This window comes from Tachypleus tridentatus, chromosome 8 (assembly GCF_004210375.1).
Source record: "Tachypleus tridentatus isolate NWPU-2018 chromosome 8, ASM421037v1, whole genome shotgun sequence".
NCBI lineage: Eukaryota > Metazoa > Arthropoda > Merostomata > Xiphosura > Limulidae > Tachypleus > Tachypleus tridentatus.
The window spans coordinates 148,811,460-149,099,817 of record NC_134832.1 but is presented as its reverse complement, the minus strand read 5'-3'; the positions used below and the strand labels follow the sequence as shown (position 1 = coordinate 149,099,817).

The 288,358-nt window shown below is 34.3% G+C and overlaps 6 protein-coding genes and 1 long non-coding RNA gene across 19 annotated transcripts; 4 read left to right on the top strand and 3 right to left on the bottom strand.

Moving 5' to 3' along the window:
* Positions 1-105,680: 105,680 nt before the first annotated feature.
* Positions 105,681-133,766, bottom strand: LOC143223744 (protein BCCIP homolog). Its single transcript, XM_076452122.1, has 7 exons — positions 133,599-133,766; positions 126,782-126,856; positions 125,721-125,801; positions 120,574-120,660; positions 113,349-113,536; positions 108,149-108,299; positions 105,681-105,949 (listed from the first exon to the last, which is right to left on the bottom strand). The coding sequence occupies exons 1-7, from the start codon at positions 133,728-133,730 to the stop codon at positions 105,776-105,778; spliced, it is 888 nt and encodes a 295-aa protein (XP_076308237.1). The 5' UTR covers positions 133,731-133,766; the 3' UTR covers positions 105,681-105,775.
* An 8,639-nt stretch (positions 133,767-142,405) lies between these two features.
* On the top strand, positions 142,406-179,082 carry LOC143223739 (MICOS complex subunit MIC60-1-like). 4 transcript variants are annotated; one of them, XM_076452109.1, is made up of 14 exons: positions 142,406-142,685; positions 147,651-147,714; positions 153,824-153,997; positions 158,946-159,021; positions 159,879-159,972; positions 161,897-161,980; positions 163,554-163,690; positions 164,845-164,942; positions 165,849-165,984; positions 168,158-168,272; positions 170,013-170,104; positions 173,602-173,733; positions 177,087-177,315; positions 177,863-179,082. In XM_076452109.1, the coding sequence occupies exons 8-14, from the start codon at positions 164,863-164,865 to the stop codon at positions 177,967-177,969; spliced, it is 891 nt and encodes a 296-aa protein (XP_076308224.1). In that variant the 5' UTR covers positions 142,406-142,685; positions 147,651-147,714; positions 153,824-153,997; positions 158,946-159,021; positions 159,879-159,972; positions 161,897-161,980; positions 163,554-163,690; positions 164,845-164,862; the 3' UTR covers positions 177,970-179,082. The 4 variants fall into 4 exon arrangements, with proteins under 4 accessions (XP_076308224.1, XP_076308225.1, XP_076308223.1 ...); XM_076452110.1 differs by lacking the exon at positions 147,651-147,714 and having other exon boundaries at positions 142,428-142,685; XM_076452108.1 differs by lacking the exons at positions 142,406-142,685; positions 147,651-147,714 and adding an exon at positions 161,404-161,469 and having other exon boundaries at positions 153,829-153,997.
* Positions 168,376-186,589, bottom strand: LOC143223742 (uncharacterized). Of its 3 annotated transcripts, XR_013013063.1 has the most exons (5): positions 185,144-185,860; positions 184,806-184,925; positions 183,199-183,335; positions 181,792-182,018; positions 179,658-180,802 (listed from the first exon to the last, which is right to left on the bottom strand). It is a non-coding gene; the product is annotated as an uncharacterized LOC143223742 (long non-coding RNA). The 3 variants fall into 3 exon arrangements; XR_013013064.1 differs by lacking the exons at positions 179,658-180,802; positions 181,792-182,018 and adding an exon at positions 168,376-169,792 and having other exon boundaries at positions 185,144-186,589; XR_013013062.1 differs by lacking the exon at positions 179,658-180,802 and having other exon boundaries at positions 181,223-182,018.
* On the top strand, positions 177,998-179,082 carry LOC143223741 (MICOS complex subunit Mic60-like). The gene has a single exon (XM_076452120.1). The coding sequence runs from the start codon at positions 177,998-178,000 to the stop codon at positions 178,490-178,492; it is 495 nt and encodes a 164-aa protein (XP_076308235.1). The 3' UTR covers positions 178,493-179,082.
* Positions 186,590-214,549, top strand: LOC143223740 (protein D3-like). 7 transcript variants are annotated; one of them, XM_076452117.1, is made up of 6 exons: positions 186,597-186,765; positions 198,998-199,096; positions 199,633-199,748; positions 208,104-208,227; positions 211,447-211,584; positions 212,614-214,549. In XM_076452117.1, the coding sequence occupies exons 3-6, from the start codon at positions 199,689-199,691 to the stop codon at positions 212,826-212,828; spliced, it is 537 nt and encodes a 178-aa protein (XP_076308232.1). In that variant the 5' UTR covers positions 186,597-186,765; positions 198,998-199,096; positions 199,633-199,688; the 3' UTR covers positions 212,829-214,549. The 7 variants fall into 7 exon arrangements, with proteins under 7 accessions (XP_076308231.1, XP_076308232.1, XP_076308234.1 ...); XM_076452116.1 differs by lacking the exon at positions 198,998-199,096 and having other exon boundaries at positions 186,590-186,765; XM_076452119.1 differs by lacking the exon at positions 198,998-199,096 and having other exon boundaries at positions 186,629-186,765; positions 199,636-199,748.
* Positions 214,550-220,829: 6,280 nt separating this feature from the next.
* Positions 220,830-238,937, top strand: LOC143223738 (glutamine amidotransferase-like class 1 domain-containing protein 3, mitochondrial). The gene is made up of 8 exons (XM_076452107.1): positions 220,830-221,058; positions 222,982-223,034; positions 223,471-223,584; positions 227,630-227,749; positions 231,890-231,982; positions 236,096-236,169; positions 237,100-237,185; positions 238,583-238,937. Exons 1-8 carry the CDS (start codon positions 220,960-220,962, stop codon positions 238,715-238,717), a joined length of 774 nt encoding a protein of 257 aa, XP_076308222.1. The 5' UTR covers positions 220,830-220,959; the 3' UTR covers positions 238,718-238,937.
* A 3,961-nt stretch (positions 238,938-242,898) lies between these two features.
* On the bottom strand, positions 242,899-260,677 carry LOC143223737 (uncharacterized). Of its 2 annotated transcripts, none has more exons than XM_076452105.1 (2): positions 260,268-260,677; positions 242,899-245,876 (listed from the first exon to the last, which is right to left on the bottom strand). In XM_076452105.1, the coding sequence occupies exons 1-2, from the start codon at positions 260,344-260,346 to the stop codon at positions 244,156-244,158; spliced, it is 1,800 nt and encodes a 599-aa protein (XP_076308220.1). In that variant the 5' UTR covers positions 260,347-260,677; the 3' UTR covers positions 242,899-244,155. The 2 variants fall into 2 exon arrangements, with proteins under 2 accessions (XP_076308220.1, XP_076308221.1); XM_076452106.1 differs by lacking the exon at positions 260,268-260,677 and adding an exon at positions 249,468-249,760.
* Positions 260,678-288,358: the final 27,681 nt, after the last annotated feature.

The window sequence follows — 288,358 nt, the reverse complement described above, 5'->3', positions numbered from 1 at the left end:
TTTAGCTTGTACCTGATAATAACATTAATTTACTAATAAATTTTATCACAAATAATATATATATATATATGATTATTTTATTCCAAAACGAGCTTAGAAGAGTATAATAATTAATTTCGTTATCTCAAATAAGCCTTCTAAATTCTCAAAGATTATCAAAACTTTCTCACTAGTTCTTTATGTTTACTTATATCGTATTCATTTCTTACAGAGTTCATGATACATTTTCTTTAACAAAATTGATGTCCTGTATTTATCAGTACTTGCTGTTCTGAAACGCCATTTTAGTCTTCACAATATCCTTAAATCATTTCAACCTTATCTTACTGTGGCACTACCACAAAACTAAGTTTATTCTTCGTGTATTTTATTGCTAACACAGCTAAATATCTAATAGCACCGAACATTATTGTTAACACGTTGTCAACTGAATAATATATTTTGCATTACAACATTCGTTTCCGTTTATATCTCTGCCAACTTGAAAAAATAAAAAAAAAGTTTATAATAAATGTGTGAGTATTCAAAATCACGTCACACTTCACTCAAAATAAGTATAAAATCCTGAACGTTTTATTTGTACACATTGTAGAAGCTCTGTTTTAAATCCTAACCACATTGGTCATCAGTTTTGAATAGAGATATTTGTTTCCTGTTTAATATATAATATCCTTCTCCTGTTTTAATTAGAAATAATTTTCTTTCCCTGTTTTAATTACATATAATATTCTTCCCCTGTTGTAATTAGAGATAATATTCGTCCTCTATGTTAATTAGATATAATATTCTTCGCCTGTTTTAATTAGAGATGATATTCATCATCTGTTTTAATCAAATATAATAGCAATCTCCTGTTGTAATTAGATATAATATCAATCTCCTGTTTAATTACATATAGTATCCTTCTCCTGTTCACTTAAATATAATATTCGTCCCCTGTTTTAATTAGAGATAATATTCTTCCCTGTTTTAATTAGATATAATATTTTTCCTTGTTTTAATTAGATATAATATTCTACCATGTTTTAATTAGATATAATATTATTCTTCTGTTTTAATTAGAGATAATATTCTTCCCTGTTTTAATTACATATAATATTCTTCCATGTTTTAATTAGATATAATATTCTTCTTCTGTTTTAATTACATATAATATTTTTCCATGTTTTAATTAGATATAATATTCTTCCATGTTTTAATTAGATATAATATTCTTCTTCTGTTTTAATTACATATAATATTCTTCCATGTTTTAATCAGATATAATATTCTTCCATGTTTTAATTAGATATAATATTCTTCCATGTTTTAATCAGATGTAATATTCTTCCATGTTTTAATTAGATATAATATTCTTCTTCTGTTTTAATTACATATAATATTCTTCCATGTTTTAATCAGATATAATATTCTTCCATGTTTTAATTAGATATAATATTCTTCCATGTTTTAATCAGATGTAATATTCTTCCATGTTTTAATTAGATATAATATTCTTCCATGTTTTAATTAGATATAATATTCTTCTTCTGTTTTAATTACATATAATATTCTTCTCCTGTTTTAATTAGAGACAATATTCGTCCTCTGTTTTAATTATAAATAATATTCTTCCTCTGCATAGGTATTTTTATCATTAGTGTTTATTTGTTAACATTTAAATATAGTTTTAGTAAAGTTTGCTAAGCTAGAGATTACTGCTTGTTGGGTTCATTGTACATATACACACATGCTAAATAAAACTTCTCTATGTTATATAAATTAATAAACAGTTTATTAGAAGAGCATTTAGCAACCACATCATTCATATTATGTCGATAAGCAACATCGTTGTTAAAGGTTGACAATTCATATCCTTTCCATTTATTTCTCGTAATCTCTAAGTGATAACATTCCATGTAATATTTTAAATAAAAACTTACTTCTGTATCACGAGAAAAAATGTATTAAAATTATTTACGTGCGAGTATATTATCAAAGTAAATTCATTTCGTATTATATGAATCTACTGATATTGATCCTAAAGTCATAAATAACCAATTACAATTCTTCTCCAATCATCTTTCCGTGATCCAACAGGCCGTTTTAGTCGATTAGGTGAAACGTCTTTTACGAGATTTGAATTTCAATGATGTTTTGCACAAATATCGACATTTGATATAAATTGTGTAGAAATAGTAAATTGGGAAGATATTTCAAAGTGAGTCTTTATCTTCGGGCTTCACAGATTGATATCTCAAGTCTTCTCCCATTTTCAGTTCCATTTGTCAAGATACTGACGTGCCAGAGCAGTCACCGCACGAACACCAAGTTTTCTCAAACCGTTTTCCTCGAAACAATAATTTGTCTTGTAGATGGTGTGTAGAAAGAACGGTGTACCACTTCCTCTACCAACATTTCACGTAAATTGATTCTATCTGACAAAAAAAACGACTACTTCAAACAAGTACAAGAAAATCTTAAATATTTCAATAGTCGAATAAGTGAGGTACTGTCTTTTTAAACAATTACTAATTGTTAATGTGTTTCTACTGAAATACGTCACGTATACGTTTGGTTGTCGTCCGTGAAGCCTAACATGAAAAATATGTGAGCACGTTGACAAGTGTACTCTGCTACATATCTCATTTATTTTACTTCGTTACATCAAGACATGTCACTTATCCCTTGACGTTAAGTTATAACTTTATAAATAACTAACTGAGTTTCGTGCAAAGCTACACAAAGGCTATCTGCGCTATAGCAGAGTGATACTGGAGGGAAGGCAGCTAGTTATCACCGCCCACCGACAACTCTTGAGCTACTCTTTTACTAATTAATAGTGGGATTGACTGTCACATAATAACATTCCTACGTCACGTTTTACACGTATGGTAAATTAGTGTTTTCGTCTGACTAACATAAAGCTGGTATATCTTCATATGTTGTTGTTTTCTAATTAACATTCAGTTAATATATCTTGAGTTGTTGCTGTGTAGCTAACTTACAGCTATTTAATTAATATGTTGTTTTTTGTCTACCTAACGAACATTAATCTATCTTGGTAAGTTGATTAAGGAACACCTAATATATCTTTATAATTTTTTATCTAGTTAGCGTACAGTTAACCTCTGTTAATAAGTTGATTTTGTCTAACTAACAAGCTGTGTTAATAAATCGTTACGCCTAAATGACTTACGACTACAGTACCTTATAAATTGACTCGCTACATAAGAATTGAGGTGTTCAAAAATCATACTGCGTCACTAAAAACGTTGAATTCTTAGAAGCAACAGTAAATGTGTGATTTATCACTTTTGATCGACAGGCTTAATTACACAAAGTTTTCCACTAAAAGGAAACACTGAAGTTTCCTCTATCAACACGAATTCTTCAGGGCACAATAATGATTTGAACAAAGAAGGGTTAATGGGGCAAAGTTGTGCGCAGATAGCGTGATTTTTGTACAAAACACATGGATGTCACGTGATTGTAAAAATAAAGTATCTAAAGTTCTCAGGAAGATGGCGTGTGGAAACACGTGGTGTATATTGGTTATGCATATCAGTTTCAAATGATATCATTTTAACATGTAAACCAAAGTTGTTTCAAATTATATTTATTTATTCTTTACACAATTGTCTAACGTTTAACATTCTTATATTTCATGGAGGAATCAAACATACTTTTTATCTATAATTTTGTATTTTCATAAACATTACATTTTGATTGCACTATATGTAAATTACTGACTCAATGCAGTTTACGTAGTAATATGTCATCTTATATTTGTCATATCCACAGATGCCTCTTTCCTCCAAAGGCACATTGCAGAGATTTCATTGGTCAAACGACGTCTTATAAAGAGTTAGAAAAAATCAGGCATGTTAAATACTGTATGTACAATTAAAATATGTACATCGCTAAAACAGTTACAAAATAAACAATTAATAAAACAGGAGCTAACCCTAAAAACCTTACGTGTTTCAATAAAGATGGTGGCGTAACAACACCGTAACATGTAGGCTTTTTTCAGAGCCAGTTCCTGTTTTATAAAATATGTATTTTATAGCTATTTCAGCGTTGTACTTCTGTTAATTTTATATATATGTATGTATTGCACGAGTGTCGTTTTAAATTACTTATGTTGCTATACACTAGGTGGCGTTTTCGAAGGAAATTAATAATATTAGTTAAACTGTTTAAAATAATGAATTATCTTACTTTTTAATCTTATTTTTATTACTAAAATTGGTGTTCGTTATTAGTAGCGGTGAAAACAGTGTAGATATTACAATCATGTTGTGTAATTATTTCAACAGGTTTTGATAACAGGTTGAAAGATTTGTTTTTGGTTTTTGAATTTCGCACAAAGCTACTCGAGGGCTATCTGTGCTGGCCGTCCCTAATTTAGCAGTGTAAGACTAGAAGGAAGGCAGCTAGTCATCACCACCCACCGCTAACTCTTGGGCTACTCTTTTACCAACGAATAGTGGGATTGACCGTCACATTATAACGCCACCACGGCTGAAAGGGCGAGCATGTTTGGCGCGACGGGGATGCGAACCCGCGACCCTCAGATGACGAGTCGGACGCCTTAACACGCTTGGCCATGCCGGGCCAGGTTGAAAATCGTGTTATGCAACCACTTCAACCGATTTTGATAACAGGTTGAAAGAGCTAAACATCTTGGGTTAGAATACAATGAACTAAAAGAGTTTGTTACACAACAACAAGAACTAGAAAGAGCAGTGGGAGGATGAGAAATGAAAACAGTAAATAAAGACTGGAAGATGAGAGAAGACAGACTAGAAATGGAGATGTCTGAACAGAATGAGCCCAAGCTGCCCAAATATGATGAACAGACACATGAAAAATTCGCCCAAGGTCATAACTGGGGCAAAGGTGACTGGACAGTTTATCTTAGGCCACTTCTCACAAGAAAAGACCTACAGGTATACGCAGGCATGGCGTCAGAAGATGCCGTGGACTACGACAAGTTAAAAGTGACGTGGCTGAAGAAGGTTTTCTTTGAAAGTTCAAAGAAGTCAAACCCTTCACTAGAGAAACTGCATTTCAGTTTGTGGCACGTCAACGGTAATGCTTCACGAGATGGACTAACGTGCTCAACAAATGTGACAATCGTTTTGAAGGACTGGCTGATGTACTAATATGTGAATAGTTCATAATCACGTGCTCAACTGACTTATCACTGTCCCTAAAGTCGAGAGCACCAAAAGAAGTGGACTAGGTTATAAAGCTGGCAGAACAGTATATATATGGAAGTCCATGGAGGTAACATAACTGGCAGGTCCAAGAATGCCCAGTTAAAGTCGAAACCAGTGATGGTTGTCCAGAAACTGAAAACCATCAAAGATAATAACAACTCAATGGACGAATGGGAGAAGAGATGCTGTATTTGTTATAATTTCGAACACATTGTAAAAGAGTGCAAATCTAATGCCAACAAGTAGCAGTGAAAATTTCAACATAAAGTAGCTGAAGCTACTTACAAAGATAGTGCTAATAAGATACAAGAAAATAGTCACCAAGGATGTTACTGCCAGAAGAAATATAATGGAGACAACTCATCACAGAAAGAAAGTGACGTTTCCATGATTAACCAGTGTACGACTAACAGTCGACCTAAATTGGGCAACATTACCAATTGTGATCGAAGCGTGCTTCATATGGCAAGAGATGATAAAAAAAATTACATGTCAATAGGTAAAGGATATGTAAGAGACAAGAAAGTGAAAGTCCTACAAGACACTGGGTGCAATGGCACAGTAATAAGAAGCAGTCTAGTATCTGGTGGACAAATTAGAGGAAAGTACACCTGTGTGTGCTAATTGACAAAACACTGAGAAATTTTCCCATAGCCCAAATGAAAGTGGATACCCTATAGTACAGGGCCTATACTATATAGGAGACCTTGAGATCATGTGTGTGGAGGCACCAATAAACGACTTGGTAATTGAAAACATACAACTTAATAGAAATTGAAGGAACTGGAACTATAAAAAAGACCTGAAGCATCTACAGTCACCACTAGAACTCAAGGAAAGAGGATCAAGCGAGATATCATGCTGTTACAAATAACAAAAAGTGATATTCCGGATGTAAGTTTAAGATAACTAAATAAAGTACAAAAGAAAGACCTGTCACTGCAGAAACCTTTTAAGGTCACCGAAAAAAAGTGAAGCAAAATATCAAAGAAATAAAAACCTACAGAAAGGAGTTGTGTATTGGATCTATCAAGACAGTTCTACTGGGGAGGGAAACCCCATCGAAGACAGTAAAGAAGCACTTCTATAATAAGAAGACCACAAACGACATTTAAAGGTCAGACAGAAGATCTTTGTCCTGCTACATACTGACAACAACAAACTAACCCTCTAGTAGAAAAGACCTTGAGAAGTGCAAGACATTATCAGTAGAAGGTACGATCAGGTGAAAGTGGACAGAAATACAAAGATAAACAGAACCAATCTTTTGAAGAGGAACATCGAGAGGGAAGAGAACAAAACAAATGAAACTATTAGGGTGAAAATGGTCATGGCAGGTGTGGTTGTCCCAGTAGCAGAACCTAATGACAATGATTTTGTTATAGAAGATAAAGACCCACGAGACCTAAGACCATTGTGTGGAGATGAGACGTACAAAGACGTCAACATAAGTGAATAACTGACTAGAAAGCAGAAGAAAGAAGCAGAAAACTACTGTTCCAGTATATAAATAGATTAGAAAAGAAAGGTTTCTTTGTTTATTTTCGAATTTCGTGTAAAGCTATACGAGGGCAATCTGTGCTAGCCGTCCCTAATTTAGCAGTGTAAGACAAGAAGGATGGCAGCTAGTCATCACCATCCACCGCCAACTCTTGGGCTACTCTTTTACCAAAGAATAATGGGATTGACCGCCACATTATAGCTTCCCCACGGCTGAAATGGTGAGCATATTTAGTATAATGGAGATTTGAACGCGCAACTTCAGATTATGAGTCGAGTGCCTTAACCACCTGGCCATGCCGGGCCTGGAAAAAAAGACCTTGGTCAACACAAGATCGAGACTATAACAAGGGATCCTGTCAAGGTGAGGTCCTACCAGATGAGAAACCAACAAGAGTTGATAAAGACCACACATGAAGAGACTTTGAGTACGGACTAAGAATAGTCTTTGTATATAGTGTAAACCAGCTTTCGATACCCGTGGTGGACAGAACACAGATAGCCTATTGTGTAACTTTGTGCTTAATTCTGACCAGCCAACTATTGTGTAAAAAATATTGTAAATATTTTTCTTGAAGACGAACTTACTTTTGGATGGAGAAGACTGTTTATTTTAAAACGTATTATTTAGTTTATTCAGTGATTGAATATTTAATGATTATATAGTTTCATGAAAAAGTTTAGCAAGTTAATTATTTTAAAAACGATAGTTATATTAAGTTTCGTTATATAACTCTATACGAATAGTACGTTGTGTGTGTGTAATTTAATTGTTGCACTATGTTTTAATAATATTGTTATTACGGGACGGATATATATATATATATAGGTTTTTCTTCCACGTGTTATAAATACGTGTAAACAGAGAAAGTAAGTAATTTAATGAAAGTAAAAGTGAAAATGTGAAGTTAGATTGCATGACTGTCTGTAACGGGTGATTTCTAAAGTGAAAGTATCACAGACTGTATTGTAACAACATTGCTGGAGAATAAAAATGTGTCTTGTCAATTGAGTTCTAAAACAACTAAATCATTATTCTGTGTGGACTTTTTGACACAAAAAAGAGCATTATTTAAAGTTGTAGATTCAAGTGTAGTTAAACAGTTATATAGCAAAATTTTGTAAATACGTTGACTTGTTTTAAATATAGTATTTTAAAAGAAGTGGATAGTGTACTATCAGTTTATTGTTGAACTTCATTGCAAACAAATAACAGACACTTACTGTAAAGAATGTGGTCCTATAAAACCTGAAACAGGATAGATCAGTCAGTATAACTACAGACAACCACCAGACTGGTATTTTATCAATACAATGTAGATCAGTTAGTAAACAAGGATTGACATTTTGAGGTCGGACAAAAAGTCATAATTCTGCTACCCACAGTCAACAACAAATACAACTGGCAGTAGAAAGGACCTTTTGCAGTACGGAAAGTGGTCAACAAGATGCACTATAAAATGAAAGTGAATGGGAAGACCAAGGTCTACCATGACAATATGTTGAAAAGGTACTGTGAGAGGGCCTCACAAGTAGAGCTATTGAAGTACAGATGAACATGGCAGGTGTGTTTGTCATAGAAACAATATCTGAAGACAGTGACTTTGTTATAGGAAATAAAAACATATTAGGCCTAAGACCACTGGTTGGAGATGAGACGTACAGAAACGTCAACATAAGTGAAGAACTGAAGAAAGAGATACAACACCTACTGTTAATTAGATAGAACAGGAAAGACGAACTATAGGAGACACATGATCACGATGAAGACAGGGGATTCTATCACGATGAATCCCTACCTTAGGATATGAACTGAAAAATAATTGTTGTATATAGCGTAAAAATATTATAAATATTTCTTTCTTGAAGAGAGGCTTAATGTTGATATAAAAGACTGTTTAGCGTAAGAGTTATTATTCAGAGTATTTATTGATATAATATTTAATAAAATTATCTAGTTTCATGACAACTGTGAAAAGTAAATTATTTTAAAGGAATTAGTTATAACAAATTCCCTTACGTAACTCTGTAAGAGTTGTCATTGTGCAGGTAGTTTTAACTGTTGTAATTAAACGTCACAGTACTCGAATGTTAGGCATTTTCGCGTTACCTTAAGTGAGTATTGTTACATCATAGAAATTTACAGGCCTCATTTGGGTGTATGTCTATATATATATATGGTATAGTGATCGCAAATTAAATTATGTTGGAAAAAGTTAAGTCAGAAAAGGTTAAGTTAGTGAAAATGAAGTTAAATTGCATGACTGTTAGTTTAACCATAACAGGTAACATTTAAAGTGAGTTTCACAGTTTAACAAAGATAAGAAGAGGAATCTGTCAAAGTGTTCTAAAATAATTGAACCCGTATCTGTGGACTTTGACGAAAATTATTTAAAGTTCATGTTTGTGTTTCCTTATAGCAAAGGCACATCAGGCTATCCGCTGAGTCTATCGAGGAGAATCGAACCCCTGATTTTAGCGTTGTAAATCCTTAGGTTTACCGCTATACCAGCGGAGGACATTTAAAGTTCTAGTTACAGCAGCAATAACTCATGGGGTCTTGTAAGTGAATTTATCACTATTATATATGATATAAGGGGAGATCAGAAATAATTCGTCTCATCAGTTGGATTCTAAAGTAACTGAACTAGGCAATGTCAAATTTTAATTAGAAAATATAATTATTTAGAGTTTTAGATACAATGGTGATAACCAATAATGTTTGTTTGTTTTGGTTTTTGAAATTCGGACAAAGTTACTCGAGGGCTATCTGTGCTAGCCGTCCCTAATTTAGCAGTGTAAGACTAGAGGGAAGGCAGCTAGTCATCACCACCCACCGCCAACTCTTGGGCTACTCTTTTACCAACGAATAATGGGATTGACCGTCACATTATAACGCCCCACGGATGAAAGAGCGAGCATGTTTGGCGCAACGGGGATGCGAACCCACGGCCCTCAGATTACGAGTCGCACACCTTAAAACGCTTGGCCATGCCGGGCATAACCGATAGTGTAACGAGTGTAAAACAAGTGGATTGTGTACTGTCCGTTTATTGTTGACATTTATCGCAAACAAGTTACAGACACCTAGTATGGAATGACTCCAGCCCAATCATATCAAAATCTAACAACGACAAATAGCAGCAAACATGCTGTTCTTCGCTACATATGACAAGAGCAGTATACACTGTTATTAAGCCCAATTTATATGTAAAACAGAGAATATACACTATACTAAATAATATTTAATATCAAAATGCAATACACACACTATTTATTCTAAGTCATATATCTGTTTAAGAATGAAATTTAAACTTTAAAACTGAAAGTTGCATTTGTGTTGAACAAAAAGAAGTTAATTAAACTTTATGTTTTCAAAAGTAATAAAAATATGGTATCACATATAGTAATATACACTACTCTAAACAACGCGTCTGGATAAGAAAACAATAACAAAAGAGCAAACCACACGCACATATCTTACTAAACAAATATACTGAGAATATACACTAAAGGGAAGAATATACACTGTACTAAAATAAATATTCACTGCACTGAGCTAAATTTCTGCATAAAAAATAAAATAAACTATATTAATGTGGTTGTTTTCAATTAAGCACAAAGCTACACAATAGGCTATCTGTGCTCTGCCCACCACGGGTATCGAAACTCGGTTTTAGCGTTGTAAGTCCTCAGACATGTTGCTGAGCCACTGGGGGGCCTATATTAATGTGTATTTTTGTACGAAGAGATTCCAAGAAGAGATTAAGCGAGATAAAAAGGAATAACGCCATCTAGTGGTATTAACTTAATAAAACCTTCTGTATAACATGAGAAATATAAGCTGTACTAAACTGCAGAAGATTTGATTTCGATCATTAATTAAGTCAATCTTAATTACTGTTGTCGAGAGGTATGTGAAAATGGAAAGCTGATCAAACCATTTAAAAACAATGTATGACTTCAAAAACCTGTATTTCTGTCCATAACCACCATTTCATATTACAAAGTATTAATTACGAATCTTAGTTGTTTTCGTTTGTTAAAAGCACGTGTCTGCAAAACCTCGAAATCTAGTCTTCAGCGTTGTAAACCTTCATACTTACCACTAAGCCTAGAGGGGGCGTCTTAGTTGTAGTCAACCTTGATTTTCTACAATAGGTCATCAACTTAAGGAAATAAAAAAAAATACTAAAGAAGACGTTAATAAAATGCTACGAAAAGGAGAGAATATAAAAAAGAACCATAAATTTAAGTTTTTAAAGTGGATTACAACTTTAGGATCAAAAGATAACGGCCTGTTTTATCCATCAGTATCCTAACTGATATCTAACAGTAATAGTTTTTTCTCAAAGGAACAACGTTACTTTAAAGCAATAAACTCGATCAGAAATCTGCTTAGACGATAATAACCAATAGATTTTACTTATCACCCGCTAGAACCCTGTGACTGTAAGTTAAGATTTATTTGTCACATACGTAAGCTTCATCCGGGTCCCATGCTAGTATCATGACGTCATTGTAATTCTCCTCACGTAACAGCCAAGAACGAGTTTGATCTGGTGAATCCTGCTTTTACTCCTACTCCCTCTTTGTTCCACTTCAGCCACTTCGAGCTAGACTGACAAGTTGATTGAAACGTGAAGGGAGGAATCAACTTAGGGTTAATTTTTATAGAATGTGCTCTAAAATCGTTTACCGGCAAAAATGTATGATTCATAAGACCACGAGAGCAATTAATACAAAGCACGTTTTATCAAGTTAGTTTTCTATTATATCATAGTTTTATGATTAATAACGTCAATGCACCAGATGTATGGCGTTGTTCTACACTTATAAATAAACATAAATGATTACTTTAGGTCAGGTATGCTCAACTGCTTCAGTTTGTTTTAAATTCTATAAGACATATTCAAGTAACATATCAGATATTTGTGGAACATGCCATGGTAGATAAGCATGATTGATTGGTAATATAAGGGTACATGACTCGTGTTCGGTTGTCACAAAATGACTTTCCTCACTTGAGTGCACGAATGTGATGTGAGATTGATGATTAAATCCCACTATTCGGTTATAGTTGCTAGCGAGTACTGTTGTCTTCTAACGACTTTATGAGTCCAATATTATGAAAGGCCATCGCAGATTGCCCCTGGTGTCAAAATTTGCAAATTCCTTCAGCAATCTACAGCAGAAATAACTTCTTGCACTTGTCAAAAACTTTATTATGTTGTTTAACATTACATTAGAAAAGTGTACAATAATAATAGTATTACAACCACAGTAAATTTGTCATAGCCACTAACCACGACGCGTTTTGCTCAACTCAGAGCTCTTCAGGCCGGCTGGAACACAACAAACGCAATATGGTAGCAACATTATTCAAATAAGCTATTTGCTACAACAACAATTGTTGTAGTGTGAACGTCCTTTTCAATATGGCGAAGCATTATTCTAATTAAGCATACACTTTTTCGAATTCAAGATAATTTCCAAGAGACTAGTTAAAGAATGCGTTGTTAAAAACACGTAATGGCCCGGTGGTTAAGGCACTCGAGTCATTATAGCTAATAAAGTCCAAATTGACCCGTTACCATGGTAGCTTAGGCCTATTAGACTAGTATAAGTTGCAAAAAGTACTTACAAGCAACTCTTACAAGGCTAAAAAATCCACCCATTATTATTTAATATTTATCATCCTGGGGGATCCATTTCCTATCACCCCTCTCATTCTCATTTTACTGACCTAACCACCACCACCCAGGTCTACATGTCCAAGTAAATACTACTATGTTATCTGTAGTAAACCATTGTAGATCATATAATTAAAATGTGAAGAGACTGTTATACATTTATATCTGTGTATAATACTCAATTTCAAAGAATTTCAGGTCAACGTTCACATCAAGACATGTTCTGCACACTTTAAGTCCAGTTTTCGCTTGTAGTTAAGCACAAAGCGAAACAAATGGGTTATCTGTGCTGCGCCCACTATGGACATTGAAAGCAGGTTTCTGGCGTTTACGTCAGCAGACATACCACTGTACCACTGGGGCTCTTAAGCCCATTGATTGCAAAATGTCCTGTCTGGTCAAAGATGCTGTTTTCCTATCATATTCCCTTGGACAGCGGCTACACCAAGCTGAAACCCCCCTACACAGCGATTAGAAGAAAATTCTCTATTTTTGTTGTTTCCATAATTTTAAAAGATCTGTTTCACTACTACCACCACCATTCATGGCAGCCATTTTGGTTTTATATTTGACGTGCCCGAAGATCCGAGAGACTTGTTTGTTTGTTTGTTTTGGAATTTCGCACAAAGCTATTCGAGGGCTATCTGTGCTAGCCGTCCCTAATTTAGCAGTGTAAGACTAGAGGGAAGGCAGCTAGTCATTACCACCCACCGCCAACTCTTGGGCTACTATTTTACCAACGAATAGTGGGATTGACCGTCACTTTTTAACGCCCCCACGGCTGAAAAAGCGAGCATGTTTGGCGCGACCGGAATGCGAACCCGCGACCCTCAGATTACGAGTCGCACGCCTTAACACGCTTTGCCATGCCGGGCCTGATCCGAGAGACAACCAGGGGGCGTTCTTCAGCCCCGCACGTGGACTTAAGGTGAGATGTTTAAAGTTTAGGTTTAATACCTCAATGTAACTACACGATGGTTCAGCGCTTGTGTGTGAAGGGTATTCGAACTGAACAATTAAGTTACATTTTTAAACTAGAATTGCAGAACCACAATAGTAGTTTGTTTTGAATTCCATGCAAAAGCTACACGAGGACTATCTTCGCAAGCCGTCTCTAATTTAGCGGTATAAGACTAGAAAGAAGGAAGCTAGTAATCACCACCCACCGCCAACTTTTGAGCAACTCTTCTCTTTTAGCAACGAATATTGGGATTGATCGTCACACTACAACGACCCCATCCCACGGCTGGAAGATCGAGTATATGTGGTGTGACAGGGATTCGAATCCGCGACCCTTAAGTTGCGAATCGAGCGCCCTAACCACCTGGTAATGCCGAGCCACAAATATCTTTGCCGGGGCGGTTTTATGTAGGCTCGACGCTCAAGGGCCAAAGGTCTGTTCAAGCCTATTATGCTTTAAAAATAATTATTTTTTAATTTGTAATTTCGTTACTCTCTATACAGTTAAGAGTCACGTTATTTTGCAAAGCGTACAACGCTTTTAATAAAGTTTAAAATTAAGAAATTATAAAGGAATGTTTCCATATTCTTCAAAGCGATTTGGAAAGAATTAGATTTGAATTAAGTTCATCATTTTGAGTCTCGTGTAAGAAAGAAAAACTCAGAAGTCCAGAAAGCGATAACATCAACTCCAATCTTATTTGAGTTCCTTGCTTCAACAAAACAAAACGTATCTGACAAGAAATTAAGTGAAGCTTCCAGAATATTGAACAGTTCGAGAAGCAATAGGAACAAATGACCCTCTCCAGATTTCACCTGTAGAGAGGTTTCGGAGGGATGCATAACATTTTACACAGAACTTTTGTCACAAGTGTTACTTTTGAATATGTTCCACTTACTAAAACCGACAGCTGAAGAAATGACAAGTTGGTCTCATAATCAAAACAAAGACTTGGTCAGTGTGTCAACATGAACACAGCTTCGGAATTAAAAGAGGAAACTGTATTAATGTCTACACAGTGACCAAATCTTTGTTTTGATTATGAAACAACTTGTCATTTCTTGACCAATTCGTTTTTGTACAGATCAGCTTAGGCCTATTTCAGCAGCTCTAGTCAATGTTTCACATTCCATTGTTAGGCCCGGCATGGCCAGGTGGTTAAGGTACTTGACTCGTAATCCGAGGGTCCCAGGTTTGAATCCCCCTAACACCAAACATGCTCGTCCTTTCAGCCGTGAGTATGTTATAATGTGCTGCCAATTCCTCTATTCGTTGATAAAAGAGTAGCCCAAGAGTTGACGGTGGTTAGTGATGACTAGCTACCTTCCCTCTAGTCTTACACTGCTAAATTAGGGAAAGCTAGCGCAGATAGCCCTCGTGTAGCTTTGCGCGAAATTCAAAAACAAAACAAACAAATAATGCACTGTTAGCAGTATTATGATAACTTTATTTCCAGTTAGGTTCACTTCCCATCTGGCCTACGTACAACAAAGTGAATGATCACATGTCCGAATGTTTCAGAGGTGTGTCCATCCACGCACGTAATTCTAGACGACACAAAACTAAAAGTTCAAACATCCTCAGAACTCCGTCTGAACTCTGAGTTTTATTCAAACTACAAGAGTACAACGACTTTTAGAACTATTCTTGGCATTTCTCCATATTGGAATGCGTGATATTTGTTTCTTCATGCCGGATTCATTTCTAACAAAGAGATTACAAAACGGTTTAGAATTGTTCAGCTTTTGAAAAACGGTTGTGGCAGTTGAAGAGTTTTTAACTGAAGACTTAACAAAGAAAAAAGTAAAACATTTATCATTTGTTGTCTCAAAGAAACCAATTCACAAAAGAAGTGGAGAAACCACAAGAAATTGTCAAATTGCACATTGAGCCATTGGAAATGTAAAATAATATCATATGTTTGACCCTCTTTTAACGATTGATTCACGTGGAAAGAACTATTAGACACGTGAGACAATACCTTATATTTCATCATCTTGTACTAATAAATTCACATAAAATGGCTTCTGGGCGTGTTAAGTGATATCATGTATTTCACTATTTTGTACCAATAAATTAATTTTGAAAGGGCTATTAGACGTGTGAAGGAATGTCGTATCTTTAGCTAGCTCGGCATTACAGCTGTGTCAATCTGTTGCCTAGTAACATGACGTCTGTTTTAAGACTGTCAATGGCAGCATTTTCACATGAACCACATTTGCGTATGATATATATACAGTGCTGGCCAAGATTTTAAGACCAATGAATATAAAGAAAAAATATGCATTTTGCGTTGTTAGACTCAACCATTTATTTGAGAAGAGGTTCGAAAGATGACAATAAGAAAAAGGAAAATAAAATAAAAAAACGTTTTTAGCATTTAATAGGGAAAATGTGAACACTATGAAATTAGCCTAAATACTATATGGTCAAAAGTTTAAGACCATACTGAAACGAAGCGTTAATCGGTAAACACGTATTGAAATTTTGTCATTTGTGTACAAGCATTAGCGTTTTCAACATCTCCCTCTGACATCTCCTGTGTTACATTAGGTAAAAACATGGCAAAGGATAAAAAGTTGACAGAGTTTGAATGTGGCAGAATTGTTGAGCTACAAAAGCAAAGTCTCTCTCAACGTACCATCGCTGGTGAGATTGGGCGTAGTAAAACTGCTGTTGCAAATTTCTTAAAAGACTCTGAGGGATTCGGAACGAGAATTTCAAGTGGTCGGCCCAAGAAAATTTCGCCGGCGTCGAGAAGGAGAATTCGACGGGTTGTTTGGTAATACACCAGCCGATCGTCGAACCAGATTAAGGCCATTACGGACTCAGAATGCAGCTCAAAAACAATAACACGGCATCTACGAGAGAAAGGCTTTAAAAACCGTAAACGTCTTCAAAGGCCACGCCTTCTTCCACACCACGAAACAGCTCGGTTTAGCTTTGCTGAGAAGCACCAAACATGGGACGTAGAAAAGTGGAAGAAGGTTTTGTTCTCTGATGAGAAGAAATTTAGCCTGGATGGTCCATATGGTTTCCAATGTTACGAGCACAATAAGGATATCCCACTAGAGATATTTTCTACACGACACAGGTTCCATCATGATCTGGAGTGCTTTCTCCTTCCATGGAACAATGGAGCTTCAGGTTATACAGGGGCGTCAAACAGCAGCTGGCTACACTGCCATGTTGGAGAGAGCATTCTTATTGACTGATGGCCCTCTCTTGTGTGAAAATGACTGGATTTTTTAGCAGGACAACGCTGCAATCCACAATGCCCACAGGACGAAGGACTTTTTTATGGCAAATAACTTGATTCTTTTGGACCATCCAACATGTACGTTCGAACTGAACCCCATTGAAAATGTTTGGGGGTGGATGGCAAGGGAGGTCTATATAAATGGACGTCAATTCCAAACACTTGGAATAACATTTTAGCCAGCCTTCTGCAAACGCTTATATCGACTATGCAAAAGCGAATGTTTGCAGTTATTCGCAATGACGGCCGTGCAACTCACTACTGAGACCTCTTGTTGGGCATTTCCTATCCTGTTTAGGGCTTCTTTTTGGTATGGTCTTCAACTTTTGATCAGCTAATATTTAGGCTAATGTCATAGTGTTCACATTTTCCCTATTAAATGCTAAAAAAGTTTTTATTTTTATTTTCCCTTTTTCTTATTTTCATCTTTCGAACCTCTACTCAAATAAGTGGTTGAGTCAAACAACTTTTCTTTATGTTCATTGGCCTTAAGATTGTGGCCAGCAGTGTATATTTATATATATAAACAAAAAGTTAATTTTAGTATATTAAAAATTATGTATGTGTGACTGAATGTATATATATATATATATGTGTATATATATATATATACATTAATCACCATTTTTTGTAATTTTGTGCTACCATGCAATATCTGAATAATACTGACTGCCAGCTGTCGTGGTGGTGAATCCAAATCAAAGAAAATCTTTAACTTTCGTCATGTATAATATTCAATTTTTCAAGTAATTTAAGAGAAATATATTGTAAGTAAAACATTATTATAGTGAAACGTTAAAGAGTTTAGACAAACAGCACTAACCTAATGAAGCACGTCTTTTATTTAAATCAATCAAATGCTTTATATTTCAAATACTGGAAGGAGTCAATGATCATTACAGAATTGAAAATATCTTGTATGATCGTTTTGAATTTCGCCCAGAGTTACACGATGGCTATCTGCGCTAGCTGTCTCTAATTTAGCAATGTAAGACTAGAGGGAAGGCAACTATTCATCACTACCCACCGCCAACCTTTGGGCTACTCTTTTATCAACGAGTAATGGGATTGACCGTATCATTATAACACCCCCACAGCTGAAAGGACAAGCATGATTCATGTGATAGGGATTCAAATCCGTGACTCTCAGATTACGAGGAAAGTGCTCTAACCACCTGGCCATTCCGGGCCTGAAAATAAATATGAATCTATTTATAGTATAAACAACTTTTACAACTGGTCACTATACTCAGTTCAGAAATAAATTTTAAATTCGTTGTCATGTGTATTATTTCATTGAAATTAAATTTCAAAGTAAATAAATCCAAAAGTTAAAATAACTTTCATTTGTTTCTTTCTGAATCATTAAATTATTATCATATCAATAGGCATTATGGTTCCAAAACATTGTTCAAATAAGCTTGTGGGTTAAGTATTCAAAGTAAAAATGAGTACGTTTTTCCACACAAGCTCATCCTTTCCATGTACATGTCATTGTCTGTCCACAAACAGATATTAGCCTATGTACGGCCAGATACTGAGATGTATATGCACCATTACTTGCATATAATACACATGATTTTTCTCAGCATTAACCTACGATTTCTGGCTTCCAGAAAGTTACATCTTTGAATGAGAGCTTAAGAGAAGATCTTGAAACACAGACGACGTCATTCTTTTTCTTCTTAACTTAATGACTAATCAAACGTCTCTCACTGAAATATCTGGTACATCAGATAAATTATTTATCCATCCAATATCTCTCAGGCCTTTGTTTGTAGTCGCTTCGCTTCGATTTGTTTTGAAAATGAACCATGCATAGAAATTAGAAAGAATTTCTTCCGTTTACTGATTTTTTTTCAAAAGCTACATTTTTATATGATTTATCTTATAAATATTTGTAGAGTGACTTTACTTTGACACAGAACATTTTCAGAAATACGAATACTGCTTTGTAAAAACAAAGTTAATAAAAGTTTCTCATGTTTGGACCCTTGAATGATGAATTACACAGATTATAATCTACTTTTTTATTTTTAAAACCAACTCGAGTTGAAATTTCTAGACTGTTTGAAAAATAATGAGATTTACCTTTAAAACGTGCTGTTGAAATTACTCGTGGTTACATGGTATCTATGTAGACATTTTTCTCTGAATGTCGCATACACGCCATGATCGCAATGAAATGGATGGCAGAGACCGCAGACCGCAGTGGTAAGACAGAAAAATAACTCTTGTAGTACTGATAATATATACCGTAACATCTCGTACGACTTTGTTGAATATCTCTTATAAGATATAATAGTTCTTTAAATGACATCCTTATCTTTTAGAGAATTGAAATTTATGAAAATTGTAATGCATAATTTCATCATGAATAAATTTGTTTTCAGTTTAAACCTTTCGCTATAGGGGGCTAACCTGTTGGGCGAGAAAAATCGTCCAGTGAATAACAAGTAGTCTGCTAAAGTATCATCTTATGATTAAGGATTATTTTGAAGTTAGTTTAATTTTACTACTTGCATGACTTTTCACTCTTTCCAGAAGTCAGGTCGTATCACACGTAAGCATTACATAAAAAATGCGAAAAACTGATAAGTTTTTTTTTTGTTTATTTTGAATTTCGAGCAAAGTTACTCGAAGGTTATCTGCGCCATCCGTCCATAATTTAGTAGTGTAAGACTAGAGGAAAGGCAGCTAATTATCACCACCCACCGCCAACTCTTGGGCTACTCTTTCACCAACGAATAGTGGGATTGACCGTTACATTATAACGTCCCCACGACTAAAAGGGCGAGCATGTTTGGTATAACGGGGATTCGAACCCGCGATCCTCATATTACGAGTCGAGCGTCATAACCGCCTGGCTGTGTCTGGCCTAAAAACAGGAACCGGGCCTAAAAAAAAAGCCTACTTGTTACGATATTGCTATGCCACCATCTTTATTAAAACACGGGCCCGCTGATAAATTTATCAAGTCTAGCCTTTAGTAACAACGTAATGTAATCGTCAAGACTGCTGCTATAACGTATAATTAATGATAATATACGAAGAAAGTAAAATTTTGTAAAGTCAAAAGAAGTTTTATTATTAATGTGAGACAAACATTGTATCAAAAAGGTATGTTTTAATTTGAAGTGCATATTACAAATATTTGATATAATATTCTTTTATCATAAATCTAACATGAATTTAATGTAAATATGTTGTGTTTTGTTTTTGGCCCGGCATGGTCTAGCGCGTTAAGGCGTGCGCTTCGTAATCTGAGGGTCGCGGGCTCGCGCCCGAGTCGCGCCAAACATGCTCGCCCTCCCAGCCGTGGGGGCGTTATAATGTTACGGTCAATCCCACTATTCGTTGGTAAAAGAGTAGCCCAAGAGTTGGCGGTGGGTGGTGATGACTAGCTGCCTTCCCTCTAGTCTTACACTTCTAAATTAGGGACGGCTCGCACAGATAGCCCTCGAGTAGCTTTGTGCGAAATTATAAAAACAAAACAAAGTTTTGTTTTTAATGCCTAATTTTTTGAAATTGCCAGCAACATTTATAACATAACTTCCATAGGTGTTGTGAAAGCATAATCTAACTATACGTTGTAAGTTGCAACATTTTTCTTGCAAATAATTATATAGATATTAAGCATAATACTCTGTGTGTATATCTAAAACGAAACAAACTTTTACGAGATATGTTATTCTTAAAATAATTTTGTGAATAAATTATAAGAAAAAACATTTTTTTAAACAACAGCTTCATCTGTTTTATTAGAAAATTTGCCAAGCCTAAGATTTTTTACCGCTGATACCGGTACCAGAAAGTATCATGATCAACTTTGCTAAAACTTAAACCAAGAAATAGTAATCACCTAATACATAGATGTTTGTTTAAAAATACAGTTTGCAAGTTCCATTGTAAGGTGATGTTTTTTTTATTTTGCGTGACTATAAATAAGCGTGCGGTCAACAGGCCTACATTATGACATTTCGGTAAAACCGAGAAATGGGTGATAAAAGAGTATTGTAAACCTAACAAATGTGGAATATCCGACATCTAGCTGTCCTACTAACGAGACAATTAATTTTTCACTGGTGAGAATTTCCATGAGATTATTATTAGATCAATCTTCTACGTCAGATGGCAGAGAGCGCTAGTTTGTCCAGTAAATATAATTTATATTTTAGGGAAGACTGTGAGGGCCTTATCAACGAAATGAAAGGTACCGCTACGATGACTGTCATACAGTTTCAGCTTATAAATTATTTAGAGTACATGCACCTATGTTACCAAGATATGCTATAGAAACCGAAAGCTTGGTAAATGGGGAAGACGTGATTTTGTACTACACAGAAAAGGTATTTCGTCTTGTAACGAAATAGAAACAAGCTAAACCTCAAAAGTACCTTTATATTTCTAATTGTTATTCTGTAAAGTGCAGAATGAATGAATTACATTTAGTACGAATGTTTGAAAGTTTTTTCTTCTATTATCACAAAACAGATATGTAAAATATTTAATACAAATGCTTACTAAATTAAACTACTGCTTTGAAGTTTGAGCTTCAGGGTTCTCGGTGAGTTGAGATTATTTGAAACATTTAATTAATTTAGCAGCCCAAACGAAACCACTGGTATGCTAATGATCAAATTTCAATGTTTATCTTTATTAAACGACTACCAGATTGGAAAGAAATAATTGTGGGAAATGGCTTGTGGCTATTGAGTTAAAATCATCTACTGACGGGACATATACCTTGAGATTAAAAAAAAAACTTTTGATTTTTCCACTATTAGTTGTGTAAATCCTCAAGCCTATGTTTCTAAAAAGTGTTAAATGTATTTCCCTGTCATTGTTATAAATCCTAATGTAAGTTGCTACCGAGTTTTGACTGTGTTTTACTAATAATGTTATAAATTGTCATGTTATATATAACATAAAACCGTCACTTTGAATGTAAAATAAACATGTTTAATTCTTCTTTAAATAATTAATGAGGGAAATTAACAAGGCACATAAAATGAAATTATTATCAGAGATGGAACTGAATCTTTTCGTTTAGGACGATATGCATAAAGCTCAGTAATGTTACCATTACATCACCGTTACTGTAATGCTAAGGAATTGCCCCTGAATTTTAGTAGCTAGGTGGTGATGATGGATTGGGCCTGACTTTGAAATGCTTTACTCTAGCTATTGTGTTGAAATATGTTAACACATTCCACGGGTAAAGACGCATTTTCAAAACGTTTTCATCACTAACGATCCTAGTTTAGAACTGTCCTCTTGAACTTGCTGTTCGTATTTAGGCTTAGCTAATTATAAGTTTCGACTAATTTCTGGTTGTATTACTTGACTGCGGGTGGCAACGTATGCAAGAAGATGGGCCTCTAAATCATCAGCATTAATATATTACCTAATAATTATAGTTTTCGCTGTTCGCGTTCCTGTTCTTTTATAAAAAATAATAATAATGAAGAACGGTTACGTAAATACTGTTGAGGGATATACCTATGTGATACGTAATGTATTTAACGTTCTTTTGAGCATGCACATCGCTTAGGAATACATATTTAGAAGGCTGCAGTAACAGAGAGATATGCGTTAGGCGAATAGTTACAGACATTTACTGCAAAACCAACTAACTAACCCTAGTAAAACCTCAAAGATTATCGGTTGGCTTAAATAAGAATAAAAAATAAAAACCTTAAGGTTTAAGATAACGATATAAATATTATATTTTGATGAAACTGTCCAAAGTTGTATTAACTGTTTCATCAGGCGGACCAACGGTTAAAATGTGCCAGACAATGAAACTAAATTTCCGTGATTAGCAGAACTCTACTAAAAATCGTCTGACATGAAAATTGTAGTTGAAGTTGGCGAGAAACTATCTGTGACATTCACATGTATAGCTTTGTATAAAATTCTACCAGGAATCTTACGAGATATTTACAGATAGCAAATTGTAGGAGAACTCTACTAGAACCTTCTGAGATGTTCACAAATACACAGTTGTAATAGAACACTTTTAGAAACGTTCTGAAATGTGTAAGATGTTATACAAATGAGGAAATCTGAACTGCTATTATGATAAGTAAAGTTTCATAAAAAAAAGGCTTAAATCTGACCCGAAATTATGATAAAAATTTTGAATTTGACCTAACAATATGATAAATAACGTTTAATCTGTTTATAGAAAGAGATAAACCAGTCGATTTTTCTTCTTCTTGGCACCAGAACATTTGAAATTGCTAAGACTACGAGCTAGATCATCTGATACTCCTGTATTATGTTTGATTTACTTAGAAAACAAGTGGAATATTAAACTTCTCTTTGCTCAAGATTTCAAGTTGGAATCATCACGTTGTCTTTTAGACTGAAACACAAACCTGGTGTTAAAAAAAAAAAGTAACTAACTTTTGAAATAATGAGATTCCGGAGCATTGTAACGATAAGAGCTAATTATCTTTTCATCCATATTTTAACCTTGTGGTCTCTTTCTTTCTGTCGGTATCCAGTCATCTCGTGCATACCCAATAACTTCAGTTTATTAGCAACTGTCAACGTTTTCCGACAATCACCGACAGAGGTCACACTTGTAGCTTTAATCGTAAAACAAAAACAACCACCGTCGTCGCCTGCTAGATTTTCATTAATTTAAAACACTCAAATCTTCGCACCCTGTAGATAATGATTAGTATTCCACACACTAGTTGTCGGGTTGATAATACAAACATTTGTCATGAGTTAAAGACTTTTTTTTTTTTGCTTCGTTTCTTTTCAAATTACAAGAAAAACTAAATAAATCAGTTTTAAAATGTCAGAGGTAATTTAGGTCCAGCAAAAGAAAGAGTTTTTAAATAATTCTACGCGAATCCCCAAAGCAAACTGAAACCTGAAAAAATAAATACATTTATCACTAAACATAACAACAGCAAATAACTCATTTATCACCTAATAAACTATTTCAGTGATTTTACTTGCTAATATTTTTCCTGTTGTTGGACAACCTCACTCTTTCAAGGGGAAATGGTTAGAACCTAAGTATACGAAATCAGTGTGCCAAAACGATAGGAGGATTACATGAAAACTTCTACTGTTAGGCTTAATGCAGTGAAAATGATTTGAAGTTCGTCCCCACATTTCAGAACGCTTTGGTTTAGGACGTATAACAAAGTTCCTATTTTTTGTAATAGTAACTTGTAGAACAAATAATAGATAAATCCTAGAATTTTTTACTTTGCTCCACATTAAAAAATTATGCATTACCTTTAAAAACGTCTGCGTTTGTGAGAGAAAAAAATTAGTAGCTTACTAGTAAAGGTAGAATTTGGTTTTGAGTGTATGGTAAATGCCACTGGTATTTATGTGTGGTACAGTTCCTTTCATTGGTAATTTTGACTATGTAGAAGAATTTCATTGGTTAGTTTGACTATGTTGTAGAATTTCATTGGTTATTTTGATTATGTAGCAGGATTTCATTGGTTATTTTCAGTACATTATATTTTTCGTTAACTAGTATTGTGTTTCAATAAGACTAAGTGCACGAGATTGGACAAGATGTTTTAGGGTTTCTACCAGATGTATCGGTGACAAAATTATCATAATTTTTGTAAACGTTTCGTTCTAAACATCAAATGCTATTTAACAGAAATTTTGTTAAGGTAGAAAAATAAATGAAATCTAACTACAATCGGTACAGTTATATGTTCTTAACTAAACTCAACTTCTTTCATAACTACTGTCGCAATAAATGTGAACTTACAATCTCCCTGGCTCCTTGCTAATTGACTTCCTTAACTTTAATACTTATCATAATAAGTTATAAACTAATAAAGAAATGCGACAAACATACATGTTAACTACACGTGTATTCAACGTAATGTGATTGAGTACACAAAGTGAACGTACTACGTTACCTAGCCTTTCAAAACTACAATAAGAAATGCAGCGCCATCTGTTAATGCGCATTAAAATAAATTAGTGAGTCAGCGGCAAGTGTGAAACGCAGTTTTCGACCCTTATGGTAAGAACAGCACAGATAGCCTATCGAGTAGATTCGCGCTTAGGAAAAAAAACAAAACGAAAAAAACCAATAAGTATTATTATAATAATTATATTAATCGTTTAATACAGACAAAACAAGTATTTAATCCTATCTTAGTTTATTTTCTTATTATTCTTCAATACACTTGAAGTAACCGTCTCAACAAATTGATTCTATTACTCTAGCTAAAGCCAACCAGAGAAGTATAATACTTCAAATAATTAAGAGTCGTTTTAAATAAACACGGATCACGCATACTTCATATTACCCAATTAATCTTCTAAATAATCGGGAGTCAAAAGAAATCTGACGCTCACACCAGGCGGCAGCACAGGTGTGGAGTAAGGTGTACCTGATTTAGGCGTAGCAAGATAACGCGATAGATAACACGAGGTGAATGGAGTAATGAAGATTATTAATTTTGCACAACGAAGTTTCACGATGCCTGGAGATGTGTCCAGCGAAAAACAAATACACAGTTTGTTATTAATTGGATACTTGAATTTAAAAGGCTTGGTCACACAAGGTCAAAAGCAATGTGTTCTTAAGTATCGCACCTGAATCTTAAATGGTACACGAACCTTGAGGACCGTACAAACATCTAGCGTGCTGTATACATCCCTGGGGTATTAAACCTAACTACCTACCACGAATGGATTGTGTATATTATACCAGTATTTCTGAAACCTCCACGCCAACTCCCCTTGAATAAATATGATTTCTTTTTTTGAAAGAGTTAAGTGACGATGTGTAACCTACGGATACATATTAAAATGTTGTAACTACGTTTCATTTTCGTTGATAAACATATATTAAAACGCTTAATTTTGTACATTTGGTCATGATATAACTGGGGGAAGTTTACCATGGAGTGTACCACCCGTACAAAATACGGGTTAAGTTTAAGTTCTGTATTCAGTATTTTTTTTTTGTTTTTTAATTTCGCGCACAGCTACTCGAGGGCTATCTGCGCTAGCCGTCCCTAATTTAGCAGTGTAAGGTTAGAGAAAGGCAGCTAGTCATCACCACCCACCGCCAACTCTTGGGCTGCTCTTTTAACAACGAATAGTGGGATTGACCGTCACATTATAATGCCCCCACGGCTGAAAAGGCGAGCATGTTTGGTGCGACCGGGATTCGAACCCGCTACCTTCGAATTACGAGTCGAACGCCTTAACAAGCTTGGCCATGCCGAGCCGTGCGTAGAAGTATCGGTTATATTTTATCTTGAGCGGATTTTTTTACGTGCGAGTGAAGCTTTTCATACTACTTGAAGATTTTGTCACATCCAACTGTTACACGTATAAATATTTCACGACAAAGCATTCAATTCGAATTCGTTTTTATTGAAAACGACGATTGGAGCATTCAGCGATGCTAGCTATTCTGATCTGTTGAGAAGAAATACTGTTATGAAATTCGTTTCTGCACATTATCTGTTCCATTCATATTTCTCATTTTTGCATTCATTTCGAACTACATTTTCATATTCAAAGCTAATTATTCTCATGAAAAAAATATTATACTGTGTTTGTTTAAAGTTGAGCACAAAGATTAAGAATAGGCTGTCTGTGCTTTGCCCACGACAGGTATCAAAACCCGGTTTTTTGAGTTGTACGTGTGCAGATATACCGCTGGGAGAGGGGAAGCATTACTTAGTGATGAGAAGGAAAAGCTACAAAATAGATTTTCGTGTGAATTGAATATCATGTGTTTCACTCGGTCCAACAACAGTGCAGTTTTGATCACGAAATGTATGATGGAACACAATATAACGTCTAATTCTCAATCAGAGCAAATGCTTGTAATCTAGAAATTCTATTCCATACAAAGCACTATTACTAACAAAAATGTACGTTTAAGTAAGACTCTTGGTGATCTGGAATATCTAACTAAAGGTTCTAGTACATTAAAGAATCCTATTTCATACACTACACTAGCAATCTAAAGCTTTATATTTTAAGTGAGGGTATATTTAGTAGAAATACCTAAATAAAGATTGTAATACGTTAAATAATCCTGTCCCATACACTACACTAGCAGTATAAAACTTTAAATTTAAGTAAGGGTACGTATGTTCAAATATGTAATTAAAGGTGCTTGTACGTTAAATAATCATGTCCCATACACTACACTGGCAATTTAAATCTTTAGATTTAAGTAAGGGTATGTTTGTTCAAATATCTAATTAAAGGTGCTTGTACGTTAAATAATCCTGTCCCATACACTACACTGGCAATTTAAAACCGTAGATTTAAGTAAAGGTATGTTTATTCAAATATCTAAATAAAGGTGCTTGTACGTTAAATAATCCTATTCCATATACTAGGCTAGGACTTTACATTTAAGTAAGGATCTAGCTAAGTTTAAATATATAATTAAAGGTAGTTAAGAAGTTGAAATTTGTTAAAATATGACTCCAGAATATTTTAGATCGGACAGTAAGTAACAGTATTTATCATTTTCATAAAGAATAAAACGCAATTTATTGTTGGCTATCCAGAATATGTGCTTAAAGTCTTTAACTATTTTAAATTTAACAGCTAACTAAATTGTTGTTAGATTGTAAGGTGTTCCGTCAGTAAGTGGTTTTGAACTAAACATTTCGTTAACCTGGGCTACTTCAGTACTTTCTGTATAAGGCTAGAAAGACGGATCAAATGTTCATTAAGCCTTTTCAAATTATCACCGTTGTCATCGGTGTTATTATTATTACTGGATTACGGGTTCGAGCATCCTTTTACGTTCAGTAGAGTAAAGAGTTAATATTTTTCTGGAATTTCGACTCTACTTTCTTCAAGATCATCAAAGAAAGCTGTAGTTTAGTTTACCTTTAAAACTTATCGCTGTACGTTTGAGTATAAAGTTAATTAATCTAATTACGGGATATCATAAAAAATAATTTCTGGGTTCCGGTTTATAAAACCTAACTAAATGTGAGATGGGGTCATCATAAAAAATCATTTGTGGGTTCAGGTTTATAAAACTTAACCAAATGTGAGATAGGTCATCAGGTGGTGCTTCTTCACCATTTATTAAGCACTTTAGGTTTATTGTTGCAAAAGTCAAATAGTTTTCGAGTAGTTTAAAAGTGATTATATCAGTATTGACTAAATAATGGTACAGTTCGTAAGAATCAGGAGACTGAATTATTAGGAATTCCAATTTGTACTTATTATTACTCTTATTAGGTGTAGTTCTTGAAATACTCGTTTTACTGTTGGTTCATTTTATGTCTTCATCTGTCTCACTCTTTCTTAGCATATTTTGTAACTCAGTTTATAACAAAGTTTAATTGAATAATTAAGCATGCCTCTAAAGATGTTACTAGTAAGTGATACATCTCTAACCCAAACTTTAACAGTTTGTCACTCAAACTTTAATGTAGGCTTGCTTAGATTGTAACTTAAAGTAGGCTTAACATACCAATATTAATAACACATATTCACCTCACCATGAACCAACAATCTCCTGATGACCGATAACCCTAACAAGTATCGTCTCATAACCAACAAGTCTACGAAGTATCTTTTGATAACCAACAAGAGAAGCATATCACCTCGTGAATTCACAAGCTTAGCAGATAATATCATCCTATGATCTCTATGATATACTTGTACCGAAGTTATTGTTGACTGATAGTACAGTTGTTATTTTTGACTGATGATACTATGACCCTCTGGTGTCGTTGTTAATGTTAGCTGATGGAATTGTAACAATTTTGTAATGTTGCTATTGATGACTGGGTAGATTTTGAAAGTAACTTCTTCCACCGTATTTATTGTTCACTGATGAGATTTTGACAATCTTGTACTCGAGTTATTGTTGACTGATAGGATTATGAGTAGCTGATGTCGTGATTATTGTTGGCTGTTGAGATGTAACAATCTTGTATCCTAATTGTTGTTGGCTGGTTGCACCTTGACAGTCTTCCACCGTAGTTATTGTTAACTGATGGAAATATAACAGTTTTGTTCTGAAGTTATTGTTAACTGATATTACTGTGACAGTGTGGTACTGTTGTTATTGTTAACTGATGGGACTGTGACAGTCCTGTACTGTAGTTATTGCTAACTGATATAACTGTGACAGTCTGGTACTGTTGTTATTGTTAACTGATGGGAATGTGACAGTCTGGTACTGTTGTTATTGTTAACTGATGGGAATGTGACAGTCTGGTACTGTTGTTATTGTTAACTGATGGGAATGTGACAGTCTGGTACTGTAGTTATTGTTAACTGATGGTACTGTGACAGTATGGTACTGTTGTTATTGTTGATTGAGAGGTCTTCAACTGTCTGATGCTTGTTCAAAACTGAACAACACGATTACAGCTCTGAATGATGACCTCTGGTGTTAACGATATTTTGTTAAGGGACTCGACTCGTAATCCGAGGTTCGGGTGTTTGAATCCCCGTTACACCTAACATGCTCACCCTTTCAGCCGTGGGGGGGTAATAAGGGCGTAATAACCTTCGTTGGTAAAAGAGTAGCCTAAGAGTTGGTGGTGGGCGGTGATGACTAGCTACCTTCCCTCTAATCTTACGCTGCTAAATTAGGGACGGCTAACGCAGATAGCCCTTGTGTAGCTTTGCACAAAATTCAAACAAACCAAACCTACCACCCCTTAACACTGTAATATTTCCACAGTGTTGCTATTTAACTGCTGTCGATACGATACGCTGTTATAAAGTAAAATATAATACTTTGATATTTTAGGTTTCAGTTTACTTTTGGTAGGTTTGGCGTCTTTACTTTTGTATTCAAAAGTATCACTGAGTAAAGTATCACATTACTTAAGCTTAGATTTCAAGAAATAGTCATATTTGGGTTTAATCTAAGAAATTCAACTGAAGAATACCGTATGAACGTAAGGTATGTAATGAACTTCAGACTGAATACAGTGGAGTTGATAATTGTATTTATATGTATCTTTCTTGACTAATCAGCGCGATTTGTTACAATTTCTTTGTTGTTTTAGCTATAATAATCCACGCCATATAGAAAGAGATGAGTTGACCATGGAGAAATCGTGATTCAAAATGATTTGGATTGTTGAATTTGAATTATTAACAGATGAAAAGTGGACAAGATAAGCTGCAAGTAGCTTCATGTGAAACAAAATGAAATTCAGTGTTAAATATCCGGACAACTGTAAGCCCAAAGAGAACAAATAAGAAATATGGAAATAATTAGAAACCGAAACAGTTCGCGAAATGAAAGATAATTGACTTGACAATAAATACTTCACGAGCACAAACAACACAAAGAAAAAAGGAACAAGCGTGTCATTAGCCATCTGGTCCCGTATGGCCAAGTGTGTTAAGGCGTTTGACTCGTAATCTAAGGGTCGCGGGTTCGAATCCCCGTCAGACCAAACATGCTCGCCATTTCAGCCATGGGGGCATTATAATGTGACGGTCAATCCCTCTATTCGTTGGTAAAAGAGTAGCCCAAGAGTAGACGGTGGGTGATGATGACTAGCTGCCTTCCCACTAGTCTTACACTGCTAAATTTGGGACGGCTAGCGCAGATAGCCCTCGAGTAGCTTTGCGCGAAATTCAAAACAAACAAACAAACATTAGCCATCTGGTGAGAACTGAACTAAATCTCCAATACTGACCTGAAAACAGTCCCTTCTCACAGCTCGCCACTCACATGAGAACTTGACCTGTACCAACAACAATAAAACAATGAAAAGACAGGGCATTATAAACTGTTAACAACTCTAGAAGTAACAAACTAATGAACCTATGAGTTAATTACTGTTGACTATTAGCTGTTTCTATAGGTTTCAGATTAATTCTAACATTTCGTGCTCTGTTTGCTTTAACTTAGGTTTATAGTTGATAGTAACAATATTGAAAATACCCATAAAAATGCATACTTAAAATAACCTTCATAGGTTCAATCAAACCCATGTGATCATACTTAAAATAACATGCATAGGTTTAATATAACCTATATGAGCATACTTGACATTTGTAGGTTCAGTCTAACGCCTGTGAGCATCTTAAAATAACCTTCGTAGGTTCAGTTTGACCCATGTGAGCATGAGCAGTACTCAGTAGCTGAATCGAGTAATTCATCCATTGTGAGAGACGACTGAACATGTAACTTGTTATATCTGTATATAAAAAGCTCATACACAAATATTATGACATTAAATTCGATCATATGACTCAGTATCAACGATAACATTAGTATTACTGGAAAGACATACACACAGACAGTATATTCTGTGTGATCAACAATCACATTTTAAAACCTCAACAGCGTGAGAACCTGTATCAAACGACATTTCCTATGGCATGTAACCGTAGCAATCTACCAATCAAACATACCCTGACAATAATAGCGCCTCCTGCTGTTTAAAATACATAAATTAGGAGTGGCATACTTTAAATCTCTTGTTAGCTATAATAAAAAGAGTGACTGGTTCACTGGCTTCTTCGCCCTTATGTTTTACAGCTACTGTATGCCATTGAACCTAGCCATTACCTCGCTGTTAAGTTACTTGGAAAGAGTCATCCAGTAATGGGAATAAAAATAATTCAGGCATCGTTTCATCATGACTAAAAAGTAACAATAAGTTCGTGTACGATATTTAAAATAAGCAATACAAAATGACAGTCCTACCAGATAAAACAGTTTTCTAAGAGGTCCAGTTATAATCATCGAATCAAACGTGTGAATGATATTTAATAAGCCAATACGAAGCTACCGAATAACTATAATGTCTTTAGTGACAGGTAAAACAGTTTTCTAAGCAGTCGAGGGATATACAAGCCTGAATTAAAATGTGTTATCTGGATTTGCTAAACATGAAAGGAATAGCATTTACTTCAAAAAATATCAAATATACATAATATTAAATTGTAGTAAAATGTAACTATAACAAGTTGTTTGTGGTAAGCATACGAGGTCTGTTCAAAAAATACGCGGACTGTTTGAATTGCGCGGCTCTAGTTGGCTCCAGGGGAATCCGCTTGGTGTCGCTAGGTTTGCACAGATCAGCTGATTACGACGCCATTTCCCGATTGCAGATATCTTCATTTGTGTATTAGCTACGCGGTTTTAAGTGAAGTGCGATTTTTTCGTTTGGCGGATTTCAGAATGAATGACCTGAAGGAGCAACGACTTGCTGTGAAATTTTGTGTTAAACTTGGAAAATCTACGACTAAAACTTTTTGCTGTGCTTAACACGGCTTACGGTGATGTTGCTATGAAGCGTACGGCATGTTTCAAGTGGCATGAACGTTTTAAAGATGGTCGACAGTCCATTGAAGATGATGAGCGTCCTGGACGTCCTTCCACGTCAACTGACGACCCACACGTCGACAAAATCAACACCCTGGTGCGGGCAAATCGACGTCTGACTGTCAGGGAGCTTGCTGAAGAGTGTGGGATATCAGTTGGATCTTGTTACGAGATTTTGACCGAAAAATTGAAGATGCACCGTGTTGCTGCGAAATTCAGCCCTCAGAACTCGTGAGTTTTTGGCCAAACACTCGATCACTGTTCTTCCCCACCCACCCCCCTACTCACCTGACCCTGCTCCTTGCGATTTTTTCTTGTTCCCCAAACTCAAAAGACCCTTGAAAGGAAGAAGATTTGAGACGATTCCCAAGATTAAGGCAAATGCGATGAAGGAGCTGGAGGACATTACAAAAGAAGCGTACCAGGACTGTTTCAACAAGTGGAAACACCGTTGGGATAAGCGTGTGCGTTGGGGAGGAGAGTACTTTGAAGGGGTCCCAGACCTGTAACTTCTAAATAAAGTACATTTTGTTTTATGACGTCAGTCCGCGTATTTTTTTTAACAGCCCTCGTATATACATAAACCTTTCCGTACCTAATGTACATATAACACACGCTGCTCTGTTTTCTTACAACATAAAACACACCTATCTAATATCATACAATGATCTAACTGCTTTTCTTACGACATAACTGACACCTTTCTGAATAACAACACGCTATACTTTAACTGGTTTTTTTTTTACAACATAACACAGAGCTTTCTGATATACAACACAAGCTGCTAAAACTGTTTTTCTTAATTTTTGTTTTAATTAATGTGTTTTTATTTTGCCTGCATTTTTTTCTTTCTCCGAGGAAAACGTTTGAGTAGTTATAATTAATCGATAGAATGTTTTCGGCTTCGACTTTCTTTCAACACCATTACTTTAACGATTTTAGTTACTCTTTGAGTAGAGTGGAACCACTTAGCTGGTGGAACATAATCTGTTCCTCCCTTACTTTTACTGAAGGATCCAGGAGAAACACTGTAATTTCTCTTCTTGACTTTGTTGTTTAGATTTTCAAAACACTGAGGTGTTCCTTATAGTCAGTTTTTCACTACATCGATTATCATTTTAAGTCAACCTCAGAATAAAATATAATAATTTAAGGCAAAAGGAAATATAATTCGATTTAAGCATGAAAAATAAACCTATAGTCTGTGTTGAGGAAGTGTAGGACCTTGAATAGGTTAGCAGCTGCCACTTTTCACTATGTGTGAGTTGTTATCAGTTTTTACTATTGTGTGAACTGTTATCTATCTAAACTACTGTGTGAACTGTTATCATTTTCCACTACTGTGTGAACTGTTATCGCTCTCCACTATTGTGTGAACTGTTATCTCTCTCTTCACTATAGTGTGAACTGTTATTTTTCTCTCTCTCCCTCAGTGTAGATTGACTGTACCTGGTGAGGGGACCTCCCAGGAAAAGTTCTGTTTTTTCAGTTCACCTCCTCTGGGATTTTAACATCCACCCACGTGTTTGCCGTGCGTAGTGACCCGTAAAGAGGAAAAGAGGATCATAATGGTTGAGGGGTCCAACCCTAACACATAACTTTGGCCTTGAATTCCTGTAAACGAGCGGCCTTGGGGTAGCCCCCTTGGATCAATCGATTGGTCCACTTGGGCTAGGGTCAACAAAGTACCAGTGTTGGATGTTCTCAACAGGTGTTGTGTACATTGTGTCTCATGCTGGTGTTTGGGTATAGTGCTCACAAAACCCTGGCATTGCTGCAGTGTCCTTGTTTGGCATTGTAGTACGTCTCCTAGTAGGGCCCTATGATGGGTGGGGTCAGTGGGCACTGAAATATTCCTTTTTATTATGGATTCTCCAAATAAAGAATTAAATAAAATAGTGAAAAAAAGAGTTTATATGTAAAAGACCACGTCTTGAAGATTCTGACCAGAAACCTTCAGCATCTGTAACACCTGTTGTACCTCATTTTCTTACACTACATTCTCTTTCAGACTAATCTTTATGGGCAAATATCTCCCTTTTTCATTCAGAAGGGACTAGAGGGACTTGCTGGCTCTCCAAAGTCAGTAAAGAAGCTTCTTTCTGGTGACATATTGGTGGAAACATCCACATCTCAACACAGTGAACTCTTGCATTCAAAGGCCGTTGGGGATATATTTATTGAGGTTACACCTCATGCTACTTTGAATTCATCACGAGGAGTTATTGTTGAGTGGGATTTGAAGAACATTCTAGAGTCAGAGATTCTTGTTGGTTTCTCCACTCAAGGAGTTTCTGCAGTGAGGCGTATCTCCACTCGCAAAAATGGAATTATGGTGCCGACCAATGTCCTTATTTTAACACTTACATCACCACCTTCACCTTCCACCATCAAGGCAGTTTATCTTAATTGCAGAGTACGACCATACATTGCAAATCCTCTCCAATGTTTCCAGTGTCAACAGTTTGGTTACTCGAAGACGTCATGTTGTGGTTCCTTGACGTGTGCTCGTTGCGGTGGCAAGGAGCATGATCCCTATGAGTGTGAAACGGACACTCGTTGTGTCAATTGCAATGGCTCTCACCAGTCCTACTTTCGTTCTTGCCCTAAATGGTTGGAAGAAAAAGAGGTACAGCGTTAGAAGACGATTCATAACATTACTTACCCTAAGGCTCGAAAGTTACTGTCCACCACTTCACCTCGGACGCATGCTGCTGCAATTCGTTCCACTGTTACAATGAGAGTGCAGACGGATCTCTCTGTGCCTCCAAAAGAATCGTTCTAAAACCAAATGAAAAGTATTTTGACCTCTATTATTAAAAAAAATTAATGAATCAACTTCAACACCTGTCCCTCTCCCTAACATGCATTCCAGAAAATCCCAAGATCCACTTCCTTTGGTTCCAGATACAGGCACTTCCTCGGATACATCTTCTTTTCCCACCCCAAGATGCAAAACGATCATTCGTTTACGTCCTCAGTCACTGGAATCCTCTTCCAACAACATAGACCTACCCAATCGACCCAGGGCAGGATCCATGGTGTTCGATATACCTCCCTTAAATAAAGATAATAAAGAAAAAAACGTAGTCGCAAACAGAAGGGCTCTCCACCCAATTCGTCTTCACATAAATAAAAGTGACCACTTTGATACAATGGAACTGTCAAGGTTTACGTACTAATCTGGATGACATCAAAACACTGATTGCTTCCTACCATCCTGTATGTTTTTTCATGCAGGAAAAATTTCTGAAAACTGTTGATACAGTCACCTTTCGGTGGTTTTCTTTGTACAGAAATGACAGGCTGTATGATGGACGAGTACATGGAGGGGTGGCACTATTGGTTGATCAGCATGTACCCACCCTGTCTTTGCCACTCGACACACCCCTGGAGGCTGCAGCCATCCATGTTTCGTTGGGTCGTACCATCACTGTTTGTTCTCTCGACCTGTCACCTGGAGAGACATATGATCAATCAGACCTTGATTCTCTCATTGAACAGTTCCCATCTCCTTCTTTCATCTTGGGTGACTTTAATGGACATCATCCCCTCTGGGGAAGTGCTGATATCGATAGAAGGGGTCGCTCTGTAGAGCATATGATCTCTGATCACAACCTTTCTGTTTTCAATACTGGTTCTTCTACTTATTTCCATGCACCTAGTCAGTCCTTTACTGCTGTTGATCTCTCAGTTTGCTTCTCTTCACTATTCTCCCACTTTTCATGGGGGTTGATAATAATCCATGAGGCAGTGATCATTTTCCTAAAATTTTTAGAGAGACTGGCCATAGTCGATGCCACCCGACCCGCGTGCCCCGGTGGAAACTGGATCAAGCAAACTGGCCCTCTTTCACTGCTCTCGCGGAACATGATCCAGCCAATCTGTAAGCCATTAATAGACGACTGTGTGGCAGTTGTAACTGACTGTATTATACAAACAGCTGCTCAATGTATTCCTAAAACCTCGACACGTTTTCCACGATATCCTCGTTCGTCTTGAAATCCTGCCTGCTACATGGCATAGAAGGTTCAAAAACAGGCCTGGGATACTTTTCGTAGGTATTTCACACTTGCATCGCATCGCTTTCCAGCAAACCCGTGCACATGCTCGTTGGATAAGACGTCAAAGCCAGAAGGAATCTTCGATTCAGTTCGCAACCAACATGTCTTCTACCACTAGTTCCAAAGTTAGATGGAACAAGATTCGAAAGATCAGTAGGCGATATAATTCTGTTCCCCTCTCAATCTTGCTCTATGATGACCAGGAATTAGCTGATACCCGAAGCATCGCCAATTCTCAAGGTGACAGCTTTTGCCGGGTATCTAGCACTTCTGCTTCTTCCTCCATCTTCTTAGCCAACAAGACTCTGGCAAAGCGATCACCTCTTTCCTTTCGTGCTGATTGTCTCTATGACTATAATCGTCCATTTACACTTATGGGACTCAAACTGGCCCTTCATTGGTCTGGCAGTACATCGGTTGGACCTCTTGATGTATACTACGAAATGCTGCGCCATCTATCTCCTCCTTCTCTTGCTATTCTTCTGATTGTTTTTAACCAAATCTGGCAGCAGAATGTATTTCCTGATGCCTGGCGCCAGGCCATTGTCCTACCTTTCTCAAAGCCTGGGAAGGATCCCAAGATTCCTTTAAACTACCATCCAATTGCTTTGACGAGCTGTCTCTGTAAGACCTTAGAGAGGATGGTTAATGCTTGTCTTGTTTGGTTCCCCAAATCTAACAACCTCCTCTCACCTACTCATTGTGGGTTCCGACGACAGCACTCCACCATGGATCACCTGATTCGACTTGAAACGTCAGTCAGAAGAGCCTTTCTCAAATGACAACATCTCGTATCAATATTGTTTGATATTGAGAAGGCTTATGATACAACATGGAGGTATAGCATTTGCAAGACCTCCATATATATGGTTTACGTGGCCATTTGCCCATTTTTATTAAATAGGAGATTCCACGTTCATGTGGGTTCGACACTTTACCATTCTTTTCTAGAAAAACTTGGAGTCCCTCAGGGCTGTGTTTTGAGTGTCACTCTTTTCAGTATAAAGATTAACCATCACTGAACAACACCCTCTTACTGTTGCAAACGGGCTCTATGTCGGCGACTATCACATCTCATGTCGGTCGTCGAACATGAGGTATATTGAGCAGCAGCTACAGACTGCCTTAATCGTCCACTGAAGTGGATCACAGTGAACGACTTTAACTTCTCTCTTTCTAAAACCGTTTGCATGCACTTTTGTCGCCAACAGGGTATTCACCCTGATCCTCAACTACGTATTGGTGAAGTTGTGCTGCCTGTGGTCCCTGAGTTCTTGGTATCTTTGACGGTGAGCTGACCTTTATACCACACATCAAGCAGCTACGGGTCAAATGTACAAGAGCACTAAACATCCTCCGTGTTCTCTCTTCCACCTCTTGCGGAGCAGATCGATGTTGTATGCTAAAAATATATCGTGCTCTTATTTGATCAAAACTTGACTATGGATCACTGGTCTATGGCTCTGCCAGTACCTCGGCCTTAAATATGCTGGACCTCCATTCATCATCAAGGACTTCGGTTCTGTACTGGGGTTTTCTACACTTCCCCAGTTTGGAGCTTATACATAGTCTCGTGAACCTTCTTTGCACCTCCACCGTTTGCAACTGTCTTTACTATATGCTTCGAAACTTCGTTCTTTACCAAAGCATCCCACCTGAGGTTATGTTTTCCTTCTTCGGTGGGCCATACTTTTTCAGAACAGATGACCTGCCATTGCTCCTTTTGGCCTTTGTATCCAGGTGCAGTTGGACGAATTGGATCTGTCCTTGGATAGCATTGCTGTATCCACTGGTCAGCCCATCCCACCATGGCTTATTACAGTCTCCAAATGTGGCCCATCTTTAAGTCATTTGAAAAAAGCAAACAGCGAATGTTATTCGCTGAACATCTTTCAAACCATCCTTACATTCCTATTTATACAGATGGTTTGAAATCAGGTGACAGTGTGGGCTCTGCCATGGTTTGTTGCGGTTGCGCGCAGAATCCCCTCTACAGCATCTGTGTTCACTGCTGAGCTAAATGCCATTTCTCTTGCCCTGGATCACATAGTAGCTGATAATCAAAACCAAATGGCCCATTTCTCTTTGACATTTACTTCTATCCAGTTTTTCTGGATACCGGGCCACGTTGGTATTCACGGGAACGAGCTCGCCGACACAGCAGCTAAGCCTGTCTGTTCTGACACTATCACTGCTGTGCCTGTTCCATACATGGACTATGGTCCTGTATTCAAGGCTCGGCTCCGTGCCAGTTGGCAGTCAACTTGAAGTGAGCAACATGAAAGCAGACGTTTCCAAATAAATCCGTATATTGGTCTTTAGCCGTATTCTTTCCGTAAGGATCGGAAAGAGGAAGTTGTTCTAAGTACACTACGCATTGGTCACAGTTTTTTAACTCATCATTTTCTTTTATCTGGAACTGATGCACCAATGTGTTGTCTGTGTGACACTCAAGTCACAATAAGCCACATATTACTGTCTTGCCGTCGTTACGACTCTCAACCACGGCACTATTTTAAACATATTCTGTCCCAAGACATAACATTAGACAGTGTTATTGGTGATGACGACACTGTGTCCACCTTGGAAATGTTTTTAGTTATTTAAAAACCATTCATCTTTTTAATGTTATTTACGTTTTTTTTTATTTGTACATTAAACCTTTTTATTGTGATTCCCTTTTAAGAATCAAAGTTCAACTAGTTCGATTTGAAATTAGAAAATGGCCATCAAATAACTCGGAACCACGACTGGAAAGGCCAACTTCAGGTGACTGATGGTGGTTTTTGTACCTACCTGTTAGTCTTCCTGGTGAGTTATTATTATTACAGTCACGCTACAGAAAGTCCTTTACAACTTGAATTACTGTAGTTTTTCTCTTAACGTTGTAGAGTAGATCTAAAAATTGGTTTTATGCTATTTATGTTTTTTAAACTTTATTTTGTTTTACCTCAATTTCCTTTTATGAATTCTACTAAATTTACTTTTAACTTTTCAATGGATGTTTGGTGCAGATAGCCTAGTTGTTTTGTGCTATAAAATACCAAACCAACCAACTCTCTCTCTCCATAACTGGGTGAACTGTTATTACTCTCGTCTATTGGGTGAACTGTTATAACTTTCCACAGTATGTGAGCTATTATTTTTCTTCACTACTGTGTGAGCTCTCCTGTGCCCGATACACCAACATACGAGATAAACTGAAACTATAACCTATGAGCGTAGCCCCACAGTGGCACAGTGGTATGCCTGCCGACTTACACACTAAAAACCAGGTTTCGATACCCGTCGTGGGCAGAGCACAGATAGCCCATTGTACTTAATTCAAAACAAACCTGTGAGTATAAATAAAATTAACCTTAAGAAAGAAAAAACATCTGTTTATACAACAGCAGATGTTTCTACGTGCACTCTTCAAAAAGAATTAGACATAATTCTCTAGAAATTGTCATAAACACTTATTTAATGCAATGATAATTTGATTTCCTCAGAACAGAAGAGTTTGATAAACATGGAGCAAGCTTCCACTTATAGCTACACTTAACATTCAAATGACCTTTTTAGCACCACCTGGGACTGCTGCATGGCAAATTTAATAAGTTTAGTTATTGGATATGGTGTAAAATAAACGAAATTATTACCAATAATAACCCAATTTATTCTTTACGAAAGAATCCATATTATATGCCAATAATAATCGATGTTATAAACTTGTATTCCAATACATACTTTATGGAAGAACCCATATTCTCAGCTAATAATAATTCATTTATGATTGTACGTTGTAATGTTAGAGACAATCCATTGAATTTATTGTTTGGTTGTTTTTCTAATTTCGCGCAAAGCTACAGTTCAAAACTAGAGGGAGGAAGGCAGCTAGTCATCATCACTCACCGCCAGCTCTTGGGCTACTCTTTTACCAATGAATAGTGGATTGACCGTCATATTACAACGTCACGCGGCTAAAGGGCGAGCAAGTTTGGTGTGACAGGGATTCGAACCCGCGAAGCTCAGATTACGAGTTAAGCGCTCTAGTCACCTGACGATACCGGGACCTGTTTAATTGATAATTTCTGTTTCTACGTATTCCGTAAATCACACAATTATATTATATGACGAACCTGAACCTATTAGAGGTGTATTTGCCCTCTGGTGGAGCTCTGGACTTCGGATCTGTCAAACAGAGTTCGAATACATGCGATACCACAAAATATTCTTCACACTTTAATACATGGCTGCGTTATGAGAGTGACAGTCAATTTTTGGTGTGGCTGGTAGATGACACTGTGGTGGTGATTGTTTGCCTTTCTTCTGGTCAAAATTAGGGATAGTTATTATTTGTTATTTTTGAATTTCGCGCAAAGCTACTCGAGGGCAATCTGCGCTAACCGTCCCTAATTTAGCAGTGTAAGACTAGAGGGAAGGCAGCTAGTCATCACCACACACACCAACTCTTGGGCTACTCTTTTATCAACGAATAGTGGAATTGACCGTCACATTATAACGCCCCCACGGCTGAAAGGGCGAGCATGTTTGGTGTGACGGTGATTCAAACCTGCGACCCTTAGATTACGAGTCGAACGCCTTAACACACTTGGCCATGTCGGGCCTAATTAGGAATAGTGAGAAGTAACCTTATTATTTTTGCAATAAATACAAAACAACGAATTGTAGTTTGTTTTTAACTTTCTAATAGATACTGTTGTAAGATATTTCATAATAGAAGTATTTGGTCAAAACTATACATCTTGAATTTTTTTTTTATTTAACCGTACAAAAAACTGTGGCCTGTGATTTGAGGTTCCTCCTAAATAATTGATTTTTTTTATTTAACATGTTGTTGTTAGATATTGGCTCACTAGATGGCAGATGAGTTGACTAGACTGTAAATCTTCTTCGCCCTATTTTTTAAAATTAAAAAATGGAGGGAGTTAAGTTTTTGAAAAGCTGTTATTCTGACACATGCCAAAACTGAGTTCCAATATAAACAAACAAGGCTATGTTGAGATCTTTTTGTCATTTATTAACCCTCGCCGATTTTGATACATCATTATCTTGCTAGAAAGGTTCAAATTTTCTGAGTTGGAAATGTCCATACAATAACCTTATTTCTCTATACTTTTGTTAATGAATCTGTTTTTAATGTTAACAGAAATCATTACAAATAACTGCACTCTTAATAAAGTACTTTTTAAAAAACATGGGGCCGCTAAAATCAGAGGTCGGGATTGTAGTATGATTAATTATGGTAAGACGTGGTTTAGCCTTAAAAGTCATAGTTTTAATTCTAGAACTACTAATGGGACTTTACCTCTTTTTGTGAGCACATTGGAACACACACTCAGTTTAGATTAATAAAAGAAAATCAAAATCAGCGACTCGTTTTCAAACAAGGACACCAACACACAAGTCAAACATCACCCACCAAAACATAAACCGGTCATACTACACATAGGGTTGATTATGCAACACTACCTGCTACCCAAGAAGAGGCAGCCAGTAAATTGTCCTACAAACACATGTGGTGCAGGGGGGGGAGGGACAGTGGTGATCGTGATGGTGAGAATGCGGACACGACTAGTGCGGGACCCCAGCCACAAGAGGACACCACTCACACCCAGGGTGAAAAACTACCACCAGGACTCAAGAACCTGAGCCAGCTTCCAGATAGTGGTCCTACCTGTCCAGACTTGAAGAGATACCCGACCACAGAATACAGTGGCCAGTCAAGGTCATTCAACAAGAATTGGCGTGATCAGCACTCGTGGTTGGAGTACTCTGTGACCCAAGATGTCGTCTTTTCAGTCACACACACTTCAGCAAAACTGAGAAGTCCTTCACTCATGAAGGCTTCTGGAACTAGAAGAAGGCGACCACATCACTAAAGTCCCATGATAACTCTGCAGGACACAAGTTTGCCATGCAAGCTTGGGCAGAGTTTGAACTGCAGAAAACAAAGGGTGTAAAGATCCAACATGCTCTCGATGCAAGCCATGCTAAAACTGTGGAGGAAAACAGACATTACATGAGAGCCATGGCAGATGCACTGCTCTACAAAGCCTGCCAGAATGAAGCCCAGAGAGGTCACAGGGAAGGTAGTCAGTCAGATAGCAGGGGCAATTTCCTGAAACTTCTTGACATGATTTCCAGGTATGATGAAATTGTGAAGAAGAAGCTGAGTGGTCCTGGCAATGCCAAGTACACGCACCATGATATCCAAAACGAACTGCTTGACATCATAGGTGGAATGATCAGGAAGGATATCAGCAAAGAAGCCATGTAAGCTGAGCATTTTGCTCTAATGGTGGATGAAACAAAGGATGGAGGCAAACAAGAACAGATTCATTGCTCAAGAAAATCATGGAGACTCTGGCTAAATGTGGTATTGACCATAATGCCTGCATTGGCCAGTGCTATGATGGAGCTGCAGTCATGTCAGGACACATCAGTGGCGTACAGGAGAGGTTCAGGAGAGATGTGTCTCAGGCTGTGTATGTCTACTGCTATGAATTCAGGCTCAACCTTGTGCTAGTTGATTGTGTGCACAACGTCCAGGCTGCAGCAGAGTTCATTGTGACAATTCAGAAGCTGTACAAATTCTTCTCTACATTGGTTGTGCATGAAGAATTTCTGAAGGTACAGAAAGAGCTTGAAACTGTGAACCAACACATAGAGTTGAAGCGACTGTTAGACACAAGATGGGCCTCCCAACATGCTGCTTGTCTGGCTGTGAAAAGAACCCTCCCTGCCATTGTGACAACCCTAAAGCGTCTTGTGGAGGGGGACAAAGTCCACAGAGCCATTTAATTAAAGGGCCTGTGCATCCTCCTAAATCAACAGTTCGTAACCAGTCTAGTTGCCATAGAAAAACTACTGCTGATGACAAAACAGCTATTAGACCACCTCCAGTCACCTGACCTGCAGCTGGCCTCTACAGAGGATCTAGTACAATCTATCATCTCTGGTATCTTAGAAATGAGAACTGAAGCAGCATGGAACGACTTGGGAGAGTCTGCTGAGGATATATGTAAGAAAGTGGGAATATGCACTGAGACAGTGCGTCAAGGTGGACAGCGATCTGCTCCCAGACACCTGAACGAATTCATAATCACATCTAATACTGGCCAAAGAAATGAACCAACACAAGATGCCAGGAGACGCACCTTCTATGCCATCACAAACAGGATGCTCAACGAGCTGAATAGAAGATTCTCCTCTTATGCCTGCAGTGTTCTGATGGGTGCAACTGCATTGAATCCCAAACACTCCACATTTCTGGACAAGCAAGCACTCTCAGGAATGGCAGCAAACTATGGTGTGGCAGAGGATGACCTCGCAGTGGAGGTCCACCAGCTTAACCGGCTAATTGCAAGAAAGAAAGACAAGGAAAGTATCCACACCATTGGAGCTTGCCACCATGCTGGAGCCATACAAGGATGCCTTTATGGATCTCTACAAACTTGTATGCATCGCTGTGACCCTGTCTGTCACTTCAGCTGCCTGTGAGAGAAGTTTCTCATGTCTAAAGCTTTTCAAGACATACTTGCGCAACAGCAGAGGTAACAACTGCACCAGCAACCTTGCTGTCATATCAGTAAACTCCAAGAGGACAAAGCAACTCGTTATTGATACTGTTATAGACACATTTGCTGCCAATCACCAGAACAGGGGCATTGTTTTGAAGTAATATTGATTATAAACACAACATGATGAAAGATAATGACCTTAATTTTCCTCAGAGTGTATTAACTTCACATGGGATAATTCGTTTCTGCTATGTAAACTATGTCTTTATGTTATATTTCTTTTGGTTTGCAGCTTTACTCTTAATGGTAAAACGCAGTTCAAAATAGCACACCTTTCTGAAGTGTACCTTGGTATTTACATTATTATAATTTACCATCTATACTTCATACTGATGGCATTTTGGGAAGCCCCTCCACAGTTTACCTCAGCCTCCCCAATGAAAATATCCTGGCGCCGCCACTGTCGCTAAACGATTAAAATATTTCTGACTTGATAATCTAGCCGAACTTCATGGTTTCATTCAATCGGTGGCAGTACTTGGAAAAATTATTATTGAAGAGGGCTCTCTAGCAAAGTCGTGACTAACATGTTTGAGAGAAAATCCTGAGGTTAAATCACCTGTTCAAGCTGTGACAAGTAAAACTGCTTATAGTGTCGTTGTACTTACGTTTGAAAGACTTGCTGAAACAGTTTACAAACGCAAGAAAATATTAAAGCTCTTTAAACATATGCAGTTCAAGTAGCCACTTATGTCATTTGAATATCGGTTTGATATTTAATAGCAAAGGCTTAACTTTGATATAGCAGTTGGAAGATACATTTCGTGTATATTAAACGTGGAACACTTAGTATGTACAATGAATGATCTGTTACATACCTGTAACTGGTTTAAACGTTGAACACTGTCAGTGTGTACAATGAATGATCTGTTACATAACAGTTACAGTTTAAACGTTGAACACTGTCAGTGTGTACAATGATTGATCTGTTACATAACAGTTACAAACATTGAACACTGTCAGTGTGTACAAGGAATGATCTGTTACATAACAGTTATGTATGAGAAACAAGTTACAAGTATTTTGATTAATAAACTCTTTTGACGCTTATACTGATGTTCAATTGTCTTGTTGGACAACACAACACAGAAGGGGACAACAGTTTTGGGACACAAGTTTTCTTGCTCCAATACATCAGCCTTCCTATTTATTGTTATTGATTAGAAGATTTCTCCTACAGTCATGTGAAAAAGTAAAGACAGCCTATGAAAGCCTGTGTATTTTTGTAACATTTTTGGATATATAGATATTTAATCTCAATTTTAATAATACTGAGAGATTATAGGAATATAACTAAACAATTAAAACTGAAGAAAAGGCTTTTCAAGATCTTCTGTAAATGTAATTTTACAAAAATGCATATTCTAACTGAGGAAGAAATTCCACTTATTTATTCCACTTAAAATGGCTCAACTCACACACGTGTATCACACCAGGTGCATATGATTAGAAGATCGTTACTCAGCATTTTGAATGAGGCTTGCCCTATTTAAACCTCAGACATTTAGTTTGGTGTGCTCCTGAGCACCATGGTGAGAGTAAAAGAGCTGTATGAGGCCTTTATAAAGAAAATTGTTGCAGCTTATGAGTCTGGTAAGGGATTTAAAAAGATCCCAAAAGATTTTAAAATCAGCCATTCATCTTTCCGGAAAATAGTCAACAAGTGGAGGACTTTCAAAACAACTGCCAACATGCCCAGGTCTGGTCATCCAAGCAAGTTGACCCCAAGAGCAGACTGCAAGATGCTAAAAGAAGTCTCCAAACACCCTAACATGTCATCACGGGACCTACAGCAGGCTCTGGCTACTGTTGATGTGAAAGTGCATGCCTCTACAATCAGAAAGAGACTGCACAAGTTTAACTTGCATGGGAGGTTACAAGGAGGAAACCTTTGTTCTCTAAGAGAAACATGAAGGCCAGACTGATGTTTGCCAGAGAGAATGTAGACAAAAACTAGGACTTCTGGAACAATGTTCTTTGGACAGATAAGTCCAAAATTGAAATATTTGGACACAAGAACAGAGGACATGCTTAGTGTAAACCAAATACAGCATTCCAGGAAAAGAACCTCATACCAACTGTGAAACATGGAGTTGAAAGTGTTATGGTTTGGGGCTTCTTTGCTGCAGCAGGACCTGGACAGTTCACAATCATAGAATCCACCATGAAATTCTACTATGTATCAGAGGGTGCTTGAGGATCATGTGAGACCATCTGTACGAAAATGAAAGCTGAAGCAGAACTGGACCCTGCAACACAACAATAACACAAAACATACCAGTAAATCTACCAAGGACTGGCTGAGATGGAATGGTCCAGACCTTAATCCCATTGCGATGCTGTGGGTGACTTAAAACAGACTGTACATGCAAGAAACCCCTCAAACATCTCACAGCTGAAAGAATTCTGCATTGAGGAGTTGGGCAAACTTTCTTCAGACCGATGTCAGAAACTGGTGGATGGCTACAAGAAGCGTTTCACTGCAGTTATTTCAGCCAAAGGGGGTAACACTAGTTATTAGGGGGTAGGGTGTCCTAACTTTTTACTCAGTTAGAATATGCAATTTTGTAGAATTACATTTACAGAAGATCTTGAAAAGTCTTTTCTTCAGTTTTAGTTGTTTAGTTATATTCCTATAATCTCTCAGTATTGTTTAAATTGAGATTAAATATCTATATATCCAAAAATGTTACAAAATACACAGGCTTTCATAGGGTGTCCTAACCTTTTCACATGACTGTAGTGGATCGTTGTATCATTAACAGTTTGTAATTTTAAATGGTAATAGTCTTCATTTATATAAGGATTTGTACTTTGTAACTGCATGATTTGAGAGAGACTACTGTTTACATGTGACGTATGGGCTTGTAAGAAATTTTCAGCCATACTGTTTACATGTAATGTGCAGACTTGTAAGAAACCTTTAGCTGTACTGTTCAGATATGATATATGAGATTGTAAGGGACCTTCAACTATAGTGTTCACCTGTGATGTATAGAATTGTAAGTAGCCTTTAGCTATACTGTTTACTTGTGATATATGGGATTGTAAGGAGCCTTTAGCTATACTGTTTACATATGATGTATAGGGTTGTAAGGAACCTTCAGCTGTACTGTTTACATATGATGTATAGGGTTGTAAGGAACCTTCAGCTATACTGTTTACATATGATGTATAGGGTTGTAAGGAACCTTCAGTTATACTGTTTACATATGATGCACAGGGTTGTAAGGAACCTTCAGCTATACTGTTTACATATGATGTATAGGGTTGTAAGGAACCTTCAGCTATACTGTTAACATATGATGCATAGGGTTGTAAGGAACCTTCAGTTATACTGTTTACTTGTATGGGATTGCAGGAAACCTTGTTCTCTACTATTTATGTCCTGTGTTTGGGCAGCACGTGAAAGATATTTTTCTTGTCTGTTTACATGTTGTAAATGAGTTTGTACAAGACCCTTTTCAGTATTATTTACATAGAGTATGTAAGGAAGATATTGTTTTACTTTTCATGTTAGATATGGGTTTGTTGAGGACTTTAATTCTATTGTATTGATGTTGTATATGGATTTGTAGGGGACCTTTTGATCCACCTTTTGGCTATGGTATGTGGTTTCTACTAGACCAAATGTAAACAGATGATGATGCTATTTTCTTTGATGAAGGTGAGAACAACTGTGGTTCATCGTATTTCTTTGACATCATGTTGAGACCAAACATTCTTCACATTCAGCAGGAAATATTAGCACTTTTGTGATTTCAGGATCTTCTACCTTTTAAATAGATGATTTTTCTTCATGCTGAGGTCCAAAGCCTAGTAGTTTTCAGCACAAATACTCGTCATTGAAGTCTTGGAAGATCCTGCCTGGTTCAAGGCTGTAATGGTACATTTATCAGCCTTCTTCATAGCCTTCTGTTCAGGTTAGAATAGCCTGTGAAAGCAAGGCAAGAGCTTGTGTAGTTCTACTTCTTGATTGATGTGTGTTGGCAATACCAGAAAGTCTTCTGATGTTTATTTGGTTTGAAGCTGTGAGTGCTGAAGATGATCATATTGTAAAAGTTAAACATCTATATAATACCATGGAAGGAGATGAGGATAATGAAATTAAATTTCATATTGTAGAACCTGAAGATAATAGCATGACAGATTGTATCAAAGAGTTGAGGGTGCTTGCATGGAAGGTTCTATTGTCGGAGCTGAAGATACTAACATGGAAGATAATACTGTATGAGCTCAGGATATTGATACAGAAGATTCTACTCTAGAAGCTGAGGGTACTGACATGAAAAATTCTACCATAGAAGCTGAGGATATTAAGTCAGAAGATTCTACTACAGAAGCTGAGAGTACTGACATGGAAGATTCTACCATAGAAGCTGAGGATATTGAGTCAGAAGGTTCTACTACAGAAGCTGAGGGTACTGACATGGAAGATTCTGCCATAGAAGCTGAGGATATTGAGTCAGAAGGTTCTACTACAGAAGCTGAAGGTACTGACATGGAAGATTCTACCATAGAAGCTGAGGATATTGAGTCAGAAGGTTCTACTACAGAAGCTGAGGGTACTAACATGGAAGATTGTACTGTAGTAGCTGAGGGTACTGACATCAAAGATTGTACTGTAGTAGCTGAGGGTACTGACATGGAAGGTTCTATTGTCGGAGCTGAAGATACTAACATGGAAGATAATACTGTATGAGCTCAGGATATTGATACAGAAGATGCTACTCTAGAAGCTGAGGGTACTGACATGAAAAATTCTACCATAGAAGCTGAGGATATTAAGTCAGAAGATTCTACTACAGAAGCTGAGAGTACTGACATGGAAGATTCTACCATAGAAGCTGAGGATATTGAGTCAGAAGGTTCTACTACAGAAGCTGAAGGTACTGACATGGAAGATTCTACCATAGAAGCTGAGGATATTGAGTCAGAAGGTTCTACTACAGAAGCTGAGGGTACTAACATGGAAGATTGTACTGTAGTAGCTGAGGGTACTGACATCGAAGATTGTACTGTAGTAGCTGAGGATACTGACATGGAAGATTGTACTGTGGAAGCTAAAGGTACTGACACTGACGATTCTACTGTAGAAGCTGAAGGTACTGACATGGATGATTCTACTGTGGAAGCTGAGGGTACTGACATGGATTATTCTACTGTGGAAGCTGAGGGTACTGACATGGATGATTCTACTGTGGAAGCTGAGGGTACTGATATGGAAGATTCTGCTATAGGAGTTGAGGATAATGACATCAGAGAATCAGTTGTATAAATATGAGAGTGACCCCGAATACCCCATTAAAGAAGATGTAGTTACTTGAGGCTGGAGATTCTATTGTATAATTTAGTGCTAAAGAAACTGATTATCTGTTTTATCAAATGTAAGAAAAACAATTAGAGGAATTGTTGAAAAGTATGCTTGCAGAAACAGTGGGTGTTCTGTCGTACAAGTTGACAGTAACGGTATTGGAGACTTTACAATGAAATGTGATGTTAATGACTTCTGAAAATTTGATGTTGAATTTATTGGTAATGAAGTTTTATGTCCTGATCTGAGTGTTTCTGGTAATGATGAGATTATATTTATAGGATGATATGGCTTACTGAAATGTAGAGAAACAGGAAACCTTCTTAATTTGGTCATAAGTATCGATGAGTGTATGCATACAATGCCCAGAAGTTTGTGGGTAATATGCTTCTATATATTATTTAAGGCCTCTGACTCATCACAAGATGAATATTCTGACATACACAAATTATTTGCAATTTAGATGATTTCACTTTCCCATTACATTTAATAATAAAAGGACTAACAGGAGACAAGTTTAAAGACTTTTTTTTTAATCAATCAATTCCTCTCCATCTAGATAACCATTATCTGAATTAGACTGAGTAACAAAAAATTTTGGAGTTACTACAAACTGAGGAAGCAGAGGTTTGACAAACAGTTGCTTTACAAAAATAAAGTAGGACCATAATGCTTGTTTTGCAAACTGATTTTGTTCTTTTAAATCAGATTTCACAGAATATTTGGTTTACACGTGCTGAGTCAGTAGAGAATTGTTATTTCCTACAATTGCAGACGTCTCTTGGCTGATTGGCAGTACAGTATTACAAGAACAATAGCTGTTTGTCCACAATGTATTCATCACTTCATAAGGCAGAAGACTAAATAGGGGCATATCTGCCATTATTATTTTCTTGCTTGTCCAAGTAATTACTTGATGAACTAGATCTAGTTAGTTTCTGACTTTGTGAGAGTTTTAGCCTATTAAGTCTGTTAGTTTTACCAGGATGCGAGTCCAGACTCCACTAAGTCCTTGTAGTTTACTGAGCTAATTTTAGAGGTCACTGTTAATGAATTATTCCATTTATCCTCCAATCCTCAAACACTACAGTTCAAACTTCCAGGAGAAACAAAACTGTTAACACATTAAGGTAACAAAATAACTGACAATTATATGTTAAAACTGAGAGTAAAAACAGAAGTTATTCAGTTGTTTCTGGAAAAGGCTTTAAAGTATTTACAACAATTTCCTGTCTGCTTGTTGTACATGACAACTAATTTCAACAAAGACAAACATACATCTTTGTTGGAAACTAATAAGCTATTTTGGATTGGATAATGAACTTCTGTCATTTTGAATAGCTTGAAAACAATGTTTCCAGTCTGGATGATGATCTGTATTATGAGTTTCAGACTTAGTTTCCAAACTTTCAAACTGAATACAACTCATTTTCTTATCCAAAGAGAATTTGCTGTTATTTCTTTATCTTTCACTTAAACAGCAATTATTCTAACATTTACAAAATGAGTTATGCAAGGCTTACAAATCAAAATATTCACATTTAACCAAGAAAGTAAGTATTCTTAAGGAAGGCTAGTTTATGCATGACAAAAATACCTAAAATAATGAACATTTTAAAACATTTAGTATTTCAACTAGATGAAACTTTTCAGCTTACTAAAAATGCTTATAAAAAAGCAAAATATTAGAAAAGCAGGAAATAGATTTCCTGACTATTATTCCCTATTTTTATTAAAATTAAGCACACAGAATTATTATCTGGGGTGTTTTATCTTCTCATTGTATTACTACATTAGTCCTTTCTCAAGGTCGTGTCACTTCTCATAAAGTGAAATAAAAAAAGACTTATACTTTAATCTAAATTAAATACAGTTTAGACTTGAACATAATCTTATTTTCACTTTTAAAGTAAACAATATGAAAATACATAATTTAAATCATAAACTTTATTTTCAGTAATTTATGAGTATCTTCTAGAAAAGTCCCTCACATATCTTGTCATTACTACTTAACTGCTTAATGCTTGGTAAAAGTATGTTTGTTTGCTTTAGCCTGATTTTTGAAATTCCTAGATTTAACTTACTATACAAGCAGATAGTTGATCAGAAATGTGTGCAATTTGTAGAAAAAATCAGTCATTCCAGTTATTTCATACTTGTTGATAAATTGTAACTTCTGTAAACAAGAAGTGTTCACAACAAAAGTTTATTTCCAGTATGCTTAGTTTATCATATTGTAACCAACAAACGCACAATAGTAATGTTTTTATATGGGCAACCATATCTAGCCACGATTCTTAATATAAGTGATGTAGGTATTACTTGTATCACTAACCATTACTTCAGTGTCATTATATCAATAATATTGCCGGGACATATTATTTTTGGGAGATTCTTTAGGATTATTTAGTAAAATTATGAAAGATTCAGTATGCAAAACAATAACTATTTATTTATTCCTGAAGTAAATCTTTACTAAATCCATATTCAATTATAGGCCTGATTTCACAAACACGCTTTTGAAACTAAACTCTGAAACTACTGTAGTTTCACTGTTTGAAAGAAATTTCTTCAATTGATAACAAACTTGACTAACTTTCTTATTGGCTGACATAAGCACAAACTCTGAGTGACTTGACTCAGAGACTCAATCAATCTTAATTTCATCACTGGTGATTGTATCAGACAAATGGTATCATTGCTTATTTAAAGATGGTTCAGATTGTTCATCGAAATGACGCTTTAGAACTGTAATAAGTCATCAGAACTTTACAATACTATACTGTGTTTATTTTTATAATAATATGCATGTAATGAATGAGCCACAAGTTCGGTAAATATTGTAGTAAAAATGTTGGAATTTCTTGTTCTTTTTTTTTCTGCTTTTTTTATTACATGATAACTGATAAACCAAAGCAATGATGTCAACTAAGGTGACATATTTTCAAATAGAGTATCCGATTTTATAAATATTATTAAGAACTAGTAGTAATTAAAAAAAGTCATAATTCTAGTGTAAACAGTGTTTTCATTACCCTGGAAGTTACCATTCTTACAGAAATGTGGTGTTCCTTTAAAAAACGTAAGCATAGAGTGAAACATAACTTAGTAGCCCATAATGAACAAACGACAGGTATTACAGTTGTAAGATTCACTGTGTTCAGAATATATTACAAACATAAGTTAGTAGCCAATAATGAACAAACGACAGGTATTACAGTTGTAAGATTCACTGTGTTCAGAATATATTACAAACATAAGTTAGTAGCCAATAATGAACAAACGACAGGTATTACAGTTGTAAGATTCACTGTGTTCAGAATATATTACAAACATAAGTTAGTAGCCAATAATGAACAAAGGACAGGTATTACAGTTGTAAGATTCACTGTGTTCAGAATATATTACAAACATAAGTTAGTAGCCAATAATGAACAAACGACAGGTATTACAGTTGTAAGATTCACTGTGTTCAGAATATATTACAAACATAAGTTAGTAGCCAATAATGAACAAACGACAGGTATTACAGTTGTAAGATTCACTGTGTTCAGAATATATTACAAACATAAGTTAGTAGCCAATAATGAACAAACGACAGGTATAACAGTTCTAAGATTCACTGTGTTCAGAATATATTACAAACATAAGTTAGTAGCCAATAATGAACAAATGACAGGTATTACAGTTGTAAGATTCACTGTGTTCAGAATATATTACAAACATAAGTTAGTAGCCAATAATGAACAAACGACAGGTATTACAGTTGTAAGATTCACTGTGTTCAGAATATATTACAAACATAAGTTAGTAGCCAATAATGAACAAACGACAGGTATTACAGTTGTAAGATTCACTGTGTTCAGAATATATTACAAACATAAGTTAGTAGCCAATAATGAACAAACGACAGGTATTACAGTTGTAAGATTCACTGTGTTCAGAATATATTACAAACATAAGTTAGTAGCCAATAATGAACAAACGACAGGTATTACAGTTTTTAAGATTCACTGTGTTTAGAATATATTACAAACATAAGTTAGTAGCCAATAATGAACAAACGACAGGTATTACAGTTGTAAGATTCACTGTGTTCAGAATATATTACAAACATAAGTTAGTAGCCAATAATGAACAAACGACAGGTATTACAGTTGTAAGATTCACTGTGTTCAGAATATATTACAAACATAAGTTAGTAGCCAATAATGAACAAACGACAGGTATTACAGTTGTAAGATTCACTGTGTTCAGAATATATTACAAACATAAGTTAGTAGCCAATAATGAACAAACGACAGGTATTACAGTTGTAAGATTCACTGTGTTCAGAATATATTACAAACATAAGTTAGTAGCCAATAATGAACAAACGACAGGTATTACAGTTGTAAGATTCACTGTGTTCAGAATATATTACAAACATAAGTTAGTAGCCAATAATGAACAAACGACAGGTATTACAGTTGTAAGATTCACTGTGTTCAGAATATATTACAAACATAAGTTAGTAGCCAATAATGAACAAACGACAGGTATTACAGTTGTAAGATTCACTGTGTTCAGAATATATTACAAACATAAGTTAGTAGCCAATAATGAACAAACGACAGGTATTACAGTTGTAAGATTCACTGTGTTCAGAATATATTACAAACATAAGTTAGTAGCCAATAATGAACAAACGACAGGTATTACAGTTGTAAGATTCACTGTGTTCAGAATATATTACAAACATAAGTTAGTAGCCAATAATGAACAAACGACAGGTATTACAGTTGTAAGATTCACTGTGTTCAGAATATATTACAAACATAAGTTAGTAGCCAATAATGAACAAACGACAGGTATTACAGTTGTAAGATTCACTGTGTTCAGAATATATTACAAACATAAGTTAGTAGCCAATAATGAACAAACGACAGGTATTACAGTTGTAAGATTCACTGTGTTCAGAATATATTACAAACATAAGTTAGTAGCCAATAATGAACAAACGACAGGTATTACAGTTGTAAGATTCACTGTGTTCAGAATATATTACAAACATAAGTTAGTAGCCAATAATGAACAAACGACAGGTATTACAGTTGTAAGATTCACTGTGTTCAGAATATATTACAAACATAAGTTAGTAGCAAACGACATGAACAAACGACAGGTATTACAGTTGTAAGATTCACTGTGTTCAGAATATATTACAAACATAAGTTAGTAGCCAATAATGAACAAACGACAGGTATTACAGTTGTAAGATTCACTGTGTTCAGAATATATTACAAACATAAGTTAGTAGCCAATAATGAACAAACGACAGGTATTACAGTTGTAAGATTCACTGTGTTCAGAATATATTACAAACATAAGTTAGTAGCCAATAATGAACAAACGACAGGTATTACAGTTGTAAGATTCACTGTGTTCAGAATATATTACAAACATAAGTTAGTAGCCAATAATGAACAAACGACAGGTATTACAGTTGTAAGATTCACTGTGTTCAGAATATATTACAAACATAAGTTAGTAGCCAATAATGAACAAACGACAGGTATTACAGTTGTAAGATTCACTGTGTTCAGAATATATTACAAACATAAGTTAGTAGCCAATAATGAACAAACGACAGGTATTACAGTTGTAAGATTCACTGTGTTCAGAATATATTACAAACATAAGTTAGTAGCCAATAATGAACAAACGACAGGTATTACAGTTGTAAGATTCACTGTGTTCAGAATATATTACAAACATAAGTTAGTAGCCAATAATGAACAAACGACAGGTATTACAGTTGTAAGATTCACTGTGTTCAGAATATATTACAAACATAAGTTAGTAGCCAATAATGAACAAACGACAGGTATTACAGTTGTAAGATTCACTGTGTTCAGAATATATTACAAACATAAGTTAGTAGCCAATAATGAACAAACGACAGGTATTACAGTTGTAAGATTCACTGTGTTCAGAATATATTACAAACATAAGTTAGTAGCCAATAATGAACAAACGACAGGTATTACAGTTGTAAGATTCACTGTGTTCAGAATATATTACAAACATAAGTTAGTAGCCAATAATGAACAAACGACAGGTATTACAGTTGTAAGATTCACTGTGTTCAGAATATATTACAAACATAAGTTAGTAGCCAATAATGAACAAACGACAGGTATTACAGTTGTAAGATTCACTGTGTTCAGAATATATTACAAACATAAGTTAGTAGCCAATAATGAACCAAGGTAATGAACAAACGACAGGTATTACAGTTGTAAGATTCACTGTGTTCAGAATATATTACAAACATAAGTTAGTAGCCAATAATGAACAAACGACAGGTATTACAGTTGTAAGATTCACTGTGTTCAGAATATATTACAAACATAAGTTAGTAGCCAATAATGAACAAACGACAGGTATTACAGTTGTAAGATTCACTGTGTTCAGAATATATTACAAACATAAGTTAGTAGCCAATAATGAACAAACGACAGGTATTACAGTTGTAAGATTCACTGTGTTCAGAATATATTACAAACATAAGTTAGTAGCCAATAATGAACAAACGACAGGTATTACAGTTGTAAGATTCACTGTGTTCAGAATATATTACAAACATAAGTTAGTAGCCAATAATGAACAAACGACAGGTATTACAGTTGTAAGATTCACTGTGTTCAGAATATATTACAAACATAAGTTAGTAGCCAATAATGAACAAACGACAGGTATTACAGTTGTAAGATTCACTGTGTTCAGAATATATTACAAACATAAGTTAGTAGCCAATAATGAACAAACGACAGGTATTACAGTTGTAAGATTCACTGTGTTCAGAATATATTACAAACATAAGTTAGTAGCCAATAATGAACAAACGACAGGTATTACAGTTGTAAGATTCACTGTGTTCAGAATATATTACAAACATAAGTTAGTAGCCAATAATGAACAAACGACAGGTATTACAGTTGTAAGATTCACTGTGTTCAGAATATATTACAAACATAAGTTAGTAGCCAATAATGAACAAACGACAGGTATTACAGTTGTAAGATTCACTGTGTTCAGAATATATTACAAACATAAGTTAGTAGCCAATAATGAACAAACGACAGGTATTACAGTTGTAAGATTCACTGTGTTCAGAATATATTACAAACATAAGTTAGTAGCCAATAATGAACAAACGACAGGTATTACAGTTGTAAGATTCACTGTGTTCAGAATATATTACAAACATAAGTTAGTAGCCAATAATGAACAAACGACAGGTATTACAGTTGTAAGATTCACTGTGTTCAGAATATATTACAAACATAAGTTAGTAGCCAATAATGAACAAACGACAGGTATTACAGTTGTAAGATTCACTGTGTTCAGAATATATTACAAACATAAGTTAGTAGCCAATAATGAACAAACGACAGGTATTACAGTTGTAAGATTCACTGTGTTCAGAATATATTACAAACATAAGTTAGTAGCCAATAATGAACAAACGACAGGTATTACAGTTGTAAGATTCACTGTGTTCAGAATATATTACAAACATAAGTTAGTAGCCAATAATGAACAAACGACAGGTATTACAGTTGTAAGATTCACTGTGTTCAGAATATATTACAAACATAAGTTAGTAGCCAATAATGAACAAACGACAGGTATTACAGTTGTAAGATTCACTGTGTTCAGAATATATTACAAACATAAGTTAGTAGCCAATAATGAACAAACGACAGGTATTACAGTTGTAAGATTCACTGTGTTCAGAATATATTACAAACATAAGTTAGTAGCCAATAATGAACAAACGACAGGTATTACAGTTGTAAGATTCACTGTGTTCAGAATATATTACAAACATAAGTTAGTAGCCAATAATGAACAAACGACAGGTATTACAGTTGTAAGATTCACTGTGTTCAGAATATATTACAAACATAAGTTAGTAGCCAATAATGAACAAACGACAGGTATTACAGTTGTAAGATTCACTGTGTTCAGAATATATTACAAACATAAGTTAGTAGCCAATAATGAACAAACGACAGGTATTACAGTTGTAAGATTCACTGTGTTCAGAATATATTACAAACATAAGTTAGTAGCCAATAATGAACAAACGACAGGTATTACAGTTGTAAGATTCACTGTGTTCAGAATATATTACAAACATAAGTTAGTAGCCAATAATGAACAAACGACAGGTATTACAGTTGTAAGATTCACTGTGTTCAGAATATATTACAAACATAAGTTAGTAGCCAATAATGAACAAACGACAGGTATTACAGTTGTAAGATTCACTGTGTTCAGAATATATTACAAACATAAGTTAGTAGCCAATAATGAACAAACGACAGGTATTACAGTTGTAAGATTCACTGTGTTCAGAATATATTACAAACATAAGTTAGTAGCCAATAATGAACAAACGACAGGTATTACAGTTGTAAGATTCACTGTGTTCAGAATATATTACAAACATAAGTTAGTAGCCAATAATGAACAAACGACAGGTATTACAGTTGTAAGATTCACTGTGTTCAGAATATATTACAAACATAAGTTAGTAGCCAATAATGAACAAACGACAGGTATTACAGTTGTAAGATTCACTGTGTTCAGAATATATTACAAACATAAGTTAGTAGCCAATAATGAACAAACGACAGGTATTACAGTTGTAAGATTCACTGTGTTCAGAATATATTACAAACATAAGTTAGTAGCCAATAATGAACAAACGACAGGTATTACAGTTGTAAGATTCACTGTGTTCAGAATATATTACAAACATAAGTTAGTAGCCAATAATGAACAAACGACAGGTATTACAGTTGTAAGATTCACTGTGTTCAGAATATATTACAAACATAAGTTAGTAGCCAATAATGAACAAACGACAGGTATTACAGTTGTAAGATTCACTGTGTTCAGAATATATTACAAACATAAGTTAGTAGCCAATAATGAACAAACGACAGGTATTACAGTTGTAAGATTCACTGTGTTCAGAATATATTACAAACATAAGTTAGTAGCCAATAATGAACAAACGACAGGTATTACAGTTGTAAGATTCACTGTGTTCAGAATATATTACAAACATAAGTTAGTAGCCAATAATGAACAAACGACAGGTATTACAGTTGTAAGATTCACTGTGTTCAGAATATATTACAAACATAAGTTAGTAGCCAATAATGAACAAACGACAGGTATTACAGTTGTAAGATTCACTGTGTTCAGAATATATTACAAACATAAGTTAGTAGCCAATAATGAACAAACGACAGGTATTACAGTTGTAAGATTCACTGTGTTCAGAATATATTACAAACATAAGTTAGTAGCCAATAATGAACAAACGACAGGTATTACAGTTGTAAGATTCACTGTGTTCAGAATATATTACAAACATAAGTTAGTAGCCAATAATGAACAAACGACAGGTATTACAGTTGTAAGATTCACTGTGTTCAGAATATATTACAAACATAAGTTAGTAGCCAATAATGAACAAACGACAGGTATTACAGTTGTAAGATTCACTGTGTTCAGAATATATTACAAACATAAGTTAGTAGCCAATAATGAACAAACGACAGGTATTACAGTTGTAAGATTCACTGTGTTCAGAATATATTACAAACATAAGTTAGTAGCCAATAATGAACAAACGACAGGTATTACAGTTGTAAGATTCACTGTGTTCAGAATATATTACAAACATAAGTTAGTAGCCAATAATGAACAAACGACAGGTATTACAGTTGTAAGATTCACTGTGTTCAGAATATATTACAAACATAAGTTAGTAGCCAATAATGAACAAACGACAGGTATAACAGTTCTAAGATTCACTGTGTTCAGAATATATTACAAACATAAGTTAGTAGCCAATAATGAACAAATGACAGGTATTACAGTTGTAAGATTCACTGTGTTCAGAATATATTACAAACATAAGTTAGTAGCCAATAATGAACAAACGACAGGTATTACAGTTGTAAGATTCACTGTGTTCAGAATATATTACAAACATAAGTTAGTAGCCAATAATGAACAAACGACAGGTATTACAGTTGTAAGATTCACTGTGTTCAGAATATATTACAAACATAAGTTAGTAGCCAATAATGAACAAACGACAGGTATAACAGTTGTAAGATTCACTGTGTTCAGAATATATTACAAACATAAGTTAGTAGCCAATAATGAACAAACGACAGGTATTACAGTTGTAAGATTCACTGTGTTCAGAATATATTACAAACATAAGTTAGTGAACAAACGACAGGTATTACAGTTGTAAGATTCACTGTGTTCAGAATATGATTATTATATACAGCCTTCTTATGTTTATTGAAACAATGCATGAAAACGCAAGGTAACAAGTAAAGAAAATCTTTTCAAATAATATTAATACATCTCTTAACAAAAGAACGTTAACCTAAAGATGACCCAAGAAGGTCAAAACGTTGTTCTGTACTTTATTTTAATTAAAGTTTTAACTTCCTCTCTGTTGTATCCTCTTAGAGTACTTATTCCGTATTACTGATTTTAATCCACAATTCCTCATATTATGTTAAGTTATATTTGGCACACCTATTGTATTGTGGTTTGTTCCCTCCATTTTTGTAACTAACTGTCTTACTAATCCTTTTATTTCTTCAAGGTCATCGTGAACGAGAGTTTTTGTTTCAGTACTTCTCTATTTGATGATCCCACACCTTCGAGGTGGTGTCTTTAGCCGTGTTTATTTACGACCTTAATGGTTTCTAGTTTGTTGCCTTTGAAGATGTACACCTATTCCGCTTCAGTCTAATTTTCACATGATCATCTGTTATATCTATATATTTGTCAAACGTAAAAGAATCTATCACTTTAGATGAAGCATCTCAATAAGCTAATTGGATAAGCCTTTCAAAATTTTCTGCAGATTTGGCTATGGCACCTTTTCTTCATACCTTGTTTCGGAATTTTTCTCTTCATAACTTCTTCCAATAAATCATTCTAAAACTATTGGATATGGCAGCTATTAATGCTTTACACTTGTTATAGCTCTCAGCTGAAAGGTTTGTTAATGTTGCTAAGTTATTCCCTTTAAATATGAAACAAATTTAATAACGTACTGTTTACTATTGTACCCTTTCACTCTGGAAATTATTTCGATGTTCGCTTGATAAGCCTCCCATGGTATCTTTCCATCATAGTCTGTTGTTTTTCGGTTGAGCAATATTGTTGAATTAGTCAGCTAGATGTCAGTAGTTTGGTTGTTGAGACTTTATGGCGCAAAGCTTACTTTTAGAACCGAATTGGCTAGAGTGATCCACGAGAGTCCTGTGATAACAAAAGAAAAAAAATAATGGTAACAGGCATAGACCAAATAAGTTCTCCTATTTCATAGTTTCTAGTAAATGGTGTTTTAGGTTGAACTTTTGATAAAATCTAGAAAGAGATATGGCTGGTTGAATTTTTACATTCACCAATTCATTATCCATTGTTTTATTCTGTCACTGATGTTATTATCTATATGAGTAATCAGTTTTTGTACTTATGTAAACCTCTTCAATCTTATTGCTGTAATCCATCTGTACAACTGCTTCATCAACTTTGTTTTCAATGTATTTTTATTTCTTTAAATATCAAATCTGCTTCTTTTAACTCCAGTTTTAAATTCCTGTTTCTTACCTTTTGACCAACTTTCAATTTTCTGTAAATTTCTAGGTTTTCTTTTAATTGTTTACCTCGTTCTTCTTGTCTCTTTTAATCCACTGTGTAACACAAATTTTGTACCTGGATAGTGTGTGTTATTTCCCAATTGCTTATGTTGTAAAAGTACAGAAAATGGACATTATTTCCTTCAAACTTTGCTTTTGTGACCTGGACAATGAAATTTAGAAATTAACTTATTTTCTATGTAAAAACGGGTAAATTTGCACATTTTCATTTATATAAAGTCTGAATAAAATAACATATGAATCAAGATTTACGTGTACTTATACTAAAGTTATACAAAACTGAAATAAAATGTTTAGAAGTGAGTAGTTTTCGAAATTTGTGACTGTAATGTAAATCACTTTCACGTATGAGCCCCCAATTACAGTCTCCCATCATGTTTTCGTTATATGCTCGCAGGTCACAAAAGCAAATTTTGAAGAGAAAAATAGGTCTTTCCATTTACTTTAGGCATAAGCAATTAAGAAATAATATTTTCTGCCCAGTAGGAACAAGAAAAAGTAAAAATTTTATTATATGGTGTAATTTAACCATCTCCAGTAATGCTTCGATCTCGCTTCTACATCTATTTGCTTTGTAAACTCCTTGAAATTGAGGTAAGTTATAGTTTCTTTTTACCAAAATAATCCCACTTTTGACGAAAGTAATGCATCACTTTGCTTTCGTTTATCTAGTTCTTTTAAATTGTTTGATAGTAACAAGACCATGTCCACTCTTCAATAGAACTCGTTACTTCATTACATCCTTGGTCTCTTTCGTCTCCCGTGAAACAACGTAGTTACCACTGCTGACCATCCAAGCCCTCTATACTTTTCTATACTATGTTAAGACAGTTTATCTGTATTTAATGTAGAGTCATGCCTTGTCACATTTCAGAAGTTATAAGGCGTAAAATTGTTCGACTGTCCAGAAGGGTATGAAACAAATGGATATTACTAGGACAGTAGGATACTTCCAGTGTACCATATCCAGAATCCTGAAAGATCATTAAATTACAAGAAGCGTTGTTCAAGGAATGTCTACTGGAAGGTAACGAAAAAACTACTACCCCAGATGACTGTGATTTGATCAGGTTATGTCAAGGTACAAAGAAGAACTGCAACACCTTACAACAGAATTGCTATAAACATGTTAATTTCAGGGTATCTAGAAGAACAGTTAACAGGAGACTGACCCACCAATGTTATTTTGCAAGAAGGACTATTTACAAACCAATATTATCTAGAATTCACCACCCTCACCATGTTACTTGGATAAGACATTATTCCAATTTATACTTAGGACACTGACGACATGTCATCTTTTCATATGAGTCCTGTTTCTGGCTTGTTAAGGTTGATGGTAACATTCGTGTTCGTCGTTTACTTGGAAAACAGATGAGGGAAGGCTGTCTTTCCCACAGTGAACACACGGAAGGTGGTTCAGTAGATGTTTGGACAGCTATACATCATGATGGAAAAGTGCTCTTCATATCCTAAAAGGAAAAATCAATAGCGCTTTATAAAGGCACCACATGGAAGCGGTATTTTTTCAATATTCTGGAGTAAAATTTGGCAATATCTATATGCTCCAGAATGACAATGCCACTGCCCACAGTGTGTGTATTGTACAGGAGTATCCAGACTAGAAAGACGTCACAAGATTACCATGGCCAGTAAAATATCTACATTGTAATCTCATTGAGAACTGTTAGGCAGAAGTGAGCCAGAAAATTGCTAACTACTACCCTAAGTCAGGTACAACGAGTATAGCTAAGTTGCTGCGCCTTCCAGTAACAAGTTTGAATTTAATCAGAGTGGATTTCATCAATAACCTTATTTCGCAGATTGCCAATGTTAAATGTATTTGTATTCTTTCTTGATAATAATGATGCAAATATTTTCGCAAAGACTGGGAACTATAACATATGATACCACAAAGTGTTTACCTGACCTATTAACACGCTATATTAACCAGATCATCTACTAACACAAACTTTTTCACAAACATCACAATTAACTGATATCCTTTATACAAGAAGCATTGTGTAGTTTCTTTCAGAAAAAACTTTGTACTTTCTATTCCATAAGTTTCAAGGAGTTTTTTTAAGAATGTAATTGTGGTATTGATTGATGTACAATAATTAATGACAACATCCAAAGTCTTAAGAAGCTGGTATTACAAACGTCATTGATGGTATGATGGTAGTGAAATACAAAATATCTACATCTCTTGGTATTTATTGAAAATGCTAGGTTTCAACTCTTTAATGGACTACAACTGCTTGTTGAATGAAAAAGAGACGACATTTCGGCTTCTACTCTGCCTAAAGTTCCACCGAAAATAGTGTCATGAAAATAATATTCAAGTATGATGACAAATCAAATAAAATGGGGTCCTCAAGTTGTTACAAAATGAAAATGATTCAATTAAATTTAATAGAAATATTATGATTTAGATAGTTATAAAGTTAGTGTTAAATTTAGTATTTTTAGAAGAAATAAGTTATTGCAGGTTTGCCTACGTAACTGTTTACGAACATTTTCATTTTAGTTAAACTGTGAATTGACGTCATGTTGCTCAAACTTATTAAATGTTTCTGGTTCCTCTATGTGAATATTGTTAAATCATAATGCTCATAGTATGTAAAAAGTTACAGGCCTCAACCGAGCAATATATATATATAGATAGATAGATACCTAGGTGACTAAGTTAGTACAAAATAAGGAAGTTGGTTAGTTAAGTTAGTAAAACTGATGTTAAACTGTATGATTTTCAGTGTAGCCGTAACGTGCGAACTTTCAGAGAATAATGTCTTGTCAAAATGGTGTTCTAAACTAATTGAACCTGTCTGTGTGCAATTTGAAGAAAAGGAGACAATTATTTAAAGCTCTAGATAAACAATAACATAACTTAATTTTGTACATAACTTATTTTGAATATATTACTTATAAACAAGTGCATTGTCTGCTGTGCGTATATTTTTGGAATTTATCGCCAATAAATCACAGACACCTGCTGTAAAGAATCTGGCTCTATAAAATGTCCATTTTCTCTAAGTATTTCTCAGTGAGGTATTGATACTCCGATTAATAATTACAAGTAAAAACAGCCGTTCATAGGGCAGTATTCTGTAAGTAACGACACTGGTTTATGAGAACTACACACATCTCAGTCTTAAAGACTACTGTTAGTAACATTACAAGGTTTTACACCAGAAAACATGCACGGCAGTACAACAGAAACATGTCTTTACACCCGTAGTACCAAGAAAATATTTGTAAAAACGCTTAACATTGGATATCTTAAAATAAGGACACTTGGCATGGCCAAGTGGTTAGGCCGCTTAACGCCTAATCTGAGGGTCGCGGGTTTGAATACCGTCACACCAAATATGTTCGCCCTTTCAGCCGTGAAGGCATTATAATGTTACGGTCAATCCCACTATTCGTTGGTGAAAGAGTAACCCAAGAGTTGGCGGTGGGTAATGATGACTAGCTACCTTTCCTTTAGTATTACACTGCCATGTTAAGGACGGCTAGCGCAGATATCCCTCATGTTGCTTTGCGCGAAATAAAAAGAACAAAAAATAAAGTGCGCAAGAGGGCGGTGGGAACTGCTGCTCAATAACATTATCTTATGATATCTTATGGAGCCCGGCATGGCCAAGCGTGTTAAGGCGTTCGACTCGTAATCCGAGAGTCGTGGGTTCGAATTCCCATCACACCAAACATGCTCGTTCTTTCAGCAGTGGGGGTGTTATGATGTGACAATCAATCCCACTATTCTTTGGTAAAAAAGTAGCCCAAGAGTTGGCGGTTGGTGGTGAGGACAAGCTGGCTTCTCTCTATAGTCTTACACTGCTAAATTAGGAACGGCGAGCGCAGATAGCCCTAGTGTAGCTTTGCGCGAAATTCAAAACAAAACCAAAACCAAACTAAAGAACTTCGGTTGGGACCGCGGGTACGTACAATTATATTCACTAAGTTATTTATGGGCCAACAGCGAAGGTGCGCAACTAATGAAACAAATGCATTATAATCATTATAAACCATAACGCAAGAACAGTGTATTTAATTACCAATAACTAATATAAGCTGATTTTTAATATGCTCTGTGATCGTATATTGTTTTGATCAACATTAATATTAATTAATATGAATATTTCTGGTCACATCACACATTCCAATTTAATAAAAATCACAAATTCGCTTCCACACGTTATACACTTTTCCTGCAGGTTAAAAAAGTTTCTTGTGTGACAAATCATTCATTGTACACACTAGGAGTGTTCAACTCTTAATCTGTAACTGTTATGTAACAAATCATTCATTGTACACACTAGGAGTGTTCAACTTTTAATCTGTAACTGTTATGTAACAAATCATTCATTGTACACACTAGGAGTGTTCAACTTTTAATCTGTAACTGTTATGTAACAAATCATTCATTGTACACACTAGGTTTGTTCAACTTTTAATCTGTAACTGTTATGTAACAAATCATTCATTGTACACACTGACAGTGTTCAACGTTTAAACTGTAACTGTTATGTAACAGATCATTCATTGTACATACTAGGAGTGTTCCACGTTTAATATACACGAAATGTATCTTCCAACTGCTATATCAAAGTTAAGCCTTTGCTATTAAATATCAAACCGATATTCAAATGACATAAGTGGCTACTTGAATTGCATATGTTTAAAGAGCTTTAATATTTTCTTGCGTTTGTAAACTGTTTCAGCAAGTCTTTCAAACGTAAGTACAACGACACTATAAGCAGTTTTACTTGTCACAACTTGAACAGGTTATTTAACCTTAGGATTTTCTCTCAAACATGTTAGTCACGACTTTGCTAGAGCGCCCTCTTCAAGAATCATTTTTCCAAGGACTGCCACCGATTGAATGAAACCATGAAGTTCGGCTAGATTATCAAGTCAGAAATATTTTAATCGTTTAGCGGCAGTGGCGGCGCCAGGATATTTTCATTGGGGAGGCTGAGGTAAACTGTGGAGGGGCTTCCCAAAATGCCATCAATATGATGGTAAATTATAATAATGTAAATACCAAGGTACATTTCAGAAAGGTGTGTTATTTTGAACTGTGTTTTCAATTCAGTTTTCACTGGAAACTCATCCTCGATTAATAATTCATTATTACAAATTAGAAATAATCTGTTTATGAAAATATGCGTATATGTTAAAGAGGAAGCTCACCTAAATTCCACCTAAGGTAATACATAATAATAAAGAAAATCAAGATTAACTTAGATTGAACATTTAATATACCATTAAGAGTAAAGCTATAAATCAAAAGTAATATAACATAAAGACATAGCAGAAATGAATTATCCCATGTGAAGTTAATACACTCTGAGGAAAAGTAAGGTCACTATCAGCCTAACTATCTTTCATCATGTTGTGTTTATAGCCAATATTACTTCAAAACAATGTGCCTGTTCTGGTGATTGGCAGCAAATTTTGGATGGCTGATACACAATGCAAAATGATCTCACAACACGGGCTAAATGCTTCATAGTTTTGACCGATACACAATACATTTATACATGCATGCTGTGTTTTACTTTTCAATAAAAGATAAATGAAATTAATGAGTAAATACCTGTGAAACCTTTGGCTTATCAAGTAAAATCCCTGATGATCTGTTGTAACATGAAATCAACGTGATTGTCTAATCTTCGTCAAAACTCAAGATAGAATATCATTACACAGGAAGCGACAATACAGTGCATGAGTTTCAGTGTATTCGGTACGTTGCTATGGAGTGCATGACACATACTTCCGTCTTGATGAAGACGTTGAGTTCTACAGATCTATGTCTCTTTGATGTTAATTGTTAAGCAACAACGACGATTGTGTTTTCCATATTTTATGAATATATGTAGGTAACAATATTGGGGGACTGATGGGGCTTTGCTCATTGAGGGGGGGGCTCAAACCACCCCAAGTACTCCTTGGCATCGCCACTGTTTGGCGGATAACTGAGAGTGATTATTATAAGTTTAAAAAAATACACAATATTACAAATATAATGTTAAATACCAAATTCTAAGCCTAAGCGGTTTGGGAAGTTAATGCTAAGTTTAAAGTCACCTTTTATTCTAAGTTGTACTTCGCAACCAGAGTTCCAGGGTTAAATGATGACTGGTTGTACCAGTTCCAAAGAGTTAAACTTTCATAATAGTTATAAGAATAACTTTCCTTCATCTCTAAAATTACGTTCAGTACTTTACACATCTGTCTAGTGATTACCTGTTTTTATGTTTTAGAAATGTCTCGTGAGGTTAACAATTCTTCATCGTAATTACATTAGTAGCAGTGTCATAAGCATTTCTGCTCTACTAGTTTCATGATGTAATAAACACAAGCATTTCTACAAGTTTCATTATGTGATAAACACAAGCATTTCTACCCTACTAGTTAGTTTCATTATGTGATAAATACAAGCATTTATACCCTACTAGTTAGTTTCATTATGTAATAAACACAAGCATCTATACTCTACAAGTTTCAACTATTTGTGTTACCAGTTTACTGATATCAACGTAACCACCAGAGTACCTTGGTAGTAGTGTTAACCACTGTTATCATACAGTTTACTGATATCAACGTAACCACCAGAGTACCTTGGGAGTAGTGTTAACCACTGTTATCATACAGTTTATTGATATCAACGTAACCACCAGAGTACCTTGGTAGTAGTGTTAACCACTGATATCATAGGGCAACAAGTCCAGCTTTGTGTCAAAAGTCACAAAACATGAGTACATTAACATCCATAACAAAGCTGAATTAAAAAACGTTGGCGATAGATGTTTAATTTTGATAAAGGACAATAAATGAAAAGGTAAGTCATGTGTACAGAACAGAAAAGAATACATCACATGACAGAAAAACGCCTCTTTCATAAATGTGAATTGTTAAGTAAAGAAAATATTTAACAAATGTACGTTTATGTCTGTAAATAACAAAAGAATTGTGTTGAAAACAATTAACATAAAAAAGAAATTTTCCTTCATTATTTAGACCCGGCATGGCTTCCAGCTGTGTACATGATTTAAAGAGCTGTAAGAAACCATTGCCATGAGGTAGGAACATGGGCGTTCACAGGATAGACTAAGGGAGATGCTCTCCCCTGGAATTTCATAAGAAAACCTTATCGAATCATTTATCAAAAAGTATATTAGAGAAACAATGCATTTTATATATAAGAGAAGAACATATATATATGTTCATAAATCATCCATAATCAACCAGATTCAGCTTTCTGCTATCCTTTAATCAGTAACTCGAAATTATGGATGACTAAACCCGAATCCTAAAGGTCTCTGATCTTACCGTTCATCGCACGTTCACATCAGGCGTCATTCAGATTAAAACTCCCACAATTCCCTTATGACTTTTTCCATTTTCTCTACTATGTTAGTTAATTCTGTTCAGTTAGAAAAAGTTAGGTCCACATACATAAACAGAGTTCGAGGGGTTTTGTATCCGGTTATACAATTAAAATATTTTAGTACTTCAATGTAAAGGGCAATGATGACATCAAATATTCTGAAAGCTACATCCTCCAAAGTGTTTCCATGAATATCAAACTTTAAAATGTATACGTTATACATTGCGTTACATAGCATTCACTTCCAGTGAGAGTCCACATATATTATGGTTTTGCCTTTTTAAAAACTCGTTGTAAAGAACTTGTCAAAAAATTGTGAAAATCGTATATTTAAAATTTAAAATATTCAAAAAATATCAGTAGTCATTGGAGAAATGAACTGCAATATGGCGGCGTTTCTAGTTGATATTTTTGTGAGTCTCGCATGTCCGTTAATTTTCGATCATTAAATGTCTGTGCTTGCCGTCCTTGATTTTGTACGGTTTGTTTGTTTTCAATTTCGCGCAAAGCTACACAAGGGCTATCTGCGCTAGCCGTCCCTAACTTAGCAATGTAAGACTAGAGGGAAGGCAACTAGTCATCACCACCCACCGCCAACTCTTGGGCTTCTCTTTTACCAGCGAATAGTGTATTGACCATCACATTATAACGCCCCCACGGCTGAAAGGGTGAGGATATTTGTTGCGACGGGAATTCTAATCCGCGACCTTCAGAATACGAATCAAACGCCTTAACCCACCTGAAATACTATTATACAGATTGCGTCATATACTGATTTACTATCGGCAGAAAGACGATGGTTTGGGTCCTAAAACGAACCACGCCTCTATACCTACCTATTAATACGAGTTTTTCAACGTCAACATTTAACTCCAGTTTGTACAAAATTCAGATAGCTAATCTACGCCACCTGTGACGAGGGAGTTGATTTAATTATATATTCGCATCCAAAATTTATTAAAATTCCACTCATGAAAATTCCTAAACCAATTTTGCATATGTGAAGAAACAACTCAAGTACACAGAGTTCGTCCTAACATTTTACTAGTTTGCATAAAAGAGTTATTAACTACAGCCCCCCTCCTAGCGTGTGCGAAAAATTCAGTGTAACGGTTTTACGATGTCATGATGAATACGACTTTCATTCCATGATGTCATGGCCAGGATATTATTTCAAATGACGTAAAAAAATTGTAAAAATATTTAATTACACTTTTTATCGAAATTAGTATTTGTCAAGAGGCGCATTTATTTTAAATGCATCACTGTTATTATAGCTCGCCATTACTATATCTGTATTAATAGTCAATGGGTTATTAACCCTTTCAATACCTAGAATTTTTTTACCGAATTTGAGGTAAAAGGAAAAAGCTCTTCTTCTTATTTGAGTATCCGACCCCTATTTCTGAAATCGAAGTCATCTTTAAGAAAGGAACCTGCAGATGTTAAACATCGTGTAACAGACACAGCTATGTATCAGCTAAGATTGTTCTTGGACGAAAACAAGAACGATAAAAACATTAAACTGAACAAAGTATCAAAAACCTTGTTATCCGAAAGTAGCGTCGACACATTCGTGTGTCCCCTTTAGTCTAACGTTGTCATTTGACTGTTTGTACTGTTTACTATATTGTTGTTTTTTGTTCTCTGATTCCAACAAATGATAATGTGTTATCTTATGGTGTGGGTCAACGAGTCATTACTGGAGAGGTAGGTCGTATGGGGAAATCTGATATGTGTGGTTCAGGAATACCAAAAAATTATCGTATGAGTGAATCGGTTTTATATAAATAAATACGAAAGAAACATAAACAATGTGTGTTTTCCTTATAGCAAAGCCACATCGGGCTAACTGTTGAGCCCACCGAGGGGAATCGAACCCCCTGATTTTAGCGTTGGAAATACCGCTGTACTAGCGGGGAACAACATAAACAAACAACCGAACGAAAAATCGAGGAAGCCATCTTGATTAAACAAAACAGTCCTATACTAAACTAGCATTTCGTGTTATCAAGTTACCTTTACTGAGCTGTTAATAAGTATCCGGTTATATTCACGCTGTACCTGTATGTACGTCTTGTAACTATGTTTAAAACAGAAAATGATTTCGTCATTACCCGCTCAAACCGTCTTCAGACTTCATTATGCCGTGAATGCTTGTTTGTTTGTATTTGAATTTTGTGCAAAGCTACACGAGGGCTATCTGAGCTACCCGTCCCTAATTTAGCTGTGTAAGACTAGAGGGAAGGCATCACCACCCACTGCCAACTCTTGGGCTACTTTATTACCAACGAATAGTGGGATTTACCGTAACATTATAACACCTCCACGGCTGAAAAGGCAAGCATGTTTGGTGCGACGGGAATTCGAACCCGTGACCCTCAGGTGACGAGTCGAACGCCTTAATCCACCTGACCATGATTAACTTATTGCTACTTTGTTTTCTAGTAATACATTGTTATTGTTGTTTTGTATTTTTATGGTTGTTACTTAAGGAAGCAGTAATTCATCACTTTGGTTGGTTTGGTTTGAATTTTGCGTAAAGCTACTCGAGGGCTCTGCGCAATTCATCACTCAGGCCTAACCATTAGAACGTTGTAATCACTCTTGCATATTAATATTTATCGTACAATACTAAACTAAGAGGAAAACTCATGCCTCACTTATGAAAAAAAAAAAAAAAAATTCTTTGTGATATTGTGTATCTGAATAAACAAAGTTTATAAAATGTAAAGGCACTGCTGCATATTTAAAGCAATTAACATAATAGTTAAGTGAACTACTTGGACAACTCGCGTGAAAGGTTAGGTTGTAAACTTCTGAACGAATCTGATGCTGGTGTGAGGCGACTCAGTGACTACACGGTTAAGCCTATCCCACAAGACCCAACCATCAAACACTTTTCGTATAAAATACATTTGAGGAACGAATGGTGTGATCAAAAATGACAAATGATCAACTCATCTAGTAAGAAACGCCAACACTTTTAAAATCTGGGCGTATGGGACAAATTTTAAGACTCAACAGGGTGACAGAACAGGTACCCTTATAGTCTATAAACAAATAAAAAAATAACGCATAACAAATGAAAAAATAACACATAACAAATGAAAAAGTAACACATAAACACTGCTGAATTTTATGAGACTGAGGAATGATAGATCCACTACCCAAATACCATTCTTATACAATGGATGGTACTGTCTACACTCAACAACAACCACTTACGGACATAATAGTTTCGTCCGTACTTTGTCTACTTACAATTGAATTTTTGCAAAGACGTTACACTTTGAATTATACAGATGTAAATATATAATACTCAATCGGTTGCAGCCGACGGGCAAACAAACAGAGGTGGATCCAAAGTACCCTTAGGCCTAATAGAGAAAGCGAATTTTGTCTAACGGTTTTCATGACCCCATCAAAAATCTTAGATCTTTCCTACAACATGACATGTGAATTAGATAAAGTGGGGATTTCAGCTCAGTATATTTCCCTTATTAAGTAGTGAAAAGAACAGATGTTATTTAAATCAATTTGAATTAAGCATTACTACAAGAAGAATCTTGAAGAGAGCTTGTAACCTGGCTGATTCAGAAATCCTTACGTGTAACAGTAGCAGAACAAACAAAATTGCAGTCGATACTTGCTATTAAAAAAACAACCATAAATGCGAATATTGATTTTAAAAAATTCCTTTTATATAAGTAACAAGAAAGTCAGATATAAAAGTGGATCTGTCGTTCGGCTATCTCTACCTCCCTTTGGTTGTTAATTCGTAATAACGGACGCTGCCTCATTGAAAGACGTGATGAGATTGTACTCTAGGTGGTACTAAATGCCCTAGGGTATTGGTTCCCAAACGTGCGCCGCGGGATATTTCAAATTTTCGAGGGAAACACAGCGATAGCGACATCTGTCGGACACAGCGCGAACTACTAACTCGAGGTAGTTCACAGTTTTAACATTGTATCACGTTACATTCCTTTCGATGACGTTCTCGAATGTTCGGGATATGTTTTTGTTTACTTGCACTTTCGGCTACGCCAGTAACTTCTCGAACTTTCTCGTTTCTTAGATTTTAACAGACCAGTGATAAAGTTGTAGAGAAACTGAAACATGATGATAGTTATTTAATATTTGGTTTTAACTTCTGTAGATTTCACTCATGAAGAGTGTCCACAGTGTGTATTATGTTTAATAGGTTTGGCTCCAGAGTTCATGCTTCCAGGTCAGCTAAAGTGCCACTTAGAGACCAAAAGTGTTTCAAAATTTTTAGATTATTTATTTTTGAACTACAGTTTTCAATCATTTTGACTTTTTACAACATAAGTATGTAATTTAAATTTCTAATTACGCTATTCGGTAATTTATGGTAATAAGTATTATGTACACATTTATTTGAACTATATTTATTAAAGCTTTCACCATCATTCACAAATGTTTTCCAGAACGTTATACTCAGATGTTACAATACAAGGACAAAGTGCAATGGGATAAACATTGTAATGTTGTGTTTAAAACCTAATAGCCCCTAAACTGAACGTCTTATGACAATATAAATGTCACAAGGCTTCGTCAGCTGGTAAAAGGCGTTCACGCAATAACACTTGATGTAACAAACGGGTTATATAAGTAGTGTTACGACCACTGCTGTGTTTTTTCAATCCCAACAGGTCTAAACAGCTTTGTATTGGGCATAACACGTCGTTGGCAATAGATACGATGAACATAGTGAGGTTGAAATACTATTATTGTCTATTCTCTTTATTCTTGAAAAACACCTAAAGAACTAGGTAATGAATGCAGTGATTAAAAACATAATAGGCCTAATACTAGTGTCTTATAAGTATAACTATAGCTTAAATATATTGAACAAAACTATAAAGTACAAACTAAAATTCCTTTTCGATATGTACGATAGCATTACAGCTTCTCAGCTCCAAATCTATATATGCATTTCTTTATCCAAACATCGCTAAAATTGATTGGAGTTAGTTGATTTTATGTAATGAACTCTACTTGAATGCAAGTATGTGGAAAAAATTCCTTTATTATTTAAATATTTATAAAGGAAAATTCATAGGACTATCTTAACTTGTTTTAAGCTTTCAAATTCAGACTTTTCATGCTTCCCCATTAACTCAGTTAATAACAAGATATGTTTTGTGATATCAGAATCTTCCGTTTGAAGCTCGTTGGTCCACAGAAAAAAAACACAACTTGTAACAAATGTCTTGCATATAAAGTTAATCTGCGCACGCGATATAATTATGACAAAATTGAATAAATAACACAAAGATGGGCGTAACTTAGTGGTTATTATTCTGGTCTGTGAATTTACGGTTCGCGTTCCACTAACGCAAACGTGTCTTTCGAGTTTTTCTTTTTTTTTACATTGCAAATGCATTATAAGTCTATCGATTGGAGAAGCCCATATGTTGGAGGAAGGTACCGTTGATTAAATGCCCCTCTCTGTAGTCGGCCTGGCATGGCCAGGCGGGTTAAGGCGTTCGACTCGTAATCCGAGGGTCGCGGGTTTGAATCCTGGTCGCACCAAACATGCTCGCCCTTTCAGCCGTTGGGACGCTATAATATGGGGGTCAATCCCATTATTAGTTGGTAAAAGAGTAGCCCAAGAGTTGGGGGTGGGTGGTGATGACTAGCTGCCTTCTCTCTAGTCTTACACTGCTAAATAAGGAACGGCTAGCGCAGATATAGCCCTCGTGTAGCTTTGTGCTAAATTCAAAAACAAACAAACAAACTCTCTGTAGTCGATTAGTTCAAAATGAGAGACGGCTAACGCATTTGTGTCTCGGTTAGCTGCGCGAAACAAATTTTTTGTATTCATAAAGAACATACAAAAAACGTGACTGAAAATAATCCTTAAAAACACTGCACAATAACTATAAACATTCTGTAGATTATGGAAAGAAACCTGGAAAAGGAGACAAAATGTTGATACTTTCAATTTTTATTTTGTTAATTTCTACAACTGGCTTTGTGAATTTATTATTAACTAAGTCATTTCTTAAGAGAAAATTACTTTATACCAAAGATCGAATAAGTGTAGTTTGAAACAAAGGTTAAATTAATTAACCAGTACTCGCGCCATCTGGTTTTTGTAAAATAACAACGAGGTCAGAATACCACATTTATGTTAACTCAGAAATTATAAAACAATTTCTTTTCCAGTTAATAAAGTCTGAAAGGAAAATACATTTGTTCGTTTATAAGGCGTAGAAACACAAGCCAAACTTGGAAAGTATAACACTGATAAGCAGACATATATTAAGACTCTTAGCTAACACATTTATACGAATAATAAAATAGTGCATGAGTTGCTAGGCCAATGAATGTTGGAAATCTGTTAAATTTCAAAACAAATTTTCACTCGTGCCACATCACAGTTAATAATCATTTATCCGAAAGATTGGATTTAATAAAATAAAGGTTGATTTTTGGGATTTATTGGAGCAAAGCAACACGTGGAGGAATATGGATTATCTTGTATAAAAAGTATTAAAATCTCTCTCGTTATTTAAATATTTGTAGGGTCAAGTTTGTTTATATTTTGAGCTTCGCGCAAAGCTACACGAGGACTATCTGCGCTAGGCGTCCCTAATTTTGCAGTTTAAGACTAGAGAGAAGGCAGCTAGTCAGCACTAACCACCGTCAACTCTTAGACTACTCTTTTATCAACGAATAGTGGGATTGATCGTAACATTATAACGCCCCACGGCTGAAAGGACGAGCATGTTTGGCGCGATGGGGATGCGAACCCGCGACCCTCAGATTACGAGTCGCACTCCTTAACACGCTTGGCCATGTCGGGCCCCGCTAGAACAGACAAACAATCTAAAATTACATTTTTACAACAAATAAATATATATGTGAGTTAAAAAAGACGTTTTTGTCCATGATCCATATTCTATAGGATATTCTTTAATAACAGACAGACATATACACATAAACAGGTGAAACAACAGATTGAGAGGTAAATGAACAGATAATTAAACAGATAGATAGACAGATAGATAGATGGTTACGTAAGCGGACGAGTATATAAATAGGTAGACAGAGGTGTTTCTCTTGTAGGCCTGGCATGGCCTAGCGCGTTAAGGCGTGCGCTTCGTAATCTGAGGGTCGCGGGTTCGCGCCCGAATCGCGCCAAACGTTCTCGCCCTCCCAGCCGTGGGGGCGTTATAATGTGACGGTCAATCCCACTTTTCGTTGGTAAAAGAGTAGCCCAAGAGTTGGCGGTGGGTGGTGATGACTAGCTGCCTTCCCTCTAGTCTTACACTGCTAAATTAGGGACGGCTAGCACAGATAGCCCTCGAGTAGCTTTGTGCGAAATTCCAAAACAAACAAACAAGTTTCTGTTGTAGACAACAACTATCGAGTCTCATTCTTAATAATATGTTTCTCAGGCAAGTGGAAAGTAAATCGAAATACTAGGACTAATTACGAACCTACCACTTTCCCACCTGTTTTATATTATTCATAAACTGTTGTCTTTCCACGATTAATTATTTGAGAGGTAATATAATAGTATTCATACATTAAGTAACAGTGGGACACGTTCTTGTAATCGTTTGTTTTGTTGTTTTTTTTAAATTAAGCACAAAGCTACACAATGGGCTATCTGTGCTCTGCCCACCACGGGTATCGAAAACCGGTTTTTAGCGTTGTAAGTCCGCAGACATACCGCTGAGCCACTGGAGGGTCGTACTTGTAGTTATACAGATGTATGTGTTCAAGTGTTAACAACATTTGATAATCTCTATAGTACGAGAACACACATAACTACTTATCTCTATGTCCTAGTTCACGGCTTTCCTCTTGCCAGATCTCAATGAGTCCTCGAATCATGGGAATATGTTATTTCAACCTCGTGCAACATATATTAATGATCAGTGATGTCGAGAAACCCACTTGTTGAGAAATTTATATGCAAAAACGGCTTGTTTGGGTTGAAAAAATATTTTACATAGAAGAGCGAACAACGTTTCGACCTTCTTCGGTCATCGTTAGGTTCACAATGAACAGGTTCATTCAGAATGAAGTGTTTTCTGAAAATCCTGAAAAGCACGTGCTGGGGACTAAAATTCTCTACTTGAATTGTTTATATTATATATAAAGTATATGATAAGCTAACATTCAAACCTTAGTCATCGACCTTGCCACAGCTGTCCAAACAATAATTTTTTATGACAATCTATAAATAATTTATTTAACGTCAGTCAAGTCAAAATAAATCATCCACGTGTAACACAACTATTGCATTCCAGTCACTCGAAACTGTAGAATGATAATTTGTTTTGTTACATGGGTGGTGGTGGAAAGCTTATTTGTAATAAAGTTTAACAGGTTATAAAGTTTGTTCACACTCTACCTAAACCATCTGATGTTTCAAAATGTGAACAAAACAAACAATAATGAGAACTGATGATCAGAGGGGCCTAGCCAAATGTGCTTTTGTTTTCCACAACGATTACAATTTGAGGATAAATAATTATATGACTATCCAGATGAAACGATGAGTCTATTTATTTATATACTCAGTTTTAGTTGCTTTGAACGAAATATTATATTTTGTATATATATTAAGCATCAGTAATTTTCAGCTGAAACACAACCACGAGATACACTGTCATTACTACTAGCTGGAACACAACCACGAGATACACTGTCATTACTACCAGCTGGAACACAACCACGAGACACACTGTCATTACTACTAGCTGGAACACAACCCCGAGATACACTGTCATTACTACTAGCTGGAACACAACCCCGAGATATACTGTCATTACTACTAGCTGGAACACAACCCCGAGATACACTGTCATTACTACCAGATGGAACACAACCACGAGATACAATGTCATTACTACCAGCTGGAACACAACCACGACATATATGATCATAACTAGCAGCTGCGGATAATTAGGGGATTTCAGTATATTTCAGTATTAACTACTACAGGGTGTTCGGAAAGTCACTGTGCACTTATATATTTATTAACAGACAAAACTGCACAGTGACTTTTCGAACACCCTGTATTATATTTTATGTTCCCTAGGAATAATCAGTCACTCACATAATTTTTATTATCTCAGACTTTACTACTAGAGTTATTTCTTTCAGCTTAAAGACTGCTTGAAATAAGTTTAACCATACGTTTCTAAATAATTATTTTCATAACATTATTATTAAAGGTCTAATATTCTATTCTACTGAAAGGGTATTTATCCCTTCCATCAGATTGACGTGTGCTGTAATATTCAGGGTGATTTCTTCTAGCATGCTGATTTTTTCAATACAACATTCAGCATAACTTCATAATTCGGATAATCTAGTCCAACAGGTCAGCCTGTACAGTATTAAGGACAATTTCTTCAAACAGACGAATTTGTTCTAGAATGTTAAGATTATCCGAAATTTTATTAAACGAACGAATCGTCTATCACAGATTGGCTTGTGTTACAGTATAACGGGTAATCTCTTCTAACTGACAAATTTACACAACAACAGTCAGCACAGTCCCATCTAACAGACGGATTCACACAACAGCAGTCAGCACGGTCCCGTCTAACAAATGAATTTACACAGCAACAGTCAGCACAGTTCTGTCTAATAGACTGATTTATACAACAATAATTAAACAGGACTGTTTAACAGATTGACTTCTTCAATAGTCAGAAAGAACCGGCATAACCAGAGTAACCTCCGTTATAACAGTACACGAAATCTTCCCCACGTACTAATTAATACACAAATTAGTCAGCACAGTTCTATACAACTATTTACAAACAGAGTAATCTCAATGACAAGTTTACTTCTATTCAATTATTTGCACTACAACAGTGAAGATATATCCACAAAAAAAGATTGGTTTATCCTGTTACATTAATTAAAGTATTAACATTTCGTATTAATTTAGTTTGTTTTTAAGTTGTTTTTTTTCTGATTTTGTTGTATCTGACACTATATGCAAAGCTCAGCATGTTCAGCAGTTGGGTTGTTACTAATGTATCTCAGGTTGTTACTATGTATCTCAGGTTCTTACTAATTAAATAAAGTTTTGTATATATATACTGGTGTCACGCACTTGAAACAGTTTATGGCACATAAAGCACAGTTTTTACGTACTTTATGTTAAACAACTTCTTACGACAGTTTACGAGTGAACGTTACGTGTAATCCAGACACTGCAAACAACTTGTAAAATGACAGTACTTAGAATTTATTGCTTCTCCCCTTTTGTAATATAAAAATGAACGACAAAAAGAAACAACCATACAATAAACGTCAGTTTCAAAATGTGTGAAACTGAACAATGGTGTTATTACATCTTGTGAATATTAATAATAAATAGCACTTGATGAACAAAAAAGGCCAACAAGATATAAACGTCGACATACCAGCACGGCGGTATAAGGACGCTGCATGCATATCAGGTTGACGGTTTGTTTAAGTTCAAACAGGCTGGTTATAAAAGCTGATTTATTATACGTGAGCACTCACTAAACATAGATATTGTTCAATTGAGTTCGTAACATTCGTTTGTTTTTTTTTAATTAAGCACAAAGCTACACAATGGGTTATCTGTGCTCTGCCCACCACGGGTATCGAAACCCGGATTTTAGCGTCGTACGTCCGCAGACATACCGCTGAGCCACTGGGGGACAGTAACATTCGTACAAAGTCACATAACATAAAATAAAACTATGATATTTCCTCAGGCTATAAAAAGATAGTGTATTTTTTTTCCTAAACACGTAGACAGATAATAAAGGCAAAACTTTTCTTTATCTTCAAGAAAGAGTAAAACATTAGAATAATACTCGTAAAATAATGACTACAACCAACATAAACACAGAGAATTGCACAGTAAATTTGATCATACATGTGTGTCACAAATGACTACGCCTTGTCAATTTGTTAAAACCTCTGTATAATTAAATACACAGTGTTAATAGTATTGTATAATTAAACACACCTTTTTAAAAACTACTATATAATTAAATATACCTTATTATAATTAAAATAAAATGAAATAGACATTTTAAAATCACTGTATAATAAAATAATCTTATTAAAATCACTATATGATTAAATATACCTTGTTAAAACTACTATATAATCAAATATACCTTGTTAGAATCAATGTATAACTAAATACGCCTTTACACCTTATTAAAACTTATATTAAAAATTATATAAATATATAATTGAATATACTTTGTTAGAACTACTATATAATTAAGAACACCTTGTTAAAGCTACTGTATAATTAACTATATCTTGTTAAAACTACAACGTAATTAAAAACTTTGTTAAATGAATACTAAGATTAAATGCTCCTTATTATAACTCCTATATATTGTTATAATTAACAACTAAAAAAATCTTCAAAAATGACGGAACCCATTACTGAATGATTAACAAAAATTATAGAATTTAACTAAAACGTATTTGTCTGTACCTACGAAATGTACCTTCTCTTCACTTACTTTATAAGTCTCGAACTAATTCTTTAGACACCAAATTTTTAGCAGAAACTACGAGAACAAAATTGATGTTATTGTGAACAAATGTACGTATGCACTGTGATACATACTTAAATAACACTATTAATTAAGCCTTTTCACTATATTCTAGGTCAGAATGGAGAAAACATAGTGCGAGTATTCGGACATAAATTTTCAAATCTCTCGACTTTACAAAGGATAAAAGATAGTTGGTATAAACAAACATTTATTTTTTTATGTTCTGAGGCCAAGTTGGTAATATATGTGTTAAAATACCAAAATATTATTTCTTGATTAACATTTTTCACCACTTGAAACTCTCTATGCACCAACACAAATTTGCAACTATTTCGACTATGTAAAGGTTTTTGTATTGAATTTCGCGCAAAGTTACACTAGGGCTATCTGCACTAGTCGTCTTTAATTTAACACTGAAAGACTAGAGGAAAGGCAGCTGGTCATCATCACCACCGCTGACTCTTGAACTACTCTTATGAATTGTGTAATTGATCTTAACATTATAATGCCCCCACGACTGAAAGGGTGAGCACCTTTAATGCGATAGGGATTCGAATCTGCGATCGTTATATTGCGAGTCAAGTGCCCTAAACACTTGGCCGAGCCAGGACTTTGAACAAAAGATAAAATATATTGGGTAGAAAAATATATTTATTTCCTTTATGTTTTATCGCCAAGTAGGGTACATATGTTTTTAAAATATCAAAATAATATATATTATTTAACATTCATTCATTATTTAAAACATTTTAAACACTAAAGCTTTCACGTTAATAACAGTAGGCCTATTTATATCATGATAGTTTAATTTAAGCATTAGGCCTAATACACAAACGTAACGTTTAAGTGAAACGCTACTTGGTAAATTTAAAAAAAAAAAAAAAACATCGGCAGTAGACAGGATCGTCCCTACCATTTTTCCTCGTGTAGAGCTGAGGACTGATCTCAGCCTGCAGCGTACAGGTTCCACCACTCTGAAGCCATCCCTTGCCATCACGAAAAAAACAAACTTAAAGGTATGTGTGCAGTATAAAGCGATAAACAATAACCAGTATAATACGAGTATAATAATTTAAAAAGTACACGTTTTTGAAGAATGTAACTAGACATACACATTTCACATTCATGAGCGTGTTTTGCATTTGTGGCACCTAAAAGTCAGTGAAACCTTGATTTCCTAGTCTAGACAGTAGACAAATCTATCCCAAATAGAGTATATTCCAAGTTTAAAAGCTGGTAGATCATTCTGTAGATGTTTTTGTATCATTTTTACATATGGAAAAGTTTGAAGAATACCATTTTTCAAATTTAACATTTCAAGATAAATTAGAATAAGACAATGTCTTGAACATGTTGAAATAATCAAGTACATGTTATGTATTTAAAAAAAACATTGTAGACTTGTAAACAATCAAATATAAACTCCATAACATTTCCATAACTCATCATAATAAAATTAATCTTAACACAGTACATCGACATTGTCATATTAAATATAAATCTCATAAACCTCAAAAAGCATGTTGTTTCAATATATAATCTTATTTCTTCAGTATCACTTACAGTTCCGCTACTCTCGCTCGTGGAACTGTCCTCATCACTAGAACTTGTCAGATCTGTGTCAAAAGTAGCTGTTCTAGGTTCGTTCAGAGTAGGTTCGAATTGATATGGTGCTACTCAACACTGTTCAGAACACAAAATCAAAACAGACTCCGCCACTGTTTCTCTGTATGCACTAGCCATGTTTATTTACATTCAACGCGCTGGCGTTGGCGGTTTGTTTGGCAACTATTACGTCACAGTACTTTTCCTAGCGGCAAACGTAAAAACTAAACCGTTCGAATTGCCGCTCGGAAAGGGCTCTTTCTGCACCAAGTTCTATGTTTTATTTATTAGCACATATTTTTTTTTATAAAAATGTGAACCTGCAAAATTAATCAATATGAGTAGTTCTTTTGACTGCAAAGTTTTTTTTTCTGCAAAATTCACCTTTAACAACTATTATAATATCAAACGGTTGTGTATATTAAACTCTGAAGAAACCGCAGAGGTGAAACGGTGTTTAAATAAAATTAAAAAACTTGTTTTTTTATAAATATCTGGAGTATAAAGGTCTTTTTTTCTAACGTTTTTTTTCAAAATGTAGAGTTTCCAATAAATGTGAAATAAATCATTCAAACATTACGTAAACACGTGTGCTGCTACAGGGCTGTAATTACGTATTCATTGAGCTTCAAAAAACTTGAGAACAAATACCAAAAATGGTTCCACTAGTCAACATGTACATAAATTAATAACACAATCCTGCAAATTTAAACTTTATAAAAGTTGTTTTAGTTTTAATAACGGATTTTCTATAATTCAGATACGCAAATTTCTAAAATAATATTCGATTTGTTTTAGATGTTTTTATTTCGACCACGTAAGGATTCTTTACAAATCGAGAAGGAAAAACTCAGACCAAATTATTATTTCTTTTACCACAATTAATATATTTTTACTATCATGTGTGTTTTTCGTGGGTTCTAAAACGATCGATAAGACCTTCACGTCGCGATTGGTCTAGAGAAATCTATAGCCAGTGGTTGTCAACATTTTAAGCATAACAAATTACGACCCAATTTCAATGAAAATGATTCACTTATGTAAAAGTACATATGACATTTTGTGAAATATATATACGTGATTGAGAAAAATGGATATCGTTTACGGATACAGCGCACAGGAATTACTGTAAACCGAGTAAAAATTTCAAGACAATAAAAACACCCTAGGCCTGTATATATAAAACTCAGCAAAATCTTAAAAGAATTTTGTGAATATGTAATTTAAAATACACACACACATATATAATAAAGTTTTAAAATGTGATTTATTTATATATATTATTTTTCATGAATTTGTTGTATATATAGTACAAAGCTACACAAAGGGCTATCTGTGTTCTACCCATCACGGGTATCGAAACCTAGTTTCTAGAGGAATATGTCAGCAGACACACCACTGTGCCACTGAAGGGGTTATTTATAAGTAACAATACAATAAAATGGATCATGTGCATCTGAAACACAATACGTATGTATGTCAAAACGATATACTTGGATCATAAATACTGGATTTAGAGAAACGAAACCAACATCAACGTCAATAAAAATTACGAGTGACATGAATTAAAGTTTCATTATTAGAGACAAAATCACACCACTTTTTCTAACATCGAGGGTGCCGGCGTGGCCAGATGATTGGGGTGCTCGACTCGTAATTTGAGGGTAACGGGTTCGATTTGCTGTCGAACCAAACATGTTCGTCCTTTCAGCTGTGGGGGCGTTATAAAGTCACGATCAATCCCACTATTCGTTGGTAAAAGAGTAGCCCAAGAGTTGGCGGTGGGTCGTGATGACTAGCTGCCTTTCTTTTAGTCTTACACTGTTAAGACAGTTTTATTTTTGTAACAGGGATGAATGGCCTTTAGAATGGTTTTTCTTCAGATGTTATGGAAACAGTAAATTTGAATGAGTTTAAGAATAAATTTGGTAACTATAAATGATAATGGTTGGCTTTAAGGTTTTTAAAATGTGTTTATTAATAGTTTTTGTTTATTGTACAAGATGGAATAGTTGAGACAGACAAATAAGTTCCATTTTGTTCCAAAACGTGATGTTATGTTAACATGGGAAGGCAGTGAAAGAAGGGACAATAAGTACAAAAATGATTTAATACGAAAAAGAGACAATAAGTACAAAAATGATTTAATACGAAAAAAGAGACAATAAGTACAAAAATGATTTAATACGAAAAAAGAGACAATAAGTACAAAAATGATTTAATACGAAAAAAGGGACAATAAACAAAAAATGTATAATACACAATACAAACTTAGAACACAGAAAAGCAGTGAAAAAAAGGGACAACGAACACACAAAAATGATATGTGTGATACAAACTTATAACATAAGAAAGCAAAGAAAAGGCCCGGCATGGCCAAGCGTGTTAAGGCGTGCGACTCGTAATCTGAGGGTCGCGAGTTCGCATCCCCGTCGCGCCAAACATGCTCGCCCTTTCAGCCGTGGGGGCGTTATAATGTTACGGTCAATCCCAATATTCGTTGGTAAAAGAGTAGCCCAAGAGTTGTCGGTGGGTGGTGATGACTAGCTGCCTTCCTTCTACTCTTACGCTGCTAAATTAGGGACGGCTAGCACAGATAGCCTTCGAGTAGCTGTGTGCGAAATTCAAAAACAAACAAGCAAAGAAAGAAGGGGCAATGAACACAAAAGATGGTAAAACAAAACAATCACTGTCAAAAGTCTTTCGTTCAGAAAAAAGCAAAACTGTTAACTTTATACTGTAAAAACTGTTGTAACAATCTTCTAGTCTGCTCTAATTATTTATGTAGACAAATTTTAAACATCTATTCCGCGACACCTTCTCACAACCTCGTTATTGATAACTTTAAAATGCTTCCAAACACTTAACATATCTGTCTTGTGCAAATACGACCTCGGAGATAGCGGAAGGATAAACAGCTTCGAGAGCAAATACTTGTTCCCATGGCAACCCCTAACATTTTATTTAATGACGAGGGATCACTTCTCATAAAATAACGTTTACATGAATTACAAACGAATGGCCAGTGAAGAGATATTGAGCATGCACATTTTATAATGTATGGAGAAGCAAACGGTTCCACTTTTAACTACAAATTTAATATTTATACATTTTTATTCAAGGGATTCAGGAATAAACAACGTTAAGTTTGTTTTTTGAAACGTGGAAGAGAATAAAAGAACCAACGTACGGTAAGTCCAAGGAAGAATAAATGTATTGAAGTCGCTAGAAGGTAAATAAATGTGATATCTATCACACTGTTAGTTTTACGATCGCTGATAGCTCGTCGTTGTGTTCATACAACTTCTTGTCACAAATTATCAATAATGATAATTCGTCTTCTTCAATATAAGATTACTAATTAAAATATCAAAGTCTTATTATATTAGCAGTAGAAATACATTGTTTTTTCATCAGTTGGTCGAGTTTCCAATGAATTAGTTTAGAATGTGCTCTTTAAAATCATGTTATATCTCTGCTCCTACAGCAGAGTATCCCAAATGTTCTCGGTTCACTTGGCCTAAGTGTTTCAGCAACTTTTTCACGGCAAAAAGAAAAACCTAACAGTTCCGTTTATTAAGTAGTTAGGTCCAAACAACTTAATACTTAATAAGCATTTATGTCCTAACAACTTAGTAGCCGTTTGAAAGAACAATAGATATAAATTGAAAGTAAAAACAATATTTTTAAATAACCACAACTACTAATTAGATGTGTGCTCCTGTTGGACAATGCACAGCTTCTCAAACCCTGGAATCAGATTGGACACCAACACCCTCATTTCCTGTTACATACTGATTTTCACGCGGTACTTGCTTTATATCACAGCAACCGCCAAAAACCCAGCTTCGCAGAGATATGACCTCGCAACAGGAATTATGATTCGTTGAGCTTCAGCAATTAGCAGCGGATATTCATCTTTTACTGATATCCAAAACTCAGTTAGCTCCATGCTGCCAAATTTTGTTTTTAAAGTCTTGTCACAAGACAGCTCAATAAGATGTTCTTCTTCTGCAGAGGTAAATTCAGATGAGGCCTAAGCCTTGAATGTATCTTGGATTCATGCAAACTTCTCCATAACTTCTGTAAAGTAACTTTCAGACCAGTCACTGTAACAAACTTCATTGGATGTAACAAACTGCTGCAACAGTTTTTATCATCATCTTCATTCATTTGTCTTCTCCATAGTAGTAACTTTTTTCTAAAGGCTGAAAACTGCGAGTTTCAGAATGTGCGTCTTGTTTCCCTGCAGAGAGAGATTCAACGCATTCAGTTTTCGAAGAGACCACACAGGTATGTTAATTTTGACAAAAAATCAGTATCCAAGAAGTTTTTTAGCACATTCGTGTTCTTCTTCTTCGAGATAAGAGAAGAGTTACTGTCGTAATTCAAACACACGGGACAGTACATTCCAACGGGAGAGCCATCGCGAGCTACAGTAGCACAACAAAGATGTGTGCTCAGATCCCATATCTTCACACAGTTTTTTTAAAAACCTCACCTTCTGTGGCCGAGTTTTTATAAATTTCACCACTTTCAACACACTTTCCAGGACTAGGTTCAGTGGAGTAGTTTATTTGTTTATATGTTGTTCAACGCAAATTTACGCAAAATACACCTATACCCACCTCAGAAATTTATCTCCAACTTTAAACGTCCTCAAATTTACAGTTCTCCCACCAGGAGGCGAACAAATTTGAAACAACATCTAGAACAAAAACCTGCCGTTATTGAAATTCACCAGGAGATGTTTCAATAGATTTGGTTACCATGGATACAAACTAGCAACTTGAAGAAATGCATAGCAAATGTACATCGTCCTCACAATTAGTTTATCACGGCTTTTACATATGGTTTGTTTGTTTTATTGAGTTTCGCACAAAAACAGACAAGATGGAAGACAGCCATTCAACGTCAGTCATTGCCAACTTTTGGGCTACCCTTTTATAAATTAAAAATGGCATTGACTGTTGCGTTACCATGTCCTCACAACTGAAAAAGCGGACGTCTTCGGTGACAAGATTCGAACCAATGTATTACGAGTCGAGCGCCCTCTAACCACCAAGCCATGCCAAGACCCATTAGTATATGGCAAGGTGCTTGTTAAGGCGTGCGACTCGTAATCTGAAGGTCGCGGGTTCGCATCCCCGTCGCGCCAAACATGCTCGCCCTCTCAGCCGTGGTGGCGTTATAATGTGACGGTCAATCCCACTATTCGTTTGTAAAAGAGTAGCCCAAGAGTTGGCGGTGGGTGGTGATGACTAGCTGCCTTCCCTCTAGTCTTACACTACTAAATTAGGGACGGATAGCACAGAGTAGCCCTCGAGTAGCTTTGTGCGAAATTCAAAAAACAAACAAACGAGGTGCTTGTTTGTTTGTAATTAAGCACAAAACTACACAATCGACTATCATTTTTGCTGTGATCAACACAGGTATCGAAACCCGGCTTTTAGCATTATAGGAGTTATATATATCTGTTACATTTACGATAAGTTATTTTTTCTGAGTCGTACATTTAGTCAAGAGTAGTCTGAATAAAAAATCGTTTATATCAATTTCTTGTTACCTGTTGTATGCTAATCCCTGAAATACTGAAAAAAAAAAACTTTAAGCTGTTTCAATTATGAACAATGTTGATAAAATCGCGACGTGTGCTTGTATTTGTCTACAAATCCACTATGCCATACTGGTTAGCGTACTCGAGCTGCGAGTCCGACCGAGGGTTACAGTCTCTCTACTTGTCGGTTCAAAATCGCATTCTGCATGTCTTATGATAGTAACTGTGAATCCCACTATTCCGTCAAACAAGTGTCTTTGCCAGATGGACATGATTGCATTCGTATAACACACCATTAGCGCAAAGTGTAGAGCGGATTTTGTATGTGTGCACGTCTGGTTCAAGGTTCTATCGGTTCATGCCACGTACTGGAAAGCTGATACTAAAAATAGTTCGGAAAAACCAAATTCACGTATTCACCAAAATCTTGTTTTCTTTCCAGGACAATGTCTCAAACCGCAGCAATATTGATTTGAAAACTGTCCATAGAGAGATAAAGTAATGCTCGGTGGGTCAGCGACAGGTTTGTGGACTTTCAACGCTAAAATCCGAGGTTTGATTCCTTGCGGTGAACACAGCGTTGACAGGCGGTCCACTGTGTAGCCTTGTATTAAAACAAAGAAATGGTACACTTTAGTTACTTCTATATGCCTAATGTCGTTAAAGCTGTGAGGTGGAGCCTCATGTGATAAATTACGATCCTCCAAACAGGCTGTCTTTATGTTTTTCCAGACACTTATTAATGAATCACACACAATTTGTCCCCGCTAGTACGGCGGTAAGTCTATGGATTTACAACGCTAAAATCAGGGGTTCGAATCCCCTCGGTGGACTCAGCAGTTAACCCAGTGTAGCTTTGCTATTAAAAAAAACAACACACACACAACTTAAAACATTTGAGAGGCCACTGTTATCTAACCCACGAATTCCGTACAATACTTTTATATTAGAAAATGTTCTTTGTCCATATCGCTTTTAGCAATAAGTTATTAAAATATAAAAATTAATTCTGAGAATGGTTTATCTTACCTGTCAGTGCTTTACATATAATGTTGTAGCATGTTTATTTAGTCTAGAATATATCCCAGCAAGCTAACCTTGGGGGAAAAGCTGTAAATTAAAGCATTGCAACTAATTAAATAATTGTTACAGAACACCCCTTTGTAAACTATTACAGCAGACTTATAATAATACGAAAAAGAATTATATCAGACGAAATTATTTTATTTCAACTTATAGGTTTCACGGTAAGATTTGTTTTAGAACAAGCATGACGTTTTGATCACGTGTCATGATCAACCTATATTTGACGAGTTTCAGTATTTAAATTATTAGATTGTTGAATGTTGACTTGAATACTAAAACTTTCTTAACCGTCAATACTTGTGTACCTGAGAATGAATGATCGGATCAGTGATCGAAACGTGGTACCTGTTTTAAAATAAATATTACTGTAAAAGCTGTAACTTGTAATAAAATAGTATTTCATGAATAGGTCAACGCAAAATAAAACGATTATGTCATGAATAATCATGATTAGTCGAACTAATATGAAACACATGACTAGTCAAACTACTAGGGGATGAATGGATAGTTTAACTACAAGAATAAAGTATGGCTAATCAGTTTCCAGGAAAAAGGATAGTCTGGATAAAGTAACGCATGGCTACTAAAATCCACATATATCACTTCCAGTTTCGAGAGATAATCTTTGAGGCGTCAGTATTTCTCAAACATGCGTACTTTACCCTTGAAATTTTCCGAATGCCTTTATATATATCTAATCTCCAACCAAATGCTAAAACTGTTTTTTACTCTACTTGTTTCTGTAATTTAAACCAACTTCTGTTTTTTGTACAAACTCTTTAAAAACAGACATAATTTCACAGGTTCAGCTACACATACACTTGTCAGGATTCAGCAGTTATGCATTTAAACATGTGTCTTACAATTATCTGAAAACAGACATTTTTTGGGGTCCAAAAATTTCGAACCGTGATGCACTGCATGTTAATTGCTGATTCTTTACATCATTCCACACCTATAACTAAACATAAAATAACATTTAATAACTCTTCCTTTATATGCAGTACAGACATCTTATTTTATCATCCAGTAAAACGGATCAGATTTTACTTTACCTTAACCCTAACATCTTATTTACACAAATACCTTAACCGTAACATCTTATTTACACAAATACCTCAACCATAAAAACTCCACATGAAGTAAGTTAAATAGCTTCGCGATCTTATTTGTTTTTTTCTATTAACAACATGATTTCACTCTCTCAAAAAGATCTCTTTTTTATCAGGGCGAAAACTAATTTAAATGTTTTATGATATGTTAACACTTATACAAGGACGTCATATATCACCGCCAGTTACGTATCCTTCTTTTGTTCTTGTGTGTGTAGCAACGAAACATGTTACATATATTTGTGGTTTCATTTACCAAAATAACTATAATACCACATAGATAATGTATATATGATTTTATGTGCAGAAACACAAATTACTTTCGTGATATCTGGTTTTCTGATATATTTGTTTTCCGTAAAGAAACATCAACTTAATGTCAAATATATCCCCTTATTCTTTGTAGCAACGTAAATTCATTACCAAATATATCTACATTTTGTGTACCACAACATACACCCTTGTGCAAATTAATTGAAACAAATGGTCATTTTACAATATTTTCAGCATGGCGGCCAGGTTTAGGCTCGCTGGACCCGCTGATTTCCTTTAATAGTTATTTTTTCACACAGACGGCGTCATTAGCTGCGTTTTGCAGTACGGTCGATCTGTTTTTGGGATATATGACGAAATTTTGAGGAATATTACGTCATTTGAAATTGCGTTAGACATTTCTCAAAAATGAGGCTATTTGTTTTACTGCTAATCAGTCGTCTTTCAGCCGTCATATACAATGGACGTGACTCCTACAAAAGCGTACAAAGATTGTGACACTGCACAAACACACCGGCATGACTTACAGGAAAATCGCGGACGTTGTTGCTGTTAGCCTATCGACCGTCAGCCGTGTGATCAAGGCCAAGGTGAGTACCGGATCTATCAGTCCGAAACGTAAAGGAAGATGTGGCCGAAAAAGGAAAGCAACGCCAAGAGACGACGCGTACGTGGTTAGGGAGTGTGTGAAAGATCCACGGAAGACAAGTAACGCCATAAAAAGAGATTTTGAGGTCAAAGGAATAAAAGTCAGCTCTTCAACGGTTCGTCGTAGGCTTCTTGATGTCGGTCGAAGGGCGAGGAGACCAGTCAAAAAACAACTTCTTATCAACTCAATGAAGAAAAAACGGTATCAATGGGGTCTGAAATACAAGAAGTGGATGCAAGAATAATGGAAGATGGTGTTATTCAGTGACGAGACTCATATCTTTGTACAGGGTCAAAGAAGTCTGCATGTTCGCAGATCTCCAGGTGAGAAACTTCGAGAATCTCACGTCAATCAGTTCGTAAAATATCCTTTGAAGAAGATATCTTGGGGTTGTTTCAGCTATCATGGCGTTAGAGGCTTACATATCGTAGAAGGTATAATGCGAGGACCACAGTACATCGAAGTTTTGCAGAGAAGAATCGTTCCAGAATTGAAAAAGAGACTTCCAGATGGATCTGGCATTTTCAGCAAGATCTGGCTTCGTGCCACACATCGAAACCTGTGAAGAATTTTATTACTACAACGCGAATAAAGGTGCTGGACTGGCCTGGAAACTCTCCATATTAAATCCTATTGAAAATCTTTGGGCGATTTGTAAAGAAGGACTTCGTGGAAAAGACTGTACTACGAAAGATAAGCTAATTGAGACCATAATTGAAGTGTGGTACCGCGGTCCAAAAATTAGTAAAGATTGCAGTCAATCGTGGACTCGATGCCAAAGCGGATTAATGATCTTCTGAAAAGTAAAAGCAGTCATATCATGTATTAATCTGTGAGTAATTTTTGGATTCTCAGAAATAAAACGCAAAAAATTGAAAAAAACGCGTAATTTTCCGTCTTGTTTCAATTAATTTGCACAAGGGTGTAACTTAGACTCCCAAACTTCTTGTTCTTTGTAGCAACATCAACTGAATACCATATATTCCTGCACTTGATTTCATTTAACTAACTACCGATTCCTCACAGCAAAAAAAAAAATAACTTGTTTGAAATTAAGTACAAAGCTACACAATGGGCTATCTTTCTTTGCCCACTATGGGTATCGAAACCCGTTGTCTAGCATTGTAGGTCCGCAGACATATAGCTGTGCCACTAGTTGGCCAAAAGGAGAAACTATACGATGTATACTCTGATAATATAACTACGTTTTTTTCAGGGCAGGACGAGCATTTATTACAAATAATCGTAATACAGTGTTTATAGATGTTGGTAACAAAAATTTGTCAATAAGTGTTAGTGTAATCATATTTAAGAAAGAACAAAAACTGTATACTAATAGTTAAATAGCACAACGTATACAAACAGTTTACGGTGAAGCTATTAACACACAACGTGTCAAAACAGCGTGCCAATAAGACTATTCACGTACAATGTACAAGAACAGTTTACCAGTTGTTATGTATTGTAATTTAATCTCGGACGAATTTCCGATTTATTACTTTACTTAAGTTACGTATTACGATTTCTAGTAGCCGGAAATTTTAATTTAGAAGTTAATTAAATGTCGATAAGTATTAATTTATTATACATACCAACAAGATTGATACACAGAAATTTCTTTCTCAACACAAAAATATTTATAATAATATTAAAAAATAATAATTTATAATAACGGTTATTATAAATAGTTATTACACATAGTGGTTTATATACAAGAGTTTTACAAACAATACCAACTCTTTTATCAACGTTCACGGAGAGCAAATGGATTCTTTGTTTATACACTTTTCTTGACAACGAGCTAGCTTAAAGCACTCGCAAGTTTTCACCGACAACAATATCTAATGTCCTTATGGAGATACTAACGTCCAAAGTTAATTCACTTAAGTTAAATGGTTTATACTGTTCGAAAGCTACGAATATTCCCGGTCAAATTCTGTAGTTTTCCGGTTAATAAGCGCGAATCACAGTTATAGCTTTTAGTGCACTGGCTTCCGATGAGAAATAATATCTGCATCGGTTTGTATACCAATCACGTGAGATCCTTGAAAGTCCAACAATGTTCGAAAACAGGTTGACGTTTTCGTAAAACAAATATTGTTGATTATTAGTCTCTAGAATCTTCTACAAATTTAGAGAACAGGCGGGACTTGCGCAGTACACATCCAACAATATGCGTCACCTGCATCAAACTGAAACAAACGTGGGCATTATAATAAACATATAACGGTAAATCCGTTACACAGTAAAGTTATTCACGCACAGTGCAGAAAAAACTTTACGAGTAAAGCCATTCACATCCAATGTATTAAAACAGTTTACCAGCAAAAGTAGTTTCCATTTCCTTCAGTAAACTACTGTTAACGTTACTCTGTTTCTTACGTATTACAGTTACTGCTGAGATGTAAATATCGAACCAAGTCGTACTCTACTCGCCTGGTTTTTCTAATCAAAATTACTTTTTATCTTAACTTTTGAATGGTATGTTTCAAAAAGTTGTAGGCCCATCATGAACAGGTGGCTATAGCACTGGTATCACAGTCCCCATAACACCAAATATGCTTGCCCTTTTAACCGCGGAAGCGTTATAATGTACGATCAATGCCACTATTCGTTGATAAAAAGAATAGTCCAAGAGTTGGCTGTGGGTGGTAATGACTAGCTACCTTCCATTTAGTCTTACATTTCTAAATTAGGGACTGATAGCGCAGATAAACCTTGTGTAAACTTTGTGTACCTTTGCGTGAAATTCAAAATAAACAAACAATATGTGGTTTACCCATCAGTGTGTGGTACCTGAGAGATCTTTTCGAGAAGCGAAATACTGGTATCTTTTGTTTATCTATCTCATATACGAGATTGAATGTAATTGAAAAAACAATTACTTATTTAAAACATACTTTATTAGCTCGTACATGAATATAATAAAATAAAACTGAAATGTGGTGAGCATTGGTATAAAAATCTCTTTCAACACCCAAGGTGAATTCATAAAACTTTAACACAAAAAACTCAATATTTTTGTTATTTATGAGCGAACGCTTAACGTGTTTTCAGAGAAAACGTGCTATCCATCTTACATAAATACCAAAGTAGCGTTCGTTCGCTATTCACCACAAAGCTACACAACTGGTTGGTTATCTTGTGCTCAATAAGTTTCCAAACCCTGTTTTTCGTGTTGTAAGACCACAAACGTAAACCGTTAGACGTGCGATTTTTAAGAAACCTTTTCAAGTTTTTGAGTAGATTTTATATCGATTTTAAATCTCAAGATAATTCCATGTTGAAATAAATATTGCATTGTGATTTTTTTTACTAACAACAAATGGCCAGGTAGTTTAGGCGCTCAACTCTTAATCTGAAGGTCACGGGTTTGAATCCCAGTCACACTAAACATGATCACCATTTCAGCCGTGGGGGCGTTATAATGTACGGTCAATCCCATTATTCGTTAGTAAAAGAGTAGCCCAAGAGTTGGCGGTAGGTGGTAATGACTAGCTTCCTTCTCTCTAGTCTTACACTGCTGAATTAGGGACGGCTAGCACAGATAGCCCTTGTGCAGCTTTGCGCGAAATTCAAACAAACAAACATACTGGAAACATTATTGTAATACCTACAATTCAGAAATTTAAATATATATTTTAAATAAACGATTGTTTTTCCCATAGTTACAGTGTGGATAGTAAGCTACTTGTATGACAGCACAAATATTTTATGTTAGATTAAAACACAAAAGTTGTGCTCACTAGCATATCAGACTAAACCTAATTTCAAATAAAACCTGTTTTATCTGAGTAAATGAATCAAAATTATGCCAAATTAAACTGTTCATACAAAATAAATTGATACAATCTCCTAACCTTAAATGTCCCCTAAAATTAGTCTAAAATTTTTGTTGTTTTTTAAATACAAAGCTATACAATCGGCTCTTTGTGCTGTACTTGTAACAAGTATCGAAACTCGATTTTTACGTTAAATACCTTAAAACTTTCCAACTGAACCACCGTGGGGGAGACGAACTTGAGGGTTTTTGTAGCAAAAATCCGGTTACAACTCTCATGCCGGGCACAAAACAGATAGCCCATTGTATAGCTTCGTGTTCAATAAGAAACAAATCTAATAGAATAATTCAGAACTTCAGGAATTATACTGCAGTGTAAACTTAAATAAATAAAATCAATAATAACTTCTCCTCTTAAGGAAAGTGCCCTTATAATAGAAGTCGCTTTAACTCTTCACATTTCTCAATTTAGATGAGTCCTTGAGGCTTAGCATGATCTGGTGGTAACGGGTTCGAATCCTGTCGCCCAACACATTCGCCTTCCAGCAGCAGTGGCGTTTTAGTAGGGCAGTCAAAAGATTACTTCGAAAGTTGACGGTGAATGGGTTTGCGAAACTGCCTTCCCTTTAATTAAAATTAGGAACGGCTAGTACAGATAGCCCTCGAGTAGCTTTGCGCAAAATTTAAAACCAATAATCAACATACTCACTCCATTCTACTTTTCTGCTTTTAAGGTTTACTAATCGGACATAGATTCAGCAATATCCAAACTTATTTACAGCAACTAGTTCGTTTATGTATGTTTCAAGTGTACAGTCATAAGTATATACTGTTTATAGTCTGACTCTGGTCCAAAACCAGTGAGGTATAATTTGCATAGTTATTGGTATTGTGTGCTTGCTACAATGACAGACTTAACTTTATCAAATGTTTTAACACTGAAAGCAAAAGATTAAAAAAAAATTATTTTTATCGTGTGAAAATCTAATAAAAATTTATTAACAAATTCGATCTAATTGAAAATGTTTACGTATTTGAAGTGCTTTATAGTTAATAATATCAACAAATAAATTAGTGTAGCCTTAAAACCAAGTTTTACAGTTTCAATTAACATCATTTCGAACTAAAACTGTACCCGATTCTCGAACAAGGGGCCCGGTATGGCCTAGCGCGTTAAGGCGTGCGCTTCGTAATCTGAGGGTCGCGGATTCGCGCCCGAGTCGCGCCAAACATGCTCGCCCTCCCAGCCGTGGAGGCGTTATAATGTTACGGTCAATCCCACTATTCGTTGGTAAAAGAGTAGCCCAAGAGTTGGCGGTGGGTGGTGATGACTAGCTGCCTTCCCTCTAGTCTTACACTGCTAAATTAGGGACGGCTAGCACAAATAGCCCTCGAGTAGCTTTGTGCGAAATTCCAAAAACAACAACAACTTCTCGAACAAATGACTTATTTTGAACTCCTACCAGCCTAAAGCAAAAATATAAATATATTTTATGGCTTTAATAATTACAAATTTTAAAATAATTTGTGAATAAGATGATAAAGTATTCTAGACTGATAGTTAATTGGACAAACTCCAGCACTCATATCTACTGACAAAGAAGTGTATTGAAAAAACTACTCAGAATAGTAACAAATATAATTAAAAAGCTATGTATTTTGTCTGTATGTAGTAGCTGATGTTAGGTTAGGTTAGGGTTAGGTTTATGTCCTCTGGAATAGTAAGTTAATTATTTCAAATTTAGTTTTAATTTTATATATATGCTTTACAGTTGACTGAATATTTTACAGGGGGTTCGGAAAATCACTGTGCACTTATATATTTATTAACAGACATGTTTCAATATGAAATACTCTGTCCCAGGGGCAGAATTTGACATATAATGAACGAAAAACAACATTTCTGACAACCAACATTTGAAAACAATGAAAGAGAAACTGATATAAATATGAACCCATTTATTATAAAAACTTGTCGAAGCCACAGTTCAAAACATCATAAAATATATTTAGCGAAACTATTTTGTATTAGTAATCGAAAAATATAGATCCAACTATTCGCTGCGCATGCGTTTAAATCACTTTTTCACCATAAAAGTATTACATATTAATATAAGCTTAAGGCGTGCGACTCGTAATCTGAGGGTCGCGGGTTCGTATCCCCGTCGCGCCAAACATGCTCGCCCTTTCAGCCGTGGGGGCGTTATAAAGTGACGGTCAATCCCACTATTCGTTGGCAAAAGAGTAGCCCAAGAGTTAGCGGTGGGTGGTGATGACTAGCTGCCTTCCCTCTAGTATTGCACTGCTAAATTAGGGACGGCTAACACAGATAGCCCTCGTGTAGCTTTGTGCGAAATTCCAAAAACAAAAACAAAAAAACAATTAATATAAGCACAATACGCATTAAAACCACATAAGTAATGAGAAAATAAATAATTCCATTTCGGAATACTAATAAACCAAAAGGATCTATATATTAAACATATATTTGTTTTCACATTCTAGATTTTAAAAAACGATGGTTATTACTGTTAATGCTCTTTTTCACTCGCAAACAACAACAACACGGTTAGAGAAGTGAACAAATGTGTTCCATTGCCATGTTTTATCACTCTTTCTACCACAACAATCTTCTATTTTGAGGCCCAAATATATGTAGGTACATTTTTTTTTTCATGGATGATGAATGTCTTGATATTGTATGAGCTATTGTTTGCCTGTGAATAATTGTTCGATCTGCGCTAGCCGTCCCTAATTTAGCAGTGTGAGACTAGAGGGAAGGCAGCTAGTCATCACCACCTACCTCCAACTCTTGGGCTACTCTTTTACCAACAAATAGTGGGATTGACCGTCAATTATACACCCCCACGGCTGGGAGGGCGAGCATGTTTAGCGCGACGCGGGCGCGAACCCGCGACCCTCAGATTACGAGTCGCACGCCTCAACCCACCTGGCCATGCCGGGGAAAAGGGCTTTAAAAAGGATTTCAGTTTCGGGTTAGGCCTATCTATGTATTTTAAACGTTATGCTCCAGTCAACATTCGAAATCGTCTTTTAACTGCGTGATTTTCATATGTCCGTCACCATTTAATATACTGCAGCTGTGATTTGCAATAAATTTTTTTTGCTTTATTTTTCTTATTTTACCAAACATAACACCTTTCTGGAAATGTGCGTTTTTTACCTTTTTCATATATGTCGTCTTCACCTTATATTAACTGTAGCAGGTTTGACACTAGTTTCAGTAGTTTTATTTTTTTAATTAATTCACAGTCTTCACGAAAATGTAATTAGGTTTAACATTTCAAACTTGAAACTAAACAGTGCTGTGTTAAGGTTTATTTACATCTATAACTTAAAAGTTGATTGGCAAATAACTTATGAATATATCACGTGTGTCAAAATACAATTATTGCAATTATTTTATCATGTGCTAAATAAATAACTTGAATTTTTCAAGAGTGAGATATTTTCTTTATTCCCTCTCTACAAAGCCCCCTTAAAACACTGCTACTGAACAATACGTTTATTATATCAAGTTCATTTTGAAAACTACTGAATGAAAACAAAAAATGTGATATAATATGCTGACTTACCAATCAAATAATTAATGATATAATTCATTATAAAATTTTATTCACGTTATTAAATTTTGTGAATTCCAATCGGCGGCAAGTTAACGAACTAACAATGCTGACATTTCGGTATCGGTTCCCACTGAAGAACAGTATAGCATTACGTTTACATAAAAATAAAATAAACTATGTATATGATTTCACATTTTAATAGTAATATTAACTCTATAACATTTCTATGGAAATCAGTACCATTGAAGCGTACGACTTAATTATGTTTCTGAACATTTAAGGTATGCTGGGAACAAGCAGTTACTTACCCTCGGAAAATAAACCTCTTCTTTTTTTTCTTAATAAGTCTTAACTTTTGAAAAATTATAAATATTGTTGACAAATTAAATACTATATAAAATTACCTCGCTGTGGTAAGATTTTCTCCCCTCTAGTGTTTGCTCAGAAATGAGGTAGAGTCGTATACCTGGAAACCTTTGATCTCTGTTGTAGTCTACCCATAATAAATACAACTCACCTATACATGGATTCTTGTCGGGCGGAACATTCACACACACACAAATCCTTGAGCGTTGAAATTTTGTATTTACCGTGTTTCAAATATCTGAAGGCTTTGTAAAATGTGTATTATCCATACTATCCACACGAAACACCCACAAGCAGACAAAACGTCATATTTATAATCAATTCACACCACCCGCAATAAACTCGTACACTTTTCAACTTCCAAGCGCATTCTACTAGTGGCTTGTTTCCTAAACCTGCGACATTACATTTATAGCAAGGGCGAATTCCTTTCTTCCAGCATCTTCAGTCCCCTAAACACAATTATATGGTGATTTTTTTAACAATAATATTTTATTGTATATTTTTATGACAACAACTTCAGTCAGGAGCATACCTTTCCTGTACCACTGGCAAAATACTGAGCAATAAATTATTTGTGTTTCTTACTATACTAAACAAATATGCCCTGCAATATATTCCAGTTACAGTTCTGTACAGTGAAAACATGCAACAAATTATTATATTTTTCATGAGGCATTAGCTTTAGGCCTATTATATTCTTAATTCGCCTATATATAGAAGCGTTCGCTTTAGGCCTATTATATTCTTCTGTGCTAGCCGTCCCTATTTAGCGCCTATGTATAGAAGCCGTCAAATTATAACGCCCCCACGGCTGGGAGGGCGAGCATGTTTAGCGCGCTATAACATTATCGTTTTGCTGTAGTTACAGAACGTAACCACTAGCGTATTTTTTTGTGTTTTAGATGGTTTCATGAGCGTTCTGTTGAGTGAAACTTGACGACCGTAATGGCAGACATGAAGGGCTAATATACTTTTTATTATATGATCTTATTTCTCTTAAAACACGGTAAAGGACTGAATAAAGATTGTAGTGTTAAATATATGGTAGGCCTTATGCCAATGTCTTGTGTCAAATATAATTTAAAAAGGCGTTCACACTATAAACATATGCAAAAATAATTCTTATTTACAATGTTTACACAAGTATAATTAAAAAAATCAGAAAATTTTCGGATGCCCCAGAATAAAAGCTAGCTGGTATATAGTTTGTTAGTTTTCTGATGAGCGCAGTAGTAAGTTAAGTAAATAATTTGATATATTTGGTGTACAAGACTTTCAACTTCAGAAAACATGTTGTATTGTAATATACAAATATTTTTAAATGCGTTTTCGTCAGGACATAATACAAAATCTGTACAACTGATAAAGAATTAGGCTTCCCTATTCGTGATTGTCGAGAATATTAAGTGGAGTATTTTGTAGGTCTTATTTAATTAGTTCACGAAAACAAGTTTGGTAGAATAAACTTTTATTTATTCTTGATGTTAAGTTTATTTATAGGTAGTATTTAAAATAATTAAACCTTTCAAAATCACATATGATACAACACTAATTAATTGATAGCGTCGATTAAGAACATTTTAACATAATATTTTAGATTAAGCCTTGCTTTGTGTTTAGATAACTGTGATGGGCAAGGCCACATTAAGGTGTAGTGCCACTCTATACAAATATTTTTTGCCTCCTCCACCTGCACATGATTGCTCCAAAAAACGTAGCCTTTGTATAGTTAGTTATATTATTCATTACGTATCAGGTCAGTCACTTGATCAATTAGCGCTTTTGACTGGTCTTTCAATTTGGAGTGGCGCCTATATATTGCAAAATTAAATAAAAACGTGATTCATTAAATTTTGGTTGCCGTTTTCATTAGATGTTCTTAGATTTGTTGTCCTAGGCAAGTGCCTATTCGTAAATATGGTCCTGGTTGTGGCACAGCCCCGCGCCCGAGTCGCGCCAAACATGCTCGCCCTCCCAGCCGTGGGGGCGTTATAATGTGACGGTCAATCCCACTATTCGTTGGTAAAAGAGTAGCCCAAGAGTTGGCGGTGGGTGGTGATGACTAGCTGCCTTCCCTCTAGTCTTACACTGCTAAATTAGGGACGGCTAGCACAGATAGCCCTCGAGTAGTTTTGTGCGAAATTCCAAAACCAAACCAAACCAAACCAAACCAATGTGGCACAGCCCATTATGTGACATTGTGCTTAACAATAAACAAACTACTGTATTTATCAAATGGTAAATATAACATTTTAAAGCGGTATTATTATATTGTAAAAAAATAAAAGGTCATAAATACAATATACAACGAAGTCATATACATGTATATATAAAAAGATTAATTATACAAACAAGTTTAAATATAAAACTGCGAGTAAATATCTATAAAAATTAAATTTCACAGTATGATTCGTAAATTGTAAAATAGAACAACGTGTGTACATAAAATGGATCAAACTCTTATTGTTATTGTTTTCATAAGAGCATTAATATAAAATCAAATAAAAATGTATATTATATCGTTGCTATTATTTGATATTTAGCACAAAGGTACAAAATGGGCTGTCTACACCATATATACAACGAGAATCAAACCCTAAATGTTGGTATTATAAGTCTAGAAACTTACCACTGACCTACCGGAAATGACGTATTAAAGAAGAATACCAATAAATTATACACATATATATAGTGCCATATGTGAATATATATATATATATACACTTTCATTTTGAGAAACTAGGTGAGGGTTCTCTCAGTGAGAATAGTGTAAAATGGTTAACGTTTATTTCTTAATTTGTTTTTCTTTTTTTTTTAATTTTCGTCCAAAGCTGCACAAGGGATATCTGCGCTAGCCGTTCCTAATTTTGCAGTGTAAGACAAGAGGGAAGGCAGCTAGTCATTACCACCCACCGTCAACTCTTTTTCCTACGAATAGTGGAATTGAACATAACGCCCTCACATCTGAAAGTTCGAGCATGTTTGGTATCACCGGGATTCGAACCTGTGACCATGAGATTACGAGTCGAACACCCTAACCACCTGGCCATGCTGGGCTAATTCTGGATTTAAATATCGAACAAATCATGCTTCAATAAAGATCCATAGTTGTTACATCCATTGAGTGGAAACTGACAAACTGTATAATACGTTCTACTTAATATTTATATTTGTTTAAATTGTGATCGTTAATTTATAAATATATGCAAATTTGTCCGTGTGATTCATTTATTTTGCTGCTGGGCTATAGTTTATGATATACAGTGAAACCCCTCTAATCAGTTTGTTTTTGGAATTTCGCACAAAGCTACTCGAGGGCTATCTGTGGTAGCCGTCCCTAATTTAGCAGTGTAAGACTAGATGGAAGGCAGCTAGTCATCACCACCCACCGCCAACTCTTGGGCTACTCTTTTACCAACGAATAGTGGGATTGACCGTCACATTATACACCCCCACGGCTGGAAGGGTGAGCATGTTTAGCGCGACGCGGGCGCGAACCCGCGACCCTCAAATTACGAGTCGCACGCCTTACGCGCTTGGCCATGCCAGGCCCCCTCTAATCAGACAAGTTTGTCTCAGTCCCGAAGGCAGCTGCTTTAGAGGGGTTCAACTGTATGTATTTTCACAGCGTATATTTTTGCATCATAATATAACAGCCTCTATTATTCTCCCAAATTTATTACTGTGCAAATTTCTGAATTTTATTATCGCATCAGAGGACGACAACAACAGCTCAATGTAGTATTTTGTGCGTTATATTCATTTTCTTAGTTTTAAATCTTGGGGGTAGAATGTGGTTAATTTATGGTATGTTTTGTTCCATTGCTACAAAAAATAAATTGTCTCACCCTTAGAACCTATGAGTGTCTTAAAAGAACGAAAGTCAAATCTCATTATTCAGTTATTCTATATAATTGGTAGAAACTGCATTCTCTCTGGTCTATCGATTCGGAATTAGGGGCAACTGATGTAGGAAGCCCTTGTGTAGCTTTGCATAAACACCCGACGCGCCAAACCAGTCTATTGTTACATCAGAGTGCAGAAGTGGCTGTATTGCTACATTTTATTACTGTACAATTATATATATATATATATCTTCCTAGTTTCTATATTTGGGTCACAGTATAGCAACAGCAACTGTGCCTTATACATTTTTGAAACTATGCTTTTTTTTTTGTATTATGTTTATTTTCTAGTTTCTATCATTGTTGTGTTTTTGTTTCTTTTTTTCACCGACTCGTTGGATGACTTTCTATTTCTGCAAGGCAGCACCAGCTATATTCTTACATTTCGTGAGCGTGCAGTTCTTTACATACTCATAATATATTTTCTAAATTTTTATTATTTCTATGTCCCAGCAATCACATTATTACATTTTTCTGATGTGCAAATGTCTGTTAATTTTCCTAGCTTGTGTTATTACATCACAGTGCAGCATCAACCATGCATATTATTACCTTTTGTAAATGTAGTCTTTCGCAGACTGTATTTATTTTACTAGCTTTTTGCTTCAATATATCGTCAAGTTATATATATTTTTAGCATACTTACATATATTTGCAACTTTCAAAATACTGCAGTCTGAGACAGAAATTAGCCACAATATTATAAAGCAGTTTCTCAATCTTTGGTTGTTGCAGCTGCTCATTATATCTTCAAAGATGAAGAACACAGTAATTTTATTTATTTAAATAAAATGTTGAGTCACCATTTGTAAAACACTGTTCTAAAGTATGACTTTCATTATTAATAAAACAAATTATGCAGAAAGTCAAGATGTATTTATTTTTATTGAATATTTTCTCAGTAGTTGTTGTTTGTTATCAAGCACAAAACTCTGACCACCACGGGTGTTGAAAAATCCGGTTTCTAGTAGTAAAAAGTCCACAGAAATACCACTGGGAAGCATTTTGTTTAGTAAGCTGTCTCAGTTGTTTTGTCATAAAGCCCTCTGGTGACAGTTATTAACTATTATTGAAATTCCCATTTACTCAATATGAATAAATAAGATCATAGAAATGTTACAAATATATGCATTTTTTTATTATATTTGTAACCAAAAATATTGTTAATAGCAAAAGTACTCAACTAGTGAAACCATGCAATATAATTTTTTATAAGTAAGAAAGGTACAACTAAGTAGTTATACTCATTATCAGAATGTTTCTTTTCACTCTAAATAGATAACTTTCTCTGGTTGGAAGTTAATATCAATTAACAACATCCATCATTTTTGGTGTCCACCTATGTGCATACATAAAGGCCCTACGTTAAATAACCGTCTTTAGGTTTTATTACTGTTTATTATAAATGTTATTATCTCCGTTGTCTTTTTTTTTTTTTTCAATTTTGAGTGAAAAGCCATGCTAAAGTGCTGCCAACCTACGAAACCTTGTTTTGTTTGTTTTTGAACTTCGTGCAAAGCTACACGAGGGCTATCTGCGCCAGCCGTCCCTAAGCCTACCTAGCCATGTTGGCCTGCTTCCTGCGAGCGATGTATAATACTGAAAATACTTTACATATTTTAATGGGTGGCCTATACGAAATAGGTCTTGTAGGTAAACGTATAGTAAAGTTTTTATATTAAAGAGTCATGGCATAAATTATTAGAAATATTATTTTGAAGAAAATAAAAAGTACAGGATGAGAAACACATGTTCAAATGAAATGATTTTGCAAGGAACAAACATAAAAATGAATGTAATGTCAAAACATAAGTGAATTTCAAAAATAATGTTCATGCTAACTCACAGTAATCCTCTTGCTAAAAACGTGGTCGTTTTATGTTTAAGGAACAACAAACTGTATAAAAATATTTAAACAACATCAGGTTTGAAATATCGTGCCTTTTTATTTATATTTTTGGTTTTTGTAGACGGCCCGGTGGGTTAAGGCGTTCGACTTGTAATTTGAGGGTCCAGGGTTCGAATCCCCGTCGCACCAAACATGCTCATCCTTTCAGCCGTGGGAGCATTATAACATGACGGTCAATCCCACTATTCGTTAGTAAAAGAGTAGCCCAAGAGTTCGCGGTGGGCGGTGATGGTTAGCTGCCTTCCTTATAGTCTTACACCCCTAAATTAGCGACGGCTATTGTAGAAAGCCCACGAGTAGCTTTGGGCAAAATTCAAAAACAAACAAAACAAGGTTTACTCTTTCTTCTCCAGTGCTTGAGAAGTTTATAAATTTGATTAAAGTTTCCTTTGATTCCTATGGTGTATATCAGTTCCTAGAATTGTTTCTGTATAGTTGTTTGTTTTTTGCATGCGACCTTAATCTGTGTAATCTTGTTGACAAATAACATAAATTTGATACATATCAACAGTTCATTAACTACTAAATTCAAATTTCTGATTAATTGATAATAAATCGGAGACAGGTGATTTTTTTTGAAGCTTCTGAAACTTTGTTTCAGTAATTAATTGTTATTATCACGAGTCTTACCTCAACTGGTGGTGCTCATACACAGAAATGTTGCCCATTTTGTTTGCACGTGTCTATGGAACAGTTTATCGGTTTTTCAAAAAAAAACTTCTCATTTCTTCATATATATATTTCTTCACATATGTACCATTCATTGTCTGCTTCACCACTCTAGACTGTATAAATTGTACGTTGTACGTGATTATCTGTCTTCTTATGTGTTGACTGATACCAAATTGATAAATACTGTCTAACCTTCTGCTTTAGTTTCAAAATCACCTTTCTCTGTGCATCTATTGTCTATGTTAATATATTCATACTCTAAATATTACAAGATTTATGTATTAACCTAAAAGATCCTTTCGACAAACTTGTTACTGGTACTTTCTCATAACTATATGTGGTTTGAAATGACATTTAGTCACCTACTTTAATATCATAATTTTTATTTATTTACACAATCTGAGGAATTTTAGTGGACTCTTCCCCTCCAAATGTTTTACCTTTCTTAGTCTTAATGTTTCAGTTGGCAGTTTTGAAGACTGAACCTATGTCTAACCAATATGAAACAAATATGATTACATGTGTCAACTGCACATAACCAACAATGGTGTTAAAAATGCTGTCACTTGGAACACCTGCTAACAATAATGTTGAATGACAAGACAACTGGATAAATAAAAATACAATACTTTAGCTCTCTGTTAACATCATAATCTCTGTTGATTGATTCCTTCAATAAAATATAGGATCTTACTATCTCCTGATACATCATGAAAACCAAAATTATCATATCACAGTCAACAACTCAAAACTGTTTACTTGTAATGATGAGAGAAAAACATTGCTTCAATAATGCTTACAGCACAAACTGGGAACAAAGAAGTATTCACACTGTAATAAAGCTATGGAAAATCCCCTATTTGCTTTCTTTTATTGTTCCAAACGTGCAAGCTAATAGAGATGGTGAAGAGAATACTTGTGGTAAAGTTAGGACACGTTAATGTCTTCAGAACAGTAAATAAATACTCAAATAATCTGTTAAAGATCAGACTTACAATGCTGTATTTCCACCTTAAAGAACCAGGATTCCTCTAAAACAATCCAACAGTTGAGTATTATTCAAAACCATTGTAAAATGCATGACAGTGACTTCAGACATTTTTCTGATCCAGCAAAAGGATCAGAACCTCATCCAATGGATAATTTTTGAAATGAAATTCAATGTTATATGAACAACCACAATTTTCATGACGTGTCTGTGACCAAAACTGAAGTTTTAATCCTCTATAATGCTACAATAAAACAGAACACTCCCTAGCATTTTATAGGTTCTACAGAAGGCCTAGTCCATGCTTCTATCAAAACAGATGATGGTCCAACCAGGTATGGATAAGAATCATAATGAAAAGACCTGCTTATTTTCTATCTGAAACCCAGGTAATAGTACATATTTTACTTTGCAAAACATCAGAAATCATCGAGTGAATATTTACCAATAATGTTACTTCAGAACAACAACTATCGAGGAGTTTCTAACTCCATTTATGCTCCTCATCAAGATCTTACCAAAGATTGCATCTTATTCTAAACTTTGGGAGTCTATCTTAATTTGAAATCAATAAAAATATACACAATCATAGATTATTAAAACAATTTAGATGTTTATTTGGTAAAACTATACATTTCCATTTATTTCATGGTGATTTTATACAAAATTCTTTAACCTGATAGATTATGATGGAGTCAATTCTTCCTTCAGTTTTCTGATTATATTTGGCCATCTGGTGGCAGGAATGATGATTACTCTTCTGTAAGGTGTGAATTCCTCATCATCATCTTTCCACATTCCACCAAGAGCAGAATCAGCTTCCATCTCTACGGAAAAGTCAAACTGAAGCTCACTTTCCTGTGATTGGGTAAAAAATGTAAACATTAAAAAAAGGTACACTTATGCATTTATACAATACTTGCAATGTTTTGACTACACATCTTTATCTCATCATACATTTCTATATAAAATTGTATATTGTGGTGTTAAATCCCACTTCTTATTATCACTCTCTACATCAGGATTATATCTATGAAACATGATCTAAGTCACAAAACCCACACCTTAAACTGAAGAAGTGTTATATCTATGATACATGATCTAAGTCACAAAACCCACACCTAACGAGTTGAAGAAGAACAGATTTATAAAGCATCAGCATCCTACTTGATCAGTGATGGTACGTGTCACTTGACAGAACTTTTGAATATCTTTAAACATTGAACCGTAATGTCTGTAAAAGCTCCAAGTCTACATCATGGATGCTCTTTACTTTTGCAACGTGTCTTACACGAAACTATGCAAAAATGGTGAATGATCAACACATAAACTACAGAGGCCAGAGCCTTACTGGCGAGAACCAGGGAAGGCAAAAAAATATTTGGTACTCTTGAAATTAGAAGATGTCATATGCACACTAGTAAGGTGTTCAATGTAACAACACAAAAAATAGTATATTGTTATAAAGGGAAAAACATTATATTATTGTAAAAGGAGGGAATTATACAAACAGTAGGGTAATTCTTATATATATTACCACACAAAATAAATTTAATATATGATTTTGCTTCACTGGCCAGGCAAAGTCACAGAACTGATAATACATTTTTTTTCTGTTGATCGTCTTACAAAGAGTAAAAAAATATTAACTGTTTGTAGAAGAGCTATTACACACAATGACCATAAATCTGTGGATTTACACAGCGATGGTCTAGAGATGTGGATTTTATGATTCAACAGGTGAAGCTAAAATCCACACATTTCTGAACGTTTTAAAGTCAGTTGTTTTTCTGTCCATGGAATCACAGACTGGGGACTAAACTATTACATTAGGATAGTGTTGTCAAGAGGATATACGGGGTGTTCCAAATTGAATATACCAAAAAGAAAGTTGAACACATTGATTGTTTGAGATATGAAGAAATTCAAAACAAAACATTTTCTTAAGGCTTGTAAGTTTTATTCAAATTTAATTATTATTTTATTCCTTACAGTAAATATTATTGTTATTTATGAATGTATTTTATTTCAGAACTAATGCTGTTTTGAATAGAATGATAACTCCTTAAGAGTTTTCCCCAGTTTAACTCTTTTGAAATTTTATCTCTGAGACTTTTTGAAAACAAAAGTCTACCATAACAGACCACAGAATCAGAATGATTATAACTAATGATGGAAGATATGTTGAAGTTTATTAATTAAATTAAATTAAACAAAACGTACAACTCTTTCAAAATATTATTTGATATTTGGATCTGAATTTTGGTGTTATCTCAAATAATAAAATTATCACTAAACTTTCTTTTTGGTATATTCATTTTGGGACACCTTGTATAACATTATCCACATTATAATACTGATATTCGTTTTGGGACACCCTGTATAGCATTATCCACATTATAATACTGATATTCATTTTGGGACACCCTGTATAACATTATCCACATTATAATACTGATATTCATTTTGGGACACCCTGTATAACATTATCCACATTATAATACTGTAAACAAATATATTATACACCTACTATCCATGATATCAACACAATAATTCTTCACTGTCTTCATAGATTTGTAAACTTTTTATTTTGCAGCTCTAAGACAGTACTATCTTTCTAAACATGACCTTTTTTTTAATTAATCACTAACATATTTACAGACCATTGCAGTTCACCCTGAACATCCTCTTTTGGTTCTTTCTTTCCTTTTTTATGAGGGTTACACTAAACTCCAAAAAAAATTTTAAACACAACGAGAACAAATTCACCTATCTTTATTTCCTCAATTTTAGTTCATGGTTTGACAACCTTTACTTTTTTTCTCAGAAGTGTCTAAATTTTACAATAAACAAAATAAACTTTAGTTTTTTCAGTTTTCTTGAAATTTCTTTTCAAGAAGACAAGTTACAAAAGTCAATTTAAATTAACTAATAAACAAGGTGTTTTGTAGCTGCAGAATTTCCACAGAAATGCTACTTTGAAAGAATAGAAAAGTGACTTTTAAAGTGACATTAATATAAGAGCAATTGGATATATTTTGTTTTTACATCTCTTACCTCTTCTATTAACTCTTCCTCAGCATTAGAATAGATAAGAGTTTCTGAAGGCTGTTTCTTCTTTTGTTTAGGCTTATATATCTTGCAGATGAATAAGTAATGGGTAAAATTATACTTCAGCTTTCTTTTGTTTGCCTCTTCTACATCATTGCTACAGAATTAGAACAGAGAATATGAAACAGTGAACCTTTTTTTGACATTAAGAAAACGTTGTTAGGCAACAAAAGAACTTACAATTTAATATATGAAATATTTTGTTCAAAATATTGATTATGTTACTTATTACATTAATGCCATTATTTATTATTTTGATGTGTTATTTACTATGATAACTTTAATATAAAGTTGTTAGTTTACTCTTTGTATTTAGGACTAAATCTCCTAAAAGCTGGCCAAATATCATGAGATATTATTGCAATTACAGCTTAAAATATCAATAATGATGAGGGTATCCAACTGATGAAACAACGTATTCTTACAAGTACAATGTATATTTAATTAGCCATACTGTACTGTACACCTGAAATTTTCAAAAGGGAAACAATTATTGATTGTTATGTACACAATAACAGCATATAACTCTATGATTAATCCTAAATATACCACTTGTTTCTGAAAGTTTCTAAACTTGGTATTTTTATAAAAAAAGTTGTAAACTGATAAATGTTATAAGTTTCCTAAACTGAAAATGTTTCTCTGAAAAGTACTTACCTCCTTTCACAAGATCAGCCATGCTAATTATTGCTGCTTGCCATATTGGAATCAAAAAATTCCAACATGCCTTTCATACAAATCATGTGTCACTTCTTCACCAATAGGAGCATAATATGTGAAAGATGTGAAAAAGAGGAGTTACCAAGGACTTCAGGAGAGAGGAATGATCTAGATAAAAGAAAAGGCAGGTACGATAATTAAGTATATGTGAAATGTCAATGGTAAACAAATCAGACCTATGACATCCACAGGCTAAGAAGAGAAAAAAACATGTTTTGAGAGAAAGGTGGAACATGGAGAATAAAGAAATAGGTCCAAACAAAGATAAAGTGAAGGAACAGAAGACCACATCAAGTTCCTAATGCAGAAGACTAGGCCATCTGGGGGAAGGACGAATCTGGAAGGAATACATTAAGATGCTAAGAACAGAGGAATCAAAGACTTGACAGAATTGGGAAAGCAAAAGGGATGGGATAAAGTAATCCAATAACCTGAGAGACAGGAGACAAAAACCCCAGTCAAACATTAAGGGAGAAACTCAGCCACAGTACATCAATTAGCAAGGAATCCCCAAACTGCAGACCATCTGTGGAACACCCTCCATTTGTGCACATACAACTCCACTGAAGAAGGGAATGTGAAACCAACAAATTAAAAGTTACTTGATAGAAGAAACCTTGTCTCCTCACCAAGGAGTGGATAAAAGCCAGGCATGAAAATATAAGATGTGATGGCTGGATGTAGAAACAGTGACTGAGCTTGATTGATAAAGAAGGGAGGGAAACAAGGGAAGCAGAACTGGGAGGAAAAGTTGCAATTGTATAACTGTAGAAACCACAATACACCTCCATTGAAGGACATATGTAACAAGCCAAAAGGAAAGTTTCTCAATTGACAAAAGCAAGGCATGAAGATGAATGATATGTATGGCTGAATGTAAAACTGGTGAACCAGTTTGACAAAGTAAAGGAAGGGAAACTGGAGGAAAAAGTTGAAATTTTTGTAACTGTAGAAACCACAGTTGAGTTAGCCATTAAAGAGAGATCAGAAAAACTTAATACAGAGTTGTATGGATGACACAGCCCACTCAATAATGCAATCAGATAGGAGAATAAACATAAAGGAATTTGTGGGGCCAATCCTTGTTGAAGACATCAACAACCAGAGCCCAAGAATGTGGTACTGGGGACCAAAAAAAGAAGTAATTTGTGATTTAGAGCTGTAGCAAGTGCATCTACATGGAGAAAACCTCACAGAGAGCAATGCCACTGAAATACAAGAGAATCTCAAGGCCATTCCACTGAATAAATTTTGTTGGGATGCAAAAAAATGATACACTACCAGATTGAAAGCACTTGGAATGTGACTCACAATGACATGAATGTGATGTGTATGGGACCAATATAGGAAATCCAATGTTTGAATTTGAAAACTGAGAGATCTTGAGCAGGTGTCCCGTTGGTGATTGATGTGTGTTACCATTGTAGAATTTTTGGAATGAATCATCTGGCAAGAGTAAGGAAGTGATTCAAAGCCTGATGGACTGCAAGAAGCTCAAGGGCACTAATATATAAGGACTTCTCATCATCAGCCCAACAACTCGAAGCTTCTTGATAATTGATCCATGCATCCCAGCTTTGAAAGGATACATCTGTAAACAGATGTGTGAATCTAGACAACACGGAGGAACTGGGATGCCAGCTGACTTATTATGGGCCTTGTCCAATAGCCAAAGCAAAAGGTAATGGGAACTGACAAGGGATCCTCAGGCAAGGTTCCAATTATTTTGAATAGCCCACTTAAGAGATCAAATATGTGCATCACTGAGGGGGCCAATGACAGCATTAAAGACCACATCCCCAAAAGCTATAGATCCTTGCAAGAGAGCCAAAAGGGTATGGCAAACTGACAATTTTATGGAATGAAGTTGTAGAGGAGAAAGTTGAGGCCAACTGAGATGAGTTTCTAAAAAAATAAAAAAGATGCCTAAATAGACAACACAGTAGTAGGTAGGACAAAGAAAAAACTTCTCCAATTTGATTAACTCACCCATCCAAGCAGCCATTTGAGGAAATTAACAATTATAGCTGGCTAACTCCAATTCAAAATGAGCCAAAAGAAGCTAAATATCCATATAATGGCAGAATTACAGCTCCAGAGCATGAAAATGGTGAACAAAAGTTCTGAACACCCAACAGAAAACATTAGGAGTGGAAAGCAAGTGGGACATGAATTTGGTAAACCATTCAGTGATAGTCAAATTGAAGATATGGATGAGATAAGGATGTGTTGATAAACATTTGCAATGTCTATCTGGGTCATCCATAATCACAGAGAAAATGCTCACCACAGGGTGAGAAATGAGTCCATGGTAAAATGGAGTGGCTGAACAAATTGATGACTGGCTTACAGTCCCAAATTTTCTTGGGAAAAACAAAGAATCTGAAATAGAAACCTGGTGAAGTATGTAGAACAAGTTTGATGGCCTGCTTATGTAACCACCTCTAATAGATGCTGGTTAGTCATTGGATCTCAAGAAAGAGGAAAAGAAACAAGCATAGAAGGTGGAAAAAAAACCCCAAAAACAAGAGGATCACAAATATTTCCAATAAAACTTTTAAGAACCCAATGATGCTTGATGAAAGATTGCCATGGGTGAAGAAATCACCAAGTTGAGCTCCAACCAGACCAGAATCCATCAGGTTGTCAACAATACTGTTGGCACCGTAATGTGCATTGTTAAAGAAAAAAGGAGACGAGGCACCCAAAGATGGAGTGACTGGTAAGGCTTGAGAAGGGGAAGGATGGAAAACTGTAATAGGTATCCTACTGGGTTCTTACTCAGACAAATGGGCAAGACTGGAAAGGGAAGACTGTTGTTGCACTGATGCAACTCATAACTCCAAGAATTCAGAGACTGTGTCAGATGTGTAACAACACAAATTTGGGGTCAGACTTAAATCCTGATAATAAGATGTACGTAAATGTATGCAAGTTAAGGTCACACCATGATCCAGAAGATCATAATAACAGAGAAGCCCCACGTGCAAAACCAGAGCCGACAATGATAAACAAGCCAATGTGGAGAAAAGGGAAAGAATGTCACCAGACATCCACTCAGGATTTCACTGAAAAGCCTTGGAGAGGAGGTGGATAATAGAAAGATACTGTAAAAGAGTTGAGAGGGGAAGACAAAGGGAGGAAAATCAAGTAGGAGTCAAACTTATGTATATTTGAGGACTGCTTCACAAAAAGGTAAAACAGAACATTAAAAACTGTTGGTCTAGAAAAGGTCAGTCAACACAATGATTTGCAACCCCAAACTGATCCAAAGTCCATGGAGGGCAAGGCATGCTAATCCTGTCACTTAGTTGTGAGACAAATTGGTCAGCATGAACCCAAATATTTGGGTTCCGAAAGAAAACCAAACAGGAATGTGAAGATTGTTCATGTATTGAGGAAGGATGTAGCTCACAGAAAATAGGGGCAAGGGATAAAACATCATATACCTGAAAAACAAAATCCAAAAAGGACATGGTAGACCTAAATGAATCCTTAAAAAGCAGTACAAGAAAACACAGCAAAATCAGTGGCTAGAAATAGGTGATCAAAGTCCTTGTCATCATCAGCCTGAACAGTCTCAGCATGTTCAGGAGAAAGTTGGTCAAGGTCAAAAGATAAAGGCTGACCCGAAGTAATGTTCAATCTCACTACAAATAAATACTGATAAATCTCTCACCAGGTCACCTGCACTTGAGGTCCACAAAATAGCACTTGTCTCACATGTGATCAACAAAATGATAAACATGAACTTCAGAATTCATAATCAAAAAGAGTCAACCAAAAATAAAAATAATCACAATATAATTGTAATAAACTGGGATTAAATTGAAGTGAAAAACCAGTACTAATAAACCTGGTTGTAAGTTAAACAAAACCAACTTTACGAGTATATTAAAGATAATTGTGATTCTTAAAACAAACAAAGGAATATGTTTAAGCACAAGCACTGCCAAACAAGAAGCGACAGAAGTGGCATATAGAGGGAGCCACATGTATTATACACGTATTCATATCTTGTATTGGTGGAGAAGTGATGCATGATGCTTTGCATGAGAAACATGTTTGAATCATTTGATTCCAATAGGGGAAAAGAGTCCATAGAGAAAAATGTGGCAGTGCTAGACAAGAACAGCCAATCTTGCAAAAGAAGGCAAGTATGGTGTTTGAATCAGTTTTTGTAACTTTCTTCCTCAATTACTTTTCCTAGCTTACTTATTTTTATCATGAAAACTTAGCCTGCATTTTTTTTTAAGTGCAAGGTTTGAAGAATTAGGAAATAATTTTACATTTCTACTCACCTATTTTATTTTAAATATTAAATTTAAAAAAAGATACAGGTTCAAAAGTTACAAAACATGAATTCTTTAGTGATTATTTCAGATAAATTCATATAACCACGGATAACAATAAGTTCCTAACTTACTTCAGACTATTGAAAAGAGGAAGGGCAATCTGAGTTGGTATGTTGACAAACCTCTCATTAATGACCAGACCTAGAGTGTGAGTAGTTTCAGAAAAGAAGGAAGAAAACTTTTGTTGAATTTCTACTGAAGCATTTTCCTTACATCTGTCGAGTAATAACGACTTTATCTGTTTAACACATTCTAGTTCCTGTAAATACAAACCATTGAAACTTTAAGAAAATAAAAAAAAAGTTCAAAAATATTCAAATTTCAGATAAAAAAAAAACATCGACTATGATCAGGATTTGACATGAGCAGTTGCTCAACTGCTTGATACAGGTGAAAATGAGGGGCAGAAAAACCTCAAATAATTTGTTTGACAAGGCAAGTGATCTTTGGGCACTAATCACAAATATAATTAACAGAAAAATGTTTGTAAGAACTACAACACAAATGATGTGGTAAAGCAAACTTTTACACCCGTTTCCTTTAACCCTTATAAACTGCTTAACATGCACAATTTTTATTCTTTTCCCGAATTGAAGGGCTACTTACTGTAAAACTCCACTGTAAATCAGCTGTTGTCGCCCATTCTAACCCAATACACATGCATATCAAAAGCACGTGATATAATAAACAAACAGATCAACAATGTTTAACTGTTACACTGGGTACTTTAATAATGATTAACAAACCTTTATATCTTAGAGCTTTAGGTAAAACATACGTTGAAGTGTTAAATCACGTCACTACTTTCATACGGATTTTTATTATCGAAAGATGAAAATGGACAGTTGAGGAATGAAGGAAAAGGTAGAGAAGTTTAAAGATGGAAAATATGAAAGGTGCTGTCATAAAAGAGAATTATTGCCAAAATGGAAAGACAAGTACAGGTTGCTTGATCTTCGTGTCTCCTGTAGCAAGTCCACAGAAAATACTATCATTAGTTCAAGCTCTAGTTTTGTATTCAGAATTGTAGCTATCGAATCACATGAATATAGCACTGTGAATGAGTCTTCACATGAGAATATGATGTTCAATGCCTGAAACAAAAAAGGAGAGTACCTGTTGTTCTTATACTTAGGAGATTGAACAGTCTTTTTCCAACTGAACAGTTCTAGTCCATCCTGGATGTCCACAAGTTGCTTAAAAATTGTTAAAAAATCAAACAAAGCTAAGAGGGCAAAGTTTTTGTTGTTTTTTTTGCTTTATCACTGCATATTCTATTATAAGAGAGGAATTGCTCTCATTTAAACCTGTGTGTTAAAATTCTAGACTTTCAGCCACAGAATGGTGTTGAAATGACTGGCTACAATGAAGAACAAACTCTTCAGAGGTAACTGATTTTAAATCCTATAATCATCTTATCTAAGTACATGAATTTATTTTACCAACTTCACACATTACATTTTTATTAGCTTTACTGCACATACATTTCATTTCAGATCCATCAAGTTTCTAATTATGAACCCTCCAATTTACCTAAGTAAAGAATATGAATTTAATTTACCAATTTTACCCATTAAAGTTCTATCAGCTACCACTGTTCTATTTCATTTCAGGTCCATCTTGTTTATTTATAATAATATTAGGTAAGAAATGAATAGCCTCCTGAAACTACAGATGCTTCTTTTGATTATATTTGATGTATCCACTGACATCTCAGTTTGTAAAAATGAGACTGTATATGTGAGAGTTGTGGTTGAGGGTTTCCATTTGTGAAGATAAAGCCAGTGCATGATGCACTTACTGAAGGTGTTCTGGAGAACAGACAGCCGTAACTGGAATACAAGATAGATGGAACTAGAAGAAGATGATTTGCAGCACTGGATATGAAGGAGCAAATGGATAATTGGGTACAACCCACAAAGTGACAAGCTGACTGAAGAAGAACATACCCCATCTTTTCACTATGCACCATGTTAGCCATTTACTTTGAATTACTGGCTCTAGATATCATGAAGGATAGATAACACTTTACTAACAGTTTCTTCATCACTTATTAGTTGATGCCTTGAGAGAATTAACAGAATCCATGGAGGATAAAATGTTACACCCCATCAATTTGGGGTAAATATCCAATCTAAGCCAACTCCTTGAGGTACTGATATAGAAATACTCATTTTGATAACCCTGTAGCAGGAAAAGAAAGTGCAGCAGAGATGATGAAAAGAAAAACTCACACTGAAACAACTAAGATCCTTCATCCTGGCACATTCCATGCATTTTCTCAAAGATACATTACCTATCCCATATAATATTAAAGTTGTTTAATGTTTTTCACAGGTAGACAGATGGATTAGTTAAGTAACTTAATTTGGTTCCTCTGTCATTAAAAAATTTGATTTAGTGTACGTATATTAATGACTTGGTTTACCATCAGCATGGCAGATGTAGATCTTTCAGTAACTTCTAATCATGTATAATTTCACTTCTTTTTACTAACAGTACTCCAATCTTATTTTAGTTTTGTTGAGTTTTTTATGCAAGCACTATTAATTAAGGTAGCAGAAAATGATCAACACAAGTAGTTTCCATGAGGAAATCCCTGACTGGACAAGTGATTTTCTAAGTTAATGTCCAGCTCTGGTGATGTTTGTACATCTAAAAACTGGCAGCACTGACAACATCAAGAACTATCAAAAACCTTCACATAAACAAAAGATATGTAGTGTTTGTGAACTAACAAATATATCCATGTTTAAGGCATTGTATAAATCAGTTATATATTATAGTTATTAAAACAAAAATTGTCATTACCCAACAGATTTAATAACTTAACAGATCATGAATTTTTAAGAAATAAGAAAAACATACATACTCCTTAGCTTTATAAGCCACTACTTTACTTAGTTCATTAAAACTATACAAAACCCTTGGAATACAATTTGTAAACTATTACAGTAGAAAATACAACACACATTTTGCATATTTTTCTTTATAAGTTCTTTGATTTTTTAAAGAATAGTTTCAACGTGAATATTCAAATGCGTTTATCAAACATGATAATTGGTAAAACAATTCATTTTTCATTTTAACATACAAGCTGCTACCAAACTGAGAAAACATCTGGGAAAAATAATGAACTCTTAAAATTATATGTATATATATAAAAATTATGAAAGTTTTAAATGCACATTAAGTTTTGAGTGTTCTACTTTGGTTCGAAGAATAACACTGCACAACAATATTTTTGAAAAGCTTTGCTTCCTGAAAAGTTTTTGCTAATTGTGGCAGGTACCTGATAGGTATGCACAAACATAGTTTTGGTTTTGCTTCATCACGTAGAAACTGTTTACCGACAATAACGTATTTAATTGAGTTTATGTTTCAAATACGCTATTAAGTTCAACATAATTAAAAGTGTTTTGCTCCTGATTTTCGTTTGTATTCAATGTCCGGTGCATCACGTTGCAGTGTTCAACAGTAGTCAGCAAGTATTGATGGATTCCAGTTGCCCTGATATCGTTTTTGCATTGTAACAATGTCCTGGTAAAACTGAAGATTTCGATGAAACGGTACGTGATGGGCAAATTTGGATGTGATTTTCGTGATCAGCAGCCAAAAATTTATAAGGAACACCCAACAGTGTTTAAGAAGCAAAACCTTTGTTGTGCAGTGTAATCAGAATGTTACAAAATCACATACTACATACTTTATATGCAAGGTTATAGCTGGCAATTAAATAAATTAATAGATATAACTGATTACCAATATGCCTCAATAATATTGATTATTATTTTGAAAATAATAATGTAATCTAAAGTTGTTTCTATTTATTACTATTTTTCACTATTCTATCCATCCAAATAATTGAAATACTTAACTTATTTTCAAATAATTCAAGGTTGTTCAGCTTAATCAATTAGTTTTACGACTGAATAAAATAACCAATAACTGATACAAGTGTATCTAACTATTACAACTACCCAAATCCCAAGCAAGAAGAATCAACTAGTTAAATAAAACTCATTAATAACCCTGATGTTTAATTGATTGTCAAGTTCCCCTAATCATCCAACTCTAAGTTGGGTGTTTAAACTTTTGTGAAATTAAAATTGTATTTTATCCAACAACTACAAAGGAATAATAATTCTTTGACCTAACAAAGAAACAAACAATGAAGTAAGCAGACTACATAGCCATAGTCTACAGCCAGGGTGTTAATACCATTCTCTGTACAACATAAAAAACATAGACTGTACCTAACTGTAGTAAGTTAAACTTTTTATCTAGCCTAATATTTAAGATTTGCTTAAACCAGTTTTGATCCATAGTTTAATCTCAATGTTTACCATAACTTATCAGATTTAGCTCAAACTACTCTAACATTTAGAACATATGACAGAGACAGAATGCAGTAATCAAATACACTGATCATACTAGAAGTAGATTTTGTAGTAACACTTGAATTTATATCTTTTAAACAATCAATATTTCAATAAGTAGATTCATTAGTTTAAATTAATGAGCAATATAATGGTTCTCTACTGTTTTCTCTCTACAAGCAGTATCATGTTTTCCAAATATTATGTATATAATGCCAGAAAAATAAAAACATCTTTTACAGTACAAAAGATTTGTAGTCAAACAATAATTTATAGACTCGGATAATAGATCCACAGGTTGAATTTGAGATACGTTTTGTTCATTCATGCTCTTAAATCAAAATTAGTCCTACAAATTTTCCAATTTTCTATTTATTATTTTTTTAATCATTATGTAGAAATATATAGAAAATATTAAAACGTTACTTGATGAGCATTCAGTTAGAGGGACTGAAATCATAATAAATTATATTACTGAGTAGCAACTACACCTTTTGAAAATTTTGTTACAAATTAAGGACATATGTTACTGGTGTTTAAGACGCATCAATACATAACTACAGTAAAACCTTTCTAAGCCAGAAATTGCATAAGATGGAAACCTGTACAAGCTGGAAATATGAAAATCTTAAGATTTCTCTTATAAAAGGCCCTCCATATAGTGGAACCTGCGTAACATGGATGGATCTTTCACCTATCTCATCTACAAACAAGTAGGATTAGAACCTGAGTAAGGTGGAAAAATATTTTTGTTTAAATGTTAAAAAATTCTTGTTTAATTAATAATTTGTTTAAATATTAATAAATTCTTGAATATTTTGTTACAGTAAATATTGGTTAAATATATTCTGTTCTTTTCTCTGCCGTCATTATTTTTGCAGTTAAATTAAACAAAAAAATGGAACAAGGAAATATGAATATTCTACTTTTCCTAGATAATGCAACTTGTCACCCAAAAGTTCAACTTTCAAATGTTTGTTTAGTCTTTCTACCTCCATGTACAACATCAGTTCTACAACCACTAGATAATGGAATTATACAGTGTATAAAATTGAAATACAGAAAACTGATGCTTCAGCATATTATTGTAAACATGGACAACTGTAAGAGAGCATCTGAAATGACCAAGACAATTGACGTGTTAGATGGAATTGCATTTGTAAGTCATTCAATAATGTGCGTGAAAGATGAATATGTAATAAAGTGCTTTTGAAACTGTGGATTTATTCTTGGTAATGGCGGAGATTGTGGAGAAGTTGTTTGTTATGATAATTCTTGTGAAATCCAAATTCTGATTGAGAAAATTGATGCAGATGATTCTGTGAACAAGGAAACTTTTGTGAACATTGACAAGAATGTTTTAACAGAAACTGATGAAATTGGCATTCTCTTTTAACCGCACAAGAAAGTCCATTAAAAAAATGAAATATATAGTTACTTCAAATAAATTTGATTAAGATTTTGTGTACTTATGTATATTTAGAATTTATATTTTTGTTCTTATTCTAATAAATATAACAAACAGTATAATAACTTTATTCACAAACGTCTTACTTCCCTTGAGTCAAGCAAGTATAACGTTCCGCTCACAAATTATATATAATTAAGGAAATGCATGTTCACTATGTCTGAGCTGGAAATTTTACTCGGTCCCATGGGATTCCACCTTAGACAAGTTTTACTGTACAAGTTCTGTTTGAAGACATTGTTTCAGAATATAATTTACTATACAAAATAATGAATACATGAACAATAAAAGTAGTGTAGAAACTGAAAAATACAACTTAAACTACTAATATAAAACTAAACATACTAAATTATGTTTTAGTAGTAAAGGCATCACAGAAGATACACATTGCATTTTAATTGAATAATTCATAATCAACAAATGCTGTAGTTTGTAACAACAGCCATGAGCCACGGTGTCACAGGCAATGTGTTTAGCAAGTACAAATTTAGGGCTTCAGTAGTGAAATACCACCACAGGTACACTTACAGTAGGAGAGATAACAAAAAGTCTTCATAAAATAAAATATTCATAAGCCAAGACTGGCAAGTGATGTAAAGCTAGAGGACAATATCTACACAGCAAGACTGGTATATGACAAACTAATGGTCACAATATCGTATAACAAGATTGGTATATTATGTAAACTAACTGTTACAGTATTTGTACAGCAAGATTTAAACAAGCTCTGGTATCACACCCCATTCACAGTAGTTCAACACTCATCTACAAGAATACTATGGTTAGTTACTTGTTAGAAAATGGAAACTTTTGACCAACACAACCATTTAAATGAACCTGGAAATACCTCCCGATTCTACTAACAAGTTAATAAATGAAGATTTTAAACTGACAGTAGCTCATAAGCTTCCAGCTGTCCCTCGAACCCAACAGCTGTTTTGATAAGAAACATGCTGAATAACAAAAACTATAATTACTACAGTCTTAACTGACCACATACCTACCCATGTAACTCTAGTGGACTTTAGTTCTGCTTAAGTAACATCTTAAAAACTGTTAATAAAGGAAATTAAGAAAGTTTCTCAAGACGTATAATCTAAGACTGACTAGATGGAGAAAGCAGTACAAGACTTTGAGCATTGTTTAGCACATTTCATTAAAAAGAAAAATATATATTTTTATCAATTTGTTTACTTCTTTCTCTATGATCATTACAATGAGAACTGATAAGCAATAGTTAGAAGGGTTAAGAAAGATTCAGACTGATTTTTTTTCACTGTTTCATTTACTGTAATTCCTTATTGTTCCCAACTTGTGTGTTTTATATTTGTTTGCAAAATAAATGTTTTGAACTCACAAAATCTGTTTGTAAATCAGGCTACAACTTCAATGTCCCATAAAGTTTCAGAAGAGAAGTATAACATTTCTATAAACCTTTGATTACTTTACCTTTTTATCCATCATGTTTACCACTGAAATGACTCCAAGAACATCATCTTCATCCTCTTCCTCTTCATCTTCAGGAATATCACTTTGCTAAGTAAATTAAAAGACATCTGTACATACATAAAATAAAGGATTACTTGGCCTGCCAAGGATGATTATCCACATAAAACCTTAAAAAAAGTAAAAATTTAAACTCATCCCTTGTTTTTAAGGATATCATTGAGTCTCTCTTCAAGTCTTAGTCTTTATTATAGCCAACATCAGCTCATTTCATAAGCCAATTACCCTGTTAGAAAAATAAATCGGCCTTAACTTCAGCCTGGCCAATCTTTTCCAAACCTTGTTTTCTTTCATCCAATTACCTACAAAATATAGTCCAAAAAAAACAACAACAAAGGCCCTTTATCTATTAATCCACTAAATAATTTTGTGAGCTTCGTAAAGGTCACCTACAACCCTTGAAGATCTTAACTTATTCTTACGATAACCCCTTCATATCTATAATTGTCCTTGTAACCCTCCTCTGAACCATTTCAAATAAGTTAATATTCTATCCTAAATAAGAAAAAAAAATGTTAAAGAGTCATGGACCTTCCCACAACACCCAAGTTAGAGAGAATGTAGTTTTGTTTCTAATTGATTTTGTGAACCTACATGGTTTCCCAACAGCATTGATAAATTGTATAGAAAAGCAAAATTTCTTTCCGTTTATAATCAATATGTCTAAAAACACATTCTAACATCCTATATTTAGTATTAGCAAAAGCACTGCTTCAATGGTTTGAGTGAAGTATCCACCAGTATATGAAAGTACTTTACTTCAGCTGTGATACTCAGTGGATTCACACACGTCGAACATGATCCATTAAGAAAGTTGCCCTATTTGTCCAACTTATCAACTGATATCCAAGATATTCTCCAACACTTCAACATCATCAGTACAGTTTAAAATACTAAATATCATGAACAATAATATCATGTTTAATATCATGAGTTTAATATCATGAACAATAATATCATGTTTAATATCATGAGTTTAATATCATGAACAATAATATCATGAGTTTAATATCATGAACAATAATATCATGAGTTTAATATCATGAGTTTAATATCATGAACAATAATATCATGTTTAATATCATGAGTTTAATATCATGAACAATAATATCATGTTTAATATCATGAGTTTAATATCATGAACAAACTTTGGTAACTTTTGACACATTTCAACATTAGCAAGGTTCCAGTTTAACTGGACTCCATTAATAACAGCTTACTTTCACCTGACCACCCCCACAATCCAATTAATTAGTCTTTCCCCAACATCTATCATCAGCTGAGAACAATATAATCATACCATTTCTTTACAGAACTTATAAATCCAATGTTATTGTTTGTTTTTTAATTATAAAAAAAATTAGTAAATCAGGGCACACACACTAAGAGTGAAGATCTGATGATAAACAAAATTATCTATGGTAGATTTTCATAACCTTTGACAGAGAGCACTAAACATGCTTTCTTTAAATACAAACAGTTGTTAAAAACCCAAGCAACATATACAGCTAATGCAGTGCACCAACTAACATGTAGCAATGTCCTGTAGTGCTAATCCACTCATTTAACACATTCACTCCAAAGGTCTTATTTGTAGAATTTCCCAAGTAAATTGTTCTTTTGTCACCATGGTATCTGTACTCCACTTTTGTCACAATGGAATCTGTACTCCACTTTTGTCACAATGGAATCTGTACTCCACTTCTGTCACAATGGAATCTGTACTCCACTTCTGTCACAATGGAATCTGTACTCCACTTCTGTCACAATGGAATCTGTACTCCACTTCTGTCACAATGGAATCTGTACTCCACTTTTGTCACCATGGAATCTGTACTCCACTTCTGTCACAATGGAATCTGTACTCCACTTCTGTCACAATGGAATCTGTACTCCACTTTTGTCACCATGGAATCTGTACTCCACTTTTGTCACCATGGAATCTGTACTCCACTTTTGTCACCATGGAATCTGTACTCCACTTTTGTCACCATGGAATCTGTACTCCACTTTTGTCACCATGGAATCTGTACTCCACTTTTGTCACAATGGAATCTGTACTCCACTTCTGTCACAATGGAATCTGTACTCCACTTCTGTCACAATGGAATCTGTACTCCACTTTTGTCACCATGGAATCTGTACTCCACTTTTGTCACAATGGAATCTGTACTCCACTTTTGTCACAATGGAATCTGTACTCTCTCCTTCAATTTTATTTTCTTCTTTTCTAACCCTATTTTACCAAAACTTCCACTAACAATCAACAGTCGTTTACTACTGAAACACAGAATCTAACAGTTTTCCTAAAATCAACTTTTCTCCTACTTCCATTACTGTTGAGACATATGTTCTAGCCTACCTTATTTCTTTAAGAATTTTCAGTACTATAGTGTGCCATCTCTCCAAAGGTTGCTATTAGTTGCATGTGGGTGATTAGTGAAACTTTAATAAAAGTAACTGTTAAACTCACTCAGGGATCACATAAAATTAACTGATCAGTTTCGTAATAGCCTTGGATAACTGAAATAATCAAAAACTAACAATCAGTAACACTAATACAATTACTTCATTATTTTCATAAGATGTGTCACAGATTGATTACACTGAAGAGATTTGAATTAAACAAAAATAATAATGAAAAAGTATAATGGCAACATTTGAACTAATTATATAATCTGGAATAACAGAAAATGATAATATTCAGAAACAATGATTTTAAATATCTGATCATCATTGTAATTTTATCCAATTTAATTGTAAAATTAACTGATTCCTCATAAATGATCACATTAACTAACCCTTTTTTCTACAGGTTCAGTATAACATACACAAGTTTGTCAGTGCACGTTAAGTATTTGCACTATACCTTTTGATACAGCATGTGTATCTTCACAAAATTTTATAGACTATTAGTACAGATTACGAGTATTTTTTTTACAAGAAAAATCAGATTTTGTAGTGAAATATTTTTACTAAAGATTTGTTTGTGTAAATAGTCTTTTCATTACTAGTCTTGAGTGCAAAGTGATTTTCATGTTATGATTAAAAAAAACTATTATTTATCCCAAAAATCTCAAATATTTTTGTGTAATCTCTAAAACCTAAATACATTTCAAACATTTGTTTTCAGTAAGACTTTATATTTTGTCCATTATTTTCTACACTTTAACTATGGAAGATCTGTCACTTGACCAACCGCATAACCATCATAAAAGAAAAAGAAATAAATATAAATTATGTTTTTTGTCCTAGAATGATAACATATTATAACATGAAAATACAAATGTTTAGTTTAAGTCTCATAATGCTACATATTTTCATATATATTTATTATTTTTTTATTATACTGACCTTCCAGTTATGTCTAGCTAACTATATAGCTTGCATTGACATTGTGCACTTGCACTCATATTACATATCTAGTAATATAAAACTGACCTTTAGTCTTTCCTGTGTTCAGTGTCTTTTAGTGGACTAGTATTTTGTAATATACAGTCACATTTCAATTATTATACATTATATATTTATATAAAGATTATTACTCCTTATAAATAAACCATTAAACTTGTTTTTCTTAAAACATAGGATAATAAATCAAAAAGTAAAGCAAACAATTATCTTTCTTGATACGATCTTTGTACTCAGTTGCTGCCACATACAGGTTCTGAGCCTTTTAAAAATTCACACATGGAGGATATCAAAGCTTTTTACGGTTTTATACACACAGTTGAATAATCAAAAAATCATAAATAACTACACTGATACCACAGAATTCCACTACAATTTATTAAGCTAAGTAACTAAAATGTATTTAGATTTTTAAAAAATATTAAACTTTGAGCAGACTAAAGACACAACCAACCTCCTTGAAATTTTGAAATGAAAGTTGTATCCCTTTTGAAGATTGAAATGGCTGAGAAAACTACTCTGGGGACATTCTAAGCTGTTGATTGGTTATTCACATCATATTTTGTAGTAAGAGTATAAAACGAATTGTTTCAAAAATGGAAAAAGTTGGATGGGGCCCACTGTGTTTGATTCAGTACATAAGCCATATCTCAGCGAAATAAAAAGGTACGAGATTCTTATTTTATATTCTAGCTTGTCAATATTAGTAACTTGAGTTCCTAATTTGTAAAAAACTACAGACTAGGTATTTTGACATCACAAGCATCTAATTTTAAACAGTGCTGCATTCAACATACCATGAGATCATTAAAATCTACATTTAGATGTGTTCTTTTAATAGTTACTTTAAGATTAAGAAATTAACTCATATAATAAAGTTTGAATTATAATCTATAATTTGATTCCAAACTTATTGACATAAATTTATAAACTAATAGTACAATAAAATTTTGAATACAAGTCAAGAAATGTGATGACATGGTCTCTGATCTGTGACCCATAGCGAAAGGGTTATTCGAGATAATTGCCCAGCTCTAATTCTGAAAGGTACATTTTTTTTTATTAAACCTTTTGCTTGTAATACACTCTTGACCTGCAAATTGTTATAATTTCAAACTGTGAACCTTCTTCCACTACAGCTTTGGATTCTCTTAACCCTCTCTAAGATAAAATGTTCACAAATCCTCAACTACTCTGCACATTAGACACTTCAAACCAGATCCTTTTTCATACGAGTACACAGAAAAATCTTTTTCAAAACTAAAGAAAATTTTTTTTTTAAATTTCCATTAGAAGCATGCAACATTTAAACAGTATTATAATCCAGTTTCTAAAACACCTCAGTTAAAAACAACTTCTCCAATGTCATCAACTTAAGAGTTTAACTTAAGTTTAACCTTCTCTGTAAAGACCATAAAATTTAAAGGTAAGCTTGTTAATAAGATAGAAATCAAACAAGCTGTTTTAACGAAGCTAAATAATACCAGGTTTATCAAAAATTTTGACTCGCATCTTATTGTAATTTGCTAGAAAATGTATACTAAAACATTAGTGCTAAAAATATAAACTTTTTTATTACTTAAATTCTATAATAATGATTTCCATACTATTTCTATATATGGTTTTTATATCTTTTAATGATAACAATTGCTCATTGGTATTTTGTGAGTAAATCTTACCTTAATCACACTACTAACATAATTTTGCTGTATCACTAAGTCTGCTAATTCTGACAGGTTCACATGAGCTTTGAGAAACATCTGCAAATGAAGAGAAACACAAAGAAAGTGATGTGAAAGTAGCTACCTATAGCAGCAATGTTATTTCACTGTTTGTTGAATAATATGGAATTTCATTACTGTACATGTTCCTTCGTTAACTTTCAAACACTGGTTTTAAATTTTAAGAATCCAAGAGTGTTTACAGAAATCAAAAACTGTTAATATTGGAAAAAACTCAGTATATAGTACAATACTTTATATAAAATTTGAAGCTTGGTAAATCTAAATTACATACACATGTTAAGAACAAGTTGGTCGATTTAGGCCAGTCACCTCATCTACTGAATTAAATTTCAAAGTAAAACATTCAATTCCAGTCTTTACCATTCAAACATTTACACTCTCTTAAATATATGTATCACATCTAAAGACAAACCAAAGTATGTAAATACTATGCTTTCTCTTAGATTTACTGCCTTGAAGACGACCCACACAGATGCTGCCTACCCTGTCAAAATTTGTCTCTTACTCTTTACATACTCACCATTAAGTTTGAAAGAAAAAAGTATCTTAACAACACCAAGCCCTTTCACAGTCTTAAACAACTCAATCAGATCTTTAATTCACATAACTCTCATAAAAGTTGTACTTGTTCACATATCAAGTTGTCTTGGTTAAAGAGTTAAATTTAAGAAAGTTTTTTTTTTATAGATTCACAATTAAAAAAATATTTTGCTTACTTTTAATTAAGTAATGAACATCTGAGAAATAATTTATCCTACTGAGTTGAGCAGCTTTCTGCTTCTTCTATTTTAAGTGCTGAATAATACCTTGTAAGTTAACTGGTTTTATAAAACCTGTACGAAGAACAAGTGAAAATGAAAACTTCCAATGTATCTTCCACAACCATTTTCATATACAACCCACAAGTGCATCTTTTAATAAGACTCATAAAACTTACTTAAAACAAACAAATGGAACACTGGGCTCTATTTTTTTTTAAATCCAGTTATCTTTACCTGCTGAAGTAGTTTCTTAATGCCATGGAAATCACTGTCATCTGGTGTTGTTGCTTCAAAATCAACCTGCACTTCCTAAAGAAAAGAATTCAAATACAATTAACTTATACACACTCACCATTATATAAGAAATAATAAAATATTAATATTGTTTTGCCATAAAATCTCAACTTAAAACTCTATATAAAACCAAAGGATCTTAAAAGGTGAAATCTATACACTAGTTATTATTTTTACACTATGCATAACAACAGACAGTTCCACTTGTACTACCCCAATAAACAAACTCATCCATACTCATAACAACCATCTGCTGTCAGACAGTTCCACTTGTACTACCCCAATAAACAAACTCATCCATACTCATAACAACTAGAGCCATCTGCTGTCGCATATATAACAACAGACAGTTCCACTTGTACTACCCCAATAAACAAACTCATCCATACTCATAACAACTAGAGCCATCTGCTGTCACATACATAACAACAGACAGTTCCACTTGTACTACCCCAATAAACAAACCTATCCATACTCATAACAACTAGAGCCATCTGCTGTCACATACATAACAACAGACAGTTCCACTTGTACTACCCCAATAAACAAACCCATTCATACTCATAACAACTAGAGCCATCTGCTGCTGTCATATAACTACAGTTCCACTTGTACTACCCCAATAAACAAACTCATCCATACTCATAACAACTAGAGCCATCTGCTGTCACATACTTTTATTCTCGGTGAATCCACATTGTCACCAATAATATTTTACCAACAGTACAAGCAGCAATTAAAGATGTGAAACAGAACAAAGAGACCCAAACCATCAAATAATCTTAAATTCAGTGGAACTTGTTGATCCACATTTTTAAGTGAATCCAAAAGTATTCATCTGATACAAGTGGTTGTGACTTGAAAGGTGCCAGACCTGTCACTACCCAGTTCCTATAATTGATGATTATCTAGGAAGAAGAATTAGTCTTAACAGGCATCTATGACTTCAGATTTGATGACAAGGAACCCTGACGATAACTAAACCTTGTTGAAAAATTGTACACTTGTTACTATATTAAACTGGTAATACAGTTTTCTTTACTATCCATTCAAGCCATCCTCAAACTTTAATACACTTATGACAGTATAATTCATTCATTTTAATTTTCCAGCAAATTATATCTATACCATATATTAACTTAACAAAATCACTAGTGTATATGGTGCAGTAATTCTTTTTAAAGTATGTTTTGTATATTTTACAGAAATTTTCATGATTTGCTACTAATTATCATCACACCTTATAAAATTCTGATTTCCTTAGTTATGTAGATAATAACATGGTTTTGATTAGTTCTCAACCAAAGAACCATAAACATTACTGGATGCTCTCAGTATCCAATAAGTAAACTGGATTTTTATCCAGATGTTTGCAGCAGCCATTCAGGTTTAAGGAGTTAATACACAAGTTGTTTATTGAGAAGCTAAGTATATGTGATGAGTAACAAATAAAAGTTAGTAAATTAAATCAATGTAGTTACAAAAGAATGATTTCCTCTATGATCTTTCAATCACATCAAAAGGCTCAGTAAGCAGTTATTATCAAAACTGATTTTAGTGTGTAAAGTTAATAACTTTGCATATTAAAATAAACCAAGATTAAACAAAATTTTTTATGGTTATTAAAGTTTCTTAGATAAAACATTAAAACTGACTTGAATGGATTTTTTTCTTACAATGAAAAGCTGAATATAACTTTGGGTCTTTATTCAAATATAAATTTTACTTTTATCCACTTCACTAAGCCTGATAAAACAAGTTAAAAATGCTATATGTTGTAAATAAATAAACAAAATCATAGCTATTCCCCATACTAAATATAAGCCTAAATATTATCTACAATATGTAGTACATAACATAAAATTTAAGGATAAAACCAACTGGTCCATTTAAGACATTCCCTCTAATAAGTTAAACTTTTAAATAAAATAAAACTCAAAATCAGGCTTTACAATTTAAATATTTACTAAGCTTTCCTTTAAATTCTCTTAACTTTACTGCATCCACCACCCTTTAGAAAAGTAAAATTATCTCAGATGATATGTTTTCTGAACTGCCAAAATGTATGCTTGTCCCATAGTCCTACCATTCTCATGTAAGTACAAAAAAATATGATTCATTGAGAGTATCAGTTCCTTTCACAATGTTAGACATCTCAATCACATTCCAAGAAAAAAAATGTTCAGAAATCTTAAACTGTCCTCATATGACAACTTTTCCAAACCAGGTATCATGCTAACAACTCTCCTCTGAACCCTTCCTGAGTAAAGGATTTAAAACTGAGCACAGTACTCAAAATTAACCTAACCTCTACAATGAAATTATAGCCTCTCTAAACTTGTGTTCAATATATCTGTAGATAGAACCCAAAATACTATTTCCCTACACCTAGCAACAGCACTTTATACACTGATCAAACATTACACCAAGATCCTTTACTTCTATAACATTGTTAAGATTATTCCCATCAAGATTATACTCTTAATTCAATTTACAATTTACCCAACATGAATCATCTTACATTCATTATAATTAAAAACCCATCCATTATTTATTTGCCCAAATCACCAAATAATCTAAACCCTTTTGTAAAGCACTTGCATACTCTTCACAGCCAGCAAGATCCATAACTTTAATACCATTATCAGATGTAAATACCCTGCTAACAATTTCTTCATATAGCCATTGATGTAAATTGAGAATAACAAAGGTTCTAACACTGAGCTTTGAGGTACTTCATTTGTGACATTCATCTATTATGATTGAACTCCACCTATAGAATTCTTCTGCTTTTGTTTCTATCCAAAGAACTACTTATTCCCACATCCATTTATAATAATCCTCCGACTTCTTCCATGCAGCTACTATTCTATCCAATTTGTTAACTTATCTCCCACACCTAGAGAGAGAATTTTTTACAAGCCTTTTATATGGCAGCTTGTCAACTTTCTGAAGATCCAGATGCACTAAATTTACAGACAAATAAGCAGTAAACTCTAGCAAGAATGTCAAAAGTTTAGTAAAGAGGGAATATCCTGCAATGAAATCATGTTAACTATACAACAAAATTTGAAACTTTGTTGAATGACTTTTCAAAGCATTTTGTATAAGTGAATTGCAAAAATTTGGCACATTTTACACCTTGTTTGAAAATAGAAAAACCATAGATCAACTTCTTAGCTTCTAACACTTACCCACTATTCAAAACTTACATAATAATAACAATAACAGCACATGGATCATATCTCCAATATTTAACCTCACCTAGGAGCTTTATCACTCTTTCAACTCACCATTTTTTTCTTAACAAAATCAGAATTAAAGTGACAATATTGTTTCCATCTATTAACTTTCAAAATGAGGATGTTACTTAAGTTTTCTTTAGTATATATTGAAGAAAAGGTAGAATTCAGTAACCCAGTCACCTAATAATAAGATATAAGCCTTTCCTTTATCATCACTTTAAAACCCTATCACATCCTAATATTTTGCTTACCCTTAATGTATTTGAAACAATCTTTTACTCATAATTTTTACATTTTTCATCCAATCTTTTATCCATGGACCATTTTTGATGTCCTAATGTCTTGTTTAACCAACTCTCTTGATTCTCTTTACTCCTTCAAATCTTTCATCATTGCAGTCGATTATCTTACGTTTACAATGTTTTCATTCAGTTTTATCTTTTATAATCTATGTGAACCAACTTTATTTACCTGCAGCTATTCTGTTTTTTACAAAAAGGAAAATGTTTATCTTGAATATTTCAAAAAATATTTTGAAATTATTTACACATTTGATCAACATTTCTAGTTAAACTGGTTGGCCAAATCACAACAGATAATTCTTGTCTCTCCCCTTCAAAATTTGGTTTCTTCAAATTTGGAGCCAAACTATCATTATTCCTTATCTCCATAGGCAGCAAAACATCAAATATAATTGAGCCACAAGTACTTTTACCCAGATGTTCCTCAGTCTACATACTAAAGACTATTTTTATAAGAAATTACATAATCTAAAATAGCATCATTCCTTGTAGGTTCCATAATCAAGTGGTGAATAAAACCATAACTTGCCTTCCTCTTAGTTTGACTTTAACATTTCCTAGTCTGTACACTCAAAATTAAAATTCCTTATAATAACAATATTACTAATCACCAAAATCATAACCTCAATGTCAAGTGTCTTGTTAAACTCATCAATGTCACCTGGTGATCCATAACAAATTCCAGTTGAAAGCTTTCTTTCGTTACATCTACTAATAGGAACCCAAATACATTCAGTCTCTCTGCTATTATATTTGATATATTCAACACAATATAACTCGTATTATGCACATAAAACCATTCCTCTCTGTCTTTGTAATAACCTATTCCTGCTAAATAACCTATAACCTAGTGTTTTAAATAACCTTTTCTCATCAAAACTGTTTGCATATAACCAAGTTTAAGTTGTTTCACTTGTACCACAATGTTTCATTCTAACTGGTACTCCAAGGTCATCTATTTTATTTCTTGCACTTCCAGCATTACACTAATAATAAGTTAGCCCACACTTAAAACTATTTCTGCAGAGTGTTCCTACACTACACATTTCTTTACATCATAACCCTCACTTATATCTAGTCCTAATTTAAAGATACTTGGGTAGCTGAGTTAATAGCTTTTACAAACAAACAGTCCCTTTCCTATTCAATGTTAACCATACATTCCAAAAGCTTTCTGTTCTTATCAAATCTATTCCACATGTTAAACCAATCTGCTCTCCTTATGTTTGGCCCTAACGACCTACTTATACTCTCATCCTCATGATTAACTCTTGGCAGTAGCCCTAACTGAATTATGTTATGGCCCTCTTCTTTAAATGCCTTTATTAAACTCCCTGTGCTTATTAACTAGCTCCTTTTACCCAACTCACTTGCATTATTAACACTTCTGTGTTAAAAAAAAATTACAGCACTACTAGTACTGTTTACAACATCATTTTATCACTAACAGTATTAATTATATATATCACTCCTGCCTCTGGGTAAAATCTAACTTCTCCCTAGTACCATACTGATTATCCTACACAGCTTCTATACCAAAAAATAAACAAACCAAAAACCAGCCATAACAATAATCTTTGTAACTTTAAAACTTCTATCTCTATCTTCCATATGGGTTCCCTTACCACATCTGTACATAAGATAAGGACTGAAATTGTTCCATTATACAGCCTGCTTATTACAATTATGTCTACTACACTTAGCCCTAACAGTACTGCTTTTAACCTCCTGAAAGTCATTATTAGCTACTATATCCCTTGCATGTGAAAGCCCAACTACTTTTTCAATTCTTGCTGCCATGTCCCAGAGTTTACACGTCACTTCCTATAGAACCTCTACTCTGTTTGTGACAGCTTCCATTCTTCTATAAACTACAAACATTGAAAACAAGATTTAAGAGGGGAATCAATAAATTTCAGAAAACTTAAAGAGTGGGATTTTGTTCCAGGGTAATTAAAAAAGGCAACCTTGTGCCAAATGACCCCTTACTGTCCACATGTTATGACAACTGAAGCAAAACATGGTAAGACTAACAAATTTATGTTTGTAAAAAAATAAATAACACTTTTTTTTACTTTTTCCAGCTGTCGAAGAACTTTTATATTAAATATATTTTTCAGTTTTATTTTGGAAAAGTTCTTCAAAATAATTAATTTAAAACAAAGGCTTTAACACTGTTTATCAAATATTAATACTAAGCAAAAGGAAATTTTATTTCAACTGGATAAACTTCTGAAAATGTTTCTATTATTTATATGGTTCTGAATTTATACTCTGTGTATAAGGGCAGTAGATATGACAGCATCTTAACTGCACTCAAAAGTTTAGTTGCAACTGTAGTGGTTAGGGTGTTTGACTCATAATCTGAGGGCTGTGGGTTTCAACCCCCATCACACCAAACATGCTCACCTTTCCATCCATGGAGGCATTATGATGTAATGGTTAATTCCCCTCTAGTCTTACACTGCTAAAATAGGGACAGTTAATGCAGCTAGCCCTCATGTAGCTTCACATGAAACTCAAAAAACAAATAAATAGTATTGTTGGCAGTGTCTCTGTCATTTATGTTACTTTATTAACATGAGTATCTCATGACAGTGTCATCTTACTTGGAACATATGATGATAAATTCTAATTATTTTGTATTAGTTATTACTACCATCATTACTAGAAGTACTGTTAAGCTAGGTAGAAACAAACGAGGTATTGTATTTCAGGTATCATAACACTATGCTAGTACCAGTAGTACTATTATAGGCTGTACATTGTAAAGGGCTTATTTGTTTGTTGTAACTTATAACAGACACAAGAAAAACATTAAACTGCTGTTGTTGAAACTGATATGGATTCATACTGGAGCTAAAAAAAACACATCATGTTTTTTTCATTTGGAGTTAAATATTAAAGTAATAGGTATAAGTTGTACTCAGTGGTGTTGGAAGCAGTTACAAAGTTTGGCTAGACATGCAGATTTCACATTTACTGAGACATGGAGTATAAGGAGTGATAGGTAAAATCAACTTCTTTACTGCCAAAGGCAACTCAATATACGAGGGGTATGGGGGCATGTCAGACAGAAAATCAGTATAATAATATAATTTACAGTCGCTACATATGTTTTATAACTACAGTATATGTACCAGTAGGTAGAGGCAACAACCACGCCTATTACTAATTATCATATCTATATATTTAAGCTTCGAAACTTACTGTGTCAACTAGTTCATCGTCAGAACTATTGTTTTCTGGGTCCGAATCACTATGCTCACTATTTTCACCTTTTTCTTCTCTCCCATTATCAATTTCCATATCACTACCACGTTTCTTTTTGGAGGCTGCCATTTTTAGTTATGACTACAACGAGAACTGCAACATATAGCGACGTAATATATATATATATATATATATATATATAATTATTATTTGGTGTATATTCTTTGTTATTTCGTTTGCTTATTCATAATAATTCAAATAATTTCGATGAGTTTTGCGTGAAGGTGTATGTATATATATATTATTTTAACTATTATCTCCCATAACTATTTGTTTATATATATATATTATATACACACCATACAGCGTATTACTCACCTATTAAAAAAAAGTCGACTAAAATATTATTGTGATATTTTTACTTGCCCTGATCATGTTCTTTTTTTATTATTTTATTGAACAGCAGGTGTTTCTTATATTTTACTAGCTCGAACTGACATGTTGATATGATGATTGGAAATATATCATTTCATTTTATCTTTTCATATTTATTAAAAAATATACTTTACTTAAATATTTCCAAGTAATTTTCCAAAATTAAAGTTTCAGTGTCATTTTCTGGAACGATGCCCAAAACATTCTAAGGGCTGGCACAGGGAATTTAATATGTTGGCGTTAGTTAAGAGTCTAACTCCCCTTAAACATTTTTCGTTGCAATGATCGCTCAAAGTAATCTAAGAATCACATGATATTCACTAGAACCTCACGCTGGTTTGAGAGTGTAATATTTCATTCCTTTTGGATTCCTACACCCTTCTCCAGTATATATGCAAATAGTACACGCTATTCAGTTAGTTTAGTTAGTTAGTTATCACAATGAGATTCCATCTAGGAACATAGGGCCGCAATCGCTTGCGGATTCTTCAACAAGTATTTAAGTGAGTAGGTTGTTAGCCCACTGCACCGATCGATCCGTCCCTAATTTAGCAGTGTAAGACTAGAGGGAAGGCAGCTAGTCATCACCACCCACCGCCAACTCTTGGGCTACTCTTTTACCAACGAATAGTGTGATTGACCGTCACATTATAACGCCCCCACGACTGGGAGGGCGAGCATGTTTGGCGCGACGCGGGCGCGAACCCGCGACCTTCGGATTACGAGTCGCACGCCTTACGCGCAAGGCCATGCCAGGCCCATTCAGACAAAGTAATTGATTTAAATTTAGTTAGAGTAACCAAGGTATTTGTTTTTTTCGCCAAGTTTCATTTGAACGTGTTTTCTATTATACTAAGCCACACGTGGTTTTATGGTTATTAAGCTCGGCTGAATCTGTAGGTCATTCGTTCACATCCATTTACCGGTACAAAACGTTGCACTTTGCACTTTTGGGCTGTGGGTACGTTCAAATGGTGGCAGTTAAATTCCACTGCTCCGTCAATGAAAAGTAGTCTGTTTGTTTGTTTTGAATTTCGCTCAAAGCGACTCGAGAGCTATATGCGCTAGCCGTCCCTAATTTAGCAGTGTAAGACTACAGTCATCACCACCCACCGCCAACTCTTGAGCTACTCTTTTACCAATGAATAGTGGGATTGACCGTCACATTATAACGCCCCCACGGCTGAAAGGGCGAGCATGTTTGGTGCGACCGGAATTCGAACCCGCGACCCTCAGATTACGAGTCGAACGCCTTAATCCACCTGGCTATGCCAAAAAAAGCTGTCAGTTGGTGCTGTTGACTACCTGCCTTCCTGCTAGCCTATTAGTCCAAAATTATGGAAGGTTAACTAACACACAAAGCACTTGAGTAATTTCGTGCAAATATTTAAAAAACAAATATAATTTCTACCATTTCACTCTCTGTGAGTTTTAAAATATGATTATCATAGAAAGGCAGTTTCTGAGACCCCATGGGACAAATGTGGAAGGGAAAAGACCTCGGTTGAGGCAAAGACAACATTGGATAATGTGTCAGACTAAGACTTTCACAGGCGTTTGTTAGAGTTATTTCTACAGTATCTATCTGTCCTTGTGAAATAGAGATTAATATGTGACTATAAGAACTCCAAAGCTCTGTTACTTACTTCTGAAGAAGTATAAAACTGTTCGACAGAACATGGTAGTGAAGAACAGACTAGATACTCCGAGAAGTATTGAGGTAGATGGTAAGGGCTCCAAGGTGTAAATTTACAATTCTAGGCATTTCCAGACACTAATGGCTGAGAATAGTGGTAACACGTAAATGTTGGGTGAAGTTAACCACAACACCATCCAAAATCTTTGAAGCATAATAGAGCTTCCTTAGCTGGTAAAACGTATTGGTAATATACGTAGACTACATTAAAAGATTTAATTTGGCACACAATTTGACAAAGACATGCATGCTATGCATCATGTCATTTTGTACCAAATTTTACCCACAATATGGATTTGTGAAGATACTAGCATCTCCAAACTTTTTGTTTTGGAAGGGGGTAATAAGAACCTCCACTGAATTCTAACAACATCTCAGCTGCACAGTTTAACTACCCAGATCCAAATGTCATAGCTACAATACCAATGCAACAGAATGTAAGCTCTAGAGAGGTTGAGAATATGAAGGAAAGCCCCCCTTCAACTATGGCTTACCTTGTCACTTGTTATTGAAATGTTTATATCCTGTCCCAAGGTACCATAAACTTCTAATCAAAGACTGTGCTAATTAGTTGGACTCAATAGAAAAACATGAGCTTAATAAAATGCTCTAAGAGTATGATGATAGGATTGTAGAAACAGATGGTCAATTGAATCTGACAAAACTCACATGTAATCACATAGATATTGGCAACATATCTGCTGGAAAAAATGCCACATAAGTTTCTTAGGAGCACAAGTGATATTGTCAGCATTCACAATGACTGAATGCAAAATGATGGAATGACACAACCTGCAAAGAGTGTTTGGTCATTTCGATGAATAAAAGTATGTTAGTGTCATGCTACTAAATAATATGGACAAACCTCTTGATGTGTTAGAAAATGTTTCTTGATCAATACAATAATTATATCTTGGGACTTAAAGGGAGGAAATCAGGATTTGCAGATCATGACATTCAGTCTGTGTAATTCATCTTCAATTTTCGAGAAGCTGATGGAGTTTTTAGTTATATGAATGCAATGGTTGAAATGTCTCATCTATGTAAATTACATCCTAGTTTTTGCACTTTTGGAACCATTGCTAAGAACCAAAGAATAGTATTTCATGCAACAGGTTTAAAATTTAAACTAGTAAAATATGTGTTAAAACACAAAAATGTTTGGGCTGAAAACAATTTATTAGTTACATGCTAGGCAAGGATCACTGATGTGTTAAAACACAAAAAAGTGGAATTTATTAGTTACATGCTAGGCAAGGAGAGCTCATGGATTCTGTGAAAATTTCAGTGTCAGGGAATAGCCTTAGTCAGATACCAAATGAAACTTTCATAAATTTCTAGGTTTCATTCTGAATTGTAGCCACACCACTTTCTGGATTTGCAAAGACTGATACAGAAGTAATATAGATATAAAGGTGTGGAAACATGCTGAGGTTCTTAAAGCATGCATGATTTTGCTCAAAACATACAGTTGGGTTATATACATCAAGAATATCCATTTATCCTAGTTGCAACTTCTGGTAATAGTGGAATTGTAATTGTTTTCTTATAAGTAGAATACAGTAGGGAATATATGACTTCATTAATGTTTGAGAAAGAAGCAACTAGTTACAGCTGTAGCATTTGTCAAATGTTACCATCACTCTTTGTATGGTAGGGAGTTCACATCCAAGTAAACCGTGCATTCCTAAAATATGTAATGAATAATGACAACACTGTCCAGGTCAGCACTATGAAAAATCATATATATTATACCCCTTCAAGTTAGGTCAAAATATGTAATGAATAATGACAACACTGTCCAGGTCAGCACTATGAAAAATCATATATATTATACCCCTTCAAGTTAGGTCAAAATATGTAATGAATAATGACAACACTGTCCAGGTCAGCACTATGAAAAATCATATATATTATACCCCTTCAAGTTAAGTCAAAATATGTAATGAATAATGACAACACTGTCCAGGTCAGCACTATGAAAAATCATATATATTATACCCCTTCAAGTTAGGTCAAAATATGTAATGAATAATGACAACACTGTCCAGGTCAGCACTATGAAAAATCATATATATTATACCCCTTCAAGTTAAGTCAAAATATGTAATGAATAATGACAACACTGTCCAGGTCAGCACTATGAAAAATTCATATATATTATACCCCTTCAAGTTAAGTCAAAATATGTAATGAATAATGACAACACTGTCCAGGTCAGCACTATGAAAAATCATATATATTATACCCCTTCAAGTTAAGTCAAAATATGTAATGAATAATGACACCACTGTCCAGGTCAGCACTATGAAAAATCATATATATTATACCCCTTCAAGTTAAGTCATATCTGTCTGTTGAGTGTTCACATCTTGTATACTGTGCAACAGTATAAACCATTGTACTAAAATATATAATGAATAATGATAACACTGTCCAGGTCAGCACTATGAAAAATCATATATATTATACCCCTTCAAGTTAAGTCATATCTGTCTGTTGAGTGTTCACATCTTGTATACTGTGCAGCAGTATAAACCATTGCAGAAACAGTTGTGCCAAACCAAATAAGTAGTGAGAATTATGTATTTGAACAGATATCACAAATAAATAATCAGAAGATTGTTATTCTCAAGTCATTTCTAAACTTTCAAGAAGATTCCAGTAATTAATGCATGCCCATCATGTGACAATAAAATTACCTCTAGCTAAACAATAATGTTAATATCCTAATAAAAATATTCCATAAAGCATGGTTTGTTTACTTCATTTGTGTAGAGATGTAATCTGTAATAATTGTACCACATATATTAATGAAAGTAAATGTGTGTGCATCAAGGAAAATTCTGGTATACAGTTGAAAATTCACTCATTAAAATAATATTTTAAACATAACTAATTTTAGAAAGATATTTGGTTCTAATCGACTACTTCATCAAGTGGGCCAAAGCTTATGACCTGGTTATGCATTGGGGCTCTTCAATACAGTTGTGTTGGCTGAACAGTGAATGTGATATGCACTATTATGGCAAACTTAAGCTCTAAATTTCCAATGTTGCTCTTGAGATGTGGTTCCTACAGGAACCAAAGATGGATACGTATATTGAATTTAATGATAAGAACATTCTATTGTATGGTATCAACTAAGCTAATAAGGAGAAAGAAACATGCAGCACCTTATTGATCTCTTTTGAGGTGTTAGAGGAGTATCTTGTATGCTCTGACCATTAGCCAAAACACTAATAATGACCTACTAATCTCTAGGACTGTAATTAACTGTCTTATCAATAGTTAAATTGGTTAGGTGATTGAAAATATAAGGACTTCAAAAAGTGGTGTTCCTTGATCTCTGGTGGGTCAAGGTAAAATCAAATGACAGTTACTCTTTTGTTAGGCAGTTAAGACAGTTGGTTTGTCAAAATCTCATCACAAAACATGTTTGACCTTTCAACTGTGGATGCATTATAGTGTTAATGTCAGTCCTACTTTTCTAAATAAAAAATTAGTGATTGATGGTGTTGACTAGGTGCCCTTCCTCTAGTCTATCACTTTAGAATTAGGGACAGCGAGTGCAAATAATCATTCGTAGCTTTGTGTAAAATTCAATAAAACAAACGTTTCTCTAATTTTGTCATCACTGTTTCTCCATACTTCTTCAATCTTATTGTTGTAATCTCTTCACACATCTTTAATACCCTTATTAATCTTGTCTTCAATAAGGTTTATTTTTATTTACAATTCCCTTTTAAATAGCACGTCTCTTTCTTTTAACTGCTCCTTTCAATTCTTATTGAATTCTTTTAATTTTATATCTCTCACCTCCTGGTTCTTTTTTAATTTTTTGTAAATTTCTTCTTGGTCTTGTCTTAATAATTTCATCAATTCAAGTAATGTTTTACTCTCGACTGTCCTTGACCCTGAGGTTGTCATCCTCAAAGTTGAAGTTCAATTTCAATAATTTCAAAGTTTTACTTTGTTTTCACCAAAATAATCCCACTTCTGACATTAGAGTTGTAACATTTATTTACAGGTTCTTTTGAATTTCCTAGTGGAAATAATTTGAGCTCCAGAAAATGTAAAGATAACAAATTAGATTATTAATTTCTTAATTATTATTTATATGAACTGCTTTAACCTGCACACTGTTGTAACCGCTAGGCCTAAAAAAATACGACGCTAGCTGTACTTCTTGTAACATAAAAATAAACTTGCTTGTACAATTTCATAGCTAATAGATCAAGTAACTGAATATATACATATATACTATAACAGCTGTAAATGCTTCACTGGACTAAACTGATTGATTGAAATTCTGAGGTAGTGATTTCTATTTTTATTTTCTTATGGTGTTGTTAAGTGTTCATTCATTATCCCTTTTACCATTTAATTGATTAAAGGAATGATTCACCTTGTAGCTGATCATCTTAGTTTCGAGTAGTTATATACGTATTATTGAAACAAATATCAGTTTCCCCTAGTAGTGGCATACAAAAGATATAATTAACATTGTGTTTGTTTGTTTGTCTTGTTTTTTTAATTTCGCGCAAAGCTACTCGAGGGATATCTGCGCTAGCCGTCCATAATTTAGCAGTTTAAGACTAGAGGGAAGGCAGCTAGTCACCACCAACCACCGCCAACTTTTGGGCTACTTTTTTACCAACGAATAGTGGGATTGATTGTCACATCATAACACCCCCACTGCTGAAAGGACGAGTATGTTTGGTGTGATGGGAATTCGAACCCGCGACTCTCGGATTACGAGTCGAACGCCTTAACACGCTTGGCCATGCCGGGCTCCATAAGATATCATAAGATAATGTTATTGAGCAGCAGTTCCCACCGCCCTCTTGCGCACTTTATTTTTTGTTCTTTTTATTTCGCGCAAAGCAACATGAGGGATATCTGCGCTAGCCGTCCTTAACATGGCAGTGTAATACTAAAGGAAAGGTAGCTAGTCATCATTACCCACCGCCAACTCTTGGGTTACTCTTTCACCAACGAATAGTGGGATTGACCGTAACATTATAATGCCTTCACGGCTGAAAGGGCGAACACATTTGGTGTGACGGTATTCAAACCCGCGACCCTCAGATTAGGCGTTAAGCGGCCTAACCACTTGGCCATGCCAAGTGTCCTTATTTTGATATATCCAATGTTAAGCGTTTTTACAAATATTTTCTCGGTACTACGGGTGTAAAGACATGTTTCTGTTGTACTGCCGTGCGTGCTTTCTGGTGTAAAACCTTGTAATGTTACTAACAGTAGTCTTTAAGACTGAGATGTGTGTAGTTCTCATAAACCAGTGTCGTGACTTACAGAATACTACCCTATGAACGGCTGTTTTTACTTGTAATTACTATTCGGAGTATCAATACCTCACTGAGAAATACTTAGAGAAAATGGACATTTTATAGAGCCAGATTCTTTACAGCAGGTGTCTGTGATTTATTGGCGATAAATTCCAAAAATAAACGCACAGCAGACAATGCACTTGTTTATAAGTAATATATTCAAAATAAGTTATGTACAAAATTAAGTTATGTTATTGTTTATCTAGAGCTTTAAATAATTGTCTCCTTTTCTTCAAATTGCACACAGACAGGTTCAATTAGTTTAGAACACCATTTTGACAAGACATTATTCTCTGAAAGTTCGCACGTTACGGCTACACTGAAAATCATACAGTTTAACATCAGTTTTACTAACTTAACTAAACAACTTCCTTATTTTGTACTAACTTAGTCACCTAGGTATCTATCTATTTATATATATATTGCTCGGTTGAGGCCTGTAACTTTTTACATACTATGAGCATTATGATTTAACAATATTCACATGGAGGAACCAGAAACATTTAATAAGTTCGAGCAACATGACGTCAATTCACAGTTTAACTAAAATGAAAATGTTCGTAAACAGTTACGTAGGCAAACCTGCAATAACTTATTTATTCTAAAAATAATAAATTTAACTTTAACTTTATAACTATCTAAATCATAATATTTCTATTAAATTTAATTGAATCATTATCATTTTGTAACAACTTAAGGATTCCATTTTATTTGATTTGTCATCATGCTTGATTATTATTTTCATGACACTATTTTCGGTGGAACTTTAGGCAGAGTAGAAGCCGAAATGTCGTCTCTTTTTCATTCAACAAAAAGTTGTAGTCCATTAAAGAGTTGAAACCTAGCATTTTCAATAAATACCAAGAGATGTAGATATTTTGTATTTCACTACCATCATACCATCAATGACGTTTGTAATACTCATTTACCAACGAATAGTGAGACTGACCGTAACATTATAACGCCCCCACGACTGAAAGGACGAGGATGTTTGGTGCGACGGGGATGCGAACCTGCGACCCTCAGATTACAAGTCAAACACCTTAACCCACCTGGCCATGCCGGGCCAGTCTTTGTTTTAAGAAAAAAAAGCACACACATATGTAACTTTATTTAAATAGAAAATGGTTATATTGTTTTTTGACACAGAGTCCATATGATTGAGTGACTTTAATATACTACAATATTTATCAAAATAGTAAAAGAAAAAATCATTATTTGATAACAAATAAGAGTAAAATAATAAATAATTAGAGCTGGAAAAACGATAACAACAGAGAATACTGCAAAAAACACCAGACTATTTTATTATTTGCCCCTCCTAAAATCGATGAGCGCGTCATCTATGGTGAAATAAAATGCTAGAGGACACATTAAGGTGTTTAGTGATGATGGTGCTATACCTGGAGTGGTATTAAAATATATTAATTCGTAATAAAACCATCTCTAGTTGTAATATACAAGGCGTGACTGTTTACAGTTGTGACGTTAAACGAAATTTTGTTTGGTTATAGTATAATAGGACAACTACTACCAGGAAAAAAAAAAAACATGTTGCGAGTTTCAACGATGTCAGCTGTTAACCAAATGAAAACAAATTCGGTAAGTTGGATAGCAATAAAAAGATAATTTAAAATATGATCATAACTCATTCTATTTTTAAGAGAGTTTTTTTAACGAAACGTTACAGGTCACATAAACTGATAACTATTACAGGTGATGAACGTTTGTACTACATTTTTCAGTATGTTTTGAGTTAAAATTAAACCAAAGGCAGTGGAGTTGAAATGAAGAAGTAACTTAAATTTCAACGCCATAATGTTGCTAATTTTTATTTTTAATATTATTATTCTTGTTACTTGGTAATAACGTTGTTGTTAGTGTTTTATAATATGTTTTTTGTTATATTCAACTGTGTAACTTATAATGTAGTGTGCTTGCTTTGTTATTATCCACAAAGGCTATCTGTGCTCTGCCCACCACGGGTATTGAAACCCAGTTTTTAGAAGTATAAGTATGCAGATATATCACTGTGACACCTGGGGCCACAGTGTAAGTGTAATTGTAAAATTGATTTTACTTGAATCAATGAATAACTGTCATTACTATTATTACTATGTACTTGTGATTAATTTGATATATATATTAATAATTCAATGAAATTGATACTTCAAGTAATAAAATTTATAAAAACTAACATACAGATAGTTAAGAAGAATTTTAATGTACTTAAGTTATATAAAAGGCTTCAGTAAGAGTACCACTACTTTGTTGAGGATGTTTTTAGGGATGGAAAGGCTTTTGTACAGCAAAGATAAAATATTAAGAACTTGTAGATTACCTGGATAAAACAATGGTAAGAGATATCCAAGAAATTGATAAGATAAAATTGGTCTATGATTTCTTTAAGCTGAATCCTAAATTCAGTAGAAAAACTGAACACAGGTTTAAGACTTTTAAAAGAAACTCTAGGTTCCAGTTAATACAATTTTAATTTTTCCATTAGATTGATTAGTATACGAGTTGCCAGAGAGAACAGTGGAGGACAGCACTTTTAGAGGACAGTGGATAAATTATTGCAAAATGATGGGTGGTTTTAAACCTTTTCATTTTACTTTTCTTCAGGGTTGAACACAGAAGGGCAGCCTTGAAGGACCAAATGGTCTCTTTTTGTCCATATGGTTAATTTAAATGGAAAATCATATCATAATTATATGCGACTGTGATATAAACGTTACATAAGCTTTATCTCTGAGACATTTAAAAATTATCTACATGTACCTCTCAGTCAAACAGAACCTTTGAAACTAACATCCATTTATTTTTAAAACAGTTTCCTATCACAGGTCTGTAGTCTATAGGTTATGGTAACAGACTACTCACCATTATCACATCAATACAAAGATGATTGAAGTAACTGAATAATCCATATATCTTTATAAACAAAGGACCAGAAATACTCCTAGGGAAAAGTGTTTGATTTTTTTTAATGCATGGTCCATTCACTTTCAGGAACTATGATTGTATTATATCGAACTTTATTATACTATCATTCTAATTTCTACAGTCAGATTCACTGTATTATTGTGTAAGGATGATAATGTGTTTTTGTTTTATTCTGGTATCAGAATCACACATTTTCTGTGACATGGATTTGAGGGGGAAACTGCTAAAATGCATGCAAGTCTCAAATCTCGTCCACTTATCTACGTGAATACATCAAAGATGGATGTTTAAGAAAACAACAAAAACTGAAGATGTTTTATGGTTTAGTGTTGGTGTTTTGTTGCATTATTAATCCACTGCCTTGACCACTCATACTTGTAATACTGTATTAATCCACTGCCTTGACTACTCATACATTTAATATAGTGTAAATACATTATTATAATTAAATGCATGTAATACAATCTTGGCCCATTGTCCCAATCATACGTGTAGTACTGTATCATTCTATTATCCTAATAATAATATTGCATAATACATCATCTGTTCATTGTCCTAATAAAATACACGTAATAGTTCTCCATTGCCCTAATAAAATACTACTCTATGGTATCATTACATTGAATTAATCAAACACATCTATACAGTGTTCATTACAGTTGAGAAAATAGTGTAAATTTCTGGTTAATTTATCATTGGGTACATTAATTGATTTATGTTCAATTAATCACTTATTTCCACCTAAAACCTGGATAGTTGAGTAATTGAAAATAGTAATTGTCTGAAACAGTATTTTTTGTTAATTAATTATTTTTGCGATTTGTAACACTAAGTGATTAAGCTGAATGACCTTGAATGAGCTCAAAACAATAATGAGAAATCATAAGGACAATATTAGATTACTTTAAAAGTAATCATAAGGACAATATTACATTACTTTAAAAGTTGAGATAATTGGAAACAGAAATTTCAGTTAGTTGGTTGTTGTAATTGGCACTAATCAATGTAATTGGTACATATAGGTTATTGATTATATTGATCAGTAGTTAATGACCAAGCTATGGTCATAACTGAGTTGAACTACAAGTTTGACTTGGTGGAAAACAGAGCACTACATCAGGCCAAATTAAAACTTTGAAGAAGAATTTCATGGGAAAAGTTGACCCATTGTTTAGATGATCTGGCCCTGTAATGGCATTAATAGATCATTAGGATATTCTCATTGATGTGTTTATGAAAAGGTCACCCAGTGAGATAATGTGACATCATCTAGGTGTAAGACATCTTTTCAACTTTACTAAGGCAGTTGCTGTTTCAATGTGTTATGATGTGGTATTATTGAGCTGGTTGCAAAAGAAGAAGAAGAACCCTATGGTGGCAGGTGCAGTGATTTTACCTCAGACAGACTGTTCTGCCCATCCATCCACAGATGTACTGCATTGGTATACAATGAAGAGGCAGAGCTATCCCAGTCCTTGCATGGTTTATGTGCTGTACAACCTATACTGATGCTGTCTCTCTGATTATATTATCCTGGAATGGAGAAACAAAGCATATGTTTGCATGTTCACTTTCTAGCCTATATCTTGCAGTGTATCAAAGAAGACAAGGCTAATGGTTTATACTAGTGGTGCAACAAGTACAAAAGAGCCATTAGCAGGTAGTAAATATCACTTCTACAGCTCCTGAATGCTAAAGGAGGTCAAGTTAAATCTGACCACTAACTTAAGTGTTAGCAAAGAAGAACTTGCACCAAAAATATGTGCTGGTAAATTCAGCTCTCTTAGAGTTAAGTAAGTCTTGGTATGTGCCTTGTGAGAGTACAAGAGACAGCGTTCTTAGAGTTAAGTAAGTCTTGGTATGTGCCTTGTGAGAGTACAAGAGACAGCGTTCTTAGAGTTAAGTAAGTCTTGGTATGTGCCTTGTGAGAGTACAAGAGACAGCGTTCTTAGAGTTAAGTAAGTCTTGGTATGTGCCTTGTGAGAGTACAAGAGACAGCGTTCTTAGAGTTAAGTAAGTCTTGGTATGTGCCTTGTGAGAGAAGTACAAGAGACAGCGTTCTTAGAGTTAAGTAAGTCTTGGTATGTGCCTTGTGAGAGTACAAGAGACAGCGTTCTTAGAGTTAAGTAAGTCTTGGTATGTGCCTTGTGAGAGTACAAGAGACAGCGTTCTTAGAGTTAAGTAAGTCTTGGTATGTGCCTTGTGAGAGTACAAGAGACAGCGTTCTTAGAGTTAAGTAAGTCTTGGTATGTGCCTTGTGAGAGTACAAGAGACAGCGTTCTTAGTTGATGTAGAAGTGGCCAGAACAGAGATAAGATCTTGCAATGCTCTAAACAAAACCACTGCTTGAGCCAGTTGGCATTAGCTTCATTCTATAGATAGGAGATAAACTTGTAATATTTTAACTCTTACAGTGTGAAGGGAGTTGGTGGTGGCCTTGATTCTGAACATTGACATTCTTGGAATGAATGTACTTTGGAGCTTTTTGATTACTTGTGCACCAGCAAACTCATATTCCACAGTAAAGGTATCTAGTGTTGATCACAGGAACAGTGGACTGCATAAATGTCTGTAGGATGCATTAACCCCACCTGTACAAGTGGAGTTCAATGGTTTGCTCTGGATAATGCCTAGTATTTTAGTGCTGTATAATATAGTTATAGGTCCCCAAAATAAGTTTATTCCTATACATAAAACAAGGTTACATTGATATAAGCATTTATCTTATCAAAGAGGAGTGAAATCATGGCATTCTTCAATTATGTATGTTTGGTTATTCAGCAGTAAGTTCGGATGATCATCAGCATGGTAAATAAAGTGGAGGTAACTGAGGTTAAACTTGTTATTGTATTGCTAGAGTCGTATCCATCATGGCATATCCAGAAGTAAATATGTGAATACCAGTGACTCTCAGATAATTAGCTGGGAGTTATGCAGACTCTCCAGATTCAACACAGTAATAATGTGGCAGTGACTTGTTAGCAGAATGTGTTGATGTATTATGGGACCATTTGGTCAATTGACCTGAGCTGCAATCACACAATACAATATAGATACAGGTGATTTATCTGATTAAACATCTGCCATACAAGCTTCCCTGAGGCACTGAGAATATGCACTAGGGATGTAGCCAGTGAAGATGTAGAGATTGTAACCTCAAGACAGCTTGTATGGGTATTAGCACTTTAATTAAAATAAAGTATAGAACAACATTTTGACCTTCATAGGTCATTTTCAGGTTAACCTGAACCAAATAGAGGAAGTCGCTTGCTTCATAAGGTTGTGTTGCACTCCTATTGGTGAAGGCTTGTCACATGATGATTTACATGCAAGACACAGTTGAATCATGTTAATCGTGTAGTATGTGGGAGCTCAAAGTTTGTGGCATGCAGAAATTTGTTTTTGCATATAGAGAGCAGTACCTACCAGAAGTACATTTTCAGTACTGGAAAATTTGAACCTTTAGTTCAGGGAAGTGTTAATTTTAGGCCACCCTCGAGATTAAGGTTTTATGCAAAATTATTTGAACCAGTTTATTTTGAAAAGAGAAATTTGTGACAACACTAGGTATGATTTTTGTTAACAGGAAAGCTTATGTGTTCTATGTAATTTCACATTTAGACCTCAGCTCTAAAGAAAGCAAGCCTTGAGCTCAGTCAACAAGTTATCACCATTCACAAAAACGGTAAGATTTATTATAATCTCATGATAGCCATTATAAAGTGGTCATTCTTAAGAACAAGTGGTACTTTTATGTTATGCCCCTGCAAATGGTAAATTTTTGCTACACAAATACAATACTTATTAATATATTTATAGAAATTTATATAATTATTATATAACAGAAAAATTATTTAGATTGAGGGGGCATAATGGAAAAATACCAAACAAAGATACAGAATTTTATATGCAAAAACGGCTCGTTTGGGTTGAGAAAATATTTTACATAGAAGAGCGAACAACGTTTCGACCTTCTTCGGTCATCGTCAGGTTCACAAAGAAAGAGGTAACTGACCGGAAGCTGACCACATGTTTGAAAGGGGTTGTGTAACTGTGTGTCGAAATGTAGAGGGTGGTATTAGATGTTTGAATATATAATTGTATTTATTTTATTATATTAATATAGGTATAAAGGCGTTCCTTTATATTGGTTTATTTTGGGTTTAAGTTGTTGTATAAGTAAGGCTTCTTTAATTTTGCATTTGTTTATGTTTGTTTCTTTATTTAGTATTTGAGTGTTTTCTATGGTTATGTTGTGTTTATTTGACTTGCAGTGTTCGAAAACGTGTGAAGGTGACTTTTTATGTTCTTTGAATCTGGTTTCCATTTTTCTACTTGTTTCTCAATATAGAAGTCGTGGCAGTTATCACATTGTATTTTATAAATAATGTTGGTGTGGTGTTTGTCAGTGTAGTTTTACATAGTATAGACCTCAGTTTTGTGCCTGGTTTTGAATAAATTTGGTATTAACTGGAATGTCATATTTTGTTACTAATTTTGCCAAATGTTGATTATTTGTTTGCTGATGTCAGGAATATATGGTATACAGCAGTATATGGTTTCGTGGTTTTTTGATTCGTGAGCTGTATTTACTTTAGTTGGTGGTTGATTTTGCTTTTTGTCTAGGTGTGTGCGTAAATGTTTTCTACGGTTTGTGGAGGAAACTTATTGATGTTGATGAAGTATTGTTTTATTTTGTCTAATTCATCGTTAATTTTATCTGGTGAGCATAGTTTTATGGCTGTGTTTATTTGGTTTCTTAGTATGTTGAGTTTTTGTTTTGTTTCATATGCTGAGTCCCAAGGAATGTATAGTCCAATATGGGTGATTTTTCGGTGGATTTCTGTTTTGAATTGTGTGTCAGTTCTTGTAATTTTGAGGTTAAGAAATGATATTTGATTGCTTTCTTCCTGTTCACATGTGAAGTTAATGTTGGGATGTATAGAGTTAATGTGATTGAAAAAATTAAGTATGTGTTCTGTAGATTTGAATCCCTAACCGTGTCATCTACATATCTGTACCAGTATAGTGGTGGATGTAATGCTGTGTTAATTGCTTGTGTTTCAACTTGTGTCATAAAAATATTGGCTAGAACTGGTGATACCGGGTTGCCCATGCTTAGGCCATTTGTTTGTATATAGTTTTGGTTGTTGAACATGAAGTTTGTCTTTATCGTGGTGAATTCTATGAGGGTTGCTAACTGGTTACTGGGAATTTCTATAGTTGGGTTAGGGTCTCGGATATAGAGTTCTAAGGCTATCTTGCAGGCTTCAGTGGTTGGAACTTCTGTAAAGAGGGATATAACATCGAAACTGGCCATTAAGGCTTTATGATTAAGTTGATTTAGATTAGACTTGAAATTAAAAGAGTCTTTGATGAATGAGCTGGCTGATGTTACATATTTGGAGAATGCCCATGCTATGTATTTACCAAGATTGTAATTAAACGATTCATATGTGGACATTATTGGTCGTAATGGACAATCTGGTTTATGAGGTTTGGGGATGCCGTATATTTGCGGTGTGCGTGAGTCGGTTTTACATAGGTAGGAATAAAGTGTTTGTGAAGTTGTGTTGGCTTTTTTCATTTGTAGTAGGAATTTGTTCACTTGCGTCTCGTGTGTCTTTGTTGGATTTGTGTGTATTGGTTTAAATTTGTTTGTGTCTGATAAGATGTTATTCATTTTTTGGATGTATTCATTTATGTTCATTATGACTATAGCGTTACCTTTATCTGCTTTTAGAATTTTTATGTTTTTGTCTTGTTTTAGGTTTTTAATGGAATTAATGTCTCTTTTTGTAAGGTTGTTTTTAGTTTTCTGTTTTGTGAAATTATGTTGGTGGTTTTGTGAGAAAATTCTTTGAAAAAATCGTTTAAGATGTTGTTTTTAGGTGTTTCTGGAAAATATAAATTTGTAATTTTACCTGGGAAGTTTGGCTGTTGGAAGTCAATAAAATTATCTAAGTTGTCTTCTCTCTGTTGGTTGTGTTTGGTTGTTTCCTTGTTTTTCTTCTCTGTAGAAAGTATCACAAGTCTCCTGGCTAGGTCTTCTAAACATGTTTTAATTTCTATGGTTGAAATGTACCTAGGTGCTATTGCGAAGTTGAGTCCTTTGTTAAGTAGATGTTTCTCGTCTGTGTTTAATTGACGGTCGAATCTGTTAATTATGAGGTTAGTCAACGGTTTCTTGTTTTGGTGTCTTTTCTGTTGTTTGTATCTTAGTTTTTCTAGTTTTTTGTTGTGGCAGATCTTTTTGTCTCTGTCGTTCTTAGTATTGATTTGGTTTATGTTTCGTTGTATAAGTCCGTAAATCTCTGGTTTAATGCAGCATGCCAGTTGATGGTCTAGGTTCATTTTTTGTTTTTGTAAGTCATGTAGTTCTTTGTATTTTGTGTTTAACATGGCTTTAAGTAGTTTTTTCTGTAAATTTTGGATAATGTTTGTGCATGTATTAAAATTTTTTGAAAGTTTTACCTTTACAAAATTAGGGGTTAGTTGTTTTTTTCTACATTGTTGAATAAAATAAATGTCATTTCTTCTATTAATAATTCGTTGGTTTAAATTTCTTGGTTTCTTAACGATCGTGTGAGCGTGTACTGTTAATAGTGGTGTACGGTATGCTAGTTCAGACATAATGGTAACAGGTAAGTACAAATACACTGAGAAAAACACAAAAAACTTGCACTTCTTGTACAATCGCCGTGATGAAATAATAATCAGTGATGTTGAGTGATACAGTAATACAGAATTTTTATTAATTAATAAATTATTATAAATATTATAATGCATGTGTTCTTTGTGAACCAGATGATGACCAAAGAAAGTCGAAACGTTGTTTGCTCCTCTACGTAAACAATTTTCTCAATCCAAACGAGCTGTTTTTACATATATATTTTTCTCTACAAGTGGGTTTTCTTGACATCACTAATTGTGTAATTAATAGTTTTGCTTATTGATTAATCTATACAAGCAAAAGGAGTAAGAATATTAGGTAGGTGCTACATATCTTAATTTTTTCAACCACTGCACTATTCTGTTGTGACATTAATATCCTATTTTTTATATTGTTTTGGCTCTGAAACTGGTTTTTTGAATTATTCTTAGTTCCAAATAATTAATCTCTTCTGAAAGTGGCCACTTGTGTATTTATGAAAAACATATTTTTTTTGTGAAAATAAATATAATTTTACACAAGTTTTATGGGTATTTCCCACTTGGCAGATGAATTGCTAGTGTTTATTAAATAACAAGATACTGCCACATGATCTGACAATGATACTCACTAAAATATGTTTTACTAATTGGTTTTATGACACACATTATGATTACAATTACAAATGGTTAACTAGCTGGTTAGTAACTTATTTATGTCTATTGTTTTAATAGATTAAACATGCAAAAATATTCAAAAAAGGTGTGTTTGGTGAACAAACAAACTTGCATTGAGAAATATTGTAACCAAAAAAAACCTTTGTATATCTATTAAAGTAAAAGCACCATTAATTTTAAACAAAGAATCAAACAACAAGTTACCTTTATTAAGCCTTAAGCAATTTGTTCATATGATTTCTTTACTTAGTACTGTATTATTATTATTATTATTATTATTATTATTATGAGTGTGTGTTCCTGTGTCCAGATAAGCTACTTTAACCTGACAATGAAAAAACCTTCAAATATTGTACATTAGTTACCTATATATTTAACCTATTAATAAATGACAGTCTAATTCTTGCTTTATTTAATCATATTCAAACTTTAGTTAAGTCATTTCATAACTTTGCTCTATTAGAAAATAATTAAACCACTTGATGTGGTACCATAGAAAGGTTTCAACTAAGACCCATACAAAATCAAAGAGAAAGGCTGAAAAATCTAGAAGTGGATAATAATTTTGAAGTGGTCATACATTTATTGTAAAAATAATGTTTTTCTTTGGGATGGGTAGAAAAAAGTTTTTTAAATGAATAAATACATTGTTTTGTTTAAAATAAGAATTCTGGAGTTGTGCAGAAGTGAAAATAACTCTCTTATTCATTAATTATATTAAACAAGTGTCAGAATGTAACAAAACATGATCCTAAAACATGTTTGATTTTAAATATTTAAAACTCTTAAAAGTGTATGGCAAAAATATATAAAAGATAGAGGAAATCCTACCTTCATGTACAATAATTTAGGTGTGGGTTATTTTGTTTATTCTAAACCTTTGTACATGAAAATGTATCATTCATGCAAAGCAATACTAAAGTGTTTATGTAACAAGCTGAAAATAAAGATTTATAATATTGTCCGTTTCTCTGCACAAATTTTATGCAAGACTACTTACTATACTGAAACTACAGAATTTTATTGATGAAAATAGACATTACTCTGTAATATTTTTAAACAACAAATTTTTATATAGAGTTTATAAACTTTGTCACTATACTTGTTTAATTGTTGGAAATAAAATTATTCTTCATCTAAAATACATATAAAAATATAAATAAATACATATAAAAATCAGTACACGATGTTTGACGAACAATATTAATGTTTGTTGAAACAAACAAAAGAAGTATAAAAGTTATCTATGTATACAACTTTAGTTCAACATATTTCAGACATGATTCATGCATGTTTTAAATTATGCTAAACATTGTTAGGGATCCATACTTTGAAAAACTATTACTCAAAACAAGGGTGATAAATTTATGTTACTTTTGCAATTTTTTACTTATAAGAGCACATAACTTGTAACCTTTTTAATAATAATACCGATTAGAAAGCCTACAAAATCATTGGGTAGCTTAGCTTATAATAAGAGTTATTTCAAATATTATACCTTTATTTGTAGTAATGTGATTAGTCTGAAAGCAAATTGGTTAAAACCAAAAACTTCTAATTTTGTGATGTAACTTAAATAGATATAATTATATTCAGAAAGAAATATCTGTATGTCTAAACCTAAATTCATATTTTAGTTTTTGTGAACAAGGTTTTTGTTTTCACTTGTTTTTTTAAGTTGGCATTTATGTCATTATGATACTTGCATTTTTTGCTTATTATGGATGTTAACAATGTCCTGAATAATACTAACTTTGATAGAAACGAATTTCTAAACTCTAGAGTGCACACAAGCTATTCGCATCTGGAAAAAACTAAGTTGTAAACATTTAACGTTGTAATATTTAATTAGCATTTATATTATTGTGCTGGTTACTGTACAGCTTAATATTGTTTTCCCAGCAAAGAGCACATCTCCACCCTGCAATGTTGACCATATTTGACTTGCAAAAAAATGTGTCTGTATGTCCATTGTTATAAATTGACATTGCTCATTTTTGGCAGAACAATGAGAAATAATATTTTATATATGTCTGCTAAGACTTGTAAAATTCCAATCATTTTTGATTGAGCTATAAAGCTAAAATAGTGTCAGTCCCCATGTTAACAGATAGTTGTTTGTTTGTTTTTATGACCTACTGTAACCTTGACCCCCCAAAAAAAAACAACAAAAAAACTAACCACTTCTAAGATGGGTCATAGTCCAAATTTTCACAAACTTTCATCCAAATCCATTGAGTAAATTTGGAGAAATCTTGCTGTCAAATACACAAAGAAACATACACAGAGGTGACAAGATAACCTCCCTCCACCTTTGATAACAAGGATAATAAACTGAAATTTTCAGCTTTGGATAAAATTATAATTTTGTGTGATTAATACAACTCTTTGTTGTAGTTCTTGCATTTTACTATCATGGAAACAGTAATACATTAATATTTTATTGTATTATTATTATTTTGCAGTAGTGCAGGTGCAAAACTATTGCTCACTTTGTTCGGAGGTAGCGCTGTAGCTGCAGGTGGTGCAGCCGCTTATGCAAAGTACGACCCCAATTTTCGGGTTACATTAGAACAAAATCTGCCATATGCTGAAGAGGTCTTCAAATTCATACCTGACTGGAAGACACCTCCTTACAGGTAATTATATGTGTGTTTGTAAATAACAAAATATGTTTTAAAAATTAGTTGTTTTGTATGAGTAAAAGTGTGAAAAGCTTGCCATACTTAAAAAAGAGAAATAACTTAATTAAAATAAAGTTAATATTTTGTAATGAAAATAATTTACTACAGAATAAAGTTATGTTGTTTTAAGTTATTAGTGTTTGCTTTAACATAAGTTTTAACTTACTATCCATTCAACTTCTAGAGTTCTCAGGTTACAGTCTCTGAAGACTGATAGATCAGGTTTCTACTCTTTTTTTTTTTGCATTTGGATGTTAAATATTAAAATTCTCATCATTTTTTTATGTTTCTAAAGATGATTAAGGCCCAGGTTTCCAATTTATTTCCTTTTGGCTCTAAAAACTGAATGTTCAGTGGTAGCATTAGATTCCCTTTGGTCTCATGAACTTGAGGTGAAGATGGTATGTTCTTCCTACCTCTGCCAGATGGTTGGGTTTTGATTTGATATGATCCTCTTTCCTACCCCACCACTTGGATGTCAGTTACTAGTGGCCTTGGTTTTGGATTGTAGTTGATTTACTTACAGTATGTTCCTAATCCTATCCCCATGTGGATGTTGGTTCTCAATGGCTCGGGTTTTGGATGTAGTTGATTTACTTACAGTATGTTCCTAATCCTATCCCCATGTGGATGTTGGTTCTCAATGGCTTGGGTTTTGGATGTAGTTGATTTATTTACAGTATGTTCCTAATCCTATCCCCATGTGGATGTTGGTTCTCAATGGCTTGGGTTTTGGATGTAATTGATTTACTTACAGTATGTTCCTAATCCTATCCCCATGTGGATGTTGGTTCTCAATGGCTTGGGTTTTAAATGTAATTGATTTACTTACAGTATGTTCCTAATCCTATCCCCATATGGATGTTGGTTCTCAATGGCTTGGGTTTTGGATGCAGTTGATTTACTTACAGTATGTTCCTAATCCTATCCCCATGTGGATGTTGGTTCTCAATGGCTTGGGTGTTGAATGTAGTCAACTTGCTGGTCTGTCACACCCTAGCCATTTGACACCTAGGGGAACATCCTTTTTTTCATTTTCACTCACTTGTATATCTTATGAGATTGAGTTTTAAACATATTACATGGTCCATGTCACTGCTCAGCCATAGTTCTTTCCCATATACACATGCTTTTCTCTCTATCTGCTCCTATATGTGACATCTTTTTATTATGGATAAAGATTGTACCTGCTTCAGAAGTATTGCAGTCTCCCACATCAAATCTTAAAATCTTATTATCTTATCTTAGAGATGGGCCTGGCATGGCCTAGCACGTTAAGGCGTGTGCTTCATAATCTGAGGGTCGCGGGTTCGTGCCCGAGTCGCGCCAAACATGCTCGCTCTCCCAGCCGTGAGGGCGTTATAATGTGATGGTCAATCCCACTTTTCGTTGGTAAAAGAGTAGCCCAAGAGTTGGCGGTGGGTGGTGATGACTAGCTGCCTTCCCTCTAGTCTTACACTGCTAAATTAGGGACGGCTAGCACAGATAGCCCTCAAGTAGCTTTGTGCGAAATTCCAAAACAAACAAACAAACTTATCTTAGAGTGTATCCTTTAGATCCTTTTGAAGAATGGTTCTTTGTTCCCTCACATTGATCTCTCCTCCTATATTATGTGAGATACTAGATGTTTATGTGAGTAGAGGTAATGTACTGTATCAGAATTAAGATTTTCCCATACTGAAAATATATTTCCAATAAGTACTTACCTCCCACAATTTTCTGCCAAAACTTATAGTTTGGTAAAATTTAATAGAGGGAGTCACACATGTTATATTGTCACATGATGATTTGCATGAGAGACTCATTGGAATTGGTCATTTCTAACTGATGAGAGATGAAAAACTTGAGGGATATGTAAAAAAAAATTGTTTACATATAGAGAGCGGCACTAAATAACTAGCTATTTATTTGACATGAGGTAAGTAACTATCAGAAATATATCTTCTGGATAGGAAATTTCTAACTTCTGAACAATGAAAATCACTTCTCCAACATTAACTTTCAAGAAAGAAATTCCTAAATCTAAATACATTATTAGAGTGACTGTAAATTTTCAAAGTAAAATAATTTACCATGGCAACATTTAATTAATGTTTATATCATTGTATTAGCCTAAAATTAATCAATTACAAACTGAGACCTAGACTGGATTTCTGTATACTCCAGTTTTATTGATTTCAGAAACACTCAAAACCCTTTTATAGTACTTAATAGCCCAATGAAATACAAACAATGACATTTGGTGTTTCATTTTAATGATAGTGTGGGAATGTTTAGCTGTTTCTATGAACTTCTGAAAAAATGGAGCAGGAAGGTTGAACCCTCTAGATATGTACCTACTTGCAGACAATTAAATTACATAGTTAATAATTTCTTTAAATAAAATGAATGAGGTGTTTGCCTTCCCTGGACTTTTCCCCAAGATCCACTCCTGCTTATACTACATTAAAGAATAATTCCTCAAAAAAAAATAAGAAAAAGTTCTGATCACCAAGATCTATGCCTTCTTGTATAGTATTAAATAAATACGAGGTCTGTTAAAAAAATACGCGGACTGTTTGAATTGCGCAGTTCCAGTTGGTTCCAGGGGAATCCGCTTGGTGTCGCTAGGTTCGCACAGATCAGCTGATTACGACGCCATTTTCCGATTGCAGATATCTTCATTTATGTATTAGCTACGCGGTTTTAAGTGAAGTGCGATTTTTTGGTTTTCGGATTTCAGAATGAATGACCTGAAGGAGCAACGACTTGCTGTGAAATTTTGTGTTACACTTGGAAAATCTGCGACTGAAACTTTTGCTATGCTTAACACAGCTTACGGTGATGTTGCTATGAAGCGTACGGCATGTTTCAAGTGGCATGAACGTTTTAAGGATGGTCGACAGTCCATTGAAGATGATGAGCGTCCTGGACGTCCTTCCACGCCAACTGACGACCCACACGTCGACAAAATCAACACCCTGGTGCGGGCAAATCGACGTCTGACTGTCAGGAGCTTGCTGAAGAGTGTGGGATATCAGTTGGATCTTGTTATGAGATTTTGACCAAAAATTGAAGATGCACAGCGTTGCTGCGAAATTTGTGCTTCAGAACTCGTGAGTTTTGTCCAAACACTCGATCACTGTTCTTTCCCACCCCTACTCACCTGACCTTGCTCCTTGCGATTTTTCTTGTTCCCCAAACTCAAAACACCCTTGAAAGGAAGAAGATTTGAGACGATTCCCGAGATTAAGGCAAATGCGAAAAAGGGCCGGGAGGCCTTAACAAAAGAAGCGTACCAGGACTGTTTCAACAAGTGGAAACACCGTTGGGATAAGTGTGTGCATTGGGGAGGAGAGTACTTTGAAGGGGTCCCAGACTAAATAAAGTACATTTTGTTTTATGACGTCAGTCCGCGTATTTTTTGAGCAGCCCTCGTAATGTTTGAGAAAGATTGGTGGACAGGGTCCTCCCCTAAACATCTCCTCTTGGTCCATGCTTGTTTATAAAATATTAAACAATATAGTAATTCCTGAAAAAATGAAGAGGGGTTCAAATCTCATGGACTCTTTCCCTAGATCTGCACCTGCTATTTTAACATTAAAGAATTTAATGTTAAACATTTAATACTTAAGTACCGGAGTTAGTGACGGGTGCTACTTTAATACTTAAGTACCGGAGTTAGTGACGGGTGCTACTTTAATACTGAAGTACCGGAGTTAGTGATGGGTGCTACAAGCTAGTTGCTTTCCTGCTAGTCAGCAGTTCAAAAGTAGTGACAATGGCCGATAGCATTAGTAACTATCTAACAATAAAGACGGGGAAAGCAAATTTATTGGCAATTGGAAGTGGTTCAAGACCCTCAAATCATAAGACACCAACACTCTCTTTGTTTAGCTTAACAACTGACAAAAATAGTGCAATGGTTTGTGTATTTTCATGACATTCGATGTCATTGCATAATTTCAATTATTTGTTTGTTGTAAAACTCAAAAACAGTAATTTTTGGTAATTGTTATTTTCATGACGTTAATGGATTATTTTATGAAACACTAATAGATGAAATCTCTTCTCGTATGCAAATGATTAAATCACCCAGCTATAGTTGTAATTGTTGTTTTGTCTTTAAAGATTGAAGATTGAGATCTCTAATTGCCTTTTTTGTCTTGGTAGTCTACATAAGTTTCTACTTGCCTTTATTTTGTAATTATAATTTTTTTCTTTCTAGTGGCTGTAGGTCGATGTTTCTAATTTTCTTTTTTGTTTTTAAGAATTGAAAATCTAGGTTCTGACTGTCTTTTTTTGTTTCTAATATTTGAAGGCCAAGGTTCTGATTGCCTATTTTATCTCAAAAACCAAAAGTCTAGGTTTATAATTATCCTTCTTATTACTAAAGTTTGAGAGTTTGTTTCTAATTCTTTCTTTTCATCTAAAGGTTGAAGGTCCAAATTTTTAAATATGAAAGTTCAAAGTTCCTTTATTCAGATGTTAATTGTCTTTCATAAGATATAACTATTTTTCTATTTTTGAATGATGAAGGCTTCAGCAAAAACCCTTCCATGTTTGAAGTATGAAGTCATTAGGTTTCAATTGTTCCTAATTTCATAAATTTAGTACAAATATCAAAGTAACCATGTGTATTTTCTTAAACATTTGACTTTGGATTTCTGGTAAGCAACATCTGGATTTGTTTTGTATTATTAAATATAAAGTAATACAGTTTATAACTTGAAACCTCTCATATTAATAAGAAAGTTTCTGTTCAAATTCAGTGTCTTTCTGGAAAAATGTATTATGTCATTACATTTATGAATGAGCACAGTTTGTTAATACAATTTCTAGATTATTATTTTCAGTACTTTTGTTACCAATTTACTGTAAAAAAAAAAGTCAAAGCTACTTGTATTTTGTTATTTTTTCACAGTGAGCAAGAAAAATCAGTTAAAGAAGTGAAAGAAAAAGGCCTAGTGACAAAGAAACTGGAAAGAGACAGTGCAAAGGTAAAAATGAAATAATCTATCATTTTACAGTGAAATTGTTTGAAGAATGTCAATTATTCTTCAGAATTTAATGTAGTTAATATCCTAGTTCTCTAGTGATGCATATTTTGTATTTCCAATATGCTATTTTCAGAACAACACTCAAACTATGTTTCTGTGAAAAGCAAAACAAAGTGTCCAACATTAAATGATATGACTCATTTAAGTTTCTCAAATTAACGTTTTCTGATCTTTACTATGTCAGCAGGATGTTACTAATCTTTAGCCTAAAATGTTTTGAAACATTGGACAAATATATACGAGATGGAAAGTGAAGTTAGAAGTCAGTAGATATTCAAAAATGTCTTTGATTTGTTAATGTTAATATATGCAAGCTATATTAAAAAAATGTTTTCTACTAATTTAGAAATTGCTTGTATAAGGTAATCACAGAATGTTTCTTTGGGATGATAATTATGTAATACAGCTTGTAGGGCACTATAATAATGTAAAAAGATGTAAATGTTATGATTAATAATGAGTTAAATATTGTATAAAACATCTCCAGTTGTTTTCACTAACAATTATTGAGTTAAATGCTGTATTGAATGTCTGCAGTGTTTTGCAAATTGTTTGATACAGCATTTAACTCGCTACTTGTTGATGACGACAACTGTAGACGTTTGATATCAGCAAACTTGTGGTTAAAACTTTGTGCTTTCTGTGCACTAGTGCATTTGGACCACAAGTTTGCTAATATCAGAGTTCTTTCTGTGTGCTGGTGCATTTGGACCACAAGTTTGTTGAAGTCAGAATGATCATAGAGTAACTCATACCAGCTCCTACAACTAACTCCTTCAATGTTATCGTTGAAACAGAAAGAAGAAAAAACATTAAAGCCTAATGTGATAAAAGAGCCAGCAGCTGATGAAAAATTAGAAGAAGTTCCTATCTCTAAAACACAATCTAAAGGTATAGTACTTATTGAAACATGTTTTTAATCCTCTCGCAATGGGTCTTCCTATGGTTAGGGATCAAAGGGCATGTCATTACATTTGTAGACTTGCATTCAGTTTTTACTGACGTACTATTTTATAAATGTACATCAGTAAGTTTGGTAGCACGTTGTAGATTATAATTCAAGTTTCAGTATTATAGATTAATTTCTTGATTTAAATATCAAAATAAAATCCTAAATCTATTTTTGTGTCATGTTGAATACAGCTTTAGTTCAAATTAGATGTTTCTGATGTCCAAGTACAAAGTCTGTAGTTCATTACAAATTAGATATCCAAATTACCAAAACTGATAAGCTAAAATATAAAATAAGAACCTCCTATCTTTTCTATTTGCTAACACATTGCTACATTTACTGAATGAAAGACAGTGGCCCTGCACACCTCTTTCCATTTTTGGAAATCCTTGCTTACGTACACCTACTTCTGTGTGAATAATCAATTGAAGGCTCAGAATAACCTTCAAGTGGGTTTCTCAATCTCTAGAAGGTAGGAATTCCCATAAACGATTTCTTTGTCTTGAATTACCAAATTAGGTGGTAAGTGAAAATGTCTGAAAAACAATATATTTGTTTTTAGTCGAATACAGTTTAGATAGTAAATCTAATAAATTACAGTAGGATTCTGCAATATTGATTTACTAACATATAATATTTGGTTCTTTCAAAATGAAATAAAATCTAAAAAAATTTCTTTTTACATTCTCCATATGTGAAATTTGACAAAACCTGGCATATTTTGACAAGTTGGAAAATAATTTTAAAGTTTGTAAGTAGAAAAAAATTGTTTTCTATATTTCTTTATTTGCTGAAAAATAACTGAAATTTGAAAAGTTATTTGTGACCAGTAATAATGCATATGCAATGTATTAAAATCAAAATGTTATAGGCTCACTAGAAATGGAATAAACTGAAGACAGGTCACTTAGTGAAGACCAGTTTTATACTATAAGATATGTTAATATCACTGCACGTGCACCACTTCATTGGAACTTCTGTAATGTCAATTAGGTACAGCTGAAAGTTTAATGAAATGAAAAACACACACACACAAATGTACAATATATATTTTTATGATTGTTGTGAGATCAAACCTGTACAATAGTGAAAGTAACAGATAAAATTTTAATTTTCTCTTTAAAAACTATCTAATAATTATCTGGAAGTTATAAAGATTTTGAATGTGAAGTTTGATATTTTTCTGATGTATAAAAGTATTTTTAATCTTAAAATCAAAATTACTTTGCACATTGAACAGTCAATGTTTGAAAGGAAAAAAATACTTCAAGCAAATTGTTACTTATGAAATCTTAACCTCTATAACCAAATCTGATGTTTTATGTACTAGAGTTTTTTGTAAGTTTTACTTCTTGTATTAAACGTTGTAGTTTGGAAACTACAGGCACAAAATGGTTACCAACTCAGTTCCTTGGACCAAGCACATAGTGAGAGAGGTAATAGGTGTTTCATAAAGTTATTATAGTGGTCAGTCATAGGTAATCAATTCAGTTCAAAATCATGTCCATTATTGGATATTTTCAGTTCATATCCAGGAATGAACATTAACTGTATAAAAAAGAACTTTGTATATTTTAAAAGTTATTATTTATTATTAATTTAATATTATGTTATTATTAATATTATTATTTGTATTATTAATTTAATATTATATTGTTATTAAGTTATTATTTCATTGAAATATAACTTTATTAACTTTTACTCTATGTAGTTGGTTTCGGAAATATTTCATGTTTCTCACTGTAAGATGTACAAGGAGCTGTCAAAAGTTAATTATATTTGCTGAGGAAGACAGGCAAGATAAAGCTGCTTAAACATTAGACTCATTATATATTGTAAATCATTATTTTTACCATGATAAAGAATTATCTGCTAAGAAGAGAACAGATGACAAGAAAACTCAAGAGAAGGTTTTAAAAGAAGTAGAAGCTGTGTCTCTGAACAGAGGTAAGAAATTGGTCACTGCCAAGAAACTTCCTAAATTTGATGTGTATTTTTGTATATTTCAACTGGTACTATTTTCTGCATACAGTTCAAACCAATTTCTGTATGAGACCAGCTAAGAATAAAGTAATTTAGTAAAATAAATGTTTTTAAAACATATAATCACAATATTGTAAAAATTATTTACACTTGCATTGTGGTTTAAGGCTTATGGGAAAACTGTTACAGAAACAACATGTCTGAGCTTTCAAAATAAAAAAATATTTGGTTTTATTGGGGAATTTTATATTAATTGTACATTTTTCTATACCAGTCAAACTCTATATAAATGAGGCCTGACATGGTTAGGTTGTCAGAGTGCTCAACCTTTTAATCTGAGGGTCGCGAGTTGAAATCCTTGTCACACTAAGCATGCAAATGCATGATCTTTCAATCATGGAGTGTTGTTATGTGATGGTCAGTCTAAGAATTGGTGGTGGGTGGTGACTGCTAGTGCAAATAGTCATGGTGTAGCTTTGCATAAAATTAAAAAAACAAATCATGAATATTGCTTCATCTTTAAGATATGTCTTCTAAAAACCTGATATATGTGAACAGTTTTATGTAAATGTAGAAAAAACATTAAAAAAGTAACTGCAAAGGTTAAAGTTATTATTAACCAATGAGTTATGTATTTGACATACACTTTATGCTTATATAGTGTTGGAAAATACATTCTGAAAGATTTTTTGAAAATAAAAGCAGATTACAAATATTAATTGTTTTCTTTCTTTATACTAAAATTTATGACATCATATTTGCTCTGTTATAGTATTAAATGCACTTATTAACCCATTCACTGCAGCTAGGATGTATATTTTCCAGTGTTCCTAACTCCTTACACTATAATTGGGCCAAATGTTTTCCACTGTTGATCCTTTTTATACCTTTCTCTGCTGGGTTTGTGTTAATCATCTTGACCAGATGAGGAGCTACCATCATTTTGTCTTATTGCCTCTTCATCATCAAGCATTTGAACACCACTAGACTTACCTTCACTATCGCCCAAGCTATCTGAGTCACTTGCATCAAGTATACTTACATATTAATTAGGGTTAATACTCGCTGCTGTAATGATGCACAGTTGTCGTACATTCTACTAAGATATCTTGTTGGTTACTGAAGGGCTGAGGAGATAACAGTGAAGGAAACCATATGTCAACATTGGGTGGAATGTCAATACCTTCCAAATTAGTTTATTCCCACATGTGTGATGAGATGATAGCACTGGAAAATATACATCCTAGATGCAGTGAAAAGGGTAAGAGCTTGGCTTTTCTTTGAATTTCAGGAAGAATTTTAGGATTTAAAAGATAATCAATTTTTTCGATAATAATCTCACAGCAAGAAAACATAAGATTTTCTATTACTTCAAATTAAATGTCACATTTTAGCTTTGTAAGTCTGTAAGGTACTAATGAGCCACTGGAGGACACTTAGCAAAATAAAGCAACACATTTACTTTAGGAGTTAAGAAATGTAATGCAAAGTAATGTGATGTAATGAAATGAGATATTTTATGATTCTTTTTGTGCAGCACTAGAAGAGCAAATTGTGAGCAAGCAGGAGTCTCTGGAGAGATTAGCCCAAGATGTTGTTGCTGCCCAGGTACAAGCTGTTGAAGCTGTAAAGCAACATACAAAGAAACTTTATAAAGCTTTAGATGAACTTTCTGTAAGTTATAGATAGATTGTTTCATTTAGTATGTTAAGAGCTTTTAACATGTATTATTACATATGTATTTAACATTGGTTAAATAGTAGTTTTCAAATTGTAGATGTTACATGTTGTTTGTTCTTGAACAGATAGTTAGAAAGATAGTAGGCTAAGAAGTGAATAAATGTTTCATTCTTGAAAAAAGTATTACATAAATGGAGGTATAACAGTTTGAAAAATATAACTACATTTAGTTTCAAATTGAATTAAACAAAAAAACAAATAAGTTGTCAATATTTTCCTATATGTCATGAAACTGTATAAAGTTACGAAATACATTTACTTTTGTAATGACCCCAATGATACAGCAGTGTGTCTGCGGACTTACAACACTAGAACTTGGGCTTAGATACTCATGGTGGGCACAGCACAGATAGCTTGTTGTGTAGCTTTGTGCTAAACATCAAACAAACAAACAATACTTTCATTATCGTTATCTAATAAAGTCGCATAGTGCATTTACGTTCAAAATCATTATTCAGTAAAGTCAATGTAGTGCATTTACATTCAGAATCGTTATCCAGTAAAGTCATGAAGTGCATTTACATTCAGAATCGTTATCCAGTAAAGTTGTGAAGTGCATTTACATTCAGAATCGTTATCCAGTAAAGTCATGAAGTGCATTTACATTCAAAATCATTATCCAGTAAAGTCACGTAGTGCATTTACATTCAGAATCATTATCCAGTAAAGTCATGTAGTGCATTTACATTCAGAATCATTATCCAGTAAAGTCATGTAGTGCATTTACGTTCAAAATCATTATCCAGTAAAGTCGCATAGTGCATTTATGTTCAAAATCGTTATCCAGTAAAGTCGCATAGTGCATTTATGTTCAAAATCGTTATCCAGTAAAGTCGCATAGTTCCTTTATGTTCAAAATCGTTATCCAGTAAAGTCGCATAGTGCATTTATGTTCAAAATCGTTATCCAGTAAAGTCGCATAGTGTATTTACATTAAAAATCATGATCCAATAGAGTTGTGTAATGCATTTACCTTTGAAACAGAATGTAATAAATTTGTGCAGTATACCCCTGAATGATTATGTAATAAAATATACAAAATCAAGAAGTTGGATAGAAAATATATCACAGCTCATCAAATCTTTCAGGATGCTGAAGACAAGAGTATGTGGGTTGAAATTAATGCTGCTAGTGAAGCAAGGGATAAAGCATTGAATAATGCTTCCACCACTGCAGCCAATATCAAGTAAGAAGAAAATTAAAATGGGTTTTTTGTGTTTAAGATTATTTAATATTTGTACCATGAAATGGAATGACTATCAAGTGAAATACTATACAATATGTGGCAACAGTTCTGAGAAACGTTTTTCCAGATGCAGTTACCATCTACTGTGTAGCTTTCAATCGTTATTCATAAATGTATTGGATCATCCATTCATCCACACACGTGGAGTAGTTACTGTCTGTACATGATAGATAGAATGGTTGCTTCCTGTATGTGAAACAGAATAGGGTGATTAAAAATTTGTTTGCTTTTTCCATACCCATATTTAACATCTACATGTGTCAATCCTATTTGATATGGTTTTGATGTAATTTTTTGAATAAATTAGTTGCTACCTACAGTGGTAACAAAGAACTTAATAAAATAGACTGAAGTAAAAATGCATTGTAAATGGTAGTGTGATTTTGCTTATCAAATAATTGTAATATTCAATGCTCAAAGTTGGATAATAGGCATTGTATATAGTGTTTCTATTCTACCCATTCTTGAGGTGATAGTATCTCTAGTTAAGTATTTATCCAAACTTAAAACCACTTCAACATTATATCTTAAAGGGTCAACTTTGTGAACATATTCTTTGACTAAGGTTTAGTATTACATAGAGTTTAGGTGTTATTTGATTAAATAATATAGCTTACTATGACTTCATGATTGAACAGTAACTGAAATGGGATAACTCTTCAACAGCTATAGTGTAAAAAGTAAAAAAGAAAATTAATATTTGTCTTGAAAGAATATTTTAAAATGTAACTAATTCTTGTTCTTTTTATATCACTCGGTGTTATTAAATTTCATGTATCATATTAACTGATTTAGCTGTATTTGTTACTGGAGTCATAATCTGTGAAAACAGTTTTCTTGTTCTAGAGCTAACATTGAAGAACTCAAGGCAATAGTGGCAGATGGACGAGCAGATATGTTGACAGCACAGAACTCATCACTCCTACAAGCTGAAGAGGCAATAAGTAGAGTTCTTTATCAGATTCAGACTGCAGAAACTGAGGTAAGAAATCAGTTTTACAGAGTAATTTTCAGGATTTGTGGTATATCCAGGTGAAACTGAATTTGGTTTCAAGCTATGTTGGATAGGTTTGCTTGAGAATGGGAGATTTACTCATGATGCTGATCACATATTAGTAACAACTCTTTTACCCACTGAGTTCATGTAAAATTAAATAATGAGACAGGACACAAAACAAAATTAAAAATTTACAGATTTCATTAAATTCTAAATGCAAGTACACTGTAAGTGTCTGCTTTAGAATATGATGGACTGTTGATTTTCCTAGATTTAAAAAAAAAGCATATGGTACCTGTACATATACAGACCAAAGAATAAATTCAAAATAAATATTATGGTATTATAAGGAGGTAGAAATGTGTTTTATATGTTCAAATACCACACTAATGTTTTAATGTAATGATGGGTACTAAGTAATACAATATTCTCCTCTCCTGTTTGCATTGTGCCCAAGTTCTGTTATCTGTTTACAATATTCTCCTCTCCTGTTTGCATTGTGCCCAAGTTCTGTTATCTGTTTACAATATTCTCCTCTCCTGTTTGCATTGTGCCCAAGTTCTGTTATCTGTTTACAATATTCTCCTCTCCTGTTTGCATTGTGCCCAAGTTCTGTTATCTGTTTATATATGGTGAGTTTTGTGTGGCCATTTGAGCAACCCAAAAACACAAGTCTGTGGAAGATGTCCATAAAGTATTTGGTGTAAATTCCCATTTGTAACTGTCTTACAGAGGAATTTAATTATTAACTTGGATGCCCTTTCTTGAGGGAGCCATATGTTACCATCATATCTTGCTGTCATCTAGTCTGTACATGAAGTATATCTTCTTATAAGGTAGTGGTGATTACATGTTAGTATGGTCATTAGAAGAATTTGTCTTAAGTTTTCACAAATTTGGACATTTAACTTTAAATACCATTGTAACTTTAACATATAAATACTTTAAATCTCTTGATAAAACTTCCAAATAGTATTACCATTTTTGATAATAAATCACTTTGACTTTTGTAACCAAGTAAGTTGACACATGCTTCATCCAGTTTGACAACAAATTTCTATTTGTTCCTTTCCATACACAGGTTTGTACAATTTGTTTCATTGAGCCATGACTGTTTCACACCTTAATCCATATGAAGTATGTTATTTGCACTTCCAAGAGAATCTTCTAGTTTAGTTGTAATGGATCCTGTGTTCTTGGGTTACATACAGTGACAACTGTTTAACATTCTTCAGTACTTCCACTTATTGGCCAATGATTTGTGGAGAAGAAAGATCAAATTGATTTCATTCATTACAAAAAATTATAAGGAATATGGAAAGAAAATCTACAGTCATCTTTTTATAATGGTTTTTAGGCCTGTTGATTTTCCAATTTTTGCCTGTTTTTGATGTTGAAACAGTAACTTTAAATGTATTATGCATATAATGTGTGTGTGTGTGTACACAAATGGTTTCATAGAATTTTTTTTCTAGCTGTCCAGCTAAATGATAATTTATGGCAGCAAATGAAAAGTCTGCTGTGGATTAACGTAAGAGTGATAAAAGATAGATTTGGAAAAAATGGTATTTTTTACACCCTTCTGATTTCAAACTGTAATGGACAAAACAAAACTGCAGCTATATTTGTAGAAAATATTAATTTTAGGCTTTCTGTAACAATAATTGTTTCTAAGAAACAAAACTCGTCCTTTCAAGTTTACTGTACAAAGTACTATAATGATCAATTGTCACTAACATTTAAGATGGATTTCTGCCAGTTAAGCTGAGCATAAGACTTACTGAAATAACCTTTGTTTATAAAATGCAGTTCTTCCCAGTCCAGTTTAGTACAAGATATATTGTGATCACATTTTATTTATAAACTTCATATTTTACCTAATCAAATTTAGTGTAAGATGTATTTTGATGACATTTGTGTTTTATACGTCTAGTATCCAAACTTTAGAACCTAATCCCAAGTACTTGCCTCAACCCAAACATCATACATTTCTCAAGCTGAACCTTTGTTTGCAGGGAGGACATTAATAAGAGAATGTTGAGCTGAGAGACAAACATATTATTTGTAATTGTTCCAGCAAAGTGTGAAAAAAGGTAGCCTCTCATATTTTCATTTTAGCATGTAATTGAATATTTTGATGATTTATTTAATTTTTCAGGTGGCCAAAGCATTAGGAGAATCAAAAGTTGTTAATGAATACAAAGACATTATTGAAAAAGGCAAGGAACAGTTTAAGAAGGAACTAGAGGCCATCCTTCCTGATGTGAAACTAGGTAAAGAATACACTACTGTTTGTGTAAAACTAGTTGAAAGGGCCCTTATTATGAATATAAAACTGGGTAAAAAATACACTACTCTTTGTGTAAAACTAGATGAAAGAACTTCTATTATTAATGTACAATTAGGAGAAAGAGTTTATACAAAAATAGGTGGAAAAGGTAATTACTGTTTCTGTAAAGTTGGTGAAACAGGTGACCTACTCTTTAGGTAAACTTTAGGTGGGAAAAGGTAATCCTCTTATTGAAAAACTGGGTGAAACAGATAGTAATCATACATAAACGTTGGTGGAATGAATGATGAAAATATTTGAGATTTTAAGAATTTTCTGTTCTTGTATTCCAGAAATAAGTCTAAACTTTATGACAATAAAGTGTAATGTACAGTGTATTTTAGCTTTGTTTTGGAGCACAGTGGCTGATTTAAGGTTTTGTGGGCCCAGGGGCTAATATTTTTTGTGGGCCTTACATCCCATGTAATTTTACATAGAAAAAAATTATCAGTGGGTCCCCATTAAAACCATGGCCCCTAGGGCTGAACCTCCTTTAGCCCCTACATAAATATGCCACTGTTTGAGCATTTATACAGTATTAACAGCTTGGTTTTAAACCAGTCATTAGTACTCGTTGAAATAATGTTAGAAATTGTATAAATGTTCATCCTCCTACAAACAGATGGAAAGAAATTTGTTAGTATAGTAATATTAAGTGCAATTGTTCTGTTTCTGATAGGGTCCACAGTTGTTTACTGGAATTATTCAGTGAAAATAACATTTCAAAGAATATATATAAAGAGATTGCTTTTTGTATGAAGTTTTGACATCATCTAAGTTGTTGTGGGAACTAAAAAAAAAAAATTAAAACATGCTAGCTTACAAATGGGTTTTCTATTGATGTCACTTTCATATAAAGTGAATTATTATTTATAAGTTATGAAATTGTTATCGTTGTAATCACACCATTCATCTTCATGCTTAAAACTACTAATTTATACTATCACTTCCTCCAGAAATAAAGTTAATGTAATATTCAAACAGTAAATATTAGAAAATAAGTATTTTATATTATTGTCATATTCAGAAGTAATGTTAGTGGATTATTCCAGTTGTCATGTACTAAAAACCAATGATTTCACACTACTTTTATATTCAGAAGTAATGCTGGTAGATTATTCTAAGAGTCAGGTACCAAAAACTAATTATTTCTCTTGATTTGTTATATTCAGAAGTAATGTTAATGAATTATTCAAACAGTCAATACTAGGAAACAATTATTTCACACTATTGTTATATTCAGATAGTGGAATATTTTAACAGGCAAGTACAAAGAAACAAATATTTCACACTCACATTTCATAACAAGTATAACTGTAGTAATTCTGTGCTAACTTCTAAAAGGCCTTAATATCATAACAACTGTCATTGTATCAAATGGCATATGTAAATAGTGTTCCAACCACTGCTGTATTTACCTTATCCCAGCTGGCCTGAGAATCTCTGGACTGAGTGAAACATTGCCTGAAACAGATATGATAAATACATTGTGGCTGAAATACTGTTATCATACACAACTTTGATTCTTGAATTTCCGAGGAACTATTAAAGAAGATAGTGTTAAAAAATGTAATAGGGTTAATAATAATTTCTTGTGACAAGTATGATGAATTTCACTCAGTTGCTATATTTAAAAGTAATATTAGTGGAATAATCTAATGGTCAGTTATATGTCTTGTACTAGGCCAGCAGGTGAATGAAGAAAATCTTAACATTCTAATCGCTCATGCTTACCGTCGAGTGGAACATCTTCAAAGACAGTTAGCAAAACAAGCAGTAAGTTCATCATGATACACTGCACCACAGCATTGGGTCTTGTAATAAAATTGCTGTAGTTAAAAATTTTTTTTTTTTCAAAATTAAGACCCACATCTGTACTGAGGTAAAAAAATATAGTATTAAAGATATAAAGGAATAACATTTAATAAAAGTGGAATGATAAAAATAACATTCATGGTTGAAATATCTATAATTATATGAAATATCTTAGAGAGAATTTTAATGTAACTTTCTTAATTATGAGTAAATTATGGATGTTTTAGTTTCAGAAAATATCCTTTCTTTTTTTCTCTTCTAATGTTACTTAGGCATGGCCAACCTGTGGCTTCTTGACTCCATAGATATGGCTCTTTAATATCTGTCTACATACAAGATAAATATTATTTTAAAAAAATATCCTGAAAAGGCAGAATTGATTATGTGTTTTGACTGAATTTCCTTGCATGTCCCAATAAATAGACTCCAAGCTGTTTGTCTGGCTGGAATATATCATATATTGTACTCTACTTTAGCTCTCTGCCAGTACCCCACTCCCACTCACAAAGTATTAATACTTCTAAAATGCACATTTAAATAGGTAAAATACAAAAATGCTTTGTTAGAATGACATTTGTACAGCTTCAAATAGGTGAAATACAGAAATGCTTTGTTAGAATGACATTTGTACAGCTTCAAATAGGTAAAATACAAAAATGCTTTGTTAGAATGACATTTGTACAGCTTCAAATAGGTGAAATACAGAAATGCTTTGTTAGAATGACATTTGTACAGCTTCAAATAGGTGAAATACAGAAATGCTAAACGTGTTAAGGTGTACGACTCGTAATCTGAGGGTCATGGGTTCGCATACCCTTCGCACCAAACATGCTCGCCTTTTCAGCCGTGGGGGTGTTATAATGTTACAATCAATCCAACTATTCATTGGTAAAAGAGTAGCCCAAGAGTTAGCGGTGGGTGGTGATGACTAGCTGCCTTCCCTCTAGTCTTACACTGCTAAATTAGGGACAGCTATCACAGATAGCCCTTGAGTAGCTTTGTGCGAAATTCAAAACAAACAAACAATTTACCATATTTTCATGTTTATGGATGTATCCTATGCATCAACAGTAAGCTTTACCACTTAATATGTAAAACAAAAGCTGTAGATTCAATTAGAGTTTATTAATTAAACCATTTGAAGATTTGTACAGTCAGTTACGGTTTGTGTATTAGTGGAACGTTCCCGAAGAAGCTGTGAAGTGAAATGTTGAGTGTCAAATTAATAAAACAATAATTTAGTGTTATGAGGTCGTTTATAATTAGTATTACAAAGCACTCCTAAACTATTCAATATATGTAGCTTTATTTGTGTGTGAGAGCCTTAGTCAAGATGTGGAATGTTCCTAGGGCACTTTGTGCTGAGAAAAATTGAGAACACTTGCTCTGTATATCAAAAGACAATGATGTTTCAGTATTATTGCAAGGATTTCTATCAATTAATTTCAAAATAAATTGTGTTTGTTTTTTGCCAAGCTTACAAAGAAAGTATGTGGGCCATTCCTGATGTGTTTCCTGGTTTTTAAGGTTTCTCTCACACTATTGTAACTTAAAAAATCTGTGTAATATTTGAGTGTCCTAGCTTATTATTTTGTGTCCTTCAATGGGTTCAGCAGTAAGCTTAGACTACAATACTAAAATATAGGTGTTTGATTTCCAGCAGTTGAAAGAGTGCAGATAACCCATTATATAGTTTTGCACTGACAACTATTGTTATTTTTTAACCGTGTATAGCATGATGCCAATATACTGCTATTTTGTAAAAGTGATTAAGAAATGTCACCATATATGAGACAAAAACTTAAAGCGTTAAACATTCTAACAGTGAAAGGTTTTCTTTTGACCTAAGTTACCTGTGTTTATGTAATGTAATGTAAAAACTGTTGTGAAGCCTGAGAGACCTTATATCTAGCAAGCACAGGCTGAAGTCAAGGATTCATGGTTTGTGCCTCATTGCTACAAAAATGTGCTTCATTTTCTGTGGTCATAGGTGTGCTAATGGACTGGTATTGGCTTACTCATTTGCACACTTCTCTATAGACAAGAAATCCCTGAACTTTTGTGAGTGTAAGTTGTCCAATTCTACTTGTAAATTAGACAAAAGTAGCATAAGGGTTAATAGTGGATGTATTATCTGGCTGTTTTCCCTCCAGTCTGTTGTTTCTAAATTATGGATGGCTAACACAGATGGTCTTTGAATAGCTTTGTGCAAAATTCGGAAACAAACAAACAAATATGTAAGATACTGTAAAAGAGTGACAGTCAAGTCCCACTATTCAGTCAGCTAAAAGTAGCCCAATTGTTGGATGAGAACATTGTTGTCTAACCATTCTTTTTCTAGTCTTTTAGCACAAAATATTAAGGAAGGTTGTATCCAGATATGTGTAATATCTAATATGAGTTGTATCACCTGGTATCAATATAAGATTATAAAATTGACAAAAATGAAAAGGTATATGCATAGCTAAGCCTTAAGGTTTTGAAAGTTTTACATTTTTTATCATTAATTTATTCAAGATGTAAGTTTGTCACTCAGTTAACTAGCTTTGTATCCCACTGTTAATGTTTTTTTGATTATTATAGTACCATAAGCTAGATTTACTTTAATGAAATTGATCGGGTTTTTTACCATTAGAAAAATGAAATAAATATTTTAAAAATCTATATCAACAATAATAGTGACTATGTTTCCATTTGATGACTCAAACTGTTGCTGGAAATATCTGTTAACAATAGTGACCATGTTTCCATCCTGGTGATTGAAACTGTTATGACAGTAACTGTTTCAACATTAATAGTGTTTCCACTTCAAGTTCACAACTCAATGGCAATATTTGTTTCAACAATAGTGACTGTATTCCCACTTCACAACTCAAACTGTTGTTACAATATTTGTTTCAACAATAGTGACTGTATTCCCACTTCACAACTCAAACTGTTGTTACAATATTTGTTTCAACAATAGTGACTGTATTCCCACTTCACAACTCAAACTGTTGTTACAATATTTGTTTCAACAATAGTGACTGTATTCCCACTTCACAACTCAAACTGTTGTTACAATATTTGTTTCAACAATAGTGACTGTATTCCAACTTCACAACTCAAACTCTTTTTACAATATTTGTTTCAACAATGAACTTATTGCTATTAGAGTTGAACTACATTAGAAAACTTGATACAAAAACTTAACCAAAGGGATATTTATTTTACATGGAGAATTTGATGTTTTGTTTAACTTTAATAAAAATAACATATTAAATATAGTGTTAATTAATGTTGTTTCACCTTACATATCAAGAATAAGTTGCAAGATTAAACAGTTTAGAATATTGAGTATTAATCTAAAATATGGAAAGAGACACACAAGATAGTGATTTATATCAGTCTATGAATAGAGATTGTAGTTACCAATTTGTATGAAAGTACCTATTTATCAACATAACTGACTGTAATAGGTTACAGAACAAAACAGAGTGCAGAAAGCCATGGAAAATCAGAAAGAGGAAGACAGTAAGATTGCTGACACTCAGGTATCTATAGAACTAGCCAATCAACAGAGGGAACAAGAAATAGCTCATCAAAAAGGTGTAAGTAGTAGATATGTGGTAATTTTATTCTTTTGATTGGTCAAGCACTGATTTTTATATGAAATGTATATTTAAACAGCCATTAGGTTTGACAGTTAAAAGTAGCCTTATAAAACACATCTTTAATATTTAATATATTTTAAGAGTTACTTGTTGTATCCTTTCAAAAAAAAGAAGATCAAGGTAATCTAGTTTCACAAACAATGCTCTAATTGGAACTAAATATTGGATGGTGAATGATGCTTTAATTGGAACTAAATATTGGATGGTAAATGATGCTTTAATTGGAACTAAATATTGGATGGTGAATGATGCTTTAATTGGAACTAAATATTGGATGGTAAATGATGCTTTAATTGGAACTAAATATTGGATGGTAAATGATGCTCTAATTGAAACTAAATGTTGGATGGTAAATGATGCTCTAATTGAAACTAAATGTTGGATGGTAAATGATGCTCTAATTGAAACTAAATGTTGGATGGTAAATGATGCTCTAATTGAAACTAAATGTTGGATGGTAAATGATGCTCTAATTGAAACTAAATGTTGGATGGTAAATGATGCTCTAATTGAAACTAAATGTTGGATGGTAAATGATGCTCTAATTGGAACTAAATGCTGGATGGTAAATGATGCTCTAATTGGAACTAAATGCTGGATGGTAAATGATGCTTTAATTGGAACTAAATGCTGGATGGTAAATGATGCTTTAATTGGAACTAAATATTGGATGGTAAATGATGCTCTAATTGAAACTAAATGTTGGATGGTAAATGATGCTCTAATTGAAACTAAATGTTGGATGGTAAATGATGCTCTAATTGAAACTAAATGTTAGATGGTAAATGATGCTCTAATTGAAACTAAATGTTGGATGGTAAATGATGCTCTAATTGAAACTAAATGCTGGATGGTAAATGATGTTTTAATTGGAACGACGTGGTGGATAATAAATGATGTTTTAATTGTTTCTTTACTACACTTTAGTGACAATATAATAATGAATAATTTTATATTGTTAATTAATCTCGATTTCTGAAAGTAACTGTTGGGAGACAAAGTTAGGAGGGATGTTTTATTTTAAACAATATTTTTTTTTAACTGCTATTCACAATAACTTTATGTAAATACATAAGGTTCCCATGTATGTTTCTTATGATAGTTTTTGAAATTGTTAAATGTGTTTCCACATAAACCACGCATCTAGATGTTATGATGACATTACAAACTCTTACGTATGTTACCACATAACCCATGGTCCTAATTCTTATGATGGTGTTAGAAACTATTACATATTCCAGTATAACCGACACATCTCAATTTGATGATATTATAAAGTATTGCATAAGTCATACATATAATTCTTGTGATGGTGTTAGAAACTATTAACAGCTATTTGTTTGTTATGCTACCTTGTGCTCTGATTCTGATGATGTTACAGAAATTATATATACAGAGATGCTAACCATTGCGATTTGAGCGTAATCATTACGATTTTAGTGTATATATTACAACTATACACTCATACAGACAAATATTACGACTTGTTGCAACTCCTATATAATTGCTATGTATTATATAGGCCTATACAATAAAGTGATAAATTGTTCCCCCAGGGCTTGAAAAGGGTGAAAAGAAATTTTCTAGTGAGACACATATAAATTTTGATAATAAATAAGACATAGTCCAAATGGCTACTTGCGATAATCATGTTTGTGCTTGAAATAATAAAAAATATTTGTATCTCCAACATCTACCAATAGTTTGCGTGCGGTGATTTTCCATACTGGGTACGTGGGAGAATCCGTAGTTACGTCATCAGTGCTTGTCAGCCAATCAGCACTCGCATAGATGGGTATTTCTCGTTTCCTAAGCGACATAAAAACACCAATACAATTGTTCACAAGATGGAAAAAAAGAGGCCTTGTTCACCAGATTGTCTTGTTTCTGGCAAATCTATAAGGACTAAAACTGTGGATCAAAAATTTAGGAAAGAGTATAGTGCAAAATATCCGGTCATTGCATCAAAAGTCGGTGACAGTCATGCGTATTGTACAGTTTGTCACATCAATATTTCTGTGGCACATGGCGGGATAAACAATTGTTCCAGACATACAAAATTGGCATCTCACCAACAAAAGGCTGAGATGAAGACAAAACAATGTAGATAATGACATTTATGAGTAAGAATTCAGAATATGAAAAAAGAATTTCAAAAGAATTTTTTTAAATTTATTTATTAAATACACAAAACACAGTCATAAATGAGCAATCTATAGCAGTAATAAATAATAATAGCTATAATAATAATATAATAATAAACAGCTTAGAGACATTGGTCAGGCCTAGTAGCTGCAAATGATAAAAGGCTCTGTCTACAATCATTATGCTCAGTCATTTGAAATAATAATAATATAATAATAAACAGCTTAGAGACATTGGTCAGGCCTAGTAGCTGCAAATGATAAAAGGCTCTGTCTACAATCATTATGCTCAGTCATTTGAAATAGTTGGCATCTCTGTATATATTATGATGCGAGAAATCATTACACATGTATTCCCATGTTATCTATACTTCTGTTGGTAATTAACTATTTACCCTAATATGTTTACCAGCTGTATTATTAGAAGCTAACATCTTGAAAACAAATAAAATATTAGTTTATTTCTTATTCTGAAACTGGGTAAATTTTATCTTGTGAAACTGTATGCTGACTGACCTCTTTATCTGAGTCTCCTTCTACACATAGAAGCTGCATGGAGTGCCTCTAGTTTTGTTCTGGAACTCAATCATTTTTAATTATGAAATTAGGTAGAGTGTCTTCTTGTTTATGATTTTGTGATTCAATTAAATTTTCTTCTTTGTTGTATTGCAAACTGAGACTTTGTATCAACAAGTCAATACCGTTAACAGTTGTCCTAGGATTATTGTGTACATCATGAACTGGATGTGTTTTTATAAGCCTACGTGGCTTCCTGCTAAGAAAACCAAAGTTACATTATGCAGTAAATGTAATTGTGGTGTTTAAATTCCCTGTCTCTTCATGTTTGTTTTTAAACGTGTATTTTCATTTGTTTTTGATGTACATTAATAATTTTTTAAGTTTTCTAACTTGCATAAATTGATTTCAGTTCCTGTCTTCAGAAACAATCATCTCTTATTTCAGCAACTAAGTATCCTTGCTATTCACAACATTTTCAGTGGTTGGTCACTAGTTTTGATTTTAGTACTTCGAATTTAATGGGTTGCACTTTGTGTTTATACATCATATCATTTTTGTTTATAAAATATGACTAAATCAAGTTTGGAATTGAAACAAGTTCTCTGAAACAAATATCTGTACTTTAAGATCAATGACTTGAAGGAGGAATTGGAGCTTGAGCTCCGTCAACAGTTGCGAAGGCAAGCAGCCGCTCACAATGACCACCTTCAGGAAGTCTTGTTTGCCCAGCAGAAAGAGATGGATCGTAAACATGAACTTAATCTGAAGGACAAACTTCTGCAGGAGAAAACCCGTCAGCTCTCTGAACTAGCTGATGCCATCACAAAGCTAAAAAGCATAGAAGTCACTCTTAAGGGTAAGATTTGTGTCAAGATATGTGATAATGTGTAAAACTGGTGTAAGTCAGAGTATCTTTAGTAAAGTGTATGACTTATGGCTGTAAGAACTATTCTTCTTTGTTTAAAATTTCTGCATATGTTATCAGTACCAATATGAGGAATGCTACAGGAAACTTCAGAGAAATGTTCATCCACTAGACACTTTCTAAATAAATGAAGACATTTTTTTAACCCTCAATCAAAAAGCCTATGGAATGGAAGAACAAAGTTATTTAACTAGCAAGGTGAGTAGTAGATTTGAACTAAACTGATGTGGTATTGAAGATGTAGATCTGATGTGACTTTGTTTCTACTTCTCTAAATGACATGGCATTACCGTGGTTCTAATTTTTCAACAATTATTCCAAAGTAGTTGACTAGTGAAAAAAAGGTGCTTTTCAGTATAATAGAGAATAAATATAGGTGATGAAATAAAAGTTTTATTTTGTTTTATTTGACATTAGAAATTAATAAAATTACTTTAAGGTTTACTGACAGAACATCAAATAATTTTTCTTTCACCAGCTCATGAGCAGCTTGACACAGCAGCCAGGAAGGCCCAACAATTGTGGTTAGCATGCCAGGCATTGAAGCAAAGTATTAAGTCAGGGCAGCCTGATCAGGGGACATGACCAGCCTAAGCCCTTATCCAATGAAATAATGGCCATAATAGCAGCTGCAGAAGAAGACAAACCATATGTGTCAAGTGTCTTAGCTGGCATACCTCAGGAAGCTTTGCACAGAGGCGTCTTCACTGAAGAGAGTTTGAAAGAACGTTTCCGTAAGGTGAGTAGAGTTTGCCGACGGGTTGCTCTTGTCGATGAAAACAGTGGTTCCCTTTACCAGTACCTAGTGTCCTTTCTGCAGTCAGTTTTAGTGATTGACTCTGCCAGAATCCCTGTAGGTGAATTGACTGGTAAAACTGAAGTGGACCCATCTCAGTGGCATACTTTCGACATCCTGTCTCGTATTCACCATTGTTTAGAAAAAGAGGACTTGGAACAGGCCCTTAGATATGCAAACCAGTTAAAAGGAGAACCAAGAAACGTAGCACGTGACTGGATAAAGGAGTTGAGATTACTTTTAGAAACTAAACAGGCAGCAGATGCATTAATAGTTCATGCTGCAGCTGTTAGTGTTCAAGCATATCATTGAATAAATTACGAACATGTAGATCCATCAGTGAAAGCCGAGTTGTGTATCAGTTGTATCATTGAATACAATCTAGACTAATTGATCACTTCATGACTAACAGGTTGCATCATATAGATAATTAATACCCCCCCCCAGTCTTCTTCGTGTTTGTTTTATTTTATTTTTTGTAGAATATGTTGGTTGGTAACATTTTTATAAACAAACAATTTTTATGGGAGAGTCACTGAACTTTATGTTTACTCTTAAGTGTTTAATTTGTGAAGTTACTTTTAGAAGTTGCATTTATACAGAAAGTTTAAGTACCCAGGAAAATGTATTTTAACGTAAACTGAAATTGTTTTTCTTTTCTTACCAATTAAAACATCACTCTAACTTGTAGTTCAAAAGGCTACATTTATGTAGAATTAAAATTTTAATTAAAAGATCCAGTAGAATTTCTTGTAACATGTTTACTTGAAATATCTGGATGGGTTTATACCAAAAAGGGAGGTTCAACTTGTAGAGGTTGAAGATTCAAGCACTGAATTCCATTGTAGAACATGGAAAACCTTATGACATCAGTAATGAGAAAAATAAAGATTTACTGAGTATCACGTGTTTTCTCTAATTTTCATTGTTGATCCAATTCTTCACTAAATTTAGAAGGTTAACTTACAGAGGGCCCCCTAGTGGCTCAGCAATAAATCTGAAGGCTTGTGATACAACAAACTGAGTTTTGGTACACATGGTGGACACATCACAGATAGCCCATTTTGCATCTTTGCACTTGATAAAACTAAACCAATAGTGAGTGATGATCATTAACATTTTGACTACCAATATAATACACTGTACATCCACATTATTTACTAACATGTTAACAATAAGTTAAAGAAATTAAAAATTAATTATCGGGTTTCTTTTTCCACACATCACATGTACTTTATTAACCTGAAGATTACCTAGGAAGGTCGAAACGTTTTCCTCTGCTTATCAGTAAAAGTGTTAATATCCATACCAGCCGTTCTGAGATATATATTTATTTCAAATGGGTTTCTCGTCATCAAGAAACACTTCTTCTGTTGTATAGGTGGCGTATGAGTCACCTCTGTGTGTCCCAATACAATCATTAGTATAACTTTGACTCATATGTGAGTAGTACGAGTGTCTTTATAGTGTACTCGCTATTATTTGTATCATGAAACTTATAAACTTGACCTCACTACTGTTATAAAGCTCCCTCTCTACAAAAGTGGAAGAACTATATGCAAATTTAGCATAACTAACTATCGGAATTGGTAGCTCGAAAGAAAAATGTAGCAACAAATTCACGTTTAGAGCTTTCCAGAATAATATTTAAAAGAGGTCGCCTGCCATTAAATCGTAATGTTGAGTAAAATAAATAGAAGATTGTCAGGTGTTTCAGAAATTAAAAACAAGACTTGAATACGAATAATGTTCTGAAAAATGAGAGAAATATCTACATAACCACACTAGATAAATAACGAGGAAGATAAATCTAGTTGTTCGACACAAAACACATATAGTTTAGCTAAAACAGGAGCAGCAGAATTATCTATAAATTTAGTCCTAGTTAAGTTTTTGTAATAGCAGAATGCAATACCTGGTTTAAATTTACACAAGAAAGGAATATTCTAGAATTTTCGTTAGTCTGTAATTTAGGCCAAGATAACCCACAAACCTCTGTTAATACAGGTAACCAAGTTTCTTTATTCACTAGGCTGGAGTCCAGGCCTAATCGATTAAAATAAAGCAAAGAACAATACGATGTGCTCCATAAACCAATGAGCAGGAGATCAGATGACGTCAGTATTCACATTACCTCTTGCCCTCAAAATACAGGCCAAGCCTCAACTTTTAATTTCTATCTTTCGACCATAATCCTGCCTAAGCTCCTTTGGGCAAAGGCTGGCTGATTAACAACTAGTCTTGCTTGTAATGTTTCAAGGGATTCAGAGTACGTGTAAAATAAAGTTTTTCTTGTCGTGCTCTAAAGCTATTGACAGTACGTGTAAGTTATAGCCTTAATTGCTATGCTACAAAGTGATTGGCAGTGCATGTTCCAAAATGACTACGAAACCACAATTGATTTGTCATTCTTTAATGTGACTGACGGTATATATAGGCTGTAAGTCCTTCCCAAAAGCAACTAAGATACCATATATACCAGAATTGTTTTTGTTATGTTTACATGGCTGACAGTAAAAAGTCATACTCCAAAGTGACTGAGAGCACGTGTAGAATATAGATTATTCTGTCATGCACCAGGACTTTAGGCCCTTCAATCGAACATTGGTTACATGAATGTAGCTATAAAAGAAAGGCACGTAATTACTCACTTAACAGGAATAATAGATTAACTTTTTGTCAAGTTTCTCTTCAATATATAAGCAGTGAAAATAGGGTTTCGATACTCACAGTGGGGAGAGCACAAACAATCTGTTATGTAGTTTTGTGCTTAACAAAAACAAACTTTAGATTTAAGTCAATAAAATTTGAAATCGTTGTTTTATTATTTGTATTTAAATTTTATCGCATTACTGAATATGAACAGAAAATATACAAACATTTGGAGAAAACAGTAGATTAGAAGTTTCAGTACATACTATTTTTGTACTTTTTTATCACTATTCTACTAGGCCTTGGATGTAACCACGAAACAAGTGAAAACGTGATTTTTTTGTGTATTATAAATTATTATAGAAAGTTATGCTGTACTTTTTATTACAAGTCCTATATTAGTTTTAAAAGTATAGGTCATTTTAATAAAAGTAACCACGGATAAAAAAAAAAAGTGCATTTACCCACCAGTATCACAGTTTGCGTGAACCACAACTGAGTGACAAAAGATATATGTAAAAGTTTATTTTTATTATGATTTACCCAAGTTATGTCAACAACGTTTGACCATTTTATAACAATAAAATACACAGAATGATAATTACTATTTCAATTATATGATTGCTAGCCCTTTTACTGTCCTACTTAAAACATTCATAAAATATTGGAACTTGTAATATGACACGACAAAGTACTGTTACGAAGTGATGCCAAAAAACCATGTCGTTCACTGTTATGAAAATCAATGCTGTTCGAGATTATTACATTTCATAATGAAACGAATGGTGTGTAATCTAATATATAAGCCTTCTCTACCAAGTAGTTTATTATAGCGTAGGAAGAACGTCTAATAATTTCCATTTCAGATGACACAAGTGATATTGAATTGCATGAAAAATAACATGTGGATGGTTTACATTATAACAGTAATACTGGTATAGAAATATAAATTTAATTACCTTTACACTGTTATGATGAGTGTATATTGTTCAAACGATTCTGCCAACTATCTGTAAGATACTGTGTTCGGTTCTCGTAGTTTGTTTATTTGATGTAAAGTTAGGTTTAGCTACCTGCTGTGTCTCTCACGATGAAAATTGAACTCCTAGTTACAACTTTTAAGTCCGTAGGCTTAGTGTCTTATGGGGAGACGTGTTCCTGTAGAGACACACGGACATAGGTTCGCCTAAAACGAGAAATTGAATTTGTACTAAAAACGTTTTAAATACTAAGAAACCCTTCAATATAAAACCAAAACGGACATTCTTGAAATTAGAAAGGGGGTTTTATGAAATGTGTTTAATATTACAACTAGCTAAGGATTTGATCTTATATTATGAAACTAAAAACTACATTTAGCTCTACAATATCCAATAAAGTATTTGTAAATAACTGAAAGCGTCGTAATGAGAGTGAAGTGACGTCATTATTGTTTTAAATCGTCTGCGTTCTGACTGGGAGCAAAAGCGCTTTTTAGAGTAATAAAAAATCTTCACCATTGTATTATTTGATCTGAATAAGTCATACAGTGGATAAACATAGACATGAACAATAGTATTGCACTTAGACTGTTCAAAAAAGAGAATCGGAGAAAGCTTTGTAGGAAATAAATGTTGTATTATAAGTATCTTTACAGCCGGTTTTCACTTGAAATCTGTAAATTCACAGCAGAAAACAACTAAGTCACGTTACAAGTACAAAAACCTACAAGGAAACCTACTTTGAAAGGTTAATTACAAAATCCACGTTACAGATGCAAAAAGTCCAGCATGGCCAGGTGGTTGAGGCACTCGATTCGTAATCCGAGGGTCGCGGGTTCAAATCCTCGTCACACCAAACATGCTCGTCCTTTCAGCCGTGGGGGCGTTATAATGTGACGATCACTATTTGTTGGTAGAAAAGTAGCCCAAGAGTTGGCGGTGGATGGTGATGACTAGCTGCCGTCCCTCTGGTCTTACACTACTAAATTAGAGACGGCTAACGCAGATATTTCTCGTATACCTTTACGCGAAACTCAGTAACAAACCCTCAGATTACGAGTCGAGTGCCTTTACCACCCGGTCGTGCTGGGCCCTTGTTGTCAGGAAGATGAATGTAATAGAAAGGTTACAGTCCAGGTGGCAACAGGGTCAGTAGCTATCACTACTGTTGTCCTTCTGCTGTTCCTGTATTAAATTAAATATGCTGGCTACGACAAGAAATGTAAACTCGTGAGACTCATGATGCAAAACGTACCAATCTTTTCACTCATGTTAATATCTCATCTCATAAATTTAAAACTTTAAGGACGAGTTTCATATATATTCACTAAGTTTTTGAAACTTATAAATAACCTTTTTAAACAAAATAAATCATTTAACACTCACCATACAATAATTGTCTGTAAGGTCGCAGATTTTCAGATGTGTTTCTTTATAGCCATAACAGGGGGCCACCGACCCTACGCCTTCTGTATTGTAAGTACTACAACGATAGCACTGGAGACATGGCAATATGTGGATTTCTATGAAACATACATAACACACATGTATATTATATATTTTGTTGTCTTGACATAATCCGAAAGTAAGGTCTGAGTTTAAGACGTAAATTAAGAGACACTGTTAGGCTTAGAGAAATATTGTAAGTATTCTATCAATAATTTCCAGAATATATAAATTCCACGTATTTTATGATATCAGTATGTTTTTCAAAATGATCCACAGTACTGATATTATCATGTGTTTGAACATGATCCAATGTTGATATTAGCATGTGTTTCAACACGATTCAGTGTTGATATTATCATGTGTTTCAACATGGTACAGTGTTGATATTAGCCTGTATCCTAATATAATTCTCGTTATTTAAGCTAAGATCTTGTTTGAACATGATGTAAAATATCTACATGTTTTCCGAGATAATTGGGAATAAAAAAAACTAAACCGTGAGAACGTGTAATTCTCGTGAACACCACGGGTGCTTGTCTTTAACACGGTTTAGTTGCGTAAAATATTACAAGATGGTGAATGAGATATCGGGTATATATAAACACTTCTTTTTAATGAAATGTCCATTCGATCACAGAATAATGATCACCCAGCGAGAAATAAGTACTTTTATTTAAAGTATTTGTTCTTACTGAGAGACAAACGATCATTAGAACGTGGGCATTACAACAAATGCTGCCTCTTCTTCCTCACGCCAGTGGTTCAGCGGGATATTTGCAGAGTTAGAACACATTGTGTAACTTTGTGCTTAACTTCAAACAAATAAAAACAAAAATGTACACCAATACTCGGTCTAGAGGAACAAATTTCAAGAAAAACTGCTTGTTCTAAAAGTAAATAATATAATCCACAAACATAGAAGAAGAAAAACGCAACGAACTTAAAAACGAAACTATGATAAGACAAAGGTTTCAAATGACGTCATATGAGACAGCTTAAAGTCGTTTCCTACTGGCTGAAGGGGAGAATGACGTACAAAATGGAAAATCTAAAGGTTAAATTTAGGTTTAACTGTTTGTTGTTTTCGTTATCTGGTAAACTCGGGGAGATAGCTTTATATCAACAAGTCACTCAAGGTACTTTAGCATGGTTTGAGTGTAACACTATGCAACACAAATTTTGTTCCTGGATAGCGTATGTTATTTCTTAATTGCTTATGCTGTAAAAGTACAGAAAGTGGCCATTATTCCCTTCAAACATTGCTTTTGTGACTTGGATAATGAAATTTAAAAATTAACCTATTTTCTATGTAAAAACAGGCAAATTTGCACATTTTCATTTACATAAGGTCTGAATAAAACAATATATGAATCAAGATTTATATGTATTTATACTAAAGTTATACAAAAATATTTAGAAGTGAGTAGTTTTTCGAGATGGCTGCTTTCTCTCTGGCGGAGTGGGTACAGGGAGCTCAGGGCAGTGTGACACTTGGGCGATAGATGATGGAAGGTCTGGATACATAATAGTAAATGCATTCTTACCAGCCAGACGTTTGGAAAGGTCCACCATGAAGAAGTAGCAATTGCTTGAGTGGTCAGTGGGTTCACGCCAAATTCTTGGAATAGCGAACTTCATTACTCTCTTTCCTCCTCTGTACCATCCTGAAAAAGAGCAAAATAAAATTGTTAGTATGAAAAATAAATTTATTTCATCCACAACTAATGTGTAAGAGGTTCATGCAAAATATTTTACATGTGATATTTTTCTATGCTATTGGAAATTTAAAAAAATAATTAAAATATATTTAAATTTTAAAAGTTCTAAAATTTGTATAATATGAAATCTTACTATTCAAGCAAGCTAAAATTGTCCATCTGACCTTTTAGAGTTTTTTTGCAGTGCTCACAGGTAAAATGAGGTGCCCAGGATTTGTCTTTATCCCCAACAGGCAAGCCGAATTATGTCTTGTAGGCTTCACACACTTTAGAAGACGCTGTCACAGTACTTTTTTGCTCTTGTCTTGATAAATTGGCCACATACATAGCAGAATGCGTCTGGAGAATGCTTGCAGCTTCTTGATGTCATCTCTAATAAAATCAGATAGGTCTATGTGTTCACATAGGCAGCTAGAAAATTCATGCAAGTTCTACAACATTCTGGAAAGTTCTTGAAAATTCTCTATCGGCTACTCAGCACTGAATCTACCTGGAATGCTCTGTAAAATGGGTAAATTTGAAAATTTAATTACCCAGGTCAAAAGCAAAGTTTGAAGAGAAAAATAGATCTTTTACATTTACTTTAAGCACAAGCAACTGGGAAATAACACTTTCTGCCCAGGAACAAGAAAAAATAAAAATTTTGTTACATAGTGTTATCTGTTCCATTACAACAGTAAGGCGTGCGACTCGTAATCCGAGGGTCGCGGGTTCGCGCCCGCATTGCGCTAAACATGCTCGCCCTCCCAGCCGTGGGGGTGTATAATGTGACGGTCAATCCCACTATTCGTTGGTAAAAGAGTAGCCCAAGAGTTGGCGGTGGGTGGTGATGACTAGCTGCCTTCCCTCTAGTCTTACACTGGTAAATTAGGAACGGCTAGCACAGATAGCCCTCGTGTAGCTTTGTGCGAAATTAAAAAAAAAACAACGTTTATATACCATTGAACAAAATTAGTCAAATACTAAATAAAACTAAAAATGAAATCAATCTAATGCAAAAAAACAGGAATGCATAAAGTTCAATGATATTGTCATGAATGTGGTCATGCAGTCATTGGTAAAACTAAACGAAACTTAAAATTTGGAATAAATGAACTTATTTATTTTTGTATTTTGCTCAAAGCTACATGAGGACTATCTGCGCTAGCCGTCCCTAATTTAGCAGTGTAAGACTAAAGAGAAGGCAACTACCCACCGCCAACTACTCTTTTACCTACGAAATGGTGGGATTGACTGAAACATTATAATGCCCCCACGGCTGAAAGGACGGGGGTTTGAACCCGCAGATTACGAGTCGAACGCATTAACTAACCAGGCCATACCGGGCCTATAAATGAACTAAGAGAAATGTTAGCTGAACTTGTGAATTATACTAGACTTATCAACCAGTGTGTATGGGAGAGAGGAACGGTTATTTTATCTCAACCAAATAATATGATTACTAGAAATATTAGAGAACACATTTAAATAGTGAAACACGGCAAAAATAACTTGATCTGAAATAAAGATAAAGGATTAGGAAATCAGAAAGTAAGTAGATGGCGTGATCTTTTATTTTATTTGAACTGTAAACTAGTAATCACATGACCATGGGTTTTTGTTATTATATACCAGACAGACCTTGAAACCATGTTGAAACATGTAGAGTTACATTTTAAAACTTTTTCATAGTTTAAATAAATATTTTAACTGTGTTATAAAACGGTGTTAGTTTGTGAACTGTAATATTTCTAATATAACCCTTTAATACTTTAAAGATACACTCCGAACTTAATCCCAATTGCAAGTAAGTGGAATATTTTTTGAAAACAAAACTCTATGTTTACTCTGACGGTTAATTGAAAGCTTTCTAAACTAAAAAATAACATTCCAGGTAGCAGATTGTATGGTAAAAGTAAAGTACTCTACTTTTACTCTAAAAGTTAATTTGAGAGATTTTAAGCAGTAACGTTTTAGAGAAGTTGAACACTTGACAATAATGAAAACTGTACTTACTATAAGAGTTAATAGTTTGAATCTAATCTGTACAGAAGTAATACTGAGGGAATATCTAACCATTGATCAAAAGACTCGAAGTATATACTGTTACCGTCAGTTGGATGAAAAGAAAAGACTCGATGTATGTACTGTTACCGTCAGTTGGATGAAAAGAAAAGACTCGATGAATATACAGTTACTGTCAGTTGGATGAATTCTGATTTATATGGCCCGGCATGGCCAAGCGTGTTAAGGCGTGCGACTCGTAATCTGAGGGTCGCGGGTTCGCATCCCCGTCGCGCTAAATATGCTCGCCCTTTCAGCCGTGGGGGCGTTATAATGTGACTGTCAATCCCAATATTCGTTGGTAAAAGAGTAGCCCAAGAGTTGGCGGTGGGTGGTGATGACTAGCTGCCTTCCCTCTAGTCTTACACTGCAAAATTAGGGACGGCTAGCACAGATAGCCCTCGAGTAGCTTTGTGCGAAATTCAAAAACAGACAAACAAATCTGATTTATATATAAGCGGGTAAAACATCAGGGTCTGTGATACTGAACTACGACGCGTTTGATCTGACGTCAACAGAACGTGCGTGCAGTTAATAAGTGAATTTCTATTATAATGGATTCCCTTTTCATAAACAGCTCTTTCAACTTGGGTAAAAAACAAACCTTTTTCTGTTATTAAGTCGTTTAATTAGATGAACTCTGCGACATCTACCGAAAAAGTATAATTTCTGTAGACGAACTTTTAAATGTGTTCACAATTAATGATATAATATCCAACACTGAATGGTGCTAAAACTTATAAGGTTTTTTTTTTCAGCTGATTTTAGAAGTTTCTTCATACAGTTATCACACTTAGTTGAAACTTAGTCTATAACAGTTTATTGGAAATGTTGTCTTACACTAAGTCAGTGCAGAAAAGCTAAATCCTTTTTAGATAGTTACACCCAACGGTCCTAACACTTAGTGTAGAACAATTAGATACTTTCAGATAGTTTCATCTTATAGTCCTCATATATTAAGTCTGATATTACCTTAAACTGCTGGGCAACATGCAGCTTTGTTGTTCTGAGTGTAAATTAAAGAGGTATATATTTATTTAATATCAAATTACAATATTTCTAGAGCAATTAAAATATTTTACACCCAGTTTGTCATCTCGAATTATCTGTGGAATTGTGGTGTTCAATTATAGTACATCTACATTGTTAATTTTGTGTTCCTTAGCTTCTAGTGTTTAGTGGCGGTACAGCTACCTTGTTATCTTTATGTTCTTGAACTTGTAGTTTTACTGACAGTACATCTACCATGTTATCTTTATGTTCCTGAACTTGCAGTTTTACTGACAGTACATCTACCATGTTATCTTTATGTTCCTGAACTTGTAGTTTTACTGACAGTACAGCTACTAAGTTATTTTTGTATTCCTGAGGTTGGTTTTACTGACAGTACAGCTACAATATTATCTTGATATGTTTTCAAGCTTACAGTGCTTAGTAAGAGGATAAATAAGATCGAATAATAATAATAATAATTAAAAAAAAAGATTGGTTCTCAACTTGCGCCATTACGCTCATAAGTCCACTAAGTGGCCAATGTATCAATTTCGAACAAAATTACGTCACCAGCGAATGTTGCTAAAGGTTTATAATAACTAGTTATTCAGTTTACTCGTCTTTACAAAGGAACGTTGGCTATAATATTTAGGTATTGAAGATACTAGAGTTTCAGATAGATTCTACAAATCCTAGTGACTCGAAGACAAAAGTTTCGATTGTATTTAACACAATAAATATTGTGCCTATTTAGTGAATGTTCCTCCTAGCGATTTATTGAATGTGATATTGACTGTTTACTGCATGCTACCTGACTTTTATTTTGTAGAACCCTCTTTCGTCAGTTATTAAGTTATAAGAGCTTAAACCAGTGTTTGTCACTCTGTGAAAAGTTTTCATAATTACGGGAAAGAAAACAGTATATACAGATTTATATCACTATGTAGCTATAACTACAGCAAAATATTAAATATCAGTTTTATCTCCGAATAAATCAATTCAGCACAAAAATGAAACCAAGGTTGTAAAGAAAGTATACAAATTATGATCTATCAGTTGGTTTCACCTGCATTTCTTATAAGTCCATATAAAGTGAATAAACACAAAGAAAGCAAGGTTACAGAGACAACATATAAAGTATGGTCCGTCACGGTTGTGTATCCACTTTTCACAGATGACAGTTCTTCACAGAAAATTTGATAATAACTCTTCCAAGCTTCAGATATGATAAAGTTTGATGTCATTCTATCACAAACCTCGAATTCTTCAGATGAAAAGGTTAATCTAACGGGTCTGCTCGGTTTAATAAATAAAACAGTAAAATATACGATGAACGACATTTTCCCTAATGGCATCCCGCAAAACGAACTGTTCCCGTTTCAGAAAGGCAAGTTGATTTAGATTGGTTTAGTTTGGTTTTGGAACTACGCGCAAAGCTACATGAGGGCTATCTGCACCAATCATCACTAATTTAGCAGTGTAAGACTAGAGGGAAGGCAGCTAGTCATCACCACCCACCGCCGACTCTTGGGCTACTCTTTTACCAACGAATAGTGGGATAAATCGTAACATTATAAAGCCCCCACGGCTGAAAGGGCGAGCATATTTGGTGGAACGGCAATTCGAACCCGCGATCTTCAGATTACGAGTCAAGCTCTCTAACTACAATTTTTGTGTTCAGTGAGGGGGAGTCGAACCCCTGACTTTAGCATTGTAAATCCGAAGATTTATCGCTGTCCAGTCGAGAGTCCTTAATTTATTCTTGGTTCTTCGGCCATTATTTATAAAGTATATTAAACTGCAAACAGTTTGTTACAAGAAGGAAAACATAATGTCACGAACGAACAACAACTTAGTTTGATCCATTTTTCAACAAGTTATGAATATTAATATTATTATAAAGATCCTTCCCAGAGTGGTTCAGTAATAAGCCTGCGGGCTTATAACTAACTTATAAAAAAAACGAGTTTCAATTCCTATAGTAAGCCCAAATAGCCCATTGTTTAGCTTTGTTCTTAGAAACAAATTACTATAAACTAGCATCACTCGTTTTTAAACGTAAGTGTGGAATTACTGTTGTCTAGATTTACATTTGACGTATCACGTACACGAGAGAAAATACAAACAAATAAATAAATAAAGGATGAGTTGCATTTGAATTTATTTTTATAAGACGTGAAGATCAGTTATGGTGTATCATACTGACGCTAGGCGGCTAGAGGGACAAGAGTTTTCAACTGATGCTTTTTGTTTGTTTGAGGCCCGGCATGGCCAGGTGGGTTAAGGCGTTCGACTCCTAATCAGAGGGTCACGGGTTCGAATCCCGGTCGCACCAAACATGCTCGCCCTTTCAGCCGTGGGGGCGTTATAAATTGTTGTTTGTTTGTTTTCTTGAATTTCACGCAAAGCTATACGAGAGCTATCTGCGCTAGCCGTCCATAATTTAGCAGTGTAAGACTAGAGGGAAAGAAGCTAGTTACCACTACCCACCGCCAACTCTTGGGCTACTCATTTACCAACGAATTGTGAGATTGACCGTCACATTATAACACACCCACGGCTAAAAGGGCGAGCATATTTGGTGTGATGGGGATTGGAACCCGTGACCCTGGAAATGTTTTTTTTTCTGTAAAACTAGATGTAAATTGTGATGCTTAAGAAATTGTATCACATACAATTACGTTTAGTTGCTGAAAATCATAAATTATTAGCTTCAATATTGTGCAATCAAAATATTACAATAAAGTTGGTTTACTTTAAACATAATTAGTAATTCTCGTATTGGATGATTTTTTTACTTACAAAGATAAACAAATAAAAATATAATATATTAATTTAATAGGTACTGTTTTTTCATACAGAACATTATTCACAATCATAAAATCAAAAAGCACGAGGAAATGGTTCTATTTGTTTTTGTTTACATGTGTGTATGTTTATAAAAACTGACAATATCAAACACATGTTAATGACATTTTCAGCAAGGGTTAAATTGAAACAGAACGTTCTAGAACGACGTTTCATCTCTTGAAGATTCAAACTGTTGTCGTTTCTTGTCAGCTGGTTGGAATGGATCACAAATTAGAGTTCCACCTTTTTTTAAAACCCAAGTTTAACTACCGATTAGCAGACACAGGAAACAGTACGTCTTTTTTCCTCCTATTATGTCGTTTTACTGTTTAAATGTTAAACTATTTGTCATATGGCATAATATAATTACGATGATTTATACGTTGTAACGATAGAGGATCCCAGAGTAAAAGTTAAAGGTGATTGTATAACATTCAAACTTGAATATATATAATCCAATTCTATCCTCTAGCTCAAATGCGGCTGAATAGCTTTCAGCGACGTGGGAGCCTTATAAGGGTGACAGTCAATCCCCCAATGTCTGCTGATTGGTTGTCCTTCCTCTTGTCAGCAGTTCTAATTGATGGATGTTGGTACTTAACTAAAAGTCGTTGTTATTAAACACTTACAATTATGATAGCGAACGCTGCATCATTTACATCAATTTTCCGAGGGTATAAAAATCTAGTCTTTTAGCTTATTTGTCCTCCCCTTATTTGAGTCAGTAGCACACAAATAAGCCATTGAGTACTTTTACGCAGTACAACAAAACGGTATACTTTACTGCCATCTGTCTCCAAGTATATAAATTATTTTTGGTTTTTAATGTATATTAACACTCCATCTCTGCCATGTTGCCTTTTTCGCACGAGCTTCCTTCGACGTTACGATCATCAGTACCCCAAGTAATTCTTGACGGATTACCGTTGAATTTCTCCCCTCGTCAAATTATTGCCTTCATCGACCAGTTTAAACCTAACGTTTCTGTTGACTCCAGAAAAACTAGAGTTTGTGTTTGTGTTTTTCGTATAGCAAAGCCACAAAGGGCTATCTGCTCAGCCCACCGAGAGAATCGAACCCCTGATTTTAGCGTTGTAAATCCGGAGACATGCCGCTGTACTAACGGGGGCCAGAAAAACTAGAATCCTTCGCCGAGGAGGCATACTATTGCAGCCTTCAACACTCCAGGACCATGATTATCTATGTAAACCATGTAAAGCAGATATCAACATTCAGTGCTTTCCTACCAATAGTTCAAGTTGCCTATATTCGATATTTATCAAGAACGCTCATTTGTCTATAACTCACGCTGAAATTCAACATTCTCTGGAAACAATAACTTCCACGAAACTCCATGCAGCTCACAGAATTCATTCCAAGACCACAGGATTGCCAACTGACTTTGTTAAAGTCGTAACCGAGCATAAACAGGTAGATGATTTGATACTTAACCACGGATGTACCCTACAGTATTTTCATTTTAGTGCCGAACGCTCCCGACGTCGAGCAACTAATCTTCAAAATGTCAAGTCTGTCAATCAGAGTACCCCTCGTCCAGTAAACTCTTCATCTTCATGTATGCCAAGTTCCTCTGCTGCAAGCAGCAATACTTTAATTAATATTAAGGAGAAAGACAAGGATACTCCGATGTTACTCCTGAGCAGCGACCAAAACCAAAGAAGACATCCCAGACTCAACCCACGCCTGTTAAGACTACAGACGTATCAACCACTACAGATATCAACATCATGTTCAGCAAGAAGACACAATCACAAAAGACACCAATCGTCCCAAACCGAAATAGAACGACTCATCGCGACTGTTAGAATTGATCACTCAGTTTTGTATTCACGGACTGCCTATCTTTATCCTCCTGGTGCCTTAGATCGATCTTTTGATCAATCGCAGACTTAACACGTGTTTTGTTGTTGTATATTCTTTTTTTGATTTCTGATTTTTTCTGATTTTCTTTCCAGCAACTTCTGGGCACCGTCAGGGTAGATTTTTCGGCGCCCTGATCGTGAAAGTGGGATTTCTCGGGGTGCTCCCGTTTTCACCCACAACAAATTCTGAGGATTTTGGATCTACAGATCCCTATCCTCTTGTGTTTTTTTTTTTTTGTAGAGTCAATATTTAACCTCCCGCGGACCACCATTGGACCTTTACCACCAGATTGCATTACAAACTCGTTAACTTTAAATCTTGTCGGTTTAGATATTAATAATCAAACACTAGCCCAGGTAAGTTTTACTTCACGAGTAGAGCGAAGAACAGCTCTCTTCTGGGCGCCCTCGATTGGTTTGCATCTCTTATTGAGATGCAAAATGTTAAATCGAAATACCTGCCACGAATTGTATTTATTTTAATGTATATTAACAAGAGTTACAACAGGAAAGCGATACTTAAGATAACCTCGGTGAATATTTTGACACAGTAACTGTAAGTTTATTGTTCCTGTGCAATGAACATGGCCCCTTTATTGAAAGAAAAGCATTAAAAATGTATTTCAGAACGGCTGGTATGGGTATTAACACTTTTACAAATAAAGCAAAGAACAATGTTTCGACATTCCGAGGTCATATTCAGGTTAAAAAAGAGAGAAAGTTTACAACTGACCGTTGTTGGACACATGTCTTAGGGACGTAAGTATAAACGGGTACCAGACTGTAGAGGGCGTTGCAGGAAGATATTAGGTTATTAAATTCTTGCTTGTCTCAAGAGTAAGTGTGCAAGGACAGGTTTAGTAACCCATTTCTTTCAATCAATTTGGTAGTGTTTACTATTGATATCTGATAAACAGGCCCGGCATGGCCAAGTGCGTAACGCGTGCGACTCGTAATCCGAGGGTCACGGGTTTGCGCCCGCGTCGCGCCAAACATGCTCGCTCTCCCAGCCGTGGGGGCGTTATAATGTTACGGTCAATCCCACTATTCGTTGGTACAAGAGCAGCCCAAGAGTTGGCGGTGGGTGGTGATGACTAGCTGCCTTCCCTCTAGTCTTACACTGCTAAATTAGGGACGGCTAGCACAGATAGCCCTCGAGTAGCTTTGTGCGAAATTCAAAAACAATATCTGATAAATAAAACAAAATTAATAACATATTGTATAGAGGGATCATTTGGTCTACGACTAAAGAACAGTAAGTTAAAACTAATATTCTTGTGATGGAACAACCCAATAATTCCCTAGTAATGAGTGTATTGGACTACGGATCCTCTACTTGTGCCTATTACATCTAAAAATATTTGTGCTAAGCAGTTTGGGGCTGCAGAAGAATTATGAAGGCGATATTCATATCCGTCTGTTCCGTGAATAAAGAACTGGAAGAGAAAGATGTTAATTAGCTCTTTCCCTCTAGTATCTCCATTCAGAATTATGGACTGCTACTTCAGACAACCCTGTAGTAGTTTTTATGTGAATATTTAAAAACTAATGAACAAATATTTTGCTTTGATAGTTAAAGTCCATTACCAAAAACCTATCACGATTTCCAAATGAACACATCAGTAAGTTGTCACTTTTAACTTAATGGAGGTTAAGACTAATAGACGGTGTATCCCCACCGCAATGTGGGTCCTATTCTTCAATCACCTCCAAAACTGAGAGTACATTTTATATCTTACATCATAGCTTGTACTCTGGGATCCTTTCGATTACTGCAGCGTTTTTTATTTTTTAATTTATTTTTATGTAGGCCTATTTTTGGTGGCAAAAGCTACTATAACCAATATAATTAGACTAATAACAACAAACACGTGATATTGCCTGTTCAATGTCAAATATTTGTACATTACAGATTAGTATATACTACAATACTTTATATATGTTTTTTAAAGAACAAATCGAGAATAAAAACATTGTACGATACGAAGTTTAACGTTAGTCATTTTCACATGTTAAACCTTTGAGTAACCATAATTTGACATGTACTAGTGGCTTCGGCCTGGCCCGGCATGGCCAAGCGCGTAAGGCGTGCGACTCGTAATTCGAGGGTCGCGGGTTCGCGCCCGCGTCGCGTTAAACATGCTCGCCCTCCCAGCCGTGGGGGTGTATAATGTGACGGTCAATCCCACTATTCGTTGGTAAAAGAGTAGCCCAAGAGTTGGCGGTGGGTGGCGATGACTAGCTGTCTTCCCTCTAGTCTTACACTGCAAAATTAGGGACGGCTAGCACAGATAGCCCTCGAGTAGCTTTGTGCGAAATTCCAAAACAAACAAAGGCTTCGGCCTTGTAAGAGAAGATTGTTCATGAGATAATTAGTAAACAGGTACTAACATACGTCTGTCATCAGATTCTTGTATGAAAGTGATGATGAGTGATATGCAAGGATGATTATTTGTCAATAACCCATGCACGTGAAACAACAAATAATGTTAAATTGTTTCCACACATATTACTTCAAGACCAAGAAAATTTGTCTGTTTTCTGACAAGAACTATACAACCAATTTTTATTATAGTCGAAATGGTATGTCCATAAACAATAGAACCAATACATAGTGAACGGAGGGTATACAAGAAGAAGAACGTGAGAGTCCTCATCACGATTAGATGAAAAAGATGATTGAAGATGACTCTACATTGGCGACAATTGAGTCAAAGTAACTCTTGAAACAAATTAAGAAAAGATGACATATTGACGACATTCTACAAAATGTCATCACGACATATTAGTTGATCGAAACTTCTAAGTGATGTTTTTCATCTTGTACCAGAAGAAAATAATTGGACAAATTAGATTTGTACAGCAAACTTTAGAGATTGGAGTCGTTATCAGAGAAAGTTGACAGTTGGTAATATGATGAATATGATTGATCAGAAACACCGTCTCTACATTGCTCACAAATAGTTCATACTTTCGTATCGGAATCTGTTCTTATAGAACTAGGTGTACAGCAGATACATCGTGTGTTCTAACTGAAATGCGGTTTGATACATTCTTCAGCTGATAAGATATTTAACACCTGCGAGTTTTTCATCAAGTCTAAATCTACCACAATAGACAGAAAGTAGTTTAGTATTGCTGTGAAATCAATATTCTCACGAGAATGTCAATAACTATAAGCTCTAACAAAATCAGAAAATGCTAAAGTGACGATGTTGATAATAAGTTGTCTTCTGTCAGGCACGAACCACATATTCTGAGCTTCATATCATATTAATAAGAGCCCCGAAAACTTTTGAATAATGAAGACACGTTCGCGGTTCCGAATCCCTGTCGCACCAAACATGCTCACCCTTTCGGCCGTGGGGGCGTTATAATGTTACGGTCAATCCCACTATTCGTTAGAATGAGTAGCCCAAGAGTTGGTGTTGGGTGGTGATGACTAGCTGCCTTCCCTCTAGTGTTACACTGCTAAATTAGGGACGGCTAGCGCAGATAGTTCTTGTGTAGCTTTGCGCGAAATTCAAACAAACAAACAATGAAGACACGTGAAGATATGTCGTGACATGACATCACCACTTACTGATCAAGAATAAACTTATGATTATATTTCTGTTAACTGTATCCATCTAACATCATGCAGTCTCACACGTTGAAACCACTAGAAGGCCGACTTAAAATCAGGGATTTTTAGAAACGTGCCATGATCACTGAGATTAAACCTTAACTTATAAAAATAATAAACTTGTGTTTCTACAGCAGGCAGTTGCCATCTGTTCTTTTAGGTTTCATCATGACCACTCTGTCTAAAGAACCTATCAAAGAATAAATATGTACAAATAGTATAATTAATCCTTACTATAGTTCTGGTTTATAAACGACTTGTACAAAATATATAACAATTACAATTCAGGTAATTAATCTACTTTGCATCATAATTGATGTGACAGGAGATTTAATATATTATAGAAGGTCAATAGAGTGGGTCAAAATAGGGCATCAAGAAGGATGTATGAGAAATGTACAAATCAACAGTAAAGCTTTCTTTAATTACATCAAAAGGTGTCAGGATGGAGTAGTATCCTTGAAGGATAAAGGAAAGATTGTATCTGATTATTATGGGATAGGTTATTAAATTCTGCTTTTTCTTCAGTTTTTACTGAAGAATATTTAAGCAGTATTTCTCCATCTGAAATAGTTGGTTAAAGGAAAACACAGCTGAAAATATGATTACATTAATTATGAGCTTGTCAAGAAACATTGGGAAGTTTATAAATTATGAAGCTCTTTGGCCAAGTAATATTTCTCCCTAGGGTTTTGAAGGAGGTTAAGGATTGAATACGTAAGCCACTTCCTACTATTTATTGTAAGTCCTTGAACAGCAGGCAGGTGCCAAAGGATTGGAGGTTGATTTATGTCACTCATTCTTTTCAAGGGAAGTAATAAATTTTATCTCAGTAATTATAGGCCTGTTACTCTTATAACGGTTGTGGGAAAAGTTTTGGAAAGTATAATAAAACGTTGTAAAGTAATTTAACAAAGTTTAGAACTATACTGGATAGTCAACGTGGTTTCACTAAGGGAAAATCTTGCCTCACAAATTTTTGATATTCTTTGAAAAGTTTACTATTTATGTCGATGAGGTAAGGGTGTAGATTTGGTGTGTCTGGATTTTCAAAAAGCTTTTCACAAGGTATCACATAAAAATAACCTCTTTAGGTGTGGGAAATAAGTTAATTAGATATAAGAGTGGCTGGATATGGAAGAAAGTAGAGTTGTTATAATTGGAGTGTAGCTAAATATTAATGTCACAAAGGGGCTCAGTCTTCGCCTCAGGGCTCAATCTTAGAACCGTTGCTCTTTTTGATTTATATTAGTGATATAGATGAAGAAGTTGTTAATAAATTACTTACATTTATTGATTATATTAAGGTATTGGTTGTTGCTGGCTGTGAGGAGGATGCTGCTGCTTTACAAAATAATTTAGATAATTTAGTGAGCTGTGAAAATAAACGGCAGATAGGTTTCAATTATAATAAATGCAAGATAATTCATATGGGTTAACATAATTTTAATTATAAGTATCATTTGGATGGAAATATCCTTTAAAATGTTGGTGTTTTAACTGAGCACAAAGCTACACAACGGGCTATATGTGCTCTGCCTACCAATGGTATCAAAACCCAGATTCTAGAGGTGTAAGTCTGTACACATACCGTTGTGCCACTGGGGGGAGGCTTAAGAATGTCATCAAAGAAAGGGATCTTAATGCTCTGATTGATCAGTTTCTAAAGCCAATCAAGCAGTGTGCAGTTGCTACCGGTAGTGCAAATAGGATGTTAGGTTGTATCTACAGAAATATTGAATAAAAGCCTAAAGAAGTTATACTTTCGTTGTATAAGTCACTGGTTAGGCCAGATTTGAAGTTTGTGTCAATTTTGGGTTCCTTTTCTTAGGAATGGCATTGAATTGTTGAAAAAGGTTCAGAGGACGGTTGCTCGAATGTGTGCCTGGAATTGAAGGGTTATTGTGTAAAGAGAGATCTTTGAAACTGTTTTCCATTGATAAAACAAGAACTAGAAAGGATCTGAATAACGTATTTAAGATTGTAAATGGTATTGATGGTGTTAATGCATCGATATTTATTTTTTTAAATACTTAACGGCGAGAATAGTGGTACACAGACATAAATCTTGGCAAGGTAGTAATTATCTCCAGCAAATACCATATTACTTTTCTAACAGGGTGGTTGGCATGTGGATGTTGTGGAAACAGTAAATTTAAATAAATTTTAGAGAAAGCTTGATAACTATATAAATGATAAGGGCTTGCTTTGATATTTGTATCTATTTTATTTTTAATTTATTTATTTGGTATCTTCAGTTTAGAGGATTGGTTTGTCTTGAATTTCGCGCACAGCTACACGAGGGCTATCTGCGCTAGCCATCCCTAATTTAGCAGTGTAAGAATAGAGAAAAGACAGCTAGTCATCATTACCCACCGACAACTCTTGAACTACTCTCTTTACCAACGAATAGGGGGATTGATTGTCACATTATAGCCGATTATGAGCCGAGTGCCTTAACCACCTGGCCATGCCGATCCTAGTTTAGAGGATAGAACAGCCGATATTAACCAATAGACCCTTGTTATACGTTATCCCTAAACAGTGTTATGTTATAACATTATTTAATACGTTGTTGTATCTTCTGTTGAAGAATAAAGTAGTCCTAATGTGATTAAATTTAGTTCAAGAAGCTCGAATAAGTATAGGGATCCAAGTTAACATTTGTGGAAAATGTCAACTAAGATTTGAGTGAATCAGAAGAATGTGACTCCTACTCCACGGTAAGTTTTATATCTTCGCTTGTTATTTACTGGTATAAGGGTAAAAGCGTATAGAAAATTTTCATGGGGCATAAATTAAGAACCTATGACTAAAAAATCCATCTTCACAAATGACATAAAATAAAATCGTAACACTTGTGACTAAGAAGAAAAGGAAGAGAAAAAGCTGTGTTGTTTCATTAAATGTGGGTAACTGCTTAAAAATTAATTGCTGTATTTTACAAATGATCCCTCAGTTAGATATATCCCACAAGATATACTTTTGCCGCAGTCTGACATGCAATTGATTTTTGAAACGACTGTATGTATAAAGTGAAGAATAAGGGTGGAATTTGCAGTGTTACCAGGTTGAGCTGCTATTCACAGGTAACCGGTATGCCACTAAATTTCCTCCAAAGATGTCAAGGCTAAAATAAATTGTTCTGCCTTTTAGAGAGTACGACACTCCTATAAGTGATTCAAGAGATTAAAGATGCAGTTAATGTTGGATAAGGTTTTTGTATGTGTGTTTTCTGTATGTTTGCTTTTCATTTCAGCAGAAACATCTGGCAACAAATCCAAATCTCTAAGAAGCGCTAGAGTACACAAAGTAATGGAAGAAAACGAAGTTGTACCCGATGTTTTGGACGTGGCCCCCACCCATTTATTAGAGGTGAACTAAAAATATTTGAATAAATTTATGTCCGTTTTTTAGAGCCAAAAAAAAAAAGGAAATTGAATAATATATTGATTTCAAAATAAGAGTTGCACTTGCTCTTTTGTAGTCTTTAATATCGTAAATTATAATACTTTCAAATTAAATTGTACGAAAAATCACATGATCTGGTGTCTGTTTTTATTTTTATAAATTAAATAGCCTGCATTTAAAACCGTGCATTGTAAATATAGACAGGAGGTGGAATTTTTAGCATTTTTGTACTTAATAAAGCTTATTTTATATCGTGTAAGCAGAAAATAAGCGAAACGGTAGCATATGAGTCTGGAAAGTCGTTTTGGTTGTGTAATTTCCTGTTTTTTGAAGTTTTATTTCGTATTAAAAATTTGAGTGAAGCGAGGCCCAACTTGTATCTGATTCTGTATTCCTGACCCATGTGCATTTTCACTAGTTTGGGGGTCAAGTCCAAATTATTGATCTGTGTAATTATATTTGACTAAACATATACTTGCTTTGCACATTTTAGCTAAAAAATAAAAAAATAAATAAGGTGTACAATTATCAAAACCTTTATCAGAACAAAGATTTACGTGATGAAATACGGAAGTTTTTAATAGTCTTAAAACCATCTATTTTAAATTTTTATTTTTGAATGTTAGAAAATCATGTAGGTTTGAAAAAATCAGTTGAGATGAGAATAAGAAATATTTTAACTTGTTACTATCAGCATTGAAGTTACAAGATTTCTTTTTTAGGTTATAATGCACATCAAATTTTAACTGTTGCGTACGGTCATTAGTTTTGCATGTCAATGAACTAGTTTTGTGTACGTTGCATTTCCTTTGAAAGTGGATTCTCAGTCTACCCATTTTTAAGGCCTTTATTACATAGTATAAAACTATAAAGGAAGAACTAATACATAGTGGCTGTCAAACGTAAATTATGTGAACAACTTTTATGCAAAGTAACTGATGTACTGTTTAATATTTTATGTATGAAATGAAACTTTTAAGTGTAATTTTTGTTTGTTAAATATTGGTTTGGTTGGTGTACTAACATTAAAAATGTATAAGAGATTCAGGAACATACAAATGAACGTTCTACTAAGGTTTTATGAGGTTTCACATTTTTTCAAATGGGCAGAAAATACTAACTGCATCTTCTATGAAATAAACAATCCTTGGTGTATAAAGGAATGACTTGATAAACATTGAGTTTTTAATTAGAGAAAGAAAAGTAATTGCTCGTTAGTTTTGTGGATGTATATGTATGGTTTTTAGAAATCTTGCTGAACTTCTTCAAATACCACAGAATATGGTTTTTCTAAAGAACTGGGTTTACAGAATCTTGTAGAATTAGGTTCTACAATTCCATTTGAATCCACAAACATTTCTAAATTTCCAATTCATTTAAAAAGACTACGTTTAAATACAAAAGAGAAACTAATTTTTGCAGCCTGTATGTTTCTTCTTATGTGAACGTTGAAAAACATGTAACAACTAATGGCAGTCTTATTAAATATTGTTTTCAGCAAAAGGCATCTTGTTGCTTCCATTATTGTTTGTATTTAGATTTTTTAGTTTTGTTTTCTTAAGGTTACTAAATTTCAAACAGACAATTGCCAAGTTTCTAGAGGTTTTGTTTAGAAAACTTCTGTTTACACAAATTGCAGAAATGTTTAATTTTTTCATAAACATAAAGTAGGTTAAATCCACTCTATGTAGGTCCTTACTAACTAGTTGTTTGTTGTTAAAACATGTTTATTTAAAGCTCTGAATTTTAAAAACTATGCATTCTGAACTTTAGATAATGGTATGTACACAGGTGGAGATACTATAAAATTTGTGTTGTTTCACATTATATGGGTTAACTTGTCCTGTGTTAATCATATGTTAAAATTTTGGATATCTGAAGAAGTTAATAACACTGTTCTATATATCTTTTTTACTGCTGTTTTAAAGAATAGCTAGTCTTACTTATTGATTTTCATTCACTGTATAAATGTCTGTTTTCTACAAGATTACCATAGAAACAAGTTAAACAAATCAATAAACCACACTCATCTATGCACATTTGTATACAAACTCGGGAATGTTTCTGAATTGTGTAAAATGTATGTAAGGTAATTCAAACATAACTTAAATATTTTTGAATAAAATCTGATGTAGTATGGAATAAATTGAACTGTAAATTTAAATACAGAAACTGTAGCAGTACAATAAATTTCATTATTTCCTAAACTTTATTCATTTCTGTTTAATTTATTGTTATTGTCTGATGCCATGTAACTACACTTTGTATTTACTATGTTGTCATGAGTTGAATTATCTGACTACGTTAGTCTGAAGGTTAGAAGTATATAGAAAGTCTTGCAGTAGTTATACATATAATGTATGTTTCTTATCAATATTTCTTGCATGTATTTTCAAAAGACACTATAACATTTGAAAGTTATTTTTGTGATGCAAACAGTAGGAGGAAAAAAGTACTCCTCACAAAATAATACAGAAAACTTTGATTTATACATTAAAAAAAAGACACCTTAGTCCATTAAAAATACCATGAGTTCACTTTTTTTATCATTTCATTAAAAATGTCTTGTGATTGTAATGAGATAACATACCTTTGTTTGAGACTGATGAAACTGCAATATACCATCATAACAGGAAGTATAGTCAGGATTTCCCCATGAAACAAGTAAAACGTGTTTTGATGAATTTGGTCTCAGTACAAGTATCTGTCTCTGTTGTCTAGTTTTATTTTTTTTTGTGTTACTTCAAGATTTTCAAGGACTACAAGTATATGAATGCTGCTTTCAGAATAATGTTTTTTGTTAGGTTTAAAATACTTTGTTAGTTATTTATTTTTTTAATATGAAATAATCACATTTTATCATATGTTTCTGAACACTACATAATTAGGTTTTATTGGCAGCAATAATTATATTTTGAATTTGTTGTTTTTAAGCTTCATTTTTAATATCTTAATTTATATATAACTCATTTTCTTAGATTGAAGAAACTAATCACAATGATGATATAATCTAGAAACTTCATCCACTGGATTAGATATTAATAATGTGTTGCAGTAAGTCAATAACTAATAAGTGAACTGGTGAATCAATTAGTGAAGTAGTGAGTTAATTAGTTTAGTTAGTGAGTTGGAAAGTAAGAGAAATAAGTCTGTTTATCTGTGATTGAGTCAGTATGTTATTCATAGTGTTGTTAGTGATGGATTAGTGAGGACATTTTATAAGTTAGCAAGGAAGCTCTCCAGCTTGACTCCATTACAGTTCACACACACACACACACACTGGTAGTCTAGAAGAACACAAAGTGTGAACACTATTCATGGAACCCAGAACAGCAGAAGAGAAGATTGTAAGGAATAAAAACTGTTCCCAAAGGATGTTGGATACAAGGCTGTTATAGCCTAGTCTGTAAGTAATCAACAAGTTATAATACACCAAGGTGACAAGCACTTTAAGGAGGTCTCTTTGAGTCCATTGGAGTCAAAGGATCAAACATTACCAGACATTGGGAAAATAGATAGTAGCTGCACTTATGGGGTAAAGTTAAGATAAGGATACTCCATCCCAGATAAAAAAAATGTGTTGATTAACACTGGTCTGTAGTTGTGATTGTTCAACCCAGTTTAGTGATACAAAATGGGAAATTGTATCAAGAAGAAAAGACAAAGGATTGATATAAACAGCAAGTGTGTATAAAGCTCCAACAAGAGGAACATTGGATATTTCCCTTCATGTAAGAGGCATGATGTGTAGGTAATTGACATGGGAGAATAATGTATATTGGGAACTGATTCCATGTGGAGAAAAGATACGATGTTAAACATACTCTAAGTAGCTTTAGTCTGTGATCAGGAAAACCTGTGCACCACCTGACAGTTGCAACATTAGAGGCTGAACATCTGGTGAGAAATAGGACAGCTATCTTACATCAATAAGTGGAAAATTTGTACTAGGAAGTATTAGAAATTAATTTACACCTATGGCTGGGTTATTGTGTAAATAAACACTCTAGTATGTCCTGAGGAATTAATGATTGGAAGAACTCTCATGGATCTAAAGTAGACATCATCATTAAGGTAATGAACACAATAAACCATAAAATTTAAGTCAAGTGTGGATGGAACATTGTAAGATGTAAAACTAAACATCTCTTTATCAATCAAGGAGCATAAGGAGTAGTTAGCTTTGTGAAATGCAGGAAATTTGATATCAAATCTTCACTTAAGGACAGCTTTGCATCTCTCTTACAAGAGCTGTATCGCTGTCACTGTGGACGTCTTACAACTGATCAGTGCCAGAGATTACTTGACTTGCTCACAGACTGTCAAGATACACTTTCCAGCAGATTTCATCAGAATATATAAAATATATTGTAGGATTTATACAGGAGATTTAGCTTAAATATGTTAGCCAGATAACTTCAATTTACAAAACAGGCTGAAACTTTGAATGAGGTAAAAGACATGAAGGAACTAGGAGTGATAGAACTGAGTACTAGTCATTGGTCATCAATTTAAGTATTTGTGAACAAAGATTCACAGTGTTCTGCAAGGACTACCAAGAAGTGAAAGTTTCAAAGAAGAATAACTATCCACTGTCATGATCAATTCTACTTTGGATGTTTTGTCTGGATCAAAATGGTTTTCAACATTGAACCAGAAGAGTGGATATCAGCAAGTACAAGTAATGAGAAGAGAACCTTTACTAGATTGTGCCAACTTGTTGTGCATTGGATTCTACAACACACTTGCTGTATTTCATATATTTCAATATCCAGTGAAGTATGTTTTCTATGAACTACCTTGTAAAGTCATATTTGTCTTGTTGGATGATATAATTGCACACAGGAAGAAATGTGATAATGAATATGATGGACTGTGACAATTCTTTATCAGTTGAGGAAATAATCTTGAGCTGAAACTCAAAGTGGGAATTGTTCCATCAACAAATGAGTTTCCTTTTAGTCAGAAGAATGAGAGTTTCAACAGAACCATGTACAATTGAATCTCTTCAGAATTGGTAAACATGAAGGACTCATGGGAAGTAACAGGATTTCTTGAATTATGCTTTTATTGTTGTCATTTTGTAAAAATGTTCTTTGACATATATTGTCATCTAAAAGAATTACATGAAATACTGTCTTTTTTTTCTGGAAAACAGATTATGAACAAACATTTAACAGCCGAATGAAAGAATTAATCACTGTACCTGTATTAGCAAACATTAATCTTGAAGATCCAGTCTCTTTAAATAGATGCTAGTGGTTTTGCAGTAGGAGCAGTGTTATCACAAGTACAGTACTGATTATTTACTATAACTAGGCAATGAATGTTACAGAAATGAGGTACTGTATAACAGGAAAAGAACTACTGAATGTTGTTTGAGTTCTCAGTTATTTCCATCATTACTTATATGGATAAAAGTTTATATTTGTGACAAATTAGACAACATTAAAATGTGTAGTGAATTTATACATTCTATAAGGTCAAATAGCCCAATAAACTTCAGGAATATATTTTTTAACATAATTCACCTTCCCAGATAGAACCATGAAAAAACTGACATGTTATCCTGAACACCTTGTATTTAACATAGAGAATAAATGGAAGAAGGGAGCACAAGATATAAAACAATGCTAACCTAAAGTATAATGGTATATTCCAAAATGTGCCATTCAGAAGTGATGTGAACCATCACTGATGCAGAAGCTGTGAAAAAACAAACAATTCTTTAAGAGTCCAAGAATAGTGCAGAAAAAGAACCCCGTGGTAAGCAGTCATTCCATACTCCCTAAAAATAGATTAATTTAGCAGAGTGTGATTTGCTTATGGTATGCTTTATTTTGTTGGATGTTATTGCATACCAGAATACAGAAACAGTGGTTAGAGTTTGTATTTTTATTTCTACACTCTCTATATTCTGATATATTCCATTTTTAAATGACTGGATATGTATGCTAATAATACACTTGAAGCAAGTATGAGAGATTCTGTTCAGTTAGATGCCAGGAGTTTGTGAACAATTGGGGTAAAATGTGTCGTGAAAAAGTCCATGAAAGAAATTGAATGGATAGCTCCAGCAGTGTTGTGAATAACATCTGGAATAAATACATTATGGTTGTGATGTACAATTTTATGAAACAGCCAGAACCATAGTCTGTTTTTAACCAGGAAGTAAAAACTTGCACACAAAAAAAAAATTGACAAATTTATTTTAAGATTTGCTGGCTCATGGAACTTCACTTGTCTAAGAGATGGAACTTTGAATCAGACTTGTTTACAGATATCCATCAGGTCCTTGAGATTAAAAAACAACTAAAAAAACAAAACAGTAGCCCTTGTTTTATAATCTATTGGCATGATGGAAGGATATAGCCACACACACTGTTAAGTCAATTAACCCTATATGTGGATGAGTATTGCAGAAGATGGGATAATATCTCCAACCAATATTGATGAGCTATCTTTCAGTAGTACAAGAAGATATTGTAAATGCACCATAGTCAGTTATGTTGATGATCAGTAGTGCAAATGTACCATTGCAATTGATAAAAGGGGGGGGTTAAGAACCTGACAGACTTAAATTAATAAGAAAGGGAATAAATGCATGGAATCCAAATACTCTGTGTGTGTGTGTGTGTGGGGGGGAGAGGTAGAATCTTTTGCAGTTACTACACTGATCTGAAGAGGACCTGAAGTAACAATGGACCTGTTGTACTCTGTCTGAAGAAGAGTCACTTAGAGGAGTATGAAGCAATTAAAGAACACTATTAATGTCATACATGACTATACTTGAGAAAGAATTAGATCAGCTAACCATAAAATAAAAAGATGCTATTATGGTAATGTTAATGAGACTGGATTCCTTTTATGTGGCATGATATGACTGAAAAATTCCTTCCATAAGAAATGATGAGAAAGATTTGGGAGAAACCATGTGTTTTACTAAAAAAAAACCAATGATGTGTTTTACAGAATCCATGATTGTCTTTGGTAGTACATGCCAACTAGATAACTCCAGATGAGAACTTGTTTGTGAAACTTCACCAGTGGAGAAAACTGGAGTTTATATAATTGACAAAGTAGTTTCTCATAGGTTTTTGTTAAGTTTGTTTTTTAAATATTGCATTTAAGCATAGTAATCAGTTTCAAAGTAGTTAAACATGATGAAAAGCAAGTAAAGCTGATAAACGGTAGATCAACGGCATCCTTCCAAGGATTATTTATATTCAGAACCTAATTCTTGGAAATATCTTGAATTATCTCTAAAAAATAATGTGGAATAAATTTTGGTCATGAGATTAACAGGGTTAACGTGACATTAATCCTACGTACATTGACCTAAAGGTCAAAGTTAGAACACTGCAACCTTTTACAGAGTGCCATTTAACATGGTATTACATATTTGATGGTGGAGAATTGTTACTGTTGATTTGACTCTATGTTACTGAGTGAGTAACATAGAGGATAATAACTATCAAATACAGGATAGTGAAACAACAATCTTCACAGAATGTGTTCCACATGCAGTCTTTGTAATTTAAAATAACATTGAAGACATGATTTATATTCTCTTTGAATATTGTAAAGCATGTTTACAAGATTTGCCAGAAGTCTACACTGACAGTTCCTGAAATTTCTCTAGCAACTTCTCAACAGCACAATAAAGAAGGTTTATTTTCCTCTCTCTCTGTATGGATAAAATGCATTAAATTTGGCAGTAAACTTCCCTGCCAAACACCAGAATTAGCTGAACCTCATTGTGCTCTGACAGCACCGTAATCAGTCACGTATCTGAAATTAAGAAAAGTTACAGATCACCTGTGGTTTGAGACTTTTCAGAATTATAGAATTATAATTAAAATTTATTCTCAGATACAGGGCCAGTCTAGTGGGTTAACCCTGTACAAGATTAACAGGGTTAGCATGAAATTAACAGAAAATTGAATTCAATTCTTTGTATATACTGTTAAAGGTTGTTTTTGATTTGGATACTGTAAGGTTCAGAATTACCTTAAGTTTGTATTTAAATTTATGTTAGAGGCTTCACTGCTGGTAAATTGGTTGTATTATTGCACATAAATTTATTTTTCTTTTTTTTTCAGTCTTTAACTTTTTCCCTGAGTTTTAAATTAGTGATTTTTATAACTTAATCAAGAATACTTTAATTTGCATGGATATGAAAATATTTACTTAACATGTTGGTGTAATAATAACAACAGTTTTCAACTTTTCAAGATATTTTTGTATTCCAATATTTTTCTCAACCTGTTTAGTAATGTAATCATTTAGTCATTATTCTAATTTCATTCTCCCCTACAGGTAAAATATGGTGACTGTGAGGTGAATTTGGGAAACGAGCTAACTCCAACCCAAGTTAAAGACCCACCAACTTACATCAATTACCCATATGAGGCTGATGCTTTTTACACCCTCTGTATGACTGGTAAGTTTCAGTATCACTCTGTAGAATTTAAGGTGATTTTAAAATTATTTAATCAGGAAATTTTCTTTGCTTAATATTCTAACTACTTTCTACTTTACTTTCTTTCAGCTCCAGATCCTGTTTTCCAACCAACTAACTGGTGTTATTTTTTTTCAGATATAATACAGTATTTTTTCAAAGTCATTGGGAACATTGTTTCCCAGATTCATAATCTGTTTTAATGCCTGGATGCATCACAGATTTCACAACAAGGGAAACGGAGTATAAATTAACTTTAAAACAGATAAACTACGTATCAAACTTTGAAAACTTTAAACAATGAAACTACATATAATACAGAAATAGAACTTTCATACAACAGAATTAAAACACATATAGCTGACCCTTTGGCATTAACGAGGGAGTAATGGACCGTTTCCCACAAAAAAATAGTGAACTGTAGCAGAACACTTTAAGAATGATAATTTATTTTAATTATTTTTCCACTGAAATAAAATCAAAATAGAAATTAACTGGAAAAAGAAACATCTTAATCGCATCCTTTCTAAAGCAAATGCAAAAATGAAACCCCAGAAAAATTAAGAAACAGTTTTTAGCTAAATATGAATTAGAACACATTAACATAATATTTTCAAGCATTATGAAATAAGTAATCATTGACAGAATTAAGTTAAACGCAGACTTTAAAGCCAAAAGTACGTGTAAGGACTAATGTTCATGCTATTAGTATGTTAATAAAATTCAACACTACATGTGGAGAAACTTTGGGTGTACTGGAACAGATTTAGAAGGAATATGTGACATTCTTCATGGTATTTTCACTGCCCAGCTAGATCAGAGAAGTGAAATGTTCTACCTTGGAAAAAGCACTTGGTAACTTGGATAGCAAATGATGCAGAGAACCTTTTGGTTTGAGTTTTTGAATTTCTAGTCATTAGTTACACGGGAAAATCTTTAACCTGTGTTAATTAAAAAGATATAAAATAACCTAAGGATATCTCTTATAGTGAAACTCTGCTTGATAGCTTGCAAAGTTAGGGTTGCAAATCTTTTTCAGTCCTATTACTTTTAGGATTGACAAATCATCACAACGTAAGATAATTGAGTGGTACTTCTATATGTAGTGAGTACACTGTTAGGTGACAGCTAAAGAAAGGGTCACAATGTCCTTTTCAGCTGAGTTTTTGATTTGTACCTATCATCTTCAGTTGTAGGATTTAGATATACTGGGAATTGCATCTAAAAACATGAGCTATTGTAGCTTTGTAATCATGTGAAATCACACAATGTGGTGTATACATCATATTGTAAATATCACTCGATAGCTTGAAATATAAGGGTTTATCCTTTTTGCAGACAGTGGTCCTACAATTGGTGGCTGTCCTAACCCTGTATGATCAGGTATAATCCAAACCTACAGCAATCTGGAGGGTGCTAATAGTGGCTCAGGCAATTGTCAGAGCTCTCTTGTCTCCATATCTAACTCATCATAAGCATCCAGATAACTGTTTTTAGCATGTTCTTCCTTGATCAAGTGAAGCATTGAAACATACAAATTCAGATCAGTCATTGTACTGTCTTCCCATGAGTTTGTTCATTCCAGACAGTGACACCTCAAGGTAATTAAGTGGTTTAGAACTTCATTGGCTGTACTCTGAAGCATTAGAGGAGACATCTGTATATCCTTTTTTACCCATAGACTCATTCCAAACACTAAGCTGAGACATCCTAAATGTCAGGGCTGCAGTGTGATGAGCATATTCAAGATTCTGATACTCTAAGGTGGCAGGATGCACTTGGCAGATTTTCCATTGCCTCTGCTTGATCCCAAACGTCACTGTGATCTATGGTTGTTTTGGAAGCATACCTCCCAACATGAAGAGGCTAACCTATGCCTTGTGGTCCACTTACTTCACCAGTCAGTGCCCACTAGTTCACCTGCCTTCCTTGGACTGTACACTGAGTTTGATGAACAAGAGAACTCAATCAAATATCCAAACTGCACAAAATTCTGCCTGTTCTCCTTCCTCAGTCTGACGGCAATAAGAAAGAATTCATGGACCTTCACAGAAGAGACAGTAGTCAGAATAAGATGTGTTCTATGCATGATAAACTGTATCCCTTCATTGACCATCTCTCTTTCTTGGTTGTAAATCCTTCAATTTCTGGAAAATGTGTTTTCCTTATCCATGAAGTTTTTTTAAACTTAATGACACAAGTTGAAGTAAAGGATAAACAAAGTAGAAAACTTCAAATAAGATATCCAGTTGTTACAGCATCAACATTTTCTCCTTTCTGTCAACTTTGTTATATTTAGGTAAAACTGAATTAACTTGAAAGCAATAGGATAGATTCACTTAATAACAGGAGATTTAATCAGGATATTTGATACAAAGTAATGCTTAGTAAATGAACCATGAAAGATGGAGCCTGGGCACAAAGTGAAACACACATAAATGAACACAGTACACATACCTGCTTTACTTGTATGAAATAGGGGTTCAATTCCCCTTGGTGGATTCAGCAGATAGCAAAGTGTGGCTTTGTTATAAGAAAATGCACACTTATATGAAATGATCACTTTTACAGGATCTCTAAATTGTCAACTGATCAAACTAAATTCAGCATTGGACTCTTCAGTTTTGTTTATTAACAGCGACTAGTGCTGTCCACGTGGTTGGTAATGCCGTAACTTTAAGGTATTTACCTGAACTGTTGTTGATGGACATCCTTGTACAACATGCAGTATTGCAGTATCTACACTCTTTGGGCAGAACAGGTTCTGTCTACTTTAAAATTACAAAGGAGCAAAGATAATAAAATTAACTCAATTGTTTTACCACTTTTATGTTGAACCTGCACATACACAGAATAAGTGAAATTCAGAATAAATACTGTATTAATAGAAAAATGTTGTAATGCATGGTATGTTCATTTTCTGCAACTAATTGGCTATTTCATATACTGTTTTTGATTTCCTAATTTCTTTTTAACCTGATAGTTTGCTTTCCTATAGTTCTGTAATTTTTCCTCCCTACCTGTGAGTTTAATCCTCTTAAACTTATGGTCTTTAATTATCTCTAACTTTCTAATTTATATTCTTTGTAAACCAGTTAGGTTTAATGTTTCCTGTAATCCTTTAATTAAAAGTGATTGGTAATAATTCTTTCCATGTTAAAATGTTGTGTTCTAACTCAATACTCAAGATTATTTTTTCAGATCCAGATGCTCCAAGCAGGCAAAACTCTAAGTTCCGTGAATGGCATCATTGGTTGATTGTGAATATTCCAGGAAAGGACATCTGTAAAGGAGAAGTATTATCGGAATATATTGGCTCAGCTCCTCCAAAAGGAACAGGTGAGATACCGGAGGACATTTCTGCAGTACAGAAATTTTCTTCTATATCCAAGGTTGTATGTTTTATTCCTTGCACTGCATTTATACTACATCTATTCTGAGAGGGTTTTTAAAGAGATTTCTGAATGTTCTTCCTCTGTTACCAACTTTATTTTTGTAAGCATGATTATTTTGTTGAGACACTTGCACTATCCCTGATGTACTTCCTAGTTATTTCTTTCAGTGGTGAACACCTGTCAAGTACATCAGTACTACCTAACTGACAGTACTTATTTAGTACTGTGATTGTCATATTGACAGATATCATTTGAGATTTAATTGGAAAGGGTCAGATTCTTACAGAAGCCGAGAGACCTATTAGTTTGTTTTTTTGAGTGAAAGTTAATATATTCCATTTTCTTGGATTATATTAACTTTGCTAGTAAAACTTATGAAACTTTAAGTTAGTCTAACCTTTTACCCCATATTTCACTACTTATTTATCCTATTATTCACAAGATAATAAATTGCATTTTACTTGAATTTTGCATCATCAAACCTCAGTAACTAATGAATCATTAGTTTGTCATAATTTTAAAGATTATGGTGTGACAAATTGATTGTATATGTGGCTAAAGTAATTTACCAGTCAGTGTATTAATCTCTTGTATCAGTTGATGTAAGCAACTAATTTTGTCACATTAATGGATAGGCTGCAGGCTAATTCGTCATTGGGCATTCCAAATTGATACTTAAGTAAAACCCCTTGAAGTCTGACTTGATAAACTTGATCTAGCCATGTAATTGATTACCAGGCAATTTCTTTGTAAAAAAGGTAGCATTGGTAACAGGTTTAGCCTTTTATCACAATTAGAAAGAGGGCTTATTTACTTTCAACCCATTCTGTTCCACTTAAAATCCCAGGAGGTAATAGCGATAACATCTGTTGTTTAAATGAGAATAAAACTGTTAAGTTTTTCCATTTAAAATTTAATATAAGTGTGAATTTTGAATAACGGTCAAACTCAAATACTTGAATTCCTTTTCCAGGACTACATCGTTATGTGTTTGTAGTATATAAGCAACCAGAATGCTTGAACCCCACAGAAAAAAGACTTACCAACACATCTGGCCACCACAGAGGCAATTTCAAAATTCAAGATTTTGCTGCTAAATACAGGTTGGGGGATCCATGGGCAGGAAATTTCTACCAGGCTCAGTGGGATGAATATGTTCCCAAACTGTATGAACAGCTTAGCAACTAATTCAATGTGATATTAACTGTTGTTGTTGTTTTTATGTACTTGAAATATTCTTACTTCAGGAAACATTATGTGAATAATTCATGGAATGTGACATAGCTTTAGCAATAAACTAACACCAGTTAATTTGGCTTGCATCCACTAGTTTAGGGTCACATTAGTGCCGCTTAGCTCGACTTGCATCCACTATGGTGATGTCTCATTCCATTGTGCTAAAGATGTACTGGGATTAAATATCAGGGAATTTTTGCTGGTTGCAGTCTGTTTAGACTATTTACATTTTTCAACTTTAAAAATTGTTATGTGCACAGCAAAATGTGTTGGAAGGAAGAAAATGTTGAATTCAAAACAATATGCAGATTAAAATATATCTCTTTCAATGAAGACCCTTCCCCTCATGGTGACTCAGCAATAAGTTAATGGGCTTATAAAGCTAAAAGTTAAGTACTCAGTAATTAGAGCACAGGAAACTCATTGTGTAACTTTGTATTTTACAATAAACAAACGTTTCTAATAAATTACTTTATTATGCTTATTCAATTGTTGTATGCTTTTGAAATTAATTAGAACAAGTGCATGCAACAATATTTACCTTTTACGTTATTCCAATTAAAACCAGACAACAGGATACTCGTTAAATAAGTTTTAAGTTCGAGTTAGGTTTTGTTAGTGACAGTACATAAAACTTTTATCAATTAATCACATAAATACATAATCCAAACATTTAGTTTAAATATATTTGAAATTTTCTCTCCAAATTAATGCATACATTTTGTTTGTGATTGGGTAACACTTCTTAAAAGCTGTAATTTTTAAAATTTCTACTTGATGTAGAGTGTAAGAAAAATATAAGCAGTGATCTTTAACTCAAGTAAGTTACATTTTCCTTAGTAACTTAAAAACTGCATCAAATTATCAAAGTATTTTCTATGTTGAAGGGTTTCAAGCTGGACACTTGGGAAATTTTCTAGCACTAGCATTTTGACTAATAACTCTGACATGCCCAGAGAAAGCTAGTATACCTCAGTATGTGAAAAGGATAAAGGATTCACAGAGAAGTTGAGTAAAGCATACTGCTGGTTGTAACAGCATTGGAGAGTGCCACTAAAATAAACTAAGTGTTTCTGTCATAATTTTTCAATTGTCTCAGCCATGCTACAAATGGTTTCCTTCAGTTGTGGTGCTAGCCAGTGGCAGTAGGCCTACATCTTCAGAAAGGTCCTGTTATTATTATTCAGCAGGTTGTGAGCTGGGTGAGAAAGCTAGGTAATAAAATGTACACACACACTGGATGTCAATGTATGTTGGGATGGCAACTTGAGTAACGGAGGTAGCTCAAGTGAGGGCAATAACTTGAATGGGGTGGCAATTTGGGCAAGGAAGGCAGCTAAAGTAAGGGTTGCAAATCAAGTAAGGGCAGCAAAGATAATGAATCAGCCTATATGTGAGGTAATAACTGTGACCATTAATTTTATGTTAAAATGCTTATTTTTCTGTTGCATTACAAATTATTGTGATGTGGGTGTAGAAGACCCCATATCATTCTCTAAGGTATCTTTTTTATCACGTTTGAAGGGTTAAGGATTTTATGCCAGTTTTATTTTGTTTATTAAAATACAAACGTACAAGTTCTTATTTTATTGATACTTTTGTTTGAACATTACAAAAAATGTAACTGACTGATATTATTCTGTTTATATTAATAAAATACGTTTTTGCTAAGATTTATGCTTTTTACTAGTTTTTTAACATTAAATCTTTGTATATATGGTTTAAAAAAGTAGTCTTTCAAAATTATTTTAAGAGTTACAATTCTAACTTATAAACCACCACTGATATTCTAGTTCTTGTTTCTCTATTTTGTTTTGCTGAGCAATTTGTTTTTCTAATTACACTAAACAATTTTTTTTTCTCATCTCAATACAGAACTGCAGTAGACAATAAAATCTTCTGGTGAGTTTTTTTGTTTTCAAACAGCTACACAAAATAAATATGTATGTCACAAATGCAGATGGTGCTCTTGTGATGATGCTAGCAACATCATAGGTCTTCAAGATGAACACATTTATTAAATATTGGGGAACCATGTGTGGCTGAATAGTGCCTGGAAGAGACTTCTTTCTTTGGGGCCATTTAACAGTTATACAATTTTCCTTCTGGGTTTGCAAATAGGTGTAAAGTGTTTAACTTCTCATTTACAATCTAAATCTAATTTAATCAAACTTTATCTATCACAAAATGTTCAGTGTGTGACAATGCATGCTGCAGTTTCAGAAAACCATCAAAAGAGATAATTCCAGCCTTTGATACAACTGAGGAGGACATTTCCCAAAAGCCAGTGACTCAAAGCAAGGCTGAAACACTAAGGGGAAACTCAGATTCAGATAGAGATCACCAACTTTGACCATATTTTTTAGCTACATTTTGAAGAGACTTAATGTCACAAACAAATGCTTACAGAGTATTGATATTGAAATAGTGACTATTATAAGATTCCATGGTGGTTTTTTCAAACTCATTCAAAAGTCTAGAAATTATTTCAATAAGTTTGAAAAAAAAATCACCAAAGAACTATCTGGCCAGATAATTATGAAATGGCTACAGTTAAATGTCGGAGGATGAAGTTGCTTTTGATGCCAGTCAGCAAGAACAAACATCTGAATGCCAGAAACCAGTTCAGAGTTAATACATTAGATAAGTTATCCTGTGAGCTCCAACGGAGTGCAGAAGCTTACCAACTGGTGCATGACAAGTACAGTGTCTTCGAAATTGTCAAGTCAGTAAAGCTGGTAAACTCTACAGAATCAGCAACCAAGAGCTACAATTGATCTGAACCAAGTACAGTGTGGGTAGAATGGCTGGTCTAAAACTGGCTTCAGGGTGGAAGGGAAGGTGAATTGAGCCCTGATAGCAAATAAATATTTGCTAAAATAGTAATAAGATGTAATTATTTTGTCATTACTATAAATTTTGTGAACTTCACAAAATGTGTCAAACAACACATATCAGATTTCTTAGATATCAGAACTACTATACATTTCTCCTAAAATGTCAGGACTAGAATGATACCAAAAGGACCCAATCTTGATACTAAGTACAGAAAAGTGCAAAAGGTTTGTCTGACAAGCACAAGTTAGATTTTGTGAAATGTGAGCAAAGTTTGGCAATAACAAACTCTCAGCAAATAAGAATTCTATCAAATCATGTATTAAATTCTTTGTCACTGATAATTTTTGCTGTGAACAACATTTTACTTTCATGACGCTAAATCATCCCCTGAATTCAACACTGATGGCAGCAGAAACACAACAAAACCCTGATAATCATGGTAGATCCAAATTAGCAAAGATGCAATTTATGAATGTAATACAACTACCCAAATTGGATCCCCATTACACCAAACATGCTGGCTCTTTCAGCCTTGGGAGCATTATATGTTATAGTCAATCCAACTAGACATTGGTAAAAGAGTTGGCAGTGGGTGGTGATGACTAGCTACCTTCCTCTAGTCTTACACTGCTAAATTAGGGATGGCTAGCACAGATAGCCCTTGTGTAGCTTTGCACAAAATTCAAAACTAAACCAAACCCCAAACAGAACAAAATTGTTTAACTTTCTACAAATTAATAGCTATGTGTTGTTAAATGATGTAACCTCTACACACACGTGTCTTTTGTATAATTCTAATGATATTCTTGATGTTTGTACATGTTCATCTGAAATTGGTAGAAAATGTTCAAGCTTTGATGTTAGATTGGATTTAGACAGGGATTATTTTATCTGTAACGTGTGTCTTTGATCTCTCACCATCTCATAATAAACGTATAAGAAAAAGAAAATATGATTGTAAAAACTAACCGAAAAATGCACAGACATTCTTGATAAATTACTACCAGAATAAATAAGAAATCGAACTCAGAAGCCACCTGGTATAGGTAACTGCTGTAAAACATTTACCGAGTGCCCACAAAAGCTGTAGGCCAGTCTATACAAAAGCAATTGAAGAGTTTGAAACATATGTAGCGCTCTCTGTCGGCATGCCATGCAAGTGCAGCCCTAACTACTTACAACTCATAACAAGTGGTTTATATGACAGAAAAACGTAGTCGCTTTAGATTGTTTGTTTGTTTTTGAATTTTGCGCAAAGCTCCACGAGGGCTATCTGTGTTAGCCGTCCCTATCTTAGCGGTATAAGACAAGAGGGAAGGCAGCTAGTCATCACCACCCACCGCCAACTCTTGGGCTACTCTTTTACCAACGAATAGCGGGATTGACCCTCACATTATAATGCCCCCCACGGTTGAAAGGGCGAGCATATTTAGTTTGATGGGGATTAGAGCCCACGACCCTCAGATCACGAGTCGAGCTCCTAAACCACCTGGCCATGACGGGCCGCCCACAAATAAAGCAGTCTCCTTTCTTTCCATGTTTATGTTTTGGGCAAAGCATTTTACAAATTTCACTTACGAGTATATATTTTTTTCAATCAGAAGAATTATTGTTTGTTTTGGAATTTCGACCAAAGCTACACGAGGGCTATCTGCTCTAGGCATCCCTAATTTAGTAGTGTAAGACTAGAAAGAAGGCAACTAGTCATCACCACCCACCGCCAACTCTTAGGCTACTCGTTTACCAGTGAATAGTGGGACTGACCGTCACATTATAACACCCCCACGGCTGAAAGGGCGAGCATGTTTGGTGCGACGGGGATTCGAAACCGCGACTCTCGGATTACGAGTCTAACGCTTTAACCCACCTGGCTATGCCAGGCCCAGAAGAAAAAAACGTTTTTAGATTGTATTATTGAATTACGGTTATGTAGACTGGCACCTTCAATCTTGGCTCGGCATGGCCTGGTGGGTTAAGGCATTCGACTCGTAGTCTGAGGGTCGCAGGTTCGAATCCCCGTCGCACCAAACATGCTCGCCCTTTCAGCCGTGGGGCGTTATAATGTGACGGTCAGTCCCACTATTCGTTGGTAAAAGAGTAGCCCACGAGTTAGCGGTGGATGGTGATGACTAGCTGCCTTCCCTCCAGTCTTACACTGCTAAATTAGGGACGGCTAGCGCAGATAGCCCTCGTGTAGCTTTGCACGAAATTCAAAAACAACCAATCAAACACAACCTTCTAAATCATCTGGTCATTAATTTGTCTGCAACTGTGATGGGCTTAAGTTTCATTGTCGGCTGCAGATCTTCCTGTAATTAAAGACATTCACCTCTTTTATTTAGCCTGATTCTCATACCGTCATCTATTTATGGGTCTATAAATTGTTCACATGCCAACAAATTTACCATTTCACGAGGATCATGAAGATTAGATAACTGGGCACGCCTTTCCAAATCTTAACATATAACATAACATAATATTTGGGAACAAGGAACGTAGTGATCCGTCTCTGCTGCCCCATTCTCTTTACTAAACTACAACTGTAAAATAAATTAATTAAAAAATAAAGAAAATAAAACCCTTAAAGCAACTCTCTATCATTCAGTATTGTCATTACAACTATCATGTAACTCTTTAGTCTTATCTTTGCAGCCGCTGTGTACACCTTTGATGCCCTTTTGCGTTTCTCGAAACTTCTTGTTTAAGTTCCGTGTAATCTCCAAAATTTTCGTTAAGTTTGTTTTTAACCAGATTTATTTTTAACTTTAATTCTTATTTAAATAGTATATTCTCTCTTTTATTTTTTTTCATTAATTCCTGTCATGTTAATATCGATCTTCCTTTTTTTTCGTATCTTAATTATATTTTAATTTTCTCTCATTTTTATTTGTCCATTTTAAATTTTCTATTTTCTCTTGATGAAAGCGCAATGATTTCATAATCTCAAGTAATGCTATTGGTCACCATCCTCACAGTTGATGTTCTACTTCTACTGTATTCACGATTCTATTTTGTTTTTGCCAAAATAATATTCCAACTCTCACCAGTTTGTTTTAAGCATCGTTCTTTCATTGGTTGGTTCTGTTGAATTATCTGTTGAAAATAATTCAGCATCCAGAAAAAACTACTTTATTCTGTAAAGTGTTTTTTGTTGTTGTTTTTAAACAAACTTGAACAATTGTACACTGTTGTAACTTGTTGTAAGCTTACGTTACAACTAGCTTTCATACTTCTCTAATAAAATTATGACTAACAAAATATTTAATTACTTCTTCAAAGTAACCAATAAGCGCGACAGCGAACACAGATTCAAATATTTTACAAAAACACGTTATCTTATTCACCTACCTTGAAATAGCTCATTATCTTTCTCGTTAACTATTTTTGAACTAACTGTACTCTTGAAACAACTTTACACATTTTACGACTATTTCATATTTATAGTGTGGCTTCGAATATACAAGAAACCTTACCTCACATATTTAGAAATTTCTTAATGTTATATTCTTACCTTAGTAGTTAAATCTTTTGGTCTGCAAGTTATCTTTAGAAGCTACATTTTCCTATACTCAATATATATAATATATCACTAAGTAGCCTACAGCAATATCTTTTTTATATAATATGTTTATTATAGGTCTAACATACTTTAATACTTAAATGTTCGAACTGTGCATTACATAGTTCATGGTTTGCTGACCGTTGCAAAAAATAGCTCCAAAATCCAGAGCCATAGGTGCACCATAAGAGTGACTGTTGAATTATACTATTTAATTAGACAATATAGCCCAAGACTGGTGATGGATGCTGTTAACTACCAGTTCAAAATTACTGTATCCTGTGGGAAGATAGCTCTTGCTTCAGCTTTTCGTCAAAATGTTGAAAAAAAAATATTTATTATAGATTATTAATTTATATTAAATAAAATTATTTATATTATAGATTATTTAGCTTCTTTCAAGTTATATATTTACTAAAGAATTTGGTTTGTTTGTTTGTTTTTGGAATTTCGCACAAAGCTACTCGAGGGCTATCTGTGCTAGCCGTCTATAATTTTGCAGTGTAAGACTAGAGGGAAGGCAGCTAGTCATCACCACCCACCGCCAACTCTTGGGCTACTCTTTTACCAACGAATAGTGGGATTGACCGTCACATTATACGCCCCCACGGCTGGGAGGGCGAGCATGTTTAGCGCGACGCGGGCGCGAACCCGACCCTCGGATTACGAGTCGCATGCCTTACGCGCTTGGCCATGCCGGGCCAAGAATTTGGTGATTATGAAAAAAAACACAAAAACATTCAGTAAATATGTTTCATATATGAACTTGGTCTGACCTGATGGTTAGGATGGTTTTCTTGCAATTTACAGATCGTAGGTTTGAATTCTTCTTACCGAACACAGTTGCCTTTCCAACCTTGGAAACGTTATAAAGTAATGTTAAGTATCAATCTTTGTTGATGAAAAGAGTAATTCAAGAGTTGTCGGTGAGTGATGTTGACTAGCTGCCTTTCATCCAGTTAATCACTGCTAAATTAGGAATGGCTAAGACAAATAGCCATCGAGTAGCTTTGCGCGAAGTTCTAAACAAACGAAATATTTCTTTTTTAAAATTTAAGAACTTGTTTTAGCCAAGCCACATATGATTGCTTGATGGCAGTTAAGAAATCGCTGTTACTTTTTACAGGAATCTTTGTTGACATTTAAACATAAACTGCTCTGTCAAAAGAGAAATCAAACGTGTTTCAGTGTTATCGCAGCTCACTTGAGGTTGATGCAAATCACAAAATATAACTGAAAATTAAAATATATTAAATTCAATTTTATTTGAAGGTCTTCATTTAGATCTTATTAAAATAACACTAAAAGATGACAAAAAACATTAGCCATGGTATTTTCTAATTATTATACGGTAAAGACTGTTGTAGCGTAAAGAAAAATAAATTACCATATAGTTACTGCTGAAAATTTATAAAAGGTAGATAAATATTAATATTTCAATTTCAAAAAGAAAGAAAAAGTTGGACCGCTTGTTATGTATAATTCTAAAATTATCACGTTATAAAATAAGTACATTTTATTACTTTATTCGTTTAGGTGATATGTATTTTGTGTCGAAAGGTGGCGCTTTTATCTGTGTCCTTTACAAGTAGAAAAGTGGTTAGAAGTGTCATCTTTGAAAAGTAAGGTCTGAATTAAGAAACAAACCTATAATAATAGTGAAGACACGTCTCATAACAAATAGTGATGAATTTGTTGAGGACAGGAATAAGTCGCTATTCTTTTGTTAGTGCTAGATTCTTTTCAATTTCATATTGCGCATTAAGCTCACCTAAAGTTGCAGTGGTAAGATTTTGTAAATATATGTATTATATCATTAATTATGTTGCATAGTTGTGCCTGTAACATGAAGTTAGCATTAATGCAAAATCACGCATGTTGAAATAACCATGTTTATAATGTTACTGTTCAGTGTCATTGTTAATATTAACGAACTTTTCACGCTTTTGTTTGTCACTGCAAAACTTGACTTCAGGTTCAATAATCATTTGGTTTAAGTACGCTTAAAATTATAAATTGTAAGCCGGTGACATGTAGAAAAGTCATTGTATGGTTTGGTTATTTCCTGCTATTTTTATTTGTGTTAAAGTTATTATAGCTGTTTTTGATTCTATAGGAATTAGTACAACAGTGTTATCAGAGCAACTGTTCACTTGAAAAGGAAATGAAAATAGCTAGAGTCATTGCTGGTCTAAGGCTTAAAATAGGTACAATGGGGGGTCCTTATGGTATTCGATAGTTGAACTATTTGTATAATATTGAAGTTTTATTTTTTGAAAATCACTTGTAAGAATATCTGAATATCCCTGAAAATCAGGGGTCCTCAGCAAATTGGGGCATTCAAAGAGTGTATAGTTACTGCTGTCTTTTGATTTCAGAGCAGCTGTTTTTTCCTGAATAATATATGTAGCTCTTTAGATGTGCCATTTCTAAGTAACTCACTCTGGCATGCATTACACACAGAACATCTGCTTATTTGCTGCCATAGGTGCACTAAGGTATCCATTTTCCCAACAATGTTGTGAATGTGAACATTTAAATGGCTGTAGTCCTAAAGTTCTTGGACAAGTAAGAATATCCCACATTTCATTTCTCAGTTGGATATTTTTTAAATATCTTATCAAATTGAGGTGTTTAAGATTGTTAAGGTAATTGGTAGCACTGTTTCATTATTTTTGGTTTGTAAGAATGTTATGACTAAGGGACACTATTATAAATTTTGGTAATGTAGAAATCATCTCTTTATGTACCAACTAACTATTTACTGGGTTTTAAATTGGATATTTTGTGATTCATAATTCATTTTTAGTTGTGAAAGTTAATTTATTGTAAATGTACAGATGTAACAATTTTACAAAACTACAACTGGATGTTGTTGTTTAGAAGTTTTATTATTTATCTCATAATTTCAAATACGTACTTGCCTATTTTAATTTAACTACACTGTTTTCTACTGTATTTTCTTTGCACTGATATAAGCACTCTGTTAATGATTCCACTGACTTGAACTCTAAATAATATTCCTTTGAATATTAAAGCAATGAACATAAAAGAAAACAGTTGACACTAAAAGCATGAATCAGAAAATTTTCAAGATTTTTGGTCTGCTAGAATTTTCTTGACAGATATTTAATTTCGTACTGTTAATAAGCCTCTTACAAAATTTGTATGTATTTGTAATTAGGATAGAATTATCCTTGTCTGTTAAAGCAAATTCAATATTTATCTAATTCAGAACATTACATTAGAAACACCTATAAGCTACACTTGGAAATGTGATTAAAAAATTAATAATTATATTTTAGGTTAAATATTTGTTTGTTTTATTTTATTGGGTTTTCTTCCATACATTTATAAACTAATAGTTACTACATAATAAAATATTCTCCAATTGTGTAATTTGTAACTTATCTGTTGGATTTAATTTTGTTGAACCAATCCTTTGAGACTACAGAAGATGAACTAGTCAGGTGGCAAAAATACATAAAACCTTGAGATCCATTTTGTTGTGTGTTATAATTTAGTAAATTATTATAGAACAAATAAATAAATATACCAGTCTTTCTGTATCTAGAATTAAAGAGTTAATTACTTCCATCAGTTATTGAAAATACTAATTGGATCTTGAAGCTACGGCTTCAATTGCCCCATTTTCTATTTTGTTAAAGGTTTGCATTTCCTTAACAGTTGACTTTAAATGTTTTATAGGTGTTGTCTGGAAGTGGAGTTTATGATGGAAGTGAAATTCATGAAGCATCAGCGTAAGTTTGGCCATAAAGTTTGATATTTGTTTCTCATTGCTCTATTGTTTCTCATATAGGTACATAACTGATATGGATAGAATGATACTTAGTAGTTCATTAAATGTTTTCTCTTTAAAAGATTCTAAGGTCAACAATTTAATAGTACTAATGGATCATGTTAATAACTGTATGTGTATTGTATCTCTCTTGTAGTTATTTTGTGGTTTTTATTTAATTGTAAAGTTTCCTTCTTATAAATATATTTTTCTTACTGTGTGTAATAAGAATGAATAGAAGTTTATACAAACCATGTATCTATATAGATAATCCACATGAATGAATATATGGGTTTACATGTAGGTTGACATTTAAATTTCATTGTTTTGAGATAAAGAATGAATTGTGATGTAATTTCTGGTTTATTTGCTGTGCTGAGCTCTTATCCATCTTTCAGAATTTTGGTCCATCTTACGAGAGAAAATGCCCAGCCATTAGTTTACGCTCCAGACATTGATCAACTTCATGTTATCAATCACTGCAAAGGTGAACCTATGGAGGGTGAGAAGAGGTACTGATATTAATTATTTAGCTTAAGTTTTGTGAAGTTATTTATCATTTGAATCTTGGACTAATTCCAGAATAAAAGAGTGATTAGAAACTATAGATTTGGATGTCTAGTATACTTAACTTATAATGATAAAACTACTTGTGTTAACCCTTTGATTGTGACTGCTTTAAATGGTCACAGAATTTATACAATCCGTACAACATAACATAATGTTTTGGGACAACATGGGAGCTGTGGTCCATTTCAGCTGTTATACACTCAAAACTAAATTAACTTAAACAAAAAACAAACTTGGTCAGTCCTTATCATTTATATATCTATTATACTTTTTTTTAAAACTTGTTTAAATTTATTACTTCTGAAACATCTAAAGGCAACCCATTCCAAAAGCCAACCACTTTTTTACGAAAAAAATGAAACTTTTAGCTGAAGATAACTCCCACCCTGTAAAATTTATACTTGTGTCCTCTAGTCCTACAATTCTCACTGTTAAATATGAAGAAAGATATGTCAACACAATGAATTTCGTATACAATCTTAGACATCTCAATTAGATCTCCTCTAGCTGTGTTTTTTTTACCAAGAAAAACAGTTTGAAAGATTTCAACCTATGCTCGTATGACAACCCCTCCATCCCAGAGACTATTCTCGTAAGCCTTCTCTGAATCAACTCTAACAATTCAATGTATTTCCTAAGTTAAGGAGGTCCAAGACTCAACACAATACTCCACATGCTGCCTAATCAGTGACCTGTACAATGAACTTATAGCCTCTTTAGACTTGTATTCAATATTTTTGTAGATACAACCCAGACTTCTATTTCCCTATCACTAACAACAGTGCACTGCTTGGATGGCTTTAGATAGTCTGACTATTACACCAGGATTCCTTTCTTTTATGACACTCTTAAAATTAATCTTAAGTTTTTGTTAGCCTCAAGATGACCTAAGAAGGTCAAAATGTTGTTTTGTACTTTATTTTAATTAAAGTTTTAATACCAATACCAACCATCATGAAAATACACTGAAGTTATTCTCATCCAAATTATACTGACAATTCAAACTGTGATAAGTAATATACATTATCTTGCATTTATTGTAATTAAAACTCACTAAATGATCTAAATCCTTTTGTTAATCAGCAGTATCCTTTTTACAATGAACAACACTGAAGACTTTGAAGTAAGCAAATTAAAGAAAGTTATTCTCTATTCCTTCATCTGTCATTGATGTAAATCAAAAAGAGCAGGTGGAACCCTGAGGTATCCCATTTGTGACATAAATCCATTTTAACTGAACTCCATTTGTAACAACCCTCTGCTTTCTTCCATTCACAGCCACTCTTCTATCCAATTTGCTAACCTATCCCTCATACCTGAAGAGACAATTTTTTTACAAACCTTTTATGTGGCACTTTGTGAAAATCCAGATACACCAAATCTACTCCCTTACCCTCATCTACTTAAACATTAACCTTTTCAAAGAATGTTAAAAGATTTGTAAGGTAAGATTTTTCCTTATTGGAGCCATGTTGACTGTCCAGTAAAATTCTAGATTTTTTAAATGACTTTGCAAAGCATCTTTTAACACCAAAATCTTTCCAACAATTAATGTAAGACTGATGGGTCTGTAATTACTGGACAATTTTTATACAGTGTGTGTGTATATATATCACACTTGCATTAAATTACCATGCCATATACTGTGAATCAGCAGTTGGCTGGTTAAGACAGAGCCAAGTGTTCAATTAAACATACCTAAATATAATCCATACCAAGTGTGCCAAGTAAGTAAACACAGAAAGCTGAATAATACAGAAATATTTCTGAACTTCTCTTTTGGAAGAGTGGAGTGGTTATGTAAAACTCTGAATGAGTATAAAGAAATACACTACATGGCCAAAAGTATGTGGACACCCCTTCTAATTAGTGTGTTTGGCTATTTCAGCCATATTTATTGCTAACAGGTGCATAAAACCAAGCATACAGCCATGCAATCTCCATAGACAAACATTGGTAGTAGAATGGGTTGTACTGAAGAGCTCAGTGACTTTCAACATGCCACTGTCATAGGATGCCTTAATTGTAAGTGCTGTTATTGTGAAGTTGAAACATTTAGGAGCAACAACAGCTCAGCCACGAAGCAGTAGGCCACACAAGCTCACAGAACGGGGCCGCCGAGCACTGAAGCACGTAGTGTGTAAAAATCATCTGTCCACAGTTGCAACACTCACTACCAAGTTCCAAACTGCTTCTGGATGCAACATCAGCACAAAAACTGTTTGTTGAAAGCTTCACGAAATGAGTTTGCATGGCCGAGCAGCCACACACAAGCTTAAGATCACCATGTGCAATGCCAATCATTGGCTGAAGTGGTTTTAAGCACGCTGCCACTGGACTCTGGAGCAGTGAAAACATGTTCTCTGGAGTGATGAATCACATTTCACTATCTGGCATTCTGAATGAATCTGGGTTTGGTGGATGCCAGGAGAACGCTACCTGCCTGAATGCATAGTGGCAACTGTAAAGTTTTGTGGAGGAGGAATAATGGTCTGGGGCTCTTTTTCATGGTTTAGCTAGGTTCTTTAGTTGCATTGAAGGGAAATGTTAATGCTACAGGATACAATGACATTCTAGAGAATTATGTGCTTCCAACTTTGTGGCAACAGTTGGGGAAGACCCTTTTTTTGTTTCAGCATGACAGTGTCCTCCTGCACAAAGTGAAGTCCATAAAGACATGGTTTGCTGATGTTAGTGTGGAAGAACTTGACTGGCCAACACAGAGTCCTTACCTCAATCCCATCAAACACCTTTGGGATGAACTGGAATGCCGACTGAGAGCCAGGTCTTCTCCCCCAACCTCACTAATGCTCTTGTGGCTGAATAGAAGCAAATTCCACACAGCCACGTTCCAAAATCTAGTGAAAAGCCTTCCCAGAAAAGTGGAGGCTGTTGTAGCAGCAAAGGGGGGATCAACTCCATATTAATGCCTATGGTTTTGGAATGAGATGTTCAACAAACGCATATTGGTGTGATGGTTTGGTGTCCACATGCTTTTGGCCATGTGGTTTATATTGAGAATCATTTATGATTTTAGCTCATGTTTCATTTCATGATTTGCTAATGGTTCTTTCTCTTCAAAGATTACAGTTGATGCTTGCATTGGGTTAGATCTCTGGACTTAGGTTCTATGAATTTTGTTTGGTTCTGTGTTATACCACAGATAATACCCAACACTTTAAGCTGTGGGTGTGTGATAAAAGTGACAGTAAGTTCATTGGTGTAGTTGACAGATAGTAAGACATTACTGACAGACTAGCATTGTCAATAGTTTAAAATTAGAGACAACATCAAGTACTCCTGGTAGCTTTACCAAATATAACCACTCTTATGTTGATTTGTGACAAACATCACAGCACAAATAGTGAAAAACATCCCATTAAAGTAAGAGTGATTGATGAGAGGTCTCAATTAGTAAAAAAAATTAAACCTGAGTTAAACAACATATCATAGTTTTAGAATATTTGACAAGTGTTTATATTTTGTTATTTTTAACTGATTTTGCTGTGCAGGAATTCTTGTTTGTTTTAATCTTCTGTTGTAAAATAGCCCATTGAAAAATCACAGATGAAATCAAATTATTTCCAGTCACCATTGGGAAAATAACTTTATTTAATGTAAGGTTTTTTTTTTGTCAGTCACTGGGAAAGTCACCCAGTTTAGTGTAAGATGTATTTATTTTTTGTCAGTCACCTAGTCTAATGTAAGGTATATTTTTTTTTGTCAGTCACTCTTAAAGGCACCTAGTCTAATGTAAGATATATTCCTTTTTTGTTAGTCACTGGGAAAGTCACCTAGTCTAATGTAAGATTTTTTTATCAGTCACTGGTAAGGTCACATAATGTAAGAGACTTCTAAATGTAATTGTAATCTGAATAAAATTAATCAAACATAAAATAGAAAAACTGGGATACAGTGAATTTGTTATTTTGATCAGTTTTGGTCAAACTAATAAGAAATGGTTTCTTATTACATTAAACTGCTTAGGAATATAATGGTGGAGTCTGCTCGAATTGCACGTGGGAAGATTCAACCATTAAAGGATCTAGATGCTGACTCTCATGATGCGCTTGTGTTTCCTGGAGGATTTGGCGTAGCTAAAAATTTGTAAGTTTTCATTAAATTTGGTTTACTTTATAATTCTTGCATGAGTATTAGTAAGGTTGCATAAACATTTCCAAAAAGAACATTTTTAATAAGTCCAGTGAGTGAATTAACTTTCATTTAAGAAACCTGAAGTTTTTCATGAGAATTGTTCATGTTTCTTCTCCAAGATAATTTTGTTTTTGTGACAAAATAGTAAAATTCAAACAAGTTGAAAATTTTTTAAGTTTACTAAAATAAAATCCAAAGTTAATTATTACATTTTTAAAGCATATTTTGGCAGTTACATAATAAACTTCAGTTTCTGAACTTTCCAAACTGAGTTTTTTAAATTCAGTCTAAATCTGTGTGCATAAAACATTGGTTTTTCTTCATTTAGTATATTCACATTGAATCATGATAAGAGTTGATTATTTGAGGATATGTATATAATTTGTTTTTGCAATGATGTTTTTAATGAACGCATAGTTCAGATTTGACTGAGCATTTATTTATTCCAAATTCAATTTGGCTTATTGGAATTTTTTCATTACTGTCTGTGTCACTTCTTCACCATAGTTTTGGGAATCATTAAAAAAAAAAAAAGCTACCAGAAGCAACTGTAAGTAAATAAATTTTCCTGTTTTATAAGAACATAATGTTATACTACACATAATAACATAATGTTACACTGCACATAAGAACATAATGCTAAACTACACATGTGAGAATATAATGTTTTTTTTTTTGTACTAAGATAAAAGTGTGCTCACGATGTTGGAAAGATACATAGGTTCAGAAAGTCCTGACAGAAATTAATAAAAACCCTATAAACCAAATGCTTTTGAAAGGTGGACCTTTCTTCTTTAAGGTAAAAAAAAGATAAAAATATTAACTTGTGTGTGTCTGAAGGTGATAGCTATATTCTTATGTGTAATTTAAACATTACTTGCATATTCATCCAAAAGTTCTTGATAGAATAACAAAAGAAAAAAGTCAATATTCTGCTTTAGGAAAGAAGAATGTATGTAACTTGTCATGAATCAAATGATGGAATGTTTGTGATGCTAAATTTGTTTATTTGTAATACATCACTGTAATCATTACTGTTTAACTAGTCTTTAAAGGGAAACAACTCATACAGGAAATTAATGTGTGTACCAGGATATTGTTAATATTACACACCTTATCATGTAGGTTACATGGAATTGGAACATGTTATTTTTAACGATAACAACGTGTGAGAAAGAGGCAGCAGTGACATGATGATGCTCATAACAAATTAACGAGTTGTCGATGAAGGAAAAAAAGATTCTTTTCCATAAATGTTTACTAATCAACTTTCTCGTTCATTGCACATGTGCGGAACAAATCCATTTATGACTAAAAAAGAAATACATAACTGCCTTACCTAAGTGGATATTAATAGAAAGATAGAATTTATTGTTTCATGTTGTGAGCACTGAGATTAGTGTATATCATAATTTTCTTTTTAGTGTTAATGTAACATCCTGTTGTTGTGGTCATTAGGTTTTTTTATTGCACATGATCAGTCCAAAATCCACTTCTGTTCTTTATGCCCTAAATGTTTGGAGCTCCTTCCATTAGTGGCAGATACTTGTGAAATGAAGGTTATTTTGAAGCTGACCTTACATTATTTTTTGATAGTAAAAATTAATAGGAGTGTGTCCACTCAAACCAGTAGGAAGAATAACTTTTGTATTAGTTTCTGTGTTATTGGATAAAGATTAGAAGTACTGAAAATTTTGAAAGCTTGTGGAAAAGTCTATGCAGCTCTAGGATCAAAAGTAAGCAAAGTAGTTGAAATAAAAGTTTACAGATCTGTTCTAGAAGCACATAATGTGTGGGATAAAGCAACAAATTTGCTATTTTTAATTTGGGACATGGGTAATAAGCATGGAAGCACTATGCCTATTGAGCAAACTGTAAACAGAAAATACAGTAATGTTTGCCTTTCTATATTTTAGCTAGAGAACTACAATATTCATCAGTATAGCTGTTGTTGATATTTTAAGAATTAAATAAGTTGTTTTCCAAAAATATTTGTTTTACAAATATTAATTCCAAGTAATATAATGGTACATGTGATTTTATAGAAAATTTTGAGCATATTATTAGTTGCTGTAATAAACATTAACAAATCTTTAATTAAGTTATAAAGATGTTTAGTTAGCTGATATATTAAACCTTGGGAATTGAAAAATATATCACTAATCAAAACATAAAAACTTGTCCTCAATTACTGTTAGATTGTGATAACATATTTTATCAAAAACACTTTTGTCAGCTACTATATCAGATTGTAAGGTTAAAAAAAATATATTTAATAAAAATATAAACACTTTTCATCTATGGATATTTCAGATTGAGTATTAAGCTAAAACCTTCTTAATGGAACATAAAAATATACTTTCTTAGAATGTGCAAGTTGAATACAGTTCTCTGATAAAAACAGAAATGTTGTATTACTTATTTGTGAGAATTGAATGTACCCTTTTTAACAAAAACATAAAAATAAACCAAGGTTTGTGATTATTTTATAATAGTTTCTGTAGCTTCATGTTGTTTATATCAGTTTACCAACTATAATTTTCTCCAGCAGCTAGCTTTTTTCTTCTCATCATCATATGTATCTAATTCTCTATTAAGTGTATGATCTAATTTTAAACATCTTGGGTGTGAAAGACAGCTGTAGGAATGAAACCAAGATAGACAGCCAGACTGGTAGCTACAATTATAGACTTGTTAATAATTTTACAAATATTCATTCATTACTTAGCCAAGTCACATTTTGTTTCACCTACAATCATGCTGAAAGTTGAATACAAAACCCAACCTGGCTAAAAAGTGAATTTTTTCTGTAAACTCTTTATAAATGCTATAAGTGTAGCTGCCAGTTTCACTGGACCTTTTTGTTTTTCACACCTAAAGTATTTGATTCAATATTGTGACTTTTTGTCAACACACACCAACATACCAAACCAAATAAAAAATAAAGTGACACTCGATAGAAATTAGCTTTAGATCTCAGTCCTATTATTTGGAACAGATCTTTACTTTACAAAACCAATCAGATTCTTTAAAATATATGGTGGTGGTTTTCTCTCTCTTAAAACAGTGTTAAAACCTTTTTATACTAGCGCCATTGAATTTAGATTAACAGTTTCTTGTCGCACCTGCATGTAATCGATACACCCGTATTAAGCATCATTGTTCATGCTAATTATTTAAGCTAATATCATGTGATACAAAACTCTTTTTATTAGGAGAATTTCATAAAATTTGGTAGATTTGTACTAAAATGTTGTCAATGAGTAATGAATAATAAGTGTCCACTTGTATGATTGTTTTGAAAATTTGAAATGGAAACTGATAATCTAGTTTGTTTGGCCTAACAGGTAGTTATGTGTCTGCACATCCCTTCACCCTGTAGTTTTACTTTTCTAAATTAGCTGTATTTAATAAAAAAAAGTTAAAAAAAAAGATCCATTTTTCCTCTTATGTGAAGATATAGTAAATATTTTGGATTCATAATTTGTGTGAAAAATGTTGGTGAAAACTGGTGATTTTAATAAATAACTTTGCACATATAACTTATATTTAGACAAAGTTTAATACTTAATTGTAGGTTGTGAAGGCTATAGTATCAGTTTTGAAAACAATTGATAAAATATGAGTATGTCTATTATGAGAGAAATTTTGTGTACTTCTGATGCGAGGGGTAAAAAGACCCACAGGAATTCAATCACATTTGGAGATGTGTATTTAAATGTAAGTTACTTTTGAAATCTGGTAAGTGAAGTAAGGGTACAGTAGAGCACATCTACTTAATATATGTCTTAAACCGGACTACCACAGTCTGAACTATAGAAAGTGTAAAATTATTAAACTACCAGTTTTGTTAATAACATGCAGTTGTTTAGGCTTCACGACACACCACTATGTGTCTTGATATGGTAAATTTCAACTGTTATGTGTGTGTTAGTTTACTAAAACTATTCAGTTTTGTTCAAAATGTTCAGGGTTGGAGTTAAAATGATAATTTAAGTTTTTAATCTTTTATTTTTTTCAATTACTGCAGAGACTGTTAAAAAGGTAAATATTTTTAATTTTTTTATTCTTTAATGGGTTTCCAATTTGAAGGTCTACTTTTGCTGTTGATGGAGACAAATGTAAAGTAAATCCAGAAGTGGAGAGAATAATTAAAGAGTTCCATGCAGCCAAGAAGCCTATAGGGTAGGTTGTTTAATTATTTTAAAATAGCTAATACCTATTTTTTTGCAGCATTACTATATTAAGTATATACTGCAAGTTCTTGAAATAATCACATAAAATATTGAATGAACAACAAAAGAACCAAGGATTTATTTTAGTTCAACATTTATACTAAAACATTTTCTTTATCATTTATTTAAGTAATTTATACGAGTAATAAACTTAAGTTCATTTTTGGTTTTTATTTACTTATAAAACCTGTAAGTCATCATGTAAAAACTTTATTTTTTGCACAAATTCATTTAGTGGTTTATTTTTTACCATGAAAGAATCTAATTAATTTATATTTGGTTGTTTTTATGTATGTATTAACTCATGATAATTTTTGTTTATAAATTAATTAATACAAAGTTTGTAAGATGTGTATCCACTTGTTCTTTGTTACATAAGTTACTGATGTGACTAAGAATAAGATGTGGAAGAACATAAACCATCTTCCACTGAAGTGGAAACTGCTGCATCATTAACAGCTGTGGCTGAGTTGTTGGAGTCCATCATTACTGAAATGTTTGGTTATCTAAGATTGTATTGAATTATATATAAGATTTTATTAAATTATATTATATCTAAGATGTATTGAATTATATTATATCCAGATTATATTGGATATTCAGGGGTTTTATTTTTACACAAATTGTTTCTTAACATAATTTCCTACAGACATTTAAATATTTTAATACAGTGGATATAAAAAATATATTTAGCAGACCATTACTAAGTTATTATTAGTCATAAATAACTTCTGACAAGTTTTAGAAAAATATAGTAATGTGTGAAACTATTAGGACAAGAGAATACTTTGTAATTTTTTTCCATTCTGTGGGGCTCATTCTTCCATGCCGTTATAGAATGTAAATTTCAATACTGTGGTAATGATTATTCTGTATATTTCTGATGTACTTGTACCAAGGACATGTCATAAAGGTTCTGCTTGAGTGGACATACTGATCAAATTTTGGGCCTGAAATAACTGTCACAGTATCACATGCAGTGTTTTAACTATTGGGTTGAGGAATAATTCGTGAGCGTTTTTTCAAGTTAAAAAAATATATTCATAAATGAAACGCTTTAGCAAAATATTTCATGCCATTTGGTAGATAATTTTTTGCTCTAATAGATGTTGTGTTTGATTTTCATATGTCTTTAATTTTTGCTTTCATTTTCAGCTCATTAAATGGAATGTCAAGTGGACAAAATCGAGCATTTTCGACTCCATTTGCTTTTCACATTTAATTTCTTGCAATTTCGTTTAAAACAATGCATACTATATACCTAGGTATTACATGAAATAAAGTATCATAATAAATGTTTTGGGTGTAATGTGTTCATGCATTGAAGTATTGTATAGTTTTGCATGTAATGCTTGAATGAAATTATTTAAAAATGCTCACGAATTATTCCTCAACCTAATATATAGAAAGAAGCTAGCAGATGATGCAGGTATATGCTAGAAGAAATCAATTTAATAGCATTCCAAAAATAAATGTTGATAAAAACAGTGTTTAACATTATTAAGTTGTCTCGTCCTGCCACATCCCAAAATACTTAGAGAATTGTTGTAAAAGCTATACGTGATGCAGGTTGGACTCTTCAACAAATTGCTGCAGATTTGAACTGTTTCTCAAAGATTATCAAGTACATCTCAGATCAAGACAGGTACATTTGAAAATAGAAAAGGAAGAAGTGGAACACCTAAACTCAATGTACTATTGTTTATGTAGCTGTCGGGACAGGAGGAAGACCCACTGATCCCAAGCACGAGGTAAACGACCATGTGCTGAATCACAAAAAGTGTCCATATCTACAGTATCAAGAAGACTCAATGTGATTGGAACATTTGGTGATGTATCAGTTTGAAAACCTGTGCTTTGATCTCCAAATATTGTCAAGGTACTGAAATTTGCTAAAAAGTACAAAAAAACTAGACTGTTGATGATTGGAAAACGATGTTATGGGTGGATAAGTCCAAGTTTGAAATATTTGGTTCAAAATGGAGGTTGTATGTTCGGTGCAAGAAAAGTAAAAGATACTTGTTATTAACGCATAACACCTACCATGAAGTATGGGGGAGGTAGTGTGATGGTGTGGGGCTGTTTTTCTGTTGAGGCAACAAGAGATGTTTGTAAAATAGAATAATAGTACATTTGGATACTGATTCATTATGGTATACCTGATGTTGTTCATACTATTGGTAACAGATTCTACATCCAATAAGATAATTACCCCAAATACTCATCCAACCTATGAAGAAATTACTTAGCTAAAAAAGAAGTTGCTGGAGTCGTTCAAATGATGCAGTGGGCCCTACATAGCCCTGATTTCAACTCAGTTGAGCAGATTCGGGATTTTATAGATCAAACACTGGACAAATCAAAAGCTACTTTCAAAGAAATGTGATAGGAGTGGAGTGTATTAGAGATATTTGGAGTAAAATCCAAAAGCACACTTTGATTAAATATGTGGCAACAATGCTTGAAAGACTGTCTACACTTATTAAAACAGAAGGAGACACGTACAAAATATTAACTGTTTGTTGAACTAAAGCACTTCCATTAAGTTTATGTTGTATTAGATATAAATATTAATAAAACTGATGTAATTTACTTTTCATTGTTATTTGAAAGTAACCTGAAAACTAATTTTTGACATTGTCCTAATACATTTGCACAGTACTGTACATTTTTGTTGATAGTAATATTAGAGCTCCCTAGTTACTCAGCAGTAACTTTGCAGGCTTACAGTGTTAAACTATAGCTTTTGATAGCATGATGCTTAGTAACAACCAAACCAAATTAATATTAGTTAAGTATATGTTTAATTTTTGGGATACAGTTTGTTCAATTGTTATGATGTTTTGACTATGGAACTCTTTGGTCAGAACAGGTTTTTCATGAAGGTTAGAATAATGCTAGGCTAACAGAAAACAACTGTGATGTTATTAACTGCAAAAGTCTTGAATAAAGTATGATTCAAACATTAAAAAAAAAAGAGTAAACTACAGTGCCATAAAAGAGGTTAGCGAGTTAGACCATGGTTCTGTGTTGTAAACCCCTGGACGGTATGTGGAGACCTTTTAAGGAAGTGTTTGAGAACCTTTAAAAGTGATAAAGAAAATAAAAGCCCATCCCTCAAAATTGGAATACAGTCTAGGTGGGTTACAAATGTAACTCACCCTTGGATTATGTTATTTGATTGTCTTTTTATATCTATTTAAACTAATACTAAACTTTTGTAGCAAGTTGTATGCATCAAGAGGTGTCTGTGGTCTGACTAATGACATGCAACATTTAAAAAAAATATATTGGGAAACATGATGAGATTACATTTTAGGCTCAGATTTACACTTCACCACTGGCATGTTTGAAGCTATTGTTAGTATATGATAAATTCCCAATTTTAATTACTAGAAATAGTGAACATCAAGAAACTTGTTAAACTGTGGAAGTTGAACACATCAGTTGTGACAAGTTATTTTGATATTTCTAAAATATGAATGCATTTCTCATTTCTTGATAAGTATACAATCTTCTTACCCAAAGGTACAAACAAACCACAGTATCTAAATTATAGAAAGATGATAGTCCAACAAGAAGTTAAGAAATTGTTTGTTTAAGATTAAAATTTTATTACTTAACATTCAGAGTAAGAGATTAAGTAATTTTTAATTATTAAGTAATACACAGAAAAGTTCTCTTGAGACATGGTTTATTACTTAACATTCAGAGTAAGAGATTAAGTAATTTTTAATTATTAAGTAATACACAGAAAAGTTCTCTTGAGACATGGTTTATTACTTAACATTCAGAGTAAGAGATTAAGTAATTTTAAATTATTAAGTAATACACAGAAAAGTTCTGTTGAGACATGGTTTATTACTTAACATTCAGAGTAAGAGATTAAGTAATTTTTAAACAAGTTTTCAAATTATTAAGAAGATACAGAAAAGTTCTGTTGAGACATGGTTTATTACTTAACATTCAGAGTAATAGATTAAGTAATTTTTAATTATTAAGTAATACACAGAAATGTTCTCTTGAGACATGGTTTATTCATCAAAACGTTTTTTTCTTACAGCTTTTGTTGTATTGCTCCAGTTTTGGCTGCTAGAGTTTTAGGGAAAGTTGAACTTACACTTGGTCAAGATAAAGGTAGTGAAATACATACTTCACTTTTATTATAGGCTAGAAAATCTATTTTCACATTTTTCTGGAAACCAACCACTCTCCCCTAGTTTTTGCTGATTTCACAGTTAAATTTGATTTGAAGATAAAAGGCAGTAATCCAGTCTGAAAAGAAAGAACAAAACTGTAATTATCTGTGATGACGAGGAAACCCACTCATAGAGAAAAATATATATGTAAAAATGGCTGGTATGAGTAGAGAAAGCACTATGTAGAGGAGCAAACAACGTTTTGACTTTTGGTCATCATCAGGTTCACAAAGAAAGAGGTAGCTGACCACATGTTTGAAGGCAATTATGTAATTGAGTGTAGGAATGTAGAGGGCGTGTAATTACTTTTATAGAATCTAGGATTAAAGTTTTAAAATTATTTTTTTAAGTATTACCTACTTTTGTCTCCCACAAGTCACTGCCAAAGAGACTTTAAATTTAATACCAGAAGTTATTTGCAGGGCTGGACAATGAGGAATAAAATATTCTGTGAAACACCTGCTAAATACACAGTATACTGCTTTAAATGTTATAGTTTAAATGTCACATAAGCAGTAATTTGTGGGAAACAAAAGATGAATCTGAAATGCTATTGTTACATGCATCTGATTTAAAATATGAAACAGAGAAAGGAAGAGGTAAAGAAAACATTTGTATCTCGTGATTTTTGTCACAAAATTAAAGAATAACAGTTTCAAATGCTTCACCAGTGTTTGACAGTTAAACTGTTACTTGTAAAATGTTTTTTTTATATGCTAGTTTAAACATTCTAAATGAATGATAGATCTCATGGCTAGTAACTGTTCTTGTCAGGCCTTGAATAAACGTAATTTGAGATATATTTGTTAAGAGGATAAAAGTTGCTGTTAAACGCTAATCAACTGAAGATGCTACTCCTGAATTTTAGATGACGGATCAGGAAAGTGGCCTTACACTGGTGCTACAGAAGCTGTCAAGTCCTGGGGAGCTATTCACCATAATAAGAATGTTAATGTATCCTTTTGAATGCAAAGACTAGATTAATTAGTGTGCCCATGTGAACTTGAGGGATTGTGGCTAACTTTCTACTGCAGCAGAATAGACTCGCATGTAAGGGGTCGTTGATGTGTTATAAAAATGACTTTAAAATCCCACTGTGTTGTTGAAAGTAGTCCAAGAGTTAGCAATGATTAGTATTTATTTGTGGCCTTCCTTCTATTGTATCTTAAGTTTAGAATTGGTAGCACAGGTCCTTGTGAAGCTTATGGCAGTTGTCCAAAATAAACACCTTAACTATGAATCAAATGTTGTTTACCAAACATAAGTTAACAAGTGTTTTGTGAACTGGATAATTTATATTTTTAAAACTAGTTTTTACAATTTTATCTTCTTTATATATTTTTTTCTTATAAATGTGTATTTAATTAGTTCTAGAAAAATTTGAATAACTTTTACTAAAGACTTGTATATCTGATAACAAAATGTGAAATGCATTGAAGATAGCACACAATTTAAATATGTTAAAACTTTAGATAAAACCAGTAATTGGATAACATCTGGACTTTGTTTTATTTGTATTTTTCATATTTGATAAAGATTTGATAGAAGTAGATAAAACATTTTATGATCACTGGAGCATCAGGAAGGTTGGTTTCTATGGGGAATAGGCCCCCATCTTCTTTTTTTTACAGTGGCGATCCTTGAGTGATGAACATCTAGATTTTGGTGTTTTTAAACTTGTGTAACATTTACTTTGTGATACAAGGGATGACTACTATATGAATCATGCATATGGTAAATTAATTTAAGTTGCTCAGTATTTATTTTGATGAATAGGTGATTAGGTATAGTAATGCGTTGTTTAGACAAGTGTTTTGTACATGATCCCAAAATTATATTTTGATTAACGTTATTTTTAATCTGGATTAAAACTTTATATCTACCTAATGGTTATTGAAAAGTAACTCAAGTGTTAAGTTCATTTGTATAATTTAATATATTGTAGGTTGGGTGTGGCCTAATATTTAGTTAATTTCTATAGAAAATTGATTTGATTTTAACTGTTCAATATGCCCCCTCTCCCATCAGCTTTTAATCATAATATTTTAATCGTTTTATGTACCATAATTGTGGATTCATTTATTGATTTCTAGTCCATAATAATGAGTTACTCACAACATTAAAAAAAAACAACTCAACAGATATTACAATCAATATTGTAACAGGCAGAAACTATACACCAAATCAATTTAGCAGCTGTCATTGGTGGTGAATGGTACAAAAAACAACTTATAATGTGAGGATGTAATTTGAAACTTAAATTCATTATTGTGTCCACTATTTCTAAGTGTGTGTCGTAAAGTTAACTTACAGTTTTGTTTAAGTGAAAGTACCTTAACTGTAGTGTTCAGGATGTGGTTGTTGACAGAAGCAACCTGATTGTTACTACCCCTGCCTTCATGTATGATACCCCATTTTTTCATCAGATTTACGATGGGATTGGTGAAATGATTAAATCTCTGCTTGGACTAATCAGAAATAAGTAAGGTCGGAAGTGAAAAATAAGTGACAAGAAAATGACAAATTTCTAGGTTCATTCCCTTCTCAGTCGCAGTTGTTGAGTAAGCAGAAAAATAAATTTTGAAGACAGATAGTGCTAAATATTACTCATAGATGTCTCTGATAATTAACTACTGTTAACTGAAGAAATTGGGATTTGATGTAAATTGCCCAGTTATTACTGATGACAATAAACTGTTGGTCATAGTTTGGTTTGTTATTTTTACTTTAACGGTATTTGAAAGGGCATTACTGCTAAAGCAAAAGGTACGTTTTTTAAATCAGTTTTGTAATAAAATTTTCACTGATGTTAATTCAATGCTAGTGAAAACTTAACTTCTCAGAGTCAGTCTTGGCCAGCTAAAGTAGAAACTTGCGTTACCCATAACAGTTTTGTAATTTGAATATGTGTATATCCATGATACTTTCCTTAGGGTTTTATGTAATGTATTTATTTATGTTTTAATGTAAGAACATCAGTATTTATCTTGACATGTTTGTGAGAACATCTCAATTCCTAACTACTTTTCACCATATATATAATTCAATTATGTGCCAGGAGATGGCAGTAAGTTACACTTTTAAAACACGAAGTCTAATACTATTGAACTGTCTTTTGTAAATAAAGAAGCTAGCATCATATGTTTTGCCAATACAATGGAATTTGTGTTTAGTAGATAACCTGGGGAAGTTCAAATATGCTATCAAATTCCCAAGTAACATATAGTGAACAACTAAGACATTGATAACATTAGAAAAGTATTAGAAAACCATTGTATTCCAACACTTACAAGTTAAACATGTTAAGATTTTTAACACATGATCTCTTTCCCTCAACAAGAGGTGCCTTATGGCAGGGATCAGACTTAAAGTCTAGAGTTAATGACAATATTTCTTATTGTGTAACCAATGGTTCTCAAAGTAAGCCTTCTTTGACCATTGTTGCATCGGTCCTTCAGACCAGAGCCCAGTAGATAGCTCCAAGACCTGCTGACTGTGGCTGGAACCATGGCATCAGTAGATAGCTCCAAGACCTGCTGACTGTGGCTGGAACCATGGCACAGTAGATAGCTCCAAGACCTGCTGACTGTGGCTGGAACCATGGCACAGTAGATAGCTCCAAGACCTGCTGACTGTGGCTGGAACCTGGGCACAGTAGATGGCTCCAAGACCTGCTGACTGTGACTGGAACCAGGGCACAGTAGATGGCTCCAAGACCTGCTGACTGTGACTGGAACCTGGGCACAGTAGATAGCTCCAAGACCTGCTGACTGTGACTGGAACCAGGGCACAGTAGATAGCTCCAAGACCTGCTGACTGTGACTGGAACCAGGGCACAGTAGATAGCTCCAAGACCTGCTGACTGTGACTGGAACCTGGGCACAGTAGATAGCTCCAAGACCTGCTGACTGTGACTGGAACCAGGGCCCAGTAGATAGCTCCAAGACCTGCTGACTGTGACTGGAACCTTGCTACTTGTTTTCAGTCAACATTATTCTTTCAGTTATTTACGACATATGTAAGGTTATAAGCTGTTCAACTTGCAGCTTCTGTGGCTGCAATCACGATGGGTTTTTTCAACAGCTTTTGTTGAGGAAAACCCATCTGTCTGACCCAAGTATAATGTGGTATCTGAAAACAGGTTTTGTGCTTAAAAGGACAGTTGTGATTGTAGTAATGTTACTATTACTGTAATGGGGACTATTATCAAATAGGCAATGAAGAAATGTCTCATAATTTTACAAAGAAAAAAAGAATTGTGTGTGTGTGTGTTTGTGTGTGATTTTTATGTAATAAGTAGTAATGTATTTTAACTTTATTTCACCACTGTGATTATCTTTTATGTATATATAAAAGTGTACTTCAGTATAACACCACCAGAGGAGCTGAAAGACATGAATACATGCATAATGAGTTTGATTGAGAAACAAAACCCTTTAAAGACTGGGGTTAATTTTAGCAGGAAGTTTGAAATGGACTTAGACTTGACAGAATATTATTTGTGCTGACTTGACTGGTTGGTGCAATAAAAATTTCCACCATATTTATTCATTAAAATTATTCATTGATACACTTTCACAAGAGAGTTTTGATGTTGTAGTTGGAGGAAACCATAAATATTATATGTAATACTATTGAAAATCTGTAATCATTAGACATTACCATCCAAAAATATTCAAATATTTTTTTACCATAGAGATATTTAAGTGTAAATTATGAAAAGTATAATTCCAAACTTAGAATATGTGCAGATGAATGTAATAGGAGAGGAAGTGGTAAAATAGTGTGGTTGTAGCTCTTAATACAGAATAGGACAAAATGGAGGGCAAAAGCCAAAAAAATACCTCGTAAGTGATTATAACAAATGTTTAGATAGGAGAAGATGATGAAAAAAATGCACACTTTGTTTTGATTGGAGCTGTATGGTAAGTTAATCCTGGAGTCCTGATAGATTATTTTAAGCCTTTAAATACTGAAATTATATTTGTTTAATACATTTTTATTAATAAGGATATGTTTGGTAATAACTGTAAATTCTGAGTGAAGAGAAAATAGCTTTTACTTGTTTCAGTGATTTGTTTATTACAAATAGAATTATTTTCGTTACAAAAAGAAGTGTTAGAATGTATATACACATAAATAACATTTGCTGTATTATATTAATTACACAGAGTGGTAAAGATAATGTTTGAAACACTTTTGTTATTATAGATAGAAGAGTGTTCAACCAGTTTTCACCTGATTATTGTCTTTATGGAGAAAAGTATGAATGGGGTTTATCATTATTGTAAAGATGGTCGTATAATAAACATATACATATGGTTATTATCACAGAGAAATGTTAGAGAAATATATTAGATATATTAGATATATTTATTATGTATATAAGTGTTGGAAAACATATTAAGAGGATTATCTCTGTTGTAAAGAGAATACGAGCAGAAAATAAACAGTATTACAAAAATTATCTCTTATTATAGAAAACTGACCAAAAACGTCAGATCTGCATTTGTAATTTTTACTTACGAAAACTGATTTCTGTTTCATGACATTCTTTTAATTTCTCTGCTGAGAGAAAGAAGGCTGTCAGAAAATAGGTATTATACCAAGGATTATCTTTATAACGGAGAAAAAAACCTTGGAAACCGTTATGGATCTGGTTAATTTCACTACAGAACAAACCAAATGGATTTGGACAAAGTATGAATTCTGCATTATGGAGCAAAAGCGCCAGAAAACATTATCGATGAACAAACAAAGATGAAATGTCCAGTGAGTGTTTAGTTCGGACTGATACTTCCAGAGGGAGCCCTGAAGGACTAATTTACAGAAGTTTTGAAAATCTTTTTGAAACTGTCTTTTCTTGTACTTCTTTTCTGGACAGGTCCTCCAGTGTTTCCTATACAAGTGCCACTCCGAACTAAAGGGTCGCTGACTGTTTCATCGTTAACAATCTGTGTAAATCATGTACAAAAGAATGTGAACAATCAGAGAAAAAAGTTTCGTAAAAATAGGATAATTATCGTTATCACAGTGTACTACTCCACCTGGTGGCACTGGAGCAAGTGTAGAATTATACTGATAGAAACTAGGTTCTGATACCCCTAGTGGGCAGAGCACATGGTCTATTGTGTAGCTTTGTGCATAATAACGAAAGCACAGTGAAAAATTTCTGGAAAAAAATGGCTGTCGTTACACAAACAAAGTGTCATCATAGGCACTGTTTTCAAGAAAATTCTTTATAAAACAAGTATTTTAATGTTATATGATATATGTTTTTATAACTACTATACTGTGTGTTTTACTAACCAGCTGCCTTGAGTTATGTGTTTCCATAAATACTATCTTGACAGTGTTTTACACTTCTAAACTACCTTGAGTTGTGTGATTTTAAAATTACCATCTTGACCCATGTGTGTTATTTCTCGACTGTCTTGAGTTACGTATTTTCACAATTACTATCTTGACTCGTGTTTTTACAGTCTACTACCTCGATTCATGTGTTTTTACAACTATAATGGTTTGGTTGAAATATATTTTTCTACAAGGAGAGCTTATAACTCTGACAAACTTGTATTATGGATTAGAAGTTCAATCTTCTTAAGTACTATAATAAGCTGGAAATTATTTACTCGTGTACTGTGTATAAAAATATCCCAATACGATGTGGTTTTCACATTCTTTTATTATTTGCTCTTATAGATATCATTTGATAGTCATTTTTTTTTCGTTTTGGAAGTTAGGCCTAAAATCAGAAATTGTCATTAAATCTCGGTGAATAAAACCAATTTTGTTTGTTTTCTCTACTGATTTTTAAGCCTAAAATATTGAGGTCTACAATTCTGAAAGTTTCCAAGACTACAATTTTCTCTTTAAAGCCCTAAGCATGCTCACAAATCATGCGTTTTGTATATTAAAACTTGATGAAAATAATAGAAAATGAAAATTGATTAATATAACGGCCCGGCATGACTAGCTGGTTAAGGAACACAAACTCGTAATCTGCGGGTCGCAGGTTCGAATTCACATCACACCAAACATGTTCACCCCTTTAAGGCCTGGGTACGTTTTAATTTACGGTCAATCCCACAGTTGGTTGGTAAGAGTTGGTGATGACTAGCTGCCTTCCCTCAAGTCTTATGCTGCTAAAATAGGAACGACTAGTGCAGATCGCCCTCTTGTAATTTTGCGTGAAAGTTAAAATTAAAAAACGAAGAAATTGAATATCATGTTTCAGAATATATGTGACTTCACACTAAGGAAAAGTGTAACCTCAACTGATAGCTTCATGTCTGAAAAATAGAGTAACAACTTGATTAAAACTAATGTCTTATGTTATGCAGTAACATATAAATGCGAGTTCATGCGGTTATTGAAAATAGAATTATAGATTCGTTTGTGGAATTTCACGCCAAACTGCTCTGGAGCTATCTGCACTACCCATCTCTAATTGTTAAAGTGTAAACTAGAGGGATCGCATCTTGTCTACTCTTGAGCTACTCTTTTTACCAATGAATAATAGAACTGACCCAATTTTACGTACCTCACGGGTGAAAGTGAGGGGGTTAGAAACCTGCAAAATGTAAAACGAGTACTTTAGCTACGAGGCAATGCAAATCGTAAATAATTATAGATAAATCCAATTTAATGTGGATTTAAAATAATTATTAGGTCGTCGTGTGTTTATCTTTTATCAAGGATCTCCTGGCTTTGAGAGAGTGTTTTGTTTGTAAAGTGCGAAGCTAAACAACGGGCTATGTATGCTGACCCCATTAAAGGTATCGAAAAGAGGTTTTCAGTGTTATACACCTTTAGAGTTGCTAGAGAGCCAGTGGAAGGCTTAAGATAATATTTATATGAAAGCAATTAATTTTTGTAAGCGTAAAATAGAAATCGAATATTGGTTTAACCCTCATTACAACTCTTAGTCCTCTGCCATGAGGTCGTCAGTTGTTCTTGTAAGTTGTTGAGTAGTCGAACTTGTAGATCCATTTGCACTTGTGATTCGTTCCTCGGACAGGGCATTAATTAAACTATTTGGAAAGTTATTAAACCCTTGGAAACCCAATGTGGGACCGTGATTAGAATATGGATCATAATTGAAAGGAGGAAAATTATTATTTCCAAAGCCAAATTCCTGTAGTCCATGTCGAGGAAACGGAGTAGGTTCGTCAAAAGCAAATATTCCACCACGAATGATATCGAAATTGCCGCTTCCAAGAAGTCCATATCTGAACCTTTTTGTTTCAGCACCATGATAGAAACGAGGTTGGGGTCTGTGTAAATCTGGAAAGAAAGCTCTACCTTGGAAACCTCTGTTAAAAAAACGTTGATTATTAAATGTTGGTCGAGGAGGACCATCGAACCTGCCAAAAAAGGGTGGATAATCAGGAAATGCTGGAGGGCCATAAGGACCACGAGAAGGATAAAATCTTGTTTCTGCTTCATCAGGATTTCTATCGGATATTGCTGAAAACTGATCTATACGGTTTCCCGGTTTTGATGAATTTCTATTGTCAATGTGAAATGGAGCTTCATTTATTGAAGGCTTGGCTGATTTGGCTAGCGCACGTCTTATTCGGACCATGTGGATGGTGGATGGTTTATCATCCTTGTACTGGGCATTAACCTTTTCTTTTTCTATGGGCAGAAAGACTGCATAAATTTGAGAAAATTTTGGTGACAGTTTCATTTCTTTGGTTTTGAAATAGTTCGTAATAACTGTTTTGTGTTCATTTGTCGATTTTTGAGGAGCAGTAAATGGTGGTGTTAGGTTAAGACTAACTCCACTCACTCCTCTGCGAGTGTTCAAAAAGTAAGGTAATTCACCATGAGAATTTCGTGATTTTTTTAGACTGTAGTTTTGATTATCATTTGTTGTTTGCCCATCTGAAAATTTTGGTGGCAGTTTCAGTTCTTTGGTTCTGAAATCCTTGTTTCGTAAGTTAGGTTCTGATGGTTTTGAAATAGCAATAGTTGGAATAAAACTTGAGTCATTACGGTCTGTAGAGACATCTTGGTTCTCTATGGTCTGATATATTGCTTTACTTTTTATTGGATATTTTATTCCACTTCGTTTTCTGATGGTACTTGGTCTATTTTTTGTTTTTCTATTTAAAGATATAACAGCTTGCTTTGATGAACTTTTACCTCTGTTGCCACTTTCTATCTTTGGAAATCTGAGTTTACGAACACGTAAATTCGTCAGTGAAGATTCATCTCCTTTACTGTTTTCCATTGTTTCTGTATTGTGATGGTTAGTTTGAGCTAATATTCCGTTATTAACGTCGTAAAACATTGGAATTTCTGAGTCCTCAGTATTTCTGTATCTGTTAGGAATAATCGAATAAAGATGTGATAGGTGCTGAGTATCTCCTGGCTGAAAACTTGTAATATTTATTCTTTGTTCATTTTTATTGACTATTAAATCTTCGAGATTTTCTATTGTTGAGTTTAATAAACTTATTTCTTCAGATTCATTAGAAGAATTTTCATAATTCGGTTCAGGGTTGATGGACTTCAAGAATAAAGGAAGGTACATTTTGTAATTCCCAATGCAAGGAATAGGTGGAGGTAGGTGGTTGTTAATGGGATGAACACCATGGTTATTCTCACTGCTGTATTCACCCATCTCGGACTTTCTCACTAAAATGTAAAGAAAATAGTAGGTGATTAATTATTAGAGTTTAAGATTTTAAAACCTCGAATTCAGTACTGTAAAACTTTGAAAATGCAAAAGTTAAGCTGAAATATTAAACACAGAAGGTTATCACGAGAGTTCTGGTGACACTGTGTAAATGTCGTGTAAAGTTATACAGAAATGAAAGTTACAGACACATTGAATATTTTACAAATACCTGACACGGACACAGATAAATTAAAAGTCAAAACACTGGTGCGAATAAACTACACTAAAAAAATATTAAATACTGCATAAAAGGCAAAATGCCAAAGAAGCATCAAAAGCACTGAAGAGAATCAATAACGGTACGTATGAGATATTTAGTAACAAACGAAGTTCCAGGTACAGCAAGTTAAATAGGATGGTGAAAACTAATAATCAGTTCGAGATTCTAACAACTATATTATCTTCTCGATATTCCTATTAATTTAACGACTGAAATCACCAGACCGAGTCTCGAACACGATTCTACACTAGTCAAATATCTGATAGTTGAAGTTCCAAATATCTTTAAATTAGTGCATTAGATTTGTTGCATAAATACAAAACTGGGACAAAATTTCATGGATAACACGTTCCGCTTTAAAAATATTTAAAAATCAAAAAAAATTATAGGATTAAAACCCGAATTATGTAAATAAAGCGAGAACTTGGATATTGTTGTTTTGTTAAATTTCTGGCACTTTCACAAACTTTATTACTTGAAGATAATTACGTGGTTTGGCTTTCTTTGTGAAAGGATTTATTTTGACTGCGAATTATGACAAATTTATATAAACTATTGAAGTGAATAACAGTACGTAGAATTTTTCCGAAATTTATTTCCTTTTGTTTACCATCACTAACCTGTGAATGTAAGGGTATTATAAAGCTATCAGTGAGCCTTGTTATCTCAATGAAACACGATAAAATCTGAAACGCGATTTTACCTCACTTTGGGTAAAAAATAAATATTGTATTATTAAAATTTGAAATTCATGTAATTATGAATTAGTAATGGTACACTTTCTGAGAAACATTATTTTAATCGAAAATGACAATAAGTGAAAAAGAACCTCCCGAACTGGATACCAGGACTTTGGCTAATTGGGTTAACACTCTGCTCAAGAATTTAAACCATTGGTCTGGTATGGCAAAGTGGTTAGGGCGCTCGACTCGCAATCTGCGAGTTCGAATCCCAGTTCCATTAAACATGACATTTCACCCATATGTTATAATATAACGGTCAATCCCGCTATTCGTTTGTAATAGAGTAGCCCAAGAGTTGGCGGTGGGTGGTGATGACTGGCTACCTTCCATCTAGTTGTTCAATGCTACACTAGAGACGGCTAGTTCGGGCAGAACTCGTGCTGCTTTGCGGGAAATTCAAAACGAACCGTTCCTCTTTCCCCTACCACAGTAGAATGAAGTTTCGTGTTAATAGTTATCATTACTGTATTGCTAATGAATACATTTATATTATTACAAAACCTTTCTCTACCAAACTCCTAAACTGGTCTAACGTGATTTGATTTTTCCACTTTACATTTAAATCTATGGAGTTAAATATAAAAATAGAAACAAAATAATAGTATATATTATTTTATATAGCAGTGGCAAGTCAGAAAAATGATAACACCATATATTTATTAAACTACAATATCACTTATTCAAGAACATACGACGCCTAGGTTCTTCATCATGACGACTCTTTTAAATACCACCTGACGAAAGTCCCAGGCACCCATCGTTCTGGATTAACATCTTCAGAGTGTTTTATAACTCATTATGGTGGGTCATGTGGGTTAATGGGTTGTTAAACACACGTTTCTAAGTTAATATTTCTACGCCAAATATCAGTCCCTAATATTGATTGGTGTATCCTTAATAATATATTCAAAACAGTTCAGTAAAAATACGATAAATGAGGCAATCAATCCCACGAACTAATGATAGAAATTTCTGTGTATTTTACAAAGAAAATGAATACATTTATTAAATGTTTTAGTGTTTTGATGTTGATCTCTTATCAGGTACAAACATAAAACATTACTGAATATTAAATAACTGAATCTTATTGGCAGTGAACATGGTATGAAAACCAAGTTAAATATAGATTACAAGAAGAAAGTTGCATCTCACAATAGAACAACATAGCAGTAAATCTGAGAAAATACATCTAAAAAAATAACGGTAGAATGTCGAACATTATACTGTACACTCACAAACAGTGATAAGTGTTAGAATACTATACAATATACCCACAAACAATGATCAGTGTCACAACATAATATATATATATATATGTACCCACAAACAGTGATAAGTGTCACATTATACAGTATACCCACAAACAGTATTAAGTGTTACAACATTATACAATATACCCACAAACAATGATGAGTGTCACAACATAATATATATCCACAAACAGTGTTAAGTGTCACAACATTATACTATATACCCACAAACAGTATTAAGTGTTACAACATTATACAGTATACCCACAAACAGTATTAAGTGTTACAACATTATACAGTATACCCACAAACAGTATTAAGTGTTACAACATTATACAGTATACCCACAAACAGTATTAAGTGTTACAATATTATACAATATACCCACAAACAATGATCAGTGTCACAACATAATATATATACACAAATAGTGATACGTGTCACAACATTACACAATATACACACAAACAATAAGTGGTAAAACATCATATAATATGCCCACAAACAATGATTAGTGTCAGAACATTATATAATAGTGTTAAATGCCACATTATACAATATACCCACAAACAGTAATAAGTGTCACAACTTTTTACAATATACTCATAAACAATGTTAAGTGTCACAACATTATATAATATACCTACAAACAGTGGAAAGTGTCACAGCATTATACAGTATATCCACGAACAATGATCAAAAACATTTTATATATATATAAAATGTATTTATGTATATATACCCACAAATAGTAATAAGGGTCACAACATTATATTATATACCCATAATCAGTGGTGTCACAACATTATACACCCACAAATAGTGATAAGGGTCACAACATCATACTATATACCCCCAAATAGTAGTAAGTGTTACAACATTATACACCCACAAATAGTGATAAGGGTCACAACATTATATTATATACCCATAATCAGTGGTAAGGGTCACAACATCATACTATATACCCCCAAACAGTAGTAAGTGTCACAACATTATACACCCACAAATAGTGATAAGGGTCACAACATTATATTATATACCCATAATCAGTGGTAAGTGTCACAACATTATACACCCACAAACAGTAGTAAGTGTCACAACATTATACACCCACAAATAGTGATAAGGGTCACAACATTATATTATATACCCATAATCAGTGGTAAGTGTCACAACATTATACACCCACAAATAGTGATAAGGGTCACAACATTATATTATATACCCACAATCAGTGGTGTCACAATATATTATACACCCACAAACAGTGTTAAGTGTCACAACATTATACTATATATCCACAAATAGTGGTAAGTGTCACAATATACGTACTCAAGGAACTAGTGTTACTGTTTGAAGTGAATACATCACAAGAACTCTGTTCGCTAACACTTAATCCAGAGTTGTACAGTTACAACAACGCTGTTCCTGTAAGACTAGTTACATCGGAAGTATGTCCAGGACAAACCTTGAAACTGAAAAGCGAAATTCATTTCTAAACGATATTTTCCGTTTTTTGTTAATCGCAAAACTGTAAAAAGGCCTACTCTTACTGTGCCCACATTTGTTTTCGAAACATGCAAATATTTAACGCTCTCATACTTACTGCTGAGCCATCTGGAGAGAATTTTAAAAGAAAAATTATAAATTAAACATGAAAATTAGTTTCATTAAATATTAGTAAAAACAGGTCGTGAGAAACTCAGTGGTGAGAAGTTTCAAAAACTCTCCTTAAATCAGAGATATAAAATAGTGTTTCATCTATTTTAATTGGAGAGACAAGACTGTTTTTCTAGTAGTTTACATAGAGAGATAAAACAGTGTTTTCCTTTCTAACTACAACGCCCCCTACAATCCCGTACTGGTTTACACTCTTGTCCCTAAGACGTACCCAGCAACGGTTATTTACAAACTTTCTCTGTTAACCTGAATATGACCTGAGAAGGTCGAAACGTTGTTTAGTACTTAATTTTAATTAAAGTGTTAATACCCATACCAGCCGTCATTAGAATACAGTTTTACTTGGGGAGCTAAAACAGTATTGTACTTACTTGTTTATTTGGGAAGTTAAAACTTTTTTGTCTTTGTTAACTTGGGGAGATAAGACAGTGTTTATCCTTGTTTACTTAGTGAGATAAGCTTGTTTACTTGTGTTGATAAGAAATTATTTTTACTTGTTTTCTTGAGAATTAAGACGGTGCTTATCTTTGTTTACTTTTAAGATAACTGTGTTTATTCTTGTTGACTTTGAAAGATAAGACTGTGTTTTTCCTTGTTTACTTGGGGAGGTAAGACTGTGTTTTTACTTGTTTACTTGGGGAGGTGAGACTGTGTTTTTAGTTGTTTACTTGGGGAGGTGAGACTGTGTTTTTAGTTGTTTACTTGGGGAGGTGAGACTGTGTTTTTACTTGTTTACTTGGGGAAGTGAGATTGTGTTTTTAGTTGTTTACTTGGGGAGGTAAGACTGTGTTTTTACTTGTTTACTTGGGGAGGTGAGACTGTGTTTTTACTTGTTTACTTGGGGAGGTAAGACTGTGTTTTTACTTGTTTACTTGGGGAAGTGAGATTATGTTTTACTTGTTTACTTGGGGAGGTGAGACTGTGTTTTTACTTGTTTACTTGGGGAGGTGAGACGGTGTTTTTCTTGTTTACTTGGGGAGGTAAGACTGTGTTTTTACTTGTTTACTTGGGGAAGTGAGATTATGTTTTTGGGGACTTGTTTTACTTGGGGAGGTAAGACTGTGTTTTACTTGTTTACTTGGGGAGGTGAGACTGTATGTTTTTACTTGGGGACTTGTTTACTTGGGGAGTTAAGACTGTGTTTTACTTGTTTACTTGGGGAGGTGAGATTATGTTTTTACTTGTTTACTTGGGGAGGTAAGACTGTGTTTTACTTGTTTACTTGGGGAGGTGAGACTATGTTTTTTACTTGTTTACTTGGGGAAATAAGACTGTGTTTTACTTGTTTACTTGGGGTGGTAAGACTGTGTTTTTACTTGTTTACTTGGGGAGGTGAGACTGTGTTTTTACTTGTTTACTTGGGGAAGTGAGATTATGTTTTTACTTGTTTACTTGGGGAGGTAAGACTGTGTTTTTACTTGTTTACTTGGGGAAGTGAGATTATGTTTTTACTTGTTTACTTGGGGAGGTAAGACTGTGTTTTTACTTGTTTACTTGGGGAAGTGAGATTATGTTTTACTTGTTTACTTGGGGAGGTAAGACTGTGTTTTACTTGTTTACTTGGGGAAGTGAGATTGTGTTTTTACTTGTTTACTTGGGGAAATAAGACTGTGTTTTACTTGTTTACTTGGGGAGGTAAGACTGTGTTTTACTTGTTTACTTGGGGAGGTGAGACTGTGTTTTTACTTGTTTACTTGGGGAGGTGAGACGGTGTTTTTCTTGTTTACTTGGGGAGGTAAGACTGTGTTTTTACTTGTTTACTTGGGGAAGTGAGATTATGTTTTACTTGTTTACTTGGGGAGGTAAGACTGTGTTTTTACTTGTTTACTTGGGGAGGTGAGACTGTGTTTTTACTTGTTTACTTGGGGAGGTAAGACTGTGTTTTTACTTGTTTACTTGGGGAGGTAAGACTGTGTTTTTACTTGTTTACTTGGGGAGGTAAGACTGTGTTTTTACTTGTTTACTTGGGGAAGTGAGATTATGTTTTTACTTGTTTACTTGGGGAGGTAAGACTGTGTTTTTACTTGTTTACTTGGGGAAGTGAGATTATGTTTTTGCTTGTTTACTTGGGGAAATAAGACTGTGTTTTTACTTGTTTACTTGGGGTGGTAAGACTGTGTTTTTACTTGTTTACTTGGGGAAGTGAGACTGTGTTTTTACTTGTTTACTTGGGGAAGTGAGATTATGTTTTTACTTGTTTACTTGGGGAGGTAAGACTGTGTTTTTACTTGTTTACTTGGGGAAGTGAGATTATGTTTTTACTTGTTTACTTGGGGAGGTAAGACTGTGTTTTTACTTGTTTACTTGGGGAAGTGAGATTATGTTTTTACTTGTTTACTTGGGGAGGTAAGACTGTGTTTTTACTTGTTTACTTGGGGAAGTGAGATTATGTTTTTGCTTGTTTACTTGGGGAAATAAGACTGTGTTTTTACTTGTTTACTTGGGGAAGTGAGATTATGTTTTTGCTTGTTTACTTGGGGAAATAAGACTGTGTTTTTTCTTGTTTACTTGGGGAGGTAAGACTGTGTTTTTACTTGTTTACTTGGGGAGGTGAGACGGTGTTTTTCTTGTTTACTTGGGGAGGTAAGACTGTGTTTTTACTTGTTTACTTGGGGAAGTGAGACGGTGTTTTTTCTTGCTTACTTGGGGTGGTGAGACTGTGTTTTTAGTTGTTTACTTGGGGAAGTGAGACGGTGTTTTTTCTTGTTTACTTGGGGAGGTAAGACTGTGTTTTTAGTTGTTTACTTGGGGAAGTGAGACGGTGTTTTTTTCTTGCTTACCTTGGGGTGGTGAGACTGTGTTTTTAGTTGTTTACTTGGGGAAGTGAGACGGTGTTTTTTCTTGTTTACTTGGGGAGGTAAGACTGTGTTTTTAGTTGTTTACTTGGGGAAGTGAGACGGTGTTTTTTCTTGCTTACTTGGGGTGGTGAGACTGTGTTTTTAGTTGTTTACTTGGGGAAGTGAGACGGTGTTTTTTCTTGCTTACTTGAGGAGGTAATACTCTGTTTTTCCTTGTTTACTTGGGGAGTTAAGACTATGTTTATCCTTGATTACTTGGGGAGGTAAGACAGTTTTCCTTGTTTACTTGGGGAGGTAAGACTGTGTTTTTCTTGTTTACTTGGGGAGGTAAGACTGTTTTTCTTTGTTTAATTGGAGAGTTAAAACAAATGCAAGGTGAAATACATTCATCGCTTACATTAACTAATCAGTTATTACATATAGTTATTATTATATATTAGTTATTACACATAGTTATTATTATATATTAGTTATTAAAATATAGTTATTATTATATATTAGTTATTACACATAGTAATAACATATAACATATAGTTATTATATATAACAATCATTTGTGTTTTTTTACTATTTCAAAGTAACTACATCGGAAGATTATTTTCTCATAAATGTTTACAGTAATGCAAAGAGGTTATTAATAATAAACCCTTTGCTCTTGAATAATTTTGTGTTTTATATGTATTTGAGTTTCATTTACTAATTAGTGCCTTGTTCATTTTGAATCTTTTGCATAAGTTGCCTTATTCTTGAAAATCAAACCTAATACCTAAAAGACGAGTCGAGCTAAAAAAATAAACACATTTTAGTAACCGTTTCCACAAATAATTTTGATTAGAGCTTCTGAAGTTACCTTGTTTTTCCTTTAAAATCTTAAGGAAATTTTGGGCCCCTTTGATTTTTGCGATAAATAAACTGTGTATTTGAATTCGTGTCTCTGGTTACAAGTTAAATCATTCGTCGTTCTGTCTCAGAGTATAAGCAGGTATTAAATACAATACGCATCCGGTGATGTTCTAGTTTCCATTCGCAACTCAACAATCGTGGGTGAATGAAGTTTGTGATCAGTCTCACGATAACTACCCAATTTTCATCGATTATTTCTTTAACATAAAATTAACAGTTGTAAAAAAAGAGTAAAAGCGCATCGTAAGAAAACATGCTTTACCTCAATTTAAACTAAAGCTTTTGAAGACATGTATCCCAAGAAGTCATGCATGGTCGAGTGAAATGATTGGCTGGATTGTAATCATGTGAGATTGTGATTGGCTAATGGCCTATGATATATATATATATTGTTCTGTTCACTGTTCTACATAACTATTATTCCACATAATTAGATTTTACTCTTAAAAGCATTATACGTTATATTACATTTTATTGTTGGCATGATTTTCTACATTAATGTTTCATTTAGTCATTTACTTAATGTTTACAAACCATCCCACCAAATTTTCTGAGAAATATTTTGATATTTTTTTATCAACAAAATAGTTCAAAGAAATTGAAATCAAGTCTTCCGTTGAATTAGGTCATCAACCATCCGAATACCGGATATATATATAATTTTGTAGACATTAGAATTCGAGAGGGTGGAATTATTCAAGTTGAATGTACAGTGCTGGTATGACAAAGGTTACACTGAAATAGACATGGGCGCGGTCACTAACTGTTGTCCAAATTGTAGATAAATATATTTCAAAGAGCCCCTTTAACTATAGTCCTGTAATGTAGAACCATACATAAACAGGACTGTGTCATTGTCACACACTTTCCGTCCTTCCTTTTTTTTATTTTCTTTGAAAACGTATCTTTCAATCTAAATGCCTTTTGTCAAGTTGTGTACTAACAATTATTAAGAGAATTTGTATGGAAAGTGACAAGATATTTTATCAAATACTCTTATTTTTCTCTTAGAAATATCTCTCGAAAAGTCTTAAGAGACGATAAAAAGGGTGTTGTTTAGAAACGTTTTGTTCCTAAGGAAACCTCACCACAAGCGTTGCAAAAAAGAGAATGGGTTTTGTTCCTAAGAAAACCTCATTACAAGCGTTGCAAAAAAAGAAAAGGGAAAATCGCTTAGTCAATTTTATAAATTTCAGGGTGACGGTAATCTAGGTTTACACTGAGGTTACTGTGAAAACTTTTAAATTACAGCTTTTGTTTCCCATCACACAACCCTTTTAGGCACATGCACGACTAAGTGACATGTCTAGTTAGAAATAAATCAGTCCCCATCTGCTCAGCAACAGGTCTGTTGACTTATAACTCTGTTTGTTTGTTTTTGAATTTCACACAAAGCTACTCGAGGGCTATCTGTGCTAGCCGTCCCAAATTTAGCAGTGTAAGACTAGAGGGAAGGTAGCTAGTCATCACCACCCACCGCCAACTCTTGGGCTACTTTTCTACCAACGAATAGTGGGATTGACCGTCACATTATAACGCCCCCACGGCTGGGAGGGCGAGCATGTTTGGCGCGACTCGGGCGCGAACCCGCGACCCTCAGATTACGAAGCGCACGCCTTAACGCGCTAGGCCATGCCAGGCCCTTATAACTCTACAAATCGGATTCCGATAACCGTGCTGGGCATATCACCAGTAGCCCATTGTTCGGTTTTGTGCTTAATAATAATAAAAAACTAACAAAAAGTAAACAAATTATCTTTAGTATCTGAATCTCGTTTAAACACATTATTAATAAAATAAACTTTTAAAGCGTAAAATGGTTGCTTGTAATCAGGATGTACGTGTTTTTCCGTAAGCAAGGAACTAGAGTGTGAAGTCACAGAACGTGGCAGGATTTTTTATAACACGAATAACAGTCTTGCCAAATTAAAGAAGTAAGAACAATATAACACATCATTGAAGTTAAACACTTGCCAAAACACATTTCTCCGTGTTTCCTACTTTCAAATGATTTGTCTGTTTCTTGTTATGGCCATTGAACTATTTGTGGTGTGTCCACCGCGAACATCGAACTCCAAAACTTAGGGTTATAATCTCTAAAGTTTGCCATCGAGCCATCGTGAGATACTTTCAAATGACTCAGACATATGTTAGTTACTTATAAAGATAAAACTTGAGTTTTTAAGAGGTTATGGGAAATAATGTGTTTAATCTTAACACTAAAATATTATTGATGTGTACAAACTGTAATCACCTTAGATTAGAATCAGTTCGTTATTTTAATACAGTACAGAAATATATTTTTTCATTGGAACTACAATGAAATTATGTCCTACTTCATACTATGCCAAAATAAATTGTAATTTTTTGCTACAGGCAATCGCAGAGTCCATCCACTTTTACCTCTGATTTCCCTCTTCTATAGGTTAAAATGTACCATGGTGACCATTTTTACCCTTTACTTTCTCTGTCCGATAGATTAAAATATTACCACGGTGACCAGTTTCCTCCACAATTTTATACTGTTCTATTGATTAAAGTTTACCATGGTAACTACCTTTCCACCTTATTTTCATTGTTTTATTGATTACAGTCTACCATGGTGACAACTCCTCCCTTATTTTTAATTTTTTATCGGTACAGCGGTAAGTATACGGATTTACAACGCTAGAATCAGGGGTTAGATTCCCCTCGGTGGGCTCAGTAGATGGTCCGATGTGGCTTTGCTATGAGAAACACACACACACACACTCCCCTACTTTCATTGTGTTTGTTGAATTTCACACAAAGCTACCTGAGAGCTACCTGCGTTAGTTGTCCCTAATTTTAAAGTGATAGACTATAGAGAAGGCAACTAGTAAACGCCACCTACTGCCAACTCTGCTGTTACTCTTTACTAAGAAATAATGGAATTGGCATCACATTATAACGCCCCCACGTCTTAAGGGGTGAACATGATTGGGGATGCGATTCGAACCCATGACTCTCTGAATGCAAGTTGAGCACCTTAACCACCAGGCTATGCCAGGCTCTTCCTTGTGCTTTATGATGAAATCCATATTTCCATCCACCCTGTTTGTAACTACGCACTTCAGCATATTTGAACTTTGACCTTCCTATCTATATTTTTTCCAGAATACTGAATGGATCATATACTCACCTAATCATATCCCAGATCTAACTATGTTTATAATTTAACAGGGATATTTGCCATCATAAACTGAATCACCTTCATCATGTCCTTATGCCAAAACACAATCAGTCGGCCCACACTCTTACACCACCACCAGAAATTTGCACTGTCGGCACAATTCGTTAAATACATCATGCTGTTTGCGCTCGGAACACCACTGAGACCGTATTGTTTTCTCCTTGCATTTAAGATAAAAGTGTTTTTCTAGTGTTTTTTTTCGTTAAGACATGATGTTTTTCTAAAGTCCTTTACATTACAGGGTTAAAGATAGTCGACTCGTAACTCGGTTTTTGATCGCATTTTTTTTACTTGTGGAAGCTGAGATCGCCACCGTCGATGCTCAGATGAAAACTATCTTTCAAATGAACAACGATACGCCTAGTGGATAAATAACAGTTAAAATGTCTCTTTAAAACTTCTTAACTCCAAATTATTATATGTTGCGCTATTGATTAACCCTGATATAATACTTGTATTTATGAGCTCAAACGGCTACTAGACATAGCATGTGATCTTGATCTGGGCCCGCTTTGGTCAAGCGTGTTAAGGCGTGCGACTCGTAATCTGAGGGTCGCGGGTTCGCATCCCCTTCGCGCCAAACATGCTCGCCCTTTCAGCCATGGGGGCGCTATAATGTTACAGTCAATCCCACTATTCGTTGGTAAAAGAGTAGCCCAAGAGTTGGCGGTGGGTGGTAATGAGTAGCTGCCTTCCCTCTAGTCTTACACTGCTAAATTAGGGACGGCTAGCACAGATAGCCCTCGAGTAGCTTTGTGCGAAATTCAAAACAAACAAACAAAGCATGTGATCTATCTTAAACTTGCGCCAAATGAAAGGAATATTCTATAGACGTATGCGTGTGGGTAAGGGGTTCGTGATTAAGATGACAGCCATTGTAGCAGCTTATTTATTAATCAATCTACAAATAACTTGCTAGCAGAGAAGGAGACTCAGAAATAGGTGACAGCGAATGCTCTAATCGTGTTCTCACCACAAGCAAAAAATATTTATAGTAATTTAGTCATTGTGCTATTAAAATAAGCTTCAGTACACGTGCTATTCAACATACAAACAATAGATTTGTAGTGCACCAAATTTTCTTACAAACTATCGCTCTGTTCATCCTGTTACCTATGTTTATTCACAAAGGTCAACGTCATAGCTCGGAATTGATAACACTATTTATATACAACACTGTTTATTTGGCTAGTGTTTAATAACAACACGATCTCCGTATCAACTCTTTCTACTTTCAAAAATAGTGACGTAACCGGCGTGCTATTGACCTAAATAGCGAGTAATGTGTTTCAGAACATCTGAGAAAACCGTCGTTTCTGTGCACGACTCATGATCTTTCCTTAAATTTGATTCTTAAGTTTAACAGTTTAGCCAACAATGTATCTTGTGAAATCACTCTAAAAGGGAATCCAAGTAATATATTCAACGAAGCTTCTCGATACATGTTTTCCGAATATTTACATGTTCACACATAAAATTTCTTTTGACAGAGACAATGATACTTTTTACCCTCTCTTTTTGCCTTTAATGACGATTTTCATCCCTAGAATCAATTATTAAAAAAAACCTTTTAAAGGTTTTTGCTTTGCACTCGTTTGATGATAGGCCTAACAATTTTAACTTTAAATGATACATGTACCTTCCTTTCTACAACTATTAGCCCGGCATGGCCAGATGGGTTAAGGTGCGCAACTCGTAATCTGAGGGTCGCAAGTTCGCATCCCCGTCGCACCAAACATGCTCGCCTTTTCAGCCGCGGCGGCGTTATAATGTGACAGTCAATCCCACTATTTGTTGGTAAAAGAGTAGCCCAAGAATTGGCGGTGGGTGGTAATGACTAGCTGCCTTCCCTCTAGTCTTACACTGCTAATTTAGGAACGGCTAGCGCAGATAGCCCTCGTGTAGCTTTGTGCGAAATTCAAAAATTCAAAATGAACAAACATCTACAACTATTAAATAACAAGGGTTACAGTATGTGTGATTCTTCACAAATGTTAACACAACACGAACGTAAAAAATATAGCTATATAAAAAACGTAATATAATAAACAGAGAATATTATATATTATGAAAAAGTCAGAAGGATTTGTAAATATATACACATAAGGAAAGTGAAAAAACAACAACATAGCAGATGGGTTGGAAGACAAGCGTATAAAAACTGAAAGAAACAAATAGACTGAAAGATAGCTGGTGAACAGATAAAGAGTATATACCAGAGGAATGTAGGTGTTTGTTTATATACCAGAGGGATGTAGGTGTTTGTTTATATACCAGAGGGATGTAGGTGTTTGTTTATATATCAGAGGGATGTAGGTGTTTGTTTATATACCAGAGGGATGTAGGTGTTTGTTTATATACCAGAGGGATGTAGGTGTTTGTTTATATACCAGAGGGATGTAGGTGTTTGTTTATATATCAGAGGAATGTAGGTGTTTGTTTATATACCAGAGGGATGTAGGTGTTTGTTTATATATCAGAGGAATGTAGATGTTTGTTTATATACCAGAGGAATGTAGGTGTTTGTTTCTGAATTTCGCGCAAAGCTACAGAAGCGTTATCCGTTCGTTCCTAATTTAGCAGTGCAAGACTAAAGGGGAAGTAGCTAGTCATCACCACCCACTGCCAGCTCTGGGACTACTCTTTTACCAACGAATAGTGGGATTGACTGTAACATTATGACGCTCTCACGGCTGAAAGGGCGAGCATATTTGGTGTGACGGAGATTCGAACCCGGCGTCCTACAGATTGCGAGTCAGGAAAGCGGAAAAGAAAGAAACTAAAAAGTTTACATCTGATTTATGCCATTTGTTATCAAGTTTGGAATCGAATATTGGTTTGCGACCAAAGTAACACCTGATTCAAGGTAAACCTCGAGGCAAATGCTTATTAAAACAAATACAATAAATGTGTATATGTTCATGGACCTAAACATTGCTAAATACAATAATGAAACGAGAAGGCTTATAACTCTGTAGATACTAATTAAACACAACTAAAATGTCTAGATTCATAGCTGTACACATACTAATATAACACAACAAAACTGTCTAGTTTTATAGCTGTACACATACTAATAAAACACAACAAAATTGTATATGTTTATAGCTGTACACATACTAATAAAACACAACAAAATTGTCTGGTTTTATAGTTCTGTACATCCTAATAAAATACGACAAAAATGTCTAGGTTTATAGCTCCACACCCACTTATTGCATGTATCTAAACGTATGGGTTTATAGTCCCACACATACTAATATGTACCTGAATGTTTGTAACTCTACAATATACTTAAACGAAATAATAAAACGACTAGATTTATAGCCTGCATATAATAATAACATTTACCTGAACGTTTATGATTATATCCTATCTTACCTGAAGTATATACGATAAGAAACTGAAAACATTTCATAAGTTGTTTTCTTGAAACTTTGGTAAGTTGTAATATATAAATGTTGTAAAACCTTCATTTGAGAATCTGTCTAACTACGTATTTTTAGTATAAAAAGGTATATTTAAAGCGGGAATACTTACGCATAGCCGCAGCGGGAAAACTGATCGTTTGTACAATAAAAGATTCACACAGCAGGAAACAAATTACAAGATGGTACATTTTTGGCTACGTTTTTGTTACTGTTCATGAGCAGTAAAACAGGCACGAGTTTCTATTCACCTTAACTAATCTCGACTTTATTTTGATGTCAAGACGATGTTTCAATAACATTCATCGTCTTCCACCCTCTTAAAACAATTGCATCTGATCTTCTCTTAACTCGTCAATAGCCTAGAATAAATGGTTAAAGGTTCTAAGATGCGCCACCTAGTGGATTTTTCTCGACGAAGTTTTTAAAGAAAACTGGTCAAAACGTTACTGGAATGTCGATGCACGAGACACGGGACACTGAACTATAAACACACTCGAAAGACGATCATTACGGTTAGTCTTATGTCAATGAAACGAGCGTTTCGGTGTGCTGTAAACGTTTACCAGCAGCTGGCGAGTTTACTCAGCAGTGGTGATCTTTTTGGATTTTGTCTTCTAGCGCGGTGCTCTCTTTATGTGGTTAAGTGTGTCACTAAGCCTGACGGCCGGTCACTGGTGTGAACACATTTGTTTCTGTTTTCACAAACACGCAAAGTTCCAATAATTAATTAACTGTTCCACAAATCGTATAAATGTTTCATCCATATTTTTATTTTCGTCCTAACTTGTATTTGTTTACATTAAAATCGGGATAGGAAAATTGTTTATGAAAACAAATCGATAGAAGACAATGGTGTTTAGTAAACGTGTACGTAGCTTCGTGAGTGCCTTCATATCGAACCCGAAATAGAATGTCTTGTGTTGAAGCAGTGAACAGGCTAGAACATGAAAACAGCATGTGAAAAGTTTATACTCTTAGCTACTACGTTTCTATCCATAGTAAAATTATTATAATACAACCATCTGATCGCAGACACAAAAACAGATATTCACTGAAGCATGTGACATCTGGAAATGCTTGTTTTCATTGTTATTCGGCGAAAATACAAAACTATTTGGTCAAACATTTAAAACTCGTATCAGACAACAGTAGCACGGTGCTATACAAAATCCATACAGTGTATCCTTGTATCTGACAACAGTAATACGGTGTTATAAAAAAACTCCTAAAGCGTATCCATGTATCAGACAACAGTAATACGGTGTTATACAAACTCTTACGGTGTGTCCTTGTATTTAACAATAGCAGTAATACGGTGTTATACAAACCTCTACAGTGTAACCTTGTATTACACAAGAGTAATACGGTTTTCTACCAACCCCCTACGGTGTATTCTTGTATCTGACAATAGCAGTAATACGGTATTATACAAACCTCTACAGTGTAACCTTGTATCACACAAGAGTAATACGGTTTTCTACCAACCCCCTACGGTGTATTCTTGTATCTGACAATAGCAGTAATACGGTATTATACAAACCTCTACAGTGTAACCTTGTATCACACAAGAGTAATACGGTTTTCTACCAACCCCCTACGGTGTGTCCTTGTATTTAACAATAGCAGTAATAGGGTGTTATACAAAACCTTACGGTGTGTCCTTGTATTTAACAATAGCAGTAAAAGGGTGTTATACAAAACCTTACGATGTGTCCTTGTATCTGACAACAGTAATACGGTTTTCTACCAACCCCCTACGGCGTATTCTTGTATCTGACAATAGCAGTAATACGGTATTATACAAAACCCTGATAGTGTATCCTTATAACAGATGGCAGTAATACGGAGTTGCAGGAAACCCTGTTAGTGTATTCTTGTATAAGACATTGACGGTGAAATGTTGTGAGTCATATTATGTTATATTGTATTTTATCACAGTGATAGTGAAGTCTACTATATAAAAAATAAAGTGTGTGTCCGGGAAAAAGATATACGCGGTCATATAACTGTCATTTCATATCTGTTCCTTGTACGTTTCCTCATGTCCTGATCAGTCAGCACCCAACTTGACACAGTGATATAGGATGACATGAAGAATGTCATGACGTGACAGAAATTGGACCCATCTTTTAATTTCATACATAATTTCAGAATTTAAAAAATTCAACACAAATGTACAACACAAATTGATCAACCTTTAGAAGATGTACAACGCAAATTGATCAACCTTTATAAGATGTACAACGCAAATTGATCAACCTTTCGAAGATGTACAACACAAATTGATCAACCTTTAGAAGATGTACAACGCAAATTGATCAACCTTTAGAAGACGGACAACACAAATTGATCAACGTTTAGAATACGGACAACACAAATTGATCAATCTTTAGAAGATGTACAACACAAATTGATCAATCTTTAGAAGATGTACAACGCAAATTGATCAACCTTTAGAAGATGTATAACACAAATTGATCAATCTTTAGAAGATGTACAACACAAACTGATCAACCTTTAGAAGATGTATAACACAAATTGATCAACTTTTAGAAGATGTACAACACAAAGTGATCAACCTTTAGAAGATGTACAACGCAAACTGATCAACTTTTAGAAGATGTACAACACAAATTGATCAACTTTTAGAAGATGTACAACGCAAATTGGTCAACCTTTAGAAAATGTACAACACAAACTGATCAACTTTTAGAAGATGTACAACACAAACTGATCAACCTTTAGAAGATGTACAACGCAAATTGATCAACCTTTAGAAGATGGACAACACAAATTGATCAACCTTTAGAAGACGGATAACACATATTTATCAACCTTTACAAGACGGATAACACATATTTATCAACCTTTAGAAGATGTACAACACAAACTGATCAACTTTTAGAAGATAGACAACACAAACTGTTCAACCTTCAGAAGATGTACAACACAAATTGATCAACTTTTAGAAGATGTACAACGCAAACTGATCAACCTTTAGAAGATGTACAACGCAAATTGATCAACCTTTAGAAGATGTACAACGCAAACTGATCAACCTTTAGAAGATGTACAACACAAATTGATCAACCTTTAGAAGATGTACAACACAAACTGATCAACCTTTAGAAGACGGATAACACACATTTATCAACCTTTAGAAGATGTACAACGCAAACTGATCAACCTTTAGAAGATGTACAACACAAATTGATCAACGTTTAGAAGATGTACAACGCAAATTTATCAACCTTTAGAAGATGGACAACACAAACTGATCAACTTTTAGAAGATGTACAACGCAAACTGATCAACCTTTAGAAGATGTACAACACAAATTGATCAACTTTTAGAAGATGTACAACGCAAACTGATCAACCTTTAGAAGATGTACAACACAAATTGATCAACGTTTAGAAGATGTACAACGCAAATTTATCAACCTTTAGAAGATGGACAACACAAACTGATCAACTTTTAGAAGATGTATAACGCAAACTGATCAACCTTTAGAAGATGTACAACGCAAATTGATCAACCTTTAGAAGATGGACAACACAAACTGATCAACTTTTAGAAGATGTGTAACGCAAACTGATCAACCTTTAGAAGATGTACAACGCAAATTGATCAACCTTTAGAAGATGGACAACACAAACTGATCAACCTTTAGAAGATGTACAACACAAACTGATCAACCTTTAGAAGACGGATAACACACATTTATCAACCTTTAGAAGATGTACAACGCAAACTGATCAACCTTTAGAAGATGTACAACACAAATTGATCAACGTTTAGAAGATGTACAACGCAAATTTATCAACCTTTAGAAGATGGACAACACAAACTGATCAACTTTTAGAAGATGTATAACGCAAACTGATCAACCTTTAGAAGATGTACAACGCAAATTGATCAACCTTTAGAAGATGGACAACACAAACTGATCAACTTTTAGAAGATGTGTAACGCAAACTGATCAACCTTTAGAAGATGTACAACGCAAATTGATCAACCTATAGAAGATGTACAACACAATTTGATCAACCTTTTGAAGATGAACAACACAAATTGATCAACCTTTAGAAGATGTACAACACAAATTGATCAACCTTTAGAAGATGTACAACACAAATTGATCAACCTTCAGAAGATGTACAACACAAACTGATCAACCTTTAGAAGATGTACAACACAAACTGATCAACCTTTAGAAGATGGACAACACAAATTGATCAACCTTTAGAAGACGGATAACACATATTTATCAACCTTTAGAAGATGTACAACACAAACTGATCAACCTTCAGAAGATGTACAACACAAATTGATCAACTTTTAGAAGATGTACAACGCAAACTGATCAACCTTTAGAAGATGTACAACGCAAATTGATCAACCTTTAGAAGATGGACAACACAAACTGATCAACCTTTAGAAGATGTACAACACAAACTGATCAACCTTTAGAAGATGTACAACACAAACTGATCAACCTTTAGAAGACGGATAACACACATTTATCAACCTTTAGAAGATGTACAACACAAACTGATCAACCTTATCAACAAATTGATCAACTTTAGAAGATGTACAACACAAACTGATCAACCTTCAGAAGATGTACAACACAAATTGATCAACTTTTAGAAGATGTACAACGCAAACTGATCAACCTTTAGAAGATGTACAACGATCAAATTGATCAACCTTTAGAAGATGGACAACACAAACTGATCAACCTTTAGAAGATGTACAACACAAACTGATCAACCTTTAGAAGATGTACAACACAAACTGATCAACCTTTAGAAGATGTACAACACAAATTGATCAACCTTCAGAAGATGTACAACACAAATTGATCAACTTTTAGAAGATGTACAACGCAAACTGATCAACCTTTAGAAGATGTACAACGCAAATTGATCAACCTTTAGAAGATGTACAACGCAAACTGATCAACCTTTAGAAGATGTACAACACAAACTGATAAACCTTTAGAAGATGTACAACACAAACTGATCAACCTTTAGAAGATGGACAACACAAATTGATCAACCTTTAGAAGACGGATAACACATATTTATCAACCTTTAGAAGATGTACAACACAAACTGATCAACCTTCAGAAGATGTACAACACAAATTGATCAACTTTTAGAAGATGTACAACGCAAACTGATCAACCTTTAGAAGATGTACAACGCAAATTGATCAACCTTTAGAAGATGTACAACACAAACTGATCAACCTTTAGAAGATGTACAACACAAATTGATCAACCTTTAGAAGATGTACAACACAAACTAATCAACCTTTAGAAGATGTACAACACAAACAGATCAACCTTCAATAGACAATTGTAGTTAAGATACTGTTTCAGTTTTATTACTCTTTTAAAATATTTTGTACGCGGGTTCGTCTATTGATAGATTGTTTGTTTTTAGTGCAAATTACACAATTGGCTGTCTACACTTTACCCAACGCAGGGAATCGAACTTCGAATTTTGTGTTCTAAGCTTTTAAGCTTGGCTTTGACTGGAAATAATCTGTGATATAGCTCTGGAATTTAGCACTGGCAAGCCGAGTTCGAATCAATGTGATACCATAAAGCATACCCTGCATTTTAAATCGTGAGCGCTTTACAAGGATGAGAGTCAATCCCACATCTTGGGTGGTGGATGGTGAGGCACTACAGAATAGCTCTCTTCCTTGTGGTCAGTAGTTCAGAATTAACGACAGCGGTAAATAATCTCGGTGTATTTGATATAAATACAAACACTAACCATATTTTGAAATAACAACCGGACATGTACTTCCAAACACCGCATTATAAAATCTAAATTTTAGATTGTGAGGAAACGTGATTCAGTTATTTTCTCAATCTAAATTCTGTTTGAGGTAAATCACTTTAGCCAGAGATGTCTCTCACTTGTACTTATTTAAGAACTACATATTAACATAACCTTTTCACGTACGACTGAGAGCCAACAATCGACGACATTGTCGGGTAACACCAATAACGACATAGCGGCAAAGTTTCTTCGAGTTAATAATGAGATATTTCAATGTGTTTAAACTAGAATTACACAGCAGTTCTGGCAGCGTTCAGGGTATGTTTATTTCTAAATAAGGACCCTATGCTTTATATTTGAGAGCAGAGTTTCAAAACAGAGACACCATAGGAGTTCATATGTCGAAACAACAGCATTAAGCAAGCCCATAAAACAGTATAAATATACATAAAGAACAAAGAAAATGAAGGCTTTGCTTTACTTTGTCGTTAAGGCAGTCTAAAAGGTTTTCGAAGGCAAATCAAAATTAAACCCTTGTGCAAATTAATTGAAACAAATTGTCATTTTACAATATTTTTAGCATGGCGGCCGGTGTAGGCTCGCTGGACCCGCTGATTTCCTTTAATAGTCATTTTTTCACACAGACGGTGTCATTAGTTGTGTTTTGCAGTACGGTCGATCTATTTTTGGGACATATGACGAAATTTTGAGGAATATTACGTCATTCAAAATTGCGTTAGAAAAGTAAGGAGACCAGTCAAAAAATAACTTCTTACCAACTCAATGAAGATAAAACGGTATCAATAGGGTCTGAAATACAATAACTGGTTGCAAGAACAATAAAGAAAGGTGTTATTCAGTGACGAGACTCATATCTTTGTACCGGGTCAAAGAAGTCTGCATGTTCGCAGATCTCCAGGTGAGAAACTTCGAGAATCTCACATCAATCAGTTTTTAAAACATCCCTTGAAGAAGATGTTTTGGGGCTTTTTCAGCTACTATGGCGTCGGAGGCCTACGTATCGTAGAAGGTATGATGCGAGGACCACAGTACATCGAAGTTTTGCAGAGTAGAGTCGTTCCAGAATTGAAAAAGAGATTTTCAGATGGATCTGGCATTTTTCACCAAGATCTGGCTCCGTGCCACACATCGAAACTTGTGAAGAAATTTATGTCTACAACGCGAATAAAGGTGCTGGACTGGCCTGGAAACCCTCCTGACTTAAATCCTATTGAAAATCTTTGGGCGATTTGTAAACAAAGACTTCTGGGAAAGACTGTACTACGAAAGATAAGCCAATTGAGGCCATAATTGAGGTGTAGTACCGCGATCCAAAAATTAGTAAGGATTGCAGTCAACTCGTGGACTCGATGCCAAAGCGGATTTATGATCTTCTGAAAACTAAAGGCGGTCATATCATGTATTAATTTGTGAGCAATTTTTGGATTCTCAGAAATAAAACGCAAAAAATTGAAAAAAAATCATATTTTTTTGTTTTCTTTCAATTAATTTGCACAAGGGTGTAAAAACGAAACAGTGAAAGATGAGACAAGAGTTACATTCCATTTATTTGTAACAGAAGGAACGTTTATGTAATCTCCAACAATTGTAAAGGTTCAGCAACCGAAATGTATAGACAGAATATTTGTACTTAACAACAAATCAAACAAACAAAAAAACCATGTTGCTTAACTCCGTCCTACAATATATAGTATAGAACGTGTTACACTCCGTCCTACAATATATAGTATAGAACGTGTTACACTCCGTCCTACAATATATAGTATAGAACGTGTTACACTCCGTCCTACAATATATAGTATAGAACGTGTTACACTCCGTCCTACAATATATAGTACAGAACGTGTTACACTCCGTCCTACAATATAGTATAGAACGTGTTACGCTCTGTCTTACAATATAGTATAGATCATGTTATACACTGTCTTACAATATAGTATAGATCCTGTTACCCTCTGTCTTACAGTATAGTATAAGTCGTATCACATCCTGTCTTACAATATAGTACAGATCATGTTATACTCTGTCTTACAATATAGTATAGATCGTATCACATCCTGTCTTACAATATAGTACAGTGGAATGCCGTTAAGCCGCGGTATTTGGGGGGTCAACCTGCTTAACCGCGGCTTAAACCTTTGTGACTGAAAAGCCGAAGTCGCCAACAGCTCCGCCGAGGAGCCTCATCCAGGCCATTGCGTGATCATTATAATATTAATGTATAGACTATTCAGATACAATTGACAAGTGCCGTTTTAACATAAACGATCAATGCATTGTGATGGTTCGCTTTTCCCTGTAAAATGTCGTTTTCCCGTGTTAAAAGGCGGGCTGCCATGTCAGTATGATATGCTCACTATTAATTCAGAAACTGAGGTGATTTCTACTGAGTTTGTGGCCAATATTTATACAATTCCATAAAAACATCGGATTATTGAATTAAAAATAATACTTTAATTATTGATCACTTTTTTCACGGATTTACCGCGGATTAACTTTAATGTATGGAGAGGTGTGATTCAGTAACAATGGCGGCCTCCATGAAGCTGACATAGAGAGCGGATAAGGTAGATTAACGGTCGATTTCTATTGTAATATATTTTATTTATTTCCCAAATTAAAGCAAATCCTTTTTAAATATCCCCTTGAAGTTATAAAGACATGGAGAGTGTGTGAAACTTTAAAAACCCAGGTAGTAGATTTAGTACATCAAAAATTTTGGGACAAGACTTGCTACAGCGGCTTAAGTGATTTCGCGGTTTACTGGTCCGCGGCTTAATGGTGCTCCACTGTATAGATCACGTTCTGCATATTTCTGCTGTAGACATCACAATCGACGTTTCTTCACAGTATATTACATGTCATGATTAACGTTTCTTCACAGTATATTACATATAATGATTAACGTTTCTTCACAGTATATTACATATAATGATTAACGTTTCTTCACAGTATATTACATATCATGATTATCGTTTCTTTACAATATATTACATGTCATGATTAACGTTTCTTCACAGTATATTACATATAATGATTAACGTTTCTTCACAGTATATTACATATCATGATTATCGTTTCTTTACAGTATATTACATGTCATGATTAACGTTTCTTCACAGTATATTACATATCATGATTATCGTTTCTTTACAGTATATTACATATCATGATTATCGTTTCTTTACAGTATATTACATATCATGATTATCGTTTCTTTACAGTATATTACATATCATGATTAACGTTTCTTCACAGTATATTACATATAATGATTAACGTTTCTTCACAGTATATTACATATCATGATTATCGTTTCTTTACAGTATATTACATATCATGATTATCGTTTCTTTACAGTATATTACATATCATGATTATCGTTTCTTTACAGTATATTACATATCATGATTAACGTTTCTTTACAGCATATTACATATCATGATTAACGTTTCTTCACAGTATATTACATATCATGATTATCGTTTCTTTACAGTATATTACATATCATGATTAACGTTTCTTTACAGTATATTACATATCATGATTAACGTTTCTTCACAGTATATTACATATCATGATTAACGTTTCTTCACAGTATATTACATATCATGATTAACGTTTCTTTACAGTATATTACATATCATGATTAACGTTTCTTCACAGTATATTACATATCATGATTAACGTTTCTTTACAGTATATTACATATCATGATTAACGTTTCTTCACAGTATATTACATATCATGATTAACGTTTCTTTACAATATATTGCATATCATGATTATCGTTTCTTTACAGTATATTACATATCATGATTAACGTTTCTTCACAGTATATTACATATCATGATTAACGTTTCTTTACAATATATTACATATCATGATTATCGTTTCTTTACAGTATCTTACATATCATGATTAACGTTTCTTCACAGTATATTACATATCATGATTAACGTTTCTTCACAGTATATTACATATCGTGATTAACGTTTCTTTACAATATATTACATATCATGATTATCGTTTCTTTACAGTATATTACATATCATGATTAACGTTTCTTCACAGTATATTACATATCATGATTATCGTTTCTTTACAGTATATTACATATCATGATTAACGTTTCTTTACAGTATATTACATATCATGATTAACGTTTCTTTACAGTATATTACATATCATAATTAACGTTTCTTTACAGTATATTACATATCATGATTAACGTTTCTTTACAGTATATTACATATCATAATTAACGTTTCTTTACAGTATATTACATATCATAATTAACGTTTCTTTACAGTATATTACATATCATAATTAACGTTTCTTTACAGTATATTACATATCATAATTAACGTTTTTTTACAGGACAAAATGAACTATATTCCATGTTGTTTTACAACAGAGCACATTTCATGTTACTTTACAGCGTAGCTAGATCAATCATGCTCCAAGCTACTTCCCAAAACAACATAGACCTCGTCGTACGCTACGTTTGAGACCAAAGGTCTTATGCTACAAGTGGTGATGACTAGCTGCTTTCCCTCTAGTCTTACACTGCTAAATTAGGGACGGGTTAGAGCAGTTAGCCCTCGCCTAGTTTTGCGTGAAATTCAAAAACAAATAAACAAACCTCCACTTCTCCAACTCTTGAGCAAACTCTTTTATTAACGAATAGTAGGATTGACCACACATAATAACGTCCCCACGGCTGAAAGGGCGAGCATGTTTGGTGTGACGTGGGTTCGAACCCGCGACCCTCAGATTACGAGCCGAGCGCTCTAACAACCTAACCATGTCGGGGTGGAACTACTTTTATTATCATTAACATACGCAGAGTTAATTATTTTTGTAATTTCCAGCTGTTTCTAACTTGAAACCTTTCTTTAATAACCAACTTAATTAACACAGTGCCTTATGAGATACAAAAGATACTTTGGAAAAAGTATTTAACGCGACTTGCATCTGAAATCCGAAACGAAAACAAATTAAGAAACATTATACGCACACACCCAGACAGAAAGCAAAATCAACCAACAAAAGTAAATATATCTCACGAATCAAAATATCACGAAACCATGTACTGCTGCATACCATATATTCCTGACATCAGCAGACAAATAACCAACATTTGGCAAAAACTAGTAACAAAATATGACATTCCAGTTAATACCAAATTTATTCAAAAACCAGGCAAAAAACTGAGGTCTATACTGTGTAAAAACTACACTGACAAACACCACACCAACATTATTTATAAAATACAATGTGATAACTGCCACGACTTCTATATTGGAGAAACAAGTAGAAAAATGGAAACCAGATTTAAAGAACATAAAAAGTCACCTTCACACGTTTTCGAACACTGCAAGTCAAATAAACACAAAATAACTATAGAAAACACTCAAATACTAAATAAAGAAACAAACATAAACAAACGCAAAATTAAAGAAGCCTTACTTATACAACAACTTAAACCCAAAATAAACCAATATAAAGGAACGCCTTTATACCTATATTAATAAAATAAAATTATATATTCAAACATCTAACACCGCCCTCTACATTCCGACACTCAGTTACACAATTCCTTCCAAACATGTGGTCAGCTTCCGGTCAGTTACCTCTTTCTTTCTTTGTGAACCTGACGATGACCGAAGAAGGTCGAAACGTTGTTCGCTCTTCTATGTAAAATATTTTCTCAACCCAAACGAGCCGTTTTTGCATATAAATTAAGAGTCATGTTAAATACTATAGTTTAAATTTATTAAACATATTTTATTTTCCCGATTCGGTCTTATTCAGATTAATTATCAGTAATCCACAGATAATTTCGTTGTACAGTGTAGGACGTGAGCTTTGCAATTATTAGATTTACTTGTCTTGTTTAATGTTTTTGTTGTTATTTGTGATTTTAAAACATTAACTTCTCTATGTGGTTTTTAAAGTAATCATGTTTTAAATCTTAGACCATTCCGTTTTAGAGGTAAACAAAAAAGGAAAAGTTTTAAAATAAATCTGATTTTTATAGCTTTCAGGTTACCCTGAAGAGCTCTTCAGTTGTCCGTGCAAACAACGTTCTACATTTAGGTTAAATGCTGACTTAAACAAGGAAACTGAATTGTAAATGAAAATAAAATTACCACTTCGTATATCTCGTGCTACAGAACAAGTCATGCAAGCTCCGTGTTACTTCAGAACGTTGTTCTACACATTTCAGTACCTGACCTTTAAAACTAAAGGTCAAACTTGTGACCCAGATCACATACTGTTGAAAGATTTTCATATGAAAAGCTGTCTTTTCTTAGAGGTCAATGTGATTAAGGCGTGCTTTTGCAAACCAGCATAAAAATACGTCATTCCGATTTAAAAAGTAAGGCTACGATAACAGTTCAGCATATTCTTCATAACCTTTGACATCTCCGTCTAAGAATATATCTGTCGTCATTCGTAACAGTTTCTTAACCGCCTAACTGTTAAAGTAAACTTCGTACTAAAAATATTGTTCGACAACCAGACCTCTCTGTATTAAAAAGATACTATTACATCAGACAATTTGTAACATCACAATCGACTTAGGAACCCAAAACTAATGGTATCTAAAAACACAACAAAAATTACAAAAAAAATATAATCTGTGTTTGTGTTCTGATAACACAAAAAAAAAACCAACAAGTTAGGTTAATCCGTGTTTTTGTTGTGATAATGTTAGAAACAAACCAACACGACAGAATAAGGTGTTTCGTGTTTCCGTTGTGACAATAGTAAAAACAAACAATGTAGACATGGTTCATCAGTGTTTGTGTTGAAAAGTAGTAAAAACAATGCAGATATAATTCCTCAGTGCTTGTGTTGAAAAGTAGTAAATACAAACAATGTAGACATACTTCATCAGTGCTTTTGTTCAAAAGTAATAAAACAAACAATGTAGACATAGTTCATCAGTGCTTTTGTTCAAAAGTAATAAAACAAACAATGTAGACATAGTTCATCAGTGATTTTGTTCAAAAGTAATAAAACAAACAATGTAGACATACTTCATCAGTGCTTTTGTTCAAAAGTAATAAAACAAACAATGTAGACATACTTCATCAGTGCTTTTGTTCAAAAGTAATAAAACAAACAATGTAGACATAGTTCATCAGTGATTTTGTTCAAAAGTAATAAAACAAACAATGTAGACATACTTCATCAGTGCTTTTGTTCAAAATTAGTAAAAACAAACAATGTAGACATAGTTCATCAGTGCTTGTGTTGAAAAGTTGTAAAAACAAACAATGTAGACATGGTTCATCAGTGCTTGTGTTGAAAAGTTGTAAAAACAATGTAGACATAGTTCATCAGTGCTTGTGTTGAAAAGTAGTAAAAACAAACACTATAAACATGGTTCATCAGTGCTTGTGTTGAAAAGTAGTAAAAACAAACACTATAGACATGGTTCATCAGTGCTTGTGTTCAAAAGTAGTAAAAACAAACAATGTAGACATGGTTCATCAGTGCTTGTGTTGAAAAGTTGTAAAAACAATGTAGACATAGTTCATCAGTGCTTGTGTTGAAAAGTAGTAAAAACAAACACTATAAACATGGTTCATCAGTGCTTGTGTTGAAAAGTAGTAAAAACAAACACTATAGACATGGTTCATCAGTGCTTGTGTTGAAAAGTAGTAAAAACAAACAATGTAGACATGGTTCATCAGTGCTTGTGTTGAAAAGTAGTAAAAACAAACACTATAGACATGGTTCATCAGTGCTTGTGTTGAAAAGTTGTAAAAACAATGTAGACATAGTTCATCAGTGCTTGTGTTGAAAAGTAGTAAAAACAAACACTATAAACATGGTTCATCAGTGCTTGTGTTGAAAAGTAGTAAAAACAAACACTATAGACATGGTTCATCAGTGCTTGTGTTCAAAAGTAGTAAAAACAAACAATGTAGACATGGTTCATCAGTGCTTGTGTTGAAAAGTTGTAAAAACAATGTAGACATAGTTCATCAGTGCTTGTGTTGAAAAGTAGTAAAAACAAACAATGTAGACATGGTTCATCAGTGCTTGTGTTCAAAAGTAGTAAAAACAAACAATGTAGACATGGTTCATCAGTGCTTGTGTTCAAAAGTAGTAAAAACAAACAATGTAGACATGGTTCATCAGTGCTTGTGTTCAAAAGTAGTAAAAACAAACAATGTAGACATAGTTCATCAGTGCTTGTGTTGAAAAGTAGTAAAAACAAACAATGTAGACATGGTTCATCGGTGCTTGTGTTGAAAAGTAGTAAAACAAACAATGTAGACATAGTTCATCAGTGCTTGTGTTGAAAATGGTAAAAACAAACAATGTAGACATGGTTCATCAGTGCTTGTGTTGAAAAGCTCTGCTACTTCTCATAATCCTGTTGGTGTGGGAGGGTTGTTGCCTTTTATTGCATGGACTGTCCATTTGATCACGTGTTCTTATAAAATACCACGGATATTTTTCCGTTCTCAGCTGTTTTAAGTATGCGACGTTTAAAAAATAAGTCGGGAAGGAGTCTTATGTCTGTTTATCATATAAGTATTATTTTTAATTATGTACTGTTATGTTGTTTCAGACATGTGGATAGCTTATTCACTGACCGCTGTATTGGTTACAAAATGGCAGTTTTTGCTCTCACAGCTGGATTACAACTTGTTGGTGGTCTCTTTCTGAATGGTTCAGATATCAGAAATTAATTAACATATATACATATTTTCACAGTGCTATTCATTATAAATTATATCAAAATTTATATTTCCAACACATCTTTATGGTCTGAATACATAAATACTGTCAAAAACAAATGTTACACACTCTTCCCTAAAGCAATTAACTGTTGGTTTAATAGCTCTACCCGTATAACGCTAAACAATGTCAAAATATAGTTCTTATACAATCCGTTCCTCCGCAAAATTAGTTCGGTGGTGGTTGTGTCGTGACTTTTGATTTGTGCATTCAAGATTACTTTAATATTACGTCAACAGCACTAGTGAAACGAAGCTTATAAATTGAGATTTTTAATTTTTTTATGTACTTGTATAAATAGAACTGAATCAAGGTACATCAACCAAGAAGAATTTAAAACATCATATCGTAAACTGTAAAATGTTTAATGTAGTGGATACATCAGGAAAAGTATGTTGAAATGCCATATTTTAATGTTTTGAATAAGTGTTCCATATTACCTGCACTTGAAATCAGTGCAATTTATTTTATTTGTTTATAAAATTGTATTTTTGTTGATGAGCGTTAAACAATATGTACTCTTCAAGAAAAGAAACGCAAAAGGGATATTTTTGTTATTTTAAAGAGAAATATATGTAATAACGTTACAAGCTCAGAGTATGTGATGTTACACATGTTAAGGCACTGATTATCAGACCAAAATGACAATAAAAGTTGTGCACTTTGAAAACGGAGGAAAACATCGGATTTTTCGCCAAAACGCATGCGTGTCCAATAAATTTGTTTGAGAGATCTGCATATTCTGCAAGTGCAACATGTGCAAAATCCCTATAAAAAGTGACGGATTCTCGGTTTCCATAGCTCAGTGCTAAGCCACCGACACGCAATACAGTTACGCCAAGACTGACTGAAGCACAACGCAACAACGCCATTGGTCGCTTGAAATAAGGCGAATCTCGATCAGATGTTGCCAGAGCTGTGAATATCCACCCAAGCACCATCACAAGGCTATGGAATCGTCATCAACAACATGGATCAACTCGTGACCGTCCACGATCTGGCAGACCTCGTGTGACCACGCCCGCACAAGATCGCTATATCCGGTTACGTCACCTTCGGGATAGGACCACCACTGCGACGTCTACTGCCTCAACCATACCAGGGCTGCGTAGGATTTCTGATCAGACCGTACGCAACCGTCTACGAGATTCTTAGGCCCCATGTGCAACCCATCATGGTGAACGTCAAAGACGTTTTTCAACATTACAACGCCCGTCCTCACACAGCCCGACTCACCACTGTCTTCTTGAGACACCACAACATCAACGTTTTTCCTTGGCCCTCCAGATCACCAGATTTAAACCCCATTGAACATCTTTGGGACGAGTTGGACCGACGTCTGCGACGGCGACAACCTCAACCGCAGACTCTACCTCAGCTTGCAGCAGTTTTGCAGGCTGAGTGGACAGCCATTCCACAGGATGTGATCATCGCTTCCATGGGCAGGAGATGCCAAGCAGTTATTGATGCTCACGGGGGGGGCATACTCGTTATTGACGTTGAGTGACGTTAAACTTCACCTAGTGAGCGTGGACTTCGCCTTTGCAGACTTTGGATGTTCAGCAGTGAATGTGCTAAGTTTCATACATGTCATACAAAACTACCCGGAATAAACTTGTTAACAATGTGTCTCATATTTTGCCTTTTGCGTTTCTTTTTTTGAAGAGTATATGTTAAAAGTGGACTGTTTATTTTCGTTTATTGCATGAAGGGTTATTTATATAGTCGAAATATATCAGCACGTTTCTGCGATGTTAAAAATATTCGTGCACTTCTACCTTATTTTCAGAAGCCAACTGTCAGTTCTTACATACCTATGTGTGAGATTCATGGTTTCTTATAATAAGAAATTTGATTAGGTAAATTAAAACAAAACAACAGACGTAAGTCGCATTACCTGTGTCCCCTACTGGCACAGCGGAATGTCTGCCGACTCACCCCACCAGAAATCAATATCTGTGATATAGCACATATAGCCCATTGTGTAGATTTGTGGTTATTTCCAAACAAAAACAAACAATGCACTACACGTTTTTATATAGCGCCCTCTAATTATAACTGTTTGCAATATATTGTATTATACTTCTGTTGTAGATGAACATTGCTACTGTTACCGTGCATTTCAGTGACGTCACAGTTGACTTAAAATATTAGCATAGCTTTCTGTTTGGTTTAGCACAAATCTACATAATTAAGCATATGTGCTCTGTTCACCACGGAGAAGCGAACCTCGAATTTTAGCATTTTATCTATGAACAGGAGTAGCATGATCACCCTGTACGAGAGACGCTGATTTCTCCAAGCCCGTTCCCTTGGCTGTGGTTTCGCTACTCGTACGAGTAGCACTGTGTTTAACTTTTGTGTTTTTTTATTTGGTAAAACCCTTTCTTTCTCATCTCCGTATTTATGGGATGGCTATATTTTAATTTTATTTGTGTGTGGACATCAGGACATCAAATCACGTTGCTAACCCTTTTGTTTAGATTTTTAAAAAGTTTTAAACATTAGAATAATCAACCACGACAAAATAAATAAATAATAGGCATGTATACAGTACTGCTTGGTATGTGACAACCATTGATGATTTTGGTTTGTTTTGAATTTCGCGCAAAGCTGCACGAGGGCTATCTGCGCTAGCAGTCCCTAATTTAGCAGTGTAAGACTATAGGGAAGGCAGCTAGTCATCACTACCCACCGTCAACTCTTGGACTACTCTCTTACCAAGGAATAGTGGGATTGACCGTCACATTATAACGCCCCCAGCTGAAAGGGCGAGCATGTTTGGTGTGATAGGGATTACGAGTCGAGAGCTTTAACTACCTGGCCATGCCGGGCCTCTATCGATGATATGGAATTAACATAATGTTGGAGTTTCCGTTGCGGCGACCCCTGGTGGGAAAAACAAAACTTGAGCAACGTTTTCAATCCATCAGTATCCTCAAGGATAGTATTTCAATCAGTTTCTGTACTGTATTGACAATTTCTGTAAGGTTTAAAACCAAGTAATAAATATTAGTCTTTCTGTTACCGTTCCTCTGCTCTCAGCTAGTTAGCCTAATCTATACTGTTACATTGCTGTCTCAGCTAGTTAGCCTAATCTATTCTGTTACATTGCTGTCTCAGCTAGTTAGCCTAATCTATACTGTTACATTGCTGCTTCACGATGCCCAGCAAGTTTAGTTATAAAAAGTATTTTCTTATCGTACAAGTCCCCCGCTAATCCAGCTGCAAGTCTACAAATTTACAACGCTAAAATCAGAGATTCGATTTCCCTCAATAGAGTCAGCAAATAGCCTGATGTGGCTTTTCTATAAAGAAACACACAATAATAAATGTATTTCTATGAAGAAACACACACTAATGAATGTATTTTTTACCACAAAAATTGAGTTTCTCGTGCCGTATCTTTATGTCTAGGATCTGAGACGTTCCAACAATGGGCTGAAACCTACATTTCAACTATGAGTGCGTCAGCGAAAGGTTGATTATTCAGCTTTGTCATCGATTCTTCTTTCATGTTTCACGCATACATCTTCGTCAGACCGTTAATATGGTTAATCTGAAATGATTCATAGAAAATGTACGGGCTGTTTTGTTGTTAACTGCAAAGCTACATAGTGGGCTACTTGTGTCCTGTGCCCACCACGTGTATCGAAAACGTGTTGTTTAGTGTTACAAGTCTTCAAACTCAAGGTCAAATTTATTTCTTTTTGAATTTTGGCAAAATCTACATGTGTGCTATCTGCGCTAGTCGTCCCTAATTTAATAGTGTAGGACTGTAGGGGGAATAACTAGCCATCACTTGGTCTATTATTTTAACTACGAATAGTAGGATTGACTAAAACATTATGACGTCCCCACGGCTGAAAAGGCGAGCATGTTTGGTGTGACAGGCATTCTAACTCGTGACCCTTCGATTACGAATCGAGCTCCCAAACCAGGTGGCCATGCCAGGCCTTCTTGGCGAGAGTAGAAATACAGTATTATAATAATGTTTCATGGAGCTGAAAACTAATGGAGTATCGCAAACCAATAGACTTCGAGTTTTTTCTACATTCTTTTAATTAATTAATTTTGGAGTTCAATTAAGTGTGTACAAAATAGTGTTTCAAATAAACTTTTCTTTTTTTAGGATAATGTATTTTGCTAGAAAGAAATATGAATGTTATTACTCTGTTCCTAGACGTTCGATAAATGTTCGAAGGAGTTACGTAACACCAGCTAAAACTACATAAGCCTACAAGGATGTTAATTGTGATAAAGCGTCACAAAGAAAAGTTACAGCTTTTATTGTAAGATTGATTTTTAGAAAAAACGCGACATTTCGATCACTGGTACAATCATTCTCAAGTAAATTTTACTTACTGTACAAGATGTAACTTGTAAAAAAAAAAAAAAAACATATATATTTTATCAGTAAACAAACTCAAAACGAAACTACTAAATATAAGGGCCCGGCATGGCCAGGTGGGTAAAGGCGTGCGACTCGTAATCTGAGGGTCGCGGGTTCGCATTCCCGTCGCGCCACACATGCTCGCCCTTTCAGCCGTGGGGGCGTTATAATGTGACGGTCAATCCCACTATTCGTTGGTAAAAGAGTAGCCTAAGAGTTGGCGGTGGGTAGTGATGACTAGCTGCCTTCCCTCTAGTCTTACACTGCTAAATTAGGGACGACTAGCACAGATAGCTTTCGAGTAGCTTTGTGCGAAATTCCAAAAAACAAACAAACAAACAAACAAAATATAAATATTTAGGTGGTCTAATACTATTTTTCCGGCAAAAAATTTTGTTTCAGACCCTGTCAACAATCTTCCCATCCATTGAACACCCGACTATTTACAGCTGTTTACATTATACTTAATTCTAAAATATTTATAGAAGCCCATGTTAAAATCATTATTTTAAACTAAACGCTGGTCTATATCGAGATGCTAAAATTTTCATCGCAAGCCCCATGTCAAAAATAGTCCTTTCGACTGATTCAACCAACCTAAGTCATAGCAGTTTGCTGTAGAAAATATTGATTTGTATGGAGTACAGAACCGTTTCAAGCTGTCTGACTCACATATAATATCAAAAAACATATATATACAAGCTGCTGTAAAAATATTCCTTTAATTCTATTGTTTGTCCGATTGTGTCAAAGTGTCTAAACTATGTCTCTTCCCCTTTTTTAATGACGTGGGAAAACTTACAGGCTAAAATTCATATGTTATGTTATACATTAATTATTACATGAAATTTTATGCTATATATTAACTGATATAACAATATTACAAAAGTAAGATTTATGTTATTAATTAAATGTTAAAAGCTTACCAGTTGATTTTTTTATTAGGTCCTAAAATGACAATTATTAGAAAAGCTAAAAATACAATTTTTTTTATTTCTCTACATTGAAACAAGACGGAAAATTACGATTTTTTTGAATTTTTTGCGTTTTATTTCTGAGAATCCAAAAATTACTCACAAATTAATACATGATATGACCGCCTTTATTTTGCAGAAGATCATTAATCCGCTTTGGTATCGAGTTCACGAGTTGACTGCAATCTTTACTAATTTTTGGATCGTGGTACCACACCTCAATTATGGCCTCAATTAGCTTATCTTTCGTAGTACAGTCTTTCCCAGAAGTCTTTCTTTACAAATTGCCCAAAGATTTTCAATAGGATTTAAGTCAGAAGAGTTTCCAAGCGAGTCCAGTACCTTTATTCGCGTTGTAGTTATAAAATTCTTCACAAGTTTCGATGTGTGGCACGGAGCCAGATCTTCCTGAAAAGTGCCAGATCCATCTGGAAATCTCTTTTTCAATCCTGGAACGACTCTACTCTGCAAAACTTTGATGTGCTGTGGTCCTCGCATCATACCTTCTACGATATTTAAGCCTCCAACGCCATAGTAGCTGAAAAAGCCCCAAAACATTTTCTTCGAGGGATGCTTTACGAACTGATTGATGTGAGATTCTCGAAGTTTCTCACCTGGAGATCTGCAAACATGCAGACTTCTTTGACCCTGCACGAAGAAATGAGTCTCGTCACTGAATAACACCTTCCTCCATTGTTCTTGCATCAAGTTATTGTATTTCAGACCCTATTGATACCGTTTTTTCTTCATTGAGTTGGTAAGAAGTTGTTTTTTGACTGGTCTCTTTGCCCTTCTAACGCGCCCCCCGCTAGTACAGCGGTATGTCTCCGGATTTACAACGCTAAAATCAGGGGTTCGATTCCTCTCGGTGGGCTGAGTAGATATCCCTTTGTAGCTTTGCTATACGAAAAACACACACACAAACACACACCCTTCTAACGCAATTTTGAATGACATAATATTCCTCAAAATTTCGTTATGTGTTCTAAAAATAGATCGATCGTACTGCAAAACATAGCTAATGACGCCGTCTGTATGAAAAAATGACTATTAAAGGAAATCAGCGGGTCCTGCGAGCCTACACCGGCCACAATGCTGAAAATATTGTAAAATGACCATTTGTTTCAATTAATTTGCACAAGGGTGTATAATATATAATAAACTTAAGAATTTATTAAAAGTACACAAGTTTTATAGGTTTTGTATCTAGCCCAAACCATGGAACTTCAGATGAAACTTGGAGAGATGGTAACACTACCTGTAAGGCACTAGTGCGTGGAAGCACTTTGATGTATTCACAAAACAAACACAAAAACAGGTCATTCCAACTCTTGGGTTACTCTTTTACCAACGAATAGTAGGGTTGACCGCCACATAACGCCTCCTCGGTTTAAAGGGCAAACATGTTTGGTGCGACGGGGATTTGAACCCGCTAGTCTTAGATTACATGTTGAGTTCCTTAACCATCTGGTCATGTCGTGCTCGCCTAAAAATGATAATAAAAATGTTAATAATATGGAAAAAGAAAAACATTAAATGTATTTATAAAATCTAACTTCACACAAATGTGTACCAATTAGAAAAAAAAACACGAAAAACACAAAATAAAAATTAATTCAAGAAATAAACCAGAAAATATGTTAGATAATAGTAAAATATCTATTTTTGCGTAAAAATTACAAAATGGCCGCTGAAATAAATTATGCATATTATGCATAATGACTTTTAGGATTAATAAAATCATAACAAAATAATCTATAAAGGAATAAAAGAAATGGGTTTATAAAATTGTTTATTAAATTTCGTCTAAGACTACTCGAGCCCTACCGACACTTGCAGGCCCTAATTTTCATTTAGTTGGCTCGACGAAATCAACGTCAACTTCTAACAACGCTTGAGTTAATGTTTAGTAAACTAAATGTAATGTTACGTTTCTTATTCTAAGCTGTTTGGTTGTTGTTTTTTCAAGAAGAATTGAAAAAAAAAAGGCTTTCACATCGAAAGAAGAAATTAACCATGATTGTGAAAATCAACTTATCTCTTTGTATGAAATTTAACCACAGACAATTAGTTGAGCACAACCAATTTTTCCCGAGAAAATGTAACAGAATATTTTATAAAAATAATCATAGACGTACTTCTTCTGCTCAAAAGATGGCGCTAAACATTTAATCTTTTCCATCAATGATCTTTAAACAATTAGCTGCTTGTTGCTCGTGCTATTGCAATAATTAATTCAGATTTATTTAAATTATTCTGTTTTCTTCATGGATAACTAAGAGTTAATGCTGGTAAAGGCAATATTGTGATCCATTTTCTTCTGTTAATCTCCGTGACAAATAATAGCTTCTTTTTATCATGCCATGTTTATCTCACGTGTTTCTCCATGTTTAAGTGTATTAATTGTTATTGTTTGTTTGCTTTGAATTTCGCGCAAAGCTACACGAGGTCTATCTGCGCTAGCCGTCCTTAAGTTAGCACTGTAAGACTAGAGGGAAGACATCTAGTCGTCACCACCTACCGTCAACTCTGTGGTTATTCTTTTATCAACGAATAGTGGGATAGACGGTAACATTATAACGACCTCATGGCTAAAAGGGCGGGCATATTTGGTGTGACGGGGATTCGAACCCGAGACTCTGGGATTACGAGTCGAGTTCCTTAACCACCTGGCCATGCCGGGTTGATTTCTTGTGTTCTATGATGTAGGTGAAAGTGTAGTTAACCAAACAGTAATATCGAAAATACAAACGAAGAAAAATATCCTTGTAATAGCGTTTATCGCTCGCTGTTCATCTGTTTTTGTAAAATAAGTACTTGTTAATTATTGTTTGTTAACAAGAAATATCCCGTGCAATCACTACTGTTATACTGTTATTGTTTGAAATACACGTTGCCTAAATAAAAAAATACTTTGCAATTAACTTAAGAGAATAATAAAATCCAGCAATGGTAATCGTGAATTTGTAGTTTTGCTGCATAATACGATACCAGTGAATTATTAGTAATGCTATGTGGGTTTTTGTGAAGAATAAAACAAAACCAGTGGTTGTAACTAGCTCCCTCTATCTGTGCCTGGTACTTCTCTCCAATGGTTGTAACTAACTCCCTCTCTCGGTGTGTCTGGTGCTTCTCTGCACTGGTTGTAACTAGCTCTCTCTCTTGTGTGTTTGGTGCTTCTCTCCAATGGTTGTAACTAACTCCCTCTCTGTGTTTGGTGTTTCTCTTCAATGGTTGTAACTAACTCCCTCTCTCTGTGTGTCTGGTGCTTCTCTCCAGTGGTTGTAACTAGCTCTCTCTCTTGTGTGTCTGGCACGTCTTTCCAATGGTTGCAACTAACTCCCTCTCTTGTGTGTCTGGTGCTTCTCTCCAATGGTTGTAACTACCTCTCTCTCTTGTGTGTCTTGTGCTTCTCTCGAATGGTTGTAACTAACTCCCTCTCTGTGTCTGGTGCTTCTCTCCAATGGTTGTAACTAGCTCCCTCTCTCTGTGTGTTTGGTGCTTCTCTCCAGTGGTTGTAACTAGCTCTCTCTCTTGTGTGTTTGGTGCTTCTCTCCAATGGTTGTAACTAACTCCCTCTCTGTGTTTGGTGTTTCTCTTCAATGGTTGTAACTAACTCCCTCTCTCTGTGTGTCTGGTGCTTCTCTCCAGTGGTTGTAACTAGCTCTCTCTCTTGTGTGTCTGGTACGTCTTTCCAATCGTTGCAACTAACTCCCTCTCTTGTGTGTCTGGTGCTCCTCTCCAATGGTTGTAACTAGTTCTCTCTCTTGTGTGTCTGGTGCTTCTCTCCAATGGTTGTAACTAACTCCCTCTCTTGTGTGTCTGGTGCTTCTCTGCACTGGTTGTAACTAGCTCTCTCTCTTGTGTGTTTGGTGCTTCTCTCCAATGGTTGTAACTAACTCCCACTCTCTGTGTATCTGATGCTTCTCTCCCATGGTTGTAACTAGCTCTCTCTCTTCTGTGTCTGGTACTTCTCTCCAATGGTTGTAACTAACTCCCTCTCTCTGTGTGTCTGGTGCTTCTCTCCAATGGTTGTAACTAGCTTTCTCTCTTGTGTATCTGGTGTTTCTCTCCAATGGTTTTAACTAACTCCCTCTCTCTCTGTGTCTAGTGCTTCTCTCCAATGGTTGTAACTAGCTCTCTCTCTTGTGTGTCTGGTGTTTCTCTCCAATGGTTTTAACTAACTCCCTCTCTCTGTGTGTCTGGTGATTCTCTCCAATGGTTGTAACTAGATATCTCTATCTCTCCCTGTCTGGTACTTCTCTCCAATGGTTGTAACTAACTCCCTCTCTCTGTGTGTCTGGTGCTTCTCTCCAGTGGTTGTAACTAGCTCTCTCTCTTGTGTGTCTGGCACATCTTTCCAATGGTTGCAACTAACTCCCTCTCTCTGTGTGTCTGGTGCTTCTCTCCAATGGTTGTAACTAACTCCCTCTCTTGTGTGTCTGGTGCTTCTCTCCAATGGTTGTAACTAGCTCTCTCTCTTGTGTGTCTGGTACTTCTCTGCAATGGTTGTAACTAACTCCCTCTCTCTGTGTGTTTGGTGCTTCTCTCCAGTGGTTGTAACTAGCTCTCTCTCTTGTGTGTCTGGTGCTTCTCTCCAATGGTTGTAACTAACTCCCTCTCTATGTTTGGTGTTTCTCTCCAATGGTTGTAACTAGCTCTCTCTCTTGTGTGTCTGGTACTTCTCTCCAATGGTTGTAACTAACTCCCTCTCTCTGTGTATCTGATGCTTCTCTCCAATGGTTGTAACTAGCTCTCTCTCTTCTGTGTCTGGTAAGTCTCTCCAATGGTAGTAACTAACTCCCTCTCTCTGTGTGTCTGGTGCTTCTCTCCAATGGTTGTAAATAGCTCTCTCTCTTGTGTGTCTGGTGTTTCTCTCCAATGGTTTTAACTAACTCCCTCTCTCTGTGTGTCTGGTGCTTCTCTCCAATGGTTGTAACTAGCTCTCTCTCTTGTGTGTCTGGTGTTTCTCTCCAATGGTTTTAACTAACTCCCTCTCTCTGTGTGTCTGGTGATTCTCTCCAGTGGTTGTAACTAACACCCTCTCTGTGTCTAGTGCTTCTCTCCAATGGTTGTAACTAGCTCTCTCTCTTGTGTGTCTGGTGCTTCTCTCCAATGGTTGTAACTAGATCTCTCTATCTCTCCCTGTCTGGTACTTCTCTCCAATGGTTGTAACTAGCTCTCCCTCTTGTGTATCTGGTACTTCTCTCCAATGGTTGTAACTAACTCCCTCTCTCAGTGTGTCTGATGCTTCTCTCCAGTGGTTGTAACTAACTCCCTCTCTGTGATTGGTGTTTCTCTTCAATGGTTGTAACTAACTCCCTCTCTCTGTGTGTCTGGTGCTTCTCTCCAATGGTTGTAACTAGCTCTCTCTCTTGTGTGTCTGGTGTTTCTCTCCAATGGTTTTAACTAACTCCCTCTCTCTGTGTGTCTGGTGCTTCTCTCCAATGGTTGTAACTAGCTCTCTCTCTTGTGTGTCTGATGTTTCTCTCCAATGGTTTTAACTAACTCCCTCTCTCTGTGTGTCTGGTGATTCTCTCCAATGGTTGTAACTAGATATCTCTATCTCTCCCTGTCTGGTACTTCTCTCCAATGGTTGTAACTAACTCCCTCTCTCTGTGTGTCTGGTGCTTCTCTCCAATGGTTGTAACTAGCTCTCTCTCTCTTGTGTGTCTGATACTTCTCTCCAATGGTTGTAACTAACTCCCTCTCTCTGTGTGTCTGGTGCTTCTCTCCAATGGTTGTAATTAGCTCTCTCTCTTGTGTGTCTGGTACTTCTTTCCAATGATTGTAACTAACTCCCTCTCTTGGGTGTCTGGCACTTCTCTCCAATGGTTGTAACTAACTCCCTCTCTTGGGTGTCTGGCACTTCTCTCCAATGGTTGTAACTAACTCCCTCTCTCTCTGTGTCTGGTGTTTCTCTCCAATGGTTTTAACTAACTCCCTCTCTCTGTGTGTCTGGCGCTTCTCTCCAATGGTTGTAACTAACTCCCTCTCTCTGTGTGTCTGGTGCTTCTCTCCAGTGGTTGTAACTAGATCTCTCTATCTCTACCTGTCTGATACTTCTCTCCAATGGTTGTAACTAACTCCCTCTCCCTGTGTGTCTGGTGCTTCTCTCCAATGGTTGTAACTAGCTCTCTCTCTTGTGTGTCTGGTGTTTCTCTCCAATGGTTTTAACTAACTCCCTCTCTCTGTGTGTCTGGTGATTCTCTCCAATGGTTGTAACTAGATATCTCTATCTCTCCTTGTCTGGAACTTCTCTCCAATGGTTGTAACTAACTCCCTCTCTCTGTGTGTCTGGTGCTTCTCTCCAGTGGTTGTAACTAGCTCTCTCTCTTGTGTGTCTGGTGCTTCTTTCCAATGGTTGTAACTATCACCCTCTCTGTGTCTGGTGCTTCTCTCCAGTGGTTGTAACTAAATCTCTCTATCTCTCCCTGTCTGGTACTTTTCTCCAATGGTTGTAACTAACTCCCTCTCTCTGTGTGTCTGGTGCTTCTCTCCAATGGTTGTAACTAACTCCTCTCTGTGCAATTGGTGTTTCTCTTCAATGGTTGTAACTAACTCCCTCTCTCTGTGTGTCTGGTGTTTCTCTCCAATGGTTTTAACTAACTCCCTCTCTCTGTGTGTCTGGTGCTTCTCTCCAATGGTTGTAACTAACTCCCTCTCTCTGTGTGTTTGGTGCTTCTCTCCAATGGTTGTAACTAGATCTCTCTATCTCTCACTGTCTGGTACTTCTCTCCAATGGTTGTAACTAACTCTCTCTCTCTGTGTGTCTGATGCTTCTCTCCAGTGGTTGTAACTAGATCTCTCTATCTCTCCCTGTCTGGTACTTCTCTCCAATGGTTGTAACTAACTCCCTCTCTGTGTGTGTCTGGTACTTCTCTCCAGTGGTTGTAACTTGCTCTCTCTCTTGTGTGTCTGGTACTTCTCTCCAATGGTTGTAACTAGCTCTCTCTCTTGTGTACCTGGTACTTCTCTCCAATGGTTGTAACTAACTCCCTCTCTCGGTGTGTCTGATGCTTCTCTCCAGTGGTTGTAACTAGCTCTCTCTCTTGTGTGTCTGGTGCTTCTCTCCAATGGTTGTAACTAACTCCCTCTCTGTAATTGGTGTTTCTCTTCAATGGTTGTAACTAACTCCCTCTCTCTGTGTGTCTGGTGCTTCTCTCCAATGGTTGTAACTAGCTCTCTCTCTTGTGTGTCTGGTGTTTCTCTCCAATGGTTTTAACTAACTCCCTCTCTCCTGTGTGTCTGGTGCTTCTCTCCAATGGTTGTAACTAGCTCTCTCTCTTGTGTGTCTGGTGTTTCTCTCCAATGGTTTTAACTAACTCCCTCTCTCTGTGTGTCTGGTGATTCTCTCCAATGGTTGTAACTAGATATCTCTATCTCTCCTTGTCTGGAACTTCTCTCCAATGGTTGTAACTAACTCCCTCTCTCTGTGTGTCTGGTGCTTCTCTCCAGTGGTTGTAACTAGCTCTCTCTCTTGTGTGTCTGGTGCTTCTTTCCAATGGTTGTAACTATCACCCTCTCTGTGTCTGGTGCTTCTCTCCAGTGGTTGTAACTAGATCTCTCTATCTCTCCCTGTCTGGTACTTTTCTCCAATGGTTGTAACTAACTCCCTCTCTCTGTGTGTCTGATGCTTCTCTCCAGTGGTTGTAACTAGATCTCTCTCTCTCTCTCCTGTCTGGTGCTTCTCTCCAATGGTTGTAACTAACTCCCTCTCTCTGTGTGTCTGATGCTTCTCTCCAGTGGTTGTAACTAGATCTCTCTATCTCTCGCTGTCTGGTACTTCTCTCCAATGGTTGTAACTAACTCCCTCTCTCTGTGTGTCTGATGCTTCTCTCCAGTGGTTGTAACTATATCTCTCTATCTCTCCCTGTCTGGTACTTCTCTCCAATGGTTGTAACTAACTCCCTCTCTCTGTGTGTCTGATGCTTCTCTCCAGTGGTTGTAACTAGATCTCTCTATCTCTCCCTGTCTGGTACTTCTCTCCAATGGTTGTAACTAACTCCCTCTCTCTGTGTGTCTGATGCTTCTCTCCAGTGGTTGTAACTAGATCTCTCTCTCTCTCCCTGTCTGGTACTTCTCTCCAATGGTTGTAACTAACTCCCTCTCTCTGTGTGTCTGATGCTTCTCTCCAGTGGTTGTAACTAGCTCTTTCTCTTGTGTGTCTGGCACTTCTCTCCAATGGTTGTAATTAACTCCCTCTCTCTGTGTGTCTGCTGTTTCTCTCCAATGGTTTTAACTA

Bases quoted from the DNA above. Each gene is read 5' to 3' on its own strand.
- LOC143223744 (XM_076452122.1), bottom strand. From the start codon at position 133,730: ATGGCAGCCTCCAAAAAGAAACGTGGTAGTGATATGGAAATTGATAAT. The intron at 126,857-133,598 runs GTAAGTTTCGAA...TCTTTTCTTTAG, and splicing joins ACGATGAACTAGTTGACACA to GAAGTGCAGGTTGATTTTGA. The intron at 105,950-108,148 runs GTAAGAGATGTA...ACCCAATCACAG, and splicing joins AGGAAGAGTTAATAGAAGAG to GAAAGTGAGCTTCAGTTTGA.
- LOC143223739 (XM_076452109.1), top strand. From the start codon at position 164,863: ATGTGGGTTGAAATTAATGCTGCTAGTGAAGCAAGGGATAAAGCATTG. The intron at 165,985-168,157 runs GTAAGAAATCAG...TTAATTTTTCAG, and splicing joins TTCAGACTGCAGAAACTGAG to GTGGCCAAAGCATTAGGAGA. The intron at 170,105-173,601 runs GTAAGTTCATCA...TGACTGTAATAG, and splicing joins GACAGTTAGCAAAACAAGCA to GTTACAGAACAAAACAGAGT.
- LOC143223741 (XM_076452120.1), top strand. From the start codon at position 177,998: ATGGCCATAATAGCAGCTGCAGAAGAAGACAAACCATATGTGTCAAGT.
- LOC143223740 (XM_076452113.1), top strand. From the start codon at position 199,400: ATGTATAAAGTGAAGAATAAGGGTGGAATTTGCAGTGTTACCAGGTTG. The intron at 208,228-211,446 runs GTAAGTTTCAGT...TTATTTTTTCAG, and splicing joins TTACACCCTCTGTATGACTG to ATCCAGATGCTCCAAGCAGG. The intron at 211,585-212,613 runs GTGAGATACCGG...TTCCTTTTCCAG, and splicing joins AGCTCCTCCAAAAGGAACAG to GACTACATCGTTATGTGTTT.
- LOC143223738 (XM_076452107.1), top strand. From the start codon at position 220,960: ATGAATTTGTTGAGGACAGGAATAAGTCGCTATTCTTTTGTTAGTGCT. The intron at 223,035-223,470 runs GTAAGTTTGGCC...TCCATCTTTCAG, and splicing joins GAAATTCATGAAGCATCAGC to AATTTTGGTCCATCTTACGA. The intron at 223,585-227,629 runs GTACTGATATTA...TAAACTGCTTAG, and splicing joins CCTATGGAGGGTGAGAAGAG to GAATATAATGGTGGAGTCTG.
- LOC143223737 (XM_076452105.1), bottom strand. From the start codon at position 260,346: ATGTACCATCTTGTAATTTGTTTCCTGCTGTGTGAATCTTTTATTGTA. The intron at 245,877-260,267 runs GTAAGTATTCCC...TTTACATTTTAG, and splicing joins TTTTCCCGCTGCGGCTATGC to TGAGAAAGTCCGAGATGGGT.